At 43.9% G+C, this 288,358-nt stretch overlaps 10 protein-coding genes across 14 annotated transcripts in view; 3 read left to right on the top strand and 7 right to left on the bottom strand.

The window, feature by feature from the left end:
- Positions 1-22,962, bottom strand: part of ARMC9 (armadillo repeat containing 9) — a 52,296-nt gene extending 29,334 nt beyond the window's left edge. For 2 of the 3 annotated variants that reach the window (XM_059822569.1, XM_059822571.1), the window contains exons 1-8: positions 22,912-22,962; positions 21,092-21,217; positions 20,413-20,583; positions 19,247-19,402; positions 16,703-16,795; positions 15,418-15,442; positions 7,886-8,043; positions 5,907-6,005 (exon numbers count right to left, since the gene is read on the bottom strand). In XM_059822569.1, coding sequence (XP_059678552.1) covers positions 5,907-6,005; positions 7,886-8,043; positions 15,418-15,442; positions 16,703-16,795; positions 19,247-19,402; positions 20,413-20,583; positions 21,092-21,217; positions 22,912-22,962 — 879 coding nt within the window. The remainder of the gene's footprint in view (positions 1-5,906; positions 6,006-7,885; positions 8,044-15,417; positions 15,443-16,702; positions 16,796-19,246; positions 19,403-20,412; positions 20,584-21,091; positions 21,218-22,911) is intronic. The other variant, XM_059822570.1, reaches the window with a different exon arrangement.
- Positions 22,963-32,300: 9,338 nt separating this feature from the next.
- Positions 32,301-107,611, bottom strand: PSMD1 (proteasome 26S subunit, non-ATPase 1). The gene is made up of 25 exons (XM_059822375.1): positions 107,536-107,611; positions 105,012-105,055; positions 103,871-103,944; positions 103,454-103,623; positions 102,378-102,583; positions 100,919-101,062; positions 99,879-100,105; positions 98,380-98,440; positions 96,498-96,626; positions 95,215-95,303; positions 94,480-94,558; positions 93,514-93,687; positions 92,434-92,545; positions 91,593-91,789; positions 90,911-91,006; positions 90,316-90,380; positions 58,208-58,322; positions 55,047-55,163; positions 46,725-46,827; positions 41,341-41,510; positions 39,510-39,602; positions 37,843-37,935; positions 35,362-35,508; positions 33,354-33,508; positions 32,301-32,506 (listed from the first exon to the last, which is right to left on the bottom strand). Exons 1-24 carry the CDS (start codon positions 107,549-107,551, stop codon positions 33,362-33,364), a joined length of 2,868 nt encoding a protein of 955 aa, XP_059678358.1. The 5' UTR covers positions 107,552-107,611; the 3' UTR covers positions 32,301-32,506; positions 33,354-33,361.
- Positions 69,498-79,894, top strand: HTR2B (5-hydroxytryptamine receptor 2B). The gene is made up of 3 exons (XM_009807581.2): positions 69,498-69,807; positions 76,766-76,966; positions 79,014-79,894. The coding sequence occupies exons 1-3, from the start codon at positions 69,498-69,500 to the stop codon at positions 79,892-79,894; spliced, it is 1,392 nt and encodes a 463-aa protein (XP_009805883.2).
- Positions 107,612-111,584: 3,973 nt separating the features above from the next.
- Positions 111,585-116,499, bottom strand: C11H2orf72 (chromosome 11 C2orf72 homolog). The gene is made up of 3 exons (XM_059822352.1): positions 115,968-116,499; positions 112,735-112,851; positions 111,585-111,676 (listed from the first exon to the last, which is right to left on the bottom strand). The coding sequence occupies exons 1-3, from the start codon at positions 116,497-116,499 to the stop codon at positions 111,585-111,587; spliced, it is 741 nt and encodes a 246-aa protein (XP_059678335.1).
- An 11,323-nt stretch (positions 116,500-127,822) lies between these two features.
- RPL35A (ribosomal protein L35a) lies at positions 127,823-131,612 on the bottom strand. The gene is made up of 5 exons (XM_059822710.1): positions 131,581-131,612; positions 131,115-131,157; positions 129,785-129,937; positions 128,553-128,697; positions 127,823-127,881 (listed from the first exon to the last, which is right to left on the bottom strand). The coding sequence occupies exons 2-5, from the start codon at positions 131,123-131,125 to the stop codon at positions 127,858-127,860; spliced, it is 333 nt and encodes a 110-aa protein (XP_059678693.1). The 5' UTR covers positions 131,126-131,157; positions 131,581-131,612; the 3' UTR covers positions 127,823-127,857.
- Positions 131,613-136,970: 5,358 nt separating this feature from the next.
- On the top strand, positions 136,971-155,738 carry IQCG (IQ motif containing G). The gene is made up of 9 exons (XM_059822709.1): positions 136,971-137,111; positions 140,605-140,837; positions 141,988-142,116; positions 144,248-144,329; positions 151,087-151,248; positions 151,919-151,993; positions 153,620-153,751; positions 154,977-155,078; positions 155,592-155,738. Exons 1-9 carry the CDS (start codon positions 136,986-136,988, stop codon positions 155,736-155,738), a joined length of 1,188 nt encoding a protein of 395 aa, XP_059678692.1. The 5' UTR covers positions 136,971-136,985.
- A 10,107-nt stretch (positions 155,739-165,845) lies between these two features.
- Positions 165,846-228,110, bottom strand: LRCH3 (leucine rich repeats and calponin homology domain containing 3). Its single transcript, XM_059822502.1, has 23 exons — positions 227,873-228,110; positions 200,169-200,313; positions 198,528-198,654; positions 197,643-197,748; positions 197,332-197,468; positions 196,252-196,361; positions 191,878-191,971; positions 190,874-190,994; positions 188,214-188,362; positions 185,362-185,438; positions 182,769-182,864; positions 182,279-182,330; positions 181,983-182,123; positions 180,706-180,753; positions 179,551-179,604; positions 175,972-176,052; positions 174,718-174,789; positions 173,782-173,830; positions 173,166-173,279; positions 172,398-172,516; positions 170,739-170,876; positions 168,402-168,479; positions 165,846-166,125 (listed from the first exon to the last, which is right to left on the bottom strand). Exons 1-23 carry the CDS (start codon positions 228,108-228,110, stop codon positions 165,925-165,927), a joined length of 2,547 nt encoding a protein of 848 aa, XP_059678485.1. The 3' UTR covers positions 165,846-165,924.
- Positions 228,111-229,345: 1,235 nt separating this feature from the next.
- Positions 229,346-243,955, bottom strand: FYTTD1 (forty-two-three domain containing 1). The gene is made up of 9 exons (XM_059822646.1): positions 243,847-243,955; positions 240,313-240,444; positions 237,171-237,316; positions 236,255-236,367; positions 235,309-235,405; positions 234,208-234,269; positions 233,337-233,411; positions 232,527-232,653; positions 229,346-231,397 (listed from the first exon to the last, which is right to left on the bottom strand). The coding sequence occupies exons 1-9, from the start codon at positions 243,947-243,949 to the stop codon at positions 231,302-231,304; spliced, it is 951 nt and encodes a 316-aa protein (XP_059678629.1). The 5' UTR covers positions 243,950-243,955; the 3' UTR covers positions 229,346-231,301.
- A 5,446-nt stretch (positions 243,956-249,401) lies between these two features.
- RUBCN (rubicon autophagy regulator) lies at positions 249,402-275,794 on the top strand. 3 transcript variants are annotated; one of them, XM_059822419.1, is made up of 21 exons: positions 255,947-256,001; positions 258,429-258,512; positions 259,462-259,621; positions 259,799-259,905; positions 260,477-260,617; positions 260,835-260,991; positions 261,229-261,777; positions 264,332-264,427; positions 264,605-264,720; positions 265,959-266,160; positions 266,536-266,637; positions 267,436-267,510; positions 270,202-270,262; positions 271,267-271,399; positions 271,755-271,900; positions 272,264-272,328; positions 272,908-273,146; positions 273,549-273,610; positions 273,810-273,963; positions 274,352-274,445; positions 275,349-275,794. In XM_059822419.1, exons 1-21 carry the CDS (start codon positions 255,963-255,965, stop codon positions 275,510-275,512), a joined length of 2,946 nt encoding a protein of 981 aa, XP_059678402.1. In that variant the 5' UTR covers positions 255,947-255,962; the 3' UTR covers positions 275,513-275,794. The 3 variants fall into 3 exon arrangements, with proteins under 3 accessions (XP_059678404.1, XP_059678402.1, XP_059678403.1); XM_059822421.1 differs by lacking the exons at positions 260,477-260,617; positions 267,436-267,510 and adding an exon at positions 249,402-249,432 and having other exon boundaries at positions 255,848-256,001; XM_059822420.1 differs by lacking the exons at positions 260,477-260,617; positions 267,436-267,510 and adding an exon at positions 262,360-262,404.
- A 3,120-nt stretch (positions 275,795-278,914) lies between these two features.
- LOC104253684 (deoxyribodipyrimidine photo-lyase-like) lies at positions 278,915-281,893 on the bottom strand. Its single transcript, XM_059822907.1, has 9 exons — positions 281,662-281,893; positions 281,311-281,456; positions 280,983-281,165; positions 280,704-280,862; positions 280,170-280,368; positions 279,928-280,080; positions 279,527-279,648; positions 279,263-279,422; positions 278,915-279,069 (listed from the first exon to the last, which is right to left on the bottom strand). The coding sequence occupies exons 1-9, from the start codon at positions 281,891-281,893 to the stop codon at positions 278,915-278,917; spliced, it is 1,509 nt and encodes a 502-aa protein (XP_059678890.1).
- Positions 281,894-288,358: the final 6,465 nt, after the last annotated feature.

Here is a 288,358-nt window from a genome sequence, read left to right as displayed (position 1 = left end):
TAGAATACCTGCCACCAACTATTACAGCTTGATGGCATGTTCACATTTGCAGTAAAAAGCATGTTTGAGGAAAAAAGCACAGAGCACAAGAAAAAAAAGGAGCCCACACTAGTCTTTATAGCTATCGCAGAAAATTAAAAAATTTCCTCCTTGTTTACAATCTGTAAATGTCAGCTTAACTTTACAGAAGAGCTAGTGCTTTTGTCCAGTGACAGAACTGAAAAAAAAAAAAATTCCACAGCTTCAAGAGTTGTGCCAAAAGAGACCTAAAACTTGCAAGGGACATTAATTCACCTAATTGTAGCTACAGGTAAATCAGATTGAATAGCAGTAAAAACATAATGGGCATTTATTCTATTCCATGACACAGGAGCAATATATGCAAACAACTATACAGCTTTCTAGTCACAGGAAGGTCCTCCAGTGTTTAACACACATCTTGACTATTGACAGAAACTGCGCATCTGAAGAAGCGGTTCTTGTTTTCCCTTTAATCCAAAGCTTAGAGAATCTTATTACATTATCCCTAATCCAAGAAATCCAAGGTGTACATGTTACTTGAATCAGAAAAATCTATTTGTGGGTTTAAGACTTGAGCCTATGCTACTTTTGATGGGTAGTGAATGTGTAACGCCTCAGTGATGAAGAGCCCGAATCCTCTTGGCTTCATGATGTGTATTAAACAGAAAATTGCATCAGAAGACTACATACAACCCATGCTTCCTACCCACCAGACAAATCAGTATTAGAAGGAAAAAAAAAAAAGTAAAAAAAAGGTAAAACTTAAGTTATCTCAAGAGTATTAAAGATATAAAGGACTATGATAGATCACTGTATTTAAAACTATTATTTTCAAATTTACTATTACCCACATCAGTTCCCTGTCCAAACGAACATTAGAAAGTCAGGAATCTGATTAAATCTTCAAATTAATGTTTCCTCAGCTTGTCAGACCTGGTGCTCTGACCTCCTATTCTTAGATCCAGACCTCTTGCTCTGAAAATTCTCTCAGGTTTCTTATCTCCCAATTCAGGAACACACATGTCAAATGACATGATGGAAGATGGCGATAACATTCAACTGCAGCTAGGAAAAAACCTTATGGTAAAACAGGGCTTTAGAGAAGCCTTGGAAACATCTCCCAACTGCAACACAGTAGTGTGGCCTCTCTCCCACTACATGCAGCAGATGCATCCTGTTAATGGCTTGTAGATCAGGCTCACAAGCTGACCCAGGAGGTCACAGAGCTGGCAAGAGGCATGAAGTTGCTCTGTGAAAGAATGAGATCCAAGCCAGCTTACCAGAGAGCACAAAGCAACAGCCAACACCAGAAGCCCTTGCTAAGTAAGATTTTGTGGGTATGATTACACTGGGAAAGTCTTTTGGTTAAGAGATGTCATTGCCTCAGGTCTTAAAGCCAGTTCTGTAAGAAAGACTCATTCTGGGATTTGTCCTCCTGATACAGATTTCTTCCAGTATGAAAGGACAGACCTTCAGCCACGGGGTGGGGGGCAAACCAGGAAGCTGATGTTTGTACAATAACAGCACACATTAGTAAGTGATACATGCTACCTTCATTGTAATTTCAAAGCCTGAGACCTCAAGGCTTTATATTACACAACACTACTTTCCTGACATTAAAAATTGAGCACAGAGTACAATGCACTGGGAACAAAATCAAGTTTGCATACAAATAATGCTACCAAGGATATAATCCAAGGCATATTTTTTAATTTCCTTTGGCAATACTTCTTTTCAGCACTGGTACAGTCTTCCTTCCCAGTATAACTTAAAACTACCAGTGTAGTGTAGCTGATTTAACAAAATATACTTTAGAGCTCAAGTACACATGTCAGAGAATGATGCAGCTTTAGCATTTTCTGCTCTCAGAACCTGCTCCCAAACCTGGATTGTCCCCTGAGTTGCACCAGTATAGCTGACTGAATTCAAGCACCTCCTTTTTCCAAGCTATGTAATGCACATCCATTCATACCCTAAGTAAAAGTGATAGAAATTTAAGGCTGTATGTCAGCACCACAAAAAAGTAATTTCCTTGCTAATGATTTTCTTTTCTGATCATCTATTTAGAGATACTGATCCACCAAAATTAATTTATTTAAGGATCTGGTCCTGACATTGGTGTTATCAGTGAGATAGGGTCAAATCCTGAATACTCAAGGTGAAGTGGGGAAAAACCCCCCAACAAATGACCGTATTTAATGCCTGCCAAAACTCTTTAGACATTGACATTTTTCTTTTTAAACCTCTCACTTATCTTGCCTACACAGTTACCAAATGGTAGGGATGAGCAAAGGAGCTGCCCCTCTGCTAGCTTTTTCCCTCTGCAATTATACAGGTGACTGCCCCTGACAGCAGAAGTTTTGTGAAATGGAGTAGCTGGAAAGACCACACTCTAGTGTCTCTAATTAGTTATGAGCAAAAACTGAAGGGACCTTCCAACACAAATCCAGCACAGATGTTGCAAACTCATGCTACTACTTAGTCTGGGTCACGATGCCTCCAGCTTTATTCCAAAACTTATGTGAAAACCTGAAACCACTTAAGGATAGAACAATAGCATCTAAGTGTATAACAATGAGGTATTTGGAATCCTTGAAGAAAAAGTAATGGAACGCCTTAGTGGCCTAGTGGCAAACAGTCAGAATTTAATTTTTAGTCCATCTCATCTGGCTTCCTGGATCAACAGAGTCAGGGAGTGGTTAGAAGTATTTTGGGATGATGAGGAAGGAGTCTCATTTTTCTTCTCAGAAGATGGACTATATATATTTTTGCTTCTTACATTCATTTGTGTTTCTACACGTTTACTATTCATGTATAAAACCAGAACTCTCTACATGGGAAATAAACAAGAAATATGATCAATCAAGTGTGGACAAAAGGATAAGATGAGGAAACCTGGTTATGATGCAGTGAAAGTCTACAAGCGAAGACTGAGATTAGCCCTCCAAAACTTGGCTAATGCCTCAGACAACCTGAGTGTGTGGGTCTGCTTGTAGAAACAACATTAGATTTCAACCACAGTAGCTACTATAACCTCACTGTCAAGGAGTGACCTAAACCAGTCGACAAACCCTTAATCTAAACAGTCTCAGTGCTATAGCTGTCCTGGTCCTTCACTAGAGAACTCTGCTGGCACAGCAACTACCTCAAATAGTATGGGTAAAGGAGCCATAAAGTCACACAGAAATAGTTATGCTAGTAAAGCCTAGTATAAAAATAGATACAACTGTGCCAGAAGAACACAGCTTTACTCAGCTTAACCTGGCTAATTTGGGACAGAAGGGAGGCAAAAATTTACTTCCAGGAAGGAGACAAATCCACCACCACCAAATCATCCTCCTTTGACCTATCTACATAGCTGGAGACTGTGTTAATGTGACCATAGTGGCCTAAGTATAGTGGCAAAGGAGCTTCTGGAGCAGAAAAGCTTTTAGAGACACTTTTAGAGAAGCAGGAGTAAATAAACATGATGCATAAGATCAACAATCATTTCACAGTTGAGCATCATTTAGTAGAAGGAAACAGAGCAAGTATGGCTGCAAGAGACTTTGAGCAGTCACCTAACCTGTGCTGGAAGAGCAGCCAAGCACCAACCATTCCCAGTGAATGGTAACCGTTTGTCTACCTTGTTCTTAAAAACCTTCAGTGACAGAGATTCTGGCTGAAATACTGTGCTTATACACTGCTGCTTACCCACTTCTTCAATGATCACTTATTTTTCTTAAAACTCTTAAAAGTCTTTTTTTCATAGAGAAGGAAACAGATGCCTATACCTAAAGGTTAAACTGTACAATGACAGATGTTTATGCTAAAATAGCATATGTGATAGGGGTACAGAAAGACATATGCAGTCTAGCGATAATCCACCCAGCTTTTATCCATGAAGTCACAGCTTCAGCCACTTCTGCATTCTCTGCACAGTGGATAAAGAAACAAATCAGCACCTTGTGTAAAGATGATACTCTTTGTTCTGCCCCCTTCCCAAAAGTGTTCAAGAAATCAGAGGATCAACTTATGATAGAAAGAAAAGAAATAATAAGAGTGAAACCCTGGGCAAATGGAGCACCTTGAAAGCACAGGAGAAAAAGAAAAGCCTTGATGCAAGCAGAGAGCAGGAACAGATAGAAGCTGTACAGAATGGATGATCTCAGTACAGGGAAGGGGAGCTGGGAGACACACACAACCCCAGCATCAGGTGGCAAAAATGTGGAAGACTACTAGGGTACATAAAGTATTATCTTGGAAAGCCATTGGCAGGGAAAGAGGGCAGACCCCTAAAAATTGTTGGTTAGAAGAAAGATGGGGGGGGTACATTACGGGGTGGGAGACGGCATAACCATGCACCACAGACATGGTGTAAATCTGAGGAGCAAGGAGTTACAGACAGCCACTGATGTTGAGGTAGCAGACAAACAGAAACCCTGGTTCCTTCCTGAAACCCTGGGATATGCAGCCTGCAAAAGCTGCTAAGAGTGCACCTCCTAAAAACATGGCAAGTCAGAGAAAGGAGTTCTGACCATTAAGAGGGAAGTGAGGGCATTTAAAACAGCTTGAAGAGCAATGAGGAATAATATTTATCTCTGAAAATATTAGCACATAGAAAAGAAAGGAGAACATTTTTATCATCTCATCATCTTTCTATAACAGATTTTCAAGAGGAACAAAATGTACCCATAGCGTCATTGTTATTAAAAACCTTGGCTAGAATAAGGAGCAAGAATCTTACTTTCTTCTGCTTTTCCTTTGACACTTCACAAAGCTCTCCTACTACAAAGTTAAGTATGTGTGAATGTCTGCCACAGCAAAAACAATAAGCACAGCTCATGACTTTGGCCTGTCTTTGTAAAGCAGTGGCACACAATATTTTAATATTAAAATGTTTTAATGCAGTTTTAATGTTAACGCTTATTTGAAAAATTTGAACAAGCTAGGTATTAAAAAAGGTTGTACCACTGAACAGCTCTTCCAATATCATTAAGTCATTTAAAATTTCACACCCCCAGGCACAGTTTCACAGACACTAGAAACTGTCCTAAGCTGGTTCTGCTGCTGGGAAAAAAAAAAAAAGCTCCCTCTCGATTTAGGCAGAAGAGATTGAACAGAACTTTAATGGGCACAAGCAGCTAGGGATACCGTAGCCACCTGAGATGGAACAAGAGGCTGGTGAAGTGAGAAGAAAAAAAACGTAGGCATCCTGAACTGCTTATCAATAAGATCAAAGATTCTTAGATATGGGGTTAAAGCCCATCATGTGACTCAACAAGGTGGCTTAGGTGTATCATCTAACTGCCCATCTATCAACTAGCTCTTACAAAAAAGGGAAGTCCTCCCTTCCTCCTCTTTTCCCCATTTGTTCTCATGATCCTGTCCGATGCTTCTCCTTTAGCTGGCTAAGCCAATTCACTCTAGGGTTATAGGAGCATCACTGACAGCAGAGAAGAACAGAGCACATGTCCAGAGCTGAGCAATACCACCATGCCTTTTTAGATAAATTAAATTGGCTAAGATATGCCATCAAACACACTCAGGACATCAGTTTTAGGGTTTGGGTATTTTTGTTATGGTTTTTTTGTTGGTTTTTTTTTTTTTTTTTGTGTGTGGTTTTTTTTTTTTGCTTTTACACATTCAGTTACCGTTTTAACAGATACACAGCTTACTGTTATCATAACAACAGAATTAATCATACTTACGCAGCTATGACTGTGTAACCATGTCATTCACCAGCATTTGAGATCAACAAAACCTTATGTATTGCCATATTCTTATACAAGCTTGGACACATTATGTTTTGTCTTTACTATCTCACATTGGTTGTTCAATATACAGCTTAAGTGGTATTGTCTTTTGAGATAGTTACTGTAAAAACCCCAAACATTAATACTTACAGTTCCAGGCCTTGTGAAGTCAATACTATGTGCTACACTTTGTCTCATCTGATTGCTAAACAAGCGAACACAAACACTTTGAAGATACTCTGGTGTGATCTAAAAATTAGGAAACATAACGAGAGAACAGGATTATATAAAACTTACATTTTCTACCTGATAAGTGTTTCTATACTAAACACTTTTGTTTTTAAGAGGGCAAGAAATCACACACCTGAGACTCATCGATGCAAGCACAAGGTATATACAGCAACTACAGTTCTGTCCAGAAATTAAGAAAACTGTAAACTCTCTTCATCGGGGAATAGTTATGCTATTCACAAGACTAACACTAAACACTATCAGAGAGTCTAGAAGAAAAACAGAATTTGTCACACCTGTGTTTGCATACAGATTTTCCTCAATCAAAAGGTAAGTTGTCCAACAGCAACTATGAAGCAGTTTTGTGCTTTAGACTTAGACAATGATACGCTGATGTGTTGTCTAGCTAAAGAGCAGAACTTACACAACTGTCTTGTACAGCAGGGAGAATAAATATGAATTACACAGTACAGGACTTTTTGTTTCAATGCAAAACATCTCAGCGGGTTTAGGTTTTTTGTTTTGGGAAATCTACACCACAATAGAACTGCTTAATTTCAGAACCGGTTTTAGCTTCCCCAGAACAAAGGTGAGAGGACTATTATAGAAACACGAATGAGGACACTTCTGATATTCTCAGACCTACAGCGAGACAACAAAACCCTTCAAATTCAGAATGCCGTAACTTCAACATGATTTTATTCAGTACCCAACTCCATTTTGGATTCAGAAATGACAGAAACCAAGATTCATAACGAAAGAGCACCCTCAGCTGGACGCACTTGGGAAGGATCAAGTAACTGCCCAGCACAAGGCTTACAAAGGAAATTAAACAAGCATCCGCAACAAAAGATAACCAGTGCCTCGTTCCTCCACCACAGAAGGTAAGAGGATATCACCTTGAAGAGCCCTGAAGTGTGAAATGGGAGGCAGCAAACGAATGGCTATGTGTTTCTTATGGTTATCGAAGCTCATGTGAGCAGATACCTTTCCTAATCTGCTGTAAAGTAAAATCCACACCTACAGGCAAATGCTTCCCTGCAGTAATGATGTGAGCAGACAGTGATCCCAGATGCAGAGTAACAAACTACAAGATGTTCACGCTGATGTCAGGAGGAAGGTACATCCTGACTTTTCAGCAGGCAGCACAGGAACTCCTAGGTCATTCTCCCTGCTAATAATTCACAGCCCCTTTGAAAGTATCTAGAGGCCACTAACATCTGCCATAAGAATAATCTTCAGGTTATACAGAAGTTATAGTGCAGAGGCATGCTTGCAGAGAAGATGGCACAAAAGATGAAACATAAAATCATCTTTGTTTAAAAAATACCCTAAGAAAGTTGTACCTTCTCCAGTCACATACATGTGGCCCGTTTACACAGTGAATAACTCATTCACTCCTACTCCAGTTCCCTTTACCAATTAAATTAGCAAGTTCAGCATAGCAGAACAGAGAGCAAAGCTTTTCCTCACCAAAATTTTGGATGAGATTGTTTCCACCACAGTGTAACTTAAAACAGACCTGCAGCAGTTCTAAACATACAACAATCTCTGATGGGCTGGATTGCAGTCAGTAATCACAGAAATGCTCTCTAGTCACTGCTGATGCCAAAGCTCAAAAGGGGACTCTCACAAGAGATCTGAGATGTCTTGTGAGATGGTGGTAGTTTCCTCCAGATTTCTGAGCCAGCATAATTCAACCCATCTTCTGCACTACCTGTAACCAAGTACAGAGGGGCAATGGAAGAATCTGTCATCCAAAGTGCTGTGTTTCATTAGTAAAGAGACACAATACTTACAGAAATGCTCATAACTACAAAGCTTAATTCACATTTTAGTAGCATTTCTCCATTTTCTGGGGGATGGGGAAGCAAGCACACATCTGAGTAATCTCTTACCATCTTGCCGTTGACTGTGGCCTCCAAGGAATCCACCAGCTCTGCAGTGACTCCAATGAGATTATGGTAGTCTGCCTGCATTTTGTTAAATCGTTTCAGGTAGGTCATGGTCCTGTGCTCAGATTCTACTAACTGTTGATGAAGAAGTTGCAACATTTCTGTCAAGAGAATAATAAAAAAGAAATAACATCACCTTTTCAACTGAAAGGACAAAAGAACCCACAAGGATTTTTACTGCTCTGAAGGGACAACTTCAGCTGCTGCTGTAGAATTACTTTTATCCAAGGGGTGGAATTTCACTGCAAGGATAATTCCACACTACTAGTGTGATTTCATTTCATCGCAACAGCTACAAGTATGTATTTTGCTTTAATTGCCCAAAGAAACAATTGCTTCATAGTTACAGCAGCAATACAACTATTAGACAGGAAACATAACTGAATACATTTGTGAAGAGGATACCGTTTTAAAGGTCTGTTAATACAAGAAGTTCCATGCCATCAGAGACAAAACGAGGCTGTGGGCATCGAATCAGAAGAATGTATGACAAAATGAAGCTCAGACTTGGTTAACTGAACTTGCTATCATCTGCAGATGAGATTTGTGCACAATCTTCTACATTCACCAAATAACAGTGGGTAAAAAAGATTATCACACCGAGCAACTGGAAGGGTCAAGCAGCCACTTCAAAGATAAAACAACAAAATAGGAGAACGACAGTACCCAGAGATTCATGCTGATGTTTGTTAGATTACACTGTGAGGCTGGGTATTTTCTCCAGTTAATTTATAGAAATAGACCACTGATATTTAGGTTATGTAGTGCTTTGCTTATTTTAAAATAAATACTAAGTGTGTTTTATCTTTCAAGGAAAATGGTACAACTCACAGAAAATAAAAACAACCACCATTCAAGTTATCCAGTTCCTCATCTGCTATTAAAATATTCACTGAGTTCTTCAAAGTTGCAGGGAATTCTCTACTTCCTTCTCTACTTCTACACAAAATTTTTCAGGTGTTTCCATCATTTCCTGGTTGATGGTAAGCTATATTAGTTACTTTTAGTATCTTCAGTTTTTGGAAATAACTCTGATCTTTCTTTTCTTTCTGTCTAAACTAAAAAAAAGAAGTTACATCCCTGATAAATTTTGTTCCTTCGGGTTCAATTACTTTAGAGACAAAAGAAGGAAACTAAGCACCAAAATCTTTATTCTCCATCCCAGTCTCAGACCTAGCCAAATTAGCGTTCTACATGGAAGACAGGCATGGAATCCGGAATGTGTACCGCAGTGCACATCTTCATGACTGGACAAAACTATGAAGGGAGGCACAATAGTTATATTGTTACTGCTGATGTTTATGTATTTTGCTAGAACATTATGTTTTAAATTAGTTTGCTGAGAAGCCAGTATTGCTCTAGAGTTGTGAAAATGGCATTGTGCCCATCTGCAAACAGACTGAATATTTACCACAGGACTCAACCTGACTACAGGTTTCAGACAGAAGTAGGATTCGTTGTCACAGTTTTGAAAATTTTTTGGGTTAGAGTAGAGCATTCCAAACAGCCCAATATTACACAGTTTAGGTCCAAATAGACCCGAAGGGAAAAAAAACAAAGTAAGTAGCTAAGATGCAAAATTGGAAACTGGAAAAACTAGTTCCTGTTCCTGGCTTTGAACAGACTTTGCCCACAGTCTTTGAGGAAACCATTATCCTCTTTCACGATTCACTGTCTCTTTCCATAAAGATGTAGATCATATGCTCCTGTAACATAGAAGCATTGAGAAACATAACTGATATAAGCAGAAATCTTTGGGATCTTCATCTGGAGAATCCTAAGCAGTACAAATTTTCACCGCGCAGTTACGCTCTGTGTTTGAAAAAGCTCAGCATATAATACCTTGCAGCTATGATAAACAAGCTCTGGAGAATTTAGGTGTAGTTACCAAAAACTGTCCCTTGCCATTTGCCCCCCTGCTCTCCAAACTCAGGCACGAACCTCTGCTGTCCCATGGCAGCCAGCATAGGCGTGGTAATCTTGAGCAGAGGGAAAAATAGGGAGTGGCAGTGCTGTATTAGCACCATGGCTTATCTGGTAGAGCCTTCACAGGTCATCTTCTGCAATGGCCATCTAGTTATATTGCAGGTAGCAATGTACTACGAATCACGCACAAACATCTGCCAAACAACTTCTGACAAACTGCTTCAAAAAGCAATAAACACGTGAACATAAGAGACGCAAAACTGCCAGAAAAATACTATTCAAATAGAACTGTTCATAAAGCTTTCATTACAAACGAAGAAGATCAAAGTCATTAGATAGCTCTATGAAATCAGATGTTGGAAATTGCTTTAAAAACTTGTCACATTTTATGCATTTTTAAGGTTTCTGAAATAGGCTGCTTTCATCTCATTTATATGAAAAGCAGTAGATGGCAGAACAGCTTATTTTTACTTTCAGAAAATTTAGCAAAATTACCTTTTAATGGGATCTTTTAGTGAAAATGTGCATTAATAGACTTTAGCTATAAACTTTAGCTATAAATTGACAGTCTTAAAATAAAGCATGGAATACAGAGAAGGTACATTTTCTTAATTCTAGTCTGTATTTTTTCAAAATTTATGAGTTAAAAAAAAAAAAAGACAGTTATTTCACACTCACAGCCTCCTCCCCTCTAAGAATGGCTGCTTTCTGAGAAAAGTTCATGAATCACAGCATTCTGCACCTGCAGGATTTGTGAGTGACACCTGATATCAAACTGCAAATCAAGCCACCCTTATGATATTTTTCTTATACTTTCTAGGAGGGAGCCAAAACTGGTGTGAAGTAACAACAGAAGCTGAGACAAGCCACAGATCCTGTTCAAATCCAGCAAAACACTTGAAAAAACCCAAACACTAGAACAGCTCCCAGTAACATTAAGTAATCTTGCTGAGAGCACCAAACTTTTTACAATTCTTTAAGCTTTTAAAACCATCTCAACTACAATCAATATTCATCAACTTAAAAATCAGAAGAGTTAAGATAGCTTCCAAAGACAACCCAAATTATTCTTCCTTGATAATAATCATGCAACTTTGATTTTATTTTTATTCCACAGCCATCACTGCTAAACTGCTACCACAGCTTTAATATGAGATAGCTCCAAAACAAGAATATTTTTCTAAACTAATAAAGATTCTGAGAGCAACCATTGCACAAAACTAGCCACTTTTCAGCACTTTATTCCTTTGCCCAGATGAGCAAATTGGAATACATTTTTATTTAACTGTGATACGACACATTTGATTCAGAAATTTCCAGCGGATGTATCTAGAGCGTGACTTTCACTCAGAGGAAAGTTGGAAGCACCAAGCCATGAAACATAAACCTATTCATAATTTGCTGGCTTTTCATAGCCCAGTGGGAAAAATTTCCAGTGATGAAAATTTGTCTTCCAACTGCAGTCAGCAGGAAAAACTACATAACAAAACTCAATGCAGCTCATGAATGCTAGTCTTGGCAACAAAGAATCAGGGTCCAACTTACCCCCTCCCTGTTAAATCCAGGGATTATCAGGGTCTTTACTGAGAAAAGAGAGTCAAAGCGTGGAATCATGAAGTCTTGACATACCTTGCATTTTTTTATATCACTATCTTTTCACACATAAGTAATTTTACTAAAAAAGGAAAAATATTTCATGAAAGTTTCTCTTACTGAAAGAGCAGGAAGCTTTCATCATTGACATGTAGCTGACCCAAGTACAGACGGCTGTTGGAAGAGCTTGTCCTATGCTGCCCCATTCCCCCCTTGAATTCCTGCCACATCCCCATAATCAATAGCAGTAGATGACAGAAAATAATGACAGATCAGGAAGCTACCAGTCCAGGTAAAAATTAATATTTAGTTGCTTGTTTAAAATGTTAAATCATTGCCACCTGAGTCAGGATCGGGCAAAAGGAAAGAGTGCCATTAAGAGGCAGTTCACATGTATGTCACCTTGCAGCAGTGATCAAACTGCACCCATAACAGGAATCAGAGAGTAACACAACATATTTGGCTTCTCTCTTTCCCTCTCCCAGACACAACTCCCAACACTGACAAATACTTTCTACATATGATAAGCTTATAGAGTGGGGGGTGGAAAAAAGCTCTGGACCTAATACCTGCCAGAACCATTATTCATATGTGGAGGAAAAGAGGGGAAAATAAAGGACAGAGGACTAACCTCCTGGTTTAGGAAGATACAGTGTACAGTAAAGCTTGTGACTCTGCCAAATGAAGATGCTGGCATATAGGCATCATCTGAAGTACTGCATGTTTTTACCAGTATTCTTGTCTGCTCTCTCATGTATGTAATTGTCAAGCCTTTTTAATGTTTTGACTCCAGTTCCTATAAGCAGCCAAGGAGTTACATGTATGCACATAATTCCACAATAAGCTTTTCTCTCTTAGTGAGACACTGGTTGTTATCCTTTAAGACAATTTACCTACACCTCAAACATGCTCCCCGGACTTGTGCTTACTCTCTCTGTCTCTCTAATCTCAGCGCACCCTCACATACTTTGCTAGAAGTACTGACTCCAGCCAGGCTGAGTTCCTGCATACAATGCAGCAGAGCTCTCAGTAGAGGAGTTGCAGGTCCCAAGAGCTGCTGTCAGACATCAGGGCTCCTTAGGTGACACTGAGTCCTTGCTTTTAGGAGAGGCAGTAGTTGCCTTGTCTCCTTCTTGCTTATCTAATTTCCATAAAAATTACTATCCATATTCTAAACTGACATCTTTCCACATTAATAGTCATTCAGACTATAGCAAATCTTGACAGACAGGTAGGTCACACTTTACCTTCTCTTGTGCAGCAGCCTGACACACTTCCCCCACTCTCCCCTTCCCCAAAATGCTGGACGAGTGGCTGTGAACTCATCCACAGATTCATAATGAGGCAGTGAAGGGGACAGTAGCTGAACATACTTCCAAATACTTCATTCCCTCCATTCCTGTTAGCACAGAGGGCACACAGAAGGTCTGAAGCTCTCTGTGCAAGATGCCAACCATTCTGCAATTCTCTTTCCAGACAAACTGAAAACATATGGGAGAGCTGTAAGTTAACCACAACTGCCACACAGATGGCTTTGAAAGTCATACAGGTATTAAAGTTTTTTAGCAAATGGGTAAAAAGCCAGACTGTAGCAGGTTAATCAGGAAAGACTCTCCTGGACATCCTGAAGAGCATATGTACCACTCCACCCAAAGCTGAAGCGCTTCAGTATGTCAGACTAATGACTGGCAACTATTTACAAAAGGCTGTTTACAGGACTCTTTGCCATAATGGTCTTCATTCATGTGTTGCCTATTAATCTTCTTTGCATTTCTCCTTCACTGATAAAGTAAACATTTTCCAACAGCAAGTAAGTACTGTGGATCCCATGTGATCTGAGCAGCATACTGCAAAAATAACCTCTCAGATCCAAAACTTTCATACGAGACAGGCCTCAAGTAACCTTCATGAAAAATCCAAACCAATTCAACCTCCAACGCACATAACAGATAGAATCATAGAATCATTTAGGTTGGAAAAGACCTTTACTATCATCAAGTCCAACCGTTAACCTAACACTGCCATGTCCACCACTAAACCATGTCCCTAAGCGCCTCATCCACACGTCTTTTAAATACCTCCAGGGATGGTGACTCAACCACCTCCCTGTGTAGCCTGTTCCAATGCTTGATAACCCTTTTGGTAAAGAAATTTTTCCTAATATCCAATCTATTGGATATATTACTCCCCTGGCGCAACTTGAGGCCATTTCCTCTTGTCCTATCACTAGTCACTTGGGAGAAGAGACCAGCACCCACCTCGCTACAACCTCCTTTCAGGTAATTGTAGGGAGTGATAAGGTCTCCCCTCAGCCTCCTCTTCTTCAGACTAAATATCACCAGTTCCCTCAGCTGCTCCTCATAAGACTTGTGCTCCAGACCCCTCCCCAGCTTCATTGCCCTTCTCTGGACACGCTCCAGCACCTCAATGTCCTTCTTGTAGGGAAGGACCCAAAACTGAACACAGTATTCGAGGTGCAGCCTCACCAGGGCCAAGTACAGGGGGACGATCGCCTCCCTAGTTGTGCTGGCCACACTATTTCTGATACAGGCCAGGATGCCGTTGGCCTTCTTGGCCACCTGGGCACACTGCTGGCTCATCTTCAGCCGGCTGTTGACCACCACCCCCAGGTCCTTTTCTGCCAGGCAGCTTTCCAGCCACTCTTCCCCAAGCCTGTAGCGTTGCATGGGGTTGTTGTGCCCCAAGTGCAGGACCCGGCACTTGGCCTTGTTAAATCTCATACAACTGTCCTCAGCCCATTGATCCAGCCTGTCCAGATCCCTCTGTAGAGCCTTCCTACCCTCAAGCAGATTTACAAATTAAGGCTGACCTGCATGGATTCAATACCATGACAGTCCCCGTACTTGTACAAAGCACAGAACCTGTCCAAATAAAAAAATAATTAGGCCCAAAATAATTCAGGCCCAATCACGTAGTTATTTCTTTTTAATCAGAGCATGGAATTATTGACTTCAGAAAAGTCCACCACAACGAAAAAAATCCATAAAGATCTTTCTATTATTCAGTGAAAGTCTAATGCAACACAAAGCACAAAATAACAAAGAAAAGACCTGGAACTCACACTGGCAGATAAGCCTAACTTTCCTCTTAATTCAATCTACAAATAGTAAATCCTCAGTGTAAAACTACAGATTAAAATAACTCAAGAGGAAAAGCCATTTTAGGAACCCAGCTGGGCTCATACAAATCCCTACCACTGAAGTGACCACAGAAAGTCAAGAGCGAAAATGAATGCAAGGGAGCTGGGAACCTAAATTCTATTTATTGAACTGATTTTTAAAAGACACGTATTTCAAGTGCCATCAGCATCTAACAGGATTCAGTACTGAAATTATTATTTTTTAAAGGACCCCAAGTCACTTACACACTTAAGTGTTTACGAACGGCTGACCTAAAAATGCAACACATCAGAAAGTCACACTTAAATTAACACATTCTTATTCAGGAGATACCAATACGTACTATTTTAGGAGTTTAAACAGGATGATTGAATAGGAACAAAAAATTAACTTTGTCTAAGATCATCAGAGAGTTTCAGAATAACTGAATGAGATTTGAAATCTGGAAGATGCAGATAGGCATAAGCAGGTACAGGAAAGGAATCTGAGGAAACTTGCTCTCATCATAACTAAAAGTGGAGAGCTAGCATGTACTTTGTATAGAGTTCTTCACTTGTTTTTACCATATTTGAGGACAAAACAGACTTAAAATACAAATTCTACCATTAGGCCCCCTGCGATTTCTAGTACATGTCTATGCTCAACCTTACTGACCTCAAGCAGTCTAGCAATAACCATCATCAAGACAGGGGTCTGGATTTCAAAGGACTTTTTGCCATGCATCACTACTTTCCCCATCGTGGCAAGTGTACTTTCCACTACTATTATAGCTCCTAGTAATCTTACAGAATATCCTTACCACATCTCAGCATTTACCTTTGTTGCACTGTCCATTCTCCTTCTGTTGTACAAGTAGGAGCAGTTCAGGAAAATTACGTGTTTGTTCCAGAGACACAGAATGAAATATTCAACCAACTGGCAAACCCAACCAAGCCAAATATTCCTACTGACCCAGGCAACAGCCAATGCCTGATGCTTCACAGGAGAGCAAGAATAAATGTATCAGTAATAAATACATAAAAATCTTCTAAGTGCACAATGTACAATGTTGCATTGAGACTTGAGCCTTTTGCTGACCTTTGAAGATACTAGATCCAGCCCTGAAGTATAAGATACGGTAACTCCAGTCTAAATGAATTAACACCAAAATCAAAAGTCAAACCGCTGATTTTACATGAAATCAACACAAAAATATGCAAGTGTTTTAGGGCAGGTGATATTTTATACCTAAGAAATACTCAGGGCTCAATTAGGATCCAGTCCATTACACCATAAAGAAGAATAAGCAGAGAGAAAATTTTCTTCAACTGTTCTATGCCAGACTCCCACACAAACATCTGTAACATGGGAGTGAAAGCAGAGTTTTGATCACTGCTCCCTATCCTGGCAAATAGGCAGGAATGCAACAGAAGGAATATAATTTCCAGCTCATCATTCAATACCACCACGGCAACATGATACTTTAGAATAAAGTAAGATATAGCAGGAAAAGGACTCTCAACTGCTCCTGTTTAAAAAAAAAAAATTTAAAAATCAAAAAAAAGACTCCAGTTCAGTTGTCTCTACCTTGCCTTTAACTGTATTGACCAAAAAGGGAGAAGAAAATTTATCATGTACCTAGTTAGTTTGCAAATTAGGCCAGACAACACAGCTTAAACAATATTGTTAGAGAAAATATTAATACAGTCTGAAGCACAAGCCATTTAGTAAAACAATAATTTCTGGAACCCTTAAAAGCCTTGGAAAACTTTGAGGTAGTCCCTGAAATGGCTAACTGAAAAGACTAACAGCTTTACAAATGCTAAGAAAGAAGTCAGAACAGGTCGGTGCCTTCGGGTATCCTGTACTTTATACATGGAAGCAAAGAATGGTCATATGATAAATATGCAGGTTCATATGCATCTATACATTGTCTTTACATAACTTTTTCAAAAGGTTTTTTTGAATGTGAAATATAAACAATGTTTCCTATCATAAAAACACTGAACTGCAACATTACTGCAATTCTGCAATAAAGCTTAGCAGCACACTCTTATAATAAATTATACCACCTCTTTATAGTAATTCTAATTATCTTCAAAGTGTTTTCTCAAAAGGATACAAATAAAGTGAGAAGCCGGGGAGTCTGTCTGGCTTTGAGAGTCAAAGACAGGAACTTTTCCAATCTTGCCCTTAAATCCAATGTCCAAGAATCCTTGAAAAGAAAAAACAAATGATGGCAGTTGTTCACCAAATATGTACACTCTGCTGAAAGTACTGTTTGGATCACAGCAACCTTCCACTAGTAAACAAGGCAGCCAGCATTGTATTAAAAAGATCTTCCCTTCACCATTACTGAAGTGAATGTGTTTGCTAGCTATGCATAAAAGTGTACAGAAGAGAATTCAGTATTATTTCTGTACAAGAGTTCTAAAAAACATAACGTAGCTTTATTTCAAGTGTAAAACTATCATATACTGTTGGTGCCTCATAGGCACATGCAACAACTGCCCATAAATTAGAAGTACCTTTAAAATATAAGCAACTTGAGAAAAAGATAAAAAGACTAATATGAATTTTAAATTTACTAAATAGATTATGAAACGAATAATTTTCCATTGATCAGTTTTCAAAAAGTAATCACTGTAGTCATCTTTCATTCCTAACAAGATCTGGGAATTGTAAATTTTGTCAATAACTATTGCAAGCAACATGACATGACATCAGTGATCAGGATACACCATTTCTAAAATACGGATTTGGAGAAAAACAACTCATGTATGAAAAATAGACCAACGTATCAACCACTAACTGGAATGCTGTCTTCTGCCTGACATAGTGTCTCATAAGGATAAGAAAATAATAGTTCAGGAAAAAAGCCAAACTACATCTAAGAATTCACTGAATACTTATTTCTTTTATTTCAAACCTTCAGTTAAGCTAGTTTCTGTGTGACGAAAAGCCAGCCAACAGATGAAAAAGCAGTATCTTCCAACAAGTAGCAAGAGCTTCCTAAATTTACTGCTGTATATGTATACATTGCAAGCTGTTCTCGCAGCTCAGATTTGCCCTTATTTCACCATGCTGGAGAGCGTACAGAGTTTACTGGCTGCATTTGTCAATTCAGTATCCAGACAGTGGTGCACCATGGTACGCTGTATATTACCAAAGGAACCATGTCTCCTACAGAGAGGACTGTATATTATTTTTCAAGATGTATTACACAAACAGACAGGAACTCCAGCTATATAAAGCATCAGACGTCTGAGAAAATAAAAATGCTGTAAGAACACTGCTTAGTAGACTAGTGACTCACTGCTGTTCTTTCTCAAACATAAAACAATTTGTGTTTCAACACTAACATGGAATGAGCTGTACAATTCCCACAAGAAAATATGAGTGACTGTGAACTAAAGGCTTGGACATTGGGTTACTATGAATAAACCTGAGGATTTTATCTTAGACAAGGCATTCAGAAAAAAAAAAAAAGCTGCTAAGTATAATTAAAAAAGAGTAGTCATATCCCATCTCTGAGGTCAACCAGTACATATCATTATTTATAGCTAGTCCCAAAGGAAAATGGCAGTATATGCCTTTTTTTGGTGTTAGACTGGAGCTCCTCATCAGCTGGTACATCCAAAGTCAGTCCTAGGGCAAGTATCATTTAATCTTTGATTTGATATCAAAAAGCGTGTGGCAGTAATGCAGGCTGAAGATATCTCCTCACACCACATTAACTGCTCATGCAGCTCCTTAGATAAGCCAGCACAACTGTCCATGTGGCAAGATGGTGAAGCATTTCAAGCATATAACCCTACAAATATTATACATATTTTACAAACAAATCTGTGTATGCGTGTGTGTACGTGGGAGCTGTATACACACACATTCACAGGCAATAAAGCAGACCGAATCATCACATTGAAAGTGCACCTGCAAATGAGACCTATTTTGAAGTTCAAGCACACTAACTTTTGCACTCTCTTCTCACCTTGCATGTGCAAGACTAAGAACTGAACTCCAAAAGAGCCATTCAAAGGCAAAAGCTAAAGCATATTTAACAAAAAAATTAACCAGGAAAAATGCCTGTGGCAAGTCTCACAAAGCCACTAAGCACAGCTATGCTCTTCCAGCATTTTTTTTTTTTTTTTTGGGGGGGGGGGTGCGGCATAGGGGGTGGGGGTGGGAATCTCAGAGGAGGATTACTTATAAACTTGACTTTCTCTTTTCCACATTACATGAAACTGCTTCAGTCTCCTTATGCCTAGCTATCATGTCTTAAATCCAGATATATATACACAGATAGGGCGGTTGGGCAACAACCTCAAAGCAAGTAAGTAGACTTGAATGACTACATAGCAATTCCCAGAAGCATGCTTATTTTGGGTTTGTGTAGAAAGAATGGAGAGGTAGCAATTCTTATTTATGGACACAAAGCTGGTGTACCATTTAGGACTCAAGCAAATATAAAATATATTTAAGATGGTACTCTTTTATTGATAGCACTGTCACAACCCTTCCTCCATCAAATATATGTTCTTTTATGATTGTACAGTTTCTGTTAAAGGAAACAATAAAAGCAATTACCAAACTAAACATCATTCAATATCTATCACCCCATGAGAAAAATCATCATAAATACCATCTCTGCAAAACTGATACTTACCTGGAAAAGTTCTTTAAATGAAGGATGTACCACGGGGTTTGGAACAAAAGGCAAAGCATAGAAGGGAAGAAACTCTGTAGTCTGGCTCAGTGCAGCTCCTTTTGTTTCCAGGTATGCCTTAAAATGAGAAATCCTTTCCTCAAGTTCAGCTTTGTCCTAGGAAATAAAGAAGTATATATATTTAGAAAACTACCACTCTGAATGCACTGTAAAGCTGGCAAATATAAGCAGAGACCTAAATACATTAATAACAAATATTCTGGGATTTCAAACTTGATATCTAAAAAGCAACATTTATTTAACTAGAGAGCATTATATCTTGTTCTCACCACTCAAAAAAACCAATTTAAACTGATGTTTTTATTTGTGTCATCCAGGTCCAACAAAAGAAGAGAGGGACAGTTGCTTTTTGAATGGAAATTATTCCTGCCCAATTCAGGCTACATTTTGAAATCAGTGCCATTTCCACACTCAGGGCAGGGAGGAAACACCTACATTAGACACGCTTTATTTCAGTGATAAGTGCAGAACAATAAAATCCACTCACAGCACCAGGAAGGGGACCTGGCACACGGAACAGACCAAAAGCTCCTTAAGAGGCTGGAAAACACACTGGAGGCATCCAAGTACTCCTGCAGCAGCTGACAGGTGTAAGGCAGGAGCTATTAAGCCCTGGCTGATCTGGCTGACTCCAGCCTACTTAACTGTCTCTTCATCATAAAAGTCCCATGTGACAGATTTTATTTTATGACAGCTTGGAATTACAGTTTTCAATATGATATATTGAGTTGGTCAAGCTTCAGCTTTCCTATTTTATCAGAAACGTTTGTATTTCAACACGCAGCTTCAGTCCAAACTGGAAGCAAAATAAGTGTTTTAAGAATCTCCTATGGACTACAATTAGAGGTATGAAAGTATCAGCATGCCGGTATTTTCCAAGTTAAAATACAGGGGCTCCAAGATACGGACACCTCCAAATTCCATCTCTGTACTTTACAATACAAGGGGTTTGGTTCAACTAAAATGCAGACTGCAGCCCAAAAACCAGATACATATTCTGGGAATTCTTCTTACTAAACATCCCATCCTCATCCACACTAGAAACAAATAAATGAAGTAAACAAAAAAAAAACCAATTTGAAGTTTGAACTGTGAACTAAACTTACAGGCTTTCCTATACAGTGTTTTAAGAGGTAGGTGGCAAAGTGTATGTGAAGATAGAACTCCAGCTTCTGAGCAATCGGTTCGTTGTCCCGGACTGAAAATGAAATATGCTCCTCCCAGAGTTGGAAGAAAACTTTCTGCTCACCATTTTCAAATGCTGTAAGCAGATCTTTCTGCAAAGGGGAAAAGCATTCAGTGAAAAAACAAACACAGAAGAGCTAGATTTTTTTCAACAGTAGGTTAGTGACTGAAGAATTCAAGTGTCACCTAAAGATTTTCAATTAAAAGTTTTACCCAAAATCTCTCACCATTCCACAACCACATAAATATTCTTTCTCCAGCTATCTTTAGTATCTTTGAGAGTCTGAATCAACCTTCAGTACAAGTAGTAAAGCCCAAATTTTCAAGCATGTCTGTCTGGGGACCCACCTTTACCATAAGGTACCTACGGTGTGTGAAGATCAGTCTTACCAAAGTATGGCAAGCCAAAAACCTCAAGTAGTGTGAACCCCAAACTTGAAAGTTTCTGCAATGAAAGAAGACTTCTGGCAGACTTCTCCAAATAATTAAGAATCTGTTCAGACAGTTCAGATAATATCATTGCTGTAATAATTCACATCATGGTTAGTGGCCTTTAACTGTTTTTAGTATTACTCAAAGTAAGTGTAAACAATGCATTACCTGAACAGGCAAAGTTTTTGAATCTCTTGAGGAAACACCTGCTGGTTTAGGTAGTGGCTTCCCTTTTATTTTACATTCCTTCGTAAATACTTTCACTGTTTCTTCAAATTCAGCAAAATCCAAATACTACCAAGACAAAAACATACAGGAACAGTATTTTTTTAGATTATTAATGCTTCAATGAGTGACCCATGAATTGCCAAAGTCCTTTGAAGTTTCTCTGTAGCAGGGTCCATAAATGCCAAAGACCGCACAGCAACAAACCAAGAACTGGTAACTCATGTGGTAGGAAAACACTATATCTCAACTAAATTTCCTCCTGCATCCTAGAGAATAGCACTGACAACCGAGCACATCCTCTCTGAAAGAATGATGCCCCTCGATTTAGCCAGTAATTCCAATCAACCAAAGAAGAAAAAGATCTAAAATCCATTAATGCTATTCCTTGGTTGAAGAAACAAGTAAATAACTTCCTTGCAAATAATGTTCTCAGAAGGCAGAATTCTTAAGTGTGACTCTCATCTCCACGGCAGCAGTCAGGCAGCTTGAATTCTAAGCCAGGTCACTCATCTGAAGCTGTGCAAGCCAAATTAATGAACAACTAATCAAGCATTACTCTGAAAGAGAGATAAACAGCTCTTCCTCTTCTTCACAGTCAGTATATTACACACAACCTTTCCCTCCTCCCCCCATCTTAGGAGTCTTAGTTATTGGTTGCTGTGGGAAGACATCACACTTCATTTTGCAAACTTGATCTGAATGCCCAACATTGCCACAGAAAACAGGAATCGTTTACTTTCTTCACTGCTAACATAAACAGTAGTATAGTAGTGATTAAGTACTTAAACCTCTTCTTATATTTGTTTTCTGAGATCCATAAGAAGATTTAAGTTGTGTATAATTTTGCCATTTGGTAGACTCTTTAAGCAGGAAGTAACTGCCCAGGCTTTCAACAGACAGCCTGGTGAAAGGTGGGCACAGTGACAGCTGACTGCTGCTCCTGATTGCCCCTCCACAGCACCGGCATCTGTGGAACCCAGCAATGGTTGGGTCACACAAGCACACAAGGCAGGGAGGTTAGGTTGTTGGTTTGGTGTTCACTTAGGGCCCTAAACTAGACTACCCACACAGTGTCGATCAAAGGAATGAGGCAGTAACAAGCAGCAGAGATCACAGCTTGTGTTCTTGTTCCAAATCATAAATATTCCATTTTAGCCAATTAATCCAGAAGGTTGAAGCACAGACTACCAGACAGACACCCGCCCTTGAAAGTTTGTCTCTCACTGACTTTTTCACAGGACCATTTCACATTTTAGAATATCTTCTGATTACCTCTTATGGGCAATATGGGTAGAGGAGTGCCTAGCTGGACAATCCTGGAGATCAGCAGTCTCAGGACTTCAGCCTGGGCTTTGTCAGCTCTAGGGTTTTTATATGCCTCTGTGATTTTATACACATATGGAATGAGGTGGCAGCTAAGCAGTGTTTTAAAGATCTCACCAGTATCACAGGCTGGACCTGAGCCCTAAAGCAGTCTGTGGATCTAATCAACTTAACTGTTCCTTTAATGAAAGCCTCATTTGCAATGAACAATAGATAATGCTAGATTGATTTGATGTTTGACTGCTGGTATTTAATGGACATTGAGCCCTTTGAATCTACAAAGCATGACAGGAGTCAATATGATTTCAGGCCAGTTAAATTACTCCAGAATTTAGACCACAGTTACGATACCTCTGAATACAAGCATTTTGAAATTTTGCCTTGCTTATTTCAACCAAAAAAAAAAAAAAGAAAAGAAGAAAAGAGATAAAACCAACCTCTCTCACTAGTCCAAGTAACTCAGCCTCATAAGCTAGAACGTCACCCATTGCTAAGCGTTACTGCTACATCTCATCACTGATACACCTAGAAAATTGTAAAGAAGGGGCGTGTTAGCAGACAGCACAGCGGTTCACACAGCCCTGCTGCAGCCCAGCCACGCACAGCCCATTAGCCACCTCATCTCCAAACAAACCGCATGAGCAAGATATCCTCCCCCCCGTAAGGCACCTCCAAAGACGTTCCGAAGCCGGTCCTCGCCGACCCAAACCGCTGTTCTCGCCAGGCCGCGGGGCGGTCACACTGCTTCCTCACACAGCAGTCCAGGGGTGCAGCCCAGGGGTGCAGCCCGCCGCCGCCTCACCGGGGACGGGGCGCTGCGGCCGCCCCCTCAGGGCCGAGAGCACGCGGCCCTACCAGTTCCTGAGCCAACCGGAGAGGAGGGAAGCGAGCAAACCCCGAGTGCCACCGGCACCACCGCAGCGCGGCCTACCTGCCCCGCGCCACCGCCTCCTGTCGCCTTGGCAACCGGGGCCTCTCTCCCCGCCACGCCGCGCCCCCTCCCGCCGCACATGATCCCTCTCAGCCAATACCAGGCGGGGACGGGCGCGTCACGTGACGAAGGGAGGTTCTCCACCGTGCCGGCGGGCAGCGCCCCCTGGAGCGCGGTGGGAGAGCTGCAGCTTCCCGCTGGCTGCGGTGAAGAATCGCTTTTTGCCGGGTCCCACTCTCTGGCGTAATTTGAACAGAGTTTGGGGTGAAATTCATTTTTTAAAATTGACTACTGTCTTAACATATGGGTTTGTCCCCCCTTGGCCTCGTGGGTCGTGCACGCACAGCTTCAGCAGGCACGCGTCCAACATGTTGTTACCTCATGGGAGCCTGACCAAAACAAACAGGAGGACTGGCCAGGCTCCTTATCGAGGCCTTGTCCCAGAAGAACCCCAGGGTGAATTATCTAGCAGTGCTAAAATCAGGTGTGAGGTTTCCTGATGAAGGAATTCATCAGGACTGTGGGCAAAATTTGTTCTGGAAGGGAAGATGAGCATCTGACACCTTGTACAACACCTGCCTTTGCCATCTTCCCTTGAGCAAGTGCATTCCTACAGCAATCACCTTCACTCACAGCGACATCCTCCCCTGCTCAAGCGTTTTGCCATATCTCTGGCTTTATTTGTGTTGAGAATTCCAGATGTTGCAAAAACTTCTGCACCATGGCAAAACCACAGCGGCGTGAAGGACTGCTATGCTTCTAGGGTTTGCCATGGCATTGCTGTTCAAAGATGAAGATAGGCAGGCCCCTTCTACTGATTTTAAAAACCAGGTGCTGTGTGCTGCAGAGAAATTTCTGTAGCCCTGTGGCTTCTTGGAGGATGTTGACAGAGTGGCGTTTGGATCAAAGATATTCCTAGGAAACACACTGCAAGTCTTAGAAAGCACTCAGCAGTGCCCAGAAAGCAGTCTGCAAATTCTAGAAAGCAATGGGGAATTGCTAGAAAGTACTGGGAAATTTCCAGGAAGTGCTCTGCAATCCCTAGAAAACACTTGGATATTTCTAGAAACGGCTCTGCAATTCCTACAAAGCACCTGAAAATGCCTAGAAACCACAGGGAAAGGCCTAGAAAGTGCTGTGAGAGCTGGCTGAAATTCCTAGGAAGCACATCAAACTGTTCAGAAAGCACTCTGGAATTCCAGTCCATAGTCCCTACAAAGCTGTCTGCAATTCCTAGAAAAAACAAGGATATTCCTGGAAAGCACAAAGACATTCCCAAAAAGTAAGGGAAAATTCCTAGAGTCTAGTCTGAGTTCCTAGAAAGTTGTGGGAAATTCCTGCTTTGCTTTGGTGGAGATCAGGCACTGCCCATGGGGAAAGAGAGAGGGATTTTATGCTGATTTTCTCCTCCCGTCTTCAGGATGATGTGCATCCAGCTGGCTTTCTCCTCCGAGCAGCCAAACAGGACTGACATTGTGCTCTGGGCAGGATGGTAGGAAGGGCTGTGTGGGATCTGGGCTTTGCTTGATCGTATTTTTTCTTCTTTTTCTTCTCCCATTCTTGCAGAAGTCCCCTTCCAGCAGGCAGGCAAGGCTGCTGTGCACATGTGGCCTTGCATAGGCTTTGCCACACTCCTAAGGTGCTTGGGCAGAGACACCTTTTCAGTGAGGTGCTGCCCAAGGGTGAACACCCACCCACTGGCCAGCACCCAGGGTAAGGTCAAGAAGATACAAAGCTTGTACTTCAAACCTGAAAAGCAGGACTGCGCTGACCTGTGTGTCCAAGGGAGGACATTCATCATTGCCTGGGGCATCACCCCAGCTCCATAGTTTCGGTTTTTCTTGCGGCGGATGTCACTGCCACCTGTGCTGGGGGCTGAGCATTCCTGGGGCTGCGCCACCAACTCTGCCAGCTGCAGGTCCTGGGCTGCATTGTAACCTGTTGCTTGATTAAAAAACAGAAGGCTATTCTCTGTGCCCAAGTGGAAGATTTTGCAGGAAATATCTTCTTGCAGTAGTCTTTCCAAGTGGTTGCATTAAAAATAAAAGCAAGCAGGCAACAGGCGGACATTTTTCAAAGCTTAAACGTTCTGTTATTTTCCGAGACAAACTTCAGCTTTTAGTTGCTAGAAAAGATTTTGGTTTGGATTTTCAGTGAATACTTTGAAGAAGCATTTAGGCAATAAATAAATAAAAAGTCTTTAGAGTTTTTAGTTAATGACATGTTATTGTTGGTTGAGTTGGAGCATGGACCGGCTCCTACTGGGAGTGGCTGGAGGGCAGAGGGGTTTGCTTCGACCAACATCCTGCACTCGGGCAGGGCGCTTGCCCAACAGTTCAGACACTGCTCACATACTGAGTTACACAGCAATGCTTCCCCAGGGCCCTCTGCAAGGAAAACTGAGGCAATGGAATTGCAAAACCTGTCTGCTCTCCCCAGCATCAGGCTATCACAAAGCTGCTTTGTCTCCCTTGGATGGGGCTTGTTTAGCTGCTCCAGAGCCTCGAGTTTCACCTCCCTCCAGAAGGATGTGGTCAGCCCCATGACAGGCTATTTATATGCAGACTCTTCTCCAGTAATTTCCTGTAACTGAAGTCCCTGACCAGGAGAGGCACAACAGAGACTTTGATTTTGTGCCACGGATGAAGGAGGTGACAGGATGAACTCAACTCTCCTTGAGATCCAGAAGCCTCTTGGCCTGCTCAGCGCAGCACAGAGAGAGCGGAGGGACTGGCTGGTGGGTGCCCAAAAAGCTCTTTTCAGCTCCACTGCAAAATGGTGAAGGAGGCTCCCAGGTGCCTTGCGCCCCGTGCAGAAGGAGCCAGAGCTTTCTTCTCCCAGCAGGACTTTGCAGATGAGGACAGGACCATCCAGGGCTCAACCTATTGCCCTGCAACGTCAACTCCCCATGTCCCTCAAGTGTCCACCTGGAGAGGAGATGCTGTTCCACAAAACCTTCTTGCTGCTGCTGCCGCCCTGCTGCGGGCTGGCCAAAGCCCAGCCCAGGCTGGAGGAAGGAGGGAATCCTCCAGTGCTTTTTCTGCTCCTCTGTCCCAACAGATCAGCCCGTGGTGCCTTTCCAGCTGTGGCAGTGATCACTCTTCAGAGATCCCTACAGGGACAGAGCTGACAACCAGGAGAGCCCAGCTGCCTTTGTGGGGCTGGGGGTGCCTCCATGGGGGATGACAGCAGCTCAGTGCCCCAAGCCCAAAGGGGGCCCCAGCTGGGCTTTCTGGCATGTGCTCATCTAAGACATGGGTCATTAAGCCCCCAACCAAGGTGAACACCAATGCATGAGAGGGCTTGGCTTGCAGTAACAGCAAGGCTTTCCAGCTAAAAAGGGCAGGGGGCTGGGGGGAGGGAAGAGCTAGAGATGCTCCATTAAAAAAAAATAAAATGGAGAAAATAGTCAGGGAAACTGGGTGCACAGAAACAGCAGGACAGAGAACTTCATCGTCAGGAGAAACATCCCCAGTCTCAGCAACAGCCCCAGGGAGCCTCACTGCCTTCATCCCATGGGTACAGCTTTGATGCTGCCACCAACACAGACCGATGGCAATCTGTCCCATGCCACCAACACAGACCGATGGCCACCTGCTCAGTCACTTGGGAACAAATTGCAAAACCTCCGGGCTTGCAAGAGGAGCAAGCAGCAGGTTTCATCTATGAATGAGCCCATGAACTCTGATGTCCAATGCACGTGTTTCCAGCAAATTATTTTCAGCTGCTTCTTGCTCATCCCTGAACCCCAGATTTCATGCTTAAGCTAAAAATAAAAAAGATTTCTGTGTGAAGTTAAAGTAAACAGAGAATTTGCCCAGCCCTACAGGAGCTATCTCAGCTTCTCCTCTGGGTGGACATGGTGGGGAAACAAAAAGTTAATCCATCTTGGTTCTCATTGACATGGAATGGAGAAAAACAATTAAATGGGAGAGCCAGCATAAAGCTGAGAACAAAAACACCGCACCAATATTTCAGGTCTTTTTCCTTCACTCTGAAGGGGAAAAAATTGCTCCACGCTTCATCCCTTGCAGGTTATCTTTGGAGGAACAATGTCCCCATAATTTCTGCTGACAATTAACCTCGCCTGTGCAGCAATTCTTCTCTGGGTCACCAGAGCAGCTATTTATACCCTTGGCCAGGGATGCTGTTGCCACCAAATGACTGCCCTTCCCCTTGGCCAACCCCAGAGCCAGACCTGCACCAAGGCTGCGGGCAGTGAGCCCCGAGATGTCCCCCCATGCACCCTGCCCTGCTCGCTGGGACCCGCTTCACCTCGACCCTTATGGTATAGATGCTCCATTGTCCATTTTCTGCACATGCTTTGTGAACACAATGAAAAAAAAGAGACACACGTGTTGCTTAAACACACACACGCATGCAGGTGTGGGGCAGCAGCGTCCATCAGACCAGTCCCATGGGGCTGGGATGTCTGGGGTTTGTAGTCTCCAGGTCCTCTGATTAGCTGGTCTCCAAAGGACTTGGGCAGAAACAGGATTTGCCTCTCTGCAATACATGAGTAATGCTAATTCCCCCATGCACTGGAAGAGACACTGATGGCTCACCTGAGTACGTGCACAGTATTTCTTCTGAGCAAAAAACAGCTTTAGTTGTGCAGCCAATGCCAGGAACTGGAGTATAGACCTCAAAACAAAACTCCGGACCTGGGCTGCTGCCAGCTGGATTATTTGCCCACGCAGAGCAGGATTTCAGAGACCAAGTCAAGCCAGTCCTCAGCTGGAGCCCAGCAGCAGGGACTAGGGCAGCTTCTCCTCCCAGGGCAGAGAGCGTGGGCCAGCCCAGTCCCACCAGTGCTGGAGAAACACATTGAACCGGATCTGCCCAAAACAGTTATCCTCACCGAGGAAATGAAGAGCCTTGCTCCCACGTGAAGCCACCCTGGGGAAAGGCCTTCAGACTAGTCACAGAAGAGGTTGCAAACAAATACCACAAGCCTCGCATGGTCCTGAGATGCCCATGCTCCCCATCTCCCCAGTCCTGCCACTGCTGCAGGGTTAAGGTGCTGGGCTGGAAACCCAACCCGTCACCCATGCCAAGAGCAGCCGGGAGGGGAACAGCCCAGGGCAGGCTGGGGCCTGGCAGGGGACACTCCGGCCTCCAGGATGCAGGGAGATAAATGGCCAATGTCATCATCATTATCAGCAGCGCCCAACCTTCGTGTTGAATGGCGAGAAGGAAGAGCTTCGCCTGGCCCTGGAAGGAAGGGGAGAGATAGGGAGGGTGGCACCGCTGTGACAGGGAGAAGCAGGAGGATGAGATCTGCTGAATGCCTGCCACTGTCAGCCCCCTCCTTGAAGACCCCTTGCCCTGGGAGTGCTGCCTCCATCTCCACCCCTGCTTCTGTCCCCAGCGCGGTGCCTAGCAGGGAGCTTGTACCCGAGTTAACCATCAGGAAGTGGAGACTGAGGGTGTGTCCAGGGCCTCCTGGAAGGACTCTGGGACCTGCCAGAAGCGGCATGCTTTTGAAGTGATATATTTCTTACCAGGGTTAAGGGGGATGAGGCCCATTAGTCAGGAGGGATAGAAGCATGCTTCCTGCCACCTCGGTCTCTCCCTCCAGCAAACCCAGGAACTTTAGGTCCAATTAGCCCCTGGCAAACACCCGAGGGGTGGGTCCCTCCACAGCATCCCCAGCCAGGCCCAGGAGAGCAGCACTTCCTAAGAAATCAGCACTAATGAGTCACTGTGGCTAAATGGCATTATTTAAAGCAGCAGCAAAGGTTTCCAGGCTCCCACCATGCCTTCTCCAAACTGGAGATCGGAAAGCTAGCGGCAGCCTATGTCCCCTGAGCACAGCACTGAGCTGGTCCTGCAGTGACTGGCCCCATCTGTCCCAAGGGAAACTGGTCAGGTGCCTTAGCATGGGGGCAGGATCCAGCCCAGAAGGCTTTACCTCAGTGCTTGCATTGATTTTCAGCACTGCCCTTGCTAAGCACCATCTCACAGGGAGGCACAAACCCTGGGAGAGCCTGGTGCAAGAGGAAGCGAGGTCTTCACATCCACCACAAGAAGCCAGGGAGCCCAGGGAGGCAGTGGAGGGGGGCGACACACTCCAGCACCAAGAGCTGCTGCCGACTGACCCACAGTGAGTGCTCTAGCATCTTTCTAGAGCCTTCCCAGAGGTTTTCTAGTGCCTTTCTAGAAGATCTCTGGAGGTTTTATGAGCCTCAGGCAGTCGCAGAGCAGCATCCTCAGCAGCCTGATTGGTGAACTGAAGAAATATGTAGGGGTTAGAAAAAAATCCGATGTATCAGATCGTTCTATAGTCAGGACACACTGTTTTGTACCAAAAACTCTCATAAATTCGCCATGAGAGGACCTCTTGTCCTTGTGCTGCCTGGAGTCTTTTAAGTGGTGTCCCCTGAGCGAAACGAGCCTGAGCTAGACACGTCTCACTGAGGCACAGGACCGGCATCCTCCCAAGCTGCAGTGTGGGTGGAAGAGGTTTATCCTTTCTGAACTTACGGGGCCTGAGCACACGTACCGGAGGGGCTGCCCACTGTGTGGGAAGCTGGGAAGGACCTGGGTGCTCTGCAGTGGAGCAGGCTCTGATTGCACAGAGCTCAGCCAGTGAAGTCCCCAAAGGGAAACCCCATCTACTGATACCAAATGCACGAGCAACCGACGAGCTGTTCATTACGTGCACAGCCTTCTCTCCAGAGAGAGGTGCAAACAGGCTGAAACCCCTGGAAGCCACTTACTGTGCATACTCCAGCCAAGAGAGGAGCCACTTCTCAGTCAGCCCTCTGGTGAAAGGTTGATTTGCACTTGCTAGAAAACACTCCTCATAGTTGTTCCCTGCCCTGAGCACCATCCCATGGAGCTGCCCCTTCCCGCTCCCCCCTCAGCTCACAGCAACTCAGATTTGTGGTGTGGCCATCGCCTCTCCTCCTTCACACTGCTAATCCATTTGCTTCACCCTTTAACCAGCAGCCACCTCTGTCAACACTCCTCCAGAGTAGCAGCTCAGAAATCAGTTTGGGGCTATCTGAGGTTTTTACATTTGCTTGTGCCAAGGGAGCTCTGGGAAACATCACTGCCAGAGGCAGGAGTGGTCTTACAGGCACAAGAAAATAATTTAGCACAAAAATCAAGTCTCCTGGATGGCGCCCCCGCCAGTACATGGCTCAGTGGGAACTGCTCTATTCATACAGATTTACACAGCCACACTAAGAACCAAACCTGTAGCAAGCGCCAGGAATATACTGGCTACCCTGAAACATCTGTTATAGTATGAAAGGCTCAGCAAAAAGTCCTGTGAATAGAAGCAGACTGTTCACAGCTCGGCCAAGGCATCAATACAGGACTTCAGATCCTTCTGAGCCAGCTATTCCCAGCATTCCTACTTGGGACTCTAGAAACCTCCCAGCAATATGTGGCTGTCTAGCAGGTTGCTGAATGACCTGAAATGAGTTGGTTTTTTTCCTCCTCCCAATGTCCTCCCCTCTACGCAGCATTTTGTAAGATGACATAAGGCATTACTAACAAATCACCTAAAAACCACAACATACCACACTGGTTGGCAGCAGCAGAACATGCAGGAGTAAGGGATACAGGTAGCCATTCCAAGGGAAGGGATTCCAGCACTAGAGACACTCAAATAATGTACATCTGTCCAGTTTCTGTTTCTTGCACCACAATACTGGGTCTTACTTTGAATCACCATGGGATTGGAGCAGTGATTCCCTCTTTGTTTCCAGTTTTTCCGATAGTTACATTGTCTGTAGCCATTTCAGGTTGATTCTTGGCTCTGCTTCCATGGGAGAACATATTTGGGTCACACTGAGAAGAGCAAGTTCTGACCAGCACCAGCATTTCAACTTCAGGGACTTCTGACTGAAGCCTAAGACTCAAAATTGGCTTCCAGTCCCCTATCTCTGCTCTGTACTGCTTAAGCTCTGCAGAGAACAAAGGCAGACTATTCTATTGCTATAGTAACACTCACCAAAATAAACCATCTGCTGGAAAAGCTCCCAGGCACTACATGCAAGATTTGTCTTCCATTATTACTGATGTACATGAGCTTGTGGTATGTTAACATGGAGCAAAACGTCCCCAACATACATACAATAAAAACCTCATTCTGTTTAAGTGCTGTTTCAAATGATGGAGCTTCCCCCAGCATTTGGCTTACAGCTGACCAGGGCCACAGTCTCCAGCTCACTGGTGACAGACTCTTTGAAGCATTACAGCCCAACAGGTGAACGGCTGGCTGGGCCAACAGTGAACGGTTGAGCCACATTCTTTCCTTCTGACTGCTGCTCATTCCATACCCCTGACTGTAAATCCCCCCTTGGCTAATGATGCACATCAGTGCAACAACTTGCATGTCTGGATTCACCCCATCTAGGCCTGTAATGTATTTCTAGCTGCCTGCTCACATCAGCTATTATGTTCATATTTGGTGAATACAGTGGAAGTACACAGAAAAAAAAAAAGGGATTCTGTGAAGCAAAGAGAAACATGCCCCATTTCCCCATCACTAACACCCAGAACCCTTCTGTCAGCCCCACACTGTCACACGAATACCAGGATGAGCAAGGGGGAAGATCACTGCAAAGTCAGTGTCACACCGGTAATTTGGAAGCAGACCTCATCTGGATACCTGCTGGCAAGTAGAGACCTGGCCTCTCTGTAGCATCAGAGCTATGGCTGGGCCAGACTAAAGTTGGTGACCTTGCTCAGCCTAAACGAGTGCTAGAGAAAGCAGAGATGTGCACAGATCCTGATGACTCTACAGAGGAACAGAGTCAGTCAAATGTTGCTGGAGGAAGATGCACAACTTGGGTCTAGTTTTTAACATTTGGGGTGAGTGGAAAAGAAGGTTGTTAGGCTTCCTTTTTTTTTTTAAAGCAGCAAGTTTTCTGACAAGAGTTTTTAATATATTTATTTGAAAACAAGGTTTTGTGAAAGAGTACACTAAATAGCATATATCTTTTCTTCAGCCATAAAACACAGACTATCAGCTTTAGCTCAGCACAGATTGGGGTTGCATGCACTGAACAGCAGATCTCGATAGGAAGGTCTTCATGTCTGTCTTTCTGATATCAAGCATAGTGTCTTCTTTAGAGGACATGATCCTGGAGGCGGGGGAGAGAGAAACCAGAAAAGCAAATGTATTTAACTAAGGCTTCTTGTGGTTAGCTCCACACACTCACCCAAGCCTGCCACTGATGCAACATTTACAGTTTTTAGCAAGGAGTTTGTTTTCCTGCCCATCCACCAATTCAAGTGCATAATCTTTGCTCTTGGGAGCACTGGGACATGCCAGCCCATATTTGGAAATAAAACAACTGGGTTTCTGCCTGTCAGTGAGAAACTTGCACATCAGTTCAGGCACTTTCACCAAGGAACCTGAGAAGTGCACCATTCATTGCCTGGAACAGATCTAAAAGGATCATTAAATTGGGCTCAAAGAGCACCACAGAGCCTATGACTGGAGTGCCTTTAAAGAGAAGCTAAGAACTGCTGGGAAGACAAGACAACCCCAGGAAGCAGAGTAGTAGTTCTCTTTCAACCAATCCTGCCATACTGAGGTCAAGTAGATGACAGCTTTGTTACATAAACCACTTGCCCCTCTGGGACCATCTTTCATGAGCCGATTACCCTGAGCTCAGCTGTTGCCTGTGACCCCATGCACTGCTCTAACTCTGCCCACTGAGGCTCTACTCAAGAATAGCGAAGCCTGTGAGATTAGAGACCAGATCCAGTACGACTGGGTCAGGCCTGATCTGGAAGAGTGCATTTCTCTCTTATTGCTGCCAAACTCTTCAAATCGGGACAGAGCGTATGTTTCTGAATCTGGCACAGAAGCTGTGCCAGAGAGCTAAAACAAGAGTGCTGGGTCCTGGTAACTGCTTCAGTTGATCCAAAGTGGCTTTTCCTTCACTGGGATTAATAAAGGTGACTCTGCATGCTACACTGTACCTCAGGTCTTAATCATCAATGTACTCAAAGGGCTCTGGTGGTTCAGGTTCCTGTTCCTCTTCCTCAATCTTCGGACCATGAGCTGCCACAGGTTCAACCAGCTCCTCCATATCCTCACTGGTGTCCTTCAGAATGATGATGCCTCCAATGGAAAGCTGCAAGACAAGTGCAGTGAGCATTAGACCTGCTCACCTCTGCCTCATGGTGCAGTGTTTGTGGCCACAGTGTTTATCCTAGGCCATTTGAGACCCATCAGCAGGACTGAGTTTCAGAGAGCAAAGCGTCTGACACCCACCTGGATCCCTGCCTGATAAGGGGATGGAACAGACAGAGACTATCCACGCTACCTTTTGTATTTCCACTATCTAAGTCTCAGTTTGATAGAAAATGGCATCTGGATTCACAGCTTTATCCCAGCCCCACTCTGGGCCTTTCCACATGAAAACTAATTGAACCATAATTGCTTTATAAGGCTCATCTTTTCAGGGCAACAAAGCTTAGTGAAGACTCTCTGTGTAGCCACCTCCCAGGAGGCTATCTGAAACAGAGACTAATCTGATCACCAGCTTCCACCGACTCAGGAATCCTATTAGCAGAACCTCATAAAACGAAGGGGAATTAATTACAAAGATCACAACCAAACATGCTAGCAGGCTAAAGCAAGTCGGTGCGTCTCCAGGACTGAAACATGAGGTGCGAAGAGGCAGTGCTGTGTCTGTCACGCCTGGCTGGGATCAGAGCTTTGATCACAGCAGGATTCCAGGCTACAAACATCATTTTAAAGAAGCCTTTTACTCTGGCGTTCCCCAAAGCAGAGCAAAGCTCCAGAAGAGCTCCATTTTGAGAGCCTCCTTGGTTACACACCCTAATCCCAGAAAAACACCTGCAGTGTTCTGTTTTCTTCAAAATCTATTTATGGGGTGGTTAAGGCAGGAAACTGCACTCCCCTCACCAAGGACTCGGCTTCTTTTGAAACAGAAGCAAACAGCTACATACGTCCACATTTCAGCTGCATGAGTGGACCATACAGCAAATCTTCCCAAGCCAAATACCAGTTGGGTCACCTCCTCTCTTTAAAGGGTAGAAACGGAAAAATCTTTCCACAGCTATGCGAGAAGAGATGTTTCAAAAGGAGATGATGGACAGAGAATTCCAATGTGCTGATGGAATTCCAGGAAATCGATTTATTAAAAACATTACTATTTTCCTGGAAAAAAATATTACTACTTCTGAAGACTGTTTTCCCATACATAATCCTGCAAAAGGGGGAAGTCAAGGGCATTATTTCTTGAACAAAAATAAAGGCCAGAAGAATTTGACCCAGGAGATTTAGAGGTCAGGAGCAAGCTTATTAGCTTTGCAATATATTTGAGCATCTCACAAAAGATAGTTACCCCTTGGACTAATACTAAAAGGTCTTCTTCATTCTCCACCTGACAATCACATACTACCTCTTCTCTATGTTAACAGGAGATGAAAGCACTGTTCTAAGGTCAGATGTAACTGAGTAAGAGATCTGCTTAATGAAAAAAAATACTCCATTTATGTATAAACCCCACTGCAGAATAATAAAACCCCAGCACAAATCCTAATGTATTTCATTGCTTTGACAATGAGCCTGTACAACTTCTCAGCCCATTGTAAAGATCACAGCTCAGTCTTTATGTCCCCAGCAATGTCATTAATACAAAGAGTATGTCTGATTGATATCCAGGTTACAGCATTTGACGTATGTAGAAGAAGAAAGAAAAATAAAGCAGCGTTAGCATGGTGAAAGGTTTGCAGCAGGTCTGGCTTTCCCCCAACTAGAATTGCATGTGATCATTTGGAGAGAGGGACATTAAAAAGCAAGTATCTTTTTGAAGTTGCAAATCTCTAAAACCCATTGCAGCGATGCACCAGCTGTGAGTGGCGTTCTCATGTACACACAGAACTTCTGGGTCCTTATGCACAAACCCGGCACTGGGAATGCTCTGTCAAGCACACAGACTAAGAAGGTGACACTCACTGGTTTGAAAGGCTGGTATCGGCAGCTCTCCGTCATAGTGAGAACTTTGAGCTGAGCAGGCATGACTCTGGCTGGGTTGTCCAGAAGCTGGAAGTTGGGTTCAGGCTCTTTTTTCTTTTCTTTTTCATCCTTCTTTTCAGTCTCATCCTGTGGAAGGGGAGGAGAACATCAACATGATTTTAACAGTAGTCTCTAGCCTTTCACAATTCACGAGGGTACTGCTACTCTTAATACAGGCAGCAACTCCAGAGCATGGTGAGAAGCCATCCTCCTTCTGAGGAACAAGCTAACACGTATCTGTCAGCTGGCACAGACAATGCCAGCACGGATCTAAGCACTCTCATCATGGCAATGCCTCACACTCAACTGCAGGTGAAAATAAGTTCAACAAGAGGTGGCAGTGGACAGTTTACCTCTGGCTTCCCTTTCTAGTACTTCCTCTGTAAACTCACCACTTTTTGTTCACAACTGAAGATTCTTTAATATCATTACTAAGCACATGAAAATTGCCAAAAGCTGCCCTTGTATTTTTGCAGCTATACAGCCATCACTGACAGCAGCTCAACCAAAATGACTTGCCCTCAGTGACTCCCTAGGGAACTGCAGTTAAACCCTCCTTTACCAATGACTCAGCAGCTGGAGGCAACAGCTCAGAAGGAAAAAACACAGCATCCTTTACATACTTAAGAACATGGATCATGTTTCCCCTCTTGCTCGGGAACATCTGAGTTGCAAAAAAAAAAAAAAAAAAGACTGCAGAAAAGATGGAAACAACCAATAGGAAACGATCAGGAACACCACCAAAGGCATGGCACATCCTGTAACAGCAGGCAGGACTTTCTCTGGCACAGTGGCTGCTTGTTGCTGTGCAGGTCTCTTGGAAGCTACGGATTACTAGTCATGTAACAGGCATAAAAGAAAAACAGGAAAGTAATTATACCTCTAAAACATCAGGACAATGGCAAAACACTTGACTCAAACACAGCAGGTGGCAGCGAGCTCCCTTTTTACTATCCTTGTTTTTCTGCTCAATTCAGCCAAGAAAACTTTTCAGACATCTGGAGTATACACACAGACAGACACGACACGTGAATCGCATCTAATATATGGCTTCCTCTCAACACCTGTACTTAACTGTAAGTTGTAGCAATGTTAGAAGAAACATGCATCTGTCCAGCACATTTTGCTTAGCGTATAGTGCTGTAAGCATAATTCAAAGAAAAGGCAATGTTTGACAACAAGGAAACATTGATAAAGGAGCAAAAAGACAAAAACAGAGATTCTACCTTGCACGCATAAGATGATTCATTTTCTGAGCCAACTGCATAAAGTTCAGTGCTTATAACATGGCCACATTTAAGTAGGTCTCAGAAGGTTATTTTACACATACACCTTTCGTCTTAGGCCACACTCCCTTCACATAACATTTGTGTGTTTCCTTTCAAAATTAAAGAGGTAAAAATTTCTGTGACCACGTTGCTTTCCTCACATAGATCTTAAAGTGGAATCAGAAAGGTTTCTACTAAGCTTGTCAGCATAACTCATTTTCAGCTTACAGTTGCTCTTGGCATATTTGCATGTTACAAGAGCAAAAAAGGAAGGGTCCTTTGTCAGGGTACAGCAAGAATTTTAGCTGCTAAATGTTTTCCAAATTACAGCAACCACCAAGAATTCATTATCCAGCCATTTCTCTATCCCTCAGCTTGCTCCAGGATGACACATTATTCAGAGATGAGAAGTTCCAGTGTCAGGTCTATGAATGGAAAGAAATCACCAGAGGACCAAAGCAATCACCGTAACTACTGAGCAGCATATGGATCCTGTGCTCAAAGCTCAACTGGTCCTGAGGTGGGTGTGAATAAATATTTGGCGTTTTGATAGATGGGCAAAGCACCTAAGAAGTTGCTGCCAAGAAGGTGGACACTTCAGAATGGGGGGTTAAGCATGTGCAAAACCAGAAAGTTTAAACTCTTCAGTGCTCATAACTGAATTAGACACCATCAAGCAACTGCTACAACATTGAGTTCTCTTTGAAAAGTCAGAGGTACCAAGGACGTGAAATTATTAAGACTTTTTCCACATTAATAAGAAAAGTACATGGATAAGAGATGAAATTCCCTTGGTCTATAAACAGCAGGCAATGAAATAATGCACAAAAGGTTCATGCAGTTAACGGCACATAAACTTGTCAAAACAAGCTTCAAGGAAGTCAGTTACTTAACAATACTGAGGAAGATTTATTTCTCAGAAATAATGGATCCATAAATAATATGACCTCTTGCCTTTAACAGCATGCACACACACAGAGAGTAAAGATGCTAACCAGTGTATGCAGTACACTGAAATGTGTGTTAATGCTTTGCTCAGAACTAACACAGGTGGCAGGGGGGACAGCGTTAAGTAGCTGCCAGAATTCATGACACACCTTCCACATTTATAAGGGGGGGAAGAAGACATTTAAGTTTCAATGTTTGCACCCACCACTTCCATCTTCTCCTCTTCCTTCTTCTCTTTCTCCTTCTCCTTCTCCTTCTTCTTGGCTTTTGCGGTGATGGACAGCACAGCAGTGGAAACCTGGATATGTCAACAGAGGAGGCATTCAGTGTGACTGCAACGCTGTACGCTGTACTTCAGCTCCCCAGGCAAGGGAACAAAGGGAAATCAGTGTTAGGTCAGTTCTCAGTGCAGGTGTCAATAAGATCAATTCCACTTCCTACCCACTGCTCTGTTTAAGAAACAAATACACCACCATCAAAGCAAATAAATGGCACAGAATGGACAAAAAAATGCCATGAACGCCAGACTGGGTCCAGCCACATATGCAGAAGGAGAACAAACTTCGTAATTTAGAGATTATTCATTACTGTCTGGGTCTCCGAGAGGTTTGTTTATTTATTTTTAACAGAGCAACGAATTGAATTCTTGTTGCAGGAAAACCCATTGCCAGAGTCTCCACGGTAAAGAAACAGGTATATAGATACTCTTTAGAATGACCTAAAGCTGTTCCGCTGTCCTAATCACACAGCTGTGTTTCTCATTGATCTAAAGAAGTGGATATACAAAATGCCCTACGGAGGAGCCCTCAGGAGACTTTGGCACTCCTGAGCGAGAAAGTACCCAGAAGCAACACTCGAATACAAGAATTCAGCACGTCTCCCTTCCAGTGAGCACATCTCTCTATCCACAGTAACTGCCTCTGTAAGGCAGTAACTTGCTCAGACGGACAGGGAGCAACCACATTTGTCACGTCGCCGGTGAGGCTTTCTAGGATAAATGTGGGCTCTTGGCACATTTTAATTTTGGGCAGGGAAGTTTAAAAGAGAAAGGATTTGTCCAATTCCCATCCTACTCCAAAGGCGAGAAAGCAGGTATGAGCAGTGAGCTTTGCCTTTCATCAGAGTTCATTTCTGGGTTCCTTGGTGGCTCGGAAATCTGTCCTGCCCAGCATTCAATTCTGGTAAAATGTTTTACAGTTTTCACACAATGTCATTCATCAGCACGACACGCCTGAGGTCTCCACTGCTGCAATTGCTCCCTAAGGGCTGCTCTGCCTGCTTCTGTGGTCTGCTCAACAGCTTTCACCATCTTACGCCAAGAGACAAATCGCTTCCATTATTGTCCTGCTTGTCATCCCATAGGTCTCATCTCTTCCTTTTCAATACCTAGGATCCTCTCAGTTCCACACTTACCTTTTTGCAATCCATGGGCCCACTGCTCTGAGCCCAGGTACACTTCTGTCCCTCCATATGGGACTATTTGAGAAATGTCCCACCTAATATTCTCAAAGTTTGTACTGCAATAGCATTTTGAAGCCCAAGTCATGAACAAGGACCCCGTTGTGCTTGGTGCTGCACAAAGATGATACACACATACAAATCAGTAGGACATGGAAAACAGTTTTATTAATCAATGCTTCTGCTTGACCACTGGAGACAAGGGAGGTTCCAGTGACTCAGTAGCACAGCAGTTGTATGCCATGATCAGTGACAATCCCAGGCGCAGCAGGAAAAAATAGCTAGAATTCTCTCTCAAGAGATAATAGCACCTGCCAATTTTTCTTTTTCTCTTTAGATTCCCTGTTAGTGCCACCAAAGTCCATGCTTATACTAGGAGTTAGTCTTTACAACACAGAAAGCTAGCCCAAATACCTTTTCTTTCTCCTTTTCCTTTGGTACCTCGAGAGGTGGGGGGTAGGCAAACGTGGACGGCTTACAGTTGGACTTGTACTGGACTTTCGGCATCTACGACAAACAGTTAAAAAAATTGTTAGTGACGAGAAAAGCAGGGGAAAAAAAATCCACAGCAGAATAATTACTTTAGCTTCATTTTCCTTCCAGCAGAGACAAATACAGATCCTCTAAAGAATACAAGCTTCCCCTTCTCCCCCTCCGGAAGCTGAGAAACTGTTATCAGTGGCAACAGTTCAACTAGAACAATGTTATTTAATTATTCTCTAATTTGACTCTGGCAAGCTCTCCTAGCCTTCTCCATACACTCCACGCTATTCACACTATGCTCTGTTTTCGTTGTTTCGAAGCTTTTGTGGTTTTGATGTTGTTGCTGTGCCTGCTCGTATTAACACAAAATTGGTTTAAGATCTAAGTGAAGATCTGCTCTGCCAATGCACGCTAGGGCAAACCAAGCACTGCCTGACATTCACCTCTTGCAAAAGGACAGTACATTTTGGGGATGGGTTACCAATGTCACATATTCTCTTACTCTTGGCTACTCAAGAAAGGGCAGAAAGCATCTTTTGACAGCCAATCCAAATTCTTAAACTGAATTAATTTCTGCAGTATCTCAACTCTCTTCCTTTACGACACATCACAGAGCCACAACAGAACAGGGACTGGTCTGAGGAAGCAAGGTGGGTGTGGTGCAGCCCATAACATACATCCAGTTTGTAGCTGGCTTTAGTACGCAAGCCAAGTTATACAACATAACCTCACCTACAGCCGTTTGGGCTTTCTGGAAACTCTAAGAGATGGGGAGAGGGAGTCAAAAGGGCAGTACAGCCAAGCAGCCAAAAAGGTGCTGAGCCTGTCACCGCTGGGGAGGTGCAAAGACAAGCAGCAATGCAACCTCTGTGAAGTATGCAGGACAGAGAGGAGGGGGGGGGGAATGGAAAAAAAAAAAAAGGCATTTTCATGCAAACCTCTCTCTTAAAACAGAGCGAGAATTTTGAGCCGTGTGTAGATTGACTCGATGCTCAGCCCAAGACAGGTGGAGAAGCGCAACCTAGAGCCATAAGGTTTTGGTCCAAGGACTGCAATCCAGCAAGCTGGCTCAGTCCCACAGAGGGACTGAGAGCAGCCCAGCCCTATGCATGCTCTGTGCACTGCAGAATAAGCCTGCGGCAATTACAGGAGGGGGCTGCACACTCCTGTGCTGCCACATTCAGAAGGTTTTTGTGGAAGTTACTAGCTCAGTTCTTCAGCACAGGAGACCCAGCATGGTACAGAGCTTGCAGGGGCCATACCACAGCTGAACAGCTGGAAGAACAGATGTGTAAGAAAAGTGCAGTACCCATGTCTGCTCCGTTTAATGTTTACTCCCCAACGAATCCAAACAAATCCTGTTTTCCCACTGCTAGCTTTCCTAGGGGAGAATATCATATAATTTATATGGGAGGGCAGGGGGGCGACACACTTTTTTAAAAAAATAACCTTGACCTTCTGGAGTGATAATGATAATGGGGTGGTCTCTGTCCACATATACTGACTAGAGTTCCTTTCTTCGTAAGCTGCTTTGCAGTAAAGGGGTCAAAGTCTGCTCTCTACATTTTTCTTGTCCCTGTTCCCACCACCAGTTCTGCAATTTAAGCCTGCTTTTCAGACATCTTCCAGTCAGCACCTTTTCTGGCACAAACAAGCTGGAGACATGCAAAGAAAACTAACAAATCCATGCACACCACTCCCAGACCACGCAAGTCTTCCAAACAGCTACCGGCGCCTCTTGTCCTCTCTGCTCATTATGTACCTTAAGATCCTTGTTAAGGCCAATGACACAGGTTGGGGTGAAAGCCAGCGACAAGAAGTGTGACAGGGGGAACCAGAACCAGAACTGGGTGAAGACCAGAACCCCCACCACGGAAGGCATGTGAGTATGTCCCGTCCTCGACTGCAGTGAAATAGTTACATTATGGCCCCCTGTAAGGAATCATATACGAAATAAGTTAGTTAATGCATTCCTGGGTACTCCACAAAGACACCTGAGCGATGCATCTCTAAAACAGCTGCTGTGAAGGGGTCTATACGGCGCAAGCCAGGCCACAATGCTGTCAGCTCCTTCCTCCTTCACTGTGATCTCAGCTTACACAGCAAAACAGACAGACAGGCAGCGTAACAACCAAACTGCTCTATGTGCCAGATATTACCCAAACACAATCCATGAATACAGCCCTCCCAAGCTCATTTTGCCAGGATACAGGTTAAACAACAGTTTAGAAGGCAGGGAGAGGGGGAGAAAAAGGCAAACCTTTGCCATAAGCAGTTTTAAAACATAGCATATAGATGATCCACAATACAAGACTCACAATAGATGATCCACAAGGCAAGACTCACAAGGAAAACAGTGCATATAAAGCAGTGCATACAGAAACTTTTCTTTCTGTGCCTGCCTCCCTGAACTGTCAGTTATTCAGAAAAAATATGCCTAGGTTTTTATCCTACACCATCTCAGTAGAAAAAAATGTAAACAGCAGCAGCTTCAGAAGTTGCTTCTAGAAGTTATCAATCTAAGCAGCAGAGACACAAGCTCCTGCAGTCTTTGCAGCAAAATTACATCTCTGCCAGAAAACCCAAGTCTTAGCTTTGTACTTGCAAAGCAGGGACCAAAAGAACTCCATATGTTGATGTAGTGCAGAAGCATCCAAGTAGAAACCAAACTGAAAGACTGGGCTTGCAGACAGAGTGAGAAAGTGTTAATCTGATCTTCAGTCTTCTGATGAACACAGTGAATTGAGCTGAAGAGGGCACTAGGCAAGTCTGTTGCTACTGACAAGACCAAGTGCAGGGAGGTTAATTTTGTTAAAATACAAACGCCCGTTGGTTGCAAACTCAGTGAGCTTTATAGCTGAAAATCCCAAACCAGAGTAGCATTCCTCTGCCTCACACAAACAGCCACCTTGATAGGGCCAGGCAGCAATGGAGCTGTCTGAGTTTTAAAGACAAGCAAAATTAATTTTTGCTGCCAAAACTAATGAAAGCCCTGAATGAAGCAGTAATCTCATCTTAGGTATCTGTCAGTGTTTGCCTCAGAAGACGGAGGAATTTGATGCCCTCCTGTAGGATACTCTGCATACATACAACCTCCTTGCTTTTCCTTTTGTGGTAGCAATAGATCTCCTGCTGTTTGACTGGAGAACTCCTTCCAGCTGCCTCTTTGAAGAAAGGCAATGATACAGTCTTGCCTTTTACTGCTGCTAGGTCTGCTCTGCTTCTCATTATTTTCTCTGATACTCATCTATCGCCTACTTGAATTTGCCACAGCATTAAGGAGGGACCACCTGAGGTCCTGTGCCATCCATAAACATGTCAAACACTCAAATTTTTGGTCTTCTTCCCCATCTTTACTTTAAAGTTTTCTTCACTGCATCACTGTATAAGGGCCAGGTCAGTAATCTGCAGATATTCTGGATCAAGCAGCCCAGTGAATGTTGCACAAGCTGCTTAACTTGACTTTATCAAACTTTTGGACTTTAATTTTCAGAATTTATTCTAACCTTTAGAACTATATTATCCAATCTCTGGAATTTCCTGGATGAGTAACAAATTTAATGTTCAAAAGATGCTGTCATGCTACTCCCTTCTGCTGTTTTACACCCACACAGAGCCCACCCTCACTCCCAGGGTTTTGCAGGGAGCAGGAAAGGTGGGGAGACATGATATTGCACAACTGTGATTTATCTTCATTATTAAGTAGCAGCCCTGACAACCTGGAAGGAACACATTCCAGATCTTTGGCTGGATGGATGAAAGCTGTGACATGATACCTGGAAAAAATCCAAAACCACAAGAAAAATTTTCAGGGCTCCTTGGGTAGTACTATAGGGTCCATCTCCCAGAATTCACACTGCTACGGTGGGGCAAGGCTTGTTGGAATTAAAGTGGCTGTTCTAAAGGCTATGAGGATTTGCCGGCTCAAGTTTAATGTCAGTTAACAAGAGGGGGAGTGCAGCAAACAGTCGCTGATGATTTATACACTTTGACGAACTCACTCTTTACATGGTCATGATGGCACTTGGTTATACTCTGGCAGCGTAGCCCAGGACAATACGCCAGCACAACAGTCATTAGATAAAGATGCTTTGTGGACCTTGGAAATTAGTTTCCAATCCTGGCCTAGGCAGCACCCCATTTTCAAACAATACCATACTGTTTCTTTCTCTGTCAGCAAAGACTTATAACCCACTTCATCTAAGCAGTCAATGAAGACGACCTGAACTGTTAGCAGCAGCACAGAAAAGTCAAAATCTCACAGGACGAGCCACCAAAACTCCGGCAGACTTGATTTCAGCATGTGCCAGTGACTTGATTCACATGGGCAATGAAACACAAGGTAGCTCTGATCTAATGCACAAAACATGAGCAAGGGATAATGGCTTTTTTCTTAACTACCAGAGAGTTAGACCCAACATTACATGAAGAGCTCATGAACAGGGACAGGCAGGAGAAAGGTGGGAAACAGTAGCACCGAATTCAACATGTGGGAGAGCAGACCTTATGCATCGAACTTTATTTTTTGTACTGAAGTCTTTAACATCCAAAATATAACACATCATGTGTGACGCATATTTGGAGAGACAGCAATGAGGAAATAGGCAACTCTTTCCTCTGTAATTTGGATGACACTTCCTTTTTCATCACTCATTACAAATGTCTCTGAACTGTGGAGAATCCAATACATTCACCACCAGGCTGTCAACAGCTTCTTTGGCTTCAGTCTGCACAGCCCAATGCTACACTCTGTCCCCAACCCATTGCACTGCTGACCCCACCCAAACCTTTCCTAAGTATTGAGAAAAGGATTTTCCAGATATACTACATAGATAATCGTGCAGTGACTGTTGCGCCTCCTTTTTTCTTATTGATTGAGAAACGTGGCATTAAGAACCAGAGAAGATACCTAGAGTCCAGAGAGCAAAATAGTTTTCAAGCAGGTAAAATGCTGACATCTAATTAGATCAGTATATCCCTTTTGTAGCTCACATTTACCAATACATACTCCACAAAATAAAGCATATTGATTTTGCAAAGAACAGAAAGGGAGTCATCAGCCTGGAACAAGAGAGCATGTTTGTACATGAAGGGCAGCATTAGAGAAGTTCAGAGGCTTTGGAGGAAAAAAATCCTTAAGTTAAATTTGAGTGTCTACATTTTTCTTATTTTATTAAAGAAGTGAAAATGTAGCTGCTGGGGCCTAACAATTAAACAATGACCAAATTCTTCATTTCCACTTCAGTGCTCCCAAGGTACCCTGCTCCTTCCATGAAACCACCAGTCTAATGACTGCTTTATTGTCAGAGCAAAAAACCCACCTCCAGTGCATCATTTCCCAGTCGCACACTGGAAATCTTGCACTTTTAATCAAAGCCTGTTGTTGGAAGAGAATTATACTTTTCTCCTTCCCCCACAAAAAAAAAAAAAAACCCACAACAAACCCCCCCCAAACTCAGTTGCCCCAACTGTGGCAGATGACACAAAGAACCTTTTCTTCCTGGTAGTGATAACTAAATTCTGTAGCTTATTGTTTCAGATAAGCACTTGTAGTTGTATGGGAGAGATAAAAACAATTTATTCTTTTAAGAGGTTCTAATGAAAGTGGCAATAGGTTAAGAAAGGGTAGCTCACAGCCTTCCCCCAGCTGCTCAGCAAGGAATAAAGAGGTTAAAGTTGGCACAAATTCACATGTAGTTTATTAAAATTAGATGCTTCTGGTTTCCAAGTCATTATACAATACATGAGTGACACAGGAAGCAAATAAGGCTTTAGCTGCATTTTAATGATTTAATCATAAAGGTCGGAATTTGAAGCAGGTCTGTACCACTGAGAGAAAAATGTCTGAGCCAGCTGGGCTCTGGCTTCCCAGCAACACAGTATGAGTATGGGAATGACCAAAATTATTCTAATAGTCTTGTGCCAAGAATATTGCTCAGTCTGAGCTCCAGGAGGGGTACCTGGGAGGCAAAAAAGATAAAGAAGGTGGTTCCTGTGGTTTTCTTCTCTGAGTAGCTGTAGTCATAGAGCACAGAGCAGCCTGACTGCCAGGTGCCCACCATGAAGAGAGCTTTTTAAGTATGCTTCCATGCAGATAGGTGCAGGCAGCCTTAAGTTTTTCTCCCCGCACCACATGGCTTGGAGATGCAGTAATTTTATACAAACACTGTGTAACCACACAGTGCATGGTGCTGTGCTTAAGCCATGTCACAGAGACAAATATGAGACCCCTTTGCTTATGTGACTTCAAAACTAACCTTGACCTCAGAGTACAGGGAAAACCAGCTTGTTTCTGCCTACCACAGGGAATAAGGAGGTGCATGGCAAGAAAAGGCCACAGCACAAGAGACCAGATGCGAGAAACTGTGTTTGGAAACTTGGAAAGGGGGTGCTATTTACAGACACAGCACTGTACAAGTCTTAATTAACTCCAGCAGAAGGAAAAATTCAAAACAAAATTTTCTGTCCTCTTTGCTTACAGAAGCCTTCCTTAATAGGCCCTGCAATTCAGCCCTTGTGAAATGCTAATGCCTTTAGAGAATCCTATTCCTGGCTCAACATTTAGTCATTAACACTCGTGAAATGATGTTTCTGAAACTGAGTCTTCTGAAGGAACACTGATGCAGTTAACTATGCTTCCCTCTTTGTGCAACACCTCTCTTTATAATTAGTAGAGAGGCAAAATCTAGTTATTAAAAACATATTTAGTACATATATTTTTTTTTTAAACTGGTTATGTCAAGTTTTAACAGAAAAACAAAACATGAGGACTGGATACCACATGGTTTCCAAATTTCTGGAGCAGGTGTTTACTTAGAAAAATAAAGAAGCAACCTATCATGCTGTAAGTCAACATTCAGGGTGACAAAATACTTAGAGCAAAAAGATGGTATTTGTCCGGATTTCTGGACATGAGTTCTGCCCAATGACTGGGTTGAGTCTCTCCTAACAAAAGCACGCTGATACTACAAAACAGGGTTTATTTCTTTAATTAGCTAAAATGACTTGAAATTTGACATTTCTTGCTACTATTACACAATAGGCATAAAGCCAGCACCTCATCTCCCAAATGAAATTTGCTATTACAGCTGTTGTAGCCAAATAAGTTTAAGAAACTTTGACTGCTTTAAATGTTTGGGGAATTACCTGCATCCAAAATGCCTTGTGCCAGGATTGCTCCAAACTTTGCCATAACATCATCATGCTTATCATTGATCACTTTGGAATAGAGCTGTCTGAACTGGCTGACCTGGATTAAAAAAAAAAAAAGAAAAAAAAGAGAGAGAGATGATTATAAAACTGACTGCGTGAGTCAAATATTCTGTCTTTAATGGAAGCATCCTGGATTTCTGCATCATTGGACGACATTTGTCTTTTCAACCATCTTAGTCACCGGTGTTACAACTCATCCTACTAATAATTAATTACAGAGGTTTTGCTCCCTTGAAGATACCCATATAGAAATCTTAAAATAGTCAGGATGGACATGCATTTCCAAACCACATTTTGCAGGCCTTATAGGAATAGCCTGAGAATCTCTGGAGTGTCACTGGAATAAAAGACCAACTGATGAGCTTGTAACAAGAACTACTATATGTTCTTAGGTGAGTGACACTGCACTTTATTAAATTTCCTCCAATTCCTACTGGAAAAAAACAAAACCTCAAACCTATTCGGCTTTTCCTGTACAGTATTTCTGCTGTATTGATAATGCCCCTATGGCGCATCATCAGCAAATTTTGTTACTGCACTCCTACCTTTTAAGTGAAAATCATTAATGAAAATATTTAATAAAGTAACAGTTTATGCCATGGTATGTTCACCACAGTATCTTAAGTGCACATTAGTAAGGGAAATTGCTAAACATTTGCTTATATTATTGTCATTGCTTCGAACAGCTTCATCTTTCACTGGTTCACTAAGTGTTGAAGAGACAGGACAGTATTACATCCAGCAATATCTATGGTTTTATCAAAAGTTAATAAATTATGTCTTTTAATATATACAGTGGAGCAACAATACAGCTCAAATAATTTTTATAGCTGAAAAAGCAGACCAGGAAATCCCAATGTGCAACCCAGTCAAAATCTGGGAAGCTGCATCCCATCCACAGCATGTCTGGAAGAACCTTTTACACCTCTTCCCTATATTAATTTTAATCCAGATATCCATGTGACTTTTTTTTTTATTTTTTCTGTTTTCATACTAAGCCTTCACTTAACATGCTCAAAGGCAAAGGAGGTCTTTTCAAAAAGGCTTCTTCCAAGATGTCTTGAACAAGCTTCTCCCCACTACTGGACCACTTTGTTGCTGGTATTCCAAGTCCTCTTTCCTACATCTGCAGCCACAGATGAGAGGACAAACTTCTAGCTCAAGGCAGTAGGGCCAGACACAGCCACCAGAGACACAGAGCAGTCCCTAGTATTGCAAACGCAGTTAAAGTTTCCAGGTATAAAACCCTAATACCAGACAACCCCCAACTACTTTTCACATCCAAAGAGCATGTGCCTCTCCAGAGACACCAGCGATATTTGCTCTGTGACATGTGTCTGAAGAAAGGTCCTACCTTTCAGGTGTGAAACACACTTAAGTGTCTGCTCTAGGCGAAAAGGCCAAGCTTCAACGCCACCACTAGGAACGTACTCTTGCACAGCCTCTGATGCTCCCAACACCTAATTGTACCAGTGAAGGAGGTTTAAACACTGACTACGACACTCAGGAGGTCCTTCTGGCTGATAACAGCACCCAGCAAACAGCCGGTACCCCGTCCATGCAGGGCACCACAAGCTCCAGAGCTGTGCTAAGGGGTGGGCAGCACTGAGCACCAGGAGCAGCCTTCAGGCATCACTCCTAGCACACACAGCCTGTCTTGGGGTGCACTGGGGAACTTCACCACATTTCACATGTGAATTTTTGACCAGAGGCAGTAAGAAGTTGAGACTCTACCTTTGAGAGATTATATACAATGTCTGGAATGGAAAGAAGACAGAGGTTGCCTCTCCAACCCACGAGGATTATAACCAAGAGCTGCAACGTTGCTTGGCAGCCCTACATACTTCATGAACACTTCACATTAAGACTGCATGTTCTCTGCAAAATAGTTCTCAATGCAGGTTAACTCATCACACCGCTTAAAACACAGGTGCCCAAAAGAAAGACACTCTCTGGTCGACATCTTTCCTGCCTTCGCTCTTTAAGCCACTAACCCAGCTGTACTACTTGTCACTTCAACTCCTTCAGCACTGATGGCATCTAACCTGATGAGATTTAAACCAGTCTGCAACAGCAAAAGACACTAACATTCATATGAGTAAATCATAACCTGCTAAACACAACTGTATTCAAATTACTTTATTTGTTTCACACAAATGGACAGTCTCACAACTGTGAAGCACCAGAGCAGCCAGCCACTTTTAAACAGGAGCAGCGAAGCTGAACAAAACAACACTTCTCCGGTACAGCAGGAGGCATTTATTAAAACTGACAGGGGAAAAACAGCAGCTATTTCTACTTTTCAGTAGGTACAACAATTTGTGTGCTAATACTACTTCTCTATTCACCAATTCCCCTTTGCATTAAGAAGTTTTTAGTTACTAGTCCCTGTCCCCAAAAGGAGGTGACTTAAATTTCCTTGCGTTTATTAAAGCTAAGAGAAAGGAGCAACATACATTTTCAGGGCAACCACACAGACAGACATGTGGCAGGGAGATACTGCACACAGAATACAGGGTTTATTCTGGATATACCAACCAAACTCTGCTCTTGCTTCACTCCATTTATGCTTTTTCACGCTCTCCTGATTTTTATAAAAGCTTACACTGAGGTTTACACGTTTAATAGAAATAGTTTGTTTCTTACGCCTGACCTCTTGTACACTGGAAAAATACCTTAGTTTGCATTTGCAACCTGGAATGGGGCCTTATGCAGTATCAAGGGCAACCACATGCAGCCTAGGTGAACCAAAGCCTTCAGATATTATTTGGGACAGGCACACAGAGACGTAGACGCAACATGTAAAACTATTCCTCTGGTGGAGCTGAGCAGCAGGATTCCAGTGCCTCTGTTTAGAGCACATCATTCCTGTGACGCTGGGCTCAGGTTCTGGGTTTGGAATATGTATAAAAACAGACAGATGTTACAAAGCTCGTTCGGTAGACTGTAATCTGGAATTTACACCTTAATCAAATCTTCAGAGAACGAAACCCTGGGTGAAGCGAGAAGACATTCAGCAGAACTGCTAATGTTCACGCTAGTGTCTGAAGTCTGATGGAGCAGCACCTTGGAACAGAGGGCAGAAGCACCTTGCTTGTCAAAGGCGAGGCAGGGCTAGCAGGGGAAGTCATCCACCTCCCCCGGTCATGGAGCGCTGACCCTGTGAGCACCCTTTCCCTAATATGCCTTCCACAGCTCCTACTCACACGTACATTAGTCCAGAGCAGATGAACGAAACACCTGGGCAACAAGCCCATCAGGAACCTACCAGCTATGGCATCAGGACATCGTGCAGGGCAGCGAGCTAATCAAGACACCAACAACTGCAAGGGACCAAGGGACAGAAACCTGGCTGCTAAACCTGAGCGGATCAACTGCCACCTCTCCAGGTGACACGGACAGGCTACAGCAGGGAATCAGCTGAGAGCAGGCGTTCAATGAACAAGCCCTGAACAGCTACAATAAGCAACAGTCCTTATACCCTCTACTTATACAAAATATGTAGTGCCATATCAAGAGATTATTCTATTATTACTCTCTCAGATAAATTCTGCATACCTGTGCATCGTGAGCCATGGACCACTGCCAACCCTGGAAAACGCATTGAGCAAGCGTGCCCTTTCCAGAGTTTTACTTTAACATCAGCGGAAGCAAAATTGTTCTATGAAAGGGTGGGAGACTACCCCTACTGGCCTTAGGGACCAGGCAAACCCAGGTGGAAGGACTGACTGCCTGAACACTCGAATACATGCTAGGCCTGCATGCTTATTCAGGCTGTTCCTATAAAGCAAATGCTTCACAGGAATGGGATTTTTGACTGGATCAGGTACCAGCTGAAAGCCTTCCTTGCTGCTGGGGAAAGCCTGCTTTGGTAGCTCTAGCTGTAGGGGTTCAGGAAGGTATCATCCTCACATGGAGCCATTGCTCCATCTCTTTGGAGAAAGCAAGAGCGGTACAGACAAAAGATCAGTTCTGCCTTCGCTGTTGGGGCACTCACCTCCTACAGAATGGAGTAAGATGTCAGCAGACAGTAATTTCTTAAACTGTTGAAACAAAATGTGCCCGAGTTTGTCTAGTAGAGCCCTTTAATCTGCTACTATTTTTCCTTCAAACCACAGCAACAAGCACATCCCAAACTACTGAATAGGTTTATTTAATATGCTATGAAACCCACAAGCTCTGTTTCTCCCTTGAAATCTTCAAGCACTTTAAAAATTTTATAGCATTTGGAAATGCTATCAAAAAATTTATTTGGGCAAGACTTCCAGGAGAAACACTAAAACGTAGACGGTGACTCATTTCATCTTTATTAACAATACACACACATCATTCTGATAATTAGTGCTGGCCAAAACGACACGCCACTTATTTCAAGTGAAGCCAAACGCGCAACCTTGGAAACACTGAGGAAACAACACAGGCTTTAAGATATTGAGAATGATACAGCACCATTTCCTAACACAAACCCAAGGGGCTGTCATTTATCAGGTTGTTTACCACTTCTCCCTCCACCAGTCAACATTCATGCACATGAAGCCCATGAGATAGTCAACTGTTTATTAAGTCTTATTCTTAACAACGGGAAACAATTGCAGGTGATGTGCGTGATGCTTTTGCAAATGCAAGTTCTTAAGAACAAGAGTATTTAAGAATCTGGTTTTAATAAAACAGGTTTTAAGTTGTTTGCATGTTCTGTCTATCTTCTTCAAAAGTTGAAGTTATTCTGCATACACTTGCTCTCTTGAAAGAGCATAGAGTGTGCAGAAGCATCTAATATTTACAGGCGTACATGAAGGAATGTGAAGGTGCTACTAGAATATAGCAAAAATCATTTTTGCATCCTAGCAAGCCCTAGCATTTCATCTAAATGGAGAAAAAAAAAAGGCAATCTGGTCCTGGTTTCTTCACAACATCTTAAAGATAATAGGCCAAGATGATTGAAGGAGGATGGAGGAGAAGCCTTGACGTTGCTTACTATATTCTCATTTTGCCAAGATGACTATCCTCTCACAAAACCAGGAAAAAGTAAATTCAATTCAAGATGTTAGACATGTAGTTTGTCTCCAAAATTACTGTCTTAATTGCCCTGCAGGTCACAAATACATAATGAAGTTGTCATTGATTTCTATTACAATGATCTCATCACATCTATAATTTAGGATTCCATTTCACAAAATAAACTTGTTATTGTTCTATATCCTGCACTAATATGGTTCTTAAATGTATCAGAGGTCAGGAAAAATCATGTTGGCTGCACATGGAGGAATTGTGTTTCAACTCCACAGAGGCCAAATCAGCTTTACACAGGGTTTCCTACTCCTTTTTGCACTTAAGCAACTTGCAAGTTTAAGGGACCTCCATATAATGATAATTTTTTATTTAAACTCTTCATTTAAATTTAAACTCTTCAAATTATTTGTTTAAATAAGGAGTGAGCACCACAAAGAGGAACACAAATACAAAGGGAAGAGGCCGGCAAAGGTGATTCAGAGGCACACATCTGTATTCTCTCACAACAAAAATGCTTTCTTTTAAACCAAACCACTTTGATTCTTCAATGTCTGTTTATTGCTGGCATTTCAGCATTGCAACCCCCAGCGCTCAAAACTCTGCAGTTTTTTTATTCCTGAAGAATCTAAATCTATTCAAGGAAGATTGTTTGCTACCATCTTCATCCCAATTTATCACCAGAGAACTTAAAGTCCTTCTAACCCAAAGCTCACAAACAAGAGGTTTAAAAAAAATAAAAATAAAAAAAAAATCCCAGAACAGACAAAACCAAAAAGTAATGACAGGAAGCTGGTCAGACTATACATCACCATCTCTGTTAAAATCACCACCTCTCACATACTAAGCATCACAAAGTATTTAGCAGCAGTGAGATGATGATATGTAAAATTTAGCTCCTCTGTAACCCCATCAAGACCACATGTACAGCTTGTGGGATATGAAATACATCACCCTCTTCTTACTAGCTGCTTATCCAGCAATGCAAATACTCACATACATCAGGTTAGACACTTTGGCACACAGTGCACCAGTGTGCCATTTAGGAATCTAATCAGATCAAAATATGTCACTGTAATCCAAAAACGGCCAGTTTTCTGAACTCCACCCTTTCACATCAGAGTAAAGTAATTTCTCTTCAGACTGGCAGAGAGCTCCAAAAAAAGTTTCCCATGGATAAGAAATAACTTAATTGGCAGCATATTCCTCAAAATATTCCTTTTACTTTTGAGCAAGAAACTATTATGGTTATAACTAACTTTTGGGGTGTTCAAAACAAGTAAAATTTATATATTCTGTGTTCAATTCCTAAATTAGCAGTATATTTCAGGGATTATCTTATAATCTGTAGGTTTCTTGGGTTGGTTTGTTTGTTTTTTTAATATCTGCAGAGCTTCTGTAACTGGGTAATGAATTGCCTTCTGTATCTATATTATGTAACACCACACAAATTTTGGCTCAAACAAGGCTCTGGCATAAAGCTTTTTCAGTTCCTCTCCCCATTTTTAAACAAGCCACTGAACCCCAGACTATACCTCTCATCCTGCATTTGCTAGCCAACTATTTTAATCACCCATTTAAAAAGCCTAAGTATTACACGCACCTCTGAAGTCAAGGTTACTAGGCCTCTTTGGGGAAAGAGATCTGACTTATTACACACCTCAAATAATCTGGTATTTTGCTAGCTGTTTTCCTGTCTGCACTTTTCTTTAGGACACACAGACTCTCTTACTTACCATCTCAAAAAGACTGAAACTCCAATAGACAGACTGAGCAAGTAATCCACAAGAGTCTTGGATGTCTGACTGATTCAGAGCAGTCTGCAGTTCCCACCCCCAGAGGATTAGGGTGCTTTACAAACTAAAATGAATTTATGCTCATAATGTCCTTTCACGGAAGAAAGTATCATACTTATTTCTTTCAGGTGGGAAACTGAGGCACAGGAGAGCTATCCAATTTGCCTAACATTCAAGCACGACAGAATGATTAAACCTGATCTACTATATTGAGGGCTGGCTGTCCAAGCACCTGACCAAGGAATAAACAATAAAAACAACAAGCAGGTTTTTTTCCATAGAAAGATAAGTCAACTTCACTTTACAAAGACTTTGTATCTTGGAAGGTGAGGGGATCCAACAGAACTCTAGCGTTCTCCACTGGGTTATTCAGTGGAACTACAATTCTGATAATATAAAGCTCCCAGATTCTGCTCAGTGAAAACTAACTGGGTTTTCTTCTTTTCTCTTTTTTTTCTTTTTTTAAATAAGTCAAAGGAACAAACTGTCTGCCAGCAAATCTTCATGTTCCATGACTTGGAAATACCCAAACACCTGTATTTCTAGATTTCCTTCACTGACTTTCCCAAGTAAAATTTTCCACTGGACAAAGAGTTTTTTTTTTTTTTTCTTTCTCCCCATCCAAATGCAGTAAAAAAGTGGCCGCTTTTATCACAGTTAAATTTCTAAAATGACATCAATAAAAGCAACCCATATATGACAGATGAGTAGCAAAGTACCAGCTACTGCTTTGCCTCAGCACTCACCAGAGCAGATGAAATGTGGAACCTCAGAGCTTCTATTAATGTGGACTTTTAGTCTATACAAATGTTTGCATATCATCATCTGTCACATATTCACAGGGCAATCTATTTTTAAAAGCTAAACACAGCATATGCAATCCTTTTTGCCTTCTGAGCAGAAAGAAAAACTGCATTTAAAAAAATGTATTTGTTACAAAGCCACTAAGCCAGTTCTGACAGCAGAAACTGTTTCACCTGAAAAGTGTAAGACCAGCTACAAAAGAAACATAGTTACACCAGGACTTCCCTGCAGGGTGACCACATCCAAAACTAAGTTTACTATCATCAAAACCAACTTCTTTACTAAATAACAGTGTTCACGTAAGTCATAAGCATACAGGCCTCAGTGCATGTTAGTGGAAGACAGTCACATTCATATCATTACAAGATGCTTTTAGACCTTCTAAGAAAGAGCATTTATTCTTGTTAACACCTAGAGTTAAAATGCTGTCATCTACCAGGTGTGTTTTGATCAGCATGCATCACTCCCCCATTCAAAACTGCATGTTCTCATCCATGCAGGGGCTTCCTGCTGTACATTCAGCTCTGGCTCTTTATAAGGCACGTACACTCTCTTGCCAACACTTACGTGCAGTGCCAAGCACTAAAGATTTGGCATCCAAGACCATTTTTCCACCTAACAAGCCAGTATGTAAGGTATGCTACATTACCTTTGGGCAGGTAATCTCAGTCTGCTGGATCATGATAAGGGCAGATGCAATCAGAGCTCCTTGACGTACATAGTTCACAGGATCATTTGTCATTGGCTCAAGCAAATTAATTGCTTCCTAAAAAAAACCAAGAAATAAGCAGTCACAAAGTTAGTACTATTATTTTTAGTATCCCAGGATTCAGTACTCTAATGGAAGGTTATCAGACTGATGCTATGAGATACACATTTTAATTTATTTTGCCTGTTCTTGGTAAATGAAGCAGAAATCTGCATTTCTGTGGATTTTAATCTAAAAATTGGGAAGAGAAAAAAACCCCACAAAAATCAAGTGATGGATGGAACAGGATCTACCTGCAGAAACAGGGCAACAGATAAACAACAGTTGTAGTAAGCAACAGATGCATTCATCACATTAGAACTACTGACATGCCTTAAATAGTACACATAAATTATATGTACACTTTCTTTGCCATTCTTCCCAACAAAATACATCAGCATTACCTTCCTTTTCTGCATAAGGAACAAATGAACCAGAGATATCAAACAACATGTTGGAGGTTAGAAAATGAGATGGTAAAACAATCCAGGTGCCAAATTCTTGGCCTTACACTTTATTGTTAGAACCTATAACATTTAGCATCACATGAAAGCATTCATTTCCAACCTACATCAAGGGGGGCTACCTCTGAGTGCCCATATAGTAAATTTACGTTTTTAAAACATTTCAAAACGCTCTATTGATTCTTCAAATTCAGAAACTTCCCAGCTAAGCACAACAGGAACATGATCCACAATGATCTATCAATAAGCATTCCTTTCAATGCAGTCAATGATTATGAAAAGCTGTAAGAGAGTCTATTGTTATAAATGCTGCTTTGATGTACCTAAGACCAGCATGGGCAATTTGAAGGCATCGGAGACTAAACCATCTCTTCAGGCACATTTTTTCATCTCCATTTACAGTTCTGCCACTTTGCAAGCCATGACTTAAATACATATAGAGTTATTACAGATGCAAATTCATTTCTAACCATGCAAGGTCCTCAGCGCATATTACACAGGACAACTGAGCTTATCTAAACTCACTGCTACCAAAATGAGATCCCTCTCCTTCCTCGATTTCCCTTCAGCTATCCAATCCCTCCCCTTTCCCTGTGCTAGCGGCAGCCCTTGTCTCACCTCTCAGTGCGCTTTTCCAGCTCAATAATTCAACAGAGAACTGTTCCCTTTTTTTGTTGTTATCTGGGTGAGTTTTCTCTGAGTTTGTGTCTGAATCAGATCACTAGGGAGCTGGACATGAGACAGAGCAAAAGGTGGCAGGAGGGAGGAAGACTGCCCATTTCAACAGCAGCAAGTTGTTAGTGGGCTCAGCCAGCCTTCAGCAGCCACACTCCTCTGATCTAAGCAGAATAAACCTAAGACAGCAGTTTGTACAGCCATGGGCTGCACAGAGAAATCTGGTCTGTGGCAACACAGAGGCTTTCTAAAAGCACTCTGAAATGGCATGTGAAGCAAGCTGTTAGATGGAACGGGAGAGATAACAGTTAGACATCCACCCTAAGAAGCTCAAACAGCTCTTTTAATCTATTATGTGATCTTCTGATTACAGAAGTCAGACAGAATCACTTGGCAATCTCTTGTACGGAGCTCTCTCCTGCCCATACTTAAACTGAGGACATGAGCAAATGCAGTTGAGTGCATGAGGCTCTCAGCACAGACCCCCTCTTGGTGTTACTTCTGTCAGGGTGAGACTTTTAAAAACAAGCTGCTTTTATACAAAACACTATTTCTAAGAACCACTTCTAGAATGGTATCATGCCTTCGCTTAGACTGCTTTTGCCAACTGAGCTATCTTGGAGGCTGTGCTTCTCCACCTGAAGGTGACTCATTCATTCTTTGGCACACATTCAATACCATGTATCCACTATGACAAAAAGCTGAACTTTCTGATCTCCGATGTTGAATATATTTGGGTCTTCAAAACCTACTAATACAAGCTCTGGAAGACATCTCTACATGTAATCAGATGGTTTAAGTCTTTATCACACTACGTATCTGGAAATAAAACAGACTTCTTTGTGCAACTAAAAGCATTTCCACTTAAATCAACTTGTCAGATGCAGCAGGTTAAAAATAATTAGCTCCTTGATTCCACCTTCCACTTGAGAATAAAACAACCTGGATAAAAATAGGACTTTCAGTTTTCTTTCAAGTCTCATGCTAAAGATGGCAGGCAGTGCACGTCAGCATTCCGTGCATTTCACAACACAAGTGACATGCTGGGGAGTGCTCACGTGCAAGAGCCACAGACGAAGCGTTTAATACTAGCTGAGGAAGGGATGATACAGGTAACAGGAGATTTATCAAAGATTCGGAAGCATGAAATATTATTTCCACATGGACAGTCTGTGCACCTGTTTTGAAACTGTGATTCAGTACCAGTACAGATTATATATACCTGTGGGTGAAGTAGAGGAAGCTTATCCCCAAGTTTACTTGCTGCTTGTCCCAATGAGCAGTCACTTCCCACAGCAGAAGTGGGAATCCTTCTACTCTAAAAGGTCCCTGCTATCATCTGTGAGAATTATCCTTCACTGACACTTATAAAGCGAGAATAAAATTTACTGTCTGTGAATTACACACCTGAAACTACAGTAAATTTCATTAAATTTCATTACACTTGGCTTTACTACATGGATCTTCCATGAATTGTGTATCACAGGAAAGAGGAAAGGAGTTAGAAGTTATGCAAAACACTGGCTGTTTTCCTGTCACTGGCACCCCCTTGTTCCCCCTAAAGCAATCTGTAAAAGATGAACTCCAAGGGCAAAGGAGTATTGATTTTGGAGTACCGAACATAAATTTATAGTTCAGTGGCAACCTGACAGTAAGAAAACTCTAAGAAAGTTTTGAAGACAAAATTCCAAGAATGTGGGAATAATGCATAGAAACTTTCCTCTACTTTATCTGTTCTGTACAAGCAGGAAAAGAATCTCTATGCTCAGGACAGTTAAAGTACTCTACTCTAGCCAGCTCTACTCTAGCTGGCTAACAGTGTATATGTGCAACAAATCTGATCTGTGTGTGTGACCTTTCTGCACAAATGTCTCTGTGGCAGGAGAGAACAGAGTCTTGGCAATGGATGCTTCTGGTCCTCACCTTGTTTCCAGTGCCCGCACAGCAGATACCCAAAGCCATGGCAGCCCCATAACGCACATGGGGATTGTAACTCTCTGACAGCAAAGAAACCACACTCGGACACTGCTCGGGAGTCCTAAAGAAAGGCAAAAAAAGAATGTTGTTTATTATTATTGTTCTTCAAAATATGGAGACTTCACTCTGTTCATACTGGAAAATTTAAAATTGTTCTTCCACACTGTATATTTTGCATTTCTCAAAATGCTACCAGAGGGGTGGAACAAATGAACTAAGAGAAGAACAGGGAAGTGCACAAACAAATCAATTTCCTTGTCACTGCAGATACCACACACAGTTCCCACTACTAAAGTCTTCCTTTTTAGTGCGTATTTTCTGCCTTTTTAAAAAATTACCCAGCAAAATGATATATCTATTGAGATTAAGGTCTTTATCTCTAGAAATCACGCTGTTGTGACAGACTTTCCACTAGCAGAGGTTTACTCTCCGTAAGACACACAGTACTAAATCTCCCATCAGCAGACATAAAACCCAACTCCAGTATTCAATCAAACGCCAAGGTTGGTGGGTCCCAAACTCCCTTTTGTAATCACTGCTTCTGCTGACTCCTCCTCATCCCACCTACTGCTGTAAATCAAAGCACTGAGGAAATGCTAATACAACACGCACTTCCAATCAGTTTATCAGCAATGTCTACTGTTGTCTCCTTACAATATCATGCTGTGATGTTGCTGCCTTTTAAGAGACCTGAAATGGGAGCGTACGCTCCATGCCTCGCCGGCTGGGAACCAGTGTCCTGTTGGTCATTACAGCAACAGAACTTCTAGCCCAGGGCTGGGGGAAATGAAAGGGAACCTTCAATTTCCTACAGCAAGAAGCACATGTTGCTATGCACTGTGCAAACAGTCTTGTGATGTTGCTAATGCAAACAGTCTTGTGAATATTGAGTATTTCTGAAGTAGGGCAGAACTCACTTACAGATGTGGATATATTAATTTCCCTCCTGTCTTTGTAGTCACATTTACCACTCCTTTAATTTTGATGCCACACAAACCACTTCATAGTATCGTACATTGCCAATTTCAGCATTTCTAATGCAGCAAAGGCAAAATTGTTTGTAAAATAAGAATCTCTGCATCAGACAAGTCTGCATTCTGAACTCATAGGCGTTGCAAGCACTTCCATCACAGCTAATCTGTTAAATTTACCCAATCTCATGACACCATGACCACAAGAGTGATGCAGGAATGCAGTTGACAAGTACATGCTCATGAAAAAGAAAGATGGGAAACTATAAATTGCAAGTGATTTAATTATGTCTATTTTCAAAGTGCACATCATCTGGTTATCCACTTGTGGTGGGTTGACCCTGGCTGGACACCAGGTGCCCACTAAAGCCACTCTATCACTCCCCTCCTCAGCTGGAAAGGGGAGAGAAAATTTAACAAAAGGCTCATGGGTCAAGATAAGGACAGGGAGAGATCATTCACCAATTACCATCACAGGCAAAACAGACTCGACTTGGGGAAAATTAGTTTAACTTATTACCAATCAAATCAGACTAGGATAATGAGAAACAAAAACTAAATCTTAAAACACCTTCTCCCCACCCCTCCCTTCTTCCCAGGCTCAACTTCACTCCTGATTTTCTCTACCTCCTCCCTCGCAGTGGCACAGGGAATAGGGGTTGTGGTCAGCTCATCACACATTGTCTCTGCCACTCCTTTCACCTCAGGGGGAGAACTCCTCACACTCTTCACCTGCTCCAGCGTGGGGTCCCCTCCCACAGGAGATGGTCCTCCATGAACTTCTCCAATGTAAATCCTTCCCACGGGCTGCAGTTCTTCACGAACTGCTCCAGCATGGGTCCTTTTCCATGGGGTGCAGTCCTTCAGAAACAGACTGCTCCAGCATGGGTCCCCCACAGGGTCACAAGTCCTGCCAGCAAACCTGCTCCAGTATGGGCTCCTCTCTCCACGGGTCCTGCCAGGAGCCTGCTCCAGCACAGGCTTCCCACGGGGTCACAGCCTCCTTCAGGTATCTGCCTCACCTGCCTCACCATGGTCTTCACCACAGGCTGCAGGGGAATCTCTGCTCCGGTGCCTCCTCCCCCTCTTTCTTCACTGACCTTGGTGTCTGCAGAGTTGTTTCTCTCACATATTCTCAGTCTTCTCTCTGGCTGCAATTTCTGTCATGCAGCAACTTTTTCCCCTTCTTCAATATGTTATCACAGAGGTGCTACCACTGTTGCTGATTGGCTTGGCCTTGGCCAGCGGCGGGTCCGACTTGGAGCCGGCTGGCATTGGCTCCATCGGACATGGGGGCAGCTTCTCACAGAAGCCACCCCTGTAGTCCCCCACTATCAAAACCTTGCCATGCAAACCCAATACACCACTCCATCTCACTGTGTCTTGCAGCCCAGACTAGCTTTTTAATTGCCACATTCACAATCCTAAAAGCAGTCTTGCAAGCCATTTACTTTGACTATAAACTGATTTCAAACTGAAACGTACAAAGGAAGAGCCAAGAACACCTTAGTTTTAGCCTCCCTTCTTATGTTTGCTATACTGAAAGATGGAGGTTGGAGGGTGGCAGCAGTACCTGCTGTACACAGGAATTATAGCATCATGTAGGATCATTAAGTGTCTATCAAAGCACTCAACAACTGAAGAGGTAGAAAAACCATTATAGAGTATGCTCCAGCATTGGTTTTATTTAAATGAATACGCGAATCATAGAAAACAGAAGTAAAAAAGACCTTAAGCAATAATCTTAGTTCATTATCTTCTTTCATTGTGACTGAGGACAGAAGACATACTCATATAACCACACACTCATATAAACACACACTCATACTTCAGTTACATTCTACACACAGAATCAGTTAATCTCTACTCTAGCTATTATCTCTTCCCATTTCAACACTTTCCTATAGTCTCCTCTGATAACTAGTCCTAAACTCCTCTTTACACTCCTCTCTCCTGCTCCAGTGGATCGCAGACAGGCAGTACCACCACATAGGCTACAGTCTTCCTCCAGCACTGCTGAAGGGACCGGAAGGCACCCAGGTTTCAGAGGCTACTTAACCCCCCAGCAGTAATGGCAGCAAGTACTCAGATCTCCTACCTCACCCCTGCTTCCAACAGTCTGTTTCTTTATGAGTTTTCCTAAAACATCTACGTGGGGAAAGAATCCTATCTACCACCATCAGCTTATAAAAAACCCCCCTTCAAACAGCAGCAAAAAAAAAACCATAAAAGAAGAGAAGGATAAACACAAAGTTGCTGGAAACTCTGCTGCCTCTAAGATGCAGCCATGATGACAAATGTTAAGAAAGGGGGAAGAGCTGAGAAATGGAACGGTTCTGTCCTGCAAGCAAACAGTAGAAGTGAAGACCGTAAACTAAAAGACACATTTAAAACTACCTGTCAGTCTCTTGCTCAAACAACAGCTTGGATGCTGACGATGTTTTTTTAAAAATGAGCTGATGTGGAGACCAGGAGTCACAAATCCTATAATAAATGAGCCCAAGCATTAAGCTGCACAGAAGACTTCAGCTCTCGCACAAAGACTCTTAACACCTTTGTGTTTGCTTTACTTCAGCAAATGTTAAACAGGCAGATTGTGAGCCAAAGAAGAGAAAAACATCTTCTGGCAAAGATGTGATTATGCACTTTGAAGCATTAATCATTAAATTCCTGTTCAGAAAGCTGGATTTTATAGAATCATTAACTTGGACACATCTTTGTGTCTGCAGGCTCAGAAGTTCCAACACAGTTTTTATTATAAAATCAGGATTAAGCTACACTAATTCATTATGGAATTCTTAGCCACATTTACATTATTTGTGGCCATTATTTTAAATGCTTTTATCTCAAATCTATCCATAAAACAGTCAAACATTTTGACAGGGGGCCTTCTGTAAATCCACTTTAGGAGTTAAAGCTACTTAACGGGTCCCATCACTTTCCTCAGTAATGCAGTCTTCTCAAACCTGCAATCTTCAAAAAGTGTCTTCCCACATAAGAGAGAAATAGAAGGCAGAACCACACGTGGGTTGAGGAAGCGAAAGAGTCTTGTAAAAATGCCTATCAGAGGAACAGGACTTCGGTACACAAGAGCACTGTCGGCATCAATGCTTAAGCAATAACATTTGCTTGCTTGTTTTATTGCTGAGATGCTTTACAAAGTCCTACACACTGTTGCCAAAGGTTAGCCCAAACCCACGCTTAATAGAATTCATAAAAGACAAAACAATTCTGTCAAGTGATCAAAAGAAAAATTAAAAAGCCCGCATAAGCAGTTACAGGCTGCAAACATGCTCCTGTGGCATTACTTCCAACTGGTAATCCAGTTGGGGAATAGGTTTAAAACATGACCACGTTCTCCTCCCCATGGCCTGAGGCTTTCACCCTTCACTTAGAGCTGCTGACTTGACAGTCAGCACAATGGAGGGACAGTCCTGCTGCTGACGGAGGAAGCTTCCACTTCACTGGTACCGAGCCCCAAGCAGGTTCCCAAACCAAGTCCACCCCTCCGGCTCCCTGCTGGAGACCTCCACCACTCTGTTGTGCTGATGGCTGAATCAATGTGGTTACTGAGTAGAAACCTCTGGTGGGAGAGGGAGAGAAGTAGCAAAGACTGCGAGAAAACTTAAAAACAGTACTAAAAAAAGATAAATGGTTTATCAGAAGTCACACTCAGTAACGGGCTACTCTTAGTCCTAATATGGACATCTGTCGTTACTACAAGTTAAACCCAGAAGATAACATCACATGCAATACCAGGATAACATCTGGAGACTTCGTGGGCAGAAGTTTCATCTCCAAACACAATTTCACCCCCCCCTTAAAAGTCACAGCAAAAATTCTCAACCTGGAGTATATTTAATATATTTTGAGGACAGAAGCAACGTACCATAGTCCTCTAGCCTGACCTTCCCATAACACAGTCCAGTAATTTAATCTAAAAATTCCTACATTAAAGCCTAAGGCATGTCTCTAAACTGGGCTGTGTATCTTAGAAAGATAGGCAATGTCTATTTTTAAAAACCAAATTATCTTTAATGCACTGGTTCCTTCCTTTTTTCCTAACACTGGTTTTGCTCAAGCAGTTTGCTGTTGCAATTACATTTTACTACAACAGCAAAATGATGACAGAAGAACGGCCTGATTATTTCCTTCATTTTCGTCTAAAAATTGTTCAACTGCTTCTACATAAGCCGTCAATACACAGACGTCAGTGAACCCAGACCCATGTACAAAAAAACATCATCACAACTAGATTCAACTTTGTTCTGTTACCATGAAACTAAATGAACCAAGAAACCAAAAAAGCCTAAAAGTTTCTTCTATAGGACTTCAACACAGTAGTCAGCTACAGCTTTGTTTCCACCCTACACCAGGCTAAGTTCTACTGTTGTGATATATAGGCTGCAGATGAAGGACTTCCTCCAAGATCTGGCTTGGTTTTTTTCAGAAGTCATAAACAAAACCATAAAGAAAAATAAAGATGCACCAAGACTGTAATGAGAGATTCTCAGCAAAACATAATAGCTGGCATTTTATTAGTTTTACTCACCAACTGGTTGCTCTCAAAACCTCTATGAGAAACAAACACCCTATGTGGCTAAGGTTTTTGAATCTTCACGGAAACCAGAACCAGTGAGAACGCAAAGGAGCTGCCTAACCTCTGCCCGATAACCTTAGCCTTAGCCTCAACTTTGATGTCATTCCTGGGGTTGTTCATCTCCTGGATATAATTAAATATAAGTGACGTATTTACATATATGTAAGCGTTACATTCTCTCTATAAAAGCTGATACTTAAGCTTGTAAGCACCCCAGAATTTCTGAGAAACCAAAGAAAGTTTTGGATTCTTCATTACTTCCAAAGAGAGAGGAAAGAAAGTTTTTCTTAAGCCTCCAGTGCAAAAAAAATCACAAAATAAAAACCAGGATGTCGACTGTTACTAACACAGACTAATATGAACAAAACCACCCAGCTCAGATGGACACAGAAGGTGGTCAGTTTTCCTTTCAATCCATGATGTTGACCATGGAAGGTTCTCCATAGTTTGCAGAGAACTCTGAAATTGTGTTTCCTTTTCACCACGAAACATTTCTTACTGCAGCATTATTAGGAATCTGTAAGGAACCTAAACTGGGTTTTTTTCCTGAAGGTAATTACAACTGCAGATACTGCAATTCTTAGTAGGCTTTGCCTACAAGAGCCTTATTGGGCTACTGAAAGTTTAGGAACGCTGTTAGGTACATCTTTAATCTTTTTTTCCAAGAGGCATGCAACAACACCACAAGACAAATTAAAAACTCGGATTGCCGTATCTTGAAGCATATTCCACTTAGTTTCTTAGATCACAGCCCAATTAGAATCACATCCAAATACCTTTGTGCAGTTTATCTCCAATTCTGTAAGTTGCACATCTTGAAGTTTAGAGGACTATTGTAATTTCTCTTTATATTTCAGCAATATTTAAACATGAAACCCTGTATATGTATATAAGGTAGCATCAATAAGTAAATAAACAGAATACTGAAAATAAACCATCACACTGGTCTTGTGATTGAGACTAAAAATGGAAGCGTCTGAAGCAACACTAACGTACACTTATTTTTTAGTCTAAATATTTAAGGACTTTACAACTCACTGAAAAATGAAATGTCAGAGAATTAAAGAACAATGTCAAATATATCTTTTAAATTCCTCATTAAGTCTCCCCAGTTATATTTCAAAATATTCTAAATATTTATGACTTTCTAAACTATTGGACTTGAATTAATAATTTGATACAGAACTATTTCCACACTTTGCTTTGGTAGTGCAGTGACAGATTAAAAAAAAGTAAAGCTTAACAGAAGTTTCATTTCATCCATGAATGAGTTAATAAAGGAGGAATGCAGATATCTAATTGCACAATTTGCAGTAATTTCTGAAGGGGGTGTGTGTAGCAGAGGGGGGGAAACACAGAAGGTGGAAAACCTGCAGAGAAAAATGTAACAAACTGACATATTACAGTGTAGACTAAGCACGGGTGTAAACCCCATCTCTTTCTCTCTCGACAAAAAGGATCCGAACTATTCCCGTGCCAGGAATTCTCTGCAACTATTTCATGCGGAACACAGCCTCCTTCTGCACAATGTTTTTCTCTGAAATGCCTCCTGGTTGCCTAATCAAGACTTGCTAAAGAATGAGAATGTCTCGGAGGCCTCCGCTGCCAGGAGGATGAGGCTGAGTGCTGCTAATGGCGCAGCAGATGAACCTGAGCACCGACTGAACAACACTGACACCAGTGTCAGCTCACATCTAATGTAGACATGGCTCCATTCAGATAAAATAGTATTGACAATTTGAAAACAGAAATAACAGCAAGGGGTGGAAAAGACAATATCTATGCGTGGTTCACATATTCCTGTTATGGTGGACCAGGAGTGGGGTCTAGCAAGATTTAGGGTTTAACTCTCATTAACACAAGAGAGGAACTGGACATGGGGGTAGGGCAGTGGCCTGCACAAAAAGCATGGCCAGAAGCATGCAGTGAAGAACCTGCTGCAGATCTGTAATAGATATACAGGAGGATGTGTTTCTCAGACATTATTCAAACCTGGGAAAGTTCAAAAAACATCACAAAAGGCAGATAAGTTTTTTAATCATCTGAAATCAAGCAAAGCACCAAGCAGGTATATATGCTATGCAAACCTACATGCAACTAAACTCATATCATCTTCCTCTATGAGTTCCTAAGAAAACTCTGGTTTCATCTATATTTGAAAAAATAATTTCCTTTTCAATTAGATATGAATGCATTTATACTGCTTTCATCACAGCAATCTGCAGGCAACAGCACAGTCTTCAGCTGGTGCTTCATCAAGGTGCCTCCCCCCTCCTAATTTATTTAATTTAGCCATTCTAAGTGGCTAAAGAGATGATTTTATCATATAAATTACATTATAACATCCACTGAGGCATTCCAGAGAAGTGGGAACACTTGATTTTCACTTTGACCAAAACAGCTCTTTACTGCAGTAACCAACAGTGATGCTTCTCAGACGGTAAGATCTGTGAAGGAAATTTATAAAGAGGTAATACAGAACTCAAGTTGACAAAATTACACCTCTATAACTCTGATACTTCCCCCACACTGAAGCGATTGAGGTATAGTGTCTACTGTGCTGTGAAAAAGAAAACGTGAGAAGTAAAAAAAAACAAAACACCAACCTCTTTCACGATAATGCTTCAGCTCCAACACAGGCTTGATCAGTAACTGATGCTGATGATCAGCAGATGGTTCCGATAGATACATTGTCTATTTTTTTTCCCCAGAAGTTTTAATTCTGTTCTTTAAATTCAGAGATGTGACATGAAGACCTGCACGCGGCGTACACCCACAAGTAGACCACTGAAGTTGAAGGATTAATCTATCCTGTACTATACTTTGGTGGTTTTACTCCGGGAACATTTTTTTTTTTTTCCATTTATGATTCACACATACTGCCAATAGCTCCATCTCCAGAAAGCGGTAATAATTCCAGCCGCCTTCAACAAGGAAAAAAATAGCTTAAGTGTCAATGATGAAGGAAAACAAGCTTCATCTGTACAATCAGAAAGAGTAAACACTGGTTGTGTTTAATCCAACGGAAATTTTGGTAAAGACTTTAAGTACAGTTAGATTAATGCCAGGAGAGCCTTCAAGATTTATAAAATAAAACAAAAGTTGATCAGAGCTTAAGGAAAACTGAATCCAAATGCACATTAGCCCAATACAGTATTGTCCTCTCTTGATTTCTGCTTTTTGTATGTTTTCGTGTGCTCTACTCTCAGTACTGTCAGGGGTGACAATGGGGAGGTGGTCAGATAAGCAAACAGAATTACCATAGCTGGATTAATCTTTATTTCCTAATATATACTTTTCTGAAGAATAAAGATATCAAAAGTCAATTGCAAATGAATACAACATGCAATCTTACCAAAGGTTTCCTTTAAACAGGAAAAATAAGGAACAAGTGAAAACAACTTTGGTGGAAATTCTATTGCATGATCTGAACACACTCTAAGTCAAGTATTTCTATTAATTTCTGGCAGCAGCTTTCTCTCTTTGGCCCCAAAGTAGCTGTAGCCTAAAGATATGAATGCTTTTTAAATTTTTTTAAACAAATATAAATTGATCACAGTTCACCGAGGACACAATTCCCAGCTCAAGCCTGGTGAGCACTAGCAATTCATGGAATGTAATGGCTGGTGACGTACAGGGGGTCAGACCATGATCTCATGGTCTCTTATGCCCTTAAACTCAAGGACTCTGTTACACACTTGTCCAGCTAACGTCCTTGGAAGTGAACTCTATTTCCATTTTAATGTGGAACTATAAGACATACACACATCTGACAAAGTTGGAAGGTAACAAAAGAGAACACTCATGATAATAAAAAGCAGCTGCATGAAGGAAAATTTGAAGTAATGGTGCACACACTTGAAATACTGGGCTAGACACCACTTTTATAAAATCAGTCAAGAAAAAAACTGGAGTGTGTACAGGGCAGCAGAACTTTTTAGGGTTAACTGTGCTTCCGTCCAGAGAGCGAGCGAGCAGGAGAGAGCGAACGCGCAGGCACACACACAGACTATGGTGCGTATAGCTACAATATTGTAGCGTAAAGAGTCGTTTACAGGATCTGCACATCCTGATACAGCTACAAGGAGCACGCATTATAGTACTGGAGCACTGAATCAATTAACGCTCTCTGGCTCTTTTCCAGCCGAACCCCCACTCATTTACTTTCCTCCTTTTCAAGCACTGGAGCTGGATACACTGGAATGAGTCAATCAACAAACAAGGGTAGCAGCAGACTGCAAGCTTTGCTACTGAACAAAGAGAAAACTGCACATAGACTCTGCTAATCACTGAAGTAATATCAAAAGAATGGAAGAGAAAGGACAGCAAAAAAAGAACACAACCTTATTTCTGTATTTTTCTAAATGTGGCAAGAATGATTCTTCTCCTCCATTGAAGAGTTGGAGAAAATACCTGGGTAAGAAATACAGTTTTCCCAAAACAGAAATTCTTAATCTTGGTGTTAGAAGAAACGTGAGTGCTAAACAAAAGCACACAAAGAAACAAGCTTTAGAAAAATTATAAAAAACAAAACCAAATGAACAACTTATTTTCCAAAGAGTAGTGAAAAATCTTATCTTAAAATCCACCATGTGATGAAAAAGAAAACTACAAAGGATCCTCCTGGATGCAAAGTGAATTCTACTAAAATGCAAGAGAAAGAGGTAAGGCTTTCTTCACCTGAAAATTGCAACACATCAAATCTTCTCAGTAACTGAGCATTTGTTCAGCTAAATGCTGTGACAGCTGTTCTAGTTTCTGCTTGAAGGGGGAAACGTAAGCGTTAAGTCTTCAGCAGAGTTGAGAGAGACAGAGACAGAAAGAGAGAGAGGGAGAAAAAGTTGAGCTTAATAAAAGCCCTGCTCAGATTACAAAACCAAACGGTTTACTCACACACACCCCCCTTCAAGTAGTGGGTAAATTTAGATGTCTCAGTTCCATAAATCTTTACGGTCCCCTTGAGACTGTCACCAGTGTTTTATTGTCTACAGCTTCCTGACCCTCACCTGATAAATTAGGAACTGTAGACATTAAAACAGAAACCTCATACATCATTTCTGAAGATATTTTTGGGGTGACCCTCTGTGGAGAAATAAGATTCTTAATAAGGGGAAATATGGGAACTGCTGTCTGCCTACGCACACGCTGCTGGAGACTAGACACTCGGGAGAGGAGGAGTTGCATATACACAACGCGAGCATCTGCCTTTGCATCAGTTTGTACTTACAAAGAGCAAATCTACGTACACTGCATCTAAAGGGAACCATTTGGCATCCAAATTAATCTATCACTTTTTACTGCTGTAGAAAGAAAAAAAGGAAGGAAGCTAATGCACTGCTTACTTTTCACAGCTATTGAATTGTCTCCTATAATCTTCTGAAACCTGAACCTCGCTGTAAAGGGGAGACCAGACTACTGAACCCTACCAACCAGAGATGGACACAAGGCAGGACTTTCATTTTTAAGACCTAACTGCGCCCAGCAAGGCACAGGATAAAAAAATTGGATACCAGCTTGGACATGGTTACTGTGTCTCAAAATAGCAGATGACCATGCTGGCCTTTCTTCAGGACCATCCTGGACCAGAGAGGAACAGTGAACTCTTACACCGTACACAATTCCTTCCCAAAATACAGCTCCTGAATACGTTCTGCTGGACACAAAAATGTCCAATCCTTTACATTTCTTGAATGGGTCTGGAGTTGGCAATGGATCTTTGTCACCTCTCTCAGTAACAGGAGCACCCAAGCAGGACTACCCAAGTGACGAACAAGGAAACAAAGTGTGTTGGGCAGCTTTACTGATCCTCCTGGTGATAATCCCCACCATTGGGGGGAACATACTTGTCATACTGGCGGTGTCTCTGGAGAAAAAGTTGCAGTATGCTACCAACTACTTTTTGACGTCCTTGGCGGTGGCAGATTTGCTCGTGGGTCTGTTTGTGATGCCTATTGCCCTTCTCATAATATTATTTGGTAAGTACAGACGTTTGTTTCATCAGGTTAGCATATGGGGTACAATTTGGGGAGGTCTAATTCAAACAGAAAAACTGTTTGCTTTCCACCATTACAATTTTAAAAATCACTTGGATGAGGGCTGCTAAATCTTTTCTCCCTGTCACCTTAATATAGCTTAAGGTTTTTATGGGAATATCCACTATGGATATTCTTTCCCTTGAAACTAACCATTCAAAAATCACCTGAGGCTTAGAACTGATACTAAATTGGAGCTGGACATGGGAAAATTACATTTTGTACAGTGTGATATTATTTTTAACATCGGCACAATGTTGGTATCTGTTCTATTCGATATTACATTAATTGCAGGTAGTCTTCTCTTAAAAAAACATGAAATGAAGACTAGGTATCTGTTCAGTACACTGAACAGGTTTTGAACTTTCTAGGAGTCAGGCACCTGATTTTACCTTAGTACTAACTCCAAGCTCCGTGAGCAGTCAGAGGTGGTCCCTGGCACCATCAGTGACAACAAACTTTACCAGTACCAGTTTCAGAGAAACTGATTTTCGTCCACCCTGGGGAAAGCGGCAGGTTCGTAAAGCATCCCAAAGAATTAACTCATCTGTCAAGCCAAGGAAGCCTCAATCTGTGCAGCTAATGTTTGAGACTCAGATTTATCATTAGTCTGGTTCATACGGAATAAAATAGGTATTTTTTACATGAACATATATTGGGTGTGACATTTTCCTTCTGGTTAGTCATTACAGAACAAGCATGACTTTTTCATATGCTCTCATACCCAGCTTTATTTCAGCGATTGTTTTTGACAACTTATCAGAGGCAGCTCCATCGGAAAGCCTCTCTCTTTTACTCCTAAAGTTTCTTTAAGAATACATTTTAAATGGTCTATTTTCATATCATACAAATGGGAAAAAAATCAACGAGACAGGTTTTTCAATAAGCTTACAGATTTACACAATTATCTTTAAGGTATAGATACCACTGGGCCCTAGAAAATGAAAGGCTGCAGGAGTTCATTTTTCCTATGGTAGATCTCTAAGAGTTGCCTGAGCAACAAGCAAACACAATCATAAACTTTATTTCAGAAAGGCCATCAGTAGCTTTTGTTTGCTGTGGAAGACTGGTATCACTTTATTAACAAATGTGTTTATTCACTAAATGCCTTGAGACTGAATTTCTGTATATTACAGACTGCTTCTCCCTAAACAGAAGTAGGAATTGGAGGTCAGAATTCAATGTTGAGAGCATAAAATAGTCTTTTTTCAAGCAACAGTTTCTAAAAAGAAAAATGAATGTACATGACCAGGACAGTGATTTCTAACTTGAAAAAAACCCAGTCATTTATAAAAAACCTTGGTATGTCATGTATGTGCACATGTGTGTGAAGGCAAGAAACAGGTATATATACACATACTTACACACAGATACTGTAACTGCTTAGGTTCCTGCCAAAGGCCTCATTAATAATAAAAATAAAACTACTAACCATAAGAAGTACTAGTATTGGACTAGCAATCAATACAAAGGGAAGGCAAGTTCTGCATTCTGTGGAGTTGTTTTTTGGTGGCGGTGGAGGTTTTTTTGGTTTGGATTTTATTATTTTTATTTTGCTAGACTAATAAATCTTTTCTTTTTAACTTTATACAGAGACTATTGCTCCTTAATCTCTCCATTAATCCAGTGCTAAGCCCTGGTTACAACAGTTTAAAGCATGCCAGGAACCTTAATTTAAAAGTCAAACAAAAGCATCTTTCATGTTGCAGGAAATTTACAAGAAAGTAGCAAAATTAGTTATAATTAACGAAGTAAGAGTGCGACCAGCCTTTCACATAGCAGTGCTTAAAACTGAAATTTCTTGCATACAAGACTCTCTTTGGCAGCCAACCAGAAAAACTGCTTTGCCTCTTTACCGACTGACAGAAGATGCTGAGGTGTTTATAGAAGTTCAAACCATGAGTAAAACATGAGAAGTTAGTGGAATGAAGCTAGAACAGACATTTAAATACATAACAAGTCTAAATCTTGAAGCTACATTAGCCAGATAACTACTTGAACATAGAATAATCACTGATAGCCAGAGAGACAATTAAATCCAGCCTCCTGGCACTTCCCACACAGGAATGTTTCCATAATAATGAAATAGCTGGGTGCAGCTTCTAGATACAGAATACAAATATTATGTTTCTGATTTGGGACTGATATCTAATCATGTGGAGAATATTTGAGGGAAAAGGTGTGAACTAAAGTGCAGTCACATTAAATGATACTGACTGTAAAAACTAATGTGTCACAGAGCATTCAAATTCAAAACCTACTGCACATATTGGCTCCATGCTCTGATGGTACATTTACAGAAAAATCTTCAGAAATAGACTGTCTCTGTAATAAAGAGCTGCCCCTTTAATCAATCTGTAACCGACTTGCAGGTATAATACCATGAGCAGCAGATTATTTATTCTCAGCAGAGCGACCAAAATGTACTCTGGTACACATATCCACTGCAGTTTTAATTTAGGAGTGCGAGTGTCAGAATATACAAACAGTTCATTGCTTTCATTGCTTGCTAAATTCTTCTCATTTCTTCCAAAAAAATAGGAGGGCATGCTAGGAAATCACTGCATTCTCTGAAATCTAGCTTTCAAAAGAGTTATCCAAATTTCTAACACTGCGAACTACTGAAGGAAAGCAAAAACGTTGCTATTCATCGGTCAGCGAAATTAACAAATAAACTTGAGAGATCCTCTCATTTGCAAAGCCCACAGGAGGAAGAAGTCTGTTGTCCGCGGTTTGGTGGGCCATGGGGTACTTGGAGACAGTACATGTACTATCTTTTAAAATACACTCTCTATTCCTGATATTCATCCACTTAAAAATCAGAAAATAATGCTGATCGTCCTAGGCTGCAAACCATTATTTTTAAAATCTATCACAAGCAATCGCCATCTTAATCTTCCCCCATTACTGATGATGACCCACAGCAAATCTTCCCTTCTTGCTTGTGCAAACTACCAGAGAAAACTGCTTTAATTGAGGGTTACTTTCCAAAATGTCAAATCTAAAGATAAGTAAGAAAACAAAGGTTTATTCCTCACAAAGCAACTCTAATTTTAAAAAAAATTTACTTTGGCTAAATTCGAAAAACTACAGGACAGTGAACAACTACTGTTGAAGCTATAATTATAGCAGAAAAATAAAGGCAGGCAGCCACAGGGGTGGAACAGCAAGCCAGCAGCCTGGAAACACCAGGCCTATGCAGTTCATGAAGCTGAATACCGACACGAGGGTGAACGCCACACACGCAGGCTACAGACACACGCACACCAATTTGAAGATTGAAGCCTAGACTTAAGTCATCTAGTGATTATAAATATCCAATTTCCATCTCAGTAAAAGCATCATTATCTAACAGCAACAAAATCCTTTACAGGCAACACATTTCAGCAGCCCTTATAGCAGAAGAACAAACGGTTTCCAAGTCTATTTAAAAATCTCTCTTAATCATGCTTATACATGTACATAAGCAGTGCTTTCTCCCAAGCTTTCAAAAAAACCTTTTGGCTTATGGCGAGAGCAGCTTTTCTATACCATACTTTGAGGATTACACATTTCCAAGGCATTTCCTATAAATAAAGTTTTTCTTAAATAAAGATTAATCAAGGGTAAACAGTTGTGGTAAAAGCTCATCTTCTCTTAAGGTGCAAGACAAATCTTAAAACGTGTATCTTGTCTTGTATTGACTCAAAATAAGGAAAATAATCTGCAACAGCAGCACTGCTGCAGTGCTGGGAGGATCTGAGGCAAGGTTTGTAGGAAGGAGGAATATCATTTTATCTTATACCACCTGACAGCTGCAGAAACCAGACAAGCTTTCAGACAAGCACGTTTGTCAGGTAACCTAGGCATTTAAAAAAATATATTTAAAAACCCAGTCCACTAGCTTGTTTAAATCAACATTTCAAATCCCAAGGAAAGAGAAGGTGGAGAATCTCAGTTAACCAAATAAATGCTCTGGTCTGCTCCAACAGTGTGGATCTATACTAGAAGAATCAGAACTTGTAACAATCCAAACTAAGCATGACCTGCTAATGGCTTCATACCACCGCGTGGCAGGACATACTCATTTTACCTTCAGTCTGAATTATAAAGTAGGACAACAAGCAAGCAGGTCACCATCAACTTCAAGGGTCAGAGATGCTTTCTGAGTCCTGAGGGGAAATTAATATTCCATCTTTTCCTTATTCCTAAACTAACAGAATAGGTCAACAGTGATACACACCACCACCCCCAGGAAAGCACAAAATCTCAGCCCAGAGCAGTCCCTCAAACATGAGGCACAGAGCTTCTAAAACAGGTGTAAACAACAACAACTCAAAATAAGTAAAAGCAAAATACACCACAGTATGAATCCCAGACAACTACGTGACTCTTCTGGACTTTAAGGCATCAGTTTCACAATATTTGTTTTGTTTAAATAATAACCATATTCTTCAATTCTTATCAGCTACTGCATTTAAAGTCTACACTGATTTTGTTTGGATAAAAAATATCCTCTCAAACACACAAATATAATAGTACATAGTGCTATATTCAGGAACATAACTTACAGCCTTCTGCACCCAGTTTAAAACACGACAAAGACAAAGCTTTCTCTGCTCAGTTGCACTTATCAACTAACAAAAGCTCTTGTAAGAGCTCAAAACTCAAAAACGTACAAGGTTGCTCTGCATCAGATAGCTGTTTAAATGCATCTATATTTAAAAGAAGGAAAAGAGCTTTTTGTTGCAAAATATTTGAGGGTTTTCTTCTGCAAAGAGCAAATAAACTCAAAAGGAAAGAATTTATCACAGTGCAATTCTCCAGAAAGCAAAGCAGTTATAATCCAGAGCAGCATATAAGTATTCTCCAACAGAAGTATTAGCTGCTCACTTGAAATCCAGCTGCATCATCTGCCATCCTTGAGGATGTAGAAAACACTTTCCATTGTTCACGTTTTATCTGAACTAATCCTTCGCCACACAGTCAAAGGAGTAGCCTTATTTTTTCTGGAGTGAGCAAAAACACGTAAAGCCCATCAAATCAATTATTTCTTTTAACTGTATTTTTCCCTCACCTTTGATTTTTGTGGGTTTTTTGTGGCTTTTTTTTGTTTGGTTGGTTTTGTTTTTTACAGCTGGTTACATGAGCTACAAGACATTTTGGTTTTCTTTTTTTTTCCTTCAGAAAGGCACCACACCTTACTGCCAGCTGAAAGTGTAGATAGAAAAATTAAATGAGTAAGCATTTCATAATACACTAAATTACAATTTTATCATACCTGCCTGACAGAATAATTTTTTGAAGCATAATTTTGACAATGATATCTATTTTATGAAATATGCAGATAGATACTACAATTTACTGGTTAATGATTTGAAAATAAACCACCTCTTTCCCTTCTGCCTCACTGCCTACATCATCCTCACCTGGAGTCCATTGCCTTTGGGACGGATGAGATTCGGTTCAGGGCTCAATCCATCCGTTCTCTTTGTTTAACAGGTGAGGTTTCCCAACACAGGTAAGAGTGCAGACAAGCACGTGCTATGTCTGACTTGATAAAATATTACACCCTCTGGAGTTTATAATTCAAGTCAAGGCAGCACCATTATAATTTTCGTCTATCAGTCACTTCATGAAAAAATGTTTTCGTCTCAAACCACTGCAACATTACCACATTGATAAGACTGGGCATTACAACAGCCCAGCTCATTTGACATTCTCAGCACACAGATCTGTTTATTCAGAGCACGGAGATTAAAACCAATCTGATTTGTTAGAAGCGTCTTTTTTTTTTTTCCTTATTCGTCATTCAATGAAGAACTGATTTATCTGGCAATACTATTAATGTGCCTACTGATCAAGTACAGCTGAATTTTATACAGAAGGAGAATATATTTAGTAGATCAACTTCTACCATTAGAAAGAGAAAAAACTTCTGTGTTCACACTTTCTTCCCTAGGACTACAGGACATTCTTATAGACACACAAGACTGAGGTGCACCTCAAATTGAACACTGCTAGCACTGGCTTGCAATACAAACTATCTATGAGTGAAAATAAAGCAGTTAAGAAGAAAAAAAACAATCAGAGTTTCATTAAAGTTCATTCAGTTTGGTATTGTAAACATTGATAGGAGAGACCCAGCTCTCAAAAATACGAGCCTTTTGGAAAGTTTAACACTACAAAACCTTTATCTTGGACACAATGCAGTTGCCAGACCTTATGTTTGCTATAAAGATTAACATTTAAGACAGATAACTACCGTAAGAAACATGATGCCAGGCTTAAAATCCAAGCCATTGCTCTTGGAAAACAAAACAAAACGCGCATGAAAGCCCTTCAATTTTTATGAAATCATTACTGAGACAGAAGAGCCCTGCTTTGCCACATTAGTGCTCAACTGTATCTGGTCAAGTGACACAGTAAACTCATTTTAAAACTGTGTGAACTAGATTCTTCAAGATCACCACTAAGATTCAACCATGGTTCTGTGATGATTGACTACTACATTGTTTATGACCCACTATCTCCTCCATTTAATACAACCTTGAATCATAGGATATCAAGGAGACATAGCTGAAAATAATCATTTAACAGCAGGGCGCAAGGATCAAGCACAGTCATGGTCCTTTTTTTAAAAACTTTTTTATCCAGAGTCCTTGCCACAAAGCTTATGATCTAAAAAGGACAAAAAGACAGGGAAAGGCTTACAATATACAAACAGCCTGATCAATAGGACAGCAGCAACCATGCCAGTTAGGAGCTAAGTAAAATGTGAGACAGAATGCAGCTGAGGCAATAGCAAAGCTCGTTTCCTGTAGTATTATGAACTTCTCAAAGGCACTGATGCCAAGGGAAAACCACACACTGAAAACTCTCAAAAAGCATAGATTCTAATGAGTTTTCTGTTCTCTTTCAGACAATGCCTGGCCTTTTCCAACTGCCTTGTGTCCTATCTGGCTGTTCCTTGACGTCCTCTTTTCCACGGCTTCCATCATGCACCTCTGTGCCATCTCACTAGACCGCTATATTGCGATTAAAAAGCCAATCCAGGCTAGTCAGTACAATTCATGGGCTACAACAATCATCAAAATCATCGTGGTTTGGCTCATTTCAATAGGTATGTGAGACTTGGAGACTGGAAAAAGAATGCAGAAGATTTTCATGTCCAAAACAATAGGTGAAAGCTGGGCAAAATGGAAAATTTGGCCAAGTACTATTGATTAGCAGACCCTAACACCTGGGCTGGCATAAGTCTACCTCCTGGATCATACATAGCTACATCATAAAAATCTGCCTGAACCGCTGCTCCTTATCAGGCTTACCAGAAAGGGCAAAGATTGAGTAGGGATAATCATCACTCTTCTTCATAGTCCTAAAAGTCCAAAAATCAGAAGACAATATCTGCATGCATAGCATGTCTCCTGGGAAGCAAGGTTTCATGTTCCTGTGGTAGTATATTCTGTCCCAAATACAATTTTAAGCCTTGAGTAGATGCTACTAAAATCTGTGCCTTACAATTTTCCCATGAAGCGAGTAAAAAAAACTTTAATTACTTACATCAAAGATTGAAAGATAAATGAGTGGCTGGTAACATTCACACTGAAAAACTGAGATTCACTGGCAATATAGCATATAGAAAGGCTAACTTCTAAGCAAAAAACCCAATCAAACCCTGAACGGTTTATATAAAGGATGCCAATATATAAAAGTTTATGGTATTAGCACCTCTGTGATGTGCATGTGGCACCTCACCTGTCTTTAATGCTTAAAAAACTAATCTGTTAAATGAGCTAAAGAGGTGAAAACATTTAATTCAAATAACAATGTGTGCTGCAGGGCAGCCACAAGCATAGTGCTGTATGTTCTGTGTGCAAGAGAAAGAACAAAATTATTCTGGATTATTAAGGCAAATGATGCATAGGAAAATGGGTACATCTACCTCCTTGGCCCAGGCGTACATGTCTAAACCCAAAAATTCCAACTTGAAAAAAATTCTGGAAGAGCTGTGATGATAGAGGAAAAGATGGTATCTCTATTTTATCACAAAAAAAGGAAACTGTTAGCATGACAAGACACTTACAAGTTGACCTTTTAATGCCTGATTTATTGTTATTAATCAGTGCTGTACTTTTTAATATTTTTTTTATCTAACACAAAAGTACTCTGCAGCTGAGCCAGGGTTCTCCAAATCAAAGGTTAATTTCGTTCAATCCTCATTTTAAATGGTTTGCTGTATGTGAAGGTGTGCTTGTTAAGAAAGGGATCAAGTGGCTAAAGGGTAAACCATTTTGCTCTTGCTGCCTTCAACCAACTTCAGTAATCAGAGTAGCAGAGGAATACAGTAAATCCCTAGATCTCATTAAGTGGTATCAGGAAACATAGCACAAATAACCTTCACCAGACAGCAAGGAACCTGTTGTTTTTGTTGTAATGTCAGACTGCTGGCAAATGAAGTGCTGACTGTAATTTAGTGGTTATAAAAAATTCATTTAAAAGACAAGACTGCTAACATTTTTTTTAAACGAGTGGTGAATTACAGAGCTAGCTAGCCTCATTTAAACACTCTTAAATATGCAAGATACTTTAAACAACAAATCCATCTGAAATACACACTGCATAATTCTGGCATCTATTTAACTACTTGTGTATACGAGAGAGTCAAGCAGGGTGAAAAAAATCAGCTGTCTGTGTCCAGTAACTTGATGTGGTTAAGATAAAACTTGTCTTTCTCTCTTATGTATTTACGGAACTGCCCTTCAAAAAGTGCAAAGGTTACCCCGCGGGGGAAAAAAAAAGCAGATGGCATTAGGGAAACACATTTCACTGGAGGAAAAGCCATACTAATTCTAACAACGAGAGTCAAAGCAATTCATGTGTTTTACACTTGAAAAGTTGGCAACTTTATACTGCTTCCTCAATCACTAAGGGTTAGGCCCAATCTCCTTAGAAAGGGCACTCTGTTAAAGCTGAGCTTGCCAAGTCTCACAAAGTACTATTTGCCCAATTACCCATGTGGTGCTCTCAACAATTCACGTTCTCTCTGTCACCCTGTACCTGCTCCAGAGCTCAGGAACTACCTTTCTTTAGAGACCCTGAGCTTCAGGCCCAAAAAAGAGATTGTAAACAATTACCATATGCTGAAGTACTTGGTTTTTCTCCTGTAGGCATTGCTATTCCAATCCCTATCAGAGGCATCGAAGATGGAAATGGCAACTCTACAAACATCACATGTGTCCTGATGCCTGATCGTTTTCATGACTTCATTCTGTACGGATCAGTGGCTGCGTTCTTCATTCCCCTCGCTATCATGATAGTCACTTATTTTCTGACAATCCAAGTGCTACGCAAGAAGGCCTACTTGATCAACAAGCCACCTCAGCGTTTCACTTGGTCAACAGTGTCCACAGTATTTCAGCGTGACACAACACCTGCCTCCTCACCAGAAAAGGTGGCCATGCTAAATGGCTCCAGAAAGGACAAGACTTTGTCCAATGACATGCCTATCTGCAGAACGTCTACGATTGGGAGGAAGTCCATGCAAACGATAACCAATGAACAAAGGGCATCAAAAGTTCTGGGGATTGTATTTTTTCTTTTCTTGTTGATGTGGTGCCCATTCTTCATAACAAACATAAGTTCAGTTCTGTGCAACTCCTGCAACAAGGAGGTTTTTCAAAAGCTTATGGAGATTTTTGTTTGGATAGGATATGTATCCTCAGGAGTGAACCCTCTTGTCTATACACTCTTCAACAAAACATTTAGAGAGGCCTTCAGCAGGTATATCACTTGCAACTATCGGACCACAAAGCCTATCAAGGCCCTTCGGAAGTGCTCCAGCAGGATCTCTTTCAGAAGCTCTGTGGCAGAAAATTCCAAGCTCTTTGTCATGCATGGGATGAGAAATGGGATTAACCCCATTATGTACCAGAGCCCAATGAGGCTCAGAAGCTCGCCCATCCAAGCATCATCGGCCATTCTGCTGGATACATTACTGCTCACAGAGAATGAAGTTGATAAAACAGAAGAACAAGTCAGCTACGTATAGTGGAATGGCAGCCATGTCCATATCATAGTATTACTGTATGTATTATTCTAGGTAACTGTGCTGTAAGAGGGTATAAATACTATTGTTTTCTGTTATTTATGCAAGCAGTATCTTATAAATTTATATCAATTCCTCTCCTCCAAAGTCTCCTCTACTTCAACCCCAACCCCATGGTGGCAAGCACAACTTCATTCTGTGATAAATGACTAATGCAGAACTGTAGCCTAAAGGAAGAAGGAAATAAATAAATGCTAAATCAGTCTGAGTTTCTGACTTCAGTTATCATCTTCAGTCTCTCCAAAGTACATTTTTATAAGAAAAGCATCTCTGTACAAACACCACTATAACATTCATTCTGGCAAGAGATGGAACACTGTAGGTTGATGCTCTATGATGAAATTAGCAGGGGGATACAAGCTTGCAGGTTTTAATTTAAATCCACCTTTATTCTGTGTAAACAGAACAGCACACAAGCTCACTGCATTGCCTCTTACAAATATGCTCCTCTGCTGATACTGCACAACCAAGTACGAGCTTTTCTTGTTCTCTGAGGGTATGTGTATCACAAGCAGAATCACTCGCTCCAGAGACCAAAAGGTGTACATGCCCATTCCACAGGGGTACAACTGGTTCTTAGCAGGGTGAGAAAAAATTCCATGTGCTGAAATTATCTCTTTGTGGTTTTACTGTAGGGGTGGGCAGAATCTCTTAACCACCTGAACTTCATCTCCATTACTCTCACATACACATAAGCCTGGTATTGTCAGATTTGTCACAGAAAACTGCCCTTTGTTCTTTTCATACTAAGAGCATTTAACCAATACTAAGAGCATTATTTTCATACTAAGAGCATTTAACCAAAATAGGACAATATCACATCAATCACCATGAGTAAAACAGGACAGGCAGTGCCTGGAACATCCCTCTAATTCATATGAACAAGCTTCCTTTTTTATGACCATTGGAACTTCAGTGAAAGCCTTTCCTCATCCAATAGAGTTCCCACAAAGTAGAAGATAGAATAGCTATTTCACTTGAAAATAAGAGCAAGTGTTTAACAGACAGCAGAGACAACAATACTGTCTAGACCTGCACACATTCACAGTTTAGCTTAGCTCAAAATAATTTCATTGGACCAATGGCATAAGATTACAGGTCCCAATCTGCACTCTCTCAAACATGCTCAAGCCTTCCATCGGAGCACAAAATTCCTAGAAAGAATCATTCCTCACAATCCATAAAAGCTACCGGAGTCTATCATCTGGGAAATCAGGAGCTTCTGACGGTTTCAGACCATCTTTCTTTGGGAAGAGAAATCGGATTTCCCCAAAGTACTGGAGTTCTTACAGTAAGCAGCCAGCTCACCATTTTTTTCAATAGTTTTCATTTACAGTAAAATTTTCAGCTCAGGCTTTGTTTTAATTTTTAATGTTTTCAGAACTCTTTAGTTACACACTAAAATTATGTACAGCAAAAGGCTTAGGTTTTTTCATCTGCAGAACAGAAAGTACTAAAGATAACATGTCCTTCCAACATTTATTTATCTATATTTAATTTAAAACATATGCAAGTTCGAAACGGAGCCTAACGTAACAACTGCCAGAGAGTTCCAGGAGAAAGTATTAAAAATACTTCTGTGGTACTTACAGTAATTTGTCTCCTTCCTCTCCTTTTTGGTGATATTCACTAGCCATTTGAGTTAGAATAAGCTCTAACTGCTCTTACTCCTCCTTCGTTAATCAAAATTTGTTTAAGAGGATCCTGTAGTTAAAAGCCAGAATTGATGGATTGCTATAGCTGTAAAAGATGCCTACACCTAAAAATATCTGAGAATCGAAAGCCTTCAATAAGACCTGGATTGCTTTGAAGTTCAAGGGGGGAGGCAGTAGGAATAAAACATACCCCAAAAAGCCCCCAAATTTCCAGACATGTAACTGAAAACATCACAGACTAGTGTCTCATTTAACCTAAAGCAGGCACTCTGGAACCAGGTGAACTTGCAATCACATCCATGCACAGAGTGATCACAGCAAAAAATTTAAAAGCATTATTTGCAATGCAGGAACCAGCCTTCATGAGGAACAACACCAAGAGGCAAACAGGCACAGCACCGTTCTTGAGGGGTTATTTCCCAGCAGCCAGAGAGCAAGAAGCAGTCTTGGAAATCTTGGAAAACTCTCTTGCTACTTAAATAAATCCATGCCAATTAAACAAAAAACGTTCATATAGCAGGCAGCAATCATCTACTTTCAGCAACAACTTAAATTTTCCCTTTCCAGCAGGAACACCCCAGCTGGCTCACAGCACCTGGAAAGAGCAAGAGGTAACTTGGTTCTCTTCTGTCTGACCCTGTTCTTAGACAACTGTCAGTCTGCAATGAGCAACGACATGAGGAGTAATTTGCCTTAAGTGTCCCACAGAGGACCATTCCAAGGCCTCTTCGTAATCAGTGGTTAGACTTCACCAACAGGAAACAATCCTTGAAAAAGTCTCACCCAGCAAAGATGTATTTTGTCAAGCCAGCATATAGATTTCCCAATTTTAGTAACCATAAATAGAAGCTCAACGTGTTCCAGTTACTGAATTTAGTCAGCAACAATAATCCTCAATCAAAAGGACTAGTGACTAATCAAAAATCCAGTCTTCCTACAGAGAAAGGAAATTTCTCCATAGACAGAAACACATCATCAAGAAAATATGCACGTCCCATTTAATGGCTGTGTGTAAAAAGAAATTGTTTGTCCACTGACAAAGCAAACAAGCTAAGAGTTCAGGTAACAGTCTTGGAAAGCATACAGACAGAGGGAGAAGAAAGATGAAGAGAAGATGCAGGACTATGAAATAAAAAGACAACATAACAGACAGCAGAGATCTTGCTTTAGCAACTGCATCTACAAGAACAGATTTGAACAAAGACATTACCTTCATTAGCAAGACATGATTGAAAGTAAGAGAGTCACTGCAAGCTACTGTAAGAAAGCACAAGTTTGTTGTATGGTAACTAAGGACAATGCTGCTCGTGTGGTACTGACAAGCAAGACAGGAGGCTCAGGACTACATTCACGAGCATCACCTTTAAGTAACATGAATATATAAAATGTATTTTTACATGCTGGCTGTGAAGTGAGAGTATTTTTATAGCTTCCAGCTTCCTTCATAAAGATAGCACCCTAAATAATCATTGACAAAAGGTTTGCAGTCATTTGCTAGCAGAACACAAGACCTTTTTACAGGAGAAAGGGGTCATGCACTTCCCATTTAACAAAAAAAGGACATTCCTTTCTCCGGAATGAAATGCTCTCAATTCTTTCAGAATCTGGCCCATGCCAATCCAACCATCTGCACAGCTCTATGGCCTCTATATAAAATAATAACCTACACAGTTACCTAGTTCAACTTTCGTCATTATCACAGAGACTTTTATTTGGCATACTTAATTTCTTTTTAAACTACTACAGAAGCGAGACAGACAAAAGTCAAAGCTGATCTGCAACATACAAGCACTATGGGAAGAAATACCTTTTAGAAGAACAATGGACAAGTCTGGGTTTTTTGGTTGTTTAATTATTTAAAATATATTAGGAGATATTTAGTCAATGTTCTGGCTGCCTATCTAATTAAAAGTTACAGCACAGACACGGGCATAAGAACTACTTTTAAATATATCCACCTCAGCAGCCTTGCAGAGAAGAAAATAATGGAGTTTGAATCCTAGCAGCATGAATGCCTTGAAATGCAAATAGAGGGAATACCTTAAAAAAATCCCCAGCAACAAAACAACAAAAAACCCCAGACCAAACCAAGCAAAACCAAACCAACTAAATACCAACCTATAAGCCACCCTAAGAAATAAATAAGCAAAAATTCAATTAATCTTAACTGTGCTGATATAAAACACATTTCATGAAGCCAGTCCCAAACCATCTGGTGTTCTATAAGCTGCAAGCCTTTAGTTCAGATTCTATCAGAAAACTTTTAGGCAGACAGACAAATTTATTCATCACTTATCTTGTATTCTCCAAGTGTAAAACTCTTCCTAACCACATCACACCTGGCCATACTAGTATCATTTTTCAAATGCATCAAAATACAGTTAAAAAACCCAATGTTAAGCAGAAGCCAAGGCACTGAGAGAAGAGACTGATGCTATAAAGCTGTTCACTAGCATACAAGAGGGACGCTGATTTTGTTATGGTGCTTCATAGAAAATGTGATTTTCCTACACCATTTTCTGATGGTGGAAAAATCCACAGCACTGCAAACTAGTTTGAGAAAGCAAAAGCATTAGTCCCCTAAATCTTTTTCTAGGCTGTCATATGCAACGTCAGCCTTAAAAGGTAAAGTAATGCAAGCACAGTAAACCTGGTAAAGGCATAGTGAACAACCTGGGACACTGGAGCCCAAAGAGGCAGGACGCTCGCCAGAGTTCTTCTGGCTCTTTGTCTTGCAAGGTGGAGCCAGGAGTCCCAAAGTTCTGGCTAGTTCTCAGGACTGACTTAATACTACCATGAAGCATTAGATTTCTTCCATCATATTGATTAAGATGCCTATGTACAACTGCTAAGAAGCACTCCTTTGTTTCATTTCCCCTTTGGCTCTCTAGGTAACCATCAACATGGCAAAAACAACAGTCTGGAGAGGAATAACTTCCATATTTTTGCTTTGGCATTTGACACCATGGTGTTTACTGTCAGTGTTCGTTCCCATGAGACACGTTGTTTTCTCCAGTTGCAAAGAACGGCTTTTGCCCTGCAGAACAGGAGAGGAAGCTTTTTCATTTTCAAATGGGAAGCTAGTTACAAAAATAGGAAAGATGGCTTGCTGAAATGTCCATTTTTACTCTTATTTTTAATAATTCATGTCTAACTATTTGTCTAACCACATCTAAGATTCCTTGCATCCAGGTATTGAGGTTCTTTCCAACCTCTGAAAAACAACATCATACTCTTAAAAATTAGGAGCTTCTTGTTCTCTGAAGGATCTCTTTACAAATACTCTAGACAGGTGATAGCAACTCATTTTCAAATTCATTAAACCCTGCAAAACAAATGAGCCTTTTATTCTGCAAGATGCACATCAATATTCCCTAATAAAATCCAACAGGAAGTTTTTGCCATAAGAAAACTCATTAACTTCATTTAACGGCTCAAAGAACCTCAGCATTTTTGATGACTTAATTTGAAACTTCAGTTGCTGAAGAGTAGTTTTAAAGCAAATTCCAGGATTTGGTCAGACAATCGCACTGCTCAAAATGGTTAGTTACTCAGTTAAAAAGCGTTAGTGTGTATAATCCGAGAAACTGAAAATGTTTTTCTGGAATTAGAGGTGTGGGGGCAACATACAAGACTGGTTTCTCTCCCTCTTCTCATGCACACTGTGATTTAGTGATTTGAAAATCTTTATATATAAGCTTATAGGCTTATTATAGGCACTACAGGCAGTATTTTTAGGCCCTAAGGAGCAAGTGACTTCCTGAAGGAATACTTCTGAGTTTTCAGGAGGGTACAAGCTAGGCTGAAGAAACTATCTCAGATTTAAACCAATCATTAATTTACTTATCTGTGTAGACATTCCAGTTTACAGTAGGAAGTTAAAACACTTTGAGATTTTCAAAAGCTCTCAAGCGATATAAGGCTCTGAGCCCTATCTTCCAAAGTAAGTAAAATCTCATGCATACAAATAGTCTAGAAAAAAGATAAAACAATAGCAGGGAAAGAATTAATGCAAGATGTCCTAGTGTGTTGTTTGAAACAATGAATGTATTTGTGCAGTCTGACTGTACAGCTACAATTTTCATTACAAGTTAGATTAGTTTTGCCAGAGATGCCAAGGGACTTCTCCAGTGCACTACAGTTTGGTCAGTGAAGACACACAGCTCTGCTTCCAGTTTCAGACCTGCAGATAAAGGCATTTTCAAATCACGTTAGAGTGACTGTTAGCCTCATACTCAGTTATCCAGATCATCTGCCATCTGCCTACTGGATTAAGGTAGGTTGTAGGAGTTAAAGAAAACAAATTGTCCAAGTCTTCCTGGAACAAAATCCAAGTATCTGATCTCTGTTTGCTTTAAAACAAATATATAGCATTGAAATATCAAAGGCTATGTAAACACAAAGAATACAAAAGCAGGAAACATTACTATTTCACTTGCATCATCCTAAAATGAAGAACTGAACATAAGCCATGCAGAGTTCTCCGCGTTTGGCTAGCCTACACTTATCAGCCGAGACTACATCTTCCTTTCGGGATTCTCTAGAGGCTGCATTGTTCCCTCTCCTGCCCTTAGCCTCTTCTCAACAATATTGCACCAAGGCAGAAGCAGCATCCCACAACTTAAGTCCTACTTCCCCATGGCTCTTATACCCCTGGTCTTAACAACTGCTATGAGAGCATTAAACCTTTTTAGTTCATGTTTTCAAGCACTGCTGCATCCCACATTAAAGTCTTCTCCCTAACCAGATTTGTTATATCTATAAAACATCTACCTCCTCACTTCGTATATAAAGTGTTTAGATACACTGCAGCATTGCTCTAACATATAACAATATAAAAATAAAGCTGGCTACATAAACCAATCACATCTCACTCTACAATATAAACAAAGATCAATTCATGATCTAAAATGGTAAAAATTAAGATAAAATAATTCTTTCAATTTTTAAAAAGTAAAACACTTCAAATTTATCTTGTTTTCCATTTCATCACAATAGTCTTAACAAAAGAAAAAGCCTGACCAGAAATCACAAGCACCTTAAATGCTGTTTTCCAACAGCCACGATAAATATTTTATAAACCACTTTAGTAGAAAGAAGGACTAATATATAAACATCAACAATAAGGTTAAGTTTGCTATCTGTGATCACTGGCAAAAGTATCAGGACTGGGAGAACAGAGACACATTACAGTAGTCAAGTCAATACATCACTTCTTTTCTTGCTATTTCACAATACAGCTTCTTGTGCAGCCCTGCATCCACACTGCAATCTCCAAACATCTCAAGGTTTATTCATGTCTATATACCATTTTATAATAACATTTTACTTAGAAGTGTCTCCTGTAAGAGGTGGCCATTTTTAAAAAGAGACAAGATGTAAAAAGTCTCAGGTTTTTACACTGTACTATTTTGACTGTCTTGCTAGTTGTGAAGAGGAAGAAAGGAGGAGATAGTTTTGAAGCAATTCTCTCACACCGGAGCATTTTCTGATCATTTAATATAGTGGCATGAAAATTATCAGTCACAAAATACATAACTAGTGCCTAATTTTTGTAATGCACTAAGCCAAGAGGGAAAAAAGCCATACCAAGTCCTATAGCCAGCAAGCTGAATGAATGAATACTGAACAATGAAGTAACCACACACATTCTTTTGTAGACTTTTCCAGTAATTAAAAAGTGGGAGAAAAAAGACGACTAAAAAAAAAAAATCTGTGCTTAAAAAAATAAAAAAGTTAATCTTCAAGTTAAAGCAAAACCTTCTAGTTTTAAAAATTAAATGTCAGGTTTTACTACATTATATCCTATCACATTTTACTCTGTTACTGTGCTGCTTTCATTAACTCTAGCCATTAAAGCCAAGCTGTTCTCTTGAATGTACACAGGGTTGCATGTATGTGCTAGCAAGGAAGACTCACAGAGGTAAACAAGGACAGAGAAGCCTTACAGAATGTTCTGCTATGCAAATGTATTACCTAAAAATAGCTGCTTTGTGACGTTTATGACACTTCTAGTTCAAATCCAAAAGGAAGAACATTTATTCACAGATAGCTGTAACAAAAGGAGAAAACAAAACTAGGTATTTATGACACAAAATAAATTTGTGGGCTCTAGCTCTGTCAGGAGCTCTGTCACATTCACCACTGGTGCTTTTAAGGAAATTACTACCCTCTGACTGTGTCAACTCTACCCTTACATGGATTTTATTATTCCTATAGGAGGAACAGACAGAAGTACAAGTCTGTGCACACTCCTGCTCCTGCACTGTACAACCAAGCAGATGAACTTACACCTCCAGCATGCTCAACCCTGCACTAACGGCATGAATTCCCCAAGGAAAATGTAGACCACACTAAACAACTTTATTCTCGTATTTCAATCCTGACTTCACAGTTGCCTTTCTGGAACCACAAACAAAGAATTCAACAAGACCCCTTCTCACAGAAGCTTCAGTCATGTTCCTTCACCTAAGACGAGACTAATTTCTGGGGCTTAGCCCACTGTGTTACAGACCTGCTCACCTCCCATCACAAAACACTTCATTCAAAAGCTCTGTATACCTAGCAGCTGACAGATCACTGACTCTTGCCAGTATTCAATGCTGTATTAGTGGCCTTTAAGACAAGTAAATCCAGCTATACTTCAACATGAAGTCATGACAAGTCATGACAACAAGTCCCTCCTGAGAAAGAGATGACATTTTAGTCATGAAATCTGACAAATTCACAGCCGACTTGCTCTTTATGTCTCTGCATGCCTGCAGTGTTGAGATGGGCCAGAGCACACAATTAGCACTTACCAGCCATTTCAGCCAACAGGAAAGGTAAATGTAAAACCAGCTTCTAGATTCCTACACTGATGGACAATATTACTTTCCAGGAATTGAAACACAGGTTTTGGTTTACAATGAGAGGGAGTAATGCAGGGGGTAATCTGTGGGACCCCATAAGCAGAAAATCCCTTCCATCACTGCATGTGAATGCAGGAGTCTGGGCTAGACAAACCACGGGCTCCCTCCCGAACTGTGTCTCTAAAGCAAAACAACTGATCATGTATTTTGCTAAAGTTATCAAGTGAAAAGTGTTAGCAACTACACCAGCCTAACACAAGCCTTTTGCCTCCACAAGCCAGTGATAATCAGCTAAAAAGTTTTAGTCCTTTGCTATCAAGCAAGGTGGACATTGGAATTTACAAGGAAATGTTCCTCCCTATTGTGCAAGCAGGTTTTGGACTGTACCCCTCCAGAAAGCGAAGGGAAGAGGCAAGATAAGATCTGAACCACTGCAGAGCAGGTGAAAGAGTCAATGATGATGTCACTCATTTCCTCATTGCTGGATATGCAGAGAACTATCTTGCTCCAATAAGATGCCAGCACATGGTAAATGGTTTAGCTCAGAGCCTTGAAAGCTTCTCATTTTGGTAAGAGCTATCAATGTCCAATTACGTTTTGCATTTGCTGAAAAGAAAAACTACACCGAAATCAGAGATTAAAAGTGCTTTGTCACAACCTGTTTGGAAAAAAGATGCCTGAAAATATGGAAGGCCTGCATGGAATTTTCCTTCTGTACACAGATGCAGAAGCCAGTTAAAACAGACCCTTTGGCTTCAGGAGACACAGACCGCTATGCAGGGAGGAATGATCTGTGCTCATGAAAGCAACAGAGCAGAAGTTCTTGGGAGACGCCTGCTGCCCACAAAGAGAATTTGTTCTCTTTGTAAACTACATTTAATTGCAGCCAGAATACGCTTCACATAAAACGGAATGGAGCAGAGTAATTTCTACATGAGGAACAACTTGGTTAATGACAAATTGGCTGGTCATATCAGCAACCCAGTTTTTTAATACCAGCTTTAAGCACCTCTTATCCTGCTTTTTAGGATGAATTTACAGACTGACACTAACCCAAAGAAGATGCAAACAAAGATTTTTAAATTACAGTCCTGGACTCAAGTATGCACCACCTCCTCTCAGACACACTCAGAGGCTGCAGCTTGGCTCAGTACTCGAACTACAAAGATTGCTGTATTAACAGATAAAGATTTAGTCCTTGGGGAGCCTTCTAATTCCCCAATCTAATAAAAAACCCCAAGCACCTCTTCTCTAGGGAACTATGGAGCACTACAGAGCACTACAAAATACCAGTTCAGTGACAAGATTTCACTTTAGAGAACCAAAGCAAAGATCATGACTATTTTGTAATGGGCTTACATTACCACAACCTAAGCCCAGTAACCTGTCAGGGTTTAACAGTGGATACTTAAAAAACAACAAAGACTATTTCAACATCCTTCTTCAGGTTATTTTTACCAAAATCACAACCTCCAGATAGCAATTAGGCAGACATATTTGTGTGAGTACTGCTGCCTTTAAGAGGCCTGGCACAAATACTGTATATTTAATTTTTAACTAACTCTCAATCCTGCAAATTTTAATTTTTCATTCTATTTGTCATCTTCATCTAACTCTATTCAGACAATTAAGCCGTAAGTCCGGAAACCTACAGAAAGGCTCATTAAGCATCTGCTGAACATTAAGGAAGGCTTCTAATTCTGAACCAAGTTTTAGTCTCTCTCAATTTTTTGACTCTTCAACCTCCATTCAGTTAGCAATTGAGTAATTTTGTGAAAGCAATAGTGTAACACATTTCCTGAAAATGTAACAGACGTCAAATTGAAGGCTGTGGAAGTGACCAAGGAAGATACTGTACCTGAACAGAATGAAACCAAGTGACTCAACAGCTGCCCGCCTCACGTCATCATTCACATCACTCACCTACAAAAGCAAAAACAGGACATTCAGAATATAGTTAAAACACTCAAGGACTCTGCAACATTTCAGGCCAGGTGTCAGGCACAAAGTTAATCAAGAAGACAGGATTATAGAGAGAAAGTTAACAATCATGTTCAGCCTTAGCTGAAACAGCCTCACCCTTGTTCACACACTGTGACTGCAAGCCTGTCAAAGAGCAGGCAGACCTCATCTTTCACAGCTTAAGCAGTTTTTCCCCCAGCCCATCATTACACAGACTATTCACTGCAAACACATTACCAACTACTTTAGGATCATGTTTTATTTTTTAATAAGTTCCTTTTCTGTGATACTAGGTTGAATAGTCTCTCGCTGAAAGTGCATTTATCCTAATGTCAGAAGACCCTGTTATTTCTATCATAGTATTAAGGAAAGCTTTCATCAGTTCATAATCTCCGATTTGGACGAGACCATTAACACTGTAGACACGAAGCCTGTCAAAGTGATGTGCTTACTCTCTCCTCACAAATTTCTTGCTATGTGCTCCTACTTACAGCCACATGCAGTAAGCGTCTGATAGCCTTGTTGTTCCCTGAGCCACAGTATGCCATAGCAACCGTGTACATGCCAGAACGACGGAGAATTGGATCCTGGAAAAGAAAGCATCAATATTTTAGATTCACCCAAACAGGGACTGAGTAATTCTGACTTGAAGTCTGTTCAAATCTTGGGCCTGGAATTTGCAAACAGGTAGCCTCACTGCTTAATTGTTTATTAGGGATGAGTAAAAGGACAATCACCAAAGCAGGGCTGTCATTACCAATTTCAGGGGGACAGAAAGTTGCTATGCCACAGGCTGCCAAAAAGAGTACCTGGCAGATGTGTCATTCTGCTTCTTATTCACTATCTGCTATTGACTGCTACTAGATCCTTGAGAATGACCCACCTACAGCAAGCCTCATCTGTTTTTAATCATTACACCCTGTCCTGCTCCTTGTGGCTGCTCACAGGACTATGGAGACTGAGTATGAGGCTAAAGAAATACAAAACTAAGCACTGTTTTTGTTGTATTTTTGATCAGAGTGAAGCAACCTGTGAAACCGCCCCACTTCAGACCTATGTAAGAACTTCCCTGGTTCGAAACAGCCAACCCAGTGTAGCTGGAGATTTCATAAAAGGACAGGAAGGTCACCGGTGTAACAAAAGGGCCAGGGATTAAGTCACAGCTAAACTTACCTTATCTCTGCAGAGACTCTCAATGAGAGCATCTGCCTCCTCCATCCTCCCGTACATGACCAGAGCAATTCCAACTGCAAGGCCTCGCAAAATCTTTTCATGCTGGGTTTCCTGTGCATAGCCAACCATGTCCTCAATAGCCTGAGCATTTTTAGATCCCAGCATAACCAATCCCAGTGCCAGGCCAGCTGCCTCACCTGCACAGCACAGAAAAGCAAAAAAAAAAATCAAGCAAACTCTGTTCCCAAAAGCAGTAAATATTGTACCTAGAGAATCACACAAGATGTAGGCCACAGATCACTTCTGGACACCACCATGCCCAGCAATCCCATTATTAATGGCCAAATGTGCTTGTAATGATAACCTACCAGCCACAGCTTAGTGCTCTTCCCTACCAAGTTCAGTTTTCTCTTCCTTGGGCCAAGAGCTGCTGAGATGATTTTCCTGTGAACCCCTGCCAAAGCAGCAGTAGCCCCAACACGCTTCTCTAAGCCTACCTCTCAGCCAAAAAGGGCACATGGCTCTGGAGATCAACCACAGTAAATAAAAAGCATATGACAAAGGAAAGAGCAAAATAAGGGACTGTTTAAAGACCTAGCATGTCTTATCAATATTTTGCACAGTGCCACAGACCAGTCCTGACAGTACCTCTGAACATTACTGCCACATAACTAAAGAACCATGTTAATCAGGGAAAGGTCAGGAAATAAAACACAGCTAAGGCAACCTAGAAGTGATCTATGCTGCTAACAGAAAACCTGAAAAAAAAAACCCCACCAAAAAGCCCTAGATGCCTGATAAGGCCTCAGATGGTTATTTGCTTTGAAAGCAGATCATTTACCTGTCACCGCATCATCCTGGTATAGATTTGTTTTCAGCAAATCGTACACATCTTGACGTGCTGTCCCCATGGCAGCCAGACCCAAACCCAGGCTGCCACCATGTCGGACAATCTAGAGAAGCATATGCAAGTTCAGTCATCATAAAACAGGGAACAATATGGCTTCAGCTAAAGTAGACATCTTTCCATCACTATAAAGCTGCAAACTTTTAGCCCCAAAACACCCAAAATGATCTCTTGACCTGTCAGAAATACCACTTTCACCACCTCAGGCAGTAACTCTGATGAAAGAGGCAGAATATAGAATAGAAACAGCAGTTCAAAAGCCCATAAACAATGAGTATCAGAAGCTTTACACACAGCACAAGAGACTTCCTAGCATCTTTAAGGTCTTCTTCCCCACTTTGTGATTTATGTAAAACCATATATCTGTGCCATATGTAAAAATTGCTGCCTAGTAATAGCTTTTGTATAGAAAGGTAAATCAGTACCCACTTAAACAGTGTACATCCTCTTTTGTTCTAACAACGGATAGAGGAAAGGCAGTACATTAGCTATAAGATGAGTGGGATCTGTTCAGACAATTTTTAAAGAACGAGTCTGAAATTCCCTGAAGAGAAGAAGGGAACATGCTGGGAAAATAGTAATCTATTCCTAAGCTAAAAAGAGACTTTTCGTAGAGATCTACAAACAGTAAGTGGCGAAGTAAAACACTTCTTTATGTATAAGATGCATTAAACCTACAGGGCAGCAGAAGCATTCTGTGGGCTTATTCCTTTGACAGCTAAGCTGTAAGCAATCATAGTGCTTGAATACTGCAGGTCCACTAGCAAAACAAAGTAGATATACAAGTACAAGAAAGATGAAGCTAGCTTCACTGTCAAATATGTAAGAAATTCCTAAAAATTTTACCTAAACCTTGGTTGTTAAAGCCAAACTTTGTATTTAAAGCCCACAGGAGGTGTAAGTATCACACTACTGCCATGGTCTTAGTTACCTCTAACCCCACTTCTAAACCATCTAGCACCCTTCTGGATATTCCCAACAAAACAAAAGTTCGTTACTGAACCCAGTACATACATCATTACTGGCATTCTTCAGCTGGTTCAGCAAATAGTCAATGATGTCCCCACCATGGTTAGCATGAATGAGACCCAAGGCATAGAGACCTCCGCCTTCCTGGTAGGCTGACCCTGGAGAGGTGTCCTTGGGTAGGTATGTTGCCATTAGCTGTAATGCTTCTTTCTCATGACCCTGTATGTCCAGTGTCCAGCAGGAAGGGAAGACAGTGGGAAGCGAAAGGTGAAAAAACAGTGGATGCAAACACTTCACAATAATATTTAAACAAGTCAGGAGAAAACATGTGGTAGCCATTATTTTCTCCACAAAAATCAGCCTTTCAGTGCTGTACAATCAGCAAAGAATCCTTCTGTACCGGGGTTTTACTAACCACAGTACACGAGTATTCATCAATCACTTGGTCACTGATCTAAACCAGGACAAATGTGGCCTGAAGCTACACCGATTCATTCACTAGAGCACTTCGATGAAGGTTGAGGCACACAAAACAATTACAAAGACTTCTTGCTATTTCAAAACAGCTTTAAATATACCCTCCATATGAACAAATTCGAAGAAAATGACCATTCAAACTTACTGAAACTTACTACAGTAAGGACTTTGGTACTGTCCCAAAAACACTCAAGAAATACACACCTGCAATTTTAATGGCTAGAAACTATTGACTGTTCAGCTCACAAAGGAAGAGAAGAGCTAGGAAGAAGACTCTCTCCTTGAGCAATGTTACCCAACCACCTTTTTGATGCCCAGCAGAACATGCCGTAAACTACATTGGGTATCAGATGAGATGGACTTGTTAAAAGCACAGCTTTTCTTTAGTGCAAAGACACAGACTGTTATAGCTGTGCCTTGCAATAGACCAGGTAAACTGGAGTGCAGGCATCATGCAGAATTGCCATTTCAATGTTTTCAGAGTTCACAAGTCAAGCATTTATTTTGAACAGAGGGAAATGAATGCAACATTACCTTGTGTATAACACCCAAGCTAGCGGTAGCAGTAAACTTAGCCCAGTTAGTGGCCCTGGCCAGCCACTCCAAATTATCTCTGGAAGACAAAAAGAGAAAGGTTATACAAAGTTTTTCATACAGCCCGTTCCTTATCCTGCAAGCAAGGTTTCATAGCACTGAAGACTGCTTTCAAACCAGAAAGCACCTCCAGAAGGCAAGAAGGCTAACTACATTTCCACTTTATCCCTTCATCAGCCCTGATTTTTGGCTGGTTGTAGTCAAGCTTCTAGATATCGGTGATCTCAGTGAAAGATGGAGAACAACTGCTCAATATGCAGCCCAGCAAGTCTGTAGGAGAAACTCTAGCAGAGTTTCTGGAGCTTTCCTCAAGTCCCTGGTAAGGTCAGCCCTGACATTTCCCTTCCAAGAGTCATTCAGCACTGTCAGTCAGTCTCTACCAAAAAAGATACATCATCTTGGAAATTCTCCAAGTAGTAAACAAAGAGAACAGAAATTCCCAAACTCCACCCTCCAAACTGCTCATATGGTTAGCCAGTTTGTGAGGACAGAGAAAGGAAACAATTCCAGCTTCTTCCTTCTGCCTCCACATTAGTTTTCAGATCCTTTGTTTATTCTTCTCTTAAGCCCATCAGAGTTCTGCAGCCACCCTTTTGGAAGTATCAAACTAAGTAGGGCCAAAATGTTGTTCGAACACCTCTAAATAACACTGGACCTTCATTGCCGTAGATTTACCTGAGGAACTGGTCACTGGTTGTACCACAATGCATAAAAGAGTTTGCTATAACCGTTGCTGTATGACACACGGAATTCCGCACTGCATCCTGAAAGAACAAAAACAATCAGCACCACCAGTCAGCAAAAGATATGCCCTAGGCCGCTTAACATGCTTGCAAGTACACTAGAAAAATGGATTGTAATTCTGCTCAATTTAACCGGCAATTTCCCTTTAATCAAAGTTAATAGATTGTTAATACATTCTAATATATCCTCAACCCATCTTTCAAGTGCAAACCAATCCTTCCTATGAGTTTCTGTCAGAGATGCAATTACTTCAATTGCAGCTTAACTGGAAAACCCCCCCTTCTGATTCCCAGAACTGAGCACTGCAGAGCGCGTGCTGCTGACGTTTTCAAGCCATCCCTAGAACACTATGCAGGATCTCTCCCAAGCACTTAACCAGCAGATGGAAAAGATTTTCCAATACATTTGAAGTGCCTCCTGAAATAGATGAGCCCACTGACAAGCATCCCCTACCATTTTTGCTAATGATGTGCATCTCATTTCACATATAAAAAACTTCTGCTATGGTTTCTAATAACCATTTATCTTAATAGAGTCTAATTTACCTTTAAGTTTTCATTTGCCCACCCCTGAGTAACACCTTCCAAAACAAAACCAGTTATTCAATTCACTAGCACTGCCTACATTACAATATCTGATCAGTTTTGTCTTCAATGTGGCAGTATTAGTCTCTGAGCACATATCAGGATTTCCTTAGCCGAGCTGAAGGTGTGGTCTCACGTAACACCTCAACCAAGATACCAACAACCAACATACTGTAACCTACAGTCCTGGCTGGCTCCCTCTCTCCCCAACCAGCAGCATTTGCAATGGATCAGTCATGGAGCTGGGGGGTGAGTTCGTCCATCTTACTGACAAGATGGAAAACAAACCCACCAACAATGCGGGGAGAAAAGGATTAGTTTCTATAAGCAATTGGCAAAAAAAAAAAAAAAAAAATCAACACGCTAATAGCAGCCTGTCATTAGGTCATACTAGCTGTAAGTTGAAACAATCTGATTATATGGCCTTCTTTGGGTGCAATCAGCTCTTCTTCTGCCTCATGAGTTCAGATTTTAAATGTTATCACAACTAAAACACAGATGTGTATCCTCAAAACCCAGGGAGGCCATGATAAAACATAAGATGATTTTGTAAAATAACAGCAACTGGTCAAAACAAACACAGGATGAATAAGATGAACCCAAAACAACATATCTAACAAAGCCTCTTACCTTTGTGTTTTTGAGGATCATGAGGTCTGTATTGTTGTTTCGTATTAAAAACTGCAGATGCAACTCAATGGCCATTTCCCCACTTAAAATTTTAATCATCTTTGAGATCTGGTCCTTAGGCTCTGGGTTCTTCACATACAAGCAAAAAGAAGAAAAAACATGAGAAGCCAACTACGGCTCTGTTAAAATACAGTGCATGAGAAGCCACTCTGATATGTTCCCATCACCATATTCCAAAATCTGTCAGGTTTTAGCACTAAAAGGGCATTGTTTCTGTCCTTGCTGCACAAGCCCAAACCTCCCAGATAATCAAGTCCCTTTGTGCACAACAGTGCAGGTGGGAGAAGAGACTCTCTGAAAAGAAATGTATTCTTTCATTGAAAGCAAAAGGATATGAGTAACATCCGATATTCTGCAACCTGCTATTTGGCCGTACAGATACAGTAAGTCTCCTGCAAGAGGCAACCACTTTTATAAATGTGAACCTGTATTTCCATGGAAGTTTTAACAGAGAGGACCACAAAGCCACAACACTTTGCATGACTCTGCTGAGCTGCAGCATCATTCTTGTGAGCTACAGGCTTTATTTAGAACAATGGCTAGTAGAACTAGGAATCTCTAATACATTAATCTTCCAGAGCTCTCTGAGAAAGCCTCCTTCTTCCTCACAATGGAACAGTTGCCACAGATTAAGTTCCAACTGAAGTCCCTTCTGAGCAGGGTGAACAGTACACTGCAGCTCTTTGTACTGACATTGTTAGCTGGTCAGAGACCAGCTAAGCATGAGTAGTACAGACCTTAAACTAAACCCATCAATTATTTCTTTGTAGTCAGCATTCTGAATTGTGGAAGATTAAGCTCAAGAACATTTCTGGCCACATAGATTGTTTTTATGTACTTGTCCCTTGGCATAGTCAGCAATGCCAATGCAGCAGAAACTGATTCACAAGACACCATTCCTGCACAAAAGCACTGTTTACAGGTTCCTTGATGGGGCAAGACACTAGACCCATTTTGTTTTCCTCGTGGAATATAATTTCAAGAAAACACTTCCATTTGCCCTTGATTAATTTTTAAGTGATCTGCAAGAATCTCTCAAAGATTCCCAAGTCTAGTTTGTAAACATGCACCAGGAGGAAAAAGAAAAAAAAACAAACCACAACTTGTCTTGGGCTTTACCTTCCTCTCTAGTAGCATTTCCTTTCCTCAGCATTAGAAGTGTCAGAATTGCATTAGTTATTCTATGTGCTGAAATGCAATTGTATGTGCATGTTAGAAGTGAACTCATTTTCTCCAATACTTGGGAAAAGAAACTAAACAAAAAGATTCTAACCAGCTGGACCGGCAACCAGCCACCATGCTAGCCAGAGACAACACTTTCCTCCTTCATGGAAAAGAAACTACGTTACGTCAGCATCCCCTCCTGCCATTCCTGCAGAACAGCATCAGTTCTATCCAGCCAGACCCACAGCCGGATTTCAGAAGGAGAAGAAAAAAAAAAAAAATGCATCAAGCTAATTCATCAGCTAAGGTTCTCAGCAGCAGTCAAATTTCAGGCCCTTTCTTCTGGAAAGAGTTAATTATTTCAATATCAACAAAAAGCAAACATGTGAGCCAGATCCTTCTGTCCCCTTTTTCAGGGCCCAGTAACTCCCGCCAAAATCTACCCACTTCCCACTCTCCCACAACTTTCAGTATCTGAACTGCTGGACTTTCAGACTGTCAGATATTCGGTCCTCAGAGATCATCTGTCACCTTGCCTCCAAGCAAGACAGAAATGGAATTCCATTCTTCATTAGCCAAACCAATTTAGCCACCCCAGAGATTCAAAGAGAACACATAAGAAAAACTACGCAAGGCATATTTTGGAAATGGTACTCACAATTTCTGCAGTCTTCCCCGCACAAGTGCTTCCTGGTTTCTCTTCTGCTTCCATAGCATCACTGAAATAAAATAAAAATGAAAAATGCAACCCAGTTCATCACTCATAACTAGTCAAGCACCGCAATTATGGCTGAACACTGTCCTGAAAGAGTAGGCTGGGATTTGGAAATGATGACTGGAAACAGGACTTGGACAGGACAAGGGCTGACTATCTGGAGGTCACTGCTGAGAAGCAAACTCCTCCCCAATTCAATTATCAGAGAAATTGAAGAAAAATGCCTGGAAAACTCCACCCTCTTATTCCATCTATAGAGACAACAAAAATAGAGATGCTTGTAGGGAATGAACAGGCAGAGACAGGTGAGAAAACAAGGTCAACAAACAAGGCAGAAAGGATAATTATATCCTCACCTGGAAGCCTTGAGCTCATCACTATTAGGATGGATATTAGAGTGTTGAAATGGAAATGAAACATATTAAGCTGCTGTTAGCACCTTGTCCTAATACTTCACAGGCTGACTTATAAATTATTCTGTGCCTTTCCTTTTATTTCACTTGAAAAGAAGAGAGGAGAATGCTTGCTATGCCCATATCACTGATTCAAAAGCATTTAGACCCACTTCCTCACAGCTGCATAAGCCCTTATAATTAATCAGCCTTGATCCAGGTAGCATTCTCCATCACACACTATCAAAGATAGTGCAGGGATCAGGTTGTGGACAGGCATGACAGCTCTGGTGATTAAAGAGCAGATGGAGCACAAAATTCTTCCCTAGCTGGGGAGCAGCCTTAGCATGAATTGGCCAATACTCTAAAAACAGAGGTTTAAAACAAAACTATCTATGTCAATTACCTGTAAGCCATCAGAAGAAGAAATAAATGGAATGGTTAGTGCCAACTTTGGTTTTCTTAACAGCAGCTTCCTGCGGCTAAGATCCAGTGATGGTGACTACTGAACAAGTTTTAAATGTCAGGACTTTAATAAAACTCAGACCAGATTTGAACTAGCTCTTTTTAACTGCAAGTACAAAAGGGTCAATAACACTACAGTATCATCTGAGCTCACTCTTCCCACAAGCAGGTAGCAGACCACAAGCTATGACGTGAAACCAAACTTGCACATAGCTGCGATAAGCTTATTGCTTGAACTCTCCCCTTCATTAGCTTTACAAGCTGCTGCAAAGACCACACAACATCAGAGTGCTCCTGAGCAATTCACACTATGACTTAATGAATTACTGCTCATTAGCTGAGCCACAGTAACTGCACCATGCTTACCTCAACTGCAAAGGAAAAGGCATTCTTTCCAAGAACAGTGGATTCTGGTAATATACAATTTTGACCTGAGCAAATAGCATGTCTTGTCTATTACCCTGACATAAATGAAGGGGAGTAACTCAATTGCTTGTGATGGGCATCCATACACAGAACAGGAGGCTCCATCACAGCAGGACTGAAACCAAACAATTATGCCTCTTCTCAAGCCAATCTCCCCACCTGTCTTTCTCTGATCCAGGGACGGTGCCAGTGTTGGTGGATCCAGGCACAGAGGCAATGGGAGTGCCAACCGTGCGGAGATTCTGGATCACAGAAGACAAGAACTGCTGGCTAGCACTTTCGTACAGATCAAAGCAAATTTGGTAGGCCATGAGAAGGTTATCTTCCTTCACCAGTTTTTCCAAGATGTCACTCACAGCCTGTGGATCATCCAGGAATATCAGGCACTGAGTGTGAAGAAAGGAAGAACAGGAAGAAAAAAAAAAAGTCATGAGAAGACATTATGTACTTCAGAATGAAAAAGCAATGCTACCCAAGGCCACGCTCCATTCTCCCCATTCCTTCATCTGCTGCTTCCACAGAACACCCCTTCAAAGAAAGAAAAATTCTCTCGTAGGAGATAACAGAAAACTTTGAAGAGTTTTCATAGGTCAGTTTAAAAACAAGACCAAGTATTACAAATTCAAGACACACTATTCAAGCCTTTCTATTTCTGCAGCTTTATCTTTAGAAACTGTTGTCCTACTAAACACAGAAATTTCAAAAGCACATTAAAGAAGCATCAGTCATTTTGTAGGGATGTCTCAGCTAAAATGAAACAGGCATAACACTCCTGAGTGACACTGGCAAAGGCCTAAGAACATCTGAGTAACTTCATAACTAGTTGTCTAAACACTTTCAGACAATGACTTACCAAAAACCAAAGCACTGTAAATGTTCTTGGGAGAAAAAAAGAAAATTCTAAGCTGTGAACCTACTATCTGATACTCCCTACATAGGCTTGAAATATTCTGTCAGAGTTGTCTATGTCCCCAAATTGCCTTTGAACATATTTCTTTCTCCATAAATTGACCAAATGTGCAATATTGGCATCTCTTTTTCAAGTTGATCTCACTTGGATATATATTTGAAGCATGCAACCAGGAAAAAATATTTCATTTAACTGAATAAAAACCAGAGATCAGGTAGATGTCAAGTCAAATACGTCTAAAGAAGAGTAACTTTTGATTGATCTTTAAACATCACTCTGAGAAGTTTACCTGGCACACATTGATGAAGTCTGGTTTCTCCAGATTCATGTAGATTTTAACTAGAACTCTCAAGACTTTATTACGGAACTGTTTATTCTGCATCAAAGACATACAGAGCTTCAAGCTGTAGGCTAGCATCCCAGGAACATCGTTCTGAAATAAAATTAAGGGATATCAAGTCTGGGTTTGGACTGACAAGCAGGATTTAGAAATTAAAATAAAGCTACCTCCTCTCTATTTCAAAAAGCAGAGCAAAAGACATGCATATATAAACCTTCACAGTTTCCTTCCCCAATTTCAGAAATGCTTATATGTGGGTGTATTGCAGTTTAAAGAAAAAATACTAGCAAAAATGTACAGGACCAATATTTAATTCAGTAGTTAAAACATGCAAAACATTAACTTAAAAGTTCAATACCTACGTCCCCTTCTCCACCTTTCTTGTTTGAATAATCATTATTGAATGCAGTGGAATTCACTGCACTAACATAAAATGTCAGCAAAACAAACCATGCACCAAGAAAAGACCCCCAACACACCTATTTCTTGCTAGAGACTGAGAAATAGATTTGGTTACTAGACTTCAGAAAGGTAATTTGAAATGAGGGATTTATAATGGGCAATTAAGTTAGTAAATGCATAGGACAGCAAACAGAACAGAGAAAGCAAGATGGATGCCTTATGATTATCATTCCCATATACAGAAATGGAAGATATCCAAAAATATGGGAAAGCTGTAAACTGAAAAGTGGTAAAATGTAAAGGATTTAAACCATGTGTCTGGCATATGATTGAGACACTGCCACATAATGAGGTTACACAAAACCGCTAAGCTGCTGCAAATGACTACAGGCATGCTTCTCTTACTGCCATTACTAGGTAAACATGACTTACCTTAAACCCTCGGTGAAAGATGTTAAAGCCAGACTGTACTGCCTTGCAGTCAGGGCAGGCTAAGACTGCACACAGCCACTTACTGAAAATTAGAGCAACTCACCCAACTACTGGATTTTTTTTTTTTTGCCTGCCATAAATAAATCACTTTTAAGGCCCGTAGCCCTAAGGATCCCTTCCCACAGTGAATTACAGCAGATGTCAGGCACAACAAAATAAAAGAGCTGTTCTTACATTACACCAGACCTAAGGTTTGCCTAGTCCAGTATGGTACCTCTTCTAGTGGCTAACAGGAAATACCATAAGAAGAGGGCACATAGCCAAGCTTCCTGGGAACATTCTCCCAGCAACGTGCAGCTCAGGGATTTCTTAAAGGTAGGGATCTCTCTATACTTGATAGCCCTGAGTGGCTCTGCCTTCCATGAATGTGTTGAACCAAACACCCCTGAGTTTTATCTTTTATTCTGTTCATAAAAACAGGCCAAGTTCCATAGCAACATGAATCTCACACTTCACTTCCGGGTCCATACGTGGAAGAGACTAGCTACATGCACCTCCTGTCTCTTGCACATACCGATTCAAGGATGGTTTTCTCAAAGATGTCCAGCCTGCGCGTCTCTAGAGCAATGCCAATGGCCTGCTTGTACTTGTGGTCATCCAAGCACCGCTGGAACATTTTGTTCACTATCCCTTCTAGCCTTTCATCAACAGGTTTCTTTTCCCCTTCCGGCAGCTCCGCATTCTCCACACACTGCTTGGTATAGTGGTCGATACATTTTGCTGAAAAGATATTGAACAAATATAGGGTGAGAAAAAGTCAACTTTATAGCTGTTTGCAGTTTTTTACAGGTGAAGAGACCAGTGTGTGCATACACACATTCTACCAGCAAATACAGCATAAGGGAAACTACACAAAGGTGAGGCACAAGAACTATTTGCGTAGTCATATACAGATAGTAGTGGAAGATACTTATATTCTCTCTAACAAACCCTGGTTTTAGTGCTGAAACCAAGTAGGTATTTTTAAAATGGAACCAACGACATGATCTTTGTTCAAGTGGCATGGTATTTTAAATAAATGAGGAAACAGAAGTAAGAGACTTCCTAGCTCCACTGTAAGCACTAGCTGAGAGGACTGAAAGCCAGCTCTGGTCCATCATATCCTGTACGAGGTAAGTGATACCAGCAGACGAGACTTTTAAAAAGACATTCAAATTACACATGCATTCAACATCTGACTTGCTATCTTGTTAAAGGTGGATAAAAAAAATTGTACCCCTCAGTTAGGTGTGTAGCTACACTTATTAGCCGATTATTTCCAAAGTGATGCTGAAATTGATTAACATCAGCACACAAATGAGAGAAAGGACAATAAATAACCAAAACAATTTTCCTATTAGGAATTCACAATAGAAAGAGTTGAGAATAAGAAAAAAATGCCAGAACTCCTAAGTCAGTTCCATTATAGAATCCCAAAGCAGGAGAAAGAAATGACATATAAACGGGGTAAAATCAGCTGCAGCATCAGTTTAAATGAATACAAGGAAAGGAAGAGGAATATGGAGAAAAGCAGCTAAATCAAGTAAAATCTCAACGTTACAGTAGCTTTGACAACACAAGAGCTTTTCTTTTGCAGCAACAGTTGTTTACCAATGATCGTCTCCACATATTCTGAGTTGTCGTTGACATTGAAGAGGTCACCTGCTCCCAGGGCATAGTTCAGTGATTCTTCAAAAGCTCCCAGGTGGTAAAAAACTTTAGAAGCAACTAGAGCAGCAAACTGCCGGCTCCGAAAGCCCTCATCTTCATAGAGAACTTCACTGCAAAGAAGAGAGAGAAGAGCATCAGCTCTGTGTGCTCAGTTCTCTTTAAGGCCACATGACAGCTCGATCAAACTTGCATCTTTGGGACTACAGCTCCAACCCCACATCCACTTATATTAGTGCTTTCCAGACAATATGGAGCTAGATGCTGTACTAGCCAGTATCAAGCAACCAGAACTACATCCACTTCATATCTCATGTTCTTTTTAAGCAGCACACCCTGAAGTAATGTGTCTTCTCTTACATTTTGTCCACTGACTCAGAGATTTCTGCCCAGAAGTCATTGACAACAGCATTCAACTTGTGAAGAGCAAACTCCTACAAAAAAAAAAAGTTATATTACACAAAAAATTAATTTATTACCTTTCCCCAATAAAATTAAGTACCACCCAAGACTGATAGCATAAACACTGACCCATTTCAGCAGCAAATTCTACTTTAAAAGACCTTTGCAAGCATTCAGTAACCTTTGCAAGTCCTTTGCAAATAAAGGGCTGTTCATTTAACAAGTAAGACAACCCTGATATTCCTTCCTATGACCTCTCTGTGATGAATGACTGGCTAAAACGACTGATAGGTGAAATTCCGTAAAATAGAAAGTTTTCAAAGTCTTTGTGGCAACCTTTGTGTAACACATGGAATTGGCCTGTGGTCTATGCCAGCCAGCTCTTTATTTGGAGACAGTACTTTAGCAGATAAACAATATCTGGACTAGAATCAGCGCACTTGTAATCAGTTTAGAGCAAAAGCAGGGCTCATTCAGATCTATCACCATCTATCTCTGTTTCCAAGCAGAATATTTAGGGGATTACCAATATTACAAGATGCACCTCCCCCTCCTAAAAGGGGCTATCTTCACTGTTCAAGTAACTAGCAAGCATCATCAACACACCACCACTTCAAGTGTTTGATGTTGTCCTATGGATTCATATACTCTGCAGACTGTAAAGTTTCTGTTGGTGTTTTCTTCTCCTACTACAATTATGATTTCTTTTTCCAAGTGAAAACTGTAACCGTGATTTTGTTTTACATCGCTTAAATTATGCTAAAAACTTGAGATGTTCTTCAGCTTTGAATTTTACGTAGTCAAAATGCCATCTCTGGAACACTTAAGTAATAAGGCCGCGTTATCATCAGAGAGCTGGGAGCTTTGGTGAAAAGAGATCTTTGCATGTGAAGCTCCACTTTGAACCATGTTCAAAACAAGGCAGTTTGCCATCTGTTATCATGTTATTTAAGCCCTTCCTTTCATCTTTCAGGCTAGATACGATTTGGGGCCCACCTGTTGCTGTCCAACCATTAATTATTGAGATCCACTCATTTATGATTTTAAGCTCTCAACATAATGCATTTGTTGTTATTTGCTCCCAGATGTAAGAGCTTACCTTGAGCTGTGGCTCTTCTTCATCCAGAAGAGAGATAATTCCAGCTGCGAAACAAGATCATAATCAGTTTTGGACTCTCTCCATTTCAAAAAGTGAACATGTTATTCAGTTCAAAACCAACAGAACAGGAAAGAAGGCTGTCTCTGGTATGCTGGTTTAAAATCTTCAGTATTAAAATTCAAAGATCAGATCCAAGTTTGTATTAAACATGACAAAAAATAGTTCAGAATTTCTAACTGAAAAGGTACACTATTTATAAAAGATGATCCTTCTTAGAGGAAAACATATTAGACAGGAACTCGGACAATCTGGGGTTTAATTCCAGCTCCATCACTAGTTTGCTGACTGCTTTCTAGCAAGCCACTTCCCACTTTTCCAAGGGGCATAAAGAGGATCATATCAAAACATCCTAACTTTTTTCATACCAAGGAAACATGGCTAAGAGAAGATGTCACATCTCGCAACTTTAGCAAGACTCCTGACACTGTCCCAGAACATTTGTACAAACAACTACAGAAATATTGTTTAACTGACATAACTGAAAGAGAGGTTCACAATTATTTGGGGAGCTCAATCTGAAGAATGGTTATAGATAGTTTCATTGTCAGACTGCAAGGACGCAACTGAAAGGGTTGGAATAGGATCTGATCAAAGTCCAACGCAATTCGCTGCTTTTAATCTTTCATCTGTTCTATAGACTGATAACCTTTTAAAATCTAAATAAGACATCAAATTGGAAAGGCCAGAAAGCTTGCTGGAGGGCTGAACTGGGCTTTCAAAAAGCCTTGACAAATCTGAAAGGAGAATGTGCAGGTCAAAACTAAAATGTAAAAATATAGAATAGTAGAGTGGATTAAGATGAAACATGATCAATAATATCATATGGCTACAGTGGGAGGCAGAGAACCCAAACTTCACACCAAGATGTGTAAGTGAGAGCGTTTTTTGGCAGATATACAAGGCAATGCTTCCCTCTGCTTGGCACCAACACATCTGAGCCAGACCACTGTGTCCAGTGCTGGGCACCATGTTTTAAGAGTTATAAGCAAACCAGGGTGTTCAGAACTGAGCAATAAGAACAAAGAGGTCTAGCAACCGGGACTTACGGCGGTTGACTGGACATCTGTAACTACTTAGTCTACGGAAATCGGGGAAGGGTACAGAGTTCATACAAGTACAGGGCAGCTGCCAGCAGAAAGAGAATAATCTGATCTTTGTGTCAGATATCAACAGGAATAGTAAGACCAAGCTTTATTTGGAGCTTCAAAGATTAAGGTTTGATGAAAATAAAAGTTTTCTGACAGTAAGACAGTTATTAACTCTGCCTAACGAGGTTGTAGAACCTCCATTATCTGAGATTTTTCAAAATCAGGTTAGACACATGTCTGCCAGTGACAACTGAAGGAACACTGATGTGGCCCTTAGGCAAGGAAGGCAGGTTCAGTAGCTCACCCCACAGCGCTCCTTCCAGCTGTTTTCTGCAACTCTACTCCAAATGTATGATTTTTTTTTTTAATTAAGCTCCTGCATTTACCTGAGCTATCAGGAGGAAGCGCTCTCACTCCCATTCAACACACCATTTCTACTTTTTTAAAAGGTCTTTGAAATTAATTCCTACGTCTCCTCAAGTAAAATAAGACTTAAACATAAAGCAAAGGGTTGAGAAAGAGAAAGCTACTTGCAGACTGTTATCCTCTGCACTGTTTCTCTCACAAAACCATAATCAGTCATATATTAGTTTCTGGCCTGAGTACTTTTGGAAATACTTCTCATTTTCTTACGCCATGAAGTTGTCAGTAGATCCAGAAACAGTGTTTAACATCTAATTCCTCCCACACTTCATTAGCCTGGACTCTTTAGGCTGGCTTTTCCTCTGCAAGGCGTTTGTATTTTTGACCCCCTCCAAAGTTCAAGTCTGCCTCTTCCCCCCTTCTCATTCCCTGCTGTACCTCCTACAGACCGCTACTGCCCACCGGTTTTATACCTCCTATGCGTTATTCACTTTAAGCAGGTGAAGACCTTCAGTTCACAACTGCGGCACAGGAGCACCCCAGTGCCTGCCAGGGGGCTCGCAAAGCCACCACTGTGCCCTCGTAAAGTACCGGTGGGAGGTGGACGCGGCGCCGGGACGGGCAGGCAGGCAGCCCCCTCCGCCTCCCGCACGTCGCCACCGAGCCCACCGGAGAGCCGGCCCCGCTCCGGCCGCCACAGGACCCGGGGGAGTGCGGGAGGCCGCCCCGGGGCACGGGCAGGCACCGGGCAGCCCCGCCGCCTCCCGCGGCTCAGGCTCAAAGTGCCGGTTGTGGCGAGCCGCCGGGCACCGGCGGGGCCTCCTGCTCCCGGCGGGGCGCACGGCGGCTACCGGCCAGGGGTGGCCGGGGCGGGGGTAAGGCCCCCATGATGGGCAGCCCCACGGAGCGCTGCGGCTTGCGTCCGGCGCCCCCGCGGCCTGCGGCGGTGCCCAGTCACGGCCCTGACTCAGCGAAACCCCGGCGGGCAGCGCTACCCCACATCGCTCCCTCACCGGCCGAGGTGATCATGATGCCGCCCGCCCAGCCCGCGGAGAGAGGTAGGGTGGGGTCGGGTCCGGTCCAGCCCACTCCGGCCCAGGTGCGGTGGTGCCGCCGCCGGACGGGGTCCGCGCCGCACCACTGCCGCTCCGCCGCCGCCCGGCCCGGAAGTGCCGCGAAGGGCCCCTTCCGGCAGGACCCCGCTGCTCCCGGGAAAGGTGCCCGTGGCGATCGCCTGCGCGGGGTGGAGGAGAAACAGCCAGGCGCGAGCGGGACAGCTCTGCCTCCGGGGGCCTCGCCCCTTCCCCTGCGCCGCTCACGGGCACCGCAGGGGCTCCACCGGCCCCGCACTCCTGACCGCCCCCCCACGGTACCCCACGGACTCCGCCGCGAACCCCACACACTCCGCAGACCCCCCACCGGGCTCGCAGCGTGGCCACCTCATGCTTGGCCAGGGAGGGTAGGCAGCCCTCCCCTGCCTCGCGCCCTCCGGCCTGGGGGGCTGCGGGGGTCCCCGCGGGGGACCCCGTAGGTGCCCGTGTTCGCACTGGGCCCGGACAGCTGCCCCTTTCCGCCAGGCTGCACCGCGCGGGTGGTGGCTCCCCCCCCCCGCCAGGACAGGCTGCCCGCACCGGGGTGGCATCTTTTGGGGCACTGGCGTGTCGCAGGGCATCGCAGGGATCAGGGATTTTACCCCAGGGATTTACCACCTCTTGCAGGCCACCTCTGTGTGCCCCGACTCCCCTCACATACCTTGTAGCCATGGGGAAAGGCCTCACCCGAACCCATTTCTCACTCAAGAAGTGAAGCACATGTACAGATGCATCTATCAGCCCCTCACCAAATCCTTTTCCCCGTCCATCGCCTTGCGGCACAGGGCAGTGTTCAGATCTCCCACACGTACGTATGTGTGAAGGTGCTCCAGCTGTGGAGGCACACGGAGTCATTTTGGCTCCTGCTGTGGTTCCACTACAGGCAGGTGGGAAATTCAGGCTGGTGGATTTGCACCAAGGAAAATCCACTCAACGGCAATGGTGCTGCACACAAAGAGACCAAAGTGCCCAGGCTTCAGTGGTATTGATTTCCACCTGTTTCTACTAAACAGGAAAAAATACTTTCTGAAGGGCTTGAGTTCCTCAAGGAAACCTAATGGCCTCAGTTACCGAATGTTATTAATGAAAGTTCCCGGAGCTGTACCCACGACACCAAGAGGGTCAGCCCCACTCTCCTCAGAGAACCAAGGAGGTCTCCAGCCTTCCCAACGGCCGACAGGTGAGCAGCCTGCCCGAGCTGCACACAGACCACTTCTGCTGATCTTCTGGATACCATATACCGGGGTCACTTCCATTCCCTCCCAATATACCTTTTATTTAAATCAAAAGAAACATCAGTTAAACCATGCATAATGTTATTTTAAGCAAAACACCATGGTAAGCAAAAAACAAACCAAAGCACATTCCAATTCAGAAATTAAATGTCTTTATTCTTTACAGCAAGCACGTAAGATAACAGTGCTCCTAAATTACTAAATCAATTAAACATGTAAAACTATCTGCTGCACTTCCGCATACCCAGCTAGTGAAAAAAAACAAAAAGGAAAAAATTCAAGTCACTTTTATTCCTCAGCCAAAGGAAATAAGTACTTTTGGTCAAATGCATTCCCACTCACACTTCCTAAACCCCAGGCAGCTCATCAGCTTCCATAAAAGTCTCACTGTAAGGGTAAACTTGCATGACTTACTTATAAATTACCAGTAAATAAATCCATTGGATTTGTAGCACTAAGGTAAGTTTAACTGCAAATCTGTACTCTTGTGTCACCTCTTCATTGGTACATTCTAGGCGGCAAAGGCCAAATACTGCAAGAAAATAAAGATTCACCTGATCATGCTGTCAAGTCCTACTGGACTCACCTAACCAAGGGCTCATCAGGAAAGTAGGTAACTGCCCAGCGACCTGGGCTCTGCTGCGAAGACGAGCAGAGGGAGTCCACTGCACAGCAGACCTACGCGCTCATGCCAGGGTCAGAGCAGAAGGATACCTTCATCTCACAAAGATGCGCTTACTACTCAGTGCTGAAGCTCAGGGTCATGAATACAGCCACCCACACATTTGTATTTTCCACCTGGTCATAAGCAAAGAAAACCTACAGAAATCCTGCAGGCTGGAAGGACAGCAGGTTCAGTGCCCTCTCTGCAGAGCAACACGCTCCGCCAATGTCAGCTATCTCCTAGGTTTGCACTCCCCAGCCCACATACACACAGGAAAGTGTTTCTGCTGTGAAGAGATGTGACATGCGCTTCCCCAAACACTTCACAGGGACTTGGCATCCACCCACCCCCTCCCTCCCGCCTTTTTATGGAACAGCTACAGCACCTTACAGCTGCATTTCAGGCGAAGCTTTCCTATGTAGACCAAGCCTAACTGTCCCAAAACATTCAAACAAGCAGCATGATAACACAGAGACTTGCTGAGCACACCTGGAAATGCTTGCCATCTCTCTCACTTGACCCCGCCAGCATGCCCTGGACACCCTCAGCCGCTCTCTCCCAGCCAAAAGGGCAAAGCACCATCACAAAAGGGACCAACTTGAAACCTAAGAGCTACTAAGCTCCTCTCCAGCGTTACCATCATTGTTCCAGAGAGGTAGGTAGGTGTTGCTGTCCCCATTCCACTGCTGGGGAAACTGAGGCACAGAAAAATGGTTTGTTGAAAAATGTTGATGATCATGATCATGAGCAGAGCTGGGTAAAAATCCCATCCTCTACTCCAGAGAGCTAGAGAGATGCTGAAGGCACACTGCTGAGAGAGAGTACCTGCCAGAGCTGGCAGGACGGCAGACACTTCAGCTGCCACTGGGAAAAAAGGAGTGAGAGAAAGGACAGATGTGCACGGAGGACGTACTGCCATAATTCAGCAGCTAACCCAGAGAAGAGGTAGGCAGGGCATGATCGGCTGAAGTTTCTGGCCTGAAACTCCAAAAGGACAGCCAGTCTCAAACAAAACCCAGCTTGTGCTAAAAATAAAACAAGAGCTGGTTTATGTTGCATTAAAGTAAAAATAAAAAAGGCATTCCTACGATTATAATAATATTCCTCATAAACCAAGGATTTGTAATTAATTGTGTTGCCCCACAGGCTACAGGCAGCCCTTTGGAACTACTTAAATAGATTATTTTTATATTTATCCATGAAGCAGCCATATCTTGTTGAGATGAATGCTGCAGGCCACCTCCAAGACCTGCCACCACATGGCTGTGGAGATGTCCCAGGTAAGATGGGCCTCTCCCATAACTCCATCTAGCATCAGCCACACCGTAGTGTCCGTCTGCCACCCCCTCCAACCCAGGCACTCCATCAGTCTGTGAGCACCAGGACAAGCCAGAGGGATGGATCCTGCTCCGAAACCATACTCTGCTGCAGCTGCCATTACTATCAGTATCTTTTGCGTTATTCTTGCTACCCACAGTGGGCTGTTGTTGCATTTCTTCACATTACAGGGTTATACTCAAGCCTTTTCAGTAGCTGGTAGATCCGAGACCTCATATTTAGTCCCACTGCAGTCTCCATGCTACTGTGCTATTTGTCTTTTTTTTTTTTTTTTGCCTGATCAGAGGGCAGGAACTTCAAAGCAGCAATAAAGCAGGAAAACAAGGCAGCAGAATCTGTTTGCCAGAGAGGCCAGCCCTGGCAATCTCAGCAGGGAACTTTGCTCAGAATTAGAAAGCATTCCTCTTTCTTCAAGCAGGTGGCTGCATTTCACACCCAAAGTCCTCACATCATCTGCTCAGGATGCGAGATACATCCCCAAAGGGCTTCTCAGAAGCCCAATGTGCATCGGCAGCTCCAGGCACCCCCAGGCAGCAGAGTGCAGCAGGAGGTGGCCCTCTGGCACGGACCTCAGAGGCTGTTGGCAGCTACAGAACACCCTGGCGAGTTATGCCAAGCAGCTTCAGTGGGTCCTCAGAGGAGAGGGTGAGTGGGCACGCACCAGCTCCTCCTCCCACTGCTCCAAATCCACCAGGAAGATCTGGGACACGGACTATGCTGGGCACCCAGCAGCTCTAGGTGCCCGTGCCTCCAGCAGCTTCTTCATAGTTTCCATTGGGAGACAGGCTGGTCAGAGCCACTTCTTCCTCGGGGTCCTGCAGGTCATCTGCAAAGAGCAGAGAGAGGTCAAGGGAGACCTGAATGGGAAACCCTTCTTCATGCAAAATGCAGCTTAAAACAACATGAAAAGAAAGTATGGGATGAAGGAATTGATATATACTCACAACCTAAGCACAGCTGAATTTTTTCATAACTGATTTTCATTTTGTTTTACAAACTCAATATTGCTTCAATAGGGGTGATCTATGACCACAGGAGCATGGGGCCCAGCTCCCTGGCCTCCTGCGGTCTCAGGAATCTCAGAACAAGCTGCATGGCTATGAGGCATCACCTGCCTGGCACTGACTGTAAAATCAGACACTTAGGTTTTCTGACCCTAGAGGACATGCCTCAAAGCTGCACAAACATTTCAGTTGTTTTCTCAGACCCTTACGCTTTTTACAGTGGGGGAGCTTCCCCTCCTCTACGTGCTCCGCAGAGCAGACTGGATCTCCACACCACGCACCTTTTAGCCTCCTGCATTGGGGCTCTCTGCAAAAAGGCAATCACTGCTGGGAAAGGCAAGCAGAAGTGCCAACGGTACAGCAAAGACTGAGCGCTAGGCTATTCAGTACCTGAACAATTTCCTTTTGAATCAGGGAGCCCAAGGCTGACCGCCCTCTTCCTCCTCTCTCCCAGCCCCAAATGCAAGTGGTTTGGGAACACTCCGTCCAGTCGTGTATGCAGAAAACATCATGTAAGACCAGGGTGATGCTTCCAATTCATTGTTTGGATGGACAGTAGTTCTGCTGCCAGGAACTCCTGCAAAGCGCAGCTGAGTCCAGCAGTGCTCCCAGGGGTGTAGTTGGGCACCGAACCCAGCGTGTTTTTATTTAGCCAAGCAAAAGGTCAGGAAACAAGAAGACAGCAACACAGCAGCCAGGTGTGCGCTGTTGGTCTTCAGGTTCTGGCCAAGCCACAGCTAGGGAAGAGACGTCAGCTGCGGAGCTGGAAATAGCTTAAGGAGGCCACCAGCAAGGGGTTTGGGCAACCAGGACCACCAGGGAGTCGGCGAGGAACCTCTGACGGACACAACAGGAGTACAAGGGAGGGAGCTGGGCATACCTTCATGAACGTTGTTTGCAGCTTTTGCTTCGTGACCTTTTCTCCGGCTCCTCCGGCTCAGAAAAATGCACCGCAGGAAGGATGGGAGCCTCCACCTCTCCCTGTCTCTCCCGTCCTCTGGATAAACCAGAGAAGACAAGTTCAGACTGGCAGTGGGTCAGACCTGCTGCTCTCTCACCTCCCCGCTGCTGACTCACAACACCTCCCCTCCACGAGCCCAACTCCTTGCAGCAAACCCAGGTCCACTCCACAGAGCCCAGCCCTGGAAAGCACAGAGCAACTCCTGGCAATCCTTATTTCAGGCTGAAAACTCTCTACTGCCCTGGAAATTTGTCCCTGGTGTCGGTTTCCACTTTGCCACCTCGCTGCCAAAACCATCCTGGATGCGGCAGCCCAGAGCGAGCAAGAAACCTGGCTGGAGCTCAGCCATCACACGTGGCAAGGCTGGGGACTGACACGGTTAGGGCATTCCTGCAGAAGGAAGTTTTTCTTTGGTATTATTAGACAGTTTCTGCCACATCAACCTATTTACTGCTCCCCACTTTATTAAGCAATACCTCCCTCCCAGGGAGACCTGCTCGACATGCAGACTTGCAGCACACTGAAAACTATAGCTGTAACTGCTTGCAAAATGCAGAGAGCACATGGCCTCCATCGATGTATAGTATTTATTCTGGAGGATAACGAAGGTCACAGCAAGTTACTACAGGCTTTCAAGCCATTATAGTAAAACACTACAGCAGCTTGTAAAACACTACACCAGCATATTTAATATGGTCTCCAACAGCAGCAGTTCAGCATCTCCATTGAAATATCGTCCAGCCTTTCACCTCCTAATAGATAACAAATGATAAACCTCTTCAGCGTCCTTCAGCTTATCAAACCATTGCAACACTAAAGGGTTCACAGTGGCAGTGTTTCCTGCCAGTCAACAAACCAAAACCTTCAGCTGTAAACACATCCCCTCTCCGCAGCGCAAGGGGACCCTGGACACCAGTGAGGCATGACAGGACAGCAGCCCAGCACATTCCTGCTTAGACCAGAGAGATGCAGGAACCTCACTGCAATTCCTGTCCTGGCTCCACCACATGAATAAGTGTCCAGGACCTTCCCAGCGCAGGGGGGCTGCAGCTCCAGAGCAACTGTCACAGGCAGAGCTGAGCACCTGTGTGTGTGGAAGAGGAAGAGACTTTGAGGCTGGGCTGAAATAAAAAGGGCACAAGCGCACATACACAGAGCCTTACACTCTGTACACCTCCCAGCATCTTTATCCGGATGGAAGAGCATCTTTTGTCAGCTTAGCACAAGCCCCTTTCAAAGTCAAGAGGGGAAACAAGACAAGCTCAGCCCCAACTGAGGACACCTTTATGGTGGCATCCCTAGAACGTGCTTTGCAGGGTGCTCTGCAGCCCCATGCCCATCTTTCCCGCAGTCCTCCCTCACATTCCATTAAAGATATTATTCCCCTTGTGCTTTGCTTGTGAGGAAAGCCACGGGGCAAAGGAGACTGGGCTGCAACGAAGCTGGTGCCTGGCACTGCCAGGTCCCCAGCTCTCCAGAGGCACGACTACACCTGGGATCCCTCTGGCCACAGGGAGATTTCAGAAGGTAGTGCTCACAGGGGCATGGAAAGAAGCTGCCCCTGCCTAAGACTGAACCCTACAGCTGATGAGCATCCTCATTACACATGCAGGTTCTGGGACACTTACGTGACTAAGAGCATGAGGTAAGCACATCAGAGGTGAATTAAAGCAACTCACCAAGTCCTCCTACCCTCCATGCTTATAAAGCACACACAAACAGGCTGCAACACCCGCTCCGGCTCTTTCTGCTCCTCTTTCTCCCCTGCTGGCTGCTATGCTGCTTCCATGTCTGCACGAAGGATAAAGCCACAGCTAGCCACAAAAATACACGTTCTGAGCCAAGCGCCAGCAATGTGCAGAGGCAGGAGAAGGTCAGGTATGCAGGGATGTTTTTCTGCCTCTGCAGCTGCTGTCCCACCAAGCTGCTGTGACCAGAACTGGAGGGCTCACTGGTGTCTGCAAGTACACCAGAAATTCTTGCAGCAGTAACAATGTGAGGAAGACAAAAGCCCATGAAAGGAGAGAAGCTGGAAAGGGGATCATGCCTGTCTCAGTGCAGAAGACAGTCCTGCACCCTCACAGTGGGTCCCGGACATCTCAAAGCTCCTCAACATTCAGATCCAGGATTCTGGACTGAGCTGATGGAAAGAAGCACCTGAGCTGCAGCAGCTGTGGCATCCCAGAGGACCAGTCAATGTGGTGCTGCAGGCAAGTGCCAGGATCCCTCGGGGCAAAGCCAGCAAGAAAGCGGAACAGCAGAGCCCCTGGAAATGATGGGGAGCAAGGAAAAAAGTGGGAAAAAATGAAAGAAGGGAGGAGGAAAGGGAAACAGCCCAAGACAAGCAGTGCCACAGATTAAAGTGAACTCGGGCTAGTTTGTGTGGCTGCTGTGAGGGCAGAACCTGCCCAGCTGCCCATCACCCTGCATTTGCTCACAAACATGACTCGCCTTTTGCCCCAGGGCAAGTGCTGCTCCTCAAGGCCTGTTTGACACCCTTTCATCCTGCCATCCTCATGTTGCTTAAACTGGCTACCAACAGACCTGTGGTTTTAAACCCGAACACCCACTTGCTGTTGTTCTTACTCATTATGCAAAGCCAGCACAAGCATCTTCCTCCCACAGGAAGGTCAGGTCCTGCCTGCACCCTACAGCAAGGGCTGCACCCCAATCCTGCATCCCCGAGAACACACATCCATAAGCATGGATGGCCACCGCGTCACAGCCATCAGCTGCCACATCCCTGCTATCCATGAGTTGCTCTAGTGCTTCCCAGCCTGCTGGGAAGTTTGTTCTCCCCAGCTGCCAGGACTGGGAACCCCACCAGAAAGAGGCAGATCCCATGGGGAAGGCTCTGATCCCACCAGCATGAAAGAGATCCCACTGGGAAAAACCAGATCTGATTGGGTGGGGGGGAGATGCCATCAGGACTGGTCAGATCCCATTGGGAAAAGCCAGTTCCCACTGGGACGGGGGAAGATCCCATCAAGAATGGTCAGATCCCGTTGGGATGGGGTAGATCCAACCGAGGAGGAGAAGATCCCACGGGAAAACGGGGCAAATCCCATTGTAAAAGCCCACGGCCCCCAGGTGAGGGAGGGAGGGAACGGCCCGGCCACCCGCTGCCCCCCCGGCCGGTCCCCCCCCGGTACCTGCGGGGTGCTGCAGGGCGGCCCGCAGGGCGCGGCAGGCGGCGGCGCGGCAGTCGCGCAGGGCGGCGGGGCTGCCGGGGCTGTACCGGGCCGCCTGCACCGTGCCGGACGCCGGGAAGTGCCGCCGCAGCGTGGCGTCCAGCACCGCCGCGTCCTCCCCGTCCCCGCCGGGCAGGAGGACGCCGACGACGGCGGGCGGCGGTGCCGGGGGCAGGCGGCCGCGCACGTCCCGCACCACCTCCCGCAGGCGGGCCCGGGCCCCGCGGCCCCGCGCCGCTCCGCCGCGGCACAGCACCAGCAGCAGCCGCGCGCCCAGCGCCCGTCGCCCGCCGCCAGCCCGCCGCCGGGACCGGCACCCCGGCACCGGCCCCGGCCCCGGCGGTGCCTCGTCGCCCAGGAGGTCGCGGGCGAAGGCGGCCAGCGTGGCCGCCGCCGGGGCCCCCTCCGCCACCTCGGCCACCAGCAGCACGGCCCGCCGCCCGCCCGCCCGCTCCACCAGCGCCCGCAGCTCCTGCAGCTCCGCCGCCGCCATCCCCCGCCGCCGCCGCCGCCGCGCAACCTGCGCGGCACCGCGCACCGCCCCCGGCACCGCACCGCCCACTGGCCCCGCCACCCGCCCCGCGCACCGGTCCCTCGCACCCTGCATCATCTCAGCCCCCCCGCCCCGCCAAGCACCACCCCGTGCTCCGACCCCGATGCAGCGGGGCAGGGGGTGGGGTGTGCGTCGGGGATGCCCACCGCCCCATGCAAGGCGGCCTGCAGCACCCCCAGCCCCGTCCCGGGGCCGGCACCCCTCCCAGCTCCCTCTGGTGAACAGCCCCCGCCTGCTGCCGGGTGGGCACAGCGGAGAGGGTACTAGAGGGGACCTGGGGCCCCCAGATCTGCCACGTAACCCGCTTCACAGCCCTTGCGCAGCCCTCCTGCGAGGCTGGTCTTGTTTCCAATACAGAGGTGATAAAATTCAGGCAAAAACCAAGCGCTGTGGAGGAGCTAGGAAGCTGAGACAGGGATGAGTGGAGACTGCGGTGACTGCAAAAAGTGGGGCACACACGAGGCTGCAATAGACAAGCAAGCAGCAGATCATGCACCCCCAAAGGTATAACGTGCTCCCCAGGGTGTAACACGCCATACCCCAGGGCAGTGATGGAGCCACCTCTGTGGCATCATGTGCCATAGGAGACACTGCTGCACAGTTTGGCCAGGCTATGGCCATATTTGGGAAACAATTCCACTTTGGGAAACAATTACGCCCTCAAAGGCCATACACACCCCACTGGTCGCAAGTTCCCCAATTCGTGCACAAGTGCACAGCCAAGCTGCAGCCCCCACCCCACACACTGCACCTCCGAGTCCCTTCCCAAGCCAGTCCTCTTTGTCTTCCCCTCTGCAAACACCACATCCATTCCTCTCCATGCAAAACACAGCCCATAGTCACAGCCCCACCAGCATCGGCAGTGCTCCACAGTGACACACACATGTCCTGTCAAAGCACAAAATGTTTGCAGGGATAAGTACAGGGCTATAATCAGGGCTTTGGTACTGCCACGTGTGACACAGCGCGAGCATGGGGAAAGGCCCATACCCCACGAGCTGGCTCTGCCAGCCAACGATGAATGAAGGCCACGTGACAGCAGCCGCTGTGCCCGGCCCTGGCAGTTGCATGGTGTCGGTGTGCCTGGCAGATGAACCAGGAAGCTCCAATCCATGGCACATGGTAAACACTTCCCCTGTTCCACATCAGAACAGGCTCCTCCAAACAGGCAACATCTTATCGCAAGAACCTGGGAGGAGATAAACAGCTCAAAGGTGCAAACGGATGGAGTCACCTTGGCCAGTCACTCTCTGAGGCCGTTCGGAGACAAACCATCTCTGCGGGACAGGCAGGAGAGGCTCCAAGAACACTGGGAGTGAAAGCAGAGCCGAAATCCATGTGCCTGCCCTGGATCAGTGATTCCCAACATGTGCATTGGGGCACACTCATATTCCACAAAGGCAGGTGAGCCAGCGTGTCTGCTCCCTGGCTGTCCTCTTGGCCACCCGTCCCCAGAGCCCAGCAGGTCAGCAGCCACCGCAGGGAAGGGATGTGCAACAAGCTGGTCCCCAGGCACAACAGAGGTGTGGCAGCTCAGGAAGGTCACTGTGTGCCACCAAATTTAAGCCAGGTAAACATTTGTCCCAGCTATGACAGGCTTAGCAAACACTACCCCACGCCAGCATCATGGGAGCCAGACAGCCTGGGCGAGGGTTTCAGAGAGACTTTCTGCCCTGAGTCCTAGCAAAAGTAACTTACTCATTGACAAATGCTGATAAGCAAACCGGGGGTAGATAAAACAGAAGGATTAGGTTCCTTTTCCAAAGATCAGGGTCTATTGTTGCAAGAGCCCATGCTTCCATGCCAGCGTGGTAGCCCTGAGAGCAGCTGTCAACGTGGCAGGGCTACAAAGTCACACATAATTCAACAGCCAGGTCTGGCCTTAGCGTTGCCCAGATTTTGTATTTACAAGGATTTTTTTTCTCATCTGTTCAGAATCCTGCTCATGGTCCCGTGGAGAAAAGCCCTCGGTGTAACCAGCACCATGAGCTGTGCCAGCAGCAGCAGGAGGGGACAGGAGCGGGTGCTGGTCCCCAGGAGCCCTCACCTTGGGGTTTCTCTGCTTATACTATCCCCCACTACAGAATTTCAGGTACAGCCCTCACACAGATCTGTTCATAAGCAATTCACAAGCAGAAGGCCTCTGGAAAGAGGGACCAGCAGCTTTGGCTGCTCCCTGCAAGGAACAAGGCAAAGACCTGCTTCGGCCGCTTTGACTAGGGAAGCCCAGGTCTCTTGACATTGGCTCTAAGGAGGCAGGATGCTCCCTGCAAACTGCCACAACAAGACCCACAGCATGTTTAAACTCCACACAAGCTGCCAGCGCAGCCTGTGATGTGGTGGTGCCAGTTACACTCTGTCTGATGTGCAAAGACCATTACAGCACAGATCTCGCGGGGCCCTTTTCAAGCAGTGCTGTGCCAGTGACTCACATAGAGACCCCAAAGTGCCTCGGGAAGCGGTCTTTCAAGCAGGCAATTCCCAAAATTTATAAAGATGATTCCTGCAGAGAAGGCGTAGAAAAAATTGAAATGATCTTCCTAACTCAGCTTAGAAGGAGCACCACCGGCTATTTCTCTGCAGTGGCCCCAATGTTAAACTGCCAGCATAGCCTCTAAAAACTATTATTTGGGACCAGATAGAGCTGTTCTTCGTGACCACTGCAATTCTCTAGTAAATTTTGGGTACACATGTATCACTGCCAGCAGAAGCTGGTTGGAAAGGTAAATGTCACCCACAATACCCAAACAACCTTGTTTACGTTTCTTTACTCATTAACAGAGGTAAGAACTAATAGCAAATACAACTTTATCTTCCTTTGAGTTAAAGAGGTGCAGCTCAAACAGTTCAGAGGCAGTCATGAGCTCAGTAGCATTTGTAGTCCCCGACATAGTGACTTCAGAGCTCTGGCAGGCATCTGAGCAAAAACACAGATGTATTTACAAGGCCTGACACTCCTTCAAATGTCCATCTGACAGTCACATTTGTAGAAAATCTCTACAGATAGCCCTAAATGAGTGTAATCACGTCTTACATACGCCTATAGCTGTTCAGAGCAAACACAACATCTGCTCATTTTGGACATCAAAGGAGAAAGAGAAGATGCTTTGTTCATAGAAATAAATTTATCACATGTATCAGTAGTGCCTTGCAGTCTAAACAAAATTAAAGGTCCATTGGATTAGGCCCCTTAACAGATGCCTTTACCAAGATTAACCTCCCTTCCGAAGAGAGCAGAAAGAGGATGAGAAAAAGGATTCTGGTGCCAATTTTGATGACAGGACTGCAGAGAGGCTAAACAAGCAAGAGGGAATCTGGGACCAGCTCTAAGTCCCCATGTCCAATGACCCAGCCCAGCTCCTTAAACTCTTCCTCTCAGCAGCCTTGGTGCTCACCAGTGCACTCAGAAAAGCCTCTGAGCCAGCTAGGAGCAGGAACTGGCTACTGAGAAGCTAAGCTTTAGCAAACTTTTGCACAAGTGCTCTTTCACAGACCTGTTCTCTAAACCTGCTTCCACTTACTGCTTTGGAAAAACGTATCATCATTATAAGATGCTGGAAAGCACCTGCTTTACTTGTGCAGTGCTACCAGATGCCACCAGGAGCATTGCTGTGGGGCACCAGCACTCTCTGAGCTCTTCATCCATGGAGATCTTCTTGGGTGCCCCAAAGAAGTAGCAGAGAAGGTAATCGCGAGTGAAGAAGATACCCCAAACCCCATCTATCCCCTTGCCCTGAACATCCCTGTCCCACTGATCCCCTCCTAGCCCCTGTCTCCTGTTCGCTCCTCCGTGGCTCTTCCCTTCTCCTCCACTGACTTCCCCCAAAACTCCCTTCAACATTTCTAGCCCCTGAACCCAGACCCCTCCCCACTTTTCACCCACTGAAGCTTGAACTGTATCAAACCAGACATGAATCCTTCCTGTGGCAAGTTCAGTCACAACTGAATCCAAACTGGATGGTCACTTTCTTCTGTCCCACGCCCCAGACCCAGCAACCTCCAGGAACCGCTGAGGCAGCCCCAGTTTTGGCCCCCTGTCCGCCTGTGCTGACTCAGCCCTGGCCTGGATCCATCCAAGTCATCACACTCCTCTGAGCTCCACTCAGTGGACGTTACACCCTGTAAGCAAATAAAGCTGGGAAGTCTCTGGCTGCCCAATGGCTCGGACACAGCCTGGCTTCCTGATGGGGAACACCACACCTTTCCCTACCTCTGTTCTCCAAAATCCTGTTCCCTTTGAAAGCCATGCCTCATCCTGCCCATCTCTGCAGTTGTCCTAAATTTCCTTATGCTTCCTTGAGTCACTATCCCTTTCTGGATGGCAGAGGGGCATAGGAAGGTATTTACGAAGAGAAGGATGGGGACCTGTGCAGAGAGCCCACGGTGTTAGGGCAGTCCTGACCACGTGGTAGGAGGGATGTCTCTGCCTGTTCCCTTGGAGAGCAACGGAGGCTGCCCCTCAGCCTGCTCCGCTCTTTGCTTCTCCACTGGGAAGATGTTAAAAAAATGGCTGGCGATAGACATGAAGCCAGACCCAAGGACCAAGCTGCCTTTTCTCGCCTTTTTCCAGCTGTCCTGCCAGAGCCTCAACTGGACCCTTTGGTTTGACGACAGAACCTGGGACTAGCTGTTCACAGCCACTAGCCTCCATTTTTCCCCAGTACACACGTGCCTTCGACACCAGCAGTCCAGCTTTTTGGGTGCTTACCCTTTGCAGAACCTCTTAAAAGTTACCCCAGGCCCTACTGAGCTGGAGACCTGTGGTTGGGGACCACTGAACGTAAATGCTGCCCCTTCTGCCTCCCTCACACTCCCTCTTGCATCCTCCTGCCTCCTTCCCGCAAAACCCCTTCTTGGCACGGGCCAAGCCCCCAGGTTTTCAGAACTGCTCCCTTTATAAAGGCAAAGGGCAGATCTATCAGCTTCCCAGGCTGGAGTTACTTCGATGGGCAGAGCGGGTGGGTTTGGATCTGCCTGGTTTGACAATGCTGAGCCCTGAAAGAGGCCACAGACAACCAGCCGGTGAAGTGCCCTTCTGGTACACTACAGGGCACCAAAGGGCAGTTGGACTTTGCCCTGGCACGTAGGCAGCATGTGCCAGATCAGGGAGGAGCAGGGCTAGGCAAGGGTGTTCTGGAAATAGGCAAAGCTTGGTCTGGATGGCAAAGCTTGGCTCAGGTGTTGTATTGGTCAAGATCTTCCAGAGGTAGTACTCAGACACTCATATGCCAGGAGCCCACAGAACAGCCGCTCCCTCCTGCTCTCATAGTGTGTGATGCCAGCTGAGCAGAGCAGGTCGTTCTCCTCTGTCCTGGGAAGAGATCTGTTGCCCTTGGCAGACTTCTGGGCCATGCAGCAGTGCTCCTAATGCTTGCTGGTGCATCTCCTCTTTGGGCTGTAGCTGAGCTGGCTGGAGAGGTTTCAGGCCACAGCTGCTTGTTTGTGCTTTGCTGGATCACAGTGCTCCTGCTAGCCTGGCAGCAGAGACATTGCACGAAAATTTGCCAACCCTGCATTAATCAAAATGAGAAGGACATTCAACATTTAAAAAGCAGCTCTCCCATGACTTGCCTTTGTTGGACGGCAGCAGGTTGGGGGAGCAGCCACAGCAGGAGCAGGGAACTCCAAGACGCCCGTATATCCACCCAGGATTAGCTGGAGAATGAAGCATGGATGCAGCTTAAGAGCACCCATAACATTCTGCCTCCTCTCTTCCTCTGCTGTCCGGGTAACCACACTCCTCCCCGTCCCAGACACACATCCCTTTGGCTACATCACTTGCCCCTGCAGTGCACCCCTGTGCTCCCAGATCCTAGCCAGGATTTCAGGTGCCTCAGAGCTTCCCCTTCCACCAGCAGTGCTTGATGGTGCTGCACACCATCCCACACAGAAGTGCTTGGACACAGCACCAACATGCTGCCAGAGGAGAAGCTTGAGAGCGCTGCATGGACTGTGCTTGGATTTGGTTGGTTAACCACGTTTCAGATGCTACAGGAAATAATACAAACACAGGACCTCATCATGACTACTTGCTTTAAGGATGTCCTAATGTGCTGATCAGGAGTCTCTTAAAGCAAAACTTTCTTCACTCACAAACTGCCTGAACTGTACACATCTCGCATTGACTCAAGAGAACTATTTCTGCATCAGGTTGATCAAAAAAAGTGCCCTCTCCAACAAAAGGGGCAATTTATCTTAAGATGCCCAATTGCCCATGGAAAGCCTTTTCCACAAGAGAGGAATTGGGTCAACTGTGTTATAATTATGTTTAGACAACTAGACAAGGTAATTTTCCCCCCATCCTTTAAAGCAGGTTTTTTCACAGAACCAGCACCTCATCCAAGAGGCTGCCAAGCACCAGCACCACCCAAACACCTACAGCAAGGTTGTTTTGCTTTGTAAAGCCACACTGTCCTTAAGGATGTGTAAAGAACCCATATTTGAAAAATAACCTGGAGGACCATCTCCCTGAGAAATGTTGGCTCTGTACCACCCTCAAATTCCACCCCTTCCATACTATATTGCACAAACCTGCAGCTTCAGCAGGGTTTTTTGATAGTCTTTGATGTACAGCTTTAAAGCTTATAGGTAGACACAGACACACAGGGAAATGAAATAAATACCAGGTTTTTAATACTTCTTTTGGTGATAGTTAAGAGCTTAGGTGGATACAAGATCTGTAAAAAAAAAAAAGAGAAGAAATGCATATAAACTCCCAATGCATAAACGTGCAGCTAATCATAGTGCCTTGCCATGCCCAGAGAGGATGGAAAATGAGTTCAGCTATTATATGGGCCATTGGCCTTAGAAACAAAAATAATCTATTGTTCCCACAGTTGCTCCCATCCAAAATAACCCATCCCAGTAATTCAACCTGCTGGATGTCTATTGGCACCCACTTGTATGTAAGGTCAGCTCCCTGCAATAGCTGCTTTAACGGACAGTTGGCTAAATGTTGGGTTTTCATCTGCATAGATTTTTTTTCTTTTTTGCCCAGGAATGAGGAGAAGCGAACATGAATGTACTGTTTTACTTGCAGTGCCTCTAGCTTGAAGAGGATGCTAACTGATTTCCTGTTACGAAGTGCTCAGCAGTGTCAGTCTGCACTCGGGCACAGAACAGGACCATCCTCACTCCAACTGATTCTCAGCCCTAAACATGCTGCAGGTTCAGCCCACACCACTCTCAGTCCTCCCACAAGAGCTGTGCTGACACCTCCATAAGCCAGCACTCAGACCCGGATCTATAGCTCTCAGTGGAGTGTGGATCGAGATATAGCAAGCTTCTTTCACCCATCGTATTGAAGGGACTGGACATTCATGGGCTGCTCAGGCAGCAAGCATGAAAACATAGCATGGATGACAGCAAAGTGTCGCGTGCCCAGACACACCACACTGAGCTACCAGGCTCACCTGGAGCAGCTGCCTGTGAAACAGCGAGCTGCTGAGCATGCCATGCACATAACCATCCCCAGGTCCTTCCATCAGGGTAAGTGGGAAGGATCCCATGGATCAGTGTAACAAGTTTAGACAACTCATCCCAGACCCTTCAACTATTCCGATGTGAGGGCAGTAGCTTGAGAAAGGCTGTTGCACTAACGGCAAATAGCACTGCACTGGGAGACGGACCTTCATCTTGTTTGCAGCATCTTGTCCAATAAGCAAGAGAGGGCAGCAGAGTTTGCTCTCCCACCATCCTGTGACTACGAAGAACCCTGGGGAATTTCAGGAGCTTTGTGCTGATAAGAACTACCAAAGACCCCTGCATTCAGGCTCTCCTGGGAAAAAGCAGTCTTAGGTCTTACCTCTGGGTTTCCTTCACTACTCAGTTTTGGGACAGTCTAAAATCCAGAGGCAACCGGCCTGCTCTCACTCCCTCTCTGTTGACAGCTGGTTTCCGGGGGACAGCCCAGCAGGTTTCTCGGGGACATTTTGATATTCGAGTAAGGCATTTCATACAAAGCAGAAACTCAGTGATTTTTGATAGAAGCTTCCTGGGGTAGACTGTTCAGCCAATGCAGGAAAGACATCTGAGCTTTGTAGCAAGGACAGAGTGATGCTGAGGGTGCAGTGTCCCCTTCTGGCAGCAGCCACATACTGAATCATGTCTGTGCAGAAGGACTGGGCAGACAAGCAAGGCGCCAGGAGAGAAGTATTTCTACAAAGGGACATCCAGGTGAACAGTGCTAAAACCAACCTGCCAGATTCTGCTGCCCAGGGGAATTCATTCTCCAGACGTCTTCGATACCTTGTGTCGCATATGTTCAGGCAGAGCACAGCAGTAGCTGAACTCTGGGAGAGAAACAATAAATGGGCCCCGAGAGTTGACTTCTAGGGGAAGAAACGCACATGACAGAAGAACAGCAGGCATCATCCTGGTCAAAGCTTTAGACTATGGCTCAGCCAAAAAAGTTGGCACATCCCTCGCAGGATCAGTGAGACCATGGAGCTGTTAACATAATCACAGAAAGCCCCAGTGGTGGAGTCAGGACTGCAGTTCTTACACTCAGCAGCATCTCTGTAGCCACATGTGTTTTGGGGCAACGAGCAAGAGCCACCACTGTCCAACTTGGAAGAGAACACACAGTTGGCTCAGACCACATTGTCCATCCCCATCCTAGCACTTAAGCCCTCATTCTCATTTCCAGCTCACTTTGCCTGCAAGGTCCAGCTTATCTTCCCTCCCATATCTGAACCCAGACACCAAGCATCACTTTGGTCTACACTGTCCCTCAGACCCTTCCATGCCCCACCCTGAGCATGTTTTTGTTTCCAAAAAGCCTGTCTCTTTCTCCCTTGCCCCTGTGTTTAGCTATGTCCCACGATACCTTCATGGCAGTTTAAGACTTCTCTCAGTGCTCTACACGCAGCTTTCTTTGCCTCCAGGATACCATCAGGCTGGCCTGGGCTGTAAACCGCTGCCTCCACCACCAGTTGCCAGGCCCCATCCAGCAGACACTGCATTCTCCTAAGCGCTCCCATTGCCTGGTCCAGCTGCTCCTGGGGGGCTGGATGGATCAGCACAAGCACCAGCACGTCCGGCAGGCAGGGGAGGAGGTTCCTCACATCCCAGAGGGCCTCATCCAGGTGATCCCACCGCATCAGCTGCTTCAACACAGTGGCTTGCCACAGCATAAAAACCAGATGTGGTCGAACCTCCTCCTCCTCCTCCTCTTCCATCCTCTCTGCCTGCTGTAGTTTAGCCCTGATGTCAGCTGTGCCACACAGGTCCTGGGCAAAATCCACCAGCACTGAGGGAGCTCTCACGTTGTCATCGTCCACCTCCATCACCAGCACCTGTCCATTCTGCCTCCCTGCTATGTCCAGCAGGTTGAGGAGTTCCCAGGTGGTTTGGTCCACGAAGGAGCAGACAGCAGGCTCCTCTGATGCCATAGCTTCCTCCCACACAAGTCGTTTTACTGTACTGCTGGGGAAAGGAGTGGAAGGGGTTTGCTGCAACAAAGGCACTTGCACCACACAGGCCTTGAAACAGGCTACACCTGCTGCTCTCAGCAGCCACCACGTGCAAGCAAACACACCAATTTTTGTGAGACCAAATGAATGTGAAAGGAAACAGAGCTTTGACACAAAGATTCAAAAATTTTTGGCATATGCTATTTGATGTTGGACCTCCCAGGAACAGGCTTTGTACCTCAGCCATCTGGTACAGTAGAAAAAGATGAAAGGGGCGAGAAAAGGCATCATTACCTATTTTTGGGCTTCTTACCTTCTCATTAGCAGAATCCAACCACACTATGGGGACCACAGTCCTATGAACCTGCTGTTACAGTCCAATTTGCCCACTACATTTCCTCCTCCTTCCTCTGGTAATGCCCCAAACTGGAAATTTGTATTCCACCCCATCCTGCTTTGAATCCTATGTGTACAACCTGTGGGTATTTGCGGAAGACTAAAGCCCTGCTTGGCCTGACCCAGCATCCCGTAAACTGCCGTTTCTCTCCACACGTTAAAAAAAATGCAGCTTTCCACTGCAAGCGCTCTCCTGCTGTTGGAGACAGCAGTAGCAGATTTAGTTGTTGAAGCAAGTCCAGTGAAATAATTTCTATACCAGAGCTGAGTAGCCAGGTCCAGTTTTTGCTTGAATTGCCATTCAAAAGAATTTACCCAGTAACGTACTCTGAACACACAACTACTCCACCGCCTTCAGAAGGAAGAGGATTAGTTACAAAATAGCCGCCCACTGCAGGAGATAAGCAAAGCCCCCAGCTCAGAGGGCTCCCTGCCGCTGCAGACAGCGGGATCGGGGGAAAGGGAAGCTTTTACGGGGAAGGAGGGACCTGCACTGGAGTGGGACGGAGGGAAAGCTAGGGCAACAACTCACCTGCCTCACTGACTAGGGATGCTCTCCAAATGACGGAACAACTACATGGAATCAGTGGCATCAACTGCCCAGGGTATCAATGTGTCATTCTGGGACTGTGACATCAGCAGTAACCATCCCAACCTGCAGCTGCCTGAAACCTCCCTTAGAATTACCCAGTGTTCTTGAGGGGTGTACTAAGAAGCTCTGAGACTTGCACTTTAAGAACCTTTAAATTAATTTTTCACCACCTTCTTGTTCAACAAGCCTTGAAGAACTCATGGAAGTGATACACTAGCCTGATATAAGGATCCTCCCCACCCCACATTATATACTGCGATAAGGCTGGCCAAGAAACCAGCAAGTATTAACACTCAGGCACTACAGAGTTGTGTGATGAAAACATGTCTAAATAAATTTCACAGAGCAGATGCTACAGGCACACATGATGCCCAGGTACATATGGTCTCATTCTTTGCGATTCTACTAGAATCACTATTTTTAGATGTGAGCTAGGACTTACACCTGCCAAGATTTAGTGTCCCATTACACAGCTTTGTCTCAACAGCAGTCATCGCCAAGTACAAGAGAAGCAGGAGTAAGAAGTCTCCCTCTAGTAGGTAGGCAAGGAAGTATTTCTCATGTTCTATATAAAGCTTGTGTGCACAATTTATGAGGTTGTAAACATTTATTGCTTAGCCCCACAAACCATTCAGATTCCATGATGGGAGGTACAGATAGGTCACAGTAAAGGCTGCCAGTTATCTGTCTTTAGAATGTAGTCTGCTCTACAATGCCTTGCCAAGCATGGGTTGAATCTCCATCTCATCGTCTAGCTTAGAGTCACTACTCCATCCCTGTGCTGTGAATTCTGATATGCTACTAAAAAAGGACGAAGTCCCTCAAAATAGGTGGAGGGGATAAAAATAGAAATGTACAAAAATTAAACAGATTCTCCATTTTATTTCCAATAAAAATTTAGATCCTAGATGGATACAGCATCTGTAAAAGACAAGAATAGAATCATGTTAGAAATCCTGTGGCTGGACCGTACTATTTGAAACACAAGTTTTGCAGTTACAATCTAGATCATCAATCTCTTCGACTACTGTAAAAGCAACGCCCCGCATTTACAGAGAAGAGGTGCAAGAATGAAAAAGTGTAGCAACATTACTAGGAAGATATTGCATCAGAACTCTGGGTGATGGACCTAGAGGGACAGTCTCATTGAAGTCTTGTGGCTAAACCAGGTCCTAGCGTACAGGTCAAGACAGCACAGCCCTCAGTTAAAACATCTGGGAGGCAGCAGAAAAGTCTGTCAACAGGTAGGAACTGGAGTAGGAGGGTGCAAAAATACATGTACAAGATTCAGGGAAAAGAAGTCAAGATAGCTTTAGAAGGGAGCTGAGGAAAAGTCCTGGAACTTGAAGAGCCTTTCCAGACAACATGAGCTAGCATACAAAACCCTTGACAACAAGACAAGCCCCCACAGCACAACCCGCCAGCTATAAACCTCTCCTAGCTCCAAAAGAAGCACTTATCAAAAAGCCATGTTGAATACAGAACAGCAACAGAACAAAACCATAGTTCAAGTTTTCCCTCATACTACGTGGGATTAAAAGGCACCCTGAAACTGCCCATAAATATCTTGTTGCCAAATTAAATCCACTTACCACCCGGATTCTGTGTCCAATGGCCTTGGCGGGAAGGTTGGAGCGGAACTTGGCACGAACCATGCCGCTGTTCCCATGGGCGCGGGTTACCTTCCCCCAGATCACTCGTGTCCTGTTGGGCTTGCCACCAGGGGTTACAGTGTTGCTGAGGAAAGAGAGGAAAAGAACTGCTGAGCACACCAGCAAACGCTCCGTACAGGACTGACCAGTGACGGGGCAGACAATGCAGCCTCTTTAAGGCACTTCCATAACTTTATTCCACAGCTAACTTTAATTGGACCACCTTCCACTTTTATTTACCTGTGAAATTTGCTAGGCCTGGGATTTTCACTATACCTTCCAAATGGGTAAGTATGGCAGCTTGTAATTTATCAGAAGCTCCACTGGACAACTATTAACAAGCTACAAAGCTTAAAAATTTGGAAAACACTGATGCTAGTATGACCAAACTGAAAACTCATCAATTTCAACTCCAAAGAAAATGCAACATCTTATTTGTAAGATTTCTCCAGACACACCAAAGGTAGGAGAAGCCTAAGCCATTGGGACGGACTGCAAAAAACCGCTTTAGAAGAAAAGCCATATGCCATCTTGGAAATGATGGTGGTCAAGCTAACAGTCTGATCAATTTTATTCACGGCAATTCCCATATCTGAACTCCCACATCTGAACTGTAACAACCACACTCAAAGAAAAAAGTGGAAGGTAATAAGTAACTGTTCTTAAGGCCTCCACCAATGCCAGCAGAGCAGAAGTGACAGTGCTCTGACACGGGCACAGAAAAGCCAGCAGAGAAATTCCTCGAGGCTTCACAAAATAATTCTGCTGTTAAAGTAACTCAATAGCTCACAGTACTTGACACAAATTGACCTCACTTCAATTTACTCTATCAAGTCGCCTTCAGTTTTTGCCAGACTCAGGCAAAATTTGTTTCTCATCCCATTTGCTCTCTAACATATCACTTATAACCGTGAACGTTTATTTCACATGATATTATGATCTGAATTAAGAACACATAGGCAAAAACACATAGCAAAAATAACCAAGGACTTTAACGAAACTAACCCAGGAAACTGGTGTACATGGTTCTCCATAGACATTCTATTAATAAATTGAGCCCAATTTATTTTTGTTCTAATAAAAGCTCAATAAACAGACTGCTCATATAATGGCATTTGCAAAAGCTGATATAGGTGTTGGCTAATTTAGAGTAACAATAAAAAGTGACTTACTTTTTAGCTTTGTATACATAGGCACACCTCTTGCCCAAGTAGAAGTCTGTCTCCTGACGGGCATAAACACCTTCGATTTTCAGAAGGGCAGTGTGCTCCCGCTGGTTTCGGAGGCCACGTTTGTAGCCAGCAAAAATGGCCTTGCACCACAGCCTAAAGGCATTGAAAACATTCACAAATTTTAATTCACTCTAATGTATCAAATTTAAAACCAAATAATATGCTGTTTCACTAGAAACTATTTCCACACCAGCAGTTTAGCTGAGGAAAAACCCCACTGCTTTTGCTTTTACTTAATTACTGCAAATCCTCACATTCAGTCAACAGAAGAAAGCTAAGTAACCTGGACATGAAATATTTATGAGAACTTTGTATCTTTTTTCTTGTTATAAACTTCTGACACTACAGACTTCATATGAAAACCAAAGTGCTTCAAACATTAGTAGATGTCAGGTTTTCAAATGTCTGCAAACACTCTGTTATGAGTAAATATCACTTTTTTCTAAACACCACAGAAATCGAGTCTCCTGTGTTGCAGTAACTGCTAGAGGAGAAGATATTAACTACTGTTAATTTGTAGCCTCAAAGGAATTAACTGTGGTCTACTGGGACAGCCAGAGAGACAGCACCCCACATGCACTGGACAAGTGACATTACACAAACTCCTCAACAACTCCTCATGACAAAGACCTGTCTGTACTATGCAGGTAAAGCAATTATAAGGCTCATTCCACACATCATGTACACACCATGACTGTCTCAACTGCATCCAGCAACTGTCCCATAATACAGCAATATTAAACTAAGCTATCCAGTTCTACCTTCCACAATGCACAACAGACAATAAACTCCACAGATAAATATTAAGACAAAAAGCTGTGATTCAGATTTAATCCCTCCACCAATTACCACCTCAAGGCCTATACCCGTAAGAAAACTCGATGACATAGTAAACCATTACTCAAAGAAACAGTATGTCAAAGCCCCTACTGTATACTGAAGGTTCACAAACACTGGGAACAAACACACCATTAATACCCTGCATCTATTGACAGGCTGGGGAAAGTGTGGCACAGCATATGAACTGCTACAACCAGTTCAAGGCACAGGCTTCAGAAGAAAGAGACATAACTGTGGGTATTTAACAGAAGGCCCAGCAGGATACTGGGTAAAAAAAGCTGTCATGGAAAATGAGAGCAACCACAGGAAAACGGACCATTGCCGCAGCTTTAACAAAACACCCTCAGAAATGCTCAGTTTGCAAGAAGACCTGTCAAAAGTACACTGTAACAGCGAGCTGAGAGCCATGTCAGTGAGACAGGTCACTCACCTCCCGGTCATGGTGTCCTCCTGAAGCCCTGGTCCCAGAAGGCCTAGAAACGACACACAAGCCATAAGCATCCCAGGCCAGCAGCTCTGTCCAGCCGAGCGAGCAGAAGCTACCGCAGGCTCGGTCCGGGGGCCAGAGCATCCTGCCGGCCGAGGGCTACCCAGAACAAGGCGACGAGGGCACGAGGGCCGCCAACATCCCCAGGACAGGCCCCACCTCACAGGGGAGGAAAGGGACCCCTCCGCTTCCCCACAGAACGGGACGCTAGAGGCGCGGCAGCCCCGCTTCAGCTGCGGGCCTCAGCCTGTGGCCGGGACCATCCGCCGCACATCGGCACCATCTCGCCCTCTACCCGCTCCGCACGGCACCAGCCGCAACGCCCCGGGGAGCCCCGGCCCGCCAACAGGCCCATGGCGAGGGAAACCCCCAACCGCCCTTCATCCCCCGCCGCCGCTCCCCAGCTCACCCCCACGGCGGCGAACCAAGATGGCGGCGAAAGAGAGAGCGGCCGCGCTGCCTTCCGGGATATGGGCCGGGAAGGACCTCCCGCTGGCGGCCTCCACCACCGCCTGAGCGGGCAAAACTGAGGCAGCCCCGACGGCGTGGGCACATCGGCCCCCAGAGACGTCCCTTGCCCGGTCTCTCACGTCCCCTTTCTCCTCCGGGTGGCGATCCGGGGAGAGCCGGCCCCAGCCCCGTCGTGCAGGCACCCTCCTGGCAGCCCCGCGAGGTCCCCGGAGCGTGGTGGTCGCCATGGAGACGGGCGCCACCGCCGCCGCGTCCCAGTGAGTGCCGCAGCGGGCCGGGGCCGGGCCGGGCCCCGCACCGGCAGCGAGCAGGCGGGCCGGGGGTTGCCCGGCCCGGTACCGCCAGCCCAGCCGCTGTGGGCAGGGCCCTGCGGCCGCCCGGGGTGGGAGCGGGAGGGTAAATCCCGACGCGGAGGTTGAGGGGAGGCCTGGCAGGGCGAGCGGGGCCGCAGCCCGGCGGCGAGAACCCGCTGCGGCGGTGGATCAAGCCGAGGAGCCCTACGAGGGGGCAGCGAGGAGGTGAAGGGCAGCGCTCGGCGCTTGTGGGGTGGCCGGGCCTCAGGGTCCCGCTTCTGATGGCGGCTGCCCGGGCCCTGCCCGTCTTCCTGCGTTCTCTCCTTGGATTAGTGAATCGTCTCAACGTTCATTTTACTCCTGGTGTCGCCTCGGTGACAGAAAACATGTATTTCTATGCTCAAATCCCTGTAATGAAGTCTTACATTCTTGTGTTTTTCTAAATAATAATAGATGGAAGTGTGTACTTACCTGTTTCCCCCAGTCAGGGTCGTTCACTCCTGACTTCTGTCACTTCCCTCACATAGCCAGAAATTCAGGTGCATTTTCAGAGCGCTTTAAGTGATGTTGGAACTTACTCCAATACAAAATGTGCCCTGGCCATCCTGACTTTCACTGTAACTTTGTTCCTAAGTGTCTTAAACTGCGTCTGAACATGTGCCCAGAGTGCTTTTATGAAAAATTGGATCTCAGGAGCGGAATCTACTGTCATCTTGTCATCAGCTGGGCTTGAAGAGCTTCAACCTGGACTGAGGAATGAGATCCTGATCCAGGAGGAGAATTAAGTCTATCTGTACTGTGCTGGGCCAGGGCAGAAGCACTCAATGCCTTGTATGCATGTATAAGCAGAGGTTTTTCTTAGAGAGATGAAATTGTTAGGAAGTAGGAGCAGAGAAGGCATGGTATATTATGAATTCTCCAGATCATTCTGTTGGCTTCTACTTTAAGGAGGAGGTAGAAAGCAAAGCAACGCTCAGTAATCTACCCAGTTAACAGTATCAAATGTATGTTAGGAACCTCTGCTCAGAGAAAGGATACGATCCCTGCTTTGAGGAGAATAAACTACCTGTCAAAACACTGTTTTCCAGCAGTAGAGATGCCACAGCCAATAAATGCTCCCTAAATCTTATCTTTTCCTGTCCCATACAGATTTAGTCCCATATGGGACATACAGCTAAAAGTAGCACCACAACTTTCATTCCCACACTTAGTTCTCCGGAGTTCTCATCAGTACAGCCTCAGAGAGCAGGAATGGAAAGTGTTTCTCTACAGTCAGGATGAAACCTAAATTGCATCTCTAAGCCAAAACCAAGATTACTTCAGCTTTTCAAGGTTTCTTTTCTTTTATATATATATTTTTTTTTTCAAATGAGCAACTTATGTTCTAACATTTGTAATGGTAGGCAGAGTTTTGTAAGGCCACAACTATTTTGCTTACCTAAGAGAAATTTTTTGATAAAAACTAAGGTATTTCTGATTTATGGCCCAGCCGCTCCCACTGTGGATATTCAGAATCTCTCTTTGCCCATCATTTGCAAAACAGAGCTAAAGGAGATGTGACATTCTCAGCTTCGAATTTTCTCACTGGAATTCATCAGTATCTCCTTAATTGACTAAAAGGAATGCTGCAAAAAATGCTGCCGTTGAAGCCATTTTAGTTTATCAGGCAGCAGGATGGGAGAAATGTGCACCCAGGACTCTCACACAGCAGAGGGAGTTGCAATCCCCAAAGGAACAGAGGCCAGACCTTTTATGCAGTTGTTTTAAGAATTATTTCTTGATATGTTTTTCTTTCCCTTTAGATTAGCAGGGAAAGAATGTCAGCTGAAACTCTTGGGGGAAGCTGAATTCTTCACATACCTCTTTTTCTTATTAATAGATTTTAATGAAGGAGTTGAGCAAAGTGCAGTGATTAAGGTTGATGCCAATGGCTGCATCAGGATGCTCTGTGGGCACTGCGTTAACACTAAAATCCAGGGAGAGCATCTCACTATTTGTAGTGTTTCTTAATGCCCCAGACAGCGGTTTCCTTCTCACTTCCAAGTCAACATAAGCCCAGAGCGTACTGGCTTGGCACATGCATCTGCTGAATGAGTATATAGTTATAAGAGGAGATATAAGGGAGGAGCAAACCAGCAGGCTTGAGAGAAACAGTCCAGCTGTGAGCTTTCTTAACGCACATTAATATCTTGAGTTAATTCTTTCCTGGACAGAAGCTGCTGATGGGATGGAGGAAAAGCTATTGCATCCTCCTTTGTTTCCAAATAAGTCACTTTTTCCTATGAGAGCTGCAAGTGGTATTTCTTCTTTCAAGAATGCTGTCGTAATCATCTGTCACAGGTCTCTCACAACAAATCTTTATTCACCATATTTTTAGCATTAGGACACCACATGTAACAGATTATTCTCATGTTGTTTAGACTTAAAATATGGATCATAGATTTCTTAAAAAGATAAAAATGAGTAAAACATTTAAAAATATTTTATTAGTGCCTGTTGACTGGAAAGAGACATTGTCTGACTTTATGTAAAAATACTTAATTTGTGCATCTCCACTTCTATCACTGACTTCAAGTTCGAAAAGAAATGAAAAGTGATACTTTTAGTTTATTATACAGATTATTAGTTATTTATTTGTTAATGATATTATCAGATTCCTATCTCAAGCTGTAGCAATTTTTTTTTTTATAATTAAGATAAAGGAGAGAAAAAGTCTCAGAAGCAAAGGGAGGAAATCAGTTCCTTCTTAGTTGTAGGTGACCATCAAAAGCCCTGAACAGTGGGATTAATTAGGTAAGCCAGTATAAATAGTAGACGTATTGATAATATTCAGAATCATTCCTTTGCTGTTATCTTTTCCTGCCATGATTTAAGCAAGCTTCTTCTTGAAATAATTTAGGGGGCCTCTGCCATTATCTTGTCTGAAAGACTGTTCCATATCTTCATCCATCCAGAAGTTAGAAACCTTATCATAATTGCCTGGCTTAGGGGAAATTACACTCTTTTGACCCTGGACCAGTATTATCCTTTAACTTAAATAGCTCTGTCTCTCCCTGGTATCTACTCTTCATATGTATTTACAGAGAGTAATCACAGTCCTCAATGCTTTTAACCTTTGTAAAACTGAATTTCTATTCCCATGATCACCCCACTAGCTGTCTTCTGTACCTATGCATTTTTTTAAACACAAACGACTAGAAACATGCACCATGCCTCAGCTGAGGTTTACTGGTGCCTTATGCGGTGGCATATACCTTTATCATTCTTTATATCTTCTGAAAATACCAGTCCTGCTACATCCTAGCACTTTGCATTATTCATGGTTCATAACATCGGAGTCATGCCACCCCTGAACCCTCTCTTCCACACTGTGATCCCGACCTCATAGCAGAAATTCTTGTGAAAATCCTTAATGCAAGACTGTGCACCTGGTAGTCTTGCATTCTGAGATATTATTCAGTTAATCGAAGGTAAGGGTCTAGGCCGAAAGGAGCAATATTCTAGTCTCATTGACATCAAAGACTGCCACTCACACACTAGGCTTTCTAGTTATAGTCTTATGCACAAGGAGAGCCGTGTCCTGTTACAAAGGACAGTACATTTCAATGCATTTTGCATTAAACAAGTTACTGCAAAGGACAGGGACATCAAGAAACAAATATATACAAACTAAGTTATTTTTGTTTGTTTTACCTATTATGATACTAATAGACACCTACTAAACCTCCACTGAACAGTGACTCATATTTTCTGCCCAAGTGAAATTAATTTCATGTTCCAATTGTAAATTACTGTATTTTCTTCAACAAAAACAACCAAGAAGGATGAGGACAAATGGTAACAGTTTCAGAGAGGTTATAGTAAGTATGCATTTTTTTAAACAAGTTGCTTATAAAAAATCACTGATTTCCAGTGATCTAGAGCATAACTCCATCTAAACCTCTTTAATTTTAATAGAACGTGGCCATGTCTTACCCTGTTAATCATGCTAACAGGCATTGTCTGATGTATTTCCTTGGCATGCTTACAGATTGGACTGTAATATACTGCAGACCTAGAGTATGTTTATTCAAGGGTTTTACAGATGGCACAAATCCAGTTGTAGGTATAGCAGCCAAATGAAGACTTTGTTAGTGGATGTTGATGCTTCCATTGCCATGACGTTCAGGATCTCAGTCATCTCAGACTCCAGTTGTGCTAGATGTCGTACAAGAAATATCTGTTTTGTGACTATAGGGTTTGGAGGGATTGTCTAATGGCTTACCAAAACATTAAAAATCTCAGAGAATTTCTCCATTGCTATGCAGGTGTTTCCTTATGCATTTTTTTAAATGGCCCAATTTCACTTGGAGTAATAGTGAATTTCCACCATTCCCTAGATGCGCTTTCACAATATTCCATCTGTAAGCAAGGCAAAGAGATGCTTTTCAGAGCAGTTTCACATTTGAAATGCAATTTAAAATAAAACAACACAATGTTAAAGATAGTTTACTTACTCCAAATACGGGTTCTTTTTTAATTTCCAACATCTTAAGGTGGTAACAGTTCCTGCTGAGGGAATTGGGAGCATAAAAATGTTAAGGCTACACAGTAATAATGAGGAATGATTAGAGCATGAAGGTTCACCATCTGAGATTTTATAAGAGGTGTGGATTTTTTTTTTCATTTTAAAATGGCACCTTCATTCTGTTGTTTCTCAAAGAGCAAAGTCCGTCATGAAGCACTGCTTCCCCTTGAACTGAATGGTGAGGACACTTCACTCAGTTCATTCCCTTCTCAGCCTGTCTACCCAATCTATTGTAGGAGAGACCAGGACCTACTTTGTTTTGTGAAAGCTAAACATTCCCACTGTCCCTGCATGCAGCCGTTAGCAGAGCTTGGCTCCTTTTATAAACAGTGTATGAAAGGCTATAAACAAAGCTAGGGAAGTATATAAAAGGCTGCAAATAAGGCTATTCCAGGTCTGCCTTTAGTTACTAACTTAATACTGTCTTTCTCATTGGTATCTTTTGTCTTTGTTTCTCTTAGCAAGAGCACAGAGACTAAAGAAATGGAAAAATTCACTCATCTGGAAGCTCTGCTGTTTACTGCTGTGCTGGAGAATTGTGTTGATCAGCTGTCAATTCTTGGATATATCATGCCGGTTTCATATGAGGGCAAGACAGACATCAGCCATGTATGTGCCTCTATCCTTACTCTTTAAAGATATCTGTCTTGGTTTCCTTCTTGTCTTGGTTTTATGTCTTCTAGCAGCATTTTTTTTTAAATCAGCTCAGATACTTATTCTGCAAAGTGCTCCATGACCCTTGGGTGAAGAAACACAACAGAAGTGCATGGGTGACCAATTTTAATATTTATACTGTAGCATGACTGAGATGCCTTTGTCAAGACTTTGTGCAAAGGACCCTACTGACCCAAGATGAGGTTTCTGAGCTTACCATTTTAAAATCGCAGTGGTTAGATGACAAGCAAAGGATTAGGGAAAAGGGAACAAAACACATCTAGGTTCTTATACAGATACGCAGCTATTTTAAAAATGCAAAAGAATAGGATATTTGAAAGTTCTCAAAACCAGGGTATTTCTGTTCCTCTCTTAAGTCCATGTTAAAGTTCCTTTAGTCCCCACAGACAACGAATTAAGAAAGATTCCACTTCAAAATATATTAGTAACTACCCATTCTCAATGACCATTATTAATTAGTTGATTTCTAATAGCCATCATAGCTAAGAGGGTTTGGGCAGAGATATAAAGAACAGAGAAGAAGCCCTAATGCTCAGGCAGAGGTTTGTTGCTGTGGAGGAAGGCATTGTGATATTTCTGGTAGCTGATAGACATAGGAAACAGGATGGGACCATCCTGAGGGGTAAATGGTTCTAAGTTCTCTTGTCATATATTTTAAGTGACATAGCAGGCTGTTTCCAGTTTAAGCAGGTTTGAAACTCTTTTTTAAGAGGAACTCAAAAAAGGAAAAAGTGTGTGACCAGGATGGAAATAAAACCTGGGGTCCGAGTTTTCAGATCTAATGTTGTTCTCTCTGTCTAATTCACCACTTAAGAATGCAAGAGGAAGGTAAATCAATATGTTGTTTCCTACGTGTTTCCTTTCCATACTACCTTCTTTTCAAAAAATCCATTGCAAAGCAGCAGAAGCTGGTGTTACAGTAAATTTCAGGGCGTGAAGGATGCTTAGACCGTGCAATAGAGGGCACTCCTCCCCTTATGAGAGTCCTGTGAGCCAGCCTCACCTGTTTCCAGAGGATGCTTCTCCCTCACAGAGCTGGGTGGGAAACCTTTTATGTGCCAGCAGCAAAAACACAGAGAAAGAGCCTATCTCTAGGACAGCAGGAGCTGTCAGACATACAGACTCAGGTTGATAGACCTACTAAAGGTACACTTAAATTATAGAGAAAACACCTTAGCTTTTCTCTTCAATCACAGATGCTCATTTTTACCAAGTCACTTCTTAAAACACAATTTTCTCAGAGACTATAAACCGTGCTTGTGTTCTTAAAGATGCCAAAACAAATCAAGAAGGAAACAATTTAGAAACAAGAAAATGGCTTAGGGAAGCTACTTGCTGGCTTTGGTGCTCTGTAATTTGCTACTCCTCCCTGTTACTCAGTTTACATTTGGCTGTTATCATTGTATTTGTAGAAGACATGTATTTGCAAAGTACCCTGGAGCTCTGTCAGTCAAACAAATCAATGACATTTTCAAGGATTGACATCTAAATTTCAGTTAATGACATTTCTGAGAGGTTTAATCACAGTGTTGGCCAGCACCTCATTGATTTTTCCAAATCAGGGACTCTCGTGCATTGCTTCACGCAGTGCATCCCCCAGAGGAAGGCAACCTTTCTATTTGCTGAATTTCAGGCAAAAGACCAGCAAAAGATAAACAGCTAGGAGATTACACAGATGGTAACACATGCAGTTTACAAACTCCTCGCTTTTACGTAGTTATTTGGTAATTATGTGTAAGTCCCTACTGTGTACAGATAATCCAGTTACAGCCTGTCTTGGACTTTCCCAGACATTAAAAAACATCTATCAGAACATTCATAAAATCTACATGATATTAAAGCAGTTTGTTTGCCTAAATTAGTTCTTTCTGAAGTACAGCCATCACCAGCGAACTATTTAAAGTTTTTTTTTTTTTAATTAACTATGTAATTTTCATTGGTCTGTGTATACTTTGCATGCGATTCATTTAATGTAAATATAACTGTCCAAAAATTAAGCATGTAGTCACCTAGACTCCTTCTGTAGTCAGTGGTGAGTCAGGCACTGCCAGAGGCTGATTCATCCCATCTGGAGGTGTCCAAGATACCCAGAACGAAGCAGCCCCTTGCAGTGCCCTGTGCACTGCCCTGTGCACTGCCCTCACGGACTACGGCAGCATCGCAGACTACTAATGGAGCCCTGCTTGACAAGTAACTTCTTGGAAGTACTACTGGCATACACAGTTGCTGCCCTGACCACTTGTTTTTACTTTGCCCTCTGTGCTGTGTTGGCACAACATGTGTGTGGTTGTGGAGGGATCTGGATTGAGAACTGGTGCTGCTAAAAATGAACATTTTTTTTTTGCCTTTTTCCTGGAAAATGTTTAAGCTTGGTGAGCTCTCTAATCCATTTCTCCAAACAGCCAGGGTGGGGAGTAGGCAGCTATGGACTAGGATGGGGCTGGCAGTGACTGTGTTATCTGGCTTCAGCAGTACTGCTATTAAGTGTTCAGCCACAGAGATGCCGGTAGGTGGGCATGAAAATTTTCTCTTTTAATGTCACAGTGTATACACTTGCATTCTTACCCATAGCACATAAAGCAGAGAAATTCCTAGAAGCAACACCTCAGCTGATTTTATAGTGTGCTTTTGCTTTTCTTTTTTAAATAAAATTGTGAACAGCCACAAGATACCTTTCCATGTAGAAGAGAGCTGCTGATATTTTGAATTTCTTCCTTGAATTCATGTTATACTTCCTCTGCTGTCACTCTCTCAAAAAAACAGCTAAGCAGATAGCTGATATCTATCTCTTTTACTTCCACACATCTCAGCTCTTGTTATAACAATAATATTGTAGGGAAAAGTCGTGGTGACAGGCAGTGGGAAATGGCTAAGAGGGAGAGAATGTGGAGGGGAAACAGGCTAACAGTCTTGCAGTACATAAAAGCTGCTGCAAAGAAAGATGGAATGTTTTGTTCTCTGTGCCTATGGAGACTAGGACAAGAAGCCAGGGGCTCAACTGCAGCTGAGGAGAAAAATCTTTCTTATGGTAAAGATTGTTGTGACGTGCTGACACTGGCAGGAGTGTGCGTAGTCTCCATTGCTGGAAGTCATTAAGAACATGTCAAGAATGACACAGTCTGAACCATCATCTCTTGGGGCAGATGAATTCACCCTTTGAGGCCTTTTCTAGTCCTGTCACTTTAGCACTTTTGATCCCATAAACTTTAATAAGCCTACACTGTGTGCTCAAAGCTAACCAAGATAAATGTTTCTGCTCTTCTACTCTTTGCAGAATTTAACATACACACTATCAACTGCTCTTAGTATAGCTTCATTCTAGTTTATTATTAATTTTTCTTCCTCTCACATAATGTTGCAGAGGGTTTATTTCTACTGCCCAATGTGCAAGCAGGTCTCTCTTACTCACTTTTAGGCTGGCATCCAGGAAATGAAAGAAATCATAGAGACCCAGCAGGAGCAGGACATTAACTACCAAGAGCTTACGTCAGGAAGGCCAGGGAGTGGGGAAACAGTTACCTCCATGTCTCTGAAAAGCATTGAACACAAGCAGCAGCTGGGGAAAACTGAAGATCTGAAAAGTACCCATCATCTTTCCAATAGGGCCATGAAACACAGTGCTCTCTCTGTAGAGAATCTCAGAAGAATTCAGGCTGACAGGTGAGTGAATCACAAATATGATGATGGTAGGGGATGGTCAGAGCTGTAAAGTTCTCAGTCTACCTCTTGAAAGCAAAAATACAAGCTTCCCACTCTCCCACTGCTGGTGTACCTCAGTCTTGGTCCGGAAGGAGTACGTCTAAAGAGAGCAGTGGGGTTTAGATTCATAGGCAATTTAGTTCTGGCCTTTGCTTGCCTCTGGATGCCAAGTAATGACAGTCAGTTTATTTTGAATGGAGTTGCAAAATATTACCCAGTTGATAATGGTTGCTTGGATGGAACTGATGCCAGGTACTAGCCAGTGCTGATGTTCTGGTATCTGGAGTCAAGTTCCCCTAGCAGATATATACAGGCAAAGTGGAATCTGAGCATTGTCTCGTGAACCCAGTTATTCTGCAGGGCACAGAGCCTCTATGGCAGCTACAGCCATTCTCCTTTATAGGACAGATTATGTATATAAAGACCAAAGAGTTTCTTTTTTTAAGTAAATTTTATTCCTGCACTTAATCCAGTGCCTTGATTTGCAGAAATACCAGCAGCCTTTGGTTTAAAAGACAGACTGGGGAGCTGAGCTTTCAGTATGCATTTTTCTGTATCCTGGCTTCTGTCCTTTAATGTTGTTTCAACAAAGGGCTTAAAGAAGATCCTAACACAAATGAGAAAAATGCAGCTAAAATATAAATATGATCTGCACCAGCCCATGTATTTGTTACGATCAGCTTAGGGCTGTACTGGCATATTTTGGCACCCAGATATCCCTTCATAGACACACTTGTCTGCATCCCCAGGTCTCACTTTCCAAGATCCACCTATCTGTCATCACTACTGCAGGCCAGCAGCCTTCTTCCTAATGGCAGCACAGTCTGGCACAGCATGGATATGTTTGTGTCTCTTTGCTATTTCCTGAAGTAGCATTCAGGGCAGCATTTTGAAATTATAAACTTCAACCAACTTCTAATACAGAGTTCTCCAGATGTACAAGAAGCAGATATCATGGGAGAAGCACTCCTGGGTTTGATAGGACATAAGAACAGAAATGGTATCTTATACTTCCTTACCTTTTTAGCTGTAAACAATCATGGATAAAGGTACCAGACACTGTAGTACCAGCACCTATAAATTACTGTTGTGTTCCTTTTCTTCCTGGCAGGCAGTATGCAAGTGATGTAATTACAGTCACTATGAAAAAGATGCAGGAATCAGGAACATTTAATAGCCTAACAGAAGCTAATGAGAGAGAGAAAGTAAAAAAGAGCAAGTTTCATGACATCCTCATCAGGTCAGTGTTGTGTTAAGTACTTCCCTGCTTAACTGCTGAAAGCCAAAGCCCATTCCTGCTCAGTACATACTAAAAAGGAAAAAAACCACAACCCAAAATACAGAAAGGATTCCACTTTTTCAATTTGAATTATTCTGTCTGCTTTACAAACTGCTTCTTTCCCCTTCAGAAAGAAATTACTGACGGTTCTGATGCTGATCTGAGCTGAGAATTGCCTGAGCTTTGACCACAGTGGACACCAGTGTCTGCATTAATGCAAATACTGCCCAGTATCAGTTAAAACATAATGTGATGTAGGAGCTCCCTGATCCTTAACTCTTGGCCCCAGTGAAAGCCAGAGCAGCAGAGAATCTATTCAAACCAGGGCCAGCAACATATGGTCTTTAGGTTTTGTGATGCCCAGGAGAATCTGCTGCCCATATGCTAATATGCTCCCTTTTCCCAGTAGCAGCGAGGGACTAGCACAGATGGTGACAGAGGCGGTTGTCTTATTTAAGGCTAATCCACCAGGCACTGCACTATAGATCCTCTTCTGTCCCAAATCTTATAGGGTACAGATTTGTTATCATCTCAACTCAAACTGGTGATTCCTTAGCTCAAACTTCTGTGCACTAGAGGTTTGGAGTTTTTTTAGCATGGGAAGCTCTGATTCAATCCCAAGCCTGACGGAGAAAATAGAAGTCATCAGAGAAGTATTTGACCATTTTAAAGCTACTTTGTTCTGTGTAGCAGCTCAGGCCCATCAGTTAGGGTAGACACCAAAGCTGCTTTAAGTCATGATTTGTCATGAGTCTGGAACAGCTCTGGTAGTGGCTCAGGGCTCTGCATCTGGGACAAGTCCCCAGCTTCCAGTGAAAGGTGTGATTTCAAGCATGAAACTCAACTCTTCCACTGTCTAAAACAAAGGGGTTTATTGTTTATCCATGGAAGGGACAGAAAGCAAAAATGAAAGCAGCAATTGCTTGTGGGATAACTATCCAATACTGGAAGGTGGAAAGGAGCAGACAAATTATAATCGGAAAGGACATAATCCTTCTTATTCCATTCTGTCAATCATATCTAGCCACTATGTTGTCTGTTTTACTATTCATTCTTTTGATGGAATAAACTTGATCTGTCTTTCAGTATAAATATATACTGGTCTGGTTTTGTGTCAATATACTAGTCTGAAAGCAGTCTGCAGTAAGAATGGAAGTCCTTATCAGGAGCTTTTGTTCATCAGTCACCCAGCGGAAAATGAAATGCGTGTTTGATTGTAAGGTTGGGATAGGGTATGAAGTCGATTGTAAGGTTGGGATAGGGTATGAAGTCGCAGGTACTGACTGTAGTATTTACTGGCTTTAAATCAAATCATAAGCATAAAAACTTAGAAAAGTACTCTGAATGAAACAAGATAATAAGACCTAGAACATTACTGCATCTGTTTTAGATAGGTAAACACCTCTCTAGCTTTTGGCCTTCACTCATATCCCTTCATGGATCTCAGAACCTGAGGCAGTGTTTCTTTGAAAGATTTTAAGTCTGATAATGAAAAAAACATTCTCCATACATATAATGAAACTTACACAGTTTTGCACTGTCTGCTGATTAGGCATGCTTCTGCACAGAATCAGGGAGAGTTTTGCCTGAAATGCAGAAACTGTGACTCAATGATAGGCATCTTCCCTATCTGCTATAGGAATCGCATTATCCTCAAGTCCACTCCAGGCTTTAAACAAGAGCGTCACCTGGTTTTTGGCTCATTCTCCCTTTCATTCCCATCCTCCTTGCTCAGTCTGTGCACCTCTTCTTTCAGCATTTACTTACCAAGTCACTAGCTTTGGTGAGAAGTCTCTGTTTCTCACTTACAGATGTGCTGCCTCCCCAAGGCTCAGAGTGAAGAGATGAATGCCTTTTTTGCTACTCAGCCACGGGAAGCAGCTTGTCTTCTGCTAGTCTGAAGAAGCAGGCCAAGCTTTTGTATGCACTTCTTTTAGTTCAGCTGTTAGAAACTCATTGAGTGAGCAGGGTAAGTGGGGCAGTGTTCAGCTAGGTGCTACAACGTGTCAGGAGACAGGAAGTTCCCCTTTAGGTAAACAGCTCTTGTCTTTTTTGATGTATTCAAGTGATTGTATTTTCCATTTTTCTTCAGGGAGGAGGAAGGAAAGAAGGAGATAAAGTCACTCGAGAAACAGCTGCAAGATGTCAAGAAACAAACTGAAATAGAACTTCAGGTGAGATCATTTAGCACTGGGCGTCACGCCAGGGGGGAAGCCTGTTAGCAAGCTTGCCTCTGCTGCCCAGGAACTAGCACTGAGATGAGAGGATGTGTGGTGTATATAATGATCCATCATTTAGCAATATAGAAGCAGAATAATTGCAGTAAAGATTTGTATTCTGAATAAGCCTGCTAATGACTTTAAGTGCAGTGTCCAATGGTTTTCAAATGGGAGCTCAAAATGCTCATAATCATGAAAGACCATGATCAAATTAGAATACCTCAAAAATACTGCTGGGAGTGGCAAAGCACGGACATCTGCAATCAGTAAGTGAGAGGTTATCTGCAGATAGCAGTATCTAAGGTTCTGTCATACTTAACTCATGCAGATGTGACACCTGGCACAGAAGAAAGTGTGATGATGAGAGAGTGAGAAAGACAGACACCTGGCATAGGGGCATGTCATTTTTCTACCTACACAGTTGTCTGGGGAAAATGTCATTATTTTAATCTATTTTTCTAGGCTTCCAGATATTAGAAAAATCCCAAACATGGGAGTCCTACCCAACGGCAGATCAATGTTATTGCACATACACTGTCCACTTGATCTTTCTGGAAAGCTTCAGCCCTTCTGTCTGCAGCATGCAAATGGTGTGTGCATGCACAGTAAATCTAGGGCAGTCTGGAAATGTCAGACTTGCTACACAAGTGCAGATGAATTGAATAGCATATCACCGGTCACTTTGATGCTCACCAGACAGCTCAGACTTGATGCTCATGCGTGCTTTAGAGCAAAAGCACATGCAGTTCTGTGCAGAAACATGGAAATGTAGCCTAGCCCTGCTGAGTCAGGAAAGACTGTGTGATAGAAAACAAGCAAAAGGCAGGCAGGTTCAGAGCTATACAAGGACTGGAAGAAGGAACAAGAATCTGACACTTGGTTCAGTACTGAGCAAGAGGATAGCAAGGGCATCTGAGGAAAGAATCAGTATTACTGAATTTTGTCTTTGGACAAAAGTGTGGAGAATAATCAAGCCAGGGTATAGTTGGCTACAGAGAGGAATTTTAAGCCACTGACATGCTGGTGAAGTACAGTTTATAGAATATGAAGGTTTTGTGTTGGCAGCCTGGATGCACGTGCAGTGGAAAGTAAATACAGCATGGTTGTAAGAACATGAAGGATCTACTGGTGCTGGTAGCAGGAATGCACAAGATGGGAAAATTCTTTTAGGTCAGTACTCACCTACTGGTGGAGATCCTGGAAATGCATAACGTACACTGGGAAGTGTAGCAAGATGAAAGTAACTCTGGAAAAAAACTGTGGGCATAACAGAGAGGAGAAAGAAGAGGAGTCACTGAAGGAAATGGAAATTTAGCAAGTTAGGAGACAAACCAAAAAGAACAGTTGTGGAAACTAAAAGAGAAATGAAGGATGAACTTTTTTTCCCTATGGATTTGAACAGAACATCTAAAGGATGTAGAGGTCAGAGCCAGGACTGAAAAGGGGAGCTGTATACCTCAATATATACTTAATTACTGCCACTGGAAATGGTATGGGAGCCTATTTCCAGGCCCTGTGGGATAACCCAAAAGTCTCTTGACATCTGTGTGGCAGTTAAATGAAATAAACTGGATAGTTTGTCAGGCTCAGAGACTGTATGTTGTCCGTTTGCTTCTGCACATTGTCCCTTCTCAGTCAGATTCTGATGGCTCCTGGTAAGCTCCTGTTCTCCCACTCCCCAAGCTAGTGAATATGCTTTATTAGCCTGCTCAGCTCATTTTCCTTTCTAATGGAACACAAATCAAATGCTAAATGTTCTTACTTATTTTGTTTTGTGTAGTGCTCCTCAAACCTCAGTGTCTGTGCACACAGTATACATATCTGGTTCTGGTTTAATGCCTTCCCAGGGACTGGTGTATAGGGGGCTGTAATCATCCTGCCTGGCACTAGCAGCAATGTCTTGGCACTGTACAGTCAGGCTGGGCACTTCTCTGTGTCCTGCCCTGCACCTCTCCTACCTCTTGCAGTCCTAGGAAGATGCGCAGCTCCCGTGCTGAGGGGGTGTTCTTCTCCATGTTCTTTCAGTACCTTCCGCTAATTTGGTTCTTGCTTTTTGCCTCATCAAGTGGGATCTGCAGTCACCTGGGACTTTGTTTTTATAGTTCCAGCTTAAAAGTCCTTTTCTGGGCTTCCTTATAGTTTCAGCTTTGATAACAAATCAAAGACAAGACTACTTTCAAGTACTGCTTTCCTTCTGTGCCAAAAATAATGGTGTCTCACTGTGTCTCCCAAGGGAGAATAATTTCTTTTTTCTTCATATGGGATTTTCCCGTAGGCAGTTTTACAGACACTTGCATGATTTGTCACCTTGCCAACTAATTAAAAACAAAAATACAGCTTGCTGATTTTGGAGTACTTTGAACAATAATAATGCACAGACCCGTAGACAGAAGCCTACATGATTGTCTCCAGTCTAGTGGATGAGAAAACAAAAGTGAGCAAATCTAATAATGGAACCAGAAAAGTCTTTACTTCACACATGTTGCCTGTATGTTTGTATTTTCAGCCTTGCTAGCTCTTAATGAGATGCTAATTAATGCTGTATTAGCCTGCTCAGCTCATTTACCTTTCTAATGGAACACAGATCAAATGCTAAATGTTCTTATTTATTTTGTTTTCTTTCCTCCTGGAAAGCACTGATGTCTCTAAAGGAGCAGAAATGATCAGCCTGGTTTTGCTCTTACCCCTCCGTGCAGGACTATCACCGATAGCTCTGGTTTGGCTGCAGGAGTTCTGTTTGCTGCTGCAGTGTTCACTTTCTAGCTTGTGTAAAAATAGTTACTTTCCAGGATGAGTGATGGCAGTCTGCACAGACTTTGAAAGAAGTTAATATTGTAAACTTTTTATGTCCTGTAGGTTTTGTGGTATACTTATGCCATACCTATGTGCAAGTCATGGTATAATTTTATATCAAGCAGTAATATTGCAGGCTACCTACCAGACAGAAAACCAAGACGTTGCACCACAGTACCAGTGAAAACAGGTCCGTAACTTTTATTCTGTGTGGGCTCTCATAACACACCCAGCTCCACTGTATCAGCGTGCCACTTGGTAGTGCTTTTAGTAGTGCAACTAAAATCCATCATGTTTCTTCCCTTATCCTCTGCCAGGAGGACAAATGCATCAATGAAGTGTTCTAGGGGAAATTTTTAAACATATATACACACCCACTGGTGCATGTTTCTACTGGAGAAATGCACCAGAACATTATAGTAGAAGGCACAAAGTTGTGATGGTCCTGAGCTCCTGGGTGACTTCATTCCACTGCTGGCAGAGCCCCAGCGTAGCTCAGCAAGACCCGGAGCTGGTGCACTAGATCCAAACCTGGCTCCAAAGGGACAGGACTTTCAACAAAAGTGCTGCTGCCAAGAGGTCTGCTCCCCCTGCCAGCAAACTGCATCCTCACACAGCTCACTCCCACAGGTGGGATTGGAGGTGAGGTAGCGGAGGGCTGCAGAAGCTGTTACGTTGAAGCCGGGTGACCTTCCATGCCTGCTGTTCTTTCGGCTGAGGCATTTTTTGGGGGTGTTCTGGCAGCTGGGACAGAGATGTAGGCTATGTAGCCTTGTTGAAGTGTCTGTAGGGCTGCACGTTGCCATTTCAGGGGAAGCAAGTCCAGGCTGCAGCAGGTGTGTAGATCTAAGCATATCTTCAGGCTTTGCAAGCTGAGATAGTGCAGCTGCCAGTGGAGAGACTTGAGCTCATACACAGTCGGTGTGGAAGCACGGAGGCAGGCAGCAGGGCTCTCTGCCGGCATGCTCGCTGCCCGCGTGTAGCACAGCACCCGTTCCCCTGCCCCCTCCAAGTGCCTGCCAAATGGTGGGCGCTGGCTGTGCTGTTGGTAGCAGGGGCTTTATCTGACTGCTGGAGGAATTCCTTAGACTGTTTACTCCCGTTTGCTATTTTTGTAACCAGCTGTATTTTAAGGGAGTATAAATACTAATTGCTGTGAAAGAGCTGAGAGATCTAGGTGGCACTTGCAAGAGGGATAAATCAAAGTAAAGGAAAGCACGCATACCCTCTCCAGCTAAATGCAGTTGGTTTTGCAGCCAAACAGCATCTGTGGGACAGACTCCTATGGCATTGGATAACAGCAGCAGACAGGCCTCTGAGCTGATGTCTGCGAGCTGAAAGATCAGAGAAAATCAGCTTGTTTACCTGCTTGTGAAGCAGACTGGCTCTTGACAACTATTTCCTGGGTTTTGATCTTGGTCTCTGCCAGTTTTGTGATAGTCTTGGACACATGAGGTACGATTTTGCATCTTTGGCTTGGCAGATTCAACGCTGAAGTCATCCCAAATAAGCAGCCCAGAGGTTTACTGCATTAACTATGAAAGCGCGCCATGTCCTGGCTGGGACCTTTGCTATGATAAACCAGAATGAATAAATATTAACTAATTTTCCCAGTGCATGTCCCTGAAGTTCAGGGAACAGCATACTCTACAGATGGTGCTCACAGCTTGTGGGCATTTACTACCTCCAGGCTAATACCAAATGTGCCCCAATTCTGCAGCGCCGGGTCCATCAGCTGGGCTGCAGTAGCTGCCCACGCGCCTGCAGAGGACTTTCCCTCGCCAAGCAAATGCATTGCTATAAACCACCAGTGGCGTTTTGCATTTCACTTCCCGTCTGCTTTGGATTGTGTAACCAAGCCCCCAGACTCCCCACCTCTAACGAATATGTTTTACAACACCACAGACTAAATCCAAACCACAAACATGCCATACAACAAAGAAAACAAACAAAGCAGATGGGCCCCCATCCTGGCTGAGGCCTAGGACGCTGGAATCAAAAGCACTTTTTCATCTGCTTTACTACAATATGACATGAAAAAGAAAATAACCTGGTGAAGTGTTCATACTCTGCCCCAGCTCTCTAATACCTGAGTACTTTGTAACCTAGGCTGAACCCTTCTTTTCTCACCTCTTTGCAGATAGCTGTAACGCACTGACATCAGCAGCGCTTGGCTTTGCTGACCCTCCGCGCCACAAAAAAAATCAGTGTTTCTCATTAGCATCTCCCCAGTTGCTTTGCCAGCCCCTCAGTTTAGACATGATTCCACCGTGACGCAGGAAGACAATCTCAAAATGAAGTGGTACGGTCACCTCCCATGTCTGCTGACCAGGAACACAACCCCTCCCAATGCCCACCAAAATTTCACACCAGGGAAAATAAAGAGCATTACCAGTAACCTTAACAGGGCACAAATAGGTTGTGTCTGTAGCTGTCTGCAGTCATATGATGATATGGCCATAAAATAGTATCTGATGTTGGAAACCTTCAAAAAAATGCGAACGCATGACTTGTAAACCCACAAACCAGCATTAGCCAAGGCCCCTAATTGTCCTGAGCCTTATAAATATACTTTACTCTTCCTAACTATGTCCGACAAGGGGCGCAGAGGGAAGGATTTTCCTTTTAACTGTTCCAAACTCTTCTTACAAGGAAAGCTTTTCCAAATGAGTCATGCTGCATAGGCTTTTAAACACAGCATTATTGAGCTGGCTTCTTCCTGTGGCATTTTTCCATGTTTACACAGCAAAGGAATGCGAGGGTGCTTAAGAGACAAGATATGCGGGCTTCAAAACATTTAAATGCCAGCACTTTGGTATTTCATCTTCAGCTGCAAGGTTGGGCTGATGAATGTCAAACTCATCATAGCATGGCAGGAAAGCAAAGAGAAAGGCTGTAAGGGAGCAATCGGGTGCCAAACCAGAGGCATTAAGATTGATCTTGCATAATTGCACAGGAGACTTTGATGACCTTTTTAACTCTTAATAAAAAAAGTCTAGAATTTTTCATTTTACAGGCGGTTCTTCCAAGCTCCAACCCCAAATTAATTAACTTTTATCTGTTACTGAAATTCATTAAAAAGGCATGAACAAAACAATCCCAAATCACGCAAATGCACTTTGCTTTCTGAGCATACTCCAAAAGCTGGACAAATGGGGCATGTTGGCTCAGGATTCTTGCCCATGGGGGAGCTCCCAGGGACAGAATTCCCCCAGGAAAGCTCAGCTCCATTGCAAAACAAGGCATGGGGAGAGGCTGGGACCTCATAGCCAGCCTTTCCTTGGCACTTCTATCCTTGCCCTGCGTGTATGCTTTTATAACAAAGTAGGTACCATCTGCCTGGTAAGATTTCAAGAAAGAACTGTTTAAACACATGACCGAGACAAGATTAGATTTTCACTTGTCCCTAAGGTTGTGTTTATACAGTTGCTGCATAACTAGAAAAAAATTAATCCAAGGAATAGAGTATACTTTAGAAAATCAAACTTTGGCTTACGTGGGGCTGAGGCATTATCCTCCTCTTCAGATGCTCCCTCACTGAGATGGCCTAATCCAAGAGGTTAGTAAAGCCTAACTTTAAGCAGTTGAAATTATTTGGCTTCTTTCATGTTTATAATAAGCATGCCTGAATCCATTCCTGGACCAGAGACCAGAAGGCTGGCTTCTTGTCCCACTCTGTTTATCACTCCACCCTCTCCAGAGGTAATCACTCCTTGCTGATGGGTTTATTGCCTTCTGTATGGGTTACAAATCAAACTGCCCTTTGAAGTAGAGGTTGAAATAGAGCAACATTCAGGGAAAGTGTGAAGCCTATAGCCTTGTCTCTTACGAGTTTAGCAGGGAGTGGAGAGATTAAGAAACAGTTAGCTCACCTCAGTCTCCAGGCTTGCTTTTGTGCTGCTTCTGTCTCCTCCACTAGAACCGAGATAATATGATTGTCTACCTCAAAGACGAGCTGGAAGAGATGAAGGCCAAAACGAACATGGAGAGCTGCTACATGAAGAAAAGCACAGACCTCCAGGTCCACCAAACCCAGAAGAAGTGCAGCAATGCAGAGAATGTCCTGGACAAGGAAATTCAGGTAAACCCTTCCCCATGGCCCCTACTGGAAGGCGTCTCTAGCTAGTAAGGAAAGAGTTCTCTCTCTTTCCCCGATGCCCTTTCTGTTCTCCATCACAGTCACCAACACAACTGTTTGAACTGAATCGGGAAACTTATCCAGGTTAGAAATCTTTATCTCTTCCATTGCTTCTTTGTGTGGTCCTGCAAACAGCAACAGCATGAATGGCATGGCTGCAGGAGACAGTGGATGGAGGCAGGGACTGCATAAACTAATACCATTGTCAGAGAAACAGACCCATAACTATGTCCAAAGGGTGTAGTTACAAGGCTATTTAGCAACATAAGCAGCCCAAGCTCCCAGCATTGCCCACAGCACATTATGCTGATCAAGCTGTTCGTGTGGCCATAGGTGAACTGGACTAGAAAACTGTTCTGGGTTTGCAAGCTTTTTTTTTTTTTTTTTTTGACTGATCAAGGTCTGATGTAGTTGTCCCTTTCTCATGGATGGTCAAGGGGCAAGGACTGCCTTGGTTATTTTTTCACTGGGAAAAATGTGTGTGGACTACACAGAGAGCTCCTGCATGCTTGCTCACCATCTCGGCTTTCACCAGCTCAGCTTTCAGCAGCACATGCGTGCACACATGTGCACTAACATTGTCTCTCATGTTTTCTGTCTGTGCTGATCACAGATGTTGCGGAGCAAAACTGACGAGGAGATTCGAGTCCACATGGAGATTGAAAATTTCCTCAGGCGACACCATAAGGTATGTGTGACTTTCTGCTAATGCTTAAAATAGCAACTGATGAGCATTATATCATCAGTTAGTGCCTAAAGAAAACCAGTTATTGCTCCATCAAATTTACCAGGTTCGCGACTGCTCCTGTTTGAATGACTACTTACCCTCAAGTCTTAATTAACCCAGCTCTCCCAGACTTGGGATTTGCTACATTTGGATACATTTCCTTAAAATTAGAGTTCATGTAACGATTGGCATTGTTTATTCAGGTGTTATGGATTGTTCCTCCCTCAGATAGTTGTATTCAGCTAATTGGGATTTTGTTTAGACCTTCCTTGGCAGTAGCTGGGGCTCCCAGTGACTTAGTGAGGAGCGCTACTGTGCAAAGCGAGGGCAACAGTTTCACAGACCCGAGTGTTGCACAGAGGGGCACTAAGAAGGAAATGACACAAACTGCCAGCCCAGTTTTGCCTTGTCTTAATCTGAGGAAGAATCAGGGTTGGGTAATTGCTAACTCATAATTATTGTACCCATTTTCAGCATCAACCAACCATGAATGTCCTTGTCCTGTTGATCCAGAGGTTCAGAGCTTTCCTATCATCAACAGCAGTGCCCATAACAGTGAATAACACTGGAAAGCATCTCATAAACCATATGACTGGAAGAAAACCTGTACTACTGCAGGGTACCTAACATCACTGCCAGTATGAAATTTAACAGAAGATAATAAATTTTAAAAAATGTAATTTGAGTGTAAAAAAGGGCGGTATCTTGAGAGCAATTAAATAGCATCCTCCATATCCCATTAGTCTGATCAATGCTTCATAGTGAGAGGACTTTCCATGTACAAGCTGCAGCCTATTTGACTTGTACCAGAAGGTGAAGTGCAAGCCTCTCTGTACTCAGGCAGCAGCTGGTGGCTTTATAGGGGCCCACAGAGAAGAGAATGACCATGCCCTCCATCTCCCTTGTGTGTCCAGCTGTGATGCCGTAATGTGATTGATGCCTTTCCTCAGATTATTTTTCCATGCAAGCAGTCATGTTTGTTGCTATGGAGAAGTTATTTGTGAATGGGAGGAAGTCATCTGGGTGACTGTTTCAGCAACACCTGCCCTCCTATTTATGAGTGAGACAAAGCCAAGTTCACAACCTGAAATAGCGTGAAGTGCTGTCCCCTGGGACCTTATTCCTGGTGCGCTGAGATTAATCCAGAAAGCGGGCTGGGAGTCAGGCAGAGGATAAAAGCTTTCTCACTGTCAAATTCTGTTTTTAACCGCCCCTCCTTCTGTATACACACTAAGAATGGCTTCTGGTTGTCATTTACTTCACCAGGATTGACTGTCCACAAAACTAACCCCCAGTGCTTCTCTGTTTTTCATGCACCTCTGAAAGAGCAACCCCGTCTCTCTTCATCCCCAGTCCAGTGCTGTGGCTTCTGTGGTGAACCCCCAGAGAGGGGCCTGCAAGCCACCAGTTACTTATTACTAGTCCTAGGTGTTTGATCCTTTCAAGACTTAGACGAGAAGGAAACACTGACCATGCAAAATTTATGGGACTCTTACCACCTTCCAGAAAGCGGGCCAGAATACAGTAGCAAACCTTTCCCTTGTATACTGTTTGCAACATGCTAAGCACCCCTCTATCCCCATGCAGATGATGGAAGAGAAGCTGGAATACTGGGTGGACAAGTATGAAAATGACACAGACGCTAAAGACGAAGAACTGGATGCCCTAAAAGTATTAAAGGCAAACAACTTGGAAACGCTGCAGAGACTGGCCAAGGAGGTAAGATGTCAGCAGCATCTCAGTGCTCAGCCATGCAAACTTGCATCCTGGCTTTTTCCTACTCTCGTGCAGATAAGGAGCCAGGACCATGGAAAAGAAAATCAGTAATCTTGAGGTGTAGGGTGTGATTATAAACACTGGTCCAGGGAAGGCAGGGACTGAGTAGTCATCTTCTATTTGCCACCTGTGACATCAAGGAGGGATGACGATGTTTCCCCCACAGCTATTTTCAAATACCAGAGAGCTATGGACAGCCTTTTTGAAGGGCAAAGACACTGTCCCATCCCATCAGTATGCCTCACCTTAGTTTATTGCCTTAGTCTGAACAAATCTGCTCCTTCTAGCAACATCGGGGTAAGACAGGCTGAGACTGGAAAAGGCAGCTCCAACCCTTCCGGCAGATGCACATTCACAGCTGCGCAGTGCCGTTATAAGAGAACTGATTCCAGTTAAAACCATTCCTGCCTTACATTGGTTTCTTGGTTAACTGCCGGGCTCTGATCACAGCTATGCAGGCACAGCAGAGCAGACAACACAGGGCAGAGAGAAATGTCTAGAAAAAGGGGTGTTTTAAAGCCAGAAGGAATTAACTTGTAATCATTCCTTACTGTCACTGGATCTGAGATGATGGGGCTGAGTTAGATGTTTCCCTGCCTTGTGGGCTCATTTTTCACTCTGTACACTGTCATCTCAGTGTCCCAAGTGTGTTTGTACATCATCTGCTGCCTAGCCTGGGGGAGCACGGGTCCTTCCCACCACCATCTGTTGCCTGAGACGCCATCAGACAGCCATTTTACAGCACAGGATCAGAGGGTTAATTACACCCAGGCCGTGAGAGGTTTCACTTTGGCAGCAGCTCTCGGTGCCTTAGGACTGACAGTGGTAATGAGCAACATTTGCCATCTGGATTCAGGAAAGATCAAATAAAGGAGGTGGGGGAGGAAGGTCCATGCTTACACATTACCCTTGGGCTGCCAGGGAGCTCCCTGGTGCACAGGGTGAGGACCCACACCACGACCCCCGGGCCAGAGCAGCCCTGGCTGGGCTGTGAAAAGCGTGTAGCAAGGATGAGACCAGTAGGCAGCCAGAGAAGGCTCCTTGCCCCAGGGTCCAGGTGAGCCCTGCCCTGCCAAGCTGCTGGGCAGAGCAAGCCTGGAAGGTTGGCCCTGCAGTTTAGGGGATGTGTTTGTCATGTGGCTGTTGCCACCCCCTTGCTATCTTGCAGTGCCAGACATTTGAGGAAACCATCATCAGTGACCGGGCGGAAAAGGAGGCTAAAAGAAGACAACTAGAGCAGGATGCCCTGGAGCTGAAGAGCATCATGAAGGTAAAGGGGAGCAAAGCTGAGGCAGTGCTGCTCCATCAGCAATTGGGAGTTAATAATTCACACCACAGCCTTTGTTCAGGCAGAAAATGGCCCAAGAAAGTTGGCTGGTGTGGGGTGGCACAAGCAGAGGACAGACAAAGCCTGTCCCTTTCTGCTGGGGCAGACACAAAGCCAGTAGCTAGCTACAGGTTTGAGAAGAGAGCGAAAAGGTAGAAGCCAGTCTCCTCGAATGACTGGGGCCATGCTCATCACACCAGCCCCACTGCATGTGTGATACAGGGAAGGTCATGGGGCAGTTCCCCTTCTTGTCCCCTTGCCACCAGCAACAGATGCCCTCAGCCCAGATGTGGATATCTTCAGCGTAACAGCACAGGCCCAACTGCTGCTGTGTGGGCCAGGGGTTCCCTCCTGCAGCTTGGGAATGCAGAGAAACTCTCTGACCACTGAGCTGTACCAGGTACCCCAGCACATGATTACCCCTAAGACCTCTCTCTTTCTCTCTCTTGCTTCCAGCTGCAGGCCTGGTGGAGAGGTACAATGGTCCGCAGAAACCTTGGCCCCTACCAGGCCCTCAGGAAGATTCGGGAGAAACAGCTATCAAAACAGAAAGAAAAAGGGAAAAAGGAAAAATCTGGAGCAAAGAAAAAGACGCGTAAGTAAAGAAAGTGGCCACAGACGTGCTCCCAGGGCTGCTGCTGGGCAAGGCACGGTGGTTTGTCTGTCTGACAGGACAAAATAAACTATGTAACAGAGCTTGGGCTATTCTAGAAAACACAGTTCATGACAGACACAGTTAAGGTGAAGCTGCAGTAACTCTTAAGATCTTGAAACTGCTCTTGTACAGCAGAGACAGTTTCTCCAGCAGAAAGGGGATTTGCATCAAAGCAGTGAGAAATGCTATATCCCCCAAAGTGCTTTATGGAAATGTGACAGCTAGTGGGAGGTAATCCTGTTAACAGCCCAGTAACTCACCTGCATGGGACACTCTGCTCCAAGACCCTCCTCTGCAGACCCCAAAGCACTGGCTGTGGCTGAAGCGCTGGTGTTTGCTGTGGTGCTGAGTAAGGCAGGGAGGCCAAGTCACCCACACCTGGGCTCAATCAGCACTCTCCCTGCTGTGACTGCCAGCATTAGGTCAGCAGGGGGAAAACCGCTGACAGTTTGCAGTGTAAACACGAGGGCAGTCAAAGCATGCAGGTTTCCATTTCCACAGTCCCGCAAAATGTCAGCGCATAGACAGAATAGCTCCAAATACCTTCTGACCGAGGGAAGGAACAACAGCAAAAGACAGCTGGCTGCACTGCCTGCAGGAGCTGGTCTGTCATGGCTGTACCCACCACCTTGGCCACTGTCTCTGCGCAGTGATATGAGGCAGTAGGCAGGGAGCGAAGCTGCTGGGAAGCAAAGTGATGCTTTTTTAACCAACAGGGGAGCCCTCTTTCCTAATACAACCATCAATCACATGCAGGTCTGTGCACAAAGCAAAATTAGCCCTGTGGTTCAGCTGGCTGGTTTCTGACACTCCCATGCAGGAGGGTAAGCTCAAACCATACAAAGTCTGCTGTGCTCTTTGTGACCAGCCTGTGCTGGCCCCATCCAAACAGCCTCGTGTCCAAGCTGAACTGTGCCAAAAGCTCTAAAGTTCAAATGATATGACTGAAATCACGAGCAAAGCGCCTTTGGTTCAGATCTCTCTCTGAACAGGAGAGAGGGGACTGGTGCCCAACTACCACGCAGAGTCGATTGTCAAGGGAGTGCTGGTTGCAGACGCTCTAGGCAAACTTGTGTTAGAACTACTGGTATTACTGCTGCTGCACTGCCGCTCACTTGAAACCAGAAAGCATTCCTGTTCCAGCACTGGTACCGAAGCCGTGAACACATTCGCTCACTTTCCGTGGTCCCCAGGCTGTGGTAAGGACAGGGATCACTCCAGTCCGATGCTGGCAGGAGCTGAGCCAGGACTGTGCTTACACCCCACGTCTGCACTGTGGCTCCTTATTGCAGGAGGTGCCTCAGAGCAACCACGAGAGTTATGCTCCTAATTTTAACTCTTCTTTTTCATGCGCTGCTGACTTAGTATATTTAATTTAGGACTAGTATTTTCCATACGTGGTGGGTGTTAACAGGTGACCTGTTTGGATGGAGGGAATGAAGTTTGATCATAAACTCTTCAGAGGTTTTGAGCTAAGGAAAAAGTGGGACAGAACGTAGGGGCAGTAAATCCCCACTGTATCGAACTCTAGGCATGCGTTAGTAATACAACCAACTGAAATCTGAAGCGTGGCATCGGCTGGGCTTTGCTTGATTTTCAGCAGAGAATAAAATATAATTCTGAAAAATCCTCTGCATCCAGGGATTCTGCCAAGGCCAGGCTCCCCTTCAAGTCCCAGTTCCTGACGCCAGCGTAACAGCACTTGTTTTTATGGTACATCAAGTCCCTGGAGCTGCAGTGAACAAGCCAGTAGGAAGTTAGCACACTGCACTGGATCGTGAAATAATTCACAACTTCTATTTTGGTGACTGGTATCTCAAAGAAGAAAAACCCAAACAAACCTAAACCCATAAATTGCATGGGCACAGCAGTATGCTTCCAAAATTAGGAAGCTCCGTGTCTGTGTGTACAGGCGAAGGGGTCCTTTTTCTTTCAAAGATGACATAACAAAAAAAAAAAAAAAAAAAAAGCAACAGTAGAACTGGGTTTGCTAGTCCAGTAAGGTGGGGAGTGCCAAAATCGCTTATAGAGTCCCAACATGTGCATCCTGGCCACTGGGTGATCCTGTGACAGGGACAAAGGTTTTTAACCTGACTGAACCCCTGCGAGCTTACGCCTCCCAGGTAAGAACAGCACAGCCTTGCCTGGGGCCCGTGGCCACCCTGCCATCCATCCGCCCAGCTCCTCCAGCCTCCTCTGCCGCACCAGCCCGATCCAGAGGTGCTCCTCGCCTTACCTTGCTCAGTCAGAAACCGCAGTGGAGTTCTGTACTTGGCAGCCATACAGCGAGAAAAAGCGATGGGAGCAGAGAGCGGTGTCCCAAAACCCGGCAGTTTTGAGGAACTTTGCCAGGGTTGGCACTGTTTGTTTTTTCCAGCTATGGAGAGATGGGATCAAAATGCACATGCATGATATTTTCTGCAAGGAAAACCAGAAATCAGAAGCCCTTTGGAGAAACTGGTTTTCTGGGAGGTAAGTGGAGAAGAAATGTTGCAGATTGAGGAGCTGGTTAGGAGGAGGCTTTAGACTGAGAGGAAGAAATGAACACCAGGAGAGAGCTGGGGAGCCCTCACGAAGGCAGGAACGGAGTTGTCCCAAGTGACTGATGGAGTCACCAGGAGGTCAAAAAAGGACGCTGAAGCAGCTTGGTGAGCAGGGAAAAGTACCACGGGAGTATGCAGCGTGTATGAAGTAGGGAGGGTTTGTGGATCTCTGGCAATTCCTAGGCCTTGCATTACTTTATTTTTAAGAAATAAAAACTAGCTATGAGGAGGGAAGAAAAGAGGAGTAAACATTTTGGCTAATAAGAACAAACCTTTCAAATGCTGCAGGGGCATGAAGCAGGGGGTGCAAGTTTTACAGATCAAACCCAAGATAGGATAAAGCCAAGCAAAAGACAAGACCGGTAAGCAGCCCCAGTACTGGAAGCAGCAAACTCCCCAAACCTAGAATGTACATTTTACTTTGAGAAGGAAAAAAAAAAAAAGGGGGGGGTGGGGAGGGCGGAGCAAAGGATTCTGTACAAAATTGCTGCTTCTCAGCATTTGGGGAAGGTTAAAAATATCCCCCCAAAAAAGCTGCTGAGGTGGCTGCAGAATGTGTGTAAAAATGCTGGAATTTTTCCATCCTGGTTAACTATGAAAACTAGAGAAACAAACCAGGTCCATTAACTGCCAACTGCGATGATGGGGAAGGGGAATAAACACCTGACATGGAGGATGTGACATTCATTGAGGCAACAGAAAACCAGCAGGAAGAATACTGTAATTCATGTAAGTTTTAAAACTTTATTTCAAATTACCCATGGTTTCCTTTTATATTGTCAATGTGCTAGAAGTTCACACTACTGGCAGAATACAGGCAATTTAAAATAAAGCAAACAATATTCAGACACATTTATATGTAACAGACTTAGAAATTAAGGAATGTATTTACAGACATACAGCATGGGATGAAGCTTTAAAATCCTTTACTCTATTAATTACATGTTTACACTGTTTTCAGAAATAACAAAATTAGATCACTTTGTAAAACATCACAATATCTATACAAAAGAATTTTTTAGATGTCCAAATTCACCTTAAAAGTCCTCTGTTTCTAAAACATTTTTTCAAAGAACAATTTATAGTCATAAAAGGGTAAAAATACCATTTGCCATTGTGTCACTACCAAGAAGAACAGAGGTGTTCTCGGCACTGTAAAAAGTCATCTGTGATTTGTTTTAAGCAGGCCACCGAGGTCGGGGCCTTTACGAAAGCCTCCCCCTCCACAAGGAGGAAGACGCAAACCCCGACTGTTTTGCCCCGACCACCCCAAAGCCATCAGGGACTCCCAAGCACCCAGGCCGCTCCATCTCGAGCGTGTAACCTTGCTGAGCCTCAAATGCGGCTCAGTGCTCGAGGTGGCTTGAGGAAGGATGGTGACACAATGGAGTCAGTGTACGAACACCAGCAAGCACAAAACACTCCGATGGATTCCTCCCACATCCTCCAACACAAATGCCCCAGAGAGGAAAGACAATTGCCTCTTTGCTTTAACGTACAAAATAGAATTTTATACATGTTTTCTTTAAAATATTCTTTTCACGGGACACAACAAAAATTGCACATAAATACACTGAAAAATCCCAACCCATTTTGCAAAACACAACTGAAGTTGGTTTTGGTAGAATACATTAAATAAACCATATGATGAAGCTTCAGGTTTGTATTTTTGTCCAAAACATCTGGTCAAGATTTAGTGTTTGCCAGCACGAAAAGACAGGATTATAAACGTCCAACTAACATGAACACATACGTTGAAACTGCCAGAGCAAACCGTTGCCTAGAACAAAGTAAGCGATACTGGGGATGCAACCCCTGCCCATCCGTGCAAACATTGCTCCTCACATGAACTCAACTGCTGTGCGTACGCACTGCCCGTTACAGAAGAGTAGCTGTGTTAACCAGATACAATAGGAAATGGCCATTTCTTGTGTTCACGCTCAACTCACCACCCCATTAATGCCTAAAAACTAGTATTAATGAAATGTGAAACTTCCACTAATCTGAATACTGTTAAGTTTCATTTTCCCATTGGACTGGAGCAAACAATTCCCTCACAATTCCGTGAAGGGAATGGTTTTCTTAAAATGGGAATATTTAAATAGTCCACAAAGGGTGCACGATATTAAAAAGTTAACATGCCCCTGTAACAATACAAATGACTTAATGTTGAAAACTAAAATGAAGTCGGTGCCCCCCTCTTTCAAATTATGTGCAGAGACAAACATACAAGAAACACTTGTGGTCTGTACTGTTGGCTGCAAGTGGCAGAATCTTCCACTCAGCAAACTACAGCAGAGACTTCAGACACCTTTATGTAATCCTTTAAGAATTACCAACACTCCTTGCAAGTGAAATTAAGTGAAACACAAGACCTACTTAAGGAGGAAAGTATGTCTGTATGGGGCTGCTCTCTTCCTGTGTGTATTGCAAATTATTGGCATTTTTATTTCTTGCAGGGCTCAGGGCAATGTGCTTACCCGGTAGGGAAAGGTTTCTCTTTTCAGCTGTGCAGTTTTAAATACCCTTCAGGCATTCTTCTCCACTTGCAACATGATCAGCCAATGCCAGTAAGAAGCAACTGGAATAATTATGTGAAATAAGGGATTCAACGGTCACCACAATGGACCTTGAAAGAAATATATGAAGCAAAACAGAGTGGAAACAAAACTGCAAATTAAAAAAGGGAAAAATCCAGCTAAGAGCAGTCCTTGCCAGCGTTCCCATGGCAGGTTTACTTCAGCAAAAGTGACTTTTAGCTAGCCTGTTCCCATTTCTTCTCCTTCCTTTATCCCCATGAAATCCTCTTAGTGTATTGTGCTCCAAATACATCCCCAGATGCAATACCTCTGATGCCTGAAGTTGGTCTCAGACCCCATGCACCATCTATTAGTAGCATAACGTTCTGGGATGCTTTAAAATGGCCAAAACCTAACAAAGGAACTGCATGGGTGAAGAACTGGATTCTGCAAGGTCTTTCTGGGGAAAAAAAATGTAATTATTATAAGTGATCTGGTAGTGAGCTTGGCCTCCTCACCAGGACCAGAGCACACAGAGCTAGTCTTTGTTTCGCAGGTCAATTTTCCAGCAAAATGCAAAACTTGTCAGCTGCTTCTCCCATTTCTGTATATTGAATTTCCATTTTTATGTTAAGGAAAGAGGAAGTAAGTAACAGTAGTTTTGTAAAACCGGTGCATCTCTACATAAATCCCAATGATAAAAGGCTTTATTTATTAAAGCCTTGTTAAACCCACAAATAGAAGCTACCTTTTGCAACAGATTGTTGCTTTGGCAATACACAGCCCAACTGTGGAAATTCAGTAATTTTGTTCTTAAAATGATGAATTTCTCAGAGGCTGGGACACTCACCAGGGTTGGCATGTCTGCATGGGATGCTTCAGCCCCTAATAAATATATTATTTGATAATGGGTTTCTAATGATTAGCATGGCAAGCTGTGATTCTTCACAATGCAGTGAAAATACATACACGGTTCTTGATGACATCCAGTCATCCTTTGACAAAACTACTGAGTAACCAACACATCCCTACATGACCAGAAGGGGAGGTGAGAGGAGGTAGGAGATCTCCCTCCACTGATGTTGGAAAAATTTTCAGATAAAGACATGTTAAAACCCAAACAGAAAGTAAACCCAGCAAGAATGCTAATGTGATTAATACAATTTGAACAGTTCTGGTTTAGTATCTTTTACTAAGATGTTTCTTGCAGAGAAAACATGCAGTATTTTTTCCCCTGGGAAAAAAAAAATTAATCCTTTTTTTTTCCTTTAAATTTTAAGTAATGAGGACATGCCAACACAAGTTACAGCTGCATGAGGTTCAACCCTGTTATCAAGCACTGCAGGTTAAGACTGTGTGTTGCAATTTTTTTTATATGTAATAGAAATAGCTGCTGTTCTTCGGAAGCAAAGAAATTCCCTTTCTTTGAACCCTGCGGGGAAGGAAAGAAATTTCATTCCCCATGTGCCCACTGCAGCAACATCCTTTTTTTTTTTTTTTACATATGAATTCCTCTAGGAATTGCTTTCCAAACTGTACACCTGTGTCTTCAGTCTACAAGGTCAGTTCTACGGCTGGCTCCAACAGCCAGCCACTGGAATTCCCTGCCCTCCTCCCAATGGACTCTACTTTTTTTAAATAAGGGGCGAAAATATTGATAATAAACCTGTTATTGGAAACTGTTGTGATCTCCAAAAAAATGGAGAAATGAAGTAAAACATTCCTGTCAGGAATCACGGAAACTCATTTCCTTAGAACAGAGCTCTGTGTGTTTGGATGCACTGCATGGGCAGTAAAGTCTTCACGTCCTTCTGCTTAGCCAAGGTAACCCAAAAGTCCCGGAGGTCTTTACACAGCAGACAAGTGGTGAAGCTGCTGCTGCTTTGGGGGTGCCAGCTCCAGGAGCGCCTGGACAGTCACAGCTACCTGTGTCAAACCCTTCTCTTCTAAAATATGTAGAGGCAAACATAATTGCTCCTGAATGGGGAACAAAACAAAGACAAAAACAAAATGGATGAAAACCACTCAACTGAAAAGAAAAAAAAATTAAGCAAAAGGTGACTGAAATATGAAATGTTATGGACAGCTAGCACACACACACACAGAGGTATGAAATGAAATTTCTGCTTGTGACTAATAAACCATGAATTTGACTACTCAACGGAGGAGGCCTTGGGGTAATCCTTGTGTTTGTTTATCAGAAAATTGTATAAATAAGAATTTGAAAAAGGATTGTGGGAGAAGTGGGGAATAGTAAGTTGTCCTCTATCTCTGCCCACACTGAAACGGCAGCAGTTTATGAAACCAAAAGTAGATGAACTTGAGGGGGACAGCTTTGCTTCAACATGATGGATGACGGAAAGGAACCGTGGCTTCCTTTCCGAAACACAACTGCCTTTTTGAGGGAGCACTCATGCAGCAAGCCTGTTTAGCTATCAAATGTGAGGAAAGACCTGCTTTAAAGCAGAGAATGAAATACTAGTGTGTGCTATGGAAACACTGTGCAACAAGTCTAAGAGAAAATGTCAAAAGTAATTCTCATCTCATGAGACACACTGCCCATCTGAAGTCCTTCTGTCTGTATGTGTGTGCTGATCTTCATGATTACAAAATTCCTTAGAAGGCATGAAAAAGCAGAAAGCACAAGTTGTTTTATGGAAGAAAAAGAAAAAAAAAAACCTTGCTTCTACATAGGACTGAAATAACCTTGATTATAAATGTAGAAAATGCCATTTCTCCTGGTCAAGACAATGAGAAATTGACAGTATATTTATAGGCAAATATCCATCCTATGTTATGTGTGAGTCACTACTCCTCATTTATCTTCCAGAAGTACACCTGCTTAGCAGGTTACCTCCAAAATCATTCTAAGGAATAAGAGTAATACGCAAAATGCAAAAAAGAGGTTTCAAAGTGTTTATTAATAAAAGTTGTGCTATTCCCAGTCTAAGATGGATTTAAAGCCTCATCCTACGTAAGTCCTTGGCACATCCTGGCCATTCTCACTCCGCAACAGTCAGGATACATGTCCAACAGTTCTCTGTGTCTGCAGAAAATAACCAAAGTGTGTCCTTCCTATAGAGCTACAGAGATTATTTTTCATGTGTTATTTCCACAGCAACCTGCATTTCTCCACTTTTTGAACCTTTACTGATTTCTGATGTTAAAGAAATCCTTCAGCATAAACAATGACAGCCAACACTCCTCCGGCAAAGCTCAGAGCAGAGAGAAAACAAATGAACCCAGACTGAAATTCTCACAGTAAGCCATATGATCATATGATCTTCCAGCAAATTCATGTTATTTTGAAAAAATTGTGCTTTTTGAGAAAATACTTGTAAACTTGAGCAAATATGCCTTATCTTTTTTCTTATGTATGCAAACAGATAACGGGAAAAGCTTTGGAATGACTCCATACCACAGACGGTCATGACAAACAAAATTCAAAAACTGGAAGGCACTGTTAGTGTAAAACCCCTTGCAGCTTTCATCACAGTGTTCATTAGAAGAAGTTAAGAAACATAGGAACTGAGTTCATTTTAGTTCATACCAGTAAGCAGTGCAAAAATAGCTTATTTAAAAATAAAACAATCTCCTCCTATCAAAGGTCCCCTCTTTCCTCAAAAATGTTTTGCTTGGACAGAACCCTTTGTGTGATTTGGAAAGAGGGCATCAACTCCTCTACTTGCTCCTTTATCACATACTCACTTTATGTTAAAAGAGCTTGTGAGATCCATGTACACATAACACATTTTTACTGGTAGCGACCACATTTGCAACTAAACTCCTGTGTATCTTAAACTGTGCTTCAGAGTTGTTGCCAGGTTAATGTCAGAATGCTAACACCACTTCAACCGGGCTGACAAGCCATTTACTGTATTTTCAGATATAACAGAAATTTATTTGAAACACATTTGGAACAGTCATTTTACTTAACACTTACCGTCACTTGTCTCTGAGCAGAGTTCCCTGAATCAATCTACACTCTGAGGAGACATGGTCTTCTACACATCATATGGGGAGTACCCTGAAGTTCTGAGGTGTCCCTGAGACATTAAAGCATTAAAGCACCAGGATGCTTTTCCTGGGGACGGAAAAGCTTTGAAGCTTTATGGAAGACTACCTGAGTTTTGTAAAACAGTCAAGAGTGATCATGCAGCCAGGACTTACATTTCTGCAATTGTATGATACAAAGGTTTCTGAAAATGACATGGTAAGAGGAAGAAGGGAATAAGCATGGAACAAGCACGGGTTGCAGCACCCACAATCAAGTGGCAACTCAAGAAGTTTCTGTTAAGTTTTATCCAGAGCACAGTAAAGTGCTATGACATTCTCTGGCATCTGATAGAATTTTAAAGATTTTACCTTCTGTGCCAGAAAACGTTTCTCTCAAAGCTGTTGAAGAGCTCAATTTTCTGAAAATGTCCGGCTTGATCTGTTCTGAAGCTCAAGTAGCTTAGGATTCTCTGACAGTTATTTTACAAATCCTGACTCAAAGTAATACACCAGAGTCTGCAAATATGAGAAATCAAATGCTCTCAGAAGCAGGATAAGGAAAAAAATATCAGTAACAAAGTCCTGTGGACAAAACTTACCAGACCATGTCTCCTAAGACTGTGAGATCTAATCAAGAACACTGATGTTGAAAAAAACACCTTTGCATTCTTTAACATTTTTCATCGGATGATCCTTAAGCAATTACCAAAGTGGGTGCAATTCCCATTATACAGATGGGGAAACTGAGGCACAAACTGACAATGCAGTTTTCCCAGTACTACATCACTCGTCAGCAGACTATAGCATGCACCCTAACCTCAGTCCCTTGCTCTAGCCCACGGACAGCACTTCCTCCCTTGTAAAAGCATTATATCTGCTACATATGACACAGCAAATACAAATGTGAATTATGTCACAGATGGTCATGTGGGTGCACCAATGTGTTTGCACATTGTACTTGCCACCTCTGTCCCATCAGTGGGAAAGAAAGCACTTCATAGAGTCTTGACAAATACCAAAATCCTTTCCCAAGCACTGAAGTGATGGAGAGAGGAAGCAGCAACACTATCCTTTGGCTAGAGAAAAAAGACCCAGCGATAGAACATACAGAGCGTTAGCATTAGAGTACAGTAAAACACCACAAAGCCCCAGAGCTGAATGGAAAGGGAGACAAGACTGGATTCTTCTGAATCTGTCCCCAGGGAAAGAAGAGTCTCAACCGTTCTTTTAACGCTGAGGTTTAGCTGAAGAATGTCAGAAGGGGAACAAAGATTGTCCTGTCCAGAGTGTGTGAGCAGGAAGGGAAAACAGAAAAAAAAGGTCAGTCAGTTAGCCATAGCAACATCCACGAAGCAGTCAGTCATCAGACATCTCAGATATAACCTACATGTTCGAGAAGCGTATCACAGCTGGTTAATTCTCACAAAGGAATCTGCAAGACTCCCACTGCAAAGAACTTACTTAATGCAAATATTTACTGTTCAGTGAGGTGTCTGTCACCTGTACAGCTTAAACATGTAACTATTCTTTGTTGTTAAAAACATAGCAGTTTACACATGATTTAGTGAAAACCATTTTTCGCCAGGGGGAATGAAGAGGCTACAGGTTTCCGAGATGCTGTTGGCACTGAATACTCACCAAAGCTAAGTCTCCACATATATCTTAGTTAATGAAAACAGTAGGACAAGGGATTATTTATGTGTAACTGATGCTTGAATGCAGTATCCTGCAGAAATATCTATTACTAATTAGAGTTTAAGTGTTCTGTAACTATTCCCACTGTGTATCTTTTTCCCTCCCTTTCACACAGGTAACTGCTGTAAATCAGTGCAATCTAGATGCACATATCAATCTGTTGAACTGTCGGTTTCTTCTGATGCAAGGGCTTTAACTATCAAAGTCCTATAGAAATAGCTGCTCCCATGTGGTGCCTGTGATTAGCATTTTCTAAAAGTAGCCTCCTCTTAGAAGGTAAGTATTTCTACATAGATCCATACTTTCAGAAAGCCTTTTATTTTTGTAATCAGAATTTAAATGAAAGGAAATACCTGCAGGCATCTTTTCAAGAAAAATATACTAGGCTGCCATGCCATTCTTGCGTACAGATATCTTATGTTCACATCTCAGTAGCTATGTAATGTAGACATGTGAAAGCAACTTTAGAGTTCAGGTGGGGGTATTTCAGTAAGTTTCCCCAGAGACACTCTCCTTGAACTCTTTCACATTAAAGCAAGAAATATGAGAAAAACAGGAGGGTCCTAGACAGTAGGTGTAGCAGATGTAGCAGACTGGGTCTATAGGGGACTTTCGTGAATGGCTTTTTTGTTTGTTTTTAAATCTGGGTCATTTCAGTGATCTGCTCTCTACTGCAATCCCATAAAAATTACATCTTCATATTTCAGGGAGCTATAAATAGGGAAGCTGGGATGGAATTGAACAATTTTGCCCCAGACGAATTTATATTGTGCAGTTCTGCCTGGAGTAAAAGTCTGAAGTTTCTTAGAGGACCAAAACAGTGCAGGATCTCAAAATACTAATGATCACTTACAACTCCCTACCACATTCCAACACGATTCACTACTGAGTCATGTGAAATTGCCAGGCACCTCAATAAATATGCTATCTTAAAATCCCAATGGCTCAAATGCCTGCAAGTGAAGCTATCTGAAAACACCAGAAAATACTGCATGACTGACTGGAGAACTTTGCTTTTAGAAATAGCTGGGAAATGAGTCACTGGGTCTGCTTTTCCCTTTCACAATACAAAAGAAAGAAAACAGCACCTACAACAGAAACGCTAATGCTTAGCAGGATAAGAAACCAAATCAATTAATGCACTAGAAGAAAGATTAAGAAAAACATGACATATCAAAACTATTTGTACTGAGACAGCTGCTGAATAAGACAAAGTGGAAAGCACAGGACAGCATAAAACAGGATAACTGGAGTCAGATGGACTATTTTGTGTGTTCGCACCTGCTAGGTCTTCCAAGTTTCAGAAGAGGACAGGGAATACCAGAAGATAGACTTCTACCACTGGTACATAACAAAAGAATTAGGATCTATGCAAAGATAGCTACCATCAGAGAAAGGCCAATAATACTGCGACTTGTAAGACAGTAAAGACATTCACGTAAGAGAATTATTCTGAAGGAACATGAAAAGCTTTGTGATAAAAATAAACACATGCAAAACATAATCCAAATTTTATCCCACTTTTAAGCTGTCAAATATTTAATCTTGAGAAAATGTAATTGTTTTTATAGAAATACCTTGCAATTCTAAAGGCAGACTCAAACTGCATCAGCTACTATGAATTTGAGGCACAGCAGTAAGTGAATCAGACCTCGGCTAAACTATATCTGACTTCATTTTGCTCTGGGAGACAATGCAAGATAAGTCTAATCTATACTGCAAGACATAGCTTATAACTGAAGCTTCTAAACTTTTAATAATTCTGTTTTCATCAAATCGTTCAAAGGAGGTTTTATTTTCTGAAGCATCAAACAAAACTGCACCTGAAACATTATATCAGGATAGTAGAAATACGTACCTGAGGCACTCCAATCCTTCTGCAAGCTTCCAAGAAATTCTCCACGTTTCGTCTGCATTTTGCCATTGTAAGTTTAGGCTGCAAACAAGTAAAGGAGGCAGGCATACAGTGTTCTTAATTGGTAGGATTTTAAAAGATCTTTATTTTTAATTTAAATAAAACTCTTAATAAAGCTCTTTGCCAAAAACATACTGCACTGACATAAGCTTGTCTAATTCAAAGCAGGCTCTGCTGAAGTTTGCTTTTCTTTAGAAAAGCAAGCCCAAATTTCAAAGCTATTTTATGAAAAGCTAATTTATGAATGCTGGATGTTTTTATAAAAAGACAGTTCTAAGCTGTGCAGTATTTATATACAAGGTGTTATATAAAACTGGCTAACACTTTTAGTGACTTTTGGCTAACACTTTTAGTATGATAATTTAAAAAATATATTTTGAATGAAACACATGCACAGCTTCCATGCTGTGATTTCAGAACAATTTCATGATATGAAGCAATCTGGAGTCTGTTCTGGATTACTACAACACAAAAATATGTGAATATCAAACCATATTTCAATTAACAAAGAGATTAAAAAAACACAGGCTAGATGAAACCAGAAAGTAATGGAAGAAAACTAGACTTGAAGCTTGCTGCTTGTAAGCCTCTTGTAGATGTGTTTGACATAGTGTTTCAATTGCACTCACTGGCACTTTTTCAAGCAAGCTTTTTTCTACAGTTAGCTTTCACACCTCTACACAGACATACCATGGCACAGGCTCTGTCTTGTTTCTATTCTTGAAGCTTATTCTTTTCTGGTTAAAGAGACACAAGCTTCCTGTTCCTTTGAACAGGCTACCCACAGTCTACATAGCAGCAGGCAACGGCCTCTGTGGGTTCAATACTTTTCCATATGTGGTGGGGTTTCTGCTCTGTCCCCTCAATGTGGTGTATTTCCCCACCAAGAAAGCAGGTTAAAGGCTAGTGCTGACTTCTTTATCCCGAAGGACGAAGGGAATACAAAGATCCCATTGTGACTGAGGAATGACATGATGCCTCTTCTGCTCCTGGAGCCATGAAGCTAAAGGCTGCCTCTTCCTTGGGATTTATATGACAAAGCCATGATTTGATTTCTAACACAGAATATTCAACAGCACATAAAACCAGGCCATTGAAAAGATACTCTCAATGACGCAAGTCTTCTGAATAGCGGTTGTATGCCTTTTCTCTTAATGATTCCACAATCTGCCTAAAACGTTGGCGTGTCCAGTTCAATCGTTCTCAAAATAATGAAGACATCTGCTTGTTCACATGAAGTCCAAGGGAGAGGAACCACAATGATACAGTAGGCAGGCCTGTAAGTGCCAGTTCAAGTTTCAACCAACACAAAGACTGACTCCAAAATAAGGAAAAGCAAACACAACATGCATGTTTCAACTTCTTCCCCCAGAAACAATCTTCAGGTTTTTTTCCTTATTCATACAATTTAAAGGTGCATAACAAGCAATCTGTCTGTCCATACTACTTTTAAGTAGCCGATCCTAAATATTTTCACTGAACTTTCTGACTTCCACAAATATAGATTAGGTAAATAATGTCATTTTTTCACAGCTCTTGACCTTTCTCTAACTCTGTGCTTTCCCTACATGATACACAGTAATGCACCCAGAAACAGATCATCTTCATTGCTTTCCAGAAACACTGCAGTTAGGCAGGGTAAGAGAAACAACTTCAGAAATTTTCAAACTTCTCTGTGAGCTTCCTTCCTTGCTCTGAACAGTCCCCAGACACAACTACCTTTTTTCCTGTTACCACAAAGGTATGACTGGATTTGTTTTGTTCCAGGAGATGCTGTTCTCCAAGTAGGTTTAGTGTGCTCTGCTAAAATTCCTAAGCAGAGGAATTTGTAGCGCTGTAAAGTGGACACAGGATCAACTTGGCTTCTCTGCCTGTTTTCACTGTCTTGTGTAGTGGGATCCTAAATGTTGTAGAGAATGTTGTATTTCCCTACTATCTGTTTTCCTGAACTTCTCAGACCTTTTGATCTTTTGAAATATCCTATTTCAGTTTTCATGCTGAACTGTCCCTTATTTCACTAGTTTTCAAGTTAACATAGGGAGGACTTGAAAACGCTAACATTTTCTTACAATCTGTGTTAGAAGTAACTTAAATGAAACAAACCCAAATATACATTTCTTTTAGTGATGCTATAGACCTTTCTTAGACAGAACAGATGGTTATTTTTTGTCATGTATGTTCACAGAGGAGAATGCTGAATTTAGCATTTGTCTGGATTGCAGGACTTTGTTGAATGTTATTTTGGACACCTATAAAATACTACCGTTATTACATACTTACAACAGCAGGTGAGGGGACATGAATGCTGGGAACAGATCGAGGACGCACATGATTAGCTAAATGGCACAGAACAACACCGTCGGTGAGAGCTGCTCCAAGATCACTGGGCAACGACACTTTCAACCGTGATTCTATATTCTGTAGAAAAATGAACACGGACACACAAAAAGTAAGAGCTGGTTTCCTCCAACTATTTCATTCTGCAGAACAGTTTGTAAGATGCAGAGTGCTTGCTTTACAACTCTCTGTCCATCTTCACGACATTTCCAAACAGCTTTTTGAATAACATCAAGGAAAGCTCTGCACACTACTGTGTCCCAGGGCTGACCACAATCTGGGAGCAATTGAGTTCAATGATGAACAGCACAGGGTACTAATACAACCATTACTCAAAAAAAATGGAAATCAGGGTCTAGGAACAGTATTCCTAATCCTACATATTCTCTGGTTCTGCCAAGTGAAGTGAAAATAATTGTCTTTGCGGGTTGGAGGACAACACAGTTAACAAAAGTCAAGACAACATTTTTGCGCGTAAAGAAAAACCTGAACTACTTGGCATAAATAGTTAAAAGAATGAGGTAGTTAGCATTTGTGTAAGGGAATGAATAAAAATTCAATTCAGGCTTTTAATCTTATTTCAAACACAGTGTGAATTTCACTGAGCTGTTATACTGTATCTAAATTTAAGTATTTAAAAAAGATTTAAGCTTAGCTGGGAAGCAGAACAAGATACAGACTACATACAAAGCATTCTGAGATAACAGAAGAGAGGCTCTGCAAACAGCACCAAGTTTTGTTTTACTTAAGATAACTTTCTCCTTTTAGAGAAAGGAGATTGTCCTTACTTTAAAATTTACAAAGGGAAGGAATTCTTTCTGTCCATCTGGGATGCTCATGGCTTTCAAAATCAGCTTTAACAAGTAGGAATTCTTATTTCTTGGGGCAGTTCAAACAATTAATTAGAGCACCTCAAGGTATCCCTTCATGCTCTCCAGAAACAAGTTCTGGGGCAAAGCAGAGCAGTACCTTAATGCCATGTGGCATTTTCAATATTCATGTGTATCGTCATTGTACCTGGGCACAAACTAGGAGTGTGGTGGCCCTGAACAGACAAAAAGCACAACTACAAGGAGTATTTGTGCCTCAGATGTTCTGCTCTTAACTAAGGGTAAGGCAAGAATCAATAGAGGGATCCACAGCACACAAGGAAACCATGCTGTCAGCATGGAGTGCAGAGACTACTGCCAGTCATCTGCTTTTCTGTGGGCTTTACAGCAAAGAGGAATTTAAAAAAAAGAGATTAAAAGGAAGACAGTGAGACAACTTTCCAGGGAGTTCCTTAGAAGTGTGAAGGTTGATAAGGAAGAAAGCAAGCACATATTAATTTTAAAAGCAGAGATCACTGGACACTCAGAAGCAGGAGTCAGCACAGTTTATTTTACAGAATTTGAAGCTGACTTTATCCACCACAAAACACAAAGTGAACACCACTGCATCCATCTGAAAGAACCACTTAGATTGTACAATGCCTTTTAATTTTGGTCAACTGTGCAGCATATTGGTTCAGTGAAATTGGTCTAAAACACAAGGACAGATTTAAAAGGGTGTATGCAATGCATTTACTAAAATGTCCACATACTGGCTCCTGGCAGCATTTACCTTACGTAGCTGCTCTATTAGCTCCAGCTCCTCCTCTCGCTGTTTAGAGTTTTGTCTTACTCTAGGGTCTGCAGAATCATTAGCAGGAGACAAGGCACGGGTAGAAGATGAAGTAACAGCTAAAAAAAACAGCATGAAGAAAAAAAAAAATCACTAAGCACGGTTTGGCTGATTGTCCTTCACAGCTGTACTATACATGCACACACAAGGTTCCAGAATGGGTACAGTGCATTCCTTTTCACAAATCTGTTTCTTTCATTTCATTATTAATCAAATTAACTATCTACTAATCTAAATGAGGTGTTCTTTAACACATTTTCCTTTCTGCTTAGATACTGTTCTTTCTGTTGGATAATAATCATTCACAAAGGATGACAAAGTTTTGCCAGATGGAGTATGTTGAAACAGTTCTGCGTTTCAACAGAAATTGCAGTTTTGTTATGTGTTGCTGTGCAAGGCAAAATTTATCAAGCTGCCTTCATCAGTTGTTGAAGGCTTTTGTGACGTTTCCTTGGTATCTTTTTAGGTGTAAGCACAGACCAGGAAGAACAAATTCCCGTATTTCTACAAATGAGACAAAAGAATATTTGACAGCTCTAAATAAAACATTGCTTATTCACAAAGTATTTAATGCCATGTGTCTACAAAGGAACTCTAAAAGTAGTTTGATGATAATGACCTGAAGTAACAGAACAGTGCAAAACCTAAGTAATGCCGGTGTTAATATAACGTAGCAAAACTAGCTAATTTCTGAGCTATATAACCTACCTTTGTTTGCTTCATCCCTGACAGCTGCTCGGAAAAGGAAACTCTCAGGTCGCTGGGAAGGGTTTCTATAGGAAGGCGGGGCTGCATGGCCAGGATATGGAGGGGAAAGGTGGACTAAACAAATGTGGAAAGGCACAGGAAAGGAAAGGAGGAAGAAGGAAACGGTTAGAGTTTAAATAGGAAATGGGTTCAGCAATGTGGTAATTAAAAAGAACAAACCAAAAATTTTAATATAATAATGACAAAATAAATTACAGCCATGCATGATAAAAGCGCAGAGCAGGAAAAGGCACTTCCAAGGACACTTGCATGCAAAGCACATTCCACATACCAATTCCAACAACTGTTCTGACTGTTGCTGAATGCATCTGTGTGCCAAAGCCTGTATGAAGGCCTAAAACAGCCAAACCCTACACTCTGCCCGAGGACATGCTTCACCCCTGTTGTCTCTTCCCTCATGTGTTTCTAAGGGGAGCCAAATAACTGGGTAAATTCTCAAACACAGCAGTGCCACATACAGAGATGGGAACATATGCTCTTTTCTCTTTATAGCACAAATAAGCAAGCAGGCATTTTGATCTTATTTTTCAAAAATTTTTCTTCCTTTCCTTGTTACCTGTCTGAGTGGTAGGTGAGCCGGGGGAGATGGTAGATCTGTCATCACTCTGTGGACAAAAAAGCAGAAAAAGTATGAACGGTCTGTATCTGGAAAAGCTGTGACTACATTTTAATTTGCTGTGTTTTAAAAAAGGCTCCATCCATCTAAACGTGTTTCAGAAAAAAAACAGAATGTGAAAAGACACAGTATGCTGTTCCCAAAGTCTCTTCAGAAAGTGACAAAGTTTTTTTGTTTGCAGAAATGACACAATTGCTTTTTTTCTGAGGAAAAAGAATGATGAAACAGCACCGACTGTGCAATGACAGATCTTTGTTTACTCTTCCTTCCAACCAAAACTTTCAAAGTATTCTTTGCAAAGGGGACACAGAAAAACCTATAATTAAATAACACACAGAACTTGCATTATAGCAGCACCCATAAGGATACACCTCTTCAACACTTTTGCTAATGCAAAACTGCTATTTACTGAACATCACTCTCCCCAGTGAAACACACTGTGGTTTTATTACAGTGCTTACAGAGACTAATGATTTCTTGTGATGAATGCATTCAGTATAGCAGTTTCCAAAGAAGAGAAAGAAATATAGGATATCTGTATTCAAAAGTAAGCTGGTAAAGAATACAAGAGTACTTTTGATGAACTCAACTTGGTCAAAAGTACGTAATCTCGTACAGAAAAAGCAACATCAAAGACAACTAAGAACCCCTCGGAGCAGAGACTGGTTACCATGTTTTTATAGCTTAGGCCCTCCTGTAGACACAGCCTAAAGCTAAGATGAGGTAATATCTACTACAGTTTAATCAGGTCAATTGGATTCATACCCTACCTGAACTTTTGATTAGAAGCTGACAGACTAACACCTGTTAAAACAGATGTGTGGATCCAAGAGTTTTTTGTTGGCTTTACTGGTGAATGATAATAGCAAGAGATACCTTGACAGGACTGAAGGTAGAGGCATTAGGCAGGGTAGTAGCACAGCTTTCTTGATTCAACCCTGAGAGTGACTGAATGCAGAAAGAAAGAAAACGCAGTAGCAGTGTTAGCAAATGGCTGATAGGTCATGCACAAAGGTGGAATGCAGTAGACAAGTTAAAAAGGAAGAGGTGATCATGATCACATTCTCAGAAACACCCAACAGGCAACAGATATAACTTGCTGAACTACAGTTAAATCCTTCCTACCCTCCTGAACTTTCTAGCTAATAAGCTTGGGAGGTGTGATATTTCTTTTACATGCAACACAGTGACAGCTGTAAACACTTTGTAAAATCAGAGAAATCCACATCTAACAGGCTCAAGAACACACACATTGTGTCTGCCACAAACACCTAATGCTGATCCTTGTGAATTACACACAAAGTAAATAAGATTCCGTGGGTGGAATCTAGCTCTCGGGAAGAGGTCAGTGTGAAGATTTACAGTGTTGTCACAAATAAAGTGCAGCCAAATTTCAATTATAACCAATATCAACATCAACCAAATAAACAACTTTTCATGTTTACAGAACAGGAGCTCCAGCATGCCAATCTGTCACTGACAGGTGGATCTAGAAGGCCAAATTCTGCGTCTTATTGAAAGCACAATCAAAATGTGAACATTTGAGGACTGAATGGCTCAAGAATGAAACTATACTTTCTGAAGCAGCATTCAAATAGCAAAGTGGCAGTTCAGCACAGGAAAAGAACACCAAATGACACCTAGCAATTCTACAGATGTGAACGACACACTTGGGAATGTCAGTATTTAAAACGATTTGCAACTATTCTGCCACTTCAGAACAGTACAGCCAGGAAGAACTAGAAGGAAAGGTTATACTCAGGGCAAGCCTTAAATACAAACATCTTTAGGTCCTATGCAGACTTAACAGATGATCCTCAAGACAGCCTCTTTCTCCACAGCAGTGCAGAGCAAAAACTGCGGGTTTCTTTTTTTGTTTTAAGAGTTTCAAAATATCACTTGACTTCAGCAAAACGTTAGCTAGTATATGAGAATAGTAAAATAAAACAGAAGTAGGTGGTCTGTAACATTAACATAACTGTTTATCCCTGTATGAAAAGAGCAAGACAACCCTGATGCAGACTAACAAGAAGTCACAATCCACGTACCCAGTAGTGGGTGAAGGGAAGGGGAACATGGCACACCACAGGGTAGGACAATCACAACAGAAACACACTGCATGCTCTTCACCTGTTTGCGAGTCCCTGGCCTTCTTTTAATGGTATTGGTGTTATTGTCAATCTCAAACACAAAGAGAGGCTCAAAGCCATTCTGTCAGGGACAGCAAGGAAAGAAAGAGAGGGAAGAAAGGAAGTGAGGCAAGGAACTACTGTAAGAAAAGGTAGTCACAATGCAAAAGGAACCAGAATGCTGCAATTCAGACTTACAACACCCTACAGCACATGCCCCACTTGGCCTCTAGGTCTAGCACTGAAGTCAGAGAAATCTCCCTGCGCCAGAAACAACTGTAGATACAGGGACTGCCAAAGCAGAGCCCAACCAGAACTCTGCACGAACCAAATAAGGACATTTTAAGGGAATTTGATTATTAAACGTCTGAATACACAAATGGATGCCAACGGTCTGAGAGAAAACTCCAGGGTATGAGTTAGCATAATTCAAGTTCTGCTTACTTTACCCATACCATTACTATTTGTAACACACTGGTGCCTAAAAGCCTTAACTTAAAATGTTTCAGAGATCCCATGTACTAACAGTAACACGATGGCCTCAGGCCACGTTTGAGACTACAAGAAGAAACCAGAACACAATGAAGGGAGCACAAGGCAGAAATGACACAACACCAGCTGCCTGATGCTTATCAAGGATTTCACAGGCTTCACAACAGAGAAATTGACCACCAGTTTGAGAAAATGTTTTGGGGTTTTCCTTCCATAGTACTCACCTTGGAAGGGACAGTATGAGAGAAAACAAGAAGATATTTGGGGAAAAATTAGATTCATAACCAATCAAGGCTGAAATCGTTAGCCAATTCTGAAGCCTTGATACTATATCAACAAGTAATCTCAATTGTAACGAACAGGACTACCTTTGTGAGAAAACCAAGCAGGATATGACTTATATAAAACTTTGAGTTATACAGCACATGTTCTCAGAGAGGCCAGTGATTACATTTCTTCAGCAACATTTTAGTTAGTCTGGCTATTACAAGTCAACACAAAGAAATCCACCACAGTGTGCAATAAAGTACTACAGCCAAACTCCACTTTGCTTCAAATCACAGGTATGTAGAAGAAACGTACAACTAAACTGAACTATTAACATTCATAGAAAGTATGGGTAGTAATTTTCAGAGTTCAAACAGGCTGTCATGAAATTGTTTACAAACAGAAGAAAACAGTCAGAGTAACCTGTGCAATGTGAATGCATTTTAATTAGTGATAAACAAGGAGAAGACCAAAAGAAACGATGTAAATTTGAAACATGATGTAAGATTTAAAAAAGGAGATTCACAACTTAAATTTTGGTTTTAAGAAATCTTTTGTTAAAGCAGTAACAATACCAGAAGAGGGAAGCAGTAAAATAAAAGAAAGCTCACTTGCTATCTAACTACATGCTAGACTTACTGCTTTTTAAATCTTTTCCTTACATCTGAGCTGAAAACCTTGTTTGGAGCAAAAGAAAAGCAACTGCTCAGTTTCGAGAGCTCTGATGTAACGAGGGAAATGCTGAGGAAAAGATCTTTTACTATATCTCTATGTAATATTCTCTTGTGCCACAAAGTGTTATCCCCACAACATAAAGCTAGAACAATCAGTGGAAAATCTAGCAGAACTTTATTTTTTAAATTTTTTTTTTTTAAACTAACCTCTCTGCAAGTTTCAATGTCCAAAGTTTTGTAAGGTAAAGTTTACATTACTGCATGCAGTCTTCATGCAGAGAGAGAAAAAAAAGACAGAGAGGAAACTATGTAAGTGGAAAATATGTACCGAAAACTGCCATTAGCGAATAGAATTTTTGATACGAAATGCCTCTATACTTTGGTGGAGGAAAAAACCATCCTCAGAAATCACACCTAGCTAAATTTCAAATCCATAAGGACAGGTAAAATGTCAAATGAAATGCAATGGAATAGAAAAAGGTAAAAGTAATTTCAACTTTTATGACAAACGTGGTTTTTTTTTAAAAAAAGCAAACTAATGAACATTTCCTTGTTGTTGAACAAGTTTTCACCATACAAAATACGTTTGTCAAAACAAAAATTCTACAAATTCATGAGCTAGCCTGGGCTTAATGTTCCAGTTGCAATAATTGCCAGAAACAGCTGCCCTGGCATATACCATCATTAGACACAGTGTGTGTTTCCACTACAAAATAGAGCTGCAGATCATACTTCAGCAGTTCAGAAAACCCAGTATTTCATATACTATTAGGGTTTAGTGCTGCTGAGAAGAGCAAGGAATCAAAAGAAAAATGACTAGAGAAATGACTGCTTTCAAATATAGTTCAATCTTTCCCTAACCAGCCTGTCCGCTTTTTTGTGAAGTGCAAGGATGTAACTTCGTTAAAGACAAAGGAAACAAACAGTGATGGAAGCCAGTTTCAAAATAATTTCTGAAAATTTCAAGTAATGTAACATAAAATTCTATATACTAATTTACAACAAAAGTCATGGGATCACACAATCAAACAGAAATGGGGTCCCTAAAGGTATCTTTAAAATACATTCCAAAGGTGAATTCACTGACAACAGAATATCCACACTTAACCCAAACCACTGCTATTCTCCTGCTTCTTATTATCTAAATATGAAAGCACATTTTTATATGCTAATTGATTGATTTCTCTAAACAGGCAGATGCATGATCACAACTAAATCTCTCTCTAGTATTAAAGAGCTTTCTTTTTCTCCCACACAGGGCGAATTGTGTGAAAGCAGGAAACCCAAGAAGTCTGAATAAAGAGACAGTAAATATCTTGACCAACATGTCCTGGAGACAGATATTCTGAGAGCACTGTCTAAAGAAACTTTAGGCAGATAATGGAAGCACATGAATTAAGAAAATAAATCCCAGGCATGCAGTCATGCAACAGCAGGCAAATCAGGTGTATTTTTCTTTTATAGACATAGATTATAGCATTAATTATATTCTTTAATTATGCTACATTGCTAAGATGCCATAAAGGAATAGCATAAAACATGAAGTAAGTACATAAATGTTTTTATTTTTGCTAATTGTTCAAAACAGATTATTTTTAAGACATCTTCATCAATAAGAAAAAGGTATGAGGAATATTTCATAATTTGTAGCATTCAAATGTAGAGCAGTTTTTGCCTGTGCTATGATATGGTTACCAAGATACTAAGTATTTCTAACCACCATGTGCAGGATGCAAATGAGTTAAAGTAGAAGGCTGTACTCGAAGCATTAAAATCGCTTACTTGACACTGAAGAGCACATCAAGCTAAACGGAGAAAGAATCAAACCGGAACAGCTAGAGGTGAATTTTCAATTTTAGAAGCTGTTGTTTACTATCAGTAATTTTTTTCCACTCTCAGCAAAAGATAAGCTTTAATTATTCTGCGGAAAAACCATCACTATATTATTAACAAACGGCTGACAGTACAAGTATCAACATATTCATGCTATCAAAGTTCACGGCTAAGCCACTTTTCAAATATGCTCATGTTTTATGCTATTTAGATTAGCTCTAAAATAGTTGGTCTAATCTGAGACAATCATAACATGTTGTTATTTCTGTGCTCTAGAATCTGCCACAAAAAGGCCATTACGTGCAGGATCTTACCACTAACAAGGCACTATCATCAGTATGCTGAGACCTTCTGGATGGAAAGGGACACTGGGAGGTGGGAGAGATGGAGTAATGTCAGAAACACACAGAATGTCAGATACACACGGTATGTGAACAGACAGAAATTCCAGAACATGTACTGCTTGTTTACAGCATTGTGAGGCTTTTTTAAAGAAAATCCGTAAAGTGTATGTAACTCTATAGGAGTATATAGCCATATGACCCATGAATTTTAGTGTATTTGTATTACTTAAGGAATCAATTATTCTGCTTTCTGTGTTGTCTAATGCAAATGCAGACAACTACGTATTCACAGTTCTTACTGTGGAAGAACAAAGGACCCTTAAAAAGAAGAAATTAAGAACAGAAGAACATTAAGAAGGAAAAGGAGCAAAACCTATTTCAATTACCCCATGTTTTGGTAATTTTCTAACAAAAAAGAGTTAGTTGGGAAATGCTGCTAAAGAACTATTTATATTCATTATATTATTAAATGTTTTGATCTGATTAACACTGCCAAGTGATTTATCTTCCCCTGGAGGAAAGTGGGGATGGTAAGCAGTGGAAGAGCTATTACTATGCAGAAATCTGATGCAGAGAGCAAACAGATGTCATTGGCTCAGCTCTGTATATTCTAGAAGACTGAGCCTTGTATGATTTGTCTTCCCTACTGACTTACTGTTTTTTGTTATAAAACCACATTATAAACCTAAAACTTTTTAAAAATTTATCTATTTCTTTTTCTGAGTGCCCTCAAAATTCTAATGCTTAGTCTTTCTGGGATAACTGGTGATCTAATAATAGGAAACTGGGAGAAAACTGATCAATGAAGGATGACTGCAACACAATAACCTGTCTGAATACTCCCGTTAAAGTAAACTGCACTGCTCGGAAGGAGCATCTTAAAATGGAATACGAAATGTATTTTCTGTATAGAACATAGAAAACATACAAGAAACAATAAAACAACACACTCGGACAGGCAATCTACACAAACAGAAGAAAACCCAAGGCTTAATAGTAAGTGTGAAAAAACTATGCTGTAACTCAGTCCCAAAGAGTTCTCCATAATCAGGAAAATATCTCAGATGGAGAGAGCTAAGAATTCAGGTGCTGACATTCCTAGTAATACCCTTATTGGACTCTTACCTCACTATCCAGAGGACTTTGCTTCTGAGGACTTAAGGATGCTTTTTGCTATAGAGAAAAAGGAAACATGAAAGACCAATTTAAAAGAATGTGACAGAGAAACAAAAGCTCAGAACAAAACTACCTAATTTAGAAGTGTTTCAAAACACAAGTCTTAGTTTTTAAATAAAACATGCATTGGGGAAATTTCAAGTTTCCACTGAGCTGAAAATTCACTGATACTGCTAGTAAAAAAACAGCCTTTATTCCATACGAAAACAAAACACCCAAATTGTTTTTACATATTAAAGATGCATAATAAACCCAAAATATAACCCAAGGGAGGAATTTAATTGCTGAGAATAAAGTGCTCATGAATAACAAAGGCAACAGAAGAAAAACAAAACCAAAAACCCCAGAAGGCTCATCAATGAACAAAATGCATCCTAAATATCTGAAGTCTTTAACTGAAAGACTGAGCAGAATCTTTAATAAAAGCAGCTTTTTTACAAAACATTGCCAGGGGCCTGAGATTAGTTTCAGGCAGCTAAAAACCTTTTTCTAAACTAACTTTATACATTACATAAATGCAATATAACGTTATTTTCCTCTCTGCAGACCACCCTAAGCCCAAAATATTAACTGTAACATTTATTAAATTTATGATGGCGAGATTTGGGTAGGTCACCAGAGCAGCAAACAGTAAAATAAATTTAAGACAACTAGCTTGTAAACAAGTTTGCATGTTAAGCAGCACACTACTTCATATTGACTGCACTGAAAGAGAAAGTGAAGATGCAGTTTTCATGGAGTATCTGATGTACCATAAATCGGCACCTATGCTCTACCTGGAGGTAACTTATTTATGCATCATAAAAATACCAAAATAGATTAGGCAACATTATCTTCTTGTGTGTATGGTTGATTTCTTCTCTGCCAAAATTTGTCTTCAAAATTAAATTGCCTCTATGCCTTCTCAAATAAAGACCCCTTCTTTCTTATACCAATCCTGTCACATCTATGCAAATGAAAAATTGAGAGAATGAGGCGGACTACGTAAAAACATAATTCTTTACAACCATCATATTTTGGGTAAATTTCTTCCGTCTTCCTTGCCAGTTCTAATTTTCTCTATGTTAAGCTACAGCACCAACATTGAATGGAATTAAATGCTATGTCTCCATTTTCTTTATAAAGTGCCATGCACGCCTGAGAGTGCAACGTACAAGTATTAATAATCTTGGTAATTAATTTTCATGAATGGATTAAAGTATCAAGTAGGTACTAAAAGGAAGTACCTTAACAAAGTCAAGGACAGCTTCTCTCTGGATCTGTTTTGTTCTCATCCTCTCCTCCTCATACTGAAGTGCTGCTAGCTGGGCTTCCCGACGGGTACGCTCTATGTGTTTGCGGTGCAGCTCGGGGTCTGTATTAGGCACCTGGAACAAAACAGTGCACTAGGCTGTAAAGACAGAGCTACACAGGGTAAAACAGATGGGTTATGTAGAAACAGTCCATGTCTTATGGCTAACATAAGTTTGGGTTTGCATCAAACTCATCCAAAAGAATAAAATAGTAGAGTTCAATGTGTTACCTGACTGTGGTGACTTGATAGAGAGACAAAGTAAGGTGAATCAGCCGGGGGTCTGACAAATGGAAAAAACAGAGAGTAAGTATACTTTTTATCTTAAATATAAACAAATTTTCATACATGAGTTGTCAGCTACACACAAGTATCTCATCAAATTAGAAGAGTAACTGCTTAGTAAGCAAAGCTGTTAAACCAACTGCTGCAATAATGATTTAACTCATTGTGATGACAGATTTTGTGTACTCATTTCTATCTCTTCCCCTGAATTGTGATAACATTTTTCTACAGCTCAAGATGTACCAATGGGATTGTACATTTGGCCTATTACATTGAGAGATCCAGTACTTTATAGCCATCCTCTAAGAGCTGGTTAAGTAACCAATCCAGGAACTTTTCAGATTATCCTTACTTAGAGGAGCAACTGGCCACTATGGTTATTTAGGGAGGGGGAAAACACCCAAACAGTTTCTACTGATTAATTTATTTTCCCTACCTCTCTGTCCTGTCCACATAACTCCTTAGTACTTGGTGATGCTCTCTGTCCTGCATCAAATTTAGAGATTCAGGTCTTCGTAATTCATCAGTATCCCTGCAGGTAAACACCAGGTGGAAGGGGGATTGGCCACTGATGCATATAAATTACTGTCAGATGAAATCTTCTCTAGATGACAGCTGTTTTTGTCAGAGTAATTGCCTAGACAATTACCTTCAGATAACCACAAAGGTGAAATTTAGGATGACTTTCTAACTGTCAGTGATATAAGCCATCAAAGTCATAAGGTAAACAATAACTGATCTGTCTCTTATCCATCATCTCAACAATAAAAGAGAAATTTTGCAGTCAGTTCTTTGCTAGAAGGCAGCTGCTAGCACTGAAAGAATTCCCCAGGACCACAGTCTACAGCGTGTTCCCTGCCATGCTACTTCCTAGAAAGTTGATGGACACCGAGTAGCTTACTCTTGACAGCCTAGACTCTGCAACCTTCACTCCTGGGGCAACTATGAGAGAGACACTTTCCAATGCATTTCCAAAAAATATCAGTCATGCTGCCTGTGTGTAGACTTATTACCTATTCTGCACGGAGAAGCTTAAGAGACGTGGAAGACCCATATGCTATAGGTCTCCTCTGTTACTTAAATTTGCACTGATGCACATGACAAATCCATGACTGTGCTGTTCTGAACGAACAGGACTGGGTTCAACTGAGTGCCAAGAAGTGTATTCAGACCAGAGTACATACAGCATTGTTGCATCAGGAATGCACCACAGTCTGTCCAGGGCACAAACTGTATTTACTGAACTGAATCAACTAACGTAAGTACTCTTGAGATGAAGCCTGCATTCCATCAACTTTAAGAGTTTTAATGGATCCAGGATGCTGAAGGAAAAAAACAAGAAAAGAAGCTGCCTGCCAAGGCATTTGCACAGAATTATTGTGAAAGCAGTTTACAGCTTGTGGTTGCCACAAATGAAATATTTGACTAATACAAGCTTAAAATATAAAAAAATTACTCATTGTCATATGGCTGTTTTTCCGCAATTTTGAAGGCAACAACAATATGACCTGTTTTTAGAGCCTCATTAAGAATTTCACTCTGCTGCAGCATATTATGAATAAGCTACAATTCACTTAGATTGTTGATTAACTACTTCCGCATGAAGATCCACTGCCACCCTGAAGTTAAATTTTGAAAACATTAGATACCCTAAATGAACTAAAATTTCCTTTATCAGTAAAATATGCCTATGTAAACAGCAGCTCTCTCCTGGTTAACTAGCCTTCTCTTATTTCCTTCAGATGTATCATGGAATCCAGTGTTTATAAAGTCTAGCTATTTCCACATTGACCACAAATGTTCAAATAGAAAAATAAATAAACAAACAAAAAATCAGTCTTTCAAACCAAGAGCACTAACTTTATTTGGGGAGAACACGTCACACTGCTGTGTTATTTTATGTGTTACCTGTAGACACTACAGGATAAAGAATGCTCATATATACTGAAGGAGTTACCCTCTTTTATATCAGTACAGCTACTGTATCTGCACATTTACTGCACGTTTCAAAATGCCTATTAAAATGTTGCCATAACTCTGGAAAAAGTTACACACTATTCTTGATTTCATTTTCTCTTTCAATACCATTTTAGAATGCCGTTAAAAATAAATTTCTAATGGCAACGTAAGTAATGACATACTTATGGCTAGCAGTTGTCTTTTTTTTTTTTAAACATCCCTAGTACAATTGAGCTGGTTTTCTGCTGAGTCCTTCACACTCACTTTCACGCCACAGAATACTGAAATGTTTCAATGGCATATTAAAGGTTCTATCAATTTTTATTTTAGTTCCATCAGCAAGAAGCTATACATTTGCTTATCTTCTGTTCCTTTAACTAGACACCTGAAAGTCTTTTCTCAAACCTAACCACCTCATTTATACTCTGTCCAACTCTGACCCACATTTTATGGATAAACAGTCCCTCCAATAAGCCAAACAATCATTAAAGAGTATGGACGTAATTCAAAAAGTCTACTTCATTTAACTAAGCGACCTGTTTTCAGCACTGACTCCCATTCTATCCCTTCTTCCCCTGATGTTAGCTCATGATTATGGCACAGAAAGCACATCTTTAATTAAACTAAACCCACACAGTACTACAGGTATCAAGAGTCCACCAAGAATGTGACCTCATAGCACATCAAATACTCCATAGTAACTCTCTTTATGCTTCCCCTAAACCTGCAGTACATTTATCCCTTCTGTCCTTTATGTAATATAGCTTAAGTCAACTATTTAATCAAAGCACAAACTAAATAATGAAAAGCAGATATTAAATCAGTTTAAAAGTATACACTTTAATTTGGCAGATTTCTTTAACCAACCAATTTAAAGCCAAGCTTTTTGGTCACTGCCATTAACAGAATGCAAATTCTTAATCTGGAGCAGTAACTTATAAATCAAGTGCCATGCACATTTCTGGTGAAGCAACAGAAAACAATGTCATTTTCTAAACACATTCAGTAAATACGTGCTCTGCATTCATCAAGAAACTTTGGATAAAATTACTGTTACCACATATTCTTACCTGTTTTGATGTAAATATCGTCTTGTATCCTCTGTTCTCTGAAATTCTCTGATGGATACAGGCTTTACTGGTGAGCCCTAAGCAAAATAACACAGAATACTGTTAGCAACTTGGTCAGAATACTGTACATTAACATCAAAGAATCTCTTTGTAGAGCAACATTTGTAACTACTGGTATTCAAAATACCTGACAAAGAACCACAAAACATAACTCAGGGATGTTAATTGCCAACTAGGCAAGCTCACTTTTATTTTTTCCCGTGATTTAAAGAAACTTTAGTTTCAAGATTAAATATGCCAACTGATAAATTTAAGAGTTTAAAAACCTCCACTATTAAGAATTATGCAGAGAAGTAAATGTAGCTAAAAAAATTAATGTCACATAGAAGAAATGTAGAATTAAGCTCTGAAGAATGTATATACAAGTGTGCAGCAAGGCAGTCTGAACTCTTAGAAATACAGGATACAATAGCTGATGCTCTCTTACGACATCCTAAAGACAGGTCACAGAGGGACTAAGAAAGTAAAATATGGGATGAATGAGAACACCTTAGACTTAAGTTGAGCTATGAAATCATTTATCCCATTAGGAACGGAGACATACTGCCCTTGGTGTTATTTTAAAACTTTTACTGATGCCCATTAATGTAGGAAGATGGAGACTTTTCAAGATTAACTTGCCAATTTTCACTCATGCCTATATTTATGTTGCTATATTGCATACAGTTAGCCTTCCTAAGCAGTAGAGTATTTTGGATTATCTTTTTGGAGAAATTACTGCTTCAGTTAAAAGCAAACAGTTTAATTTTCATGAATACATAGATCCCTATGAATAGCTTTTTTGATGTTGATCAATGCCTTTTCACTATTTACACCAAAGAGTCCTCGGGTTGTATTACCAATAGTTGTTTTTTCTAAGTTTTGCTTGTGTCTATGCTTCAAGTGGTATCAGCTTTTGTGATCTGATATTGAATTTATGAGATTTGCAAAATGACTGTACCTCTCAGATTTCTGTGTCGCTGAATTTAAAGACAGTAAACAGTAATATAAAGTGGACAAAATAGGGAAGCAGGATCCTACATGAATAATAAAGATGCACTTTTTTTGTTTCTTTCTTCAAATATCTTTCTGCTTCAAAATACACAAAACTTTAAAAGGACACATTTGATTCACAGCACAATAGGTACTGTTTAAGCCTATCAACAACAAAGATTTTCTCAGGTGGGTTATTCATATAGTATGTACAGGGAGCTACTGAACTGTGTAGCTGTGTACATAGGTATTAAGACTGATAGAACACAGAAGGAAACATTAAGTGGCTGAAAATCTGTTTCTATAGGTGTTGGGTTGATGGTCGGACTTTATGATCTTAAAGGTCTTTTCCAACCTTAATGATTCTGTAATTTCTGAGGACACTTTCCAGAAGTGTACCATCCAAATGACTTAACAGGGAACAGTTTTCTCCATGTGTTCACAGCAGCGGCTGCTACAACTGGAACAAAGGCATCATCCAGTTTTGGCAATTCATACAATTTCAAAGCAACTCCTGTGGCACACTAATCCGTGTGCAGCTAGAAAGCAATGAAATGACATGAGCTAAAGAAAAGTGACAGTAACTTCACTGGAATCATTGCCCTTGTCTGCGCCAGGACATCATTTGGATACAGTAAGCAATCAATTAAAGCAGTATTATTAACATAGTATGTTGTGAATGTTGTCAAAAAAATATGTGAAAACAAACTTAATCTGTATGTTGCGGGGAAATAGGTGCACATATCCTGACTCTCAGGAATTACACTGCAGTTACGTTTACTGAGATTTCTAAAATGCAGCATCCCAGTGCTAGTATTACATACCAGCTCAAACAGAAAGATACTTGAGAACCAAAATTAAAATGATACGGTTTAGACTTGTTGGGAAAAAAGAACAGAGGTTAGTTTGCCCTTCCCCCTCCTCCTCCCCCCCCCCCCCCCCCCCCGCCCTCTTTTTCTGTGAGAGGAGAAAACAACAGGGCAATGTCCAGAGCTACTCACATCTGGTTCTAGACATTTGTAAAAAGCTGTCTGGAGAATTTTCTAACCCATCTAGCAATAATTTTACTTATTGTTAGCTGTATACCTTTACTGACTGAGAACAGTTTCATGTCAGGTTTATCTGAAACTACTGATAATGATTTTGTTCAGAAAGGTGACTATATACATATCTAAGTCTGTACCAATGGGTTCAAGCCTTGCTCAACAGTAAGAGAGAAAGAAATAGTTCGCTGCAAATAGTAGGCTTTCTGAAAAGCCTGAACATTTAAGTTAGTCTAAGCTTAAAATGGATGCTCAAGACCGTGAGTTTCCTGGCAAATAACTCACAATCAACATGAACAGCCAAATTAATTGAGTTGCACAATTTCTGTACTAAATCTGTACACTGATAACAATCAACATTCTTCCCTTGAGAAAGCTGGTATATATTCAGTAAAACCAAGTAACAGTTAACAATTTTCTGGATATCACCAATTACCAGTTAGAAGCATCAACTTCAATGTTTTCTGGAGAGAGCATTCCTTTGGAAAAAACATTTACTTCACATATGCCTAAAGCACAAGCTTGCAAGAACCCACGTGACAGGAAAACAAGTGTGGCTGTCTTAGACCTATTCCAGATATCCCAAAGGGCACTTGCGAGCAGCTTAACACTCCAGCTCTGACCCTCCACAAAACACAACACTGGGCTCTTCCCCCAGATCAGACTTAATTAAAAAAAAAAAGAAAAAAGAAAACCTCTGAGGACAAGCAGCATTAACACCATCACAAAGGCTTTCCTGGAGCATATGAATTTATCTAATTTAAGTAAAAGCACCACCTCATTAGAGATTCGCCGCTGGTCAATATATGCCATGAACTGTGAGCTGAGGCTGTCTGAGTCCATGCACTTGGGTTGCCTCACCTCTTCCTCCTCCTCTTCTGTGGCACAGCTATCAATATAGTCGATCTGATCGAGATCATGTTCCACTTGACATACATACACAAAGAAAACACCCATAATTAGATAACCAACAGGAGACGGGAAAAAACAACACAAAAGCAATGTCAGGAACTAAGGCCCTACTGTTTTTCTTCTGTCTGGGAAAGCTCAGCCTGAAAGCTCTTGAATTTTGCCTGGCCCACTAACATTTGTTAAACATCAGATTTTAAAATAATGCTAAAAGTAATGGTTTTTAAAAAGCAATGAGAAATATCTATCAATCACATAGTTTTAAATTGTTGGTTGCAGATACTCTTGCAGTGACTGAAAAAGTAGAGTAAATACTGTGATTTTTTTTCAATACCAAAAACTATCTATCAAAATCTACCAACTAACACCAAGACTGTACAATGATTTGTGTACATTTTGAACAATTTCTCTTGGTTATAATTGATCTCTGTCAGAAAAATCTGAATGGATATGACAGATACTTCTATTATTTTTACAACAAAACAGAGGGCAGCATGTCCAAGTTATCTGGATGCAAAGGCAATAAATATAAAAACTGTAAGTGGAAATACTGAAGGATAGTACAGAAAGCAACAAAACCCCTCTAAAACAACATAAAAGCATCTGCAGTTTTATTTTAAAAAGAGGAATGAAAAAATAAATTAGCAGCCACTGAAATGAAAGCAAGAAACAGCACAGTTTGGCTAGTACTGATTTTCCCTTGTGTGGGTGATATTATGTAGGGCAAACTTTTCACGTCACTGCTTTTACTCATTCTGCCTAGGATTCTGAGAGTCATGACATCGAGCAAACCACCCTGGTGAAAAATACTGTGCTGGGGATGCAGAGGAAAGCATAAGCTCCGTTTCTGAGCACTAGAGTTCTCTTTTTCTTAAAATTCTCCCCTAACTTGCTCCAGACTCTCTTGCAAACATTCTATTTCTACTCCCCCGCCCCTTTCCTGCTTGTCTAAAACAGACTTCTCTTTGCCTCATCACACAATCTAGCAACTGTTACTGCCAAAGCCACCTCCTCCGCTACTACAACCATCCAAAACAGCATTCCTGTATACCTTGGCTTCATTAAATCTCCATCTCAGTTTCAAATCTTAAAAAAACCCAACAAAACAACCAAAACAAAATCCCCCTTCTTTCCAGCCTTGCTTATTAAGCTTACATAGTAATAATACTACAGTAGAGGGTGAAAGGCATTACTATCTGTGTTAGGAACAGAAAATTGGAAAGGATCTCCTGGATCACTGACAGCCGCATGCTATGGCTAGTGCTCCTCTCAGATACTCCTACTTGTGAACTGACCATGCGCCATCTTAAAAGACTAGTGAGGCGTTTTGAAATCCCTAGTGTACAAAACCCAAAAGAACAAAATAAAGTTAGTCTTAGAGGTGGAGCTGGCAGCACTACCTGTTATTAAGGCTGCCCACAGCTTCCCATAACACCATGACTTCAATTCCTCTAACTTTGCCAGAATTTAACTGTTTGAACTGAATTTTTTGTCCATTAATGTGTAAAAGAGTATGAGTCAACCAAAAAGTTTCAGATATTTCTAGAAGGTGGCAAAAACCTCAAAATACTGTGGCAGAGAAGAATAAGACCAAGAAAAGAAGATGGCCAAAGGTCAAGAGAAAAGGGGAGAAGGAAGAAAAAGTGGGAGCTTGGCAAGGAAGATTAAAACTAGCTAGTAAGAGTGAGACTCAGATAGGGAATATGAACTGGAGCCATCAGGGGAAATGGAAAACAAGGAGCAGCTGAGAAAGAAGAAAAATTAATCAAACTATATGAGGATGAGATCTAATAATCAGTAATGCAAAAAAATGAAGAAGGAATGACTAAAAAAACAAACTTGGAAGAATGCTAAAATTGGGACATATAAACAAGAGGACTGAACTGTGAGCCAGTTGCAGCAGCAGATTATTGGAAGTTAAAATTGAGGAGGAGTGCGGAGATCAAGAAACATGGGAAGTGCTATCACCTCTTGAACAAATATGAGGGTGCTACTCTTAAGACTGCAGGACAACAAATTGAGAAGGTGCAAAAAAGCAATGTCACTCACAAATACCTGTCCCTCCTAGATGGCTTGCATGTTTGGATTAAAATCCAAGACTGCTGAACAAGGCACGCTTACTATTTGGAAATATGAAATTCCGTGACAAAATTGCTCACCCTGTTCTGACAGTAGCTAGCAAGAGCACTGACAATTTACTACTGCTGTGAATTTTCCCCAGTAGCTCAAGCAGCCAAACGCCATGCACCAAAATTCAAGATTCCAAAATACTGTTTGAAGCATTTGGAGACTTTAACATAGCACATATGCAGAAACTTACAATCTTTCCCAGATAATCCTAATCTGTTTGATTTTGCCTTGTACACCCTTAATACAACAGTTTTTTTATACTGTTTACACAACTGTGTTTTTGTGCAATTCCACCTAGACCCTTCTTTTTTTCCTCTTTAGACAACCTACTACTTATAGCAGATATTCTGGAACTTTAATAATGATGACAATATTGTTAGCCAAAGATCACTATTTACCTCCACCATTAGTTACAACTGTGCTTCCTCGGTTTTCTTGATACTGACTTTCTCTTCGCAGTCTCTGTTCTTTAGTGATCTCTGCCACACGTAAAGGGAGATCTGAGAACTCATCTGTTGGCTTCAGAAAACAGACAGTGAAGTCAAGAAACACTTTTCTTCAGAAACATCATCTTGTAAGCTACTACTTGATTTATGTTTTTGCTTCAACTGCCCTGTTTTGCACCTACAAAACACTAACTTAAAGCAAAATACAGCTATAGAGTGTTATTTTTAAAAAACATGTATTTAAGCTTTTTTAAAAAAACCAGCTTGCCTACAGGTTTTTTTGCAATATCTGCAAGTGCTTGAAAACATCCCAGGATGGAAACTCCTAGAACCCTCTCAAAAACCAAGCTAGGAGCGCAAGCAGGCATACAGAGTATAGCTCACTGGAACACTTTAGGTCTTGGCTACTGCCTTTTCTAGTTGTCCCAAGAAGAAAAGGGAGCTTCTTCCTTGGAATAATAGTTGACAGTCTCCTTGCTAAGAGATCCCATTTTCCTGCTTCTAAATGGCAAAGAGATTTTATTTTTAACATTTGAAACAAACTGCAAAGAAAGATGAAATTTCCATCTCATTTTTGAAGCTTAATTTTCATGTTCAGATTTATTTTACTGAAACAACTACTCATGAGTAATTGTAGTTGACTCAACATTGTCGTATGATACAGTTATAAGCTTTTTTTACAATGAGGAACACCCTTTTCCTCATCTTTTATGCTCCAGTAAATTCATTTGTCATGCACTGTTTTATACATTTCTCTTATTATTTCCAACTTTGTGTCCATCCATATAAAATTATGCTTGTTTTTCTCCAAGAAAAAAACCAAATAATTTTGGCTCAAGGCAACCTGCACACTAGCATATACGTGTTACTTACTGAATATGCTTCCAGATGTCTACTTATTACTTCTCTTTCCTGTACAATACTGCACTCAACAAAAATAAAGCTGCAACACTTACTTCATTCCCTGACCATCTTTTGTCTCCGCTGTCCACACTATTGAAGCCTGAATCAAGTGCTCCATACGGTCGGCCAGAATAGAGTTCCTCATGGCTGTCAAACACACAGTTTTAGTTACTGTAATATAAACACCACCAAAAGCTTCTCAGCTATTACAGAACAAAAGCAGAATAAGCTACTAAGCACAGTTGCAGTGTGTTCACAAGCTCAGCATATTAGAAAGCATCGTACTGCATTTGCCACATAGGACAAGAGGCACGTGCTTACAACTAGAAACATACTTGTCAGTCAGCTGTCCATCTGCCACTGCCTAGCGTTTTAAAAGCCAATCTGATCCAAAGTATATCTATCCATACTTCAAACATTTCCCATGCAGAAATTATGACAAAGAAAACTGCAAAGTGGTCTCTTGTTTCACTGTTTAACAAATCAAACTGTCATTTTCCACTACTCATGAGTTTTGGTTGAAAAACAGGGTCCCACAAACTTTTTCATAAGTAAGCATAAACCCATGCAAAATTAATAAAAATACAGGTATATCAGAATATACTTCTACACAAAAGTATGCAGAATGTATTACATAACTATCTCTGTACCATAATTACCTACCCAAGAAACTATGCAGTAAGCTGGACAGTATTTCAAATACTTCGTAATATAATAAATATAGCAGTACAGTTTTCATCTACAAAGCCTAACTCTGCCAATGACACGTCTAGACAAAGGCATTAGATGTGTGCCTAGTGTTACAATACGCATAACCAAACAGCCATACACAGTTGTCTAAATTTCTGGGCTCAGAAAATACGTAATTCAGCAGTACAGCCATCACAGATGTCAAGTCTGGCAATGCTGCAGATAGCTACAGTAAAAGAGACAATGGGACTTGTCTGATCCACTGCAGATGGCATTTCACAATGGCTCAACTGTCCTACTGGCACTTGATGCCCCAGGGAGAACTGCAGCAGTAATTACTATATAATACACAAGTAAGGACAAATTTCAGGAAGCTAATTGCTTCACCCCATCATAACTAAATTGTAGGTCATTTTCTCACTGATATTGCTCTCACGTTGTTGCCCCCTCCAAAATCCCTCTTCCAGGAAATACTTATTTTCAAATTATTTATGCAGCACTGTGCGTGTGCATGGGACTTTGTAGAACAGTGACAGACTATTAGCCTGGGCTATTTTAATTTTCAGATAGACGTAAAATAGCAAAATCTAAGAGGAGGGATGGAGGGCTACAGATGAGAAATGTTAGGCTATACATCTGCTTCTATGCAGATCTAGATTATGCAGATGTACACCAAAAGACAAGCTCTTGTACCTGCATGGAGTTTTGATTAACTCAAGTGTTCCACCTTTATGGCCCTTGTATTTGAACAGAAAGATCATCTGCATAATAAACCCCTAGCAAGAAATACAGGCAAAGGAAAAACAACTCCCTTCTTTTGGGTGGGGAAGTAAAAAGACAGACCATGAAATTGCCGAGTGCAGTTAAAGAAATATTAACTTGAATCACTGACAATAGAACCATACTTATGCTAACAGTTCACAGTACTTAAATACTGGATTTAAAACATGGGTCAAAGAAAAATTAATCTGCAGTATAATTCTATTTTAAATGCACCAATATTTTCAGAATCTCCTGAGAACCCTGTTCTAAGTTGAACAATTATTCCAAATTGAAGAGCATCAAAATTACTATTTGGTTACATGTCTAAAATAGAGAAGTATTTTGACACAAATTTTCTTCTTTTAGCCTTCCTTTTCAATTATAGCTTTTGAAAAGCTATACATCTAACAATAAGGTTATGTGGAAGCTCAAAAATTCATAATCACTGCTCTTAGGACACTCTTCTCCTTTTTAACATGAAAGCTGCTTTCTGTCTCCCCAACTCTCACATCTAAAACAACTATTCAATGCTGCATGCTTTACACGATCATAGTCGTACAGCAGCAATCCCGAAATCAGTTGAGACTAAGATTTTTATTCCTCCCTGACCAAAGCTAAAAGGAACAACAATTAAGCATTTAGATAGATCAAAGCATCTTGGGGCAAGTACGATTTTTACCCAGGAAGCTACATACAGCTTGAAATCAAAAGGAAGAGAATCCAAACGCCTGGTAAGATCAACAGCCAAAGTAAAGACTTGCCAACATTTCAAAGACTAAAACACAGCTCCAAAGCCAGCATGACACACATATTTTTAACTCCTGTAAGAAAGGACAGTTGCCCAAGTCCCAGAATATCCACTACACTGGTTTATGTATGAGTACTTCATATTTTAAACCTTTTAACTCCAGACTACACCAGTCTGCCTCAGTGCCAAAGGAATTGCTACACAGCTTCGACAGTTCTGCCTCCTCTCAATCACATTAACTCCAGCACCAACCTGAGCTGCTCTGAACTTCAATGTTGCAAATGAAAGACTGGCTGCAGCAGATCAAAACTTGCTGCAAGGTAAATTTCACATAGCTTATGCTTAGAGAAGGACTGAAACATAGAAGATTTCACTTTGGGTAAGCCAGTTTGATATAATGTGACAAGGCTAAAACAAATAATTAGCAGCATTAGAACCTCCAAACCATGCTTTCTGACATAATGTTTCAGAGTACCTTGTTTTATCAAGTATTAACAACTTTGTTATTAAAACAATGTTTGATGAAGAGTGAACTCACAGCACAACTCAAACTTCTTTAAACTTTAAGAATCTCTACCACTCAGTTTCAGATTCTTAACCTCCATGGTATTTCATTTAGCTTATCAGATAAAAAAGCAACAAAGTCTAGGTGTACTGACTGATACCTTATTTCTATCAGTCACCTTTGAAGATAACAAACATAAAGCTCTTGTGACTTGCCTGGGAATACTAACTATACCATAGTTGAATACTTTTATTTCTCTCATCCCAAGTTCCAGAAGAATATAATAATTTGGGATCCTCTCTTCCACTGCATCATTCTACCACTTCCCGCTAACAGGTACTCTGATACATGGACAGTTCTTCCATAGGTACATGAAGACAGGAGAAACCACCTGCAACACTAAATGCCCTAAACAGCATGGTAACAACAAATAATTCTATCACCAATTCTTATCTCCTCTTGGGGATGGAAATACAGCTAAAGGAAAGCCAGCTGAAGCTCATTTCATACAGCTGAATCTGGAAGCAACTCTAGAGAAAGCATCCTCAACCAGTTCTGCACTTGTTTTTACATTCATAATTCCATGCTATGATTAAAATACATTAATTCTTCTCATTTCACAAAAGCAATTAATGAAAACTTCCATAGCAATATACAACTACAGATAACAATAAATCAGTAAACACATATCCCACTGATTTTGTTAGAATTTCTCTTAAAAATAAACAAACTATGCTAGAGAGAAACAGATCATGACAGTTTATCATTTAGAGCCTTTTCTTTTCAGTAACAGGACAGTATCCCCGGTATTATGCAGAAACCTTCTGCAATAGCTTTTACTCTAGGAAACCGAGTAACACTCAAAATGCTCATATGTTGACCTCATCTAGAAAAATAATTTAAGACATTCAGTGCTGATGAGGAATCACTCTGTCAGTTCCTCATGCAAATTCTTCTTCACAAATCTGACTCATGATGATTTATTGTAAGGCCCTCTGATTTGTGTTTTATTGCTGCTAAGACAGCAGTACATCCTTTAGCAACTTATTCTTCCACACCTTATTACCACCTTCCAAGATGATTGAGGTAATTTTTATATATATTTAGTTTCATGCTTCACTGACTCCCTTTCTTCTATATCATGTAAGAGAAATAAACTTAACTCCTGCTTTTCTCTAGATATCTTAATTTAGCAGCTGATATGGCTGACTGTTCCAATATTTGTGTTACAATGCTATGCGATAGTGCCAAGTGAAAGCTTGCCAAAAATAACAGTTTACTAATGGGGTGGAGACCAGCATTTACACCTGCAGTTTGAGCACAGCAGTTATAAAATTCTGTACAAAAGGTTAAAAATCACAGCAGGGATATACTTCAGTAAGTATGTGGAAAATATTAAGATCTTATAAACCAAACACGTTAACAACGTGAGAGCACACCCACTATACTATGAAGATACCAACACTCTCTTCCATCATCTCCAACACTGCCTTTCATATGATATTGCCCAGGAATCCTTCTGAACTGCTCATCACTTCTTATATAATGGTACCTTGTTAAAAGGCACCATGAAATGACACAAATTATATTCTTCAAAGCCATCTCCATCAATGCACTTGCCAAAGAACAATCCTTGGATCTATTTTTTTAAAAAACACAGATGACTGACAAAATTTTCCTGAATGTCATCAAAACTAGGAGCTTGGGTTGTGCCAAACTTACCAAGATCCAAATCCCATGGGTCTCCTATCATAATCAGGCAAGTCTGGAGCTATCTTGCATGCTTCTATGTTCAGGTATTTAAATATGTGAATTTTTCCTTTTATACATATCTTTAAAAGAAAATTTAAAAAATTACATAAGTATAATTTGACAATACATTTTCGAAGTACTCTACAGACATTTAACCTGTAGTTGAGAGTAATAAATGAACACATTTATGTCAACCAATGCATCTTTTTTTCTAATCTCACTGCATTTTAGAGAAACAGCTATAGTGGAGCATCACAGGATGCCCATGATAGACAAATGGAAGCTGTCCTTCAAGTACATCTGGTCTGTATGCAACTTTGTCAGCTGGATGCTGAAATTTCATCATGCAAACAAGACATAAGCATTTACAAGTACTAGAATTTATACCCTTGGCATCAGAACAGATGCATCCCACCCATACCCAGCTTTGAATGGCAGTGGCAGACCACCAAAGCAAGCTCAAATTTAAAGTGAATGAAGCCAGTAACAGCAGTCTTTGCTTTCAAAAGGGAGGCAAAACGCTATTGAAACTGCAGGTCTTAGCAAGTGCCACTCTTGACTCAGAAGCAGCAGCTCACAGTAGAACCTGTAATACTCAAGGGCTTATATAGCCACATTAAAAATCGAATTAGTCACTAACCATATTGCATTTTCTAGCTCAGAGGCCAATTTGAGTACTCTGCTGCAAAGTGAACCAGCACACAGTAGTACTGAGGCCTCAGTCAAAATTTTGACATTTGAATGGCACAAAATCAGTCTTGCCTAACAGAGCTCTCTCCTACACTGAAAGCGGAAATCTTCAGATAACATTAGTACAATGTTAACGTACAATGTTAACAGTGGAATTCTTAGTAATATCCTATAGGTGAGACTACTAATACAGTAAAGAGAAGAAAACGGGATTTTTCAAGTTGTGCTGTATATTTAACAGTTTTAGACAATACAATTTATTTTAAGTCTTCTTCTTCTTAAACAGAGTTTGTAATGTAATCCTTCAGCTTTTAACTTTGTTCTGCCCTTTTTACATCTGAATTCCTAGCTGCAGTTTACCTGTGCAGGGGGTGACTGAAGAGGGTTGTTCTCTAACATGATGGTCTGCAGATGTCTGAGGTTTCTATAACAAACTGGTATTGTTGTTATTTTATTGCAGGAGAAATCTAATCGAATCAAAGGCAACTCAGCAAGCTCTGGAGACAGAAAATATACACAATTCAGCAGACTTAAAAGCAAGAGTATAAACAAAATGTTTTTTTACAAAATAAGTAAGTATGCTGCTTCTAGCCCTCAGGGGAAGAAAAAGGCATTGAAAATAAAGGAGTGCTTGAAGTTTCTGCTATTACAACTGACAGCCTTTATCTCACCTTCAGGTAAACGCACCAAATTATTTCTTCTGACATTTAGGTCCCGCAAGGATTCCAAATTGCCAATCTGTGGTGGTATTGTCTGTATTTCATTACAGCTCACATCCTACAAAGCAAGAGTAAAGAATGAGTTAGCGTTTTTGACATTACCGCCACTGACTGGTAAGCCTCTGTTAACTAAAATATGTAGTGCTTTTAGGGACTGAAAGAAAAAGACAACTATTTACGTAACACCTCAGACCCTTATATTCATGAAATCTCATTGGTGACATGAAGCATTATTCTCATTTTAAATACATGGGGAAATAAAAGCTTTAAAAGATTAAGCATTCAGATGTAGAAGTTTATTTCAAGTTATTTCATCCAAGTTACTCCGTATTATTTGAGACAGCACAACCTGCTATATAAAAGCTTTGTGCCAGAAACAAATGCACCAACAGCTGTAATTACATCCAGCCTTCCTTTCAACAATGGGGAACACTCTTCATTAAATTGACATGGATCATTTGCTCTTCAGTGCAAGGCATCTTTCCCTCACATGATTTTATTAAAACCTCAGAGTATTTCAAACTCTTTTCTAACACCTCTATACAAAGTCAAAACATAGTTGGAGATACTATGGCAGATAGAAATCTTCCTTAGGCTAAGAGCAGGTTTAAGTAACTTGCTATTGCATACAAGGGACTGGTTTACAATCAAAGTCCTCAGCAGAATGAGAAACAGGATGTTGATCTTGCACATGCCCAGATAATATCCTAATTACTGCATTATTTTGATCAGTTTAAAAAATTGTTATTTATTCTGAAGCACTTCCGAACCTATTAAACACATCAATTAAAAATTAAAGACTGAATAGTAATAGTTAAAAAATAACTGTATACTCACAAGCTCTGTCAGCTGTCTGAGCTGTCCAATTTCTTCAGGTATTGAAACCAACTTATTATTACTTGCTATCAAAACCTTTAGTGGTAGACTACAGAGGTGTACTGGCAATGTTGAAAGCTGGTTTCGACTTTTTGGACAGAAAGAAAAGAAAATCATCAGAACTCTAATGAGAAATCACCTCACATCTTAATGCAATAAAAGACACATACAAAAAGCACACTCCATTTATAGAAAACCTGAGTTGATCATCTAATTACTGTAAAAGTAGATCCATGAAGTCTTTCTTCATTACTTGCTTTATCTAGTTATGTGTGAACAAACTCTGAATATAAAGCACCAAGCTGATCAGATGCGTTCAAACTCAGTGCTGGGGAATATGGTATTTTCATGTCCTTTCAAGTGCTTCTGATAACTGGCCATCCTCTGTCACAAAGGAGTATATTTAACAAAGTGCAAAAGCCTTTCTGATAGGTAGCACTGCAGATCAGCACATACAAAATACCACAGAGAAAGTCATTACTTAATATTTAAAGTATATTTCTAATTGAGTAAGTCATGTGGATCAAGAATCTCAGTATGCTGGATTTCACTATTCCAAAATCCAGTCTTGGACATTTCATAATAAACTACTATCCAAGCAAATATGAGGTCATATGACTGGACAGTAACCTCAGATGAGAATCAGATAGGATGAGAATGGATTGTAAAAGAGAAAGATCCCCTTTAAAATTAAAACATAGCAAGGAGCAGTGACTGGATGATTAGAAAGTTATTAGGATCTTAACTAAGGCTTTGATCAGATGGTGACATTTACCAAAATATGCTGCTGTATTTTTCATGCTTGAAACCCAGATTTCTCTACTATTAAAGCAAAAAAAAAAGTTCTGAGCAGTAGGTGAACCGACAGCAGCTTTTAAAAGGATAATAATTGGACTGTACCCACTAGAGATCATGGCAATAGGAAACCCATACCTGATTCATATCCCATTCCTGCAATTTCCACCATGAATAAGAAAATAAAGAAACATAAGCATATGAAATTGGCAAAAGTATAACACCAGAAGGAAACAGCCTGAAGTTTTTCTTGATTGGTGTCACTGCCAATTTGTGACGAGGAACTTTCTACACCTCTTAAAAGACTGTCTACAAATGGAGGATGCTGTACACAGTTGAATTTCATCAACAGGCTAAGTTGCAGCAATTAGCTTGTAATGCTGTCAGAGAAGCGTTGATGCTTGAGCAAGGTCTTTAAAAGCCACCAATACAGTGCACGTAAAGGGAAACTGCATAAGCCTCATTCAGCTAGTGAGAGCTGAATTGTAAAGACTATCCAAAAACTCTATCCTCTCTTTTCAGTCTGCATGCCTGTATGTCACATGAAAACTACTGGAATTTAGTTTGTGAGTCCTTTAAGTTGGAATTAGCTTTCTTCTTCATACTCCACTTCTACGAACTGCTGCTTAATCCTCATGTTCCTTGATCCACCTAAGTGGGTAAGACTGGTTCAGGTTGCTTTGATTCAATGACATACAATATAACAAGGTCATGATGGCACACTGTGTTAGCATTATTTATGGATGCATCAAAATACATAAACTTAGACTACTGCTGGTAAAGCAAAATTTCTAAGACAATTGTTACCTGATATTTAGAAATGTTAAAGACTGCAAGTTCAAAACAGCCTCTGGGATGTATCGAATGCAGTTCTGGTACAAATTAAGACTCTCAAGGGAGACAAAGTGACATGCTTCTGTTGGAAGCTCTGACAGTCTGTTCCGTGACAAATCTGAAGGGAGGGAAAAAATAAACATTCAGTAAAGTCTTAAAACTTCACGAGGACAAGTATTGTCTGCATATTCACCGTCACACAGTGGGAACAGTTGGACAGGAATCCGTTTCGCTGTCCTGCCTGCAAAATTTAAGATTATGAAGTGACGCTCGCTTCACACACAAAATAAATCAACATCTTTTAAAATCTTACAGCCACAGTGACAAAAAGAGAGCCAGATGCAACATTCCTTTCATAGTCATGCTTTCATATCCTGAACTGCCTTATGCTTAGAGGAAGCTAGTTTAAGATGCTGAAAGCCCAGCTTCAAATCTCTGTTCCAGGACCATCTTTAGATTATGGAGTTGGTATTGGGTGGGCAGTGTTGTAATGAAAATAATCAGAAAGTACCTTTCTCACAGCTGCCTAAGGTACTTTCTGTTACATCGAAATCTCAGCTTCAAATTTCTGGTCTAAAATACATACTTTACATAGATACATGCATATTTATAGGTAACAGTTCCAACAGGGGAAACATGAGGCACACACCTTAGACAAGCCTTCTATATGCTAGACAAAGCATCCCCTCCTTCAGAGAGATACCAGTTCAAGCCTGTAATCTCAATGAGGCAATGCAAGGATTTTCAATAAAGGGTCTTCCCAGCTGCTCAAAAATGCCCTGCTTGCTGCTAGCAGTAAGGTTTACTGTTTCTTCGTAATCGAACATTCCTTGCTTGGCAAGAGACAAAAGTTTAACCAAAACTACTACCAAATGTTTGTATTTGAAGAATCAGTATTTTCCCTTAGCCAGTTCCAATGACAAGTCTATATGTGTAAAACATCATCAGTATTACTCTCCTTCAAGAGTAAAAGCTGCATTGTGATAAATAATGCAGTTACAAAGGGTTCTTTTTTCTTTAAAGGTCAAGGAAAGCTCTTGCTGATAAATGCCAAAGGACGCTTCGCACATAACACACACTAACAGCTTCTTAACACACTCAGCTCTTAATTCTAACAGGAGTTATGTTCACATCAAGAGCACCTTGCATGAAAAGGTAGTTCCTATAGAGATACTGCCTGTTTAATAAACTGATGCTTCACCTTTACATTTTTAAGGGAGGGCAGACATTCATTGTAAAAACCCATCTAACCTGAACTGGTGTTGTGAATGATAAAAAAAATATCCAAGTTTAATCGCTATTTTCTTTGTTTTGAATTTCAATTTCTTCTCATCAGCATAAGACGATAAAAGTTCCCATCCCAAAGCATATACAATAAACTGACATAGTAATTTCTGTATCTTTATTTCATGAAGGAACCATCCAATACTTTTTAAAGACTGTCAATGCAGATAGGTCTTGTGTCTCTTGACATCTTTTATTTCTTTTTTAAAAGGGATGCTTTACCAGAGTAAAAAAAAGCCCTCATCAGAGATATCCTGTCTACCACTGTTCCAATGTATGCTGCTGTAGATTGCCCAAGGAAAAGAGGTCACTGAGTGCATCTGGAACTGACCCTAGGTCTACCTCAATGCTTAGAACAAGCCATGAGCTACTACTGATAAATAACCAGTAATTAAAAATCTCAGTAGAAAGAAGCACTATGAAAAACTTTGTAGAGAAAAACCTCCAGATGTACTTTAATGTACAAGTGGGAAGGAACTGTATTATCCAATCTACAGGTATGACTAAAGCTAACTATAGCAGAGGCTATGATGAATATAAAGTTCAGCAGATGTTGCAGGGTGTACACGGATAAGAAAACATGAAAATCATGGAAACTTCTAATCTACTTACTGATACAAAAAGGTAAAAGGGAACACAACGAGACTCCTTGTCTGTTCAGCAATGAGTATTTAAAAAAAATAATTAAAAAAAAAATCCCACTAAGTGCTTCTTTGGAGCTTGTATCAGCCTCAAACATGACCTCAGCTTACACTTGTGCGAACTTGATTTTGAAAACCCCCTATTTTTAAATGAACATTTCTGACCAGCTCTAATAGTGGGAGCTAAAACTACAAAATAATAGAATTCATCAGCATGAAGCCTGCACTGCATATCTAGAATTGTTTAATTGCCTTATGACAGAAAACAGTTCTAGATCTTTGCCCCCCTTTTCTATTTTTTGTGAAAGATGACAGCCTTCCCCACTGCCTTTTTTCTTTTTTCTTCCAAGAGTGAGGAAAATCTTGCACCTACAGATTGCTAAAGACAGCTTCCATAAACATCCTAATCTTACCATATGCTAATCTAGATAAAGCATCAAATAAATGCATCAAATGCAAAGAAAGACCACTGTGGTGGATCCTGCTTCGGGCTACTGCCAAACCCAAAGTTTTCTTACCTCTGTTGCTTGTCCCAGGCCCTTTGTTTGTCAGTTTGTGGGCAACTCTGATCAGAACAAAATAAAACAGTTGTTCTGATCACCTCACCACACAGCCCCACAAACCCTATGCCAGCACCAGGGAAAAACGATGGTGCAGGCAGCAGAATCCTTTGTTCTGGTGGCAGGGATTACTTTTGCTGATTAAAAGCACTCACCAGCCTCCAGTCTAAGTGGAGAGAGGAAATGAACTGAGCTGATCAGAACCTGCTTAAGAATCTGTAGATAGTAAAGGAGGCAATAAAATATCCGTGTATACCCTGCAGGGACACAGCATATGCTTTCAAGGGAATTTATGCAATGGACACTTCTTTTGCACAAGCCATCTCCCATAATACACTAGTCTGCCCTAGGGTTTCTTCTGCTTTACTTCCATAATTTAATTCTCATTAATATTTTAGTGAAAATGACAGCAAACTCCAACCCTCCCCTCCTCAAAGTTGTATAGCTGCAGTAGATTCAAAGCAGAGTAACAGTGATACAACTATGCAACAATCCAATGTCCAAAACTGTGACATTACCAATGGGATCTCTCCTGTGCCATCATTGTTGTAGAATGTTAACAGAAGAGCGATTTCCAAACAAACATACTGTCCCAACACAAATAGAAATTATGTATCCTGAAAAATTTCTCGTAAGTGCAGCCAATCATAGTATTTGTAATCACTGAAATTATCTGTGATACATACAACTTGCTATAAGGTTTCACAGTACAGTTTATGTTACCATATAAGAAAGGGAGAAGAATGCAAATTATTTCAGAGATGACAAGAAACAAGCAAGAGTAATTTAGAAAAAATACTTAGCTGCCACATTGACTAGATGTTTAAGCACCTATTTATTTTAAAAGATTATTACAACACTGGTTCACCTGTAAGGTGTAAGTGTTTTTCTTAGGGTCTCTGGAGGGTGGAACTGAATTCTACCACCTATCTCACAACATACTAACATCCTTCAGCACACAGCTGTACTGGCAAAGTCTGTTTTAATACTACCTTTTTTAACAAAGAAATAGGCTTCCCAAGTAATGAGCCATATTTTCTGCAGAAGAGTCACAAAGCTAAAGTTTCTTCCAACTCTGTTTTGGAAAGGGTTTAACCACAAACATGAGAATTCTCAATTGCTTTTTGTTTCACTTTATCCTACCAAAGAACCTAGGGTTTACATACTGTTCAGACCATAAGGCATGGGGAGTACTAGTCAAGAACTTCATATATTCTGAGTTATGATTTAGTAAAGAAGTAGCTCCCTGCAAAATAACATGAGGTATGAAGAACTGAAAATACATTTTAAACAACAAATGAGCTCATAGCATGATAGGAAAGAGACACCAAAGCTGGTTAGCAGCAACAACTAAGTTTTTCCAGACTTCCCTCACCTACAGTGATTTTTAAAACTTAGCATATCTGTTTAGCAGTAGAAATTCAGTGGAAAGCAGATTAAATTGGAGCTGAATTTTGGCACTGCAGTACAGTCTTAAATAATTCAAAATGGGTCTAACCAATTACAAGTTTGGTTAATAATGTTGCAGCACTTTTACGCACATGATGACCATGAGAATGCTATCTTATACACAGCATCCATGATTTCACGTGCTCAAATGGGGAGCTAAGAGGGAGGGTCTGCCAGGACCATAAAAAAGGGCAAGTGCTAGGGGAAAAAAAAAAGAAAAAAGACTGTTATACTGTAAAACAAGAATACATTGAGAATTAGACAGAAGCAATATCTATCTCTATATATATATGATAAAACACAGTGTGAATTCTGAACCTGCAAAACAAAGAACTGCTTTTGCAATTTATTTGCAATCCCCACCTCGTCCCCCTGCAAACCTCCAACAAATACTTAAATTTCCCAAAGTCCAGAACACAGCATCCCTAAGACTCAGTGACATTTTTGATTTTGGCCAATTTCTCTGGAACCCTCCCCCACACCAGAAAGCAGACCTTAAATGGGACCAGAAACAGGGCAGAGAATACAGCAGTCATTGTACGAAACAATTCAACAACTCCATCCTCTTCCCTACCTTCCTCCTAAAAATATCTGAATGAAAGGAACAGCTCTAACAAAACCAGGAGAGAAGAAAAAAGCGCTCCAGTGATTGGTTATATATTTACACATATGCTACCCTGCAGTATAGCAGTAGCTGATGCTTTTCCAAAACAGAAAGTGGGAGTGAGGAAAAGGAATAAAAACTAAGGTATTTTATTGAAAATATCTTGTCAACTAAGACTTGGTTTAGTGATATTCTTCTGCTACTGTATCCATAAAATAAAATAACTGTTCAACTACAACCAGAAAATAAAAAGGTGGTATAGTACAAATTATTGCACAAACTAAAATTTGTGCAAAGATTTCTTTCCATTTCTCAGATAAACGACAGCATGTTGCTGTGAGATAATATTTTTTTAACAAATAATATATCATGAAGAAGCAATTGATAACTGTCAAATCAACCAAGAAGTAATCAGTGTGATGCAGATTATTTGCTTTAATATGTATGTGCACACCCTTGCTGCTTGACATACCATAAAATGCAAAGAGCAAACAACTAATTCCCCCCCAAATGCACAAATGCTGAATTTCACTATGAATAAGCATATGAGTGAAATATGGCTATTAGAATTTGCACTAGGATTGACTTGTTTGTGTTCACATTTCACAGGTTAAAATTACTGTTACCAGAAATCTGCTTTAAAAAAGGTTCTTCTAGCCTGCTAAAAATGGATGCATTTCCTTGAAGGCAAGATCATGTGGAATTTTGGCAAAGGGGAAGCGTTCTTTGGAACTAAGCTCTTTGTGAAAGATAAAAAAGCCAACAGTACAAATACAAAATGAAATCTCAGAGCGAAGTCAGATCACTGACCTTTTCCATCTTAATTGGGATTCCGTTCAGAAAGCCAGCAAATCCAATGTTAAATGCGACTAGAGAATACACTAAGTTTAAAATTGCATTATTTGGCATTAAACGTAAACTCTTCCTGCTCAAAGAATAATGTTCCTCTAATATCAAACATTAGAAGGGCTGTGTTCACACATCTTTAACTTAAGCTGTAACACAAATTTTGTCTCCAAAGGAAAATCACCGATGCATAAAAATGCACTGTTTAAGGTACTGGGTACTGTAACTCACTACAGATGCTATAAAGAGAGTGAGCTGCAGCTCAACTGTTGCTGGCACTCAAACTAGCTGGGCGGTGGTGAATTCCAATTCATCACGAGATGCTAATGTGATCAGTCCACTAATCCTGTTGTGATGGGAATATGGCTTTGGCTCTCATTCCAATTAACTACAACAATGAAGGCCAGTTCTAGGCCTGGCCTGTGCTACAAAATTTTCTTGATAAAAATCTGCCTTTTGTCACTGGAGATCTGCATGTGCTCCCCACACACTTTTGAATCTTTATTTATTTATTTTTTTAAATGTAAACCAGCAAAGCGTCGATTTTTGGCTGTCTGTTCAAAACCAAAAGTCAGCAACCACCATAACACCTGCTGGCAAAACGCTAATGTAAGAGAGATTGTGACATTATGTCAGCAGCTCTAAACTGTGGGCTCCCACCCATGATGTATAATGTCTTCTATAACAACCCAGTTGCAGCTGTGTGACATCAGCCATGAATGTGCTGCAGCGATGCAACAATGCTGGTATCTGTGAATTGATTTGAATCCCGATGGTGACACTGGCTGCTATACACTGCCCTCAACTAGGATGAATTCATTTGAAGGGCAAGAAAATGTTCTCTTTTCCCTAAAACTATGAAGCATGCCTTGTAACTTAAAAGCACACTCACAGTTTTCCTTTTATACCAGACAAATAGAAGATATATTAGCTTGCAGCTTACAGACAACTATCAATAATTAGATAAGCCAATCAATGACCAGGAGGCTTACAGCCAGTATAGTAATAAAAGTAAAAAGGCTGAATGAAGGTTATAAGAGGACAAAGTACAACTGTTCAAGAAGAAATGTGCTCAAAATCTGGAACTGTGTAAACAAACTTTTTTCCCATGTACACAACTTAAAGACCAGAAGCAAACTCCACAGTTTCACAATGATAAGAACAAAACCGCAATCACCAGCTTCTCATAAAACACTGAAGAATATCCTTGAAGCAGTTGATGTAATCTCGCAGATATGGAAAGCAGCTCACCTGAACAACTCATTTACAACTGCTGCTCCGGAAGAGTCAGGCTGCTCCCTGGAAATCAACTGCTTAGGTTACAGGCATCTTTCAGGTAACATCACTAAACAGATCTTTTGAGGAATGTGATGCCATTTGATTGCTCAATTAGGACATTTAGGATCAACCCTATTAGAACGATTACTTTTTGTTTGTCATTCATTCTATTAGCCAAATAAATTCATGCATATTGATCCTGGTTTTATGAATCGATTTATTTCACCTCCCAAACATTTCAGAACTTGAAGTGAAAATCTGAGAAGAGCAATGCTTGCGATCCTGCTGCTTTTCAGGAAAAATTCCCCTAAAGCTACTAAAAGAAAATGAATAAAATGAAAGCATAGCCCTAAGCAGATGAGCTACTGGTATTATTGCACTGACTTTTCTTGCACAAGAAAACTAGAAATTATCATAAAAGAATACCTCTGGGATATAATTCGGATGCCGTTGGTCTCTGTACTCAGTACCTGGGAATGTTTTCTTTCCTAAGTACTGAAAACGTTGGCATCCTTAGAGCTTCATTTCATACCTGGAGCACTTAGTGACACAGGAGGGGTGATTTTACCTCTTCCTGCCTGCTGTGATGTAACACTACCACTTTTGTCATACCTTAATTTAAAACAAACCTCAGAAATGTCATCTCCTAACTCACCTAACTACCTGCCAGTCCTGTCAAACCTGAACTTTTCCCAACTATTCTCCCATGTATCTAAGATATACTTCTTGTAAGCCTATTAAGTTAAGGTGAAAGAAGGTGGCATTTACTGAACCAAAATGAGGCTATTCTTTCTTTGTTTTACCTAGGTAATGCACACTGCTGATGCGATAGCACCACTGCCCAAGCTCGAATACCGGAGTAACAGGTATAATGAAGACTTTTCATCTAAATTATTTTTGTAGCCCTGTAATGAAATACATCCCTCAATTTCTAGCTTCAATTTCCACTATCTCATGAAGGAAAATTAGATTCATCCATCCTTGATACACTTACCACATTTCAATTCTCAGCAGATCCATTCTTGCTATGTACAATCACATTTCTACTTAGCAGCAGTACTAGAAGCATTAAACTCTGTTATAACCGTTTCCATGGACTAACATTTTGTAACCACGAATCTCCAACATGCTGTTTTTTTGCAACATGAACAGGCTATGATTTCTGCAGTTACAGAAAACGAGGCAAAGGTTAGTGGTTTCTCCCAAATGTCAACGTGGCGGTGCTATGCCTAGAATGCAGAGGTGCTTACCACCAAAGCAGACTTCACCAACCTGAGAATATACTGCATAACATGCAGAACAAATTGAAAGATTACACTTCACACTGAAATCAGCCCTCTAAATTTCCCGCCTTGTGTGCTAAAGACAAGGTTTACAGCATGCTTTTAACCAAAGCTGCTTAACACTGTCCTTTATAAAACCTGTTTCAAATCATTGCCAAATCATTGTCAAGTTTCAGACGTGTGCATCAAAGTTTCACATACGCTATTTCCTCTGGTTACACTTTTATTTTCGAACATTCAATACAAATAACAAAGCTTCTTGCCAAAGTTTTTAAAAAAACAAAAAAAATCCCTCACTTCTCTGAAGAACTCTCACAAACCCCTTGCTTGAAGCAATTTTAGTGAGCGAAAACTATGGCCAAAGCATTTACCTTTTCTTTCAACACCTAGATTACAAAAAAAACCCCAAAATGCTAGCCAGGTTTCATAACTCAGGAGCATCTTAACAACAGTCACACAAGGGAGTTTTAAGGAATCTGGTTTCCAAATTACTTGAACTACAGTAGTTTTTTTAGCAGTAAGTTGCCCCTCCAACTCTTCTCCATTAAAACACATCATATAAAAACAAGAAATTAATCAAGTACAACTCTCTTATTGAGCTTAGTCTCTGCAACATTCACCATTCTCTGTTTAGACTAGAAAAATCTAGGTACAAAGACCTGTAGGGACTTTAATTATACTAAATAAGAAAACTCAGTCATACCTGGGATCAAAAAGGAAAACAGTATATTCTAAGCACCAACTCCCATTCTCCCTTCCTTTTTTCTCTCCACATGATTTTAATGCATATTTGCTGTAGTTTAGCTTTCTCTTTTACACATGAATGAAAACCTCACAGATGTCACCATAAAAAAACACTGACTAAACACAAACACATATTTTACAGTCCTGCACTTAACATCAGCTGCTGTACATCCTCTGACAAGAAGGCACATTCCCAACAAAAGCATGATTTTCTCACAGGAGCAGACCACATGACTACTGCAAGAGGAGGATAAATATTCTAATCAGAGTAACAATTTGGAATACAATGCCACTTCCTCTGAGAAATAATCCAATTTTCGTTTTGCAAGGAATAACATTACTTGTTTATCGAAAACAAAAAACAAACCCCAAAAACCAGTGGAAACTATAGAACACCATTATACAGTTGTTCTTGTGTGGTTACTGGAGAACAGGCAAGACTGACAAACTCCAGTCCCTGCAAGGAACTGAGAACTCCTAATATTCTGTCGACTCCAGTTGCTTTTCCTCTAGTTGGCTCTAGAGCAGGAAAATCTGTAGCCTAAATGAAGCAAACTGTTACGTCAAGTATTATTTATTAATTTTTCAATGTAGACCCTGTCTTCACAGTCAGCCACTCCAAGCCAGTGAAGGGAATGATTCCTTACTGGCCATGTGTTATCATCCCCTCCCTTGTCCCAGCACTCCTGATTGTGCAGCCACACAGCCAGTTGGGTCTCATTACCGAGAACAAATCCTGCAAAAAAACAAAGCCACAAATAGTTTTCAGCCCTTCTGAGACATGATCTGATTCATGCTGCACTTGTGTAATCTCTAACATCAATATAAGGGAGAGGATGAGAATGTGTGGCTCATGTGTAGGGAAGAAAGGGACCATGACTTGTGGCAGTAGCTGGGATTTGGACTAGCTGGTGTATAGTAACCATGAAACTGCACTTTTTTTGGTTGCTTAAGACACACACTTCTAATAAAACAGAGTTCTTTTCAGACTAACAAATACATGGTTGTGTTCAGGGATTTATTCCCAAGTTTTGCTCATTACAGATATGTACGTGTGTACACAGCATGGTATTTTAATGATGGCACACAGTGGAGCAAAGAAAATACTTCAGGAACGAGATGCACCCAGTTTTCAGATGAGCAGGGAGCAGAATTCAGTGGCTTTAAAAGGGAGGCAGATAAAGGAAGTCAGATGACCTACCAGCTGGGCCTTATGACTGGTCAGCAAGCAATGGGAGAGACTACAGACAGAATACAAACTGCAACTGCATGCACTGCTACAGCAGAGATGATGCAAAATGGAACTGTTTATCCACATTTGAAAATAAGGATTAATTCTAACCCCTTCCTATGGGGTTTGGGGTTAAAGAAGTTTTTACATATGCTCTACTTCCAACTTCTGGTAGACACCACCACACACCCCCCAGCCCTCTCCCCAATCTTCTCTCTTGCAGCAATTTCATTCCCTTTCCTCACTAAACTTGGGCATCCAGCCAACAGCATAATCATGCTTCTCTTTCAAACAACCCTAAAACAAAGCCAAACAAACTAAAATAAGTGAAAGTTGGAGAATGTTGCAAGAGATCTAACACTGAGGAAATGAAACAGAGTCTCCAGCTCACCGGTTAAATCCGGTTAAATTGGGGAAGTTCAGTTCCTCACTGGCCAGCTACATTGCAGGTCCTTCTGTTTTTTTGTGCAAAGCATACATACGATATTTATCTCCAGGGAGAGTAGCCTTTGGACTACACCTACAAAGCTGGTAAGGCTGCATACACTCCTTCATTGATAACCCTGGTTTAAAGGAGGCTATTTTGTTTTGACCCAAACCTACTCGTTGTTGACCTTAAACTAAAAAAGAAAACAAAAGAAAAAAGTCAAATCATAGCATGAAACCAGTATGTCTAGCCTTTTATACTAGTTTAACCAAGACAGTTTGAAATGATATCTGAAAGCCTTGGAGATACACCTCTGGGATCCAACTATACTGGTGTAAAATTATCGCCTCTATTGGATACTCATTACCAGCCCTTTACTGTAAGCTACTGATTCTGCAATGCTTGTGTCAGCATTTCCCGATTCACATCAGGCAGAAAAACAGTCAAGTTAGCTCACATGATTTTTTAAGTTGTTTAAACTACTCTTGCAAATTTTGCCTGAAGCTAACTTGGGGAGGACTTGCATGAACTGTATCTCTAGCGGATACATAAGGGCAGTAACTTCCTTTGGCAGCACAGTCTCCTTAAAGTAGCTGTTATCTGCACATTGACAAACAAGTTGAAGCCTTGCCTTTACAAAAAAAGTTTAGAAAAAGCCGGGGGGAAGAAAGAAAACAACTTTTGAAAGGCCATCTTTAATCAGGATTTTCTAAGCAGACATTACTTGGAATTGAATCAGATCAAAGTCCTCATTACTTAAGTAGTCTATTTTCTTCTGACATTAAGCAACCATCTCAGCTAAAACAAAGGACACTAACCTTGTTTTGTAAATGTTTTGCTGCAACACCATCGCTTAGAATCATTACACAGTTCAGATTTGCTGCTTTGATTCAGGCCCTCAATCCCAGCATACACAACATGAAATTTACCTCTCCTCCGTTATTTCTTCCCCCTCTGTTTTTATTTTAAGACAACTGCTTTTCTCAGTTCTCACACTCAGGATCATGGAGAATGAATACCAGTAAATGGACATACTCCCAACCAAAAGCATCAGTGCTTTCCACTATTTTTGCTTCCCATAAGCCTGAGCTGGTCTTGTCCCATATTATTCAGGAAAGACATACCTCCCTTCTATGGATTCTCTTCCCCAATCGAGAAACGATTTCTCATTTTCTTTTACATCTCTTCACCTTCCCATGAATACTTTAAGAGACAACTGACCACTCAAGACTTGAGTAAAACTTCTCACTTTCACAGGGGCAGAACTAACTTAGTTGTCACTTCATAACTTACAGCAACTTGTTCTTGGTGATCTCGTTTACAGTGCAGAGGAGAGATGAACTGCTGCACAGATGTAGGAATGAATGTGGCAAAGGGCCGCAACTTCCTCAACTTGCTGTGACAGTGTCTCCTGAAACTATACTCAAGCTTCATTAAACTTCAGTTGAAGACATTCTTTTGCAGGCTTGAGTTGGAATGCTGAATCTCAAAGTCAAGTCACTTAACAATACTCTTTTTTTTAATCTTGTTTTAAATTAAAAAGCTTGCTATTGTCATTATAAAACTTGTCCTCACATCACGGTAAGCGGTACTCAAAACCACGCTTCAGTACAGGACACAAGGCAAGCTGCCACCTCCAGAACAGCGGGCTGAGCTAGTACTGGAACAGGAAGACATTTGCTCGTTAAGAGAGGAGAGAAGCCTCTGTGTTCTACAGGGCAACTTTTCATTTCCTTACTTCTGTAAGTTTAAAGAAACGCATTTTTCTCACAGTCCAGAGACCAGCCAGTAAGTACTCAAAGGGCTTCAAGGTCTTCACACACATCATCATCTCCTTCAACTCCATTTCTCTCACCTTTCCCTTTTTATATGGAAAACTTGTAGCATGAAGTATGTACATAAGGTACCACACACACAAGAAGTCATGTAAAATACAAGAGACTCCTGCCAAGAAACTATACTGCACATACAACTTCTCCTCACAAAAAGGACAGGAAAATAAAAATATCATAAATATTATTTCCTCCATTTCATGATTAGGCTTTAAGATATTATGCTAGATACCATAGTCTATACCATAAAATACATAGCCAACTTTCAATTATTCAGAAAAGGAGGGGGAAAGGAGAGCCTGATAACATGGATAAAGCAATACCACAGGTTAACATAAACCATAATGCAGACTGTGTACAACAATAAGTAACAACTCTGCTGACAAGAGTATCAAGACCTCCTAGGTAGCACTGAGCCAGGCTAGAAAACCCCTACAAAGCAGCACAGTGCCTTTTATATGAACTTATGCTGTCCAAGCTGGTGCTCCCACCACCAGCTTAGACACTCCAAGCACACCTACTAGGTTGTTAAACCACCCTGAACAACCTGTTCATAGCTATGGGGAGTTCTCCCTGAAGAGACTATCAGTGAGGAAGATTGTCTTTTACTGTCACTTTACTTAATGCTCTGCTCTAGCTTTCATCTATATCAGTGAAAAATCTCATATATTCAGCAATTCCAACGGCTCTGCAACTAAACCGTAACTTGGGGAAGGAGACCTGGTATGGAATAAAGGCAGGAATAGGTCAGTCAGGAGAGCTGGAAATGTAAAATGCAACCAACAAAGACTTCATATTTCCACCATTCATTTATTTATTTTATAAATGCTAGCAATGACTTCAATTCATCTTAATATTGTACATTAAATTCTCCATCTATGAGTATTTTCACATGTCAGCTAATATAATAGCAATAATATCACTAACAGCTGCAATTTACCTAGTAACACATTAGTTTTGCATATTCTCCCTATATATTTCATTGATAGTTCAAAATGTTACCTTACTCCCTTTTTTTCACAGACAGTTTAAGTAGAATGATATATTAAAATCAGCAATAGATGGAAAGAGCATAAAGAAAAACATTTTAGCTGTGAATACATTTCAGAATGTCTTAAGCGTTGAATTAGAAACAAGCCAGCTCAAACCAGAACTGAAAATTCAAAGGTCCTAAAAAGCAAAGTGAGTAATTTCACATAAAAAGGCCAATTACTTTCAGAGAAAGGCAAGTATTTGTATGAAATTTTATGCCTGTTATTACTGCATTTTTCTGAAGCTCTTAATAGAGTGCCTCTGTATTTATGGCACTTAGATACAGCTTCATCAGACTATGCAGTAAGGTCACCAAATATGTCTCATACCACCGCAGACACTACTCTGTCTTCAGCAGGACGGTATTTTATTGAGGAGAAAAGTCAATAAAGTCCAACAGTCAAAAGTCCTATGTTCTTTTAATGACTCCTTGAGGCCATCTCTCATGCTGACATCATCCCTAACAAAAAAAGCCTGTTACACTTTACACAGCAGCACTGCAATTTTCAATAGGACAATTATTGCCAGAATTCTAGAAAAAGAGCTGGAGTCTTACCAAGTCATCTGTGCAGTACAAGCCATTTTGGTGTCAAGAAATAGAACAACAGTATAGGATATGTATGGAAAATATCCCGTATCAAACAGAGAGAACAGCCAAATGAGGAGATAAATGACAGCAATTGCCAAAACATGTGTTCATAATATGAAATAAATTTTGAATCTGGAAACCATAAAAGCCATCCTCAGTCAAAATCACACCATGCAGATGTTAGCAGGGCTCAAGGACTACAGAACTGGTGGTCACAATTTCATACATCTTCACTTTTTTTAAAAGCCAAGGTTGCTAAAAGCTAGTAGCAAGGCTATCAAAATGATTGTTACATTCTCAAATTAATATTTGAGGTGAATTGTATACATCTTTTCACAAAAAAACAAACATTATGAACCCCTGGCAGCAAACACACAAAACAAAATCCAAACTCATCTGACTACAACTGAAAATAGATTTTTTTTTCAAAACCAAACCAAACCCATCCTGTTCAGGAAAATGCTTAAGTCAAGGTTTAACAGTAAATATTGTTCTTAAGAGGCTGTGATGGAAATTAATCTCAAACTGCAGTAGTCACTTTCAAAGTTTTTGTCTGGTTGGCTCTATCCCTCAAGCCCCTTCTGAGAAAGATCATTTTTGTGCATGTGACAACTCTATCCATCCTGGCCCAGTACAAACCACATGAAGCAGGAGAAAAAGGAGAACGAAAGCTTTTTGCCTTGCTAGAAGAATTCTTGACAAACACTGAGCCACAGAAGAAAAGCTGCATGGCAACTGCCCACACTGCACAACAACGATGAGAATTCCAATTCCAGAGATCTCCATTATTCCATTTCATAATTACTATTTTAAATGCTAGTATTTTTAGAGCTCTACAAAAACCTTATTAAAAAGAGTGTTAATTCGCAAATGTGTAAAAAACCCAAAAGGAAAAATCTCAAAGTTACGAAGAAACTGCTTCATACATGCTAACAGACGGACACAAGCATGACACTCGAAATGTATGAAAGTGTACTAGTGCTCCTCAGCAACATGACACCCTGCCTTCTGCCCACTGCTTATGAAATACTTGACTGTGTTCCAGCAGAGCAGGGTTTAATTTTACAAGAGCACTTCACAAAGTTAGCAGTGACGGGAAGTGTGCAGTAAACGAACTCCTCCCCCCAACACCCCAGATAAAGTGTCTTCAGGTACAAAAGGAATTACCCAACTAAACAAATCGACTTAAAAAACCCACAACATTTTAAAGCAAAAGACATAAAAAGAGCTTTGAAAATGGAGCTAGAACTATTGCCAGATTCTAAGTCCATATGCAAACCTCTGGATCCATCTATTATTATTTTTTCCTATTAAAAATTATGAACATTGTTAAAAACATACATTTAGTATTTATTCAATCCATTTATCTTTCCCAAAACCTCACTAGGATAACAGGTTTGGGTAAAAAGAGAGACAACAGTCTTCAACTTAGGTGATAAGCATCTTGCAGGTAAACTAGTAGTTCCAGCACCGCAAGAAAATGCCAAACACATCCAACCCCAAACCACAGAAAATAGTCCCACTGCAACAATCACTCCCTGGATTTTAATCAAGAGACTTAATGGAAATAATTCAACAACTTTCAGCTTTCAGAAGTCTGCACAGAGGAGTGGGGAGATAGGAGAGAAGGGCTTTGATGCAGCAAGGGTACTGGATAGCTTAAGAGTCCTGAAATTACAGATTTGAGTTTCACTGAATAGCAAAGAATAAGCCAATGAATCACATGCAGCAAAACGGAAGGGTTATACACTGAAAATAATTGGCCCTTATATGCAATTTTTAAAGCCGTTATAAAAACGGCATAGCATTAAAAGATTAATTTAGCTTCAGCATAAATATGGAAGTGATCAGCAGAAAGAAAGCAGTAAGGGTAGGAAAATGTGAGTCAAGCAGGATATTTGAAGTTTATAAAAAGAGAAAAATTATGATAAAGCACTAACAAAGGTGATGGTACTGAATATTTCTCTTGCCCTGAAAGTAATATTGATCTCATTACTATAAGTACAAGATGATGAAGAAAATCTATCCCGAGATCACTAGAAGCACAGAAATGCATCTCTACTTCTAACAGAAGTATAATAAAGTTCTTCAGGCTACTATAAAGCAAGAATAAGAAACTTGTAAGAAGTCTCACCATAAAATATATTTGAAAATAAAACCATTTTAATTTATATTTCACCTCAAAATATTTAAAATTCTTTACATGCAAGAATTTTCCCATCTCTATTAAACTGCAACTACAGCCAAAGAAGAAACAGCTGTTACAATTGTGACAAGAAATACTACATAAAAGAAATACAGAGCACTATTTCATTGATGCAGAGTAAGATAGCAAGAGTGGCATCGATCATAAGACAAGATGCCATAAACTGATTAAAAATTTGGTAAATGAAAATTTGCCACTGGAGTTTGACATCCCCTGAAAAAGTTACCACCGCCAGCAGGAATGGAACTACAGCAGGAATGACTCTTCTGTCACAAGAGCTACACAGAAAAGTTGTCATGTGGAAAGTAACATGAAGAAAGCTCTTGAACAGCTGGAGTGAAATAAAGTTTATTACAGTGAAGTTATACTGATGCTACAGGTATGAAGCAAAATTAAAGCTACATTTACAACTTAATATGCACACACACATGTATTAAACACTTGTTCATTAATCTTCTCTCTCATCATGGAAGGTGCTACCTGTCAGAGGTAGGCTGACTGTTTTGTGAATCAAGATCTCCAGAACACCACAAACTATTTTTGCTTATCAAAAAGGACGTTTCCAGCTTTACAACTATTAACAACCCTAGTTCCTCCTAAGTACTGCCATCCCTGCACAACATCCAATTTTATGAGATCACATAATGTAGTAATATAGTTTCAAATCAACTGGCATAGAAATAAAATACAAAGGCATATAAAAAAACTCTTTCAACAAATTTACTCTATGTGCAATATAAAACTTGAAACAAAACTAAACTCAAGTCTCCCAAATAAGATGGATGGCTTATGATTTCTTTTTTCCCTCCTCTCTTCATGGGCCACAAACTGTGCTTTCTACCTTTAAAATTACGTGACTTGGCCTGAGAAGTAAAACGATACACCAAACAAGTTCTTCTATAAAAGCCTCTGACACAAGCACGTATCGCTGTGCTAACAGCGAGGAAGCAGGATGTACCACACAAATTAGAGAAAGCAAGATGCAAAGCGACAGGAGACGCAGTGGTAGAAGGATTTCTTTAAGGTCAAAAACAGAGAATGGAAATAGAATAGGCAAATCTAAGAAGCATAATTTATTTTAAGTATGAACACATTTTCTTCTAAGAATAGAATAGAACGTTATGGTGCAGAAAAAGTTAAACTCAAGAAAAACATATGAAGTGTGTTAACTTCGTAAGGAATAAAGTTTTCTGGCAAGGAAAGCCATGTTCAAAGATTTATTTTATTAGTACATTAATACTTTTGTCTAGATGAAATTCTATGAACTGGAAGAGATTCTTGCATTAAGTAACAAAAATGCTCTTTTGAAAAAAGCAGGAAGAGCAATCAAGATTTGCAACCTGTAATATAGTACTGCCAAGGTATTCTCAATATCTGAAAGAATAAATTTTTAGAAAGCATGGTATGCAGAGGTGTTTGTGGTCACAAAAGTATCCTCAAAAACATAATATAAGTTTCAGATATAAGATACAAGTAGTTTGTACCACGCTATTCATTCATACTTATCATTTTTCTTATTTATTCAACATGATCATATTCATCACAAGTTCAAGCATGCAGATGGTTGTAATGATATGGAAAAAGTGTAGGAAGTTAAATCTGTAAAAAATATTGTATATCACAACGAATAAAGTTCTCAAAATAATTACAATACAGGTGCGTTTTTGTAAAGTGTCACCCTGGGAAAAAGTTAATTCTTCAAATTATTACAAGCCAAATCGGAGAGAAACTATGGCTTTATCTTCATATTAAGGTTCGTATGGGTTTTTTTAATAAGCACATACTCATAAAAACATATTTCTGGTAGTATAAATAAACCTTCAGGTAAACAGTAACAGCTTGTAAAAATAATGGTTTTGAATAGGAAACCAGCCTCCTTCTTACTCTACATGAAGAGAGAATAAATCTCTCACTCAACACCATTTCCCATACAACAATACATTCACCATATCAATTAGCCAAGAGAAAGAAAGATGTAATACTTCAGGAAGATTTTAAATAGTTGCTGTGCATTTGGGCACTAACAGAATAAACCAAAAACTTCCACCTCTTATTTCAAATTACAAGTTAATGTTTATTTTTCCCCTCAGGGAAAATTAAAACCCAGCAGGGATAAAAATTGTGAACTAGTATCTTAAAAACAAAAAACTAAGAAAAATTTATTAAATTTATCATAGTAAGAAATTTGCAGTTAAATGTTGTCTTATGATATATGACAGCACCTTTAAATTAAAAATTAAATTTGAAAAGCTGATTTTAAAAAAATGTGTTTTCAATAAGAACAGGAACTACAAGACAGACTGAACCTTATCAGTTATGGGAGGGGCGTGGGGGGTAGTATTCTCCATGAAAACCTCCTTCATGATACTCAGAATGAAAAGCTAGCATTTAATCACCAGTGAAGGGTATCGACAGTGAAGCTTCTAGGCTTTCCTTCTTATGCTATAACTTTCAACGGTAATTATAACAATCTTCTGACACATAGGCATCCCTGAATGATGTGATATGATTTGCATGGCAGCAGAACAGAGCCATGCAATATATAATACTTAAATATTTCGCAACACATTTACAGCTCAAATGATCAATCTGCTGTTTTAGCGTAGATGGGTTCCAATGATAATTTTTTCCCCTGCTAAGTGACAAATCTACCCACCCCTTGGCAAGCCAGCAGAATAAAAGGAAGTAGCAGATATTTTATGGGCTCATAACCACATTCAGTTGCGGCCTTCTACAAAAACATTTATTCCATAGCTGAGCTTGGAGTCAATGTAATGGCATGCACCTAATTGTCCTACTATTATGAAGCTCAATGACTCTCTGACTCTTAGACAGCAGCGTGTATGACACCAACTCAAAGACCAGTAAAAGCCTTGGGCTATGACTGAACTAAGAGGTAATATATATGGCCATAAATAATAGTAATAATGAATTAAGCAGGTTTAAATTACTACTTGTCTCATCAGCACCCTAAAATTAATGTTCTCCTCAGATTTAAAAGGAATTTTCTACCAAACGTTAAGATACTGATTACTCCTCTTTTTACTGTGCTAACAGCTTGGATGAGAAGACTGGAGTTGGCAATGAGAGAGGCATTTGAGACAGGGCAAGATTAACAAGGGAAGAAGAAAAGATTAAGACATGGAATCACAGAATCACTAAGGTTGGAAAAGACCTGCAAGACCATCCAGTCCAACCATCAACTAACACCACCATGCCCATTAAACCATGTCCCACAATGCCTCGTCCACACATTTCTTGAAGCTGGGATTAAGGAGAGGAAAAAAAAAATGGGTGGCAAAAGGGACAGAAGTGAGATAACATATTGCTGGGGACAAGACATGTGACATGAACACACAGGGGAACCCCAACCTGCTAGAGCACAATCCCCTCCAGTACCAAGTACAGAACCCAAGACCTGCACATCCCACCACCCCTCTGCTCTGAAACATCTATACAACTCAGGCAGAGCATCCCACTCTACAAACAGGTCCCAGGGAATGACAACCTACTGCTATCTGATCGGCTCAGGTAAGAGACCTGACAGACGTAAAGGTTTGAATTGTCCTGATGAGTCATGTGGGTGCCAGCATGATTCCACATGACTTAATCTAGAAATTCAGACTGAAATTCAGCCTGAATTTATAATTCAGTGTTAGAAAAGTAACCCGAAAAGGGCACTGATATTTTGTACAGAAAAAACTCAGTTAAAAACTTATGTAAGACTGCAAAATCAAGCACACAAACTGTACAGTCTGTAATCAAAGATGCCCATGTAACTTTAATTGCTCATTTCCTGTGCATATCTACTGTCCACAGGTCTTTAACAACCACACACTACTTTTCATTCCTCTTCAAGATTTTTCTGTTCAAGTAGATTTCTTCAAAACAAGATTAAATTGCTGTAGAATCAGGACTGATCACAGTAACTGTCTTATGCAAGAGACTGAAAAACTGTTAGGGAACAAATCAGGGAATTACAGAAAGAGGAAGGGATGGCTAACCTGAAAGCTGGTGAACACTGCTTTGGAAAAACGGATTGCATCCTGTCAGTGCCATGTATTTCCTACACAATACCAAGCAAATCTTACAAACTAATTTTTCCAAAGGTAGTAATTAATCTCATATTTCGATTTTTCTAGATGTTTGGATTGATTTCCAGTACTCCTGGGGAATCACCAGGGCATCTGAAGTTAATAAGAACTGCATTTAAAAAAATAGATTAACCTGTAATAGCTGGGTTGCCTAAAAGTTCAGGCACTAAGTGTTTTGAGTTTGGTACCCTAAATCAGCAAATGTTTTCAAACTTTATACAATCCCAAGCTTCATGTATGTAAAATGCAGTAACACCACCTTGCCTCACTTCACAGAGATTACATGAAAAATAGTGCTTGAAACCTTTTCAATAGCAGGGAGCACTACCCAGAAGCTCAAGGAAACAATAACACATTTCTGTATTCTGCTTATTGTTGAAATTTAGCTCTGAATAAAGAGACTAAAATTCCCATGGGTCATTGAACAATGGGTGAAAAAAATTGAAGAGCTGCTTGCTAATCCTACTGCTCTCTGCACAGACCAGACTATGCTTAAAAACAGTATGTTCCAGCAGGCAACACACGGGCTGCATAGCAAGTGGGATTTTTTAGGTATATCCTCATCTTTGAGTGCTTGAACTACCTTTAGAGAAGACTATGACTGTAAATACTTTAACTTTCAAATCAATAACATGACCAGCTAGAAAAGAACAAAGACTCTCCTCACTCTAAGGAGACTTCTGGGCTCTGTCAGTAAAAGCAGCAGTTTGTAGTGTAGAATCGTAAGTAAGTGAGGCTGAAGTAAAGGACTATTGAGACAATTTTGGGGACTTCAAAGTGAAAAGTAAAGCCCTCTTCCTGCATATATACAAAAGTACTAACTTATGCAAAACAATATAAAGAAAAGACCACAATGTATTACCCTTTGCATCTTTCCTAAATATCTATAGTTCAGAGAACTAAAGCAATATTTTAACTCTAATGCACTGATACAGTCTAACCACCAAGACACTTTTAATGTGAATGGGTTTTCACCCCTCCACTTTGGAGAGGGGGGCATAGCAGATGAAGAAATCACACTGCACAGCCCATGACTTCAGCTAAATACACAACTGCAATTCATTCAAGCTGTTTGGCTAACATCAGAAACCATGAGATCCAAGCCTGATTAGTTATTAAAGAGAGAAGAACCCTTGATTTGAGTTATAGCCTTTTCTTTAGCTACCATGTAATTTTATATTTAACACATGCTATATAATTTGCAGTGTTTGTTGTAACTAATTCTTTACTGCTGGTTCTTCTACTGAAGAAACTAATTATGTCTACCCCAGTCTAAAGCTAAACCTAAACCATCAGTTTAAAATTACTTGCATAAAATAACGCACTTTGCCAAATGAAGGCATGAGATCCAAATCTGTCAGCAGTAAAGTTTCACTGAATGCTCTATGAGCCATGCTCTAAAAGAAAAAATTCCTAGGCCCACTGACTCAAAGGCTAGCACGTTGTTTTACAGAAGAAAAATCAGCAAATTTACAACAAGTAAAGGCAAAAAGTTACAAAATAGAGTTAAGGTGTTATTTTACAATTGATGCGAGTCAATTTAAGCGTACACATCTGCCAAAACAGGCTCTCTCATTCTCGTCACCCCATACAGTCTTTCCACCTTTTCTGTTTGCTGGCATTCATGCACATGTGAAAACGTAGCGAGCTGTCCAAGGATTTGATCCAAATGCGACCTAGTTACTGGTTGAGTTTTCAGCCAGGTAAGTATGAAACAGCTTGCTGGCAGGCAATATGATTGCTGGTGTTGACTGTGCAGCAGGAGATGAAGACAGAACTTCCCCTTTTGGCATCCGCATAGGACCTGGATCACATTAGGCTGAGTATTTACGACTGACTTCAGGGAGTACTTAACCAATATAAATTTGCTACCTCCAAGCACAGGTACAGCCACAGAAGAGGGCTGGAAACACCACAAGAGAAACAAAGACATTTCCTTTTTTCCTAAACTAATTTGTCCTTCATGTGACTGCAGGACTCAGTATATTCACCTATCAATCCCTCTCCTCTTTACTTTTTATATAGTTACAGTTATCTCCAAAAATATAACTAAGACTGTGTATGCAGACAAGACAGTATTAAAAAAAAGTCTGATCCTGATGGAGGCAGGGAAGTGGAAGACTACTAGGGTAGTAACTAGAAACACGTGCAATCCTGAACACACTCAGAAGATTTTACTGGTAGTAAAAGTTTGACTGTGGGACTTTTTTTTGTTTTAAAAGATCAGCTCACTAAACAAAGGCATTCCAAATGTCACGTATTACTTTTATTGCAATAAGGCTTAGAAACTACAAGCTCAGACTCCACTCTCCCAGCTGCTATAAAACATTAGGCAAAAAGACTGCCTGTGTGCCAAGAACCTTTGAGCATTACTGCAGGCCTCAGCTCTCCATCAAAACCCAATACAACCCACTCAACAAAAACGAACTATAAACTACGACAGTCAGCTTCTCTCCACATTCTGAGGGTAACAAAAAAAGCAAGAGAGCTGACCTCAATTTACCAACTTACCAAAGCACCACTCTCCGATAATTCCATTAGCCTAGACTAAGAATTGCCACTATTTATGACAGAACACACATGAGATCCAGACTTTCTAATAACAGAAACATAACAAGAATGAAAACAAGAGGGAGCAATAGCCAAATTATAAAGGGACTGACACAAGTAGGAAAGTAGGAAGTAAGACCAAAAAAATGGAACAAGCTAGATTACCATCTAAAGTCTCAGGAAAGACTGTCATCCTCCCTCCTTCTCACCCCTACAGCTACTAGAACATCTGGACAGTGTATTTCTGGGTTTTGATAAGGGTAGAGGCAAGTGTACAAATCTGAGCACAAGAATCTGAACTACCCTAATGAAATTTTAGTTTGATTTTTGATACTGAAGCTTTAGATAATTTAAGTACCAACACTGTAAACTCTTCTGATAAATAGCCTGCAACTTGAACAAAGAACAATCCCATTTCCTTCCAAGTTATCTTAAAGTTCATAATAAAATTACGTTAAAGATACAGTAACCCAAAGAGGTTTTTTCTTTTTTTCAAACAATTATTTAATTTTAGGATGGTTTGGATTTGGCTGTTGTGGCTTTAAGAACAAATGTTTGGGAAATACGGCCACTGCTGTATGAGCCATACTTTACTTCTCAAGCTGTTTTACATTTCATCAGGTAATATCAACTACATTTCTGGCAGGAAATAAAAATACCAGTGAGACCTCTTACTGCAGAACACTCGTATAGTCACTGTAATCCTTCTAAATGCACGCAAACACTTAGCATATAGAAATTTTATTGACACTATGGTCAGATTTTACTGTTTCTATGGAGAGCTGGTAAGAACAAAACTACAGATACCTTATTGGCAAAGTCATTCAAAAGGTAGTAGCAGACAATTTTTTTCTTCCTTTTCAGAGTCTTGCTATCCTTTTGCACTACTAATATATTCCAGAAACAAGACATAGTACTCTGCATGTAATTATCTTACTAGTTGATTTCCATACAACAGACATTTCTTTTATTGCATAAATTCACATATTCCCATCTTCTCCTTTAAAAATGCAGATAGTGAGTGGTTTAGGTAATTATGGCTGTCATGGAGGGTTTGACAAATAACTCTTCTGCTCAATGTATGCTTTAGGCCACTGGGAAAGCTGTCAAATAATGACATCAGAGCCTACACTAACACTGGCAAAAGGCAACTGTGCTTCCTTTCATATATAACTCAGATGGTTTATAGCCCTTCCTTTTCCTATTCCCTGGTTGAGAAAAAGAGTGGAATGAGCAAATGGGTTATAATTCAACCCAGATAAAATCGGGATAGATAATGCAGGTTCAATGAAAGTGTATTTAAGAGAAAGAGAAGCGCATCCTTGCAGAAGATTGCTCATTCTTTATCATCAATAAGCTTTGTAAGCTTGAGTCACTTCCTAAAACTCCAATTAAGTTGTAAGGGATGAGCATAAAGAACAGCTGCTTTCCCCTCTTTCAGTATCTAAGTTGTTATTACACTGCATTTCTTGTACAGGAGCTATCCCACATGTACAAGAATGCGAGATGGACTACTGCATCACACACTGTGGGGAGCTACCTTCCTGCTAATCCATTCCAAAGCTCTCAAGCATAGACTGCCCCATCTTCAATTTGATTTTATATTATGTGATCTTAATTCCAGTCAAAGTGCAAAACAACCAGAAACTCACTATTACTTCAATGCCTGAACTTACCTGCTCAGTTCTGAGAACAACCTTGAGCATTGATCTTGGTTTAAAAAGCCTTCTGTGGGTCTTCACCATCTGGAAGACAGCAGTGCCCAGAAGCAGCTAAGGCTCTGACATTACTGGAGAATTCACTTTCCAGTGAAAAGTTTAGTGGCTGAGGCGAATGATTAATGAGGAACTTAATTTTTTCCACTGATGCCTAACAGAAATATTATATTAACTTCCAGAATAAAAATGCAGCAAACCTGATCTGGTCATATGGTTTAGTTTTAGGTAGTCCTGCAAGAAGCAGGGAGCTGGACTCAATGATCCTTATGGATCCCTTCCAACTTGACATATTCTATGATTCTATCATCTCTTTATCAAACATTTTTCCAAAGTTAAGTCACACCTGCCAGAAACTCAGCTCTGATGATTGTTTAGTGAGCGGTTAAGAATGGTACCTAGAAGCTATTACAGCTTGAGCACCAAGGTTAGTATTACTGTCAACTCTGAACTCATAGAAGATCCAAAGAAATGTGATCTTCCCACTGATTTAACATTTGAAAATGTACCTTATGGCTGATACCTACCTAAAGGGATTCTCCCTCTGCCCATCATCAACCTCAAAGTCTGCACAGAGCACCCAACTAAACTTGATCAAGCATCTAATCTCTAACGCCCTGTTCCTACTGACCCGCTTTGCTGGTTCATCTGCATTAACAACAGCTTCCAGGCAAGGCCAGTGATTCTGTTAAGGCTTAAGGCTATGCTAGATGCTGGTTTTCTAGCAATGTAGTACATTGATGTGAGGGATGTGATTCATTCCCACCTCTTTAGCATCGATGCAGTTACAGTGACATGCAATTACGTTTATTACTGCAAGAACGGGAATGAGCTATACCCGTATAACATGACCCACACTAAGAGGTGTCTATTCTGGCACATAAAAAGGAGTAAGATTTGCATAGACATTGTTTTGTCTTCAGTTTTATAGTTTGGGAGTAATTCCAACGACTTTTATGAAACTCCACACACACGCCCCACCTGTGCTGCTTTGAGTCTTTGCGGCACAGCATGCAGGAAGGCACTTGGAGTCTACAGTCTAGGGGGTTATTTAAAGTGTTTATAACACCTAACACATATACGTTATACCATATTATTTGTGGATACTCCCATACAAAAGAATTGGAAGTTACACAACAAAGAAACTGACACGGAGAAAGAAGTGGATTAAAATTGTAGCTGAGCACTCAACTGAAAACTGGGGGTCAGAAACACTTGTATGGATTTTCTTCCACTGCCCAGCCTTATTCAAAACAAAAAAGTCATAGAACAGACCACGCCAAAAAAAGGCGCAAGATTAAGTTATTCACAGCAACCTTCAGAACAGATAATTTAAACAGAGTATGTCCCCCCAATAAGCTTTGCTTCTTACAACTTAAGAACAGTTCTAGCTTTTTTCTAAGGTTCATTGTGATGATAAATGCACAAAAGTGTATGGTATGCACTGCTGCTTATTAGCATTTAATGCTTCTTGAACAACTACAATGCAAATGTTCATCACAATGGATGGGAACCTTGGTGGAAACAAGAATTCCCACAAATTGTTTAAAAGTACAGTAAATGAATAGTATTATAAACAAAAAGCCCAAATCCCTCAAAAACGCGTATGTTGTATTTGCTTACAGATTAGCCCACTACACATTCATTGTGCAACTGCATTTGTAGAAAATCCTTTGAACAAAAAAATTTTCCTAACAAGAAGTGTTTTCTATTTATAGACGTGTTCAAGTCAAACAAACCCCATCTGTCTCAAAGTCTGATTGGGTGGTGTGGGTTTTTTTGTATTAGTGACAAATTTTTGCATAAATAGGATGTTACAGGACAGAGTATGAAGTCAGACGACATTAAAGCAGGCTCCATTTTGAATTACTTAACTGAGAGTGTATCAACACACTTACTAACAACCATGGTAACTTTCAAAAGGTGATGTTTGGAGTTGATTTCTAAAGATAGTTTATTTCTAAGCTATAACTCAACATAAAACAGGAGAAAATCTAAATGACTACATAGGAAGTGATCAAAGCTACAAACAAATGGCATGCTGACACGTTTTAAAACTACTTTTACTTCAGTTACACAACTAGACAGTGAAAACAAACTAAATTTGCTCTATATAATGCATTAAGAAAACTTCTACATCCTGCAAAAACTTTCAGCACTTCCCAAGTCTCATCTCTCCATTCAATACAGTAGTATGTAAACATACTCCACAAATGTGTTTTTGCTTATGATCAAGGCGCTTAGAGGGAAAGTATACATTTTTAGTCTACTCCTATGAATATATTTGAGGAACAGAGGGAAAAAAACCAGCTCTATTGCTTACTGTACCTTGTGAAGTATTTCTTAGAAGTTCTTAATATTTTTATCCATACAGTACAGGAGGAAAAAAAAGAAAAGGGACATGATTCTACTTAAAGTACCTTTCATATCTTGCTTATGGCTGTCATAAGTGACAATAATAGCAGCGTAGGAGCGCAAGAAACAGTTGTCTTGAGCACATGCACACCTGACAGCCCTTCTTGGAAAGCTAGTTTCTCCTATCAAGAGTACAAGATGAGAGATGGTGAGAGTGCCTATATATGTGTATATACACACACACACTCTCACATATACATACATCAGAACAAGCACATGCCTGGCTAAAACCACATCAGTGAGTAGCAGTACTGAGAAAAGCCTCATAACTCGTTTTAAAACAGCCTCCAACAAAGGAAACACCTCTAGAGTGGAGACGACGAAGAAAAAAACCCAACAAATGGAGATTATCTCACCGGCAAGACCCACGACGGGGAGAGGAAGGAGCACCCTGCAACAGCTCCTCCATCCTGCCTCTCAGCCGAGGAGAGGAAGGGCGGAGAGCGAAGGGAGGAGGCGAAAGCATGAAGGAGAAACGGCCCAAGAGAAGAAACATGCCAAGCATCGCCTCCAGAGAGAGCGGGGGGGAAATCCCCCTCTACACCCAGACATACACTCTTGAAAAGAAATGGGGGAGAACCCTTCAAACACACACTGAAGAAGTTTCTCCTCCTCATGCATCCAGCTTCAATTTACGGAAAAGACAGCAAATTGATCACCTCAATCTCACTCTTAGCGGGGGGCTGGCTGTCCTGTCCCCCACAACGCCCCCTCAGAGGGCGTTGCGGGGGGGAAGACAGTCAGCCGCCCCCCCCGCCCCCAGCCCTCTCTGATGGGGAGTCGCCAGGCCCCGCCAGACCGGCTACCCCCAGCCCTGAGGCGCTTCCGAGGGCAGGGCAAGGCGTTCCCTACCCCTCTTCCCTTCTGTCTCGGCCCCCTCAACGCCGCGTCCCTCACCGGCCTGGGTGGTGTCGCTGAGGTCGTGGTTGGCGGCGCTGGCCCGCGGGTAGTCACGGAGCTTCCTGCCGCTCAAACTGAGGGTACCGCTGGCCGCCGCTTCTTCTAATGCTCGGTCCAAGGAGCGGCTCCACGAACCCGGACCGGAGGGACCAGGTGTCGGAGGACAAGCCGCCGCGTTCCCCGCCGGCATCACGGCGGAACCGCCCTCCGGCGCCGCCAGCACCGCGGCCGCCATTTCCCCCCCGCCGCAGCCCGCTGCTGCTGCTGCTGCTGCTGCTGCTACTCCGGCTTCGCGCGCCACTGCGCAGGCGCGGGGAAGCCCAGTGACGGGCAGCGAGGGCGCATGCGCCAGCCGTGACAGGCCGCGGAGGGCGCGTGCGCAGCCGCCCGCCCGCCCGCGGGTACAGCTGCGGCGCGGGGCAGCTCGTTAAAATAACCCGAAACATCTTTTCGGGTCCGATTTTTCCACTCGCCTGGGGTAATCCGGCGTGCGAGGGTGCTCACCTCCCCTTGAACATGGCTGCAGTGCCCGCACACCATCTGAAATGCAGAAAGATTCTCGTTTACCCGCCCAGGTGGGCCACCGCACCGGCTGCTCGGCACAGGCGGGCTTTCGGGCGAGAACTGCTCACCGGTGCCGGGTGCGCCGTCAGACCCCTTCCAGCAGCAAACCACGGAGAAAAGGCACATCACTGAACCAGGCGGGAAAAGCACCAACTGCTCCATGCTTTTTTCCTTGATGTCATCGATCCTTAAAAGGTCGCACCCTTTGCAATGTCCAAACAAAGGCCAGTCTTGCTCCGGGAAAGCAGGATCAGCGGCTTCCCCTGGAGCTGCTGCGTCTCTGAGCAGCGCCTGAAGCTGGCAACCGCACAGGCTTGAGCTGGTACCGAAGAACAAAGACTGCAGATCATCTGGTGCCAAAGCACTCACCATACTCAACGCCTTACCAAACGTATTTACAGGCAGTATTTTCTTGCTGCACCACCAATTAATAGCAGCATTTCCACAGCTTATGCAAGCCTCCTGCCAGCATCACACTGGAGAACACGACGGCGGTCGTTTATCAGGGTGATCCTGTAATACAAGGTTTAGATGACAGTGACTTCTCGCTAGCACGACATGTCACAGCAACATGAAAACCCATGCTTGGGCTGACAGATTAAGGGATCTGGTACTATACTCACACCAAACCACTAAATTAGATGGTGCTACTGAAAAACACATTAATAGCTGACACATTTAAATGCAAGTGAGCTTATACAGTACCACTCCAAGAAGTCCTTAATCTTCAGGATATTAAGCTGAGCAATGAATGCAAGCTCTCTTTAAGTTAGGCTGCTTTTTGGTATATTTGGTATATTCAGAATGTTTAACAAGAATTTAATCATTAAGAATCCCTTGAAGGATATAAGAAAATTCACATAACCAATATATTGTCCAGGTGGTTATAACAGGAACAAGACAGTATGAAACCTGTAACTTTTTATTTAAAAAAAAAAATTAACAGCTTCAGAATAGATCAAATGTAATAACTTCTCCAAAAAATACCAAAAGGTACAGTGTAAAGCATCTTCTCATTAAATACAAACTAGCATTTTTTGATGCATTGCATCAATGTTTTGCATCTATGTTGATGCAAAAGAATTTTTTTGTTGCATCCTGGCCCATGGAAAATGTATACACTGAAACAGGATGACTGACAACACTTTATCTACTCAAATTCTAGCAGTGGGACATTTTTTTCAAAAAAAAATTTCCTACTAGTAATTAAGAAAAAAACCTTAACATCATTACATTTAGTTTGCTTCTGCTAAGGTATATTTTTCAACATTAAAAATAAGGATTTAAGTACTATATAGCATCAGGATGCACTCTGACTTTAAAACTGCTATACAAACAAAAGCCCTTCTACTGTCAAATGCTCTTCAACCTTGAAGTTCCTGGTAAATGCTAGTTAACTTGGAATTTGAGATAAAAATGCAAGCAAACCAACTCTGTAAGAAGTCAAATGCAAATTCTTCAGGAACAATACAGGAATTAAACCCTCTTCAAACCCCATAAACATTTCTGGATGCAGCAAGTCAATCATTCTTTTACCTGACTGTACCTAAATCTCATTGCTATAGAATAGTGTTAAGTTCATCAGTTTCTGGTCTGGAAGCAATTCTGAACACGTGCCTCAGTTTTAGGGATCATATGAATTCAGATTGAGGATGCCCCAGCTGTTACCATCCTGCAGGTTCTGATGCACAAAGTGAAGCTTAAAGCAAGTGACTACATGCTCCTGCTTAATGCCTTACACATGCTGGCAAACTGAGGGCTTTCTTCCAGCAATGTTCCCCAGTTTCGTCCAATTTCAAGGTGTCTGACCACTTCTGATCAGCTTCACATCTTACCTCTCTTTGGTATACACAAACAAGTGCCATTAGACTGCTTGCCTCTGGCTATTTGTAAGAGCCAAAGAAAACCCTCTGGGGCAAGGTATGCAAGATGAGAATCCTGTGTCCGGGAGGGTAAGGAACTCTACCATACCACTGACTTTCTTGTGAACTGTTGTATTTATTCCTACGAAATTATTCAAAAATGTGGAGTTATTGCATTAAGTTTGTGAAAAACCTTACAAAAAGAAATAGAAAGCAAAAGTTTAAGAAAAAACAGGAGAGACATACTCCATTTACAGAGGAGGACGATGAACTTGAGCTATTTGTAATATAAATTACTCTCACACTGCCTATGCAGTATTCCTCCAATATGATCTGGACCACTTTTAAGGATAAGAGTAGAATAGTGTCCATCCCAATTACATATTTTGGGTCTCAGCTAACAGCTTTATTTGTGAAACTGAGGATGCAAAACATTTAGTTTTCAAGAAAGGAAAAAAATTGAACTTCAAAAGCACAAAGAAGTACAACCAATGCTCCCATGAAAAATGCCGCTACATCACTACCAAAGTATTCATGGACTGAGGCTCTGTGCCAAACTGCAGTCCAAAGGAAAGTTCATAGGCAGTCCCTAAAAAAACCCTAAAATGGGGTTTGTAATGAAACACTTACACAATCTTTACCATAACAGAGGGGTCAAAGAACAGATACTGAGCACTCCTAAACAGAAAAACCAACTTTTAAAATCTGTGTCTGTGTTTTGGTTGCAAGATGAACCAAAATCGGTGTTTGTCATCAGCCGGGCAAAAGAATCTTTTCCAACCAGGTGATAGTGCCACTCCAGCGGATCAGTTTCCCCACTTTCCCCCCCTCAGGGCATCATGTCTTTTACGATTCAAAGTAAAAGTAATAAAGATAGATAGCTCTGCCACCATCTTAGCAAGAAGTCTGGAGAATTTCAGTGATGTATGCTGTATTCTTCTGTCCAGTTTTATCTCATTTTTTAGGTAGATGGGATCAGCGCTCAAGTCCATCTGTCAGGTTAGCCCACTGTTACAAAACGGCTTCCTTTGTTCTGAGACAGTGCTGTCCTTTGTTCCTTCAGGATCCCAAAACGTTCGTTCAACGTCATCCCTGTCTGAAAAATAAAGTCATTTCACCACAAACGTAAAAGATGTTAGATTAATTTAATCAAAGTAATGAAGACAAGAATAATTTTTTCCTCATTCTGTATCACCATTTGACTTCTTAATTGCCTCACTTAGATTAAAAATAAATTAAAAAAAAGGAGGTTTAATTTGATTTCATCATTTCCCACCCAATTTAAAAATCAGATTGGACTATACATCAAGAGCTAACATTTCTCAGAATTCATTAAGAACACATGGTACACAATGTCAGGATTTAAAGTCTACTCAAAATATCGTAAGTTGAACTGAGGACAGACAGATTGATGAAGGGAACTTTCACTACACTAATTTCCCCACGCAGATTCTACGCAACTTCAACAAAAGCAGCATTTTAACCATGTTAATGCAGGTTGCTTTCCAGTCCATCCTGTTGAGGCAGGAGACTGGAGTCTAGTCCAAAAGTTCAATTAATTTTACAATATAGTAGTAGACTAGTTTTGACATACTGCTTATTCATAGAAGGAACAAATCCAGACCAATGCCCTGACCCCATGTAGTTTTTCTACAGCTGGCAGTAAGGAGCTGATTACAAGAACAGTATCTAACTGTCACCCTGTAAGAATTCCTTCAATGACAGAATGACAGCACTAAGATTCCTGCACCAAATTGCCCGTCTTCATGAAACTTGTGAAAAATTGCTCATCTTTCAAGTCTTTACGTCATCACATTTGATTTTTTTTTCCCCCCCTAGATGCATAGCAAAAGTTGCCTTATAAATTCAGCTATCAGGGTTCCATGCAGGTTACACAACTGAAAGCAGCTCATCCCTGAATTACGCACACTTGCTGATTCAAGCACAGCAGGAACACCAGAAGGCTTTTAGAAATATTCAACAATTTAAATCCCATTTAAAGCATGTGGGCATGCAAGACATGAACTAGAGGAACAGGAACAGTGAGTTTAGTTACTCGCTTGAAGCTACACAGCAAGTTAGTGGAAGAACTGGAAGCAGAAACAAGAAGTAGTCACTAGTTCCCTCTTTCTGTCATTAGTGAGTCTAGGAGGAAAGTGCCTGGATCACTGGATTTTATCTGTCTTGAAACTACTTCCACAGGTAAGGAAAGAAACTGCATTTACCTGTTTTCCAACACTATTAATATCAAACTGCAATGGAACCCCTTTGGGAATCTTCTTCTCTTCAGACTGGTCCCTCTTCATCAGAAATGGTGGCACAGGAGTACGAGTTAATCGTAACTTCTGGGAACTGCGAAAGAAGAATGTTGCAAAGGACACAGTGAATATGTGTTTTATGCAATAAAGCCTTAATGCTGATAGAGGCATGAATTTTTCATCAAGCCATTTGATCAGGCTGGCTGAATAGCTGGAGGGCACAAATTCAAGAAGGTAAAAGTCAGGCAGAACTATAAAAGGGTAGCATTTGTTATCGTTATCAGACAGCACGTCTCCCAGCAGGAAGCAATCTTATCTTTTACCTCTCAATCCTACTGACAAATGCATAATTTGCAGTTAATTATTCCCATAAATACAAAAAGTAAAAATTGGTACAGTCTTCCTTATGGATAAAATGCTACTCATGAAAAAAGATACTCATGAGATTTTTAAAATAAACCACCTCATGAAAAAAGATACTCATGAGATACGGTCTGATTTAGAAGAGGCAGACAAGGTCAAAATCTACCAACCCACCACTCTTCCAACTCCATACACTACATCAAGCTCCTCACTGGGAGATGCCTTGAGAAATCCAGCTATGATATTATTCAAACACAGCTCAGAAACACTCTGAAAGGAGACAGATTTAAGTCTTCACAAGAAGCTGTGACCTTGAGGTCATCTGAAATACTATCTGCAAGGAACTTGCTAAATGGCTCAGAACAGCGATTTCAGCTATGTTAAGAACATTTCAGAATTTTTTTGAAAACTCACATTGGGGTTATGATTGCTCCTGGGTTGTCAATAGATACAGTCAGAATCCCTCCACTCGTGGTAGAAGTTCGCCATCTAGTTTGAAAGAACACAAAAAACACTTACAAAAACGTTGCAGAAGTTTCAGTGAGAGTACCTTTAAATGCGTGCCCAAAACACAGAATGTACACGCTTTTGGCATACAGGCCAGTATGAAGACCACATGCAGTCAAACGATATACAAGAAGCTTGGCCATTGATTCTTGTATCTTTTACATTATCTAAACCTATTCAGGTTGAGCGCTAGATCACATGCTGGCAAGGTGTTCCAGAACTACAGCACTGACTGAAATGTTCACTTTTTTAAAACATTCAGTTTCCTTGCCACAGACGGGGCCAAAATGGTCCTCATAGCAAATTAAAGAGGTGACAGACTGCAGGTCTGCAGCATACGTTGCTTACTCAGCCTGTTGTGTTACCAGCAAACAAGTTGTGAAGAGCCTAGCAGGCACAGAATGATATGGGAAGAATACGTGGGGCAAGAGCTGAATGTCCACCTTGTGACCTGCCTCGCTTATTTCCAAACTGCTTCATAGGCTTATATGTATATTAAATAAAATGGAAATTACATCAAGAGCTCAAGAGAACATTGACATTTGAATTTTAATTCCAGTCTATGCAGTATTCATGAGTGGTAGAGATTAGTCTGATCCTCCGAAGCTACCACCTTCCCCCTCATTCCTGCAAGCATCTTAAGCAAATAAATTCCTCCTGGTTAAATTAGAAGATAATTTAGGAAATAACTGAGAATAGGGGGAGGATCACTGTCATGCGATTGATACGCCTACACGGAAAAAAAACCAAACTGAAGTTTTCCAAATTAAATACTTACTGACGAGTTCTCTTTACTGTCTGATTATCAAGATCATCTGTTGACTGCACTTGGGCCTGCACCTGAAAACACATCAATACAGACACTGGATTTGAATACTGTCTTGATTCCCATTGTAGCAGCTGGAAATACAGCAGTTCAAAACCAGAAGTTTAAAGCTGTTTGAACATCTTGCATAAACAGGGTTGTACTTTCAGAGGGACTTCAAAGATAGCTATCCTATTAACTTTTTAAGACATTGGAAAGAAATTACTTTAAGAACACAAAATAATTTAAACACAGTTGTCAATGACAGTAACTTAACCAATAAAGAGATGCAAACATTTTTGAGGACTATGTCAACAAACATACACTTCACTAAGATACTCCAAAATGTTACCAGGCCAGCAAGAATAACGTGGCTAGTTCCTCATATGATCAATGTTAACATACATAATATCCAATATGCCACTAAGTCCCACTGCTGTTTTAAAGGACTTTGGTTTTGTTTTTCTTCCTCTTGATCCCGTCTGCAATTCTGCAATCCATGTGGATGGAAGACAGCAGCTACCTACAGTCACAATGATGGCAGATGTAGAACGAGGGCACAAATGAAAACCGAGAACACCACTATCATTCACTGCACACTCTCTATTCTCTTGATCTTATTCAAAAAAACCCTTAAGTAACTAAAATAACTTAACTAAAATAAATAACCCCAAAATAACTAAAAAACCCATCCCCCCAACCCCCAGATTCAGATTCTAAAATGTTTCTGGTCTATCCTTCACCCAAATGCAACTTTTGAAAGCTGCACAGTGCTTTCTAACATTTACTTTTAAAAGGAAAAATTAATACCTTGCAACTACCCTCAAACACTCTGACAAGTTCCATGACCCTCTGAACAGTCCAGCTACACTGGAACAGGAAGCAAGACTCAATGGGTTACCGTAACTGAAGAGGACAAGTACATTTCCCTAGAAGAAGCTGTGCTTATTTCCCAGTCCACCTGAAGTTTCTACCCAGATCTGATATTCGAAGTTGATTCATTAATATCAGTGTTATAGGGTAGCTTAGAACCTGTGGCACAATTTTGTTGTTGTTTTCAGTAATTTTTATTACCTTCAGGCCCCTTCTAAACAGGAAAGTTGCTTGACGAGTGTCTTTCTGCTGATTTAGTTTGTTTCCAATTCTGGCAAAAGTGGATGGCATGTTATTCCTGTAATATTTATTAAAATATAGTTATCAAAGGCTCCACAGATAACATCTTAGAGAGACTACTATGAAAGTCAGGAAAATGCCCAATACATCCCAAAGGACATCTGCAATGCTGCCTCTTTGAGGCTGAACATTCCAGTTGCAATAAACTTCTCATCTACTAGGAACAAAACACATTACTCGTACATGGAGAAATCACTTCTGTTACATAGAAGCCTAGCACTCCTACGTCACAGGACAGTATGGTTATTAATTCTGCTTTTTACTTTGCTCAGTATCCTCTAGCACTTTAAACATTGCTGATTCGCTGAAAAAAAAGGAGCAGTCTCGATACGTATAAAGAAGTTTGTTTACAGTTCCACAATAGAGTCACACAGTGAAAATTTTCATTATGGAGACCAGTTAAGATGCAGTTCATAACAGACATGTTAATTCCAGCACAAATAAAACATGCAATAGCTTCCATGAAACTGAAGATGGCACCAGCTTCCACAAAGGCATTTTATTTAGAAGGTTCACTAAACCATGACTGGCACTTCAAAGCTACTGAAATCCACATTGGTTTTTTCCATACAGGCTGCCTATGATTTAAATGAAGGCAGAATACCAGGTGCTGACAAACAGAGGTACTTCCTGAGTACTCTGAACGGTAATAAATATCTGGCTTTGCATTGAGACCATGTTTGTCCCATGCTCAGCTTCCAGATTTGCAGAACTTCATACACATGGTAGCCTTGACTGTATTACTACTGTCAGTACCTATCATCTTCTCTTGGACTCAGTCCTGTCAAACAAGACTCACTACGGAAAGTCGTCAAGAAGAGTTCAGAAAGCGCACTTTTTGTTTTACCTTCTGTTTAGCGGCGCAGGCCTCCTGAGGGCTGGAGCTTGTTTTCTCTGCATTTCAGATTGTCTCTGCAGGTTTGTTTTCTTTTTCAAAACTGGATAATTCCGCTGTGCATTCTTAAGAAAAAATAAATATATATAGCATCTATGTATACTATACACACACACACACTTTTCCTTCAATTTCCATTTACATACTGCATATAGAATACATTTGGCTTTGTCTACCTTTCACAGTCTAGTATAATTTGAAAATATCTTCTACACTTCCATGAATTCTGTATTCCCCTCATTACCAAAAGATAGTATCAGAGCTTAGTAGTTACTTTTTGATTACTCTGTCTCCCTAAACTGAGAAAACACATGCTCTACATGTCTTTAAAATTACTCTTCTTCACTAAAATTACTCTTCTTCACAAATCCAAAAGCAATGCCTGTTCTGCAATGCTGAATGAGATGGAGTAGGCAAAAATGCACTGCAGGAGTGCGGAAGAGTGAGCCTGCTGAAGCAGTTAAGTATTTTGCAAAAACTCCCATTTTTGTAACAGGCACATACTTAACACCTGCATGTTGGCTGAATCATTGGTTTGTAACAAAGCAATGCAACAACAAGAAATCCTAGTAAGTGAGCTTTTCTTGCAAAAAAGACAGTAACGATCTCCATACTTGCACAGAACATACTTCTGTACTGCAATTTTCATTACTTGCAACCCAATTAAGTGATTAAAAAAACAACTTTCAAACCCAGCCATTAACCACCCCCCCTCAAAACAAACAAGAACTCAGCTAACACATCCCCAATTTAACAAAAGGTTGTACCAGATGTCTCCATTTTATATTTCAGTAGCACTGTTCTGAAGCCATTGTGTTTCATTTTTTAAATCTGTTCTTACATGAACCACTAGAATTGCAGTAATTACCTTCTCGCTAAGTGGCTGTCTGTTCAGAGGACTAATTCCTTTGCGTGAACCCATTGCTTTCTTGGCTGCCAAGCCAGTTATAACTCTGTAAGAACGTTTCTTCCCTGCTATCTTCTTTCTGCGTCCCAAACGATTTTTACCATAACCTGCAACAAGCATGAAGAGTTCAACAATTCTTACTGAAAGAAAAAGCTTATTGCTTTAAGGTGCTAGGTGGGCAACTCAAGTTATTTGGCTGCACACTTCAAGCCTTAGAGCAGAAGCTATCACTACACTTGAATACAATTTGGTCATTCAGTTACTTTAGCAAGTTATTTTAGCCCTAGTACAAGAATAATCAACTTCTCATACAGGTCAGAGTTTTGCTCTAGTCCATTGCATTAATTTCTGTTGAAAATTTGTTATTTGACATGTCTACAGGGACAACATTAGAGTCATTCTGGCATAGAAAACTACCAAAATACTCTGAAATGGAACTTCATCAAGTGCTGAATAATACAAAATCAAAGAAAAAAAAAACCACTCAGCAAACTTTAAATGCCCAGTTTAATTTAAAGAAAAGAAAAAAAAGCAACTTCAAAGCTTATTTATTTAGATCAGTGGTTCCCAAGACATGACTTAAGAAATAAAGAATATACCAATTGGCCCACAAAACCATATTAAACAGCATATGAATTACATCACATTTAAAGTGTTTTCAATTAGAAGTCGGCATGGCAGTCTGGATGAAACTGAGAATTGAAAGCAGCCTTTGAATATAAAAGGCTTGTAAGTCTGAGGTCTGTAGTATAAACATCTGAACTCTCCAGTTACAAGGGTTTGGTTAACCCTGTCTGGAGCCATTTAGCTTCACGCTGTGAATACATACCATGCTTCAGTTTCAACCCGAAGTATCATCCTCTTTAGAACCTCAGACTGCAAGATAACTTTAAGACTAAGGAGTCAGCTCTACAGCAACAGACACATCTCGCTTTGACATATCTGACTTCATAGCATCAATAACAAATCTGTGCTTCTTCACAAGACAGGAGCCATCACATGAGGTAAGCCATTGATCAGAACCCAGCTTAGATAAATTTGCCATGGAGAAACTGCTATGTACCCACATTTTGTGGATGGTTAGCAAATGCTTTTCTTTTCGAATAGAAAAGCTGAGAAACAGGGTTACTTAGGCTGAAAGGGACCTCATGAGCTCTCTGGACCAACCTCTACTCAAATAAACCACCACCTCAAAGTTAGCTCAGGCTGCACAGGGTTTTCTGCAGTTGCGTTCTGTGTATCACCAAGGACAACTTTTATTTAAATGAACAATGTTCTTCTCTCTGTTTCCCCCGCAAAAGCTGAAAACAGTCCCAGATCAAGTTCCTCGCTTCTTTCCAGAGAGTTTGGCAGACACTTCTAAAACCACAAGGAATTGAATGCTGTTGATCATTTGTGGTTTCTGTAGCTGTCCACAAACAACAGAGGATTTGCTACTTATCAGAATAATTTCAATGGCAACGGAGCAGCAATAAATCTATCGGTCATAGGCTATTAATAACTAGAATGCTCAGAAGAACTATTTAATGATACCTTCTGCTCAAAAAAGAATATAAGAGAGGTTTGCTTTCAATGGGAGACAATGTGTGAGCTGTACAGGAGGAAGCAGTTATTCACAGTGTTCCAACGTATCATGAATCTGGCAATTTTGCAAAAAAAATGTTTGCTTTTTCCTAGAACAAGGGCAGGCAAGAATGGAAGGTTCCAAGAGAGAAAAGTAACTGCCAAGACGGTTGTATCTAGAATTTTGTAATTGCAGCTCAAGTTTGTCCTAAAATTCTGAATTCTAATACTTGCTTCTTTTCTGCCCTTTAGATCATAAACAATTGTATTTGGCAACTGTGGTCATAAATAGAAGCCTACGTGTTTGATAATCTACAACTTAAATTCACTTACTTTTCACCTACACAAATATTCTTACATTTGGGTTGACTGATGTAAAATATTTTCTTGCACTGTCACCAATTTACTAAAGATGCACAAGTAATACTGCCATGTTGGCCTGTGTAAAAAGCAAAACTCTGAGCCCTGAGCAACACGACATCCCACTGATCCCCACAGACATTTGTGTCCAAGATGCTGCTGCTACAACAAACATTAAGCATGACAAAGATAAAATGGGGATCACTGTGAATACACCAGACAGATGTGTATTTGTTTTAAATCAATGCTACTAAACAAGAAATTGCATGTATTAACTTAAACACCTAATTAGCTTGTATTGAGGTGGTAAGCTTTCTGATTATACAGTAATTTTCCACATTTTGATCATCCAGCGCTAAAAAGATACTTTTCAAAATTAAATGTAAGCAAAACCAGTCTACACTTCAAGCAGGTGCTGGCCATGTACTGGACTAAAACCTGGGAATCATTTTAGAATATGACTCCTCTTTATCAAAAAAAACCTGACAGTTACTCTAGGAATCTACAGTAAAGCTGTTATTGCGCACTTTTCCTCTCTTCATTCCCTGCCCATATGATTTTTTTTCCCGCACTTTTGTATTCCACTGTAAAAACATTGGCTTAAGAAGGCTGACATGGTGCTTCCTTTGCATCCCAAGAAAAGCCAACTCAGACACTCTGCACTATCAATTTATATATCCCAGAAGCAGCATTACAGTCTGCGGTAACAGCTATTTTGGGGAAACCTACTAGGAGAATCATACCCAGCAAATATAAACATGCTGGCTCTTTTGCACAAAGGTCTGAGCTCTGGCAAGGCCTCCACATTTCCTAATGTACAGGCTTTGGCATAAGCACTCTTTCTATCCATCTCTGAGAAGGGACAAAGTATCAACACAATTTGCAAAATTAAAATAAATTTAAAAAATTAGAAAGAAAGCCAATCCTTCTTTGAATCAAATAGAGTCCATCAAGCACCTAAGATCCCTGTTGGCCAAACATGTCAATGACCTTCTCACACTGAACCAGAAACAAAACCAAGCATAAACGGATCACAAAGAACTGAATTATAATCAAAACTGCATATGACACTATTTGAAAGACACCTGAATTGACCATGTCAATCCATACACTTTCATTAGGTTACATTTCAACTCAAAAAAAAATATTGCACAAAGCACATTATGTTTGGCATACACACCTTTCTGCTGTTGGATTCCCCACTTGGAGCCTGGTGTCCTGAACTGTCGAGTTCGATTCTGCTGAAGCCCTCTTTTCATTTTGGGAGAATACTGCTTTCTCTCTTCTTTCTTGTTCAGTTTAATTATATCATCTGTGAGCAGAAAATAAAAAAACAAGGATTTGACACATTGCAGACATACTCTACTTCTGAAGAAAAAACCCTATCAGGTTGGAGTCATGGGAAACAGACCAGTTAATCTTGCAAAGCCAGCACATACAAATTAAGGTTCCGGACAGATGTCTATAAAATATCCAGATCCTGTTAGTCTTACAGTACTTCCTTTATAATACAATGCCCTAGCAAAAGAGAAGCAGTTGCATACATCCAGAACATCCAAGAGACTTGAAAAGATCGTGGCAGTCAGCCCAGCATGAAATTTTAAATTGAATGACTACATTAGTTTTTGTATACCATTAAAACAAAGGTAATCCCATCTCACTAACAGACTTTGCAGATTCTAGACAAAATGTCAATTCAAGTCTTAGTTCCTTCATCCTAAGTTACTTAAAAATCACACAAAAAGAACTCAGCCCATCCGTTATCTTCATATGTTCACTGAGGTTGAGATGATGGGAAAAAAGCAGACAAGAATTCTCTCCCCAAGTATCTACAATCCAAAGCAATGATCTTATCTATTGTCCAGGGAAACAACATTGATCAAATTATTAATTGGTTTAAGAATATATGTAAGGTAATAAACTGGTGAAAAGTGAACAGCAGGTCTGTCAAGTGCAAATCATGCCACACCAGTCTGATTCCCTTCACCAATGGATAGCTGGCTCAGGAGATAAGAGTAAAGCAACAGATGTGGCATGCTTTTATTTGACTGTTAGCTTGTTTACAAAAACACCATAAAGGAAAATGTCACATTATGTTTATTGCATCTAGATCGGGAGAGCGCAACTGCTCTCATAAAAATGTTATATTTCAACAGGGAGCTACCACAAACACGGACATCCTTTTTTGCACTGGGGAGAGATCGGAACAGGGTTACTGTGCTTACTTAGCAGGGTTCCCATGGACTCGGATGGGGTAGAACAGAGAAAACGGTGTAAAAAAAAAAAAGAAAAAGTCACAACATATTGTTATCCAGTGTTTTGTACCCTGCTGAAGCAAAGCTAAGAGAAAAGCAGCTTACTTCACTGCAAAAATGATGGAATATTCAGAAAAAACACCTATTAGGATAAGGAATACTGACACAGGTCACTCAGGGTTTGATTTCTACAGAATCTTCTTTACCAAAGGCATCATCCCTAGAGCAAGGATTCCCAAACTATACTTTTTACATGAAAAAGGAAACCAAAGCCACTTCAAAATGGTATACAACTCCAAAATAGCAGAAACGATCACTGCCAATAGCAGTACTCAACCAGAAGCATTATTTGAACTTAGCACTACTAATAAAGTGATGTTCAACAAAAACTAAAACTTCCAAAACTTTTAGAGCAGAATATGTAATTCTGTGTAATGGCTGCTTCCATTCCTATGTACCTGTGATACAAAACCACCACATTCAGAGAGCACAGACTCCTGCTTCACAGTTCATCTGCTCCATCTTAAATCCCATTTTTGCAAGTTAGGTGCTGCTAACTGCTGCTGCACACAGGGTTACAAGTTTTTAAATAAAAGAACTTAAGTTTCAGCTATTCTCTTATTTGAGGAAATGAAGGATATCTGGGACTTTACATATTTGTTAGCCAAGACACACTGAAGCACTCTCCTATCTTGCCTGAGATCAGAGATCAAACCTATAGATAGAAGAGTAGAATAATCTGGGATTATTATCAAACTGGAAGCTTAGCTTCAGATGAGTTGCACATAACACACCAGCAACAAAAACAGGTTTAATCTGTATTACTATATGAGAAAATACTCAACTTTAAGATCTAGATCTTAAGATTTCCTAGATTAATGTTGTGTCAAATTTTTTTGATATCACAACAAACGTGGGATTGAATCTTATTTTTGTTTACACCAGAACACACAACTTTGACTCCGGGACAGTTGCGCGGATGAAACTGTTCTCATGCAAGTTACCCTTGCAAGGAAACAAGGGACACACCCACTCACAACAGCTTCTTAAACAAGATGTCACCATGACGCCACAACAGTTTGCTATTAGTCAACGTCCAGGACATGTAGCAGTGGCTAACTGACAGGTTAACTTGGTCAAGTAAGAAACATTAGATTATATGAAAGCAGAACTAGCCACTCAGAATCAATAACTCTACTAATCCTGGTAACCTTGGAAACAAAGATTCAGTGTGCTATACTATAAGTAAAAATAGATTTATAGATTTATATGAATGCTGTAATGCTACTCCACATTCAGACAAACTTTAAACATCATTTCATGAGTAATATCCACTGGCAAAACACAGAACTCCATTAGATCATTTACAGAAAGAAAAAATATAAAAATCCTCTTATTTTAAGGTGGTCCACAAAGGCCAAGTCTACTGTTAACATTCTAGTTCACATCGTGATTTCACTTTTTGAAGCAAGTCTCCTGATAGTATCTATCTACCATGCTCTGGTAGTGTCATGGAGCAATGTCAGAGTGTACAAACCCAATTTTTTTGGATAAAACTAAACTGGAAGATGCACTCCAGGAACACACCAAATGTGTCCCCAACTCAGCAGGGACTCAGCGCATAGGACCAGAACAGAACTACTCTGAGGTACCTCTTTGAAATATACATAGTGTGGATGTCAGTTTCTCAGATACTCTTGAAAGACACAGCTTTGCAGATCTGTAATGAGGCTGTGCAACTTCCTAACACACACACACCACCAATGGGAAGACAGAGGAGAAAGGGGTAAATCGTCACAGGAAACTACGTGGTAAAGACAACATCAGGCTTGATCTGACTGGTAAAGTAGTGCAGAGGAGTTACAAATAAGCTTTGCCATTACCAACTTCCAAACCTGGCAAGAAAAAAAGGCAAGCGCGGCTGAGCAGCAACCTAACCACCCCCGCCCCTGCAATTACGAGCCCTGGGACGCTCCCCCAGGGCCACCCAGCAAAGAGCCCCGGCACCGCGGGCCTGACTGGTGCCAAACGCACGCAGCACCCCAGTCTTCGGCCTACTCCGGACACACAGATGGAACGGGGAGCCACCCCGCTGAACCCGCGTCCTCCCTAGCTAGGCACAGCGACCCCCCCGGGCCCAGATCCCTGGGAGCCCCGCTGCTCCCAGGAACACAGCCAAGCCGAGCCTCCCGTCCCCACCACGACGGGCCCACAGACCCCCGAAGCCTGCCTCGCATTCCGCTCCCATACAGCTCTCTAGCTGTCGTAGGGTCCTGCCCCCCCCCCCCCCCCCCCAGACTTGGCGCAGACCACCCCCCTACGCCCCGCGTTGGTTCCGCCCGCGCCGGTGCCCGGCAAAGCCCGTTGGCTCGTTCCGCCCCCCCAGGCCTAGCGCTTGGTTCAGCCCGCGCCCCTCCACCCTCTCCACTACAGCGGTGGGCCCGAGGCACTCTCCTCACCGAGGGACATGTCGATTTTCTCCAGACTGTCACTGCTGCCGTTCCGGGCCCCCGCTGCAGCCGAAGAGCCCGAAAGCGGCACCGCAGCCCCAAACCCGCTCATGGCTGCCCGCAGGACCACCGCCGCCTCCCCTCACTGCCTCGGCCAGTGGGCTGCACGCATGCGCAGGGTGCGGCCGCGCATGCGCCACAGCCCTCCCCACCCAGGCACTGGCAGCTCGCGCATGCGCAGCAACACCTCCTCAGCCCTGGAAGCAGACGCCTACGCCGAGAGGAGCTGCCTCCCCTCTTCCACCCCCCCCCCCGCTCGGTAACTGGTGTGCCGCCCCCTGCCGGCCGGGAGGAGCAGGTACAGCGGGGGTGGGGGGATCCGGGCGGGGGGCGTCCCGGCACTGTTCCCCCGCGTCGCCTTTGGAGCTGCCGACGCCGGTGCCTGCACTGCCGCAGCCCACCCCAGCGGCTGCCGGGGTGCCGCGGGGTGGCCCCCGTGCCTGCTCCCCTCAGAGCGGGGGGCGGCCTCGGGGTGCGGTGGCAGCGCCGCGCCTGGGAGCAGCGCGGCCTCGGGCCCGGCGGGTGGCGATGGCGGGGCCCGCAGGGAACCGGCTGGGTGCGGGCGGCCGGGCCGTCTGCAGGCCGCTTGCAGGAGGGCTTCTCCAGGGACAGCGGGTGTCCTTGGGAAGCGTGAGGGCCGCCCTGCCCCGTCGGCCTGGGGCGACGGGGGCCTGGGCCCGGGGGCTGGCGGGCGGTGCTGGGAAGCGGGGCTGGCGGTGGCGGGGTGCCGTGCGGCCGGGGGCCTGGGGGCCACGGCAGTTGTGCCGCAGGGCACGAAGTCATGGGCCGGCCGGAGAGCCGACTGAGTGCTGAGATGCTGCAGGGTAGGGGAGAGGGTGTTCAGCTTAGAAGCTGAACGCGAGGTGACTTTGCCTGTGACCCCAGTGAAATTAAGAGAAATAACCTGTTCTGTAAGCGGCCAAACCAACGCAGGCTAGTTTCTAACAGAAATGATGTCTCCAAACGCCAAACAGCAGGGCTCAAACCAGGTTCCTATTTCAAAATACCACGATAGGCTTAAAATTACTACTGAAAACCAGAACAGTATGACTACTGGTGTTTTGTTGTCTTTGGGTTCTTTTCAGAGTTGTTATCTTCTCCAGTTTTTGGTCAGAATCACATGATTCAGAAATTCAGAAGAGAAATTAACAACTTGTTTTTTGAACAAGGAACTAGTGAAGCCTTCCCCCGGCCCGTACATTTGCATTCTTTGCAGCTGTGTGTATTATTGGTGGGTCAACAGTACACACATACCTCCTGGTCAGCTGGCTGCTGCTAAATGAGTTGTAACAGGGCTGGGATCTACCTCTTGTCACTCAGTGGCACTTCCTTCATTCGGCACTCTCTGTATTAAATTCAAGGGATTGTAATTCTCTTTGAAATCTCCACATCTTGCTCGTAGTTGTTTGAAATTGGTCAGTGAGTTCCAGAGATAGTAAAGGAAGGAGCAGATGGGCAGACAAGGTGATTGCAGAGGCTGGACTTCCTTCAGAAACCAGGCAGTAAATGCAGGAAGGAAAACCTGTACCGATTTCCCCCACTCACAATGGTGGCCTGGCATTACTGTCCACATCTCCTTGAGTTTTCTCCGGGAGCTGTGCTGAGGCTGCCATTCAAAAGTTGACTTCCCTCGCCCTTGGCCTTCAGAAGGCTTTGCAACATGACCAAAGGATAGCTTGTTCTAGGGTTTGACTGACTGCCGCCAGAGGGGGGAAGCTCCATATGGAGACTCCAGGGACTACGCTGCGAACGCCCTTGGGCAGGAATAAATGTTTCCATACGCATGACCTTATGTACAACTCCTTGCAGTAGGAACACTCCCACATTTCATTAACTGCCCACATACTCCATATGCTCATTTGCTAAAATAAATACTCTGTGGCAAATGCGATGTCCTCGGTACCCAATACACAACTAACTCCTGCTGTGTAATGCCTGGCACGGTTCTGTCCTGTGCTGGGAGGCGCCTGTACCCAAACGCGACACAGGCCTTTGCCCCTAACTGCAGAACTGGAGATCTTTCTAGGAGTACTATCACGAAAAGCAAGAATGACAGGAGAGAGCTGACGCTTTTTGGCTTCTGCTCTGTCCTGTACTACAGACTGTTGACAAGGCCTCGTTCTCTCCGTTTACACTCTATGCATCTCTTCCCTTTTAAAATAAGGCCAATAATATGCTTTTAGATGTTCCTCTTGCTGCTTTCTACTGGCTAGAAGAGAACGGCTCAGTTAATGTCATAGGACATCTCCAGCTAGCGGGAGATTCTCCCTTCAAGCAGGAGGAGCCCGTGGCCACGGTGCTGGAGGCTGCGAGTTCCACCCTGTTTTCTTCTCTGTGTTCTCCATGTGCAGCGTAAGTTCAGACATGGAGTCTTGGAGCCAGAGATTTGATAATTTATGCATTTTCCTCCAGATGACAAGTGGGATTTGATGACAAGTGATTGATGACAAGTGGGACTTGAAGTTCTTAAAGTAAAGTTACATTTCTAAAGGGAAGATGCTATTGCCAGATTACCAATAAATACTAATAATAGAGGTGTCAAATAAAAGATGTATTTTTTTAAAAACTTCAAACCAAATTCCTGTGACGCTATAGGGTGCAGCTCAATCTGGTGACTGTGTCACACTGATAAACAAATGCTCTGTTTACCCAAAACAAATACACTAGCTGCAAAGGTGGCAGATGCTGCCTGCCCTTGTGACAGGTGGAAATCAGGCAAAATCCAGATTGTACCACATCCATGGGTTGTGTTTCTTATCCAAACAGGACACCAGCTGTCTGCTGCTCGGCACAGCAGAAAACCAAGCAAAGGGTCTCATCCTGAAGAATACGTTTCTTCTGCGTTCAAAATGGCTGAAATGCTGTGGGGATCATGGAGGCAACCATGCAAACATCAGCTCTTGGTTTTCTGTTGGACTCTCAGGATTGTGTCAGCATCTAGTCAAGTGACAAAGCTTCCATGTGGCATTGACAGTTATAAAGAACTAGTACTTTAACTGTATAAAGTACTGTATGACTGCAGCCCTGCTGAGTTTGTATCCACTGTAAGAAGACACTATGTCTAAAGCATCCACAGGCTGTAGTAAGTTTAGGGGCTGGTTCTTTCCTGAGCCTTTCCCAGACTTCCTGAGCACCGGTTGTCTCCTCACAAAAATGAGACTTCACAGCGTGGCTGGCCAGCAACCCCTGTTCTTACGGTACACTGCGGAGGAATTGCAGACTAGATGTTACCAGCTGAACATCCTGGCTGAAATCCCCAGGAGGAGGTGTTAAAATTACCAAGCAGAAACCACACCCAAAGAATCAGATACTAAATGCACTCATAGATTTAAAGCCAGAGGGGACCATCTAGTCCAAGCTGTATGTCACGGGCTGTGGAATATCACACCTGCATTGATCCCAGAAACAGGTGAGCTATTCAAGTGCATCTTACAAAGGAGGTCTCTGCTTCCCAAGGGGCACAGGCACTACCCCTACTAAAAATAGCTTCTTATTCCTAACATGAATTTGTCTGGCATCTACCAATAACTTCCAGTTCTGCCTTCTCTGTGAGGTATGAGTAAAGAAATTACATTGAGTTGGTAACTGACTTTATGTCACCCAAATCTTCCCCAAACAGCAATCAGGTCTGTGAGATTCCAAATTCTGCTACTGTTCAGCAAAAGGATACGTATATGCTTTCATACATTTACAAATGTTGACCTCTATTGGCACTCCTCAAATTTTACACTGGAGGATTAATCTCCAGTTTAGTCTCAGCGCAGTCCCAGAAGCCAACACGTCTGTGTGTGACTATGGGCTCTGGGTGATCAGGCTTATTTTTGATGGAATGATCTTTTATATGCTCTCTAAATTGACATGGGCATTGACAATAGTTCAGTAAACAGTGTCTATAAGTAACATATGCGAACCAACATAATGAAGCAGGGGAAAAGGAGAGATTTTTCTGAAGAAAAGAAATTTAAAGAATCACTGTTAAGCAACATCCAGGCTATTTCTGACTTGTGGAAATAGAATAATCCTGTAATTCCTGATTTAGGAGCTAAATTAAGATTTGTCAGCTTCATTTGCATGCTCCATTTTATCAGGCATGATCATCTAATGATGACTTTACAATACGAATCTTGACAACTTGATTTTCTCCAGTATTTTTACTGTGAGGCTTAATACATAGTCTGATGCCCTGACACCAAACATGCCACGTACAGCCAGTGTTTTCAACCCGTGCGATCAGTGCAGTAGGCTCTACGCAAGAAAATTTCTGCCTGCCTGACCGTGTCGGTCCGCACTTGCATATGATTACTAGGATGTGTGGGGAGTCCTAGCCTCTTAATTAAGTGCCTTCTGAAAAACGTTTTGTTGTTGTTATTACTTTAAGAATAGCAGTATAGAACCCTGCTCCCCCAAATGCTGCTGAAGTACTGTACTGGTAAAATAAGTCACATAGAAAGTGTCGGGTCAACGGGTGTGTCTTCATGTATGCAGCATCAGTGCGCAGCATATACTTATCAGTAACAGTTACAGGAAGTTTCCACTGTGCAAAAGACTACCTTTGGTTTCTGAGGCATCAAACAACTGTGGAGACATATCTGGGTTTTGACTCCTATAATAATCTGTTATTGACTGTTCTCAAGTCTGATGACAGCAGCATCACTTTTTCATTTTTCGTTTCACTGCTTTATAGTGGAAAGTACATATAATTCTGCAATCTTTTTCACATCCTCTTTACTGTGGGCAGGAGAACTGAAACCTCTTTCCACTTGTCTGTCTCTGTTGGTACGTGCAATGCATGAGCTGTGTCTCGGGGACTCATGGTTTATTTGGTTTTTTCCCTGCCATCTCAATTTTCTCACCAACTCTGAATCAGGATTTGGTAAGCTGTTAACTCAGTTAGTGATTATTGTGATTTTACACTGTGGTGCAGCTAAACCCCAGTGCAAACACTTTACTCAGAGGGCTGACAGTACCCTGACTGGCAACTCCACTTTTACACGCTGAGAACAGTGTATCGCTTTAAAGTCCTACAGCAGCCAAAGAAACACACCTGTGTATATGTACCTATAGGGGTGACGGCGGGCTGAAGGACGCCCAGCGAGGCCCGCCTGTCTCGCCCACCAGCAGCCGTGCCTGACAGGAAACCTGAGGGCCCGTTGCTCCCCCCTCACCTAGTTACGCAGGGCGTTGGCTCACGGGGCGTTCGCTCTCTGAAGGCGGCAGCAGGGCTGTTGCGAAGGCGGAGGACGCCGAGGGCAGCGCAGAGCTCAGGGGCGGGAAACTGAGGCGAAAAGCCCGCCATGACACCCGGCCCCCGCCTCAGCGCGGCCGCGCGCAGTGCATGCCGGGAGCTCTAGGTCTCCCGGCGCGCGGAGGGTGCCGGGCAGCCGCGGTGCGCGCCGGGAGCTGTAGTTCGTGACAGCGGGGCGGGGCGGGCTCTCGCCCCCACGTGACGGTGGCGCGGCGGCGGCAGCGGGCGGCGGCGGGGCCGCGCGCGCCCGGGATGGAGGTCGGGCCCCGCGAAGGGCACGCGGAGAGCAGGTGCGGCCGCGCGTGGGGGCACGGCGTGAGGCGCCAGGGTGCGCGGGGGCGGGGGTGCGGCACGTGTGTGTGACACGCCGGTGGGTGCGCGCGTGGGGGCAGGACACGCTGAGGAGGTGTGAGTCTACCGGGGGGACAGGGCCTGCGTGGGCACGCGGGGGAGGCATGACACGGGGGGCGCGCGGTGGGCAGGGCAGGCGGCTCTGCGTGCGGGTCTGTGCCGGGGGCGCGTGTGCGCTGAGAGACACGCTGCGTGTGCTGGCACCAGGGGCGAGACACGCGTGGGGGCAGGGTCTTGTGCGTGCACAGGGGTTGCACGCGCGGGGTAGCGGGGCGTGCCAGTTGTCTAGGACGCGGCAGGGAGCGCGGGGTGCGCGTGCAAGAACACGGGTGGCGGCAGCAGCGCTACTGCGCGCTTGGTGCCCGGGGCGCGCCGGGGATGCCCCTGGGGAGCTCGGGTGCTGCGCGGGCGTGCGTGGGAGCCAGCACACGGGCACACCCCGCACCAGGGCACAGATGCGGGGGCCCCCGGGGGAGGTCTGGGGGGAAGCAAACCCCCCCCTTCCCCGTGCCGGGTGGGGATCGGCGCTTGCAGAGCCTGCCGGTCCGCCCGCGGGGCCAGCACCGCTCTGCGCCCAGCCCCGGGCGAGCGTCGGGGCAGTGGTGGCCACAGGCGCGTGCCCTCGGTACCTGCGGCGCTGCCTCCGCCGCGGTGGTGACAGCAGCGCCCGTCGGCCGTGGCCTGGACGGCAGCTCTGCTTCGTACGCCCTTGTGCTCACGGGCGAAACCGTCCCGCCCTGACGCCGCGCCGCCGTTCTGGCGGCTCTCTGCTTTTGGATCACCTCTCCTCACCCCTCCAGGTGCTTGGAAAGAAATCTTCACCGTCTCGTTATTTCCGAAGGCGAGGCCCTGCGCCTGCACGTGGCTGGCGGTGGGAATGGCCGTGCTGTGGTGGCTTCGTCTAGGTGGCCTTATTCTATGCTTCAGGCATGGTTTTTCTTGTTAGCATTTATAAAAGTTAGCAGAGGTTGTTCCCTGGAGGTGTTTTGATGATGAGTCCTATTTACTTTAGGTTCTTGCATGTCTTCAGCCTTTGCTTTGTGCGTTGGTTTTGCCCTGGTGCTCACAGGCATGGGGTGGGTGTTGGATGGAAATGGGAGTGTTGGCTGGGGAGGAGGGAGCAGCTGAAACTTGATATGGCAGAGAAGCATTCCTTATCTGAGGGGCTCAGCTAGCTGCTCTTTTCCTGCTAGCGATATCAGCTGGGAAAATGCTACTGGTACTTTTAAAGCTGCAGTGCAGGTTTGGGGTACCTTTGGGTTTGCATAGTTTGAGCTATTCTCCCTTTTCAGCTTATGTTTCAGACCCAGCAGGTTCAGAAAGGTAAAAGGAATTGATTGCATTCCCTTCTTTTTCTTTCCAGAATCATCTTTGTGCATTTTCTTGCCTTTGCGAGTGCAGGTCCTGCACTACCAGACTCTACCATCGTGTGACTAATAGGGCTGACTTGGTGCCACCCCCAGCACTCCCCCGGGGAGGAGGAGGGCATCGTCCCCTCCAGTGCTGGCACCGGAGGGGGCCTGCTTGTTCTCCTGGCTGTCGCTGGTGCGCTGGGGAGGATCCTGGCATGGGCCTTGCGCAGCCCCGTTGTCCTTTGTGCAAATGGTTTCGCATTTTAATTCCCGGGGAGGTGCCATTTCGCTATAGATTGTGGCCGTGACTGATAGCGATAGGATAGAGGTCACTGGATCCATCTTCCCATGGATCACGGGAAATGCGGAAGCAAAAGTTACTTTGCTGAAGTCCATTCTTCTGCGGGGGCAGGAGAGGAAAATGAGGATCTTGTGTCAGGTTTTCCAGTCTCTCCTCCTGAGCAGCAGGTCTGAAATGCATCGGCAGCAAGGGCTGGAACACCCATGTCCATCGAGGCACGGCAGGGAGGTTAGTGCCCTCGTTCTGCTGGGCAGAGAGCAGGGCTCTCGGTGCCTTGGAGCAGCAGGCGGGTGACGTGAGGGATGCAGCAGCCCCGGGGGGAGCAGAGAGGCCGTTGGTCAGCTGGGCGAGTTAGCAAAGAGCTGCCGCCTTCAGCTCCAGCACCAGCGAGGCCCGGGGACGGCAGGGCCAGAAGAGAGGGTCCCTAAGGGGAACCAGTGCTGGGAGTGATGGAGGAAGGTGAGCCACTTGTCCCGGGGAGGTGGGTTGTGGTGGGCGTCTGCTCTGCGTGTCGCTGCCTCTGGCCGCCTACTTGTTGCAGCAGGTCCTGCGCAGATCGAAGCCCAATGGACACTCTCCCTGGTCCACAGGTTGTGGTCATCTGCTTGTGGGAGGCTTCGCCAGGATGAGCAGGCTGGGAGAAGGCTAAAAAACACCTTTAATCCCTATTTTCTTCCCTTGTCCTTTGCCAGTGCAGAGCAAGAGTGCTCTGGTGAGCAGCAGGTCTGGGCTGTGTTTGCTGTGGGAGCCTTTTGTGGTTGTGCCCCCAGTTTTATACCAGTGCAAGCTTTTAGCCCCAGCGCAAGCAGCCCTGCGTTTCAGTTTCCCAGCCAGCCTGCTCAGCTCTCCCGCCTGGACACTGCAGGGCTGACCCACCGGGCTGGCAGAGCTCTTCTGGCTTCCTCTGCCTCATCAGCCACTCCCCATGGCTGCAGATGAATTGCATGAAGCCTGCCTTTCTTTTAATCCCGTTTCCCAGCAGTGCCGAGCCTGCCGAGGAGCAGGCGGGGGAGCCCAAGGAAAGGGGCTGCTGGTTGTCTGGGAGACCCGGGGATGGCAAGGCAGGAGCAGGCTGTGCGCAGCGACGGGTTACGCGGCGCCTTCGGGATCTGGAGGAGGAACCGGCAGCCGGCACAGGAATGTCCTTGGAGATCCGGCGGAAGTCCCTCCACGACCTCGGCATCCTCAGCCCAACCTGTTTAGTGTGCTAAGAAGGATCGAGAGACTCCTCCAGGTAGAGGACAGTTCAAGCGGCCGTCGCTAGATGCCTCCTGCAGAGCACAGGCAGGCACACAGCAGATGTTGTTTGTGAGAAAGACAAGCTTCATTATTCTTTTTTAATACTAGCTACCTGTGTGATTCTGTTTTGGAAAGTAACTAGGGATTGGTGTTATTTTAAACGAAGAAGTTCACCTGAGTCAGCAGCATGACACCGTGCCTCTGCTGTGAGTCAACTTTGCTGACTTGGACCAAGAGAAGTTCCTACCCTTGCTGGCATGGAGGGGCTGAGAAAGCCTTGGGAGAGCAAGCAGCGTTTCCCTGCTGTCATCAGCAGTGGCATTAAGCCATTTCTTGCTCCAAGGCCAGATTCTGTCTTTTATCACTCCAATGCAAAAGGTTCAGTTATATTTGGGACAGTTCCTGATGGCGGGTTTACGCTGCTGTACCTCAAGTTAGAGTTTGTGCTTGTAAAGCAAGGAGACTCAGCGCCGAGTTTACAGGGCTGGTGCTTAAAATTGGAGGCTGGATCAGAGCCTGTCGTCTGTAAGGAAGGAGAGGGATGCAGCTGAGGTCTTACTGGTGTTCCACCAGCGATGGCCCCTGCAAACACCCTCGTCCCTTCTGGCTGGGGGACCAGGCTCTGCTAGAGCAGGAGAGCAGAAGCGCATGTTCTTGCAGGGGAAGCTCTGCTCATGTACTGTGACCTCTCTGGGGCTTGTTGCTCAGTTTGCCCTTCCTGTAAGTCAGGGTGTTTTCATGATGTGATATGAATTGGCCTTACCCCGTGTCAGGCTTTCTTTAGCACTAGCAAAGGAAAATTCTCTTTATTCAGGAAAAACCAAGCAGATTTCTTAATATTGCTCTGAACAGCTGCTGAAATGAGGAACTTGAGGGCAGGTGGGAGCCAGGCTTTTGCCATCCCTTCTGGCAGCCCAGGCTCAGCCTCTGTCAATGGGAGGGAAGCAAACCCTGCTGCTAATTTAGGGTTAACACAGAAGTCCAGTTCAAGCTAAAATGTGGTTAGCTGCGCTGTCTCTCAATGTCCCTGCCACCTGCAGCCAGCTATATGGGTCTTTGTTTCTTCAACCTTGCGTCACTGTATGCTTTTCAGCATGCACCATGTTCCAGCCCAGAAGCAGCTGGGTTTTGGGTATCGGTAGGGTCTTGTGCATCCAACTTGTGAACTGCTTTGGGCCAACGAGTCCCATGGGATCCTTACTGTCTTACAGGGATTTAATTCACTTTTGGTAGGTTCTGAATCACCTCTGCAAAGGTGCTTTTATTGCGCTGCTTGTTCCCTATGTGCTTCTGAGTTCAGTGTTTTAACATTTTGAGGTTACTTTGTTTGAGGATTGCTTAACCTTAGTCTCCCTGTGCTAGGAGGGAGCTGTGACTCCAGTCTGATGGATCCTGGTTTCCTGTCCCTGGGGAGATGCACAATTCCTTCTTTAACGAGACAGGTCATTTGGTAAGGCATGGCTCTGCGTGTCCTACCCCTGCATCCTTGTGTGCATCGCCTGCTTTTTATAGCATGAAATAACAGGGAGTTTCCTTGACTCACTGTCTTGGAAGATCAGCAGCGTGGCTGAGCTTTCACTTGCATTTCCTAACTCCTAGCATTAGCACTATCTTGGGGAGGAGCTAGTGAACTTTGGAGCTCAGTGGCTGCAGCTGCTCCTTGACCGGGGACCGGAGATGCCACTCTGGGCATCTGCCTAGAGTGGCATCTCCGGTCCCCGGTCAAAGAGGATCTGCATCCCTCAGGGCAGGCATGAGAAAAGCCCATAAATTCAGGAGAATGGCTGGATTGGTTTTCTGTGTATCCCTGAGTTGGATCTCCTTCAGGAAGCTGCTTTTGATTTATATCCATGCTTTCTTCTTCAGCCTCTCCTGAGACAAGCCCTGACCATGCTTGGTAGTCTAAGTACATCATAAACATATACATACTTCTTTATGCATTGCAGCTCTGGTTTAGAGCTCCTGTGCTGTCGGGGTGACAGGCTTTGCTGGTGGAATGGACTGGCTTCTGCATGGTTTAAGCTTAGGTGAGCACTGAAAGTGGTGAGGTTTTGCTGGGGAGACCTCACGAAGGGAGTGGATGGGAGCTTGAAGCAGAGCCAACATATGACGATCTGTTTGTTCACGTAATCAGTTTTGCAATAACAAACAAGTTGCAAGAAGAGAATATTGACAAGAAAAGCTTGGTTTTAATTATCAGGATTATGTTACTTTTTAGTGTCTTCTGTGCAGCAATAGGTATGCCCCCCACACTTTCATCAACAAGGATGAAAACGAGAGCAGTTTTAAATAATGTTGTTTATTTAAAATTTATTTTCCTTTTTTTTCTTTTGCTTTGGAAATCCAGTTTGTTTTGGGGAGTGAGAGGGATTAACGGCTGAAACACTGGCTTGTTTCTTGCCCATTGAAAGGTTGGACTTTCATTCTAAGCTGTCACCCCCAGTGCTTTTGTTACAAACCCTGCAGAGGCACGTTTTTTTTGGCATTTATACCCCCAAATATACTTTACAACATTCCTGTTGCTTCTGAGAGAGTGGCTTCTATCTGAATACATGTTTCTGACAGCTGCTGTTCCTCTGGCAACACTGTCAGATGGCTTGAGGGGGGATCTCAGTCATCCAAAGTTTCCTTCCCCAAAGTTGCTTTTGCATAGGCAAATGACATTACCTCTCTGCACCATCACTCCCACTTTATGGCAGATAATGGTGATTCCTTGCTGTACGCAGGGCAGCCGAGGGGGTTGGTATCGATGAGAAATGCTGTGCAAGCTCTAGAGTACAACTGCAGTTTGCTAATCTCTGTCCAGAACATGATGAACACTTTTGCAAGGAAGTCAGCTTTTACCTACAGAAGCATTGGGACCAGAGAGCAGCTGTAAAGGTGGAGAGGCAGATGAAGTGTTCCTGAACTCAGAGTAGAGCTCTTCTGCATCCTGATGGTGTTGGAGTGGGTGCTCGACGTGGTGCGCATGGCTCGGGGAGTGCCACTCTCTGTAAATGCGGGTGCAGCGTGGCCAGTGTCTGCTAGATGTGGTGGACATCATGCTGTTGCCTTACAGGTGCTGTACTCCTGATATGCTGCTGCTCTGAACAGTTTCTGATAGAGTGTGTGAGTGAAGCAAGCAAGAGGCTGGCTGGAAAGATGTCCTCCAGCTTTGTTGGCCTGTACTAAGCAAGTGGTATATTGCAGGACCCATCAGTCTTTGTTCTGGCTGTCTCCTGAGACCACTTGGTGGTGGCTACCAGTCATCACAAGCATCATTACGATAGGGCCTCTTGTCCACAAACCGTGCACAGGAGACCACAGGGAGGTGTAAAGTCCTTTAGCTCACCTTTGCTAGCCTCTGGACCACCAAAGATTTCAGCCTGACCAGAGTCTCCTTGGAGAGGGTGCAATACCATGGTCCTGTTCTGAAGCTCCTTTTGCTGTATATCTGATGCAACTTGCTGTGTTCCTTTGCAGGAAGGAGCACTGGAAGCTGCTAGGCAACCTGAAGACCACAGTGGAAGGCTTGGTGTCCACCAGCAACCCAAACGTGTGGTCCAAGTATGGCGGCTTGGAACGGCTCTGCAGAGACATGCACAGCATCCTCTACCACGGGCTCATCCATGACAAGGTAGGGCTCTGTCCTGCCAGCACTGCTGTCTGTCTGTAGCAGCTTTGGTGCCTGTCATGAGCAGGTGGGACAGTCCTGTCTGCCTGCACCTTGCTTCAGTGCTTGTAGCATGGAGTGGTTACAACTCTTGTAGCAGTGTGGGAAATGATCGAAGCAGGGACAGAGGTTGCCTGGCAAGTGCTGTGGGTGTCAGAGGGACCTGGGTGCATGTTCTTTCTATCTCATCCACCTTCGACGTGGTTTTCCTAAGTACCTGTGCTCCCTGCACTGAGGCCAGCCCCTCTCTCCTTTCTTTCTACTGCAGCCAGGCGGTAAAGCTGCATTTGCAATGAGTCAGCCCCGTATTGTCTGCACTTGGACAACTCCCCAGCAAGGTCTGGCAATAGAAACCTCGCATCTTTACTGTTTCTGGTTAGCTGTGTTAATAACAGGAGCTGGCAGCCAAATCCGCGCTCTGCGTGGATAGGATCTCTCTTTCCAGGCTCTCGTCATTCCATGCAGTTGCTCACCCAGACGTTCCTCCTTCCGTGGCTGCCTGGAAGAATTTCTCCTTCCCACTTGTGTGCAGAGGCCTGAAGATCTCCCCTTCAGCTTGCAATTACCACCACAAATAATTTACAACGGAAAGTTGAAGCAAGTCTGCAGGGCATGCCTGAGGGCAGGCTTCCCATGGGCGGCTCTGCCACCCAGAGCGCGATGCAGGGAAGCGAGCCATGCAGAGGAGCCCCGGGCAGCTTGCATGGGCCAGCTGGGTCCAGGAGCAGGAAAAGCGCACCTGTGCAGTGCTGCACCTGAGCTAATAAGCCTCGAGGAAGAGCCAGGCTGGCAGCTCATCCCAGCAGGGTCCTTTGATCCCTGGATGTATTAGCTGCAGTCAGCACTCATTACGGTGCTGCGCTGTTCCCGTTAGTCCCCAGCGGTGCAGGCCAGGGACCTTTGGGAGATTCGCAGAGAGAGAAGCTACCTTTTACATGTGAGGAGTGCAGTACTCGCTTATGACAGACGTGCTATTAATAGGCTTCAGGAAGTGAGATTTAAATTATTTATATTCGTCTGTCTATTGGTTACAGTTCATGCCAGACCTGCAAAGCAGGATGGTGTGTTGCCTTCCTCGATGCTTTTACTATAGGTAAAGGCAGCTCTTTTACTTAGAAATGTCTCCCCTGCTTGGGCACATGTGACACCAGTCAAGCTGTAAGAGCTGCAAAGGGAGGCCCATAAAAATACAGCTTACTAACAGCAGTTTTCTCATAGTTGCTCCTGTGAAACACTTCCTTTTACTTATTATTTTCTTATCAACTCATTTCCTACCACTGGGAATAAATTAAAAAAAGGTGAAAAAATTCATATGTACATGTTAAGAGAACTAGGGTAAGAGGTTTTTAAACTTTTGAGTGAATTTTATTTATTTGTCCAGAAAACCCCAATTCAGTTTAGAGGACCAAAATTGCCACATAAGTTCTCTAGTCTTAAAAAAACAAACCAACGCCCCCCAAACAAATAAACCACAAACCAGAACCCATTCCTCTGGTGCTTGTGAAAGAGGAAATAGAGATGGAGGAAAAAATAATCAGCCTTTTGGTGAAGAGAGACATTTTGGGGCTGTGTTTACACCCAATAGGGTGGTGAGGAAAACAGCAACTCTGCTGCAGTTCCTCTTTAATGAGAAAAATAAATAAGAACAAAATTACTAATTGTCTGAATAAAGCTGAGGCAAACAGCAGCAAAAAGCTGATAGAAATGCAACACCAAATTTCTTACCTGGGGTGCTCAGCCACGCTGGTGTCCTCAGTGGTGGCTTGCATCAGGAGACAGCAATGTTTGCTGGTTTTGCTGGGATGTGTTTCCATATTGCCCTTCGTGTCCCCTCGCTGAGGTCTGACTCTGCAGTGCTGAGGCATCAGGAATGTCCTCCAGGTCCCGCTCTGCCAGGAAGGGGAACGGTGATGTGGGAACTTGGTCAATCTTGAACTTGGCAGACCTGTGGTTGGCCTTTAGGGTCTTTATTGCACTGCAGCAGGGATGCGAGCCCTTTGGTGCCACATCTCGTCCCTGTCTCAAGACCTCTCCTGTCTCCATGGTATGAGGGACTGGGATCTTACCTGGTGGAAGAAGAGACGCTCAGGGGATCTGTTGTCTGGTCACTTGTGGGCTGACCACAACTGAGAGGTCCCTGTGGGAGGGGCAGGAGACAACTTATCTACATCAAGCCAATGTTTTTTGACTTGATCCCTTGATCTACAAAAATGTGTTACATGCTTGTGTTGTTTCTCCTTTGTAAAGCAGTGCTGCTCTTCCTCTGTCTGTTTTCTGGCCCATCTTGCTAGGGTTAGCGGCTCTCCACTCATGGTAGCGTGGAGCTAACGGGGGATGTTGTCATTTAACTGGGACTTTGGTGGTGTATCTAACGGTGCCTGTCTCGGGCAGGTGTGCTGCAGACAGAAGGATTACTGGCAGTTTGTGAAGGACATTCGCTGGCTGAGTCCCGGCTCTGCTCATCACCTGGAGAAGGTGGGTTCTGGTGGGGTGGCCTTGTGTGCCCAGCGGAGAGGGCAGCTGGGCTGCAAGCCTCACCAGTGGGACAGCAGCGCCTTGGCTGTTGGCCTGCCGTGGATAAAGTGGCTCCATGGCTTGTGGAGGCTGAAGCAGCCGTGTGTTTGTGTACAAGCCACGTCCCGGGAACTCAGCGTGGCTTGGGCTGAGACAATTGGCTGCTTATTTCTCCCAGGCCAGTCTCCAGCTCAGCTCGGCCAGCTGCCGCAGGCATCACCAAGGGAACTGGCACAAGCGGCTCTTGTGTGTGCGCAGGGGTGATTCATGCCTCTGTGCAAATCTCTAAAAGTCTGGGCTGTCCCATTTCTGGGTTGTGCCTTGACCATGCATTTGGTTCTCCCATTCCTGGCTTGTGCTGACCGCTGGCGCACGCTGATGCTCTCAGCCCTCGGCTGCCCTGTGCCGATGTCCGTGGCCCCCACCGTGGCTGGGCGCAAGGGGCTGGCCACTGGCGGTCCCGATGTCCAACCTACTGCTGGGGGAACATGGGGTGTGACTCCAGTCCAGCTCTTCAAGCTGCAGCAGCTCAGGTGTTTAGCTTCCCCAGTTAGTGTGTCAGCAAGAACATGACCGTCACCACCCATGTCGGGTTGGATTTGGGAGTGTGGGGTCCTTCCAGGTCAGGGGCGAGGCACACGGGTGGGAGAGCATGCAGGAGAAATTCGTAGTGCTGGTGGCTGTCAGAGGACTTTGGTCGCTGGCTGACCTTTGAAGTGTTGTTCCTCTCTGGTGCTTTTGCCTCCCTGGTGGCTGGGGAGCTGCTGGGACTTGTCCTCTTTCCCGCTGACGGTGACCGGTGCTAGAAAGCTGCCGTTCTCGGGGGGGAGCCAAAGCCGTGTGGTAGAACAACCCCTGCTCCCCCGCTTGCCTCTGCATGCCTTAACCTGTGCCTGGCGTCCCTTTCCAGTTCATAAACCTGCAGGAGAGCGGCCAGCCCGACCCAGAGAGCCTGGGGGACCAAGCCATTGCGCAGCTGTGGCTGCAGCACAGCCTGCAGTGCCACTGCCTGTCGGCACAGCTGAGACCGCTCCTGGGGAACCGGCAGTACATCAGGAAATTCTACGCAGGTAAAGAGAAACAGGCATTTTCCTTCTTATTAGGAAAATACCTAGTTGGTGGTGTTTCCAAGCCACGTGGGAGTGAGGGGGGGATGGCAGAAAAGGTGGTTTGCGTGTGAGCAGCTGGCACTGTCAAACCACGCGGGTGAGAGGGACCCCCCCCAAGCAGCAGTTTTCTCTCCCCAGACACTGCCTTCCTGCTCAGTGACGCCCACGTCACGGCCATGCTGCAGTGTCTGGAGGCTGTCGAGCAGAACAACCCCAGGCTTCTGGCTCAGATCGACACCTCCATGGTGAGTTGAGGTCCTGGCTTTTCCATCCGGCTCTCCCCAGACACTGGCTGGCTTCAGCTGCTTGTGCGAGGTCTCATTTAGGGCATATGGAGCCCTTGGACGAGGGGCTGGACTTGGAGTAGCAAAAGGAGCTCCAAGAGGGGAGGAGAGAGGTGAACTGGTCCCTGCGCTGCCTGTGCGAGCCTGGCAGGGGTCAGGGAGGGGGAGGTGGCTGTGTGGAGCCTGTGGTGGGGCACCTCGCTTCTCGCTGGCATCAAGGATTTGAGTATGCGGACCTGAGGACCAGTTCCTTGTAAGAGGCACTTCTAAAGCCCTCTCCAACAGTCCCAGGCTTCAGGACCAGCAAGCAGAGGTACCTGGTCGTGAGGGACAGCCACCCTCAGAGGGGACGAGCAGCACCCCAGGGCACCTGAGTGCCCAGTCCTGCTGGTGACACCGGTGACCCCCCATGCAGCGCCGTGCCAGCTGCCCCCTCCCCAGAGGAGGGAACAGCAGCTGCTTTCTTTGCACAGAATTCCCCAGAGGAAGGCAATTAATGAGGTTTCGTTAAATGGGGGCTGTGTTCTTTCAGCTGGCTGGCACGTCACTGCCATCCCTGTGTGCGTCAGGTCCTTCTGCTGGGACAAGAGAGATGTGTGACCGTGACACTGAAGGACAGGAGAGCCGTCTGCCTGGGGCGCTGGGCTGCCTGGATCGTTTCGCTGAGAGCCTGGTAATTTCCCCACGGGAGCCTGCTGTGTATCTGCGAACAAAGAGCCGCTTCCCTTCTGCACCGTGGCATTTTTCCCTCCCCATCCTCCTGCCCCCAGGCCTGCTGCATCCTTTGCTGGCTGGTGACCGGGTGCTCGCAGGTCGTTTCCCTTCTGTTGCTGGCTCTTTGACGTATAGCCCCGTAAATGCTGATTTATAATGATGCCACATCTCTTCAGCTTACCAGGAAGAGTGACGGTCCGCCTCTGGTGACCAAGAGTCAGAGCCTGACTGCCCTCCCTGCGTCCCCATACGTCCCCGCTGCAGGCTGCACGCAGCAGCGCTGCTTTGGGTCCTTCTCCAGCCTCCACCATCCAGCCTCCTTCAGCCTCTCAGGTAACAAGGGTGGGCTGGGAAGCTCAGTGTAGACCCAAAAAAGACTTTGCCTTTTTTCTGGTATTGGAGTCATCGTGCTGGATGGGTGTGAAGAGATCTATGCTGCGCAGGGAGGGATTTCCCTGGCCCTTGCCCGTCGTGGTGGGTGGGCATGCCGGTTTGAAGCCAAAAGTTTATTGCTGTAGGGTGGTCTGCTTCTGCCAGCGTGTGTGACCTCCTGCTCCTATCTGTGTCCAGACAGGAGACCAGCAAGCTCCTCTGTCAGCTCCAGCTCTAGCCAGCCCCAGGAGCGCTGCCTGTCCACCCGGTCCTCCTCCTTCAGCGACAGCAGGTCCCCTCTGGAGCAGCCCGGCTCTGCCACCCATTTCCACATCACCTCACCCAAAGACCCCTTCTCTCCAGCCAGCGAGATGAGCTCCAGCACCACCAGCCAGAGCGAGGATACTTGGACGGGGAGTCAGGATGATCCGCAGAGCGATGCTAACGATGGGCCGGAGTACCTGGCCATTGGGAACTTGGGGCGCCGGGGCCGGGCGTGCAGCAGTGCCAGCACCAACAGCACCAAGAGCAGCAGCTCCAAACTCTTCTCCTCCAGCAGCTCCCAGAAGCTGGACTCAGTCTCGTCCCTGGGGGAGCAGGGGGCAGGCGGAGGTGGAAGCAGGGGCCTGAGCCTCTTGCGCCGGTCCAGCTTCTCAGAGGGACAGTCGTCAGGTCCACAGGGCATCCTCAAGAAGAGTCACGTGCGCTCACACTCCGACACCAACGTGGCTTCGGGGAAGTCGCATGGTAATGGGATGACTTTTCTGGGATAGCTTTGGGGTGTGGGAGTCCCCAGTAGCTGGAGGCTGATGCTGGTCATCCCTTTGACTCCATGGATCAGGTCGGCGAGGGGAACAGTGGGTGAGCAGTTGGGAAATTTGGTGTTCACCCTTAGCTTTCCTGCTCCACACTGGAGTGATGGGCTGACATCTTGCTTCCCAGAATGCCCTGGGCCAGTCTGTTATTGGTATTGGCAGCTTTTACCAAAAACTTAGAAAATGGCAGCGATGCCGTGGCATTAGCCATCCTGCTTCCCCACTGGCCTTGCCCGGCTGGGGCATGGAGCCATGGCAGGGCATTGGGCTGGGGTTTGGGTTCATTCTGTTGGTAGGATGTCATCCTACTGGTAACCTGCTGGGTCCTCCTGTGCTCTTGAGAGGGTGAATGCATGGTGGGGAGGAGTGGGATGTGAGGGGACAACCAGTTCATGGGAGTCTGCCTCACCAGTGCTGCCTTCATGGGAGAAGTGGAGGTCCTTGCTGAGTAATAACCAGTCTGTCTCTGTTTTTTCTCCCTTAATGCTGCCCTCCTCCTCCTCTGTCTGCCCAGGAGGCCTCAGGGATATCACCATTATAATAGAAGATCCAGTGGCAGGTTTGGGAGCCAGTATAACAGCCCTTCATTAGTCATCATTGCATCAAGTTCAGGATTTCCATCAACCCATTAGCGTCCATTTAGAAAACCAAAAAAAAACTTTCTTCCCTGTGTCCCAGCTGGTGCTTTGAAGGGTGGTCAGGTTTATGCATGCGACCTGACTGAATATCCCAGCGTGGTTGTTGGGAGCAGCGGACCAGACCCAAAAGGGTGCCCAGCTCCCCTGCATGGCATTAGGGAGCGCTGGCCACCTGGTCCCTGAGCTGTGTCCCCTGCCCTTTCCTCCAATCCACTGCCTCAGGAGCCAGGAGAGGTTTCATCTCTCATCCAGTGCGTAAGGGCTGGCAGCTAAGCAGGCGTGGGCTTGAATGTCTTATTTTTCCTTTCATTTGGTGGATTTGTGGCATGGGGAGGTTTGATGTTGGCTGAGTTCAGCTGCATCCCAGCCAGCTGTGCTTGCACCCACAGCCAGGACTCCTGGGTGCTCTTTTGGGCTCAGGGCAGGTTTTCCCCTGAGCAGAGGTGCTGGGGTGCTGACATCCCTTTGCCCCACATGCAGAAAGAGTCAGCAGCTCAGAAAAATAGGCTATTTTGTTTTGCATCTGTTGAACAGTGGCACTGGGTTTGTCGAGCTCACGTCTGGGTGCTGAGGGTTCTGTGGCTGGGAAGGCTCCTTCTTGGAGGTGGTGGGCATCCGGACAGACACGTCCAGCCCCATCCCCTGCTCCAGCAGACGGTGCCGGGCACTGCCTTGCTTTATCCTTCAGCAGTAGGCTCTGTTGTACATGGCATCCCCCAGGCTGGTAATCACGAGGTGGTTTCCGTGGTGGTTTTCAGCAGGGTTGAGGTGGCTGTGGGAGACCCTGCCAGGCTACAGCGATGAACTGTGAGAGCCTCCCACCGTGACGGGTCTCCTTTGTCACCCAGCCAGTGGGGTGGGTTGGTCCCAAGCCCCATCCTGGTATTTGTTGCTTCATAGTCTTGGCAGGGAGATGCTGGTGTTGGTGGGCTCAGGAGCCTCCAGTCACGTTAGGGTTATGGCACAAAGCTGGGAGCAAAGAGAAGTAGCACGTTGAGAGGATGGGGTTGTCCTTCTGTTGTGCTCAGGATGTTGGGATGTCAGCTGGCACCTGCCCTGTGTCCACACCTGTATGCTCCTGTCCCACTCTAGTCAGGGTGTTTTCACTCTCCAGCAGTCCTCCATCACCTAGCCACTCCGTCCAGGCGCTCCGCAGGGCCGTGGCTCTCCATAGAGTGCCGTCCGCTGTTGGTCTCTGGTCAGGCCAGCTCCTGGCAGTCCACACCGGCTCAGCCTGGCAGGGAGTTGCACCACGGTGCATGCGTGGGGCAGAGCCCTGCCCACAGCCTGCGTAGGTCACCTTGAGCACTGCAGCCCAGGCTCCAGGGTTGTGTGAGGGGAACCGTGGCTTCTAGTTGAGCAAGAGAATGTCCTTCAGATGCCTCCTTCCGATATTGTCCAGGCTGCGTTGCAGGGCTGGGAGCCCCACAGATCCCTTGGCTGCTCAGGTTTCCCCTTGTCTCCTGACTCTCTGCCCTGGGGGATAACTCTTCCCTTGTTGATGCTCCAGCAGGAAGAAGGGGCTGGCAGAGGCGCTTGCTGGAGCCTGTTGTGTCCCCCAGCTCTGCTAGGGGATAAAGAGAGGAAGGCTTGGCACTCGACTGCTCCCTGGCTCTCATGAGCTTCTCTCCTTCTTTCCCCTTCTCCTCTCCTGCCTGAAATGCCCTTCTAGTTTTGTCCTGTCCTGGGCTTGCTCTCAGCCGTGGCACAGAGCAGGAAGATGTCCCTCCTTGCTTCCCATCCATCTGTACCTGCTCATGTGATGCTGAGCCCCTTTCATTTCACCCTGTGCAATGGCTCGGTGCCTCTGGGGTACTGATGTGTGCCTGGTGTTGTCTTCCCTTCCAGAGTCCCATGGCGATCCAGGTGGAGGGAGAGGGCCGGTCTCTGCTTCCACCCAGAGCAGTGAACTGAGCACACCCAGCTCCCTCTACATGGAGTACGGTGAGTACAGCCAGCCTCAGCGGCGATGCTCTCTCCTGGTCAGGCTCCTCCATCGGCTGCGGTAGCCTCAGCTTCATGGTACTTGCTTGTGGGATGGTGGTTGGGCCCGGGCAGGGCTCGTTAGCATGGGGACAGCAGCAGGTCCCTCCCTCATATGTTTGTCTCTTGATTTTCTAGACTCTGGACAATACCTGAGCTCAGGGGAAGGGATGTTCAGGAGACCCTCGGAAGGGCAGTCCCTCATCAGCTACCTCTCTGAGCAGGACTTTGGCAGCTGTGCAGACCTGGAGAAGGTGAGGGAGGCAGCAGCAGCCTGTGTGCATTGGAGAATGTATCTTACTGCAAGTTCAGTGATAATTCCCTCCATGGGGAAGATAATCCCATAGTATTTTCTGCTATAAAGCTGTGCACAGAACTTCAAGGTTGAGTTCCTCAGTGGTGTCTGGCAGCCAGGATCTGCCCATCCAGCATATACACAGCAGCTTTGCAACATGTTAGGGCTCCTCAGGGACATGTGCTGATACACATGGGTTGTGATTAGTGGCACAGAGTCCAGCTGGAGGTCTGTAACAAGTGGTGTTCCCCAGGGGTCAGTACTGGGTCCAGTCCTGTTCAATATATTCATCCATGACCTGGATGAAGGGATAGAGTGTGCCCTCAGCAAGTTTGCTGATGACACAAAACTGGGAGGAGCGGCAGACACACGGGAAGGCTGCGCTGCCGTTCAGTGTGACCTGGACAGGCTGGAGAGTTGGGTAGAGAGGAACCTTATGAAATGCAACAAAGGCAAGTGTAGGGTGCTGCACCTGAGGAGGAATAACCCCATGCATCAGCACAGGTTAGGGGCTGACCTGCTGGAGAGCAGCTCTGTGGAAAGGGACCTGGGAGTCCTGGGGGACAACAGGATGACCATGAGCCAGCAATGTGCCCTTGGGGCCAAGAAGGCCAATGGCGTCCTAAGGGGTGGGTGCCAGGAGGATGGGACCACTCTTTTTTCAGTGGTGCCCAGTGACAGGACAAGAGGTAACGGGCACAAACTTAATCATAGGAAGTTCCATCTAAACATGAGGAGGAACTTCTTCACTTTAAGGGTGGTAGAGCACTGGAACAAGCTGCCCAGAGAGGTTGTGGAGTCTCCTTCTCTGGAGATACTCAAAACTCACCTGGACTCTCCTGTGCAATCTGCTCTAGGTGAACCTGCTCTGGTGGGGGGGTTGGACTAGATGATCTCCAGAGGTCCCTTCCAACCCCTATATTCTGTGATTCTGTGACTCCCCAGAGTGGATGTGTTGCACATCCTCTTCGTAGGATGGCCCTTATGTTTTGTGGGTATTCTGGTGCCCAAGAAGGCTTTAGTTTCTAGGTCCTCATAGAAGAGTCAGGTTTTGTGGGGTCAGCAGGAATTAAGGTCTTTCTACCACCCTCCATAAGTAATAAGCTCTTTCCTGTCACAGGTGGGGAACAATATTTTACCAAGTCTTCCTAGTTTCTTCATGGTACAGCCTCGAATGCTTTTGCTCTTGCCTTGCAGGAGAATGCCCACTTCAGCATCTCAGAGTCCCTGATCGCTGCCATTGAGCTGATGAAATGCAACATGATGAATCGGCAGCTGGAGGAGGAGGAGGAAGACAGCGACAAGGAGATCCAGGAGCTTAAACAAAAGATTCGCATTCGGCGCCAGCAGATCCGCACCAGGCACCTGTTCCCTACCTGCCAGGAGATGGGCTCAGGCAGTGAGTGATGTGTTTTGGGCTCATCAGCTAGTGGGATATGGGTTTTCTGTCTGTTGCCTGTCTTTATAGCATCCTGCCTTCCTGCCTGTTTGTGGGAAACAATCTTATTGCTACCAAGGTGCTGCTACCAAGAGATTTGTGAAACTCTGCTGCTATTGGAGACCATAACGGGGGTGTTACTATATATTGATAACACATGTGCACTGCTGGCACTGAGTTATGGAATATAATTTCATTTTGAACCATGGTGATTTTCATCCTTGACCTGCATGCCTCCCTGCCCTGGCCATACCTGGCTATCAACTTCTCCCTTAGCTGTCAGTGACCCTTCAGAACACTTCCATTGACGGCCTGGCTGTGTTGCATTTCTCCCAGGTCTTGTGGTGACAGACAGCGGGTCCCAGTTCAGCTCCCATGGCTCCATGCGGCTCTCTGACTCTGGCTCCGCGGAGGATGTGGAAGAGTATGAGATCCAAGGTAGGAGGGAATGGCTGTGTTGGCCTCTTGCATAGAGACAGACTTCTTGGTGTGGTTGTGTTGAGGTCAGTCCCGCTGAAGAGGAGCGTGTCCCTCTGGCCTTCAGGATGGCTTTTCCCAAACAAATGGCTGAATTCTGAGCATGAGCAGAGCAACCAGTTTCCCTCATGTGGTGGCATGACTTTCCTTCAAAATCCTCTGTAACCCTCTAGCATTCAGTGCCTCTGGCTGGTAGGTGGTTTCCGTTTCATTGCCTGGTCCACACAGCAGCTGTCACAGCTAGATAGAGGTGGGAGAGCTGCCATCCTGCTCTCCTCCTCCCCAGGCAGAAGGAGCCATAGCTCTGACCGCTTATCTCTTGGGTGGCAGTGGTGGGTACTGGTCACATCCTGACCTGTAATACCTGTAGTCTCTGCTCCTGGCAGTTTGGGAGGCTGAGCTTATTGCCCACAGGAGACCTGTCTGGGTCCCTGGGTGTCCCTTTCCTTCAGAGCCTTGTTCATCCTTCGAGGTGGATGAGTGACTTCTCAGCAATACCTCCATCTCACTGACTTTAAAGAGAAGATGGAGCAGTCCAGTCTTCAGCTATAAACTTCTTGTCTCTTGGCTGTTGACAGCAAAGCCCTCCTTTCAGTCCCTGAGGGGTAGATTTTGGGCTCAGTTTTGAAGCCCATGGAGGGGTGTGTGAATTCAGTTCTGGGCTTCTCTCGTGCGAGTGCTGCTCTTGTGTAATGCCCTTTCTCTTTGGCCTGGCCGAAGCACTGAAGTCAACTGTTTTGTCATCACCATGTTATACAGATGGTAACGATGGATCTAACCTGATTCAAATGTCCAAGAACGGCCTCTCAGTGTCAATGGCTTCCTTGTTCTCAGGTAGTACCCTGCAGTGCTCCCCTGTGGCATGCGTGTGTGTGTGCAAGGTGTGTGTGTGCACGTGCACACTTCTCAGAAATCTGCCTGATTTGGGAACTGTGGACAGTATCATCCAGACATCAGCAGGAAAAGCTGTGGCAGGATCATATGGCAGGATGGAGCAGAGAGGAGTCGGAGGAGCTCTGCTGTGGGCTCCATTCCCCCAGGGCGTTTTGCCATGCAGCATTTTGGATACGCCAAACATGCCTGCTTTGGTGAAGACCTGTCTTGCCTGAAGTAAGGCTTGGCAGGGCAATGGCACAGCTTTGTGGCTCTGTAGCTGCTGAAGGCTGAGCCTGGGCTGGATGAGAGCAGAGTCCTCTACAGTGTGGAACCAGGTCTCCATCCCAGGTGCCTTGGGGAGTGTTGTTCTGCTTCACTTGGCAGAGCTGGAGTGCCGTAGTTCTGATCTGAACCACGGCTAACCCTTCCCATCCTTCTCAGACTTGACTTGCAGAAGAATCCTTCCAGAAAGAAGTCCTGGAGGGAGAAGTAGTGAGAGCAGGCAGGGCGCAGGCAGTTTGTTCACGCTGGAGGCTCTGGGCACCAGGATCACATGCAGCCAGGTCATAGTGTTTTTATTGTTTACAGTACTACTGGATAATCCTTCTGGTCTGCTGGCCGCATTTAAATAACCTTCATGTGTGCCCTGTTTGCTTTAGCAAGGGAACAGCCTGCGTGGGCTGCTGCTGATTTCTCCTGTCAGGTGTTCGGCACCAGCGCGTTGCTGCTGCCGGAGATGCTAGTGCTCGGAGCTTCCCGATCAGCCCTGTGGTGTCCTGTGTTTACAGCCCAGGGGTTTAATCCAGGGGGGCTCATCCTGGCCTGAAGCTGGCATATGGGGGCTGGGGTGACATCCTTGGGTTTGGGGGCTGTTCATGAGCCTCCTGGGGACTATCCCACCTGGTGATAGCATTGGCAGTAGAGGCATTTTGGGCAGCTAACTGGAGGCTTTTGGGGAGTGTCTCCAGTTAAAGATGGGAAGCAATCGGTGTCAGGATCCCAGTGCTAGCCCCTGCAGGAGCCTAGGGTCAGATTTGGCTTCCTCTGCCATCTCTGAGACGATGCCAGTGCCTGAGCATGCCGGCTCTGCCTCCTCATAACACTTGGCCCACGCTGTGCTGTGCGTGCCCCACGGTTTGCTCATGTTCATCATAGTCTAGGACCATGCGGCACCTTCCTGCGCAGAGCAGAAGGCACCAGAGCATGGCAGGTATGTCTGGCTGGTGCCCTACATGGTCGGGAGGCTATGTTTGCCTGAATTCCCTGTTTCCTGCAGCTAGAAATCTGTTTGCATGTTGTAGATACGTGGATTCCTTAGCTTTAGGATGCTTTCCTGTGCCTGTTTCTAGCAATGGATGTCAAACAAGGAGGGTCAAGCATCCATGCTGAACTCCACTAGTGTGAGTCTGTAAGTTTTTGGTTGGGACTGGGACTTGCTCCCCTTGCTGCCAGGGCAACCCCACTCTTCCTAGGGGAGCCGATGGCTTGGGGGGTGGCACTGTTAGCTCAGTCAGGCTGTGATTCCCTTGGCCTCAGTGTGTTTGGGGGTGGTGTGGTCACTGCAGATCCTGTTCCTAGAGCTCCCCAGAGATACAAAACAGGATACCTGCTGGGCTGAAGGTTGTGGCATTGGCCTCTCTTCTGTCCTGACCTGTAGTTCCCTTGCATGCTCTCCTTCCCTTTTGTGAGAGTCTATGTGCAATGAAGCAGGGTTTCTGCCTGCTTCTGCCTGCCTTGTACTGCTGGAAGAGTCTCCTGTCCCAGGGTCCTTCCACCACTGAGATGAATTCCCTGTCAGGGTTTAACCTGCCGGAGTGAAAGAAAGATGAGTGATGAAGGTACCGCTGGGTACTGCCTGGTACCCAAGGGTGGCACCAAGGAGGGATGCGGGGCAGCCCAGGGCTGTTGGGGAACTGATGGGAGGGGTGGAGGGAGCAGGACCCTAGTGTCCTGCAACCTTTGGTTGGACTTGATGATCTTACAGGTCTTTTCCAACCTTAGTGGTTCTGTGATTAGTGATTCTGTGATTATCTTGGACCCCTCCCTCCTTGGGAGATGGGTCTGTGGCCTCTGCAGAGGGCCGGCCCCTGTGGCTGCTGGCCCGCTCTCTGCGTAGATGCTGACGTGTCTCTGGAGTGCTGGGCTTAGGCTGCCAGCCCCAGCTGTGCAGTCACTGACTAGCTGTGGCATGGCCACCGTCTGAGCTTACAGGTTGCAGTCAAGTAGAGAGAAGGGCTCTGCATCCCATTGCTAATCCTCTGCAGCATCTATACTGCGTGTAGAGAGCTACTAAACCTTCTTGCTAACCTTGCTGTCCTGCTCTCCTAGCTCCTGTGTGCATACTGTTTCAGGCCATGTCACTGCTAGGACTTGGTGTATGACCTGTACCAGCAGCCACTTGTTTCCCCAAACCCCAGCCTCACTGTTTTCACAGCATCCCACCATGTCCTTCCCTTGTAACTCCAACAGGTGACTGGTTAGACTGCACCTCTCCTTGCTGCTCAGTGCCACTGGTAGAAGTTGATGCTGTAGTCCACATGCTTTTGAACAGCTTGATGAGTTTTACAGTGAAGCTTTGGTTTGAAATGAGCGTATCCCCCTGCCCTGCCCCAACTGCTCCACCTTGTCTGTTTGCTGTTTGTGATTCAGATGCAGACATCAAGAGGAACCCAGACTCCAGCAGGAAGTCCTTTCTCTCCTCGGAGTCCATGTACGTCTTCAACTCGTGGCGAGACATCTTGGTACCAAGCTCCCCTTCCTGCCCAACTCTGCTTTTCCACGTGCATCAGCTGCTGTTTTGCACTGGAGTGGACACCCCTCCCTCCCTCCATCCCTTTGCTTAGCAGTGGGGCACTGGGTCCAAGTCTTAAATTTGGGAAGCAGCACCTGGGATGATCAGGGTGCTCACACAAGGTAGATATGATATGGACTGGTGTTGGGAGAGATGCCTATACCTCCTAGTAGGTAGGAGGCTGGGGAGAGGACCTGGCACAACCTGGAGCATCTGGACTGGCTGCTGGCTTGCTGCTGGCTCTGAGCTTCCCCTGCCTCCCCCCTGCCAGCTGGGATGGCCTGTTAGACTACATGGTGCTGCCACCTTCTTTCCAACCCTCGCTGCTGTGCTGTGGCCCAGAGGTGGAACCTCTGGCACACGGAGATGCTCACAGACTCTCTGCAGCACAGCAGCAGCTTAAACGTGAATTGCCCAGTCCTTTCCCAGTACTGCCCTGGGGTGGAGAGGTGGGGGTTGTGGGGAGGTGAATCACAACCTGTTTTAAGCACAGCTGCTGTGTTAAATGTTCTGAAAGCAAAACCCCTTTGGGATGCAGGGACCCCTTTGTTCGTTGGGTAAGATACAAAGCTGTGTCCGTGGTTGGCAGCTTCTTGGGTAGGTTTGTACTGGGAGAGCAGTTACTTCTGGCTTGTACAGACACTGGCTCTCACTTTGCAGCTTCCCCTGCAAACAGGCACAGGTTTTGTTAAGTAAGATGCCTTTCTAAACAGTTGTTGTTGTGCTATTAGCCAGCTTTGCTTGGGGGCAGCTGCAAAGACAGAAATCAATCACGTATATCAATTTTAAGCCTGTGTAGCAGTGCAGAAATACGGTACCAGAGTTGAAGGGAGCATCTTCGCCTTGAGCTGGGACCAGCATCGAGGATTGTGAGGAGGGCACAGCTGTGAGACCCAGTACTAACCACTCCCTTTGCTGTCTAGATCCCACTCCTTCCTCAATTCCAACTCGGCGGAGGCTGTGGCCATGGGCTTGCTGAAGCAGTTTGAGGGCATGCAGCTCCCAGCCGCCTCTGAATTGGAGTGGCTGGTCCCAGAGCACGACGCCCCACAGAAGGTAGGGGGGTGAGTCCCTGGTCATCAATTGCATTTGATCTTCCCTGAACCACTGGCTTCAGCCCACTGCCGAGGGGCTTTGCTAGTCCCTGTGATCCCTTTGTGGAGCTGGAGGAGGGGTGCAGGGGCTCCGGAGATGGGTGCAGCCAAGCAGGGCTCTGCTACTGCAGCCTCCTACAGCAGAGTGCCCAGATGCCTGGGGACATCCCTTCTCCAGCCCCCATTCAGCTGGAGTAGCAGCTTGGTGCCTAGCAGTTTTCCAGAGGGCTGCGGTTGCAGTTTTCTGGCAAGCCAGCCAGGTGCATTGACTTTGTGATACCAGGCAGGGATCTGACCCTCTTGCCTGGCTTTCCTAGCTCCTGCCCATCCCGGACTCTCTGCCCATCTCTCCTGATGATGGAGAACATGCAGACATCTACAAACTGAGGATTCGGGTGCGCGGAAACCTGGAGTGGGCGCCACCACGACCACAGATCATCTTCAACATTCACCCAGCCCCAACGTAAGGACCCACGCAACTAAGGGGTCTCGGGGGACCTGCCTTTTCCAACCCTTTTCCATCAACACCAGGGTTGATTATCCTCTCCTTCCTGCTTGACTGCCAGGGCTTCCCTGCTCTGAGCCTGGTAAATCCACCATGGTCACCACCGGCAGCTGGTGCTGTGAGATGGAGCCAATGCCTGCGGTTGGTGCCTTTGGTGTGCACCAGGGCACAACAGCACTTTTCCCCTTGGATTTGTTGTCTACACTGAAGTGGCAAAGCATGTGGCAATCTCTGCCGTCCAGACCTGTGCCAGTGCCTGTCCTCTGGTGCCAGGTGCTGTCAGGGCTGGACTCAGGCATATTGTCTTCTGTCTCTGGGCAGGAGGAAGGTGGCTGTGGCCAAGCAGAATTACCGGTGTGCAGGCTGTGGCATCCGGACTGATCCTGGTGAGTGCTGGGACCCTGACCTGTAGCTGGAGAGTGGGGAAGAACCTGTGAACAAGTGGGAAGACGCAGAGTTGAGCGGGTGGTGGCAGAGCTCAGCACAAGGTCACTGGGGAAATGGTATGCTGCCTTTGCCAGCTCTGCCTGCACGCTGGTGTGCACCAACCACAGAGGAGTCTCCTTCTCCAGAAGTTCACGGCGCTGGTGGAGGCAAAGAGCAGCCAGTCTGTCTGTTGGAGGGCTTTTCAGAGGTTGAATCTTTGAAGGCAAAGTCATCTGTTGGGGTCCTAAAGCTCCCAGCAGGTTCTGCTGTGGGTACAGCTGCAGAGCTCTTTGACCAGCTGTCTTTCCTGAAAGTGTAGGTAGATGTGGCTCCATGAGACTGGACCATGGTCCCACATGCTTTTGCAGTCAGCAGGGATGCTTGCAGACCCCAGTGTTGAGTGCTCTGGGGCTGGAGGAGGTACCGGCAAGGCAGACTGCTTTGCTTGCTGGAAATGCTGAGCAACGTTGGGAGTCCAGTATGTGGTAGGGCAGAGCCCATGCTTTGGCTGACCTCCCTGTCTGCCTGGGTTTGGCCAGATTACATCAAGCGGCTGCGGTACTGTGAGTACCTGGGGAAGTATTTCTGCCAGTGCTGCCATGAGAACACCCAGACGGTCATCCCCAGCCGCATCCTGCGCAAGTGGGACTTCAGCAAGTACTATGTGAGCAACTTCTCCAAAGACCTGCTGAGCAAGATCTGGAGTGACCCGCTCTTCAACGTGCAGGATATTAATCCTGCCCTGTACCGGAAAGTGAAGTCTCTCAACCAAGTGTGGGTAAGACCCTTTCCATGCCTTCCTGAGTGGGGTTTGGGTGAGGTGGGTGGCTGCCAATTGTTAACTGTATTCTAGGGAAGCTGGGGCGAAGCGGCTATTTCAGTTTTTGAGGCTTAAAACCTCAGCACTGTGGGTTTCCATTCACCTCTTGTTCTTTGTCTAGTAACGTAGGAATTTCAGAAGGAATTTCTGCCTGGTGTCCAGCTGGGCTTCAGTTTATCTTCTGGAACATGTGATGATGGTTGTGCTCGCTGTGCCCTGTGTGGTGTAACCACTTTGGTAGCAGGGGAGCAGCAGCTGAGGAGCAGCAGTCATTTCACCAGCACAGGAAACGGGGCAGACCTGCTTGGCCAAGGATCATGCTCTGTTTACTGATTCTTGTGTCCCCCCCTTCCTCTCCAGCTGCTGCGAATCCAGCTTTTCCACATGAAGAACATGTTTAAGACGTGCCGGCTAGCTAAAGAGTGAGTCCCAGGCTGTGAGATGAAGCTGTTTTGCTGTCCTGGATCTGTCCCACGGCAATTTGCACTGGGGATCTGTGCAGCCTGTGCAATGAGCAACGGGGGGAGAGGGGAGTGGAGCAGGCAAGAAGGCAGAAACAGTGGAGAGAGGGGGCTTAGTGGAGTCACTTTTCTCTGAGCTCTGGTTTCTCTGTCCTTGCAGCCTCCTAGACTCCTTCGATGCGGTGCCTGGCCACTTGACGGAGGATTTGCACCTCTACTCGCTGAGTGACCTCAGCGCCACGAAGAAAGGGGACCTGGTGCCTCGCTTGACAGAGCTCCTGAGGGCAGGCAGCCTGCACGTTGAGAAGTGCATGGTAAGGCCTCCTTGCCTGCCTTCTGCACGGCTCCGCACCCTTGGGAACACCCTTAGGAGAGCAGGCTTTGCTGCAAAGATAACCAATGGGGAGGCCTTTGATGTACAGGGCAGCCACCAAATTAACTGATTCAATGCTAACTGCTCCTGCCCGCACCGCAGAGCTCCTACCCAGCACGTATGGAGTGTTTGTTACCCCATTTTGGCTCTCCCGCACCCCTGACACATATTGATTCTGCCTTGCTGTGCTCCGTGCTGGGGAAGGGCTGTCCCACGTGCTTAGAGCAGGGCACTGTGTCCTGCTGTCCTGCTTTGCTTTACCTCCTGCCCTTCTTGCCAGGGAGATGAGTAGCATTTAGCTGCTTTTTTCTCACCTTTTCTCCTTCCAGCTGTGCCAAGCCAAAGGCTTCATCTGTGAGTTCTGCCAGAATGAGGGCGACATCATCTTCCCCTTTGAGCTCAACAAGTGCAGGACATGTGAAGGTGAGATGCTGAGGAGAAGCAGGGAGGAGGCAGACCCTAGGGCCACCAAGGTCTGCCTCCAGTTTGAGTGGCATTTGTGCTAGCGAGAGATACAGAGCCAGAGCCAGCCAGACCAGAGTGCCTCTGTGCATGGCCTGTGTCTCTGCACACGTTATCACAGCAGCAGATCAGCATTATAATGGTGTTTGGCCAGAGCTGCTGGCGCGGTGGAGCATGTAGGTCCCTTCCCGACCACGCAGTGTGCTGCCTGCCCCGGCGGCAGCAGGCAGTCGGGTTGTGACTGCAGCAAGCGGGTGTCTGGGAGCCCTGGCTTCCCTTTTGCTGTGGTTACTGGACAGGCTGCAGCCTGTATGCAGCTCCCCTGCCCCTGCTTGGATGGCTGGAGCTGGCCTTGTAGAGCAGAGAGCCTGAAGGCTTTATCTCTGTGCCCTTCCTGCCTACCAAGAAATCCCTGGGCCCCTTCAGGAGTTATCCTCAATAATGCCCAGTACTAATAGCCAAGCAGAGCTTGTCCTTGCAGCTTGGGACCAACCTCTGAACTGGCTTGAAATGGCTCCTGACAACATGCAAGCCTTGGTTTGGCAGGTGCAGTGCCAGAGAAAACTTGGGGCAGAGTCACTGTTTCCCTGGAGAATCAGGAAAGTTTGGGGAGGGACCTTGTGTGGAGCAGGAAACCTTCCGCCTGTGCTCCCAAAGGCTTTGCAAGCCAGTGCAGGGACCCTGCAGCGTTACTTCTTGCTGCTTCCAGAACAGTGCTGGACCCCTGCTTCTGGTGCTTGTTCTGCCATGGCTTTGGTTTGAAATGTCCTCCTGGACAAGCCTGGAGCATCGCTCCCCAGGGTGCAGAGTGTCAGGCAGTCTGTGTCAGCCTCTGCCAGCTCTCAGCTGTGCTCTCCCCCGCAGAGTGCAAAGCCTGCTACCACAAATCCTGCTTCAAATCCAGCCGCTGTCCCCGCTGCGAGCGGCTTCAAGCCCGGAGAGAGCTGCTGGCCAAGCAGAGTATGGAGTCCTATGTCTCGGACTATGAAGACGAGCTGGAAGAGCTGGAAGCGGTGGCAGCCACATGAGCATGTTGCAGCGGAGGAGCAGATTGTGGATTTATTTACGTGTGTGGCCTTTGTCACCAGAGACTGAGCCACGCGAACTGGAGATGAGAACTGTCAGGAGACCTGGAGCGCTGTCTCAAAGGGGTCTGTTTTCCCACAGGCAGTAGTGCTGGGCTGGGGAAGGGGCATCTTCCATCGTCCGGGTCTGCTCCAGGTACCACTTGCACTCCCCGATGCCTTTGCTTGAGGAAAGGCGGCTGCTCCTGCCTGTGCTGCAGGCAGAACAGGGGCCTTTTCCAAGCAGTTCTTGCTGGACCAGGCAGGGCTTTGCTGCCAGTCCCTGTGCCCTGCTCCCCGGCAGGTTCCCCTGGGAGGAGGTCAGCACTTTCTGCTCATCAGCTGTATACTAGGAAGCTCTGGCCATGTCAGCTCCTCAGAGCAGAGAATCAGCTCTCGGAGTCCTCCGATCCCCTGTCCTGCTGCTGGGGGTTGTGTGCATGGAGGGAGGGTGGGGGTTTGGAGTTAGTTGTACATTTAACAGCTCCCTTTCTCAAATCTGGCTTGAGACACTGCTAGAGAGCAGTTGCTCTCGCCCCAGGACCAGAGCAGAGGAGGTGGCAGTGGGGAAGATGCCATATTTCTGCCTCACCTCTCTGTGCCGTCTGTGCTGAGCTGCTTTCCCTGCCTTCCGCCTGCAGCCTGTTCTGTAGAGGGGCATTGCCCCCGGAGCAGCCGCAGGAGGGGACCAGTGCTGTGGGGCTTTTGGCAGAGGCAGATCCCCATGGCTGGAGGATGCAGTAAGCGAGGCTTCCAACCCCGCTCCCTCCTCATGCTGCCGGTCTGTCCTCCCGGGGGAACATGTGTTTCTCTAGGGGTGACATGGGACCTCACTCTGGTGGCACCAGGACCTGCCTTGCATGCAGCTGCCTTCTGCCCGAGACCTGTCGGGATGCAGGTGAAGGCTCAGCCCTCTGGCCGCATCCCCCAAGCCTCTGTCTTGGTTTGTTCTTTTAGGTTGGGTTTTTGGTTTTTTAATCTGCTGGATTTGGTTTTATTTTTTTAATGTGGTTGTTTGTATTTTTAACTCTATGTTCCCCCACAAGGAGGTGCTGCTTGTCTTTAGGGATCTGCTTGGGACTCACCTGTATAAAACCTCCAGGGCTGTCCTGCTCCTGGTTCCTCACCCCTGGATGGGACTGGCATTTGCCAGGTGTCCCCTCTCCCAGCAGATCTCCAGATCTCCTGCTCCCCTTGGGAGAGGGGTCCCTGAGCCAGGCAAAGCCTCGAGGCTCCAAGGCTGCGGTGCAGTGGGGTGGCCAGGCAGCCTGCTTGCAATGGGGGGCGGTGCATGGGGGGAGAGGGGTTTGGCACTGGGGTGCTGCAAAGGGTTGGTCCCTCACCGATGCAGAGGTGCCTGCCATGGCCAACGGCTCCACGGGGTTGGACATGGTGGTACAAGGTGAGCTCTGCGCTCTGGGGCTAGCGGTCAGTCAAGGGGATGCCTCTGCATCGCAGGGGGATGCTTTAGCCCACGGCATGGGTGAGACTCCAGCACCGCCTTAGCATGGGTGGGATGTGGGGTGGCAGCGGGGCGTTTGGAAGGACAGTGTGGCCTGTGTACGTGCGAGAAGGGTGTTGAGAGACGGGGGAGCAATGCACTGGCAGAAGGCGTCTAGGTGCAACGTCCTGGCTTGAGGCTGGGATGTGACCCCTCGTGGGCTGTCCCTGTGGGGGTGGCAGGGTTGGGGCGGGGGGAAAGGCTGGGACCAGGAGAGGTGGCCTCAGGGCTTGGTCAGGGAGGGTGGCTGCAGCCTCTCTGCTGGCGCCAGGCTGCTGCATGGCAGCATCTCTTCCCTGCTCTGCAGCATTCTGCAAAGCCAGGTCTAGCCTGGAAAAGACGGTTCAGCTCCCCAGGGGTTTTTGTCTCCTCCTGTCTTGCTTCTGCTCGTTTTCCTCAGGGGAGCAGCTGCTTTCCCACTCGCTCTCCGTCTCTGCAAGCCCTGGGGCTGCCAGGCGCTGGTCCGCCTTGGTCTTGCCTGTCCCCAAGCCCAAGCCGAGCCCTCCCGCTGCTGCTTGGAGCTGGCACCACCTTCCCTGGAGCTGCCTCAGCAGCACACCTCCATCCACCCTGTTTTGTTTGAAGCACTTTAATGTCACGGGACAGCAGCTGAGAGGCTGCCCGCGTCCCTTTATAGAAGCACTGAGTACATTTAGAGAAGAGGGAAGGGATTTTGGCTTATTTGTGGTTTCCAGCCTCCACCATGGACTTTGTCTGGAAGCAGCAGGACTTGCAAACCTGGTGGAGGTGTCCAGGGCAGGGTTGTGCCCAGCACTGACCACTACGGGTAACACTGGAACTGGCCAAGGCAGCGAGCTCTTTGTAAGGGAGAGCGAGGGGCTGCCCCGGCTGTCAACTGGAGCCCTCCCCACAGGACTATTGCACAGCATAGGAACAAAAATGCCGTCCCTAATAAACTAAGTTATTAAGGGGCCTGGTTGTGTTGTGGCATTGTTTCAGGTGGTGTAACGTCATGTATCCCTGTCTTGAGGTCAGTGCTGCAGTGCCTGTTGGCCCCTGGAGCAGGGAGCGGGATGCACTAGCTGATGGTGGGGGGACAACTTGTACAACTGGTGATGCATTGCCAGATGTCACTGGGAGGGGGTTGTCACCACCCCTTGACTAATCCATCTGGTTTGTGGCCTCCCCCTGCAAACTGCCCGCTGGACTTGGGGCAGGAGGTACAAACCACTGAGTAAGGAGCTCTCTGTAATGCCTGTCCCATTCCTGAGCCTGCCTTTGCTGCTTGTATCCCTGTCCCACGCAGCCCGGCTCTCCCCTCACAGCAGTGTCAGGCATCACCCCATAAACACCATAGACACAGGAGATACAAACTGTAAACTTTAAAACAACTGTTGAAGGATGCGTGTGCAAGCCCAGCACAGCGCTGGCTCCGCATGGAGCGAAGCAGGACTTCTCTGCGGGCAGCAGGGCATGAGGAGCCAGTTTGTGGGGGCTTTTTCCCAGAAGAGCCCTGCTCAGCCTACATCTAAGCTGTGGTTAGCAGCAGCAACAGCAACTTGGGCTTACTCCTGAGCATGGTGCTTGTAGAAAAGGTTTCTGGCTGGCACGGGCGTTCTGAGGATGGGCTCTCGCAGCTGCCAGCAAACCAGTGGCAGCAGGAGGGCCCTGCATGGCCCCGTGGGGCTCCAGCAGCTGCCCCAGTATGGCAGCTCAAGCAGGGGGTCATGGCTGAGAAGAGAGACCTGCAAAACCTTGGGGCTTGCCGCTGTTAACAGTGAGCCCTCCAACAGCGCCCGGGGCGATCCCTGGCTGGGGTGTAAGGTGCGAGCTGGCACTTTGGCAAAGGCACATCTGCCTGCAGCATAGAGGGGCATGAGAAATCTCAAGGCATGCTGTGCTCGTCACTGGGAGAGCGTGCGGGGGGCGTAGCGACGCTCGAACTGGCCCACGTCGAACTTGCGCTTGCAGCCGGCGTAGTTCATGTAGCGGATCTTCCCAAAGATGGCTCGCTCTGCCCAGCCCTGATCGTGTATGCCGCAGATGGACCAGAGGCAGCCTGCCGGGCATGGGGACAGAGTGTCAGCTCTCCCCCTTGCTCAGAGGCATCCGGAGAGCAGGTGGGATGTGGGTGCAAAGCAGGACAGGCTGGAGCATAGGCTGGGTTGTCTGCAGAGAGCCCTCCCCCCAAACTGCAGCCTTGGCCATCAGGAATAAGACCCCCTGCCCTGCGCCCCTGTCCTGCAGCTTGCCTACGTATCCATTGGGGTCCCTCCCATCCAGCTCGTAGCGGTCATTGAGGTAGATGGCAAACCGCAGGGCCTCCTCGGGGGAGCGGGTCCACTCCAGGATCTTCTTGGCCCAGTACATCCGCAGGAAGCCATGCATCTTGCCCTCCCGAACCATTTGGAGCTGGGGAGGAAGGGACAGCCACAGGGGTCAGTCAGTCCATGCCAGCTCACCTCTGCCACTCGGGAAAAGGCTCAGCATTTTGTGGGGGAGATGCAGGGCACTACCTGGGCAGCATTCCAGAGTGGGTCATGCGTGGTCCCCTGCTCCAGCTCCTGCAGCTCGTAAAGAAAAGGTCTCTTGTCTTTGGCATGGAGCTTCAGGGTGGTTTGCGCCCAGTCGTAGGCACCTGTGAGCAAGAGTGATGAGGAGCAATGCTGAGCAACCTGCTGCTGCAGGGCCCTAAGGAAGAAATGGAGAATTGGGCTACTGAGGGCACTGTGCTCTGGAGGTGCCAGCCTTGAAGAGGGCATCTGCCAGCTCCTGTCCTACCTCCAGAAGGTACTGAATGATGACACATTAGTGCCCCCACAGCCCCTCTCCTAGCAGAAATGGGATTGCCAAGTTGAGGTGACCAGTCGGGTACCAGCCTGGCCCCCAGTATTGCCCACCCAACCCAGGATGCTACCTTGCACACTGTCGTAGTTCTCATTGTAGTAGCAAAAGTTTTCAGCCAGCTCCCGCCGCACCACAGCCTCCTCCACAAATGCATCCACTGACTCCTTGTACTTGCCCCGATGTTTCTGCACCTCCAGGATGGCTCGCTGGGTGGAAACCTGGCCTGGGGACATGGGGAGGGAGCAAGTCAGGCTGCCGGTCCAAGCCACTGTGCTTGGTCCTGCTGCAGAGTGGGAAGCCTGGGACGCTCACCGAAGTGGAACCACGGGGACAGGTTGCTGAGCGCCGCCTTGTTGGGGTCGTTTCGGTGGGAGCTGAAAGATTTCAGCCGCTCTGAGATGAAGGACTGCAGCACAGCCAGCCCCGCAGCAGTGCCAGGGGTTGCCCACTCCACCTCCTTCACGGTGCGGTCCACCTGCAAGCTGGAATAACAGGCCTCCCAAGCGATGGGCTGGGCGGCAACCAAGCAGCATGAGTGCATTTGCAGATGCTCTTGAGCCAGGGCTGCCCTGAGTGTTAGGTCCCCTGAATGTCCCCAATGAGCGAGTCCCCAGCTCATGCCAGTCTTCTCCTCTTAACCAGCCCTGCATGGCAGAGATGTGGGAATTGAATGAATGAGGTGGTAACCTTCCTCCCGGAGGGCATCCCCATCTCCACACCACCTGTGCATGACCTCAGGCAGGTCACTGTCCCCATCCCCTGCCATCCCCTCCCAGGATCACAAAGCAGCTGTGAAACTCTCTGGGACTGGCCGCGAGTGTGTATGGAGGTGTCTCCTGCTGGTACCTCTGCTGGGCAGGACGGGGGATACGGGTGACGAATGACGGGCGGGAACTCCGTGAGGAACTCAGGGAGCTGAGCATGAATCTTGCCCCGAATGGTTCTGGCACTGTACTCCTGCTTGGGGGAGGCGACCCAGCAGGGCACGATGTTGTGGGCATCAACCTGGGAAGCAAAGCCGTGGAGGAGGGTATGAGCAGGAGAAGCAAACAGTCCCGATGATGACACACACACTCCCTGCTCAGGTCACTCCAAGTTTTCCCCTCCCAGAGCACAGGCACCCACCTGCGCAAATGGCACATCCTCTGGCAACCGCTCCCTGACGTCCTCCACCCACTGCTGGGGGAGGCGGAGGGGGCAGAAGTCTGTCACCAGCCCACCCACACCATGCTCCACCACGAACGCAGGCAGCACGTCCTTGGTGTAGCCCAGCAGCAAGTGGAAGGGGATGTTCAGCTCTGCGCACTCCTGCAATGGGGGGGAAAGGGGTAAGGGCTGGTTCATGCCTCTGCAATGCCCATCCCACCACCATCCGCTGAAGGAATGGATCTGCCTCCCCCCTTCCCCAAGAGCCCTGTCCCATCCAGCATGGACATCCCTGCAGCAGCTGTACCTTGGCCACCTCCTGCAGGCCCCTCAGCATGAAGCCGTAGTGGCGGATGGTGGCATCCAGGAATTTGGGCACCAGGCAGAAGCAGACGTGCAGAGGCAGCTCCTGTTTGAGGGCCAGGCGCTGGGCGTAGAGGAAAGCCCAGTTATCTGGGGAGAAAGCGCATGGGGCAGTGTCGGGGTGGGGGGGGGACACGCTTTGCTGAGGGGATGGAGATGGGGTTTCGCAAGAGGAATCCCCCCAGTTCCCTCTGCAGAGGAGGACCGGCTCCAAGGCCTCCCGTGGGAAGGGACCAAGGCTTTTGCCACCCATGGGAGCTCCGCTTCCCGGCACCCCCCCCCAGCCGGTTCGCACCTTGCACCCGCTGGTCCCGGGACATCCAGTAAAGGATGCACCGAGCATCATCCTTCAGGTCTGAGCCCTGCGAGACGAGGCGAACCCGCTTTTTGTTGTACTTGAACTCCTGCACGGACGGGGCCGCCCTCCGCCGGGCCCCCTGCACCGCCTCCTCTTCCTCCTTCCTCCTCCGAGACACGCGTGGCAGCTCCGTGGCCTCGGCCTTGCGCTTCCCCTGCCCCCGACGCATCCTTAGGATTGTCCGGGCCGGTGCCCGGAGCAGCGTGGTTACGTGCGGCCGCTGAGAGGGAAAACGGGACCGTTCTGAGCTCCCGGTGCCTTTACCAACCGGTTCCCGGTCCGCCCCCCGAGCCCGGGGGATGCTGGTACCGGGGATGCCGGTGCCCTGCCCATCCCAGTCCCTGGTCCGCCATCCCCGGTCCGAGCCCCGGTCCCCGGTCCATACCTGGCAGCCACGCGGGTGTTACACAAGCCTGGGGCGTGGTTGAGGGGTGTGGTGATGGGCGTGGCCTCTGGAGAAAGGGGCGTGGCTCCAGCGCCTGGTACCGTCCCCCCGCACACAGGGGCCGGTGCTCCGCCGATGTCCCCGGCGCGTCCGTGGGCGCGCCGGGGACATCGGCGGAGAACCAGCCGCCGGGAGGGGGGGCAGTGCCCGCCGGTGCCTCCCCTCCCTGCCCCCGGGAACGAGGAAGAGGCTCCAGACACCTCCAGTCGTCACTCGGCAGCGTAGTTCCCCTCTGGCACCATCCCCTCGCCCTGTGTTCCCAGGTGCAGGGACCTGTCCCCACGCGGGGAGTGGGGGTGCTGGCTGTGGACATGGCCGGGCAGAGAGGATGGCTGCCCCTGCCCCTGCTGCTGCTGTTGCTGAGCCTCGCCATGTTGGACCTCGCACTGGGTAAGGGCTGAGCGGGATGCGATGCTCTCTGTGGGGAGGGTGGTGAGCAGGGAGCATCGTTCCGCAGAGTGGTGGGTGGCCCCGGGGTGGCTTCGCCCACAGAGGCGAAACACTGTAGGTGCTGTTTGCTCGCTGACATCTCAGCACCCTCCCAGTGAGTGACAGGGCTGTGCTTGGCAACACTGGAGCAACAAGTCTGGCTTTATTTCTTTTGCCTCTCGTGTGTCTCCGTCTGGGCAGAGAAGACCTTGGTCCCAGCTGGACCCCCTTGCTGAACCTTGGTCCCTGCTGGGCTCGTTGCCTTTGCTATGACCTGCCCAGCAGCACCAAACAGCCCTGCCTGGATGGCAGCACCACCGGGATGTCATGGGCCTGGAAAACTCCAAATGTCGTCCTGATGTTTGCACTTGACACAAAGCAAGAGCAGTGTTGAGCTGAGCGCAGAGAATAAACCTGGGGCTTGTACCTCCTGTGAGCCTCGACCTACAGCTGTAGGTCCCCTCCTCCTGCATCCCTCAACTCTACACAGAGCTTTCGTGGGTCACTGCATGTCTCTATCGACTCACCCATGAGCTGCAAGCTGGGATTTGTTCCTCTATGGCCCCCCCTCTGTGGGGCTGGTTCCCCCGCTGCCATTATTTACACCCGGCGCTATCAGTTCCTGACTATCTGCAGCAGAGAGGTTTGTGTAAACTGCTGCTGCTGCGGTCCCAGCCCGTCTCACGGTCATCAGTTCCTGCACAGCTCTTCCTGCACGGCTCTTCCCGTTGGACAGGTTTGTCCGACTTCCTCCAGGGATGGGTGAAGGTGGTGGAACTGGTCGTAGCGCTGGTGCCTGCAGGAGTTTCTGCCCCGAGACCGGCGATGCCCATGGCTTGTTCCTGCTTTGTCAGGCTGGGGGATTTATGTGGCCTGCCTTGCTGACAATCATGTTGCTGTTGAGGGCATCCACATGCTTGATCCATGCAGGATGGTGAATCCCCACTCCTGATGATCCATGGCTGATGCGTAGCTCGGGGAGCTCGTGGTGGTGGTGATGCTGCACTGTCCCTGGCACAGCCGTGGTCTCAGCCTTTCACCACCAGCCCTTGCCTGCCTCACTCTTCACCTCTTTGCAGGGACCACTGTCACAGGTGTGACAGTCACTGTGTCCCCAACTCTCCCTACCTCCTTGACACCCACAGAGACCACGGCAGTGCTCCCCACCACCGACTCCACCACCGCAGCCGCCATCCCTCCCTCCAGCCCTGAAACCTCCACCCCAGAGGTACTGACGGATGCCTTCACAGCCAGCACTGCAACGCTTCAGGGGAGCAGCCCGGCAGCCTCCAGCATCACCACACCACAGGCGAGGGGCAGCACAGCCCAGAGCACCCCTGGGTCACCTGCCAGCACCGTGGTGCAGCCTGACCCCACCCCAAAAGGGCTGGGGCTCACCACCGGCACCCCAACTCCAACCCCCATGGCCATGACACCCAACCGTGCTGAGACAACCATCCTCACATCTGTGGGGACCAGCACGGCCCTGGCTGTCAGCTCATCTGGAGTCGAAACGAGCACGCTGCCTCCCCCGACCTCTCCTCTTCTCTTCCCCACCTGGGTGGGCACCACGCTTGGTACCAGCACCCACCAAGGGCCAGCCACGACCACGCCCCTTGGCAGCACATCCCCAGGGAGCGGCAGCGCCTCTTCTCCCACCGCACCAGCACCAACAGCCACTTCAGACGAGCCCTCGATGACCACATCAGACACCACGGCCAGCCCCGTTACCAGCATGGGGGTCCCCAGGAGCACCCCCAGCCAGCCAGCCAGGACCACAGCAGGGACCATCCCTGGTACCTCCACCCTAACAGCACCTGAGACCCCCAGTGCCGCCGCGGGTGAGTGCAGCCACAGGGCACCCAGCGGGCAGGGACAGGGTGACAAATGCCTGCGGATCTCCCATCCTGCTCCCGCCAGGCGCCGGGCTGCCTTGCCCCAGCTCAGCCCGCGGCCTGGCCCCCAGCGCTGGGGCGGCCGCCCCGTCTCCAGGCTCTGCAGGCCGGTGGGTGGGTCCCACGCTGCTCCCCGCGCCCAGGCCGGGCTGGCCGTCCCGTCACGCAGCGGGGACGGGGCGCTCCCTCACACCCCACGCTGCCGGGCGGGGGGCGGCGGCACTGGGCCGGCGCAGCGGCGTACCGCGGCGCGGCGCTCCGGGCCTCACGCAGGGCGGGGCTGGGGGCGGGAAGGGGCGGGGGAAGCCTGAAGGGGCGTGGCCTGTGATACGGACGTGTCTGTAGTGGGTGGCTGGGAGGGGGCGGGGCTTTGGGAGGGGGCGGGGCATCCCCTGCCCTGCGCTGGCTGTGGTGTTGCGCGCCTGTACCCCGGCGGTGTGACTGTACCCCGGCTGTGCCCCGGCCGTGTGACTGTACCCCGGCTGTGCCACGGCTGTGTGGCTGTGCCCCGGCTGTGCCACGGCCGTGTGACTGTACCCCGGCTGTGCCACGGCTGTGTGGCTGTGCCCCGGCTGTGCCACGGCCGTGTGACTGTACCCCGGCTGTGTCCCGGCCGTGTGACTGTACCCCGGCTGTGCCACGGCTGTGTGGCTGTGCCCCCAGCAGTGCACCTGCACCCCAGCAGTGAGACTGTACCCCAGTAGTATGACTGTACCCTGGCGATCCCCCCAGGCAGACGTACCCTGGCAATGCCCCTTCCTGAGCAGCTGTGTCCCAGCAGTGTGACTGTTTTCTGGTGGCTCTCCCAGGAGCCTTTACCCTGGGCTTGCAGCTGTACCCTGGTGACACCCCCCTCTGTGCATCTGCACCTGGCAGGGAGACTGTACCCTGCCCCACTGCCCCTGACCGTGCACGTGCCCCCGGAGTCCCTGTACCCCAGTAGAGCGACTGTATCCTGGCAGAGTACCTGTACCCTGGCGTAATGCCTACAGTGTGGGAACACCCCAGCAGAGTGCCTGTACCCCCGGTGATGCCCTTTGTGTGCCTGTGCCCCGACAGTGCCCCAGTGTACCTGTAGAGCAGCAGCATGGCTGTGCCCTGGCAGACCTCCAGCGTGCCTGTATGCCTGTGGAGCGCCTGTACCCTGGCCCAGTGCCTGCAGGCGCCTCCGGCTGGTCTTGTCCCTGACCCTGAGAAGCAGAAAGCGTCTCTGGCTGTCAGTGGCGCGCTTCAGCCGTGACATGCTGTGACATGGGGAAGTGATGCCTGTACAGACAGTCCAGGGGACAAACCCTCAGCCTGGAGCCCACCCTTCCTGAGCGCCGCCTGTTCTCTTGGCCACTTCCTTGCGCTCAGACAGAGCGGGCTGTTGTCTCCCGAGGGCGTTGGTGCTGGGAGCCACGGAACATCACCCTTGTGGCGGAGCGCAGGGACGGTCCCAGGCAGCCCAACTGCTTCCCTGGGCTTTTTCCCGTTGTCACCGTCCCCTCAGCAGGCAGAGGACGGCACCATCCCTGGCTGCAGAGACTTGGTCTGCTGCAGTGGTGGCCCTGCCGGCCTGCCCTGCTGGCTGCTCGTGGCTGCTCTGGGTCCAGTCGTGCAGCTGATGTCTCCTTGGCATTGCGCCGGTCCCTGGGAGTGTCCGTGTTGGGTGGAAACCCCCCTTTCGCTGCCAACACCTGGGGAGTAAAAGGATCCACCTGGATGCTCCTCCTCTGCTGGGCAAAGGAGACGCGGAAACCCCACTGCTGGACCCGTGCGAAGCGCTCAGAGCGGTGCCTTCGGGGGGGGGCATCGGTTCCCACCCATCTGGACATGGCCGGGCAGAGAAGGGGGCTGCCCCTGCCCCTGCTGCTGCTGAGCCTCGCCGGCCTTGCCGTGCCGCACCTCGCGCTGGGTAAGGGCTGAGCGGGACGTGATGCTCTCCGCGGGGTGGGTGGTGAACAGGAAGCATTATTCCCCAGGGTGATGGGGTGCTTCACACACAGCAGGCACCTGTGGGGTGCAGGGGGTGAAACCTTGCGTGTGCTGTTTGCTGTTGCTAAACGGGAAGCAGAGGTGGACTTACAGCTCCTCCTTTGTGTGAGGATGAGGCCCTTCAGCGCAGATACCCACCCGGGCACGGGCTGGGATCAGACCTTTGCCCTTCTCCACATTATTATTTAACCAGCTGCTGCCTGGTTTGCGCTGGGGCAACATCATGGGAGAATCCCGCCTGGCATCTCAATCTCACTGCCTCGCAGGCAACCCTCAATGGAGGCCCTGGCAGCCAGGCTGGTTTGTGCATCCTTTTGGAGAGGGTTACAGATGCCCAGGCATTCCCCAGGGACAGCAGGCTGCCCTGGCGCAGGGTCTGTGCAGGCAGAGAGGACGTGAGCCCCAGCTGCAGCACGGTGCTCCAGGGCCTCGGCAGCCCTTGCTGAGTGGGTCCCTGCTGGGGTCCTTGCCTTGGCTGCCTGCCCTGCAGCATCAAACTGAGAAGCAGCCATCGGCCCCAGCCCTCCTGCATCCTTCAATCCCCTGCAGAGCTTTCGTGGGTCACTGCATGTCTCTAACGACTCACCCATGAGCTGCAAGCTGGGATTTGTTCCTCTATGGCCCCCCCTCTGTGGGGCTGGTTCCCCCGCTGCCATTATTTACACCCGGCGCTATCAGTTCCTGACTATCTGCAGCAGAGAGGTTTGTGTAAACTGCTGCTGCTGCGGTTCCAGCCCGTCTCACGGTCATCAGTTCCTGCACAGCTCTTCCTGGACAGCTCTTCCCGTCGGACGGGTTTGTCTGACTTCCTCCAGGGATGGGTGAAGGTGGTGGAATGGGTCTTAGCGCTGGTGCCTGCAGGAGTTTCTGCCCCGAGACCGGCGATGCCCATGGCTTGTTCCTGCTTTGTCAGGCTGGGGGATTTATGTGGCCTGCTTTGCTGATGCCCATTCAGGGCATCCACGTGTTTGATACATGCAGGATGGTGAACCCCACTCCCGATGCTCCACGACTGATGCGTAGCTCTGGGTCCCTCAGGGAGCTCGTGGTGGTGGTGATGCTGCACAGTCCCTGGCACAGCCGTGGTCTCAGCCTTTCACCACCAGCCCTTGTGCAACTCACTCTTCCACCTCTTTGCAGGGACCACCACCACGGATGTGACAGTGACCATGTCCCCGACTTACCCTACCTCCCCGACACCCATGGAGACCTCAGCACTGCTGCCTACCACCGACTCCACCACCGCAGCCACCATCTCTCCCTCCAGCCCTGAAAAAGAAGCCTGTACCCCGGAGAGGTCCAGCACATTCCCGGGGACCGGCAGCACCTCACCTCCCACTGCGCCTCCTGCCACCACACCAGCACCAACAGCTGCTTCTGCTGAGACCTTGATGACCCCAGCAGACACCACGGCTGCCCCCGATACCAGCATGGGGGTCCTCGGGAGCACCCCTGCTCCCAGCCAGCTGGTGGGGACCATGTCTGGCACCACCCCTGGCATCTCCACCCCAACCCCAAGCGTGGGGCCAACCCCAGCCACCCCGGCAGTACCTGAGACCCCCAGTGCAGCCACGGGTGGGTGCAGCCATGGGACACCTGGGGGGCTGGGGCACAGTCAGGGTGACAAATCCCCAGGGGGATGCTGGGCTTGGACTTGGGTGGCTTCATGTAGGTGGCTTCACTTAGGCTCAGTCTGTCGCTAGCTGTAGGAGCATCCTGCACCTCTCTGCAGACAGCACTAACGTAACATTGCTTTGCCCAGGCATGGAGCCCTCTTCCCCCACCACTGACTCAACCCAGACCCCAGAAGTTACCCTCAGTACCCCTGCAGACCTGCCATCGACACTGCCTGTCTGCCCCACTGCCACGTCCAACACCAGTAAGTGCA

This window comes from Gavia stellata, chromosome 11, assembly GCF_030936135.1.
Source record: "Gavia stellata isolate bGavSte3 chromosome 11, bGavSte3.hap2, whole genome shotgun sequence".
In the NCBI taxonomy this organism is placed as follows: domain Eukaryota; kingdom Metazoa; phylum Chordata; class Aves; order Gaviiformes; family Gaviidae; genus Gavia; species Gavia stellata.
Note: the sequence above shows the minus strand (reverse complement) of the source record. Positions and strands in the feature narration are given on the sequence as shown.

Coding starts and splice junctions, on each gene's coding strand:
- FYTTD1 (XM_059822646.1), bottom strand. CDS start 243,949: ATGAGCGGGTTTGGGGCTGCGGTGCCGCTTTCGGGCTCTTCGGCTGCA. Junction 237,317..240,312: donor GGGAATCCAACAGCAGAAAG/GTGTGTATGCCA, acceptor TGCTTGTTGCAG/GTTATGGTAAAAATCGTTTG. Junction 231,398..232,526: donor TTAATAGTGTTGGAAAACAG/GTAAATGCAGTT, acceptor TTTATTTTTCAG/ACAGGGATGACGTTGAACGA.
- RPL35A (XM_059822710.1), bottom strand. Junction 128,698..129,784: donor TATGTATACAAAGCTAAAAA/GTAAGTCACTTT, acceptor CTCTTTCCTCAG/CAACACTGTAACCCCTGGTG. Junction 127,882..128,552: donor TTGGACACAGAATCCGGGTG/GTAAGTGGATTT, acceptor TGTCTTTTACAG/ATGCTGTATCCATCTAGGAT.
- LOC104253684 (XM_059822907.1), bottom strand. CDS start 281,893: ATGCGTCGGGGGCAGGGGAAGCGCAAGGCCGAGGCCACGGAGCTGCCA. Junction 280,863..280,982: donor AGGATGTGCCATTTGCGCAG/GTGGGTGCCTGT, acceptor TTTGCTTCCCAG/GTTGATGCCCACAACATCGT. Junction 280,369..280,703: donor CCCCGTCCTGCCCAGCAGAG/GTACCAGCAGGA, acceptor GTTGCCGCCCAG/CCCATCGCTTGGGAGGCCTG.
- PSMD1 (XM_059822375.1), bottom strand. Junction 101,063..102,377: donor AGAAAACCATCCTTGAATCG/GTATGTGCAAGA, acceptor ATTTTATTTCAG/AACGATGTTCCTGGGATGCT. Junction 33,509..35,361: donor GATACCAGCCTTTCAAACCA/GTGAGTGTCACC, acceptor CTTGTCTTGCAG/CTTTCCATTGGAGGCATCAT.
- LRCH3 (XM_059822502.1), bottom strand. CDS start 228,110: ATGGCGGCCGCGGTGCTGGCGGCGCCGGAGGGCGGTTCCGCCGTGATG. Junction 200,314..227,872: donor CAGCGACACCACCCAGGCCG/GTGAGGGACGCG, acceptor CCCTCCCTTCAG/ATTTGTCACGGAACAGACTG. Junction 197,749..198,527: donor TCAGACAGCTGACAGAGCTT/GTGAGTATACAG, acceptor CTTGCTTTGTAG/GATGTGAGCTGTAATGAAAT.
- IQCG (XM_059822709.1), top strand. CDS start 136,986: ATGGAAAAATTCACTCATCTGGAAGCTCTGCTGTTTACTGCTGTGCTG. Junction 137,112..140,604: donor GCAAGACAGACATCAGCCAT/GTATGTGCCTCT, acceptor GCTGGCATCCAG/GAAATGAAAGAAATCATAGA. Junction 142,117..144,247: donor TTTCATGACATCCTCATCAG/GTCAGTGTTGTG, acceptor ATTTTTCTTCAG/GGAGGAGGAAGGAAAGAAGG.
- C11H2orf72 (XM_059822352.1), bottom strand. CDS start 116,499: ATGGCGGCGGCGGAGCTGCAGGAGCTGCGGGCGCTGGTGGAGCGGGCG. Junction 112,852..115,967: donor CGCCCTGCAGCACCCCGCAG/GTACCGGGGGGG, acceptor TGGTTTATCCAG/AGGACGGGAGAGACAGGGAG. Junction 111,677..112,734: donor TGCAAACAACGTTCATGAAG/GTATGCCCAGCT, acceptor TGCTCTTTGCAG/ATGACCTGCAGGACCCCGAG.
- RUBCN (XM_059822419.1), top strand. CDS start 255,963: ATGCACAGCATCCTCTACCACGGGCTCATCCATGACAAG. Junction 260,992..261,228: donor AGCCTCCTTCAGCCTCTCAG/GTAACAAGGGTG, acceptor ATCTGTGTCCAG/ACAGGAGACCAGCAAGCTCC. Junction 266,161..266,535: donor CCAGGAGATGGGCTCAGGCA/GTGAGTGATGTG, acceptor CATTTCTCCCAG/GTCTTGTGGTGACAGACAGC.
- HTR2B (XM_009807581.2), top strand. CDS start 69,498: ATGTCCAATCCTTTACATTTCTTGAATGGGTCTGGAGTTGGCAATGGA. Junction 69,808..76,765: donor CCTTCTCATAATATTATTTG/GTAAGTACAGAC, acceptor GTTCTCTTTCAG/ACAATGCCTGGCCTTTTCCA. Junction 76,967..79,013: donor GGTTTGGCTCATTTCAATAG/GTATGTGAGACT, acceptor TTTCTCCTGTAG/GCATTGCTATTCCAATCCCT.